This window comes from Oncorhynchus nerka, linkage group LG25 (genome assembly GCF_034236695.1).
Source record: "Oncorhynchus nerka isolate Pitt River linkage group LG25, Oner_Uvic_2.0, whole genome shotgun sequence".
In the NCBI taxonomy this organism is placed as follows: Eukaryota; Metazoa; Chordata; class Actinopteri; order Salmoniformes; family Salmonidae; genus Oncorhynchus; species Oncorhynchus nerka.
Genome location: NC_088420.1, coordinates 25,247,587 through 25,535,944, shown reverse-complemented (window position 1 = coordinate 25,535,944; position 288,358 = coordinate 25,247,587). Strand labels below are relative to the sequence as shown.

The window sequence follows — 288,358 nt, the reverse complement described above, 5'->3', positions numbered from 1 at the left end:
TTTGCGGTGTAACGACAATGTTGTTGATCCATCCTCATTTTTGTCCTATCAAAGCCATTAAACTCTGTAACAGTTTTAAAGTCACTATTGGCCTCATGGTGAAATCCCTGAGCGGTTTCCTTCCTCTCCGGCAACTGAGTTAGGAAGGACACCTGTGTCTTTGTCGTGACTGGGTGCATTGATACACCATCTAAAGTGTAATTAATAACTTCACCATGCTCAAAGAGATATTTAATGTCCGTTTTTTTCCCATCTAGAAATAGCTTCCCTTCTTTTTGAGGCATTGGAAAACCTCGATGGTCATTGTAGTTGAGTCTGTGTTTTAAATTCAATGCTCGACTGAGGGACCTTGCATATACTGTAAGTATATGTATATATATGTGTGGGGTACAGAGTAGTAGTCATTACAAAATAATGTTAATCACTATTATTGCACATAGAGTGAGTCCATTCAAGTTATTATGTGAGTTGTTAAGCACATGTTTACTCCTGAACTTATTTAGGCTTGCCATAACAAAGGGGTTGAATACTTATTGACTCAAAGACATTTCAGCTTTAAATTTGTACTTAATTAGTCAATGTTTTCGAAAAACATAATTACACTTTGAAATCATAGTGTTGGGTGTAGGCCAGCGACAAAATAAATAATATTTAATTAATTTTAAATTCAGGCTGTAACACAACTAAAATTTGGAAAAGTCAAGGGGTGTGAATACTTTCTGAAGGCACTGTACCTATATTAAACAATTAATACAAATTTTAAATATTATTTTATATTTTATTTAATTGTAGTCTATTTAATAATTTGTCTTTACGCACACAAATGGATATCACTTTCAAAATGTGTTTGGATGTATAAAATGTGTTTGAAGGAAATATTTCCCACGTCATGAAAAATGAAAGCAGTCAATCAGAATATTCAGCCTCTGAACCACTACGGTCTGAATGAAAGAATATTAACAGTGGCCTTATTCAAATCATTAGCTGATGTATCTCATGAGGGACAAAGACAGATGACTATGGAGGCCACAATGGTAAAAACATTATAAGAGAGAAATTGTTTATTGTTTTGGTGAGGGGTCAAATTTGACACGTCACTCTCTGAGCAGCAGTAGTTGTATTTTTCCCAGCAGAGGACTGCTGGTGGCTACTCTGTCTGTCCAGGAGCTCTGGGAGGCCATGCTGATGGTCTGAGAGGGTCTGTGGAGGTGTCACTTCACACCTCAGACTCCTGCATAAAACCAAGGCTCTCTGAATGACCAGCCCACAGGCCAAGCTCTTCAGTTCAGTCCTACTGTTCAACATACAGGACACAGCATGGATATATCTGCTCCTCTACTCAGCAACTATGGTGTTGGTGTGCAGTACCACTGGAGTTATCCCAGTTCAGACTCTGAGTTCTATAACCTCTCTTCTCCAGAGACCTGTATCATCTCACCGACCTCCTGCATGGACTTCTCCCTCTCATGGCTACCTCGGGGGACCGCCACAGGACCTCACAGGCCAACATACTCTGGGGGAGCCAAGGCATCCGCTTCCCCGTCCTCCAGCGATGAAGGAAGACTCTCTGGAGGGAGGATTAGAAAGAACTGCTCCAAGAACCCCAGCAAGCAGAGACAGAGTGCCAGCGAGAAAGAGAAGCTGAGGATGAGAGACCTGACCAAAGCCCTCCACCACCTCAGGACCTACCTGCCCCCCTCTGTGGCTCCTCCTGGACAGACTCTGACCAAGATCGAGACGCTGCGCCTCACCATCAGCTACATCTCCCACCTGTCTGCCCAGCTGGGACTCAGCGAGGAGGCTCTGTGCCAGAGGAAGGAGCTGAACCTCAACACATCAGGACACCACATATCACCTCAACAAGAGGTGTGCCAGTTCAACCCCTCCTCATCGGGGAACTGTTGGGGAGAGGAGGCAGAGATAGGGAGATGTGCAGGGCAGCAGCAGACCCTCCACCACACAGCCACGTCCACGTACCCACTCCACAATACGACTGGGATGGAGAGACACCCGATCAGCAGTGAGATGTGTGCTTACGACGACGTTATCAACTCAAGTATGGATTCTCTGTTGGAATCGCCGGTGTATGCAGAGACTGCACAGTCAAGTCAGGTATGTACACTGATTAGACATCCACTACACATTTCAATAAAGCACAGATTCAATGTACTTGTAAGTTACAACTAGGTGTTTAAATAATTGTCCATTTATATGGTGAGTGATACAGTGGATTGTGTCTCTGTACTACCAGTGATTATTCACTGCAGTGTTCCAGTTTGATGAAGTCCCATATTCAATGGAATTAGACATCCTATTTGAACCAGTCAACTAATTACACATTTCTTTCTTTAGGTATTCAGCAAAGATGACCATTATCAAAACTTTGCTCAAGACTTCTGGATGTAACAGATGTCCTCATCAAGAGAATCTACTGTCCAGTCAATTAACTTTTACTTCGATTTACAGAGTCATTATATGTTAATATAACTCATTTATTTTACTTTCAAATTCTATATTTCATACAACGATCATTGTAAATACAAAACGTATTCTAATATTTATAATAAAATATGAACTAACTACTTAACAGTGTCTTTGGTTGTTCCTGACCTGTATTTAAAGTACAGTAGTATTGTTTGATAGTAAAGTACCAAGTAATAGTGTTGAAATATTAATGATGTATACTGTACTATTCTGTCTAGACAATTTTACGTCAATCATGTAAGTCAGTTCACACCGCCCATATGCTTTTTATGATTATGAAACACAGTCATTCTTGAGCATGGCAATATTATAAGTCCATTCTAAGAATAAATGCAAACACAGTCAGGCTGCCAGACAACATTTACACAGCAAGATCAATTCAATAAAAGAGAAACCTCTGTTGGTCAATATTAAAACGAGTATTATATGAAATACAGGAAGTCTACAGTCAGACGTATCAGTAAACACATAGAGAAAAGATTCACACACAACTTAGCATGACTATGAAACACAGGTCATGAACCAGAGCACAAACATGTCTGTTGTACACAACCACAAAATCTTCTTAACTTTACAGCACAGTTACATTTTCACAGAGAAGCTATACACCAGACTCCACACTCCTCTCTGACATGAACAGTCTAATGACCCCTCTTATCCTAGTCCTGATAAAGAGTTTAGCACCTCCATGCTAACATGAGAATGACACAACCCTGATGAGAGCCCTGGTGAGGGACAGAAAAAACAAGCTTTTATTTCACACGGAACATAAATAACACTCATGGAGAGTAATGAGGTCAAGGTGAAACCTTAACTTTGACTGAAACCATAGCTGCCAGAAACCTGTTAAAATAACTGATTGTAATATTGGAGAACTAAAGAGAAAGTTAGATATAGTCCTCTATCGTGATCAGTATGTCTGTTGTCTGTTCATACTGACAGAATGAAATATCCACAGAATGTAATATCTTATGTTGTTCTTGTCTGTTCTGTACTTTATTATGTATTTGGATTTGTTATGTGGATCCCAGGAAGATTAGTAGGTAATGGGGATCATAATGCACTAAACTAAACACACACACTGCAGTATCAGCCTATGTATCAACTATCTATCAGCTATGTATCAACTATCTATCAGCTATGTATCAACTATCTATCAGCTATGTATCAACTATCTATCAGCTATGTATCAACTATCTATCAGCTATGTATCAACTATCTATCAGCTATGTATACACTATCTATCAGCTATGTATAAACTATCTATCAGCTATGTATCAACTATCTATCAGCTATGTATCAACTATCTATCAGCTATGTATCAACTATCTATCAGCTATGTATCAACTATCTATCAGCTATGTATCAACTATCTATCAGCTATGTATACACTATCTATCAGCTATGTATACACTATATATCAGCTATGTATACACTATCTATCAGCTATGTATACACTATCTATCAGCTATGTATACACTATATATCAGCTATGTATACACTATCTATCAGCTATGTATACACTATCTATCAGCTATGTATACACTATCTATCAGCTATGTATACACTATCTATCAGCTATGTATACAATATATATCAGCTATGCATCAACTATCTATCAGCTATGTATACACTATCTATCAGCTATGTATACACTATCTATCAGCTATGTATACACTATATATCAGCTATGTATACACTATCTATCAGCTATGTATACACTATCTATCAGCTATGTATACACTATATATCAGCTATGCATCAACTATCTATCAGCTATGTATACACTATCTATCAGCTATGTATACACTATCTATCAGCTATGTATACACTATCTATCAGCTATGTATACACTATCTATCAGCTATGTATACACTATATATCAGCTATGTATACACTATCTATCAGCTATGTATACACTATCTATCAGCTATGTATACACTATCTATCAGCTATGTATACACTATCTATCAGCTATGTATACACTATCTATCAGCTATGTATACACTATCTATCAGCTATGTATACACTATATATCAGCTATGCATCAACTATCTATCAGCTATGTATCAACTATCTGTCAGCTATGCATCAACTATCTATCAACTATGTATCAACTATGTATCAACTATGTATCAACTATCTATCAGCTATGTATCAACTATCTATCAGCTATGTATCAACTATCTATCAACTATCTATCAGCTATGTATCTACTATGTATCAATTATCTATCAGCTATGTATCAACTATGTATAAACCATGTATCAACTATGAATCAACTATGTATCAACTATGTATCTACTATGTATCAACTATCTATCAGCTCTTTATCAACTATCTATCAGCTATGTATCAACTATCTATCAGCTATGTATCAACTATCTATCAGCTATGTATCAACTATCTATCAGCTCTTTATCAACTATGTATCAACTATGTATCAACTATCTATCAGCTATGTATCTACTATGTATCAACTATGTATCAACTATCTATCAGCTATGTATCTACTATGTATCTACTATGTATCAACTATCTATCAGCTCTTTATCAACTATGTATCAACTATGTATCAACTATCTATCAGCTCTTTATCAACTATGTATCAACTATGTATCAACTATGAATCAACTATGTATCAACTATGTATCTACTATGTATCAACCATGGATCAAATATCTATCAGCTATGTATCAGCTATGTATCAACTATATATTAACTATGTATCTACTATGTATCAACTATATATTAACTATGTATCTACTATGTATCAACTGTGTATCAACTATCTATCAGCTATGTATCAACTATGTATCTACTATGTATCAACTATCTATCAGCTATGTATCAACTATGTATCTACTATGTATCTACTATGTATCAACTATGTATCTACTATGTATCAACTATCTATCAGCTATGTATCTACTATGTATCAACTATCTATCAGCTATGTATCAACTATGTATCAACTATCTATCAGGTATGTATCTACTATGTATCAACTATCTATCAGCTATGTATCAACTGTGTATCAACTATCTATCAGCTATGTATCAACTGTGTATCGACTATCTATCAGCTATGTATCTACTATGTATCAACTGTGTATCAACTGTGTATCAACTATATATCAGCTATGTATCAACTATGTATCAACTATCTATCAGCTATGTATCTACTATGTATCAACTGTGTATCAACTGTGTATCAACTATATTTCAGCTATGTATCAACTATGTATCAACTGTGTATCAACTATCTATCAGCTATGTATCTACTATGTATCAACTATGTATCAACTGTGTATCAACTATCTATCAGCTATGTATCTACTATGTATCAACTATCTATCAGCTATGTATCAACTATCTATCAGCTATGTATCAACTATCTATCAGCTATGTATCAACTATCTATCAGCTATGCATCAACTATCTATCAGCTATGTATAAACTATCTATCAGCTATGTATACAATATATATCAGCTATGCATCAACTATCTATCAGCTATGTATACACTATCTATCAGCTATGTATACACTATCTATCAGCTATGTATACACTATCTATCAGCTATGTATACACTATCTATCAGCTATGTATACACTATATATCAGCTATGCATCAACTATATATCAGCTATGCATCAACTATCTATCAGCTATGTATAAACTATCTATCAGCTATGTATACACTATATATCAGCTATGTATACACTATCTATCAGCTATGTATACACTATCTATCAGCTATGTATACACTATATATCAGCTATGCATCAACTATCTATCAGCTATGTATACACTATCTATCAGCTATGTATACACTATCTATCAGCTATGTATACACTATATATCAGCTATGCATCAACTATCTATCAGCTATGTATCAACTATCTGTCAGCTATGCATCAACTATCTATCAACTATGTATCAACTATGTATCAACTATGTATCAACTATCTATCAGCTATGTATCAACTATCTATCAGCTATGTATCAACTATCTATCAACTATCTATCAGCTATGTATCTACTATGTATCAATTATCTATCAGCTATGTATCAACTATGTATAAACCATGTATCAACTATGAATCAACTATGTATCAACTATGTATCTACTATGTATCAACCATGGATCAAATATCTATCAGCTATGTATCAACTATCTATCAGCTATGTATCAACTATCTATCAACTATCTATCAGCTATGTATCAACTATCTATCAGCTCTTTATCAACTATGTATCAACTGTGTATCAACTATGTATCAACTATGTATCAGATATGTATCAACTATGTATCAATTATCTATCAGCTATGTATCAACTATGTATCTACTATGTATCAACCATGGATCAAATATCTATCAGCTATGTATCAGCTATGTATCAACTATATATTAACTATGTATCTACTATGTATCAACTGTGTATCAACTATCTATCAGCTATGTATCTACTATCTATCAACTATGTATCAACTATCTATCAGCTATGTATCAACTATCTATCAACTATGTATCAACTATCTATCAGCTATGTATCTACTATGTATCAACTGTGTATCAACTATCTATCAGCTATGTATCAACTATCTATCAACTATGTATCAACTATCTATCAGCTATGTATCTACTATGTATCAACTATGAATCAACTATGTATCAACTATGTATCTACTATGTATCAACTATCTATCAGCTCTTTATCAACTATGTATCAACTATGTATCAACTATCTATCAACTATGTATCTACTATGTATCAACTATGTATCTACTATGTATAAACCATGTATCAACTGTGTATCAACTATGTATCAACTATGTATCAGATATGTATCAATTATCTATCAGCTATGTATCAGCTATGTATCAACTATCTATCAGCTCTTTATCAACTATGTATCTACTATGTATCTACTATGTATCAACCATGGATCAAATATCTATCAGCTATGTATCAGCTATGTATCAACTATATATTAACTATGTATCTACTATGTATCAACTGTGTATCAACTATCTATCAGCTATGTATCAACTATGTATCTACTATGTATCTACTATGTATCAACTATGTATCTACTATGTATCAACTATCTATCAGCTATGTATCTACTATGTATCAACTATCTATCAGCTATGTATCAACTGTGTATCAACTATCTATCAGCTATGTATCAACTATGTATCTACTATGTATCTACTATGTATCAACTATGTATCTACTATGTATCAACTATCTATCAGCTATGTATCTACTATGTATCAACTATCTATCAGCTATGTATCAACTGTGTATCAACTATCTATCAGCTATGTATCAACTATGTATCTACTATGTATCTACTATGTATCAACTATGTATCTACTATGTATCAACTATCTATCAGCTATGTATCTACTATGTATCAACTATCTATCAGCTATGTATACACTATATATCAGCTATGCATCAACTATCTATCAGCTATGTATCAACTATCTGTCAGCTATGCATCAACTATCTATCAACTATGTATCAACTATGTATCAACTATGTATCAACTATCTATCAGCTATGTATCAACTATCTATCAGCTATGTATCAACTATCTATCAACTATCTATCAGCTATGTATCTACTATGTATCAATTATCTATCAGCTATGTATCAACTATGTATAAACCATGTATCAACTATGAATCAACTATGTATCAACTATGTATCTACTATGTATCAACCATGGATCAAATATCTATCAGCTATGTATCAACTATCTATCAGCTATGTATCAACTATCTATCAACTATCTATCAGCTATGTATCAACTATCTATCAGCTCTTTATCAACTATGTATCAACTGTGTATCAACTATGTATCAACTATGTATCAGATATGTATCAACTATGTATCAATTATCTATCAGCTATGTATCAACTATGTATCTACTATGTATCAACCATGGATCAAATATCTATCAGCTATGTATCAGCTATGTATCAACTATATATTAACTATGTATCTACTATGTATCAACTGTGTATCAACTATCTATCAGCTATGTATCTACTATCTATCAACTATGTATCAACTATCTATCAGCTATGTATCAACTATCTATCAACTATGTATCAACTATCTATCAGCTATGTATCTACTATGTATCAACTGTGTATCAACTATCTATCAGCTATGTATCAACTATCTATCAACTATGTATCAACTATCTATCAGCTATGTATCTACTATGTATCAACTATGAATCAACTATGTATCAACTATGTATCTACTATGTATCAACTATCTATCAGCTCTTTATCAACTATGTATCAACTATGTATCAACTATCTATCAACTATGTATCTACTATGTATCAACTATGTATCTACTATGTATAAACCATGTATCAACTGTGTATCAACTATGTATCAACTATGTATCAGATATGTATCAATTATCTATCAGCTATGTATCAGCTATGTATCAACTATCTATCAGCTCTTTATCAACTATGTATCTACTATGTATCTACTATGTATCAACCATGGATCAAATATCTATCAGCTATGTATCAGCTATGTATCAACTATATATTAACTATGTATCTACTATGTATCAACTGTGTATCAACTATCTATCAGCTATGTATCAACTATGTATCTACTATGTATCTACTATGTATCAACTATGTATCTACTATGTATCAACTATCTATCAGCTATGTATCTACTATGTATCAACTATCTATCAGCTATGTATCAACTGTGTATCAACTATCTATCAGCTATGTATCAACTATGTATCTACTATGTATCTACTATGTATCAACTATGTATCTACTATGTATCAACTATCTATCAGCTATGTATCTACTATGTATCAACTATCTATCAGCTATGTATCAACTGTGTATCAACTATCTATCAGCTATGTATCAACTATGTATCTACTATGTATCTACTATGTATCAACTATGTATCTACTATGTATCAACTATCTATCAGCTATGTATCTACTATGTATCAACTATCTATCAGCTATGTATCAACTATGTATCAACTATCTATCAGCTATGTATCTACTATGTATCAACTATTTATCAGCTATGTATCTACTATGTATCAACTGTGTATCAACTGTGTATCAACTATATATCAGCTATGTATCAACTATGCATCAACTATCTATCAGCTATGTATCTACTATGTATCAACTGTGTATCAACTGTGTATCAACTATATTTCAGCTATGTATCAACTATGTATCAACTGTGTATCAACTATCTATCAGCTATGTATCTACTATGTATCAACTATGTATCTACTATCTATCAACTATGTATCTACTATGTATCAACTATCTATCAGCTATGTATCTACTATGTATCAACTGTGTATCAACTGTGTATCAACTATCTATCAGCTATGTATCAACTATGTGTCAACTATCTATCAGCTATGTATCAACTGTGTATCAACTATGTGTCAACTATCTATCAGCTATGTATCAATTATGTATCAACTATGTATCAACTATCTATCAGCTATGTATCAACTATCTATCAACTATCTATCAGCTATGTATCTACTATGTATCAACTATCTATCAGCTATGTATCTACTATGTGTCAACTATGTATCAACTATCTATCAGCTATGTATCAATTGTCTATCAACTATGTATCAACTATCTATCAGCTATGTATCAACTATCTATCAACTATCTATCAGCTATGTATCTACTATGTATCAACTATCTATCAGCTATGTATCTACGATGTATCAACTGTGTATCAACTATGTATCAACTATCTATCAGCTATGTATCTACTATGTATCAACTATTTTATCAGCTATGTATCAACTATGTATCAACTATGTGTCAACTATCTATCAGCTATGTATCAACTGTGTATCAACTATCTATCAGCTATGTATCTACTATGTATCAACTGTGTATCAACTGTGTATCAACTATCTATCAGCTATGTATCAACTATGTGTCAACTATCTATCAGCTATGTATCAACTGTGTATCAACTATGTGTCAACTATCTATCAGCTATGTATCAACTGTGTATCAAATCAAATCAAATCAAATTTATTTATATAGCCCTTCGTACATCAGCTGATATTTTAAAGTGCTGTACAGAAACCCAGCCTAAAACCCCAAACAGCAAGCAATGCAGGTGTAGAAGCACGGTGGCTAGGAAAAACTCCCTAGAAAGGCCAAAACCTAGGAAGAAACCTAGAGAGGAACCAGGCTATGTGGGGTGGCCAGTCCTCTTCTGGCTGTGCCGGGTGGAGATTATAACAGAACATGGCCAAGATGTTCAAATGTTCATAAATGACCAGCATGGTCGAATAATAATAAGGCAGAACAGTTGAAACTGGAGCAGCAGCACAGTCAGGTGGAAGTTGAAACTGGAACAGCAGCATGGCAAGGTGGACTGGGGACAGCAAGGAGTCATCATGTCAGGTAGTCCTGGGGCATGGTCCTAGGGCTCAGGTCAGTTGAAACTGGAACAGCAGCATGGCCAGGTGGACTGGGGACAGCAAGGAGTCATCATGTCAGGTGGTCCTGGGGCATGGTCCTAGGGCTCAGGTCCTCCGAGAGAGAGAAGGAAAGAGAGAAGGAGAGAATTAGAGAACGCACACTTAGATTCACACAGGACACCGAATAGGACAGGAGAAGTACTCCAGATATAACAAACTGACCCCAGCCCCTCGACACATAAACTACTGCAGCATAAATACTGGAGGCTGAGACAGGAGGGGTCAGGAGACACTGTGGCCCCATCCGAGGACACCCCCGGACAGGGCCAAACAGGAAGGATATAACCCCACCCACTTTGCCAAAGCACAGCCCCCACACCACTAGAGGGCTATCTTCAACCACCAACTTACCATCCTGAGACAAGGCTGAGTATAGCCCACAAAGATCTCCGCCACGGCACAACCCAAGGGGGGTGCCAACCCAGACAGGATGGCCACAACAGTGAATCAACCCACTCAGGTGACGCACCCCCTCCAGGGACGGCATGAGAGAGCCCCAGTAAGCCAGTGACTCAGCCCCTGTAATAGGGTTAGAGGCAGAGAATCCCAGTGGAAAGAGGGGAACCGGCCAGGCAGAGACAGCAAGGGCGGTCCGTTGCTCCAGAGCCTTTCCGTTCACCTTCCCACTCCTGGGCCAGACTACACTCAATCATATGACCCACTGAAGAGATGAGTCTTCAGTAAAGACTTAAAGGTTGAGACCGAGTTTGCGTCTCTGACATGGGTAGGCAGACCGTTCCATAAAAATGGAGCTCTATAGGAGAAAGCCCTGCCTCCAGCTGTTTGCTTAGAAATTCTAGGGACAATTAGGAGGCCTGCGTCTTGTGACCGTAGCGTACGTGTAGGTATGTACGGCAGGACCAAATCAGAGAGATAGGTAGGAGCAAGCCCATGTAATGCTTTGTAGGTTAGCAGTAAAACCTTGAAATCAGCCCTTGCTTTGAAAGGAAGCCAGTGTAGAGAGGCTAGCACTGGAGTAATATGATCAAATTGTTTGGTTCTAGTCAGGATTCTAGCAGCCGTATTTAGCACTAACTGAAGTTTATTTAGTGCTTTATCCGGGTAGCCGGAAAATAGAGCATTGCAGTAGTCTAACCTAGAAGTGACAAAAGCATGGATTAATTTTTCTGCATCATTTTTGGACAGAAAGTTTCTGATTTTTGCAATGTTACGTAGATGGAAAAAAAGCTGTCCTCGAAATGGTCTTGATATGTTCTTCAAAAGAGAGATCAGGGTCCAGAGTAACGCCGAGGTCCTTCACAGTTTTATTTGAGACGACTGTACAACCATTAAGATTAATTGTCAGATTCAACAGAAGATCTCTTTGTTTCTTGGGACCTAGAACAAGCATCTCTGTTTTGTCCGAGTTTAATAGTAGAAAGTTTGCAGCCATCCACTTCCTTATGTCTGAAACACATGCTTCTAGCGAGGGCAATTTTGGGGCTTCACCATGTTTCATTGAAATGTACAGCTGTGTGTCATCCGCATAGCAGTGAAAGTTTACATTATGTTTTCGAATAACATCCCCAAGAGGTAAAATATATAGTGAAAACAATAGTGGTCCTAAAACGGAACTTTGAGGAACACCGAAATTTACAGTTGATTTGTCAGAGGACAAACCATTCACAGAGACAAACTGATATCTTTCCGACAGATAAGATCTAAACCAGGCCAGAACATGTCCGTGTAGACCAATTTGGGTTTCCAATCTCTCCAAAAGAATGTGGTGATCGATGGTATCAAAAGCAGCACTAAGGTCTAGGAGCACGAGGACAGATGCAGAGCCTCGGTCCGATGCCATTAAAATGTCATTTACCACCTTCACAAATGCCGTCTCAGTGCTATGATGGGGTCTAAAACCAGACTGAAGCATTTCGTATACATTGTTTGTCTTCAGGAAGGCAGTGAGTTGCTGCGCAACAGCCCTCTCTAAAAATTTTGAGAGGAATGGAAGATTCGATATAGGCCGATAGTTTTTTATATTTTCTGGGTCAAGGTTTGGCTTTTTCAAGAGAGGCTTTATTACTGCCACTTTTAGTGAGTTTGGTACACATCCAGTGGATAGAGAGCCGTTTATTATGTTCAACATAGGAGGGCCAAGCACAGGAAGCAGCTCTTTCAGTAGTTTAGTTGGAATAGGGTCCAGTATGCAGCTTGAAGGTTTAGAGGCCATGATTATTTTCATCATTGTGTCAAGAGATATAGTACTAAAACACTTGAGCGTCTCTCTTGATCCTAGGTCCTGGCAGAGTTGTGCAGACTCAGGACAACTGAGGTTTGGAGGAATACGCAGGTTTAAAGAGGAGTCCGTAATTTGCTTTCTAATAATCATAATCTTTTCCTCAAAGAAGTTCATGAATTTATCACTGCTAAAGTGAAAGTCATCCTCTCTTGGGGAATGCTGCTTTTTAGTTAGCTTTGCGACAGTATCAAAAAGGAATTTTGGATTGTTCTTATTTTCCTCAATTAAGTTAGAAAAATAGGATGATCGAGCAGCAGTAAGGGCTCTTCGGTACTGCACGGTACCGTCCTTCCAAGCTAGTCGGAAGACTTCCAGTTTGGTGTGGCGCCATTTCCGTTCCAATTTTCTGGAAGCTTGCTTCAGAGCTCGGGTATTTTCTGTGTACCAGGAGCTAGTTTCTTATGAGATTTTTTTTTAGTTTTTAGGGGTGCAACTGCATCTAGGGTATTGCGCAAGGTTAAATTGAGATCCTCAGTTAGGTGGTTAACTGATTTTTGTCCTCTGGCGTCCTTGGGTAGGCAGAGGGAGTCTGGAAGGGCATCAAGGAATCTTTGTGTTGTCTGTGAATTTATAGCACGACTTTTGATGTTCCTTGGTTGGGGTCTGAGCAGATTATTTGTTGCAATTGCAAACGTAATAAAATGGTGGTCCGATAGTCCAGGATTATGAGGAAAAACATTAAGATCCACAACATTTATTCCATGGGACAAAACTAGGTCCAGCGTATGACTGTGACAGTGAGTGGGTCCAGAGACATGTTGGACAAAACCCACTGAGTCGATGATGTCTCCGAAAGCCTTTTGGAGTGGGTCTGTGGACTTTTCCATGTGAATATTAAAGTCACCAAAGATTAGAATATTATCTGCTATGACTACAAGGTCCGATAGGAATTCAGGGAACTCAGTGAGAAACGCAGGAGGCCTGTAAACAGTAGCTATAAAAAGTGATTGAGTAGGCTGCATAGATTTCATGACTAGAAGCTCAAAAGACGAAAACGTCATTTTTTTTTTGTAAATTGAAGTTTGCTATCGTAAATGTTAACAACACCTCCGCCTTTGCGGGATGCACGGGGGATATGGTCACTAGTGTAGCCAGGAGGTGAGGCCTCATTTAAAACAGTAAATTCATCAGGCTTAAGCCATGTTTCAGTCAGGCCAATCACATCAAGATTATGATCAACTATCTATCAGCTATGTATCTACTATGTATCAACTGTGTATCAACTGTGTATCAACTATATATCAGCTATGTATCAACTGTGTATCAACTATATATCAGCTATGTATCAGCTATGTATCAACTATGTATCAACTATCAGCTATGTATCTACTATGTATCAACTATGTATCTACTATCTATCAACTCTCTATCAGCTATGTATCTACTATGTATCAACTATCTATCAGCTAAGTATCAACTATGTATCAACTATCTATCAGCTATGTATCAACTATGTATCAACTATGTATCAACTATGTATAAACTATCTATCAGCTATGTATCAACTATCTATCAGCTATGAATAAGAATTTGTTCTTAACTGACTTGCCTAGTTTAATAAAGGTTAAATAAAAATAAAAAGCAATGTATCAACTATCTATCAACTATCTATCAGCTATGTATCTACTATGTATGAACTATCTATCAGCTATGTATCTACTATGTATCAACTGTGTATCAACTATGTATCTACTATGTATCAACTATGTATCAGCTATGTACCAACTATGTATCAACTGTGTATCAACTATGTATCTACTATGTATCAACTATCTATCAACTATCTATCAGCTATGTATCAACTATGTATCAACTATCTATCTGCTATGTATCAACTATGTATCAACTATCTATCAACTATATATCAACTACGTATCAACTATCTATCAGCTATGTATCAACTATCTATCAACTATGTATCAACTATCTATCAACTATGTATCAACTATCTATCAGCTATGAATAAGAATTTGTTCTTAACTGACTTGCCTAGTTTAATAAAGGTTAAATAAAAAATAAAAAGCAATGTATCAACTATCTATCAACTGTGTATCAACTGTGTATCAACTGTGTATCAAGCCCCAGAGAGATAAACAGATCCAGGTCATTACTGATCCTCTGTGTTGGCACCTCTCAGTCTGGAGAGAAGGTATGATCCCTGGTTTAAACCAACCTTAACTACCCCCTAATGTGAGAGAGTTATGATATGCGTGTCACTGGGGAGGTGAGGTGTTGCATATCTGGGGAAATAAAAATAAGCACCTGTTTCATCAGCTTGCCAAGGGCATTTGATGTGTTAATGGAAAGCTCAATACACCAATACACACAGGCAAAAGCAAAGATTTAGACTTAAGTTGTAAATAAACAATCCAGCATGCAGCCTAGAAATGAAACTAGTTCATTTTAATTTGCTAATCAACCTTTGATCCTAAAGACTGCAATATTTCCTTATCCTTATCCCTTGTTCTGGTTTAAGGGACATTAATCACACATGTTCAAAATCTCATTTAGAGTTGAGAAGAGTAGAATATACAAAGCAAGAATTATGACACAGTTAGAAATAGTAACCAAGAAAATACTACATGATAAAAAGTCATGACAAAGGATTATGGCTCATATTTTGTGTTCATTAACATCAATGAACTACCCAGTAGCTAAACACAGATAAGAATAATTTTTGAATACATTCAGAGGGGTCAGATTCAGAGGTCAGGCCGATTTTAGGAGAAGACATTGAAATGTTACCTTCTGACCTGTCCATCCCTGCATATGTCAGTTCTGTCAGTGCCACAGCGATGTCTCCTCACACACCACGTCTCTTTAAGAAAACCCAGAGAAAAATCAGTTAGTAGACACTCAACTAATTAATTCTACCCATACTCCTTACTTTCAACAAATGTGACTCTACATTAAGAACACCTGCTCTTTCCATAACATAGAATGACCAGGTGAATCCAGGTGAAAGCTATGATCCCCTTATTGATGTCACCTGTTAAATGCACTTTAATCAATGTAGATTAAGGGGAGGAGACAGGATAAAGAATCATTTTTAAGCCTTGAGGCAATTGAGACATGGAATGTGTATGTGTGCCCTTCAGAGGGTGAATGGGCAAGACAAAAGATGTAAGTGCCTTTGAACGGGGTATGGTAGTAGGTGCCAGGAGCACCGGTGTGTGTCAAGAACTGCAACACTGCTGGGTTTTTCCATACTCAACAGTTTTCTGTGCGTGTCAAGTATGGTCGACCACCCAAATAGCATCCATTCAATTTGACATAACTTGGGAAGCATTGGAGTCAACATGGTCCTGGCGCATCAAAACAAAAAGTGTCAAGGGAAGCCAGTTTGAAATTGGCTTCACACCAAAAAAATCACATCAGAAGCCAAATGTCATTGACAGATAAAATCGAGAATAGTTTAATCTCATTGTGTTGTTGTCCTCTGGTGGCTAGCTAGCAAAAAAATCATCCCTTTCCTAAATTAGCCATGGATGGAGATAGGGATTTGGACTTGTGGTTTTACTTAATTCTCCGTACTGGCCAATGATTATAATGGTGATTCTGATCCAATCATAACTTCATACATTATGCCCCTGGACTGAGAGGATGGAAGTTCAACATGTAGCTAGATGTAGTATATATATATATCATTGAGTTAATAAAGCCAGCTCAAAAATGCAGGTCTTTCAGCTTAGCTCAGTGCTTTCTGTTGTGGTAGGGCAAGTCAGCAGAAAATACGAAGCGTTGTGCCATGATTGGCTCAGTGTTCTGTCACTCATGGGGACACTACGTCACCACCAAGTCTAAGGGGAAAGCTAGACAATTCTAGCCCCTTGTGTGCTGCCATGGAGTTACATTAGAAGTGCCGATCCAAGAAGGCTCAAGGTCATTGGCCACAGATAAAATGACGTCAAATCACGTTTTATGTACAGTAGCTTTGATTGGACTGATCATGTCAACATCCTACTTTCAAAATCTTAAATAGCAGTCATCATCATGAATCACGTTGACAATCTACTGGCAAATCCTTTTTAATCCTTGTAATATGAAGAGAAATGAAGAGAAATTTTAGAATAAACACATCAAATTCAACAATGAGTGGTTTGGAAGAAATCAGGGACAATGGCTACCTTCATAAGCAATCACTAGCCTGCAATTCAGTTTAGTGGCTGTGTGGTCCCAAATCTCGGATTAAGGGTCTATTTTCCAAGTTCAAAATGATAAACATTCAACATTGGCCATGCTGTCAATGAAGTATGATTTGTGCCGCGCTCAAAGCAATTGTTAACCCAGAACTGCAAAAACTTGACTGCATTTAGGTTCAAGACAACTGGGAAGTCGGAAATAAATGAGCTCCGACTGGGAAAATACATTTTGAACGGTCATCCAACTCGGATATGTAAATCCGGCTTCTTTCTCGAGCTACAACCTGAAGATCAATGACTTCATAATGATTCAATCTTGTTTTTTTTTTTTCAAGTTCCCAGTTGTTTTGAAAGCACCATAAATCCAGAGAATGCCAGACTTTGATGACAAAATTTTCCCACGAATGACCACCGCGCCACCTTCCTGTTCAAGTGAGTACAACACAACAAGGTGAGTCCAAAATTATATTGTATGCTGCTGCATAAATTATGTAATATGCCAGGGAGATATGTATACTGTAGCTAAGAAAGTAATACTATGTGTATGTTGTGTAGTAAGATGTTAGTAGCCCATGTGCCTCACCCTAATAATTTGGTCTATTTAGCCCTCTTAATTTTGCCTACTGCTCTGACTTGGTGGTGCACATGTAGCTTATAACCTGTTTTAGAGAAATGTAATATTGTAAGAGCTTTCATTGTCTGCTTTTTTGCCCCCTTTATTTTTCCTACGGTTCTGACTTGGTGTACAGGGAGAACACTGTAAGAATGGCCCATGTTCTGAATTCTTTAACTGTATATTTCAAAAGTGCTAAACAAATAGTTATATTGACTACGTCCGTCCAAGCTCGCTCATTAATGTCTTAATCGAAATTACGGATTGCCTCTTATCCGCTTGTCGTCCCCTTATGCCATAGTTTGTATACTATCTCAAGTGTCATTAGAAACCACATTTGCTTAAACAAGTCAGCCATATCAGCTATGTTTTTTAAAAAGGCAGTAAATTAGGCTAAATGAACTGTTTCACTGCCAGACAAGGCTCCGCTGATAGCCAGTTGTAGCAGTGGTAAGATATTGGGACTGCTGTTGGGACAGCTTTATTTAGGCCATTTGTGGGCACCGTTGGTCGCTGTTATAGTGCAATTAATGTATTGTGTAGTGTTGTGTTGTGTAGTGCCTTTGCTGGCATGCATCCCACATCTTTTTTCCCCCACCAAGATTTACATGCTACAAACGCCACTAACTGTATTACAGAGTCATAGACCGTTTAGCAACATGAAAGACTCACACTACTAATTTCTCTACAAGTAGTGTGAGTCAACATGTTTTTTTCTATTTGCATGCACACACACACACACACACACACACACAGACACACACACACACACAGAGAGAAATCAGTACCATGGACAGACACATCATATTTAGCTTACTGATTGGACTAAATCGTTTTTGGAATCTTTTAGTTGTCACTGTATTAGACAAAGCATAGGTGATTAGATCATGTTGAAATGTTGAAGTTGAAACATTGATGGAATAGTGGATGCAGCGCCTGTTTCCTTTGCGACTTGCAGTAACTCTAAACCAGTAGTTGTTTAGTCTACTTTCTTGACCATGCTGTAGGTCATGTAACTGTTTGACACATGCAATAGGATTTGTGGACTTCCCCGGACAGATGTTGCTCTACGGTTTGGTGATGAAACAAATGTGTGGTTGAGTTTATTCTGCCACTGTGTCTTCTTATTGTCTTGGCGTTAGCCCTATCACAGTGGCAAGGCATACAGTATGAAGTAACAGGTTATAGAGCAAACAACGCATATTTTTTTTCCTGTCTTGCTTTCCCCAGTGATTTTACCCACACACCGCTATTTGGTGCAACTCAATACGAGGAAGGTGTTCCTAATGTTTGATATACTCAGTGTATTTTTAGTCACTGTAGAAATGAATTAGAACCATTGGTTGTGTTGCTGTGAGACACTTTTTAAAAGTGTGTGTGTGTGTTCTGGCCATGTTCTGAGTCTCATCATCACAGCTCTACACCTATGAGGGAAGGGGTTAAATGTGACACTCTCTTCTGTGGGAACATTCTCTTATGACCAGTTCCACAACCACTGCAATCCACATGGCCAGGGCTGAGAAAGGTTGAGGTGTCACATAACACCTCAGGGCCAGAAGAACAGCTAAAACCACAAAAACACAACATTACTTCTGTTCACAGTGTTTATTAATATGAAAAAGGTGTTAGAGATGGTTTACAATAGAATTACTCTTTCCAAATCTAAAGATATTATTAGAGCCTAGTTTCAGTTTTGTATACGAAACAATTACTACAGAGTAGTTTTCATCCACGTGTGATATCACATTGATATATCCCAGACAATTGAACCTCTTTTTGCATCCGGTGACTAATTCACTCGCATAGAAGGGCACCGCCTTGGTCTTGTCAGAATAACAACATCTCACCATAATTTGTGATATGACATTAAATGTAGGCCTAGTATGCATGAAGGGAGATTTCTTTCTCTCAATATTAATAGTAAATAATAGACAAAACAGCTCTACCTCTATTTCTCAAGACAGTGTAGGAGCTTGTCTAAACAGAGGCGAGGTGTGACCTCTTCACACATTACAGCTGGCACACTTCTTTTACTACTGAGGGCTACTGAGAACCCTAGGACTATTGGTCATGGAGAATGATGAGATTCTGCTAAAGACAGGCATTGTATTGAGTCATGTAGAAATAGAATTTAATAGACTTTGGGTGTTTATAATTATTTGCATAGTCTGCATTCCAAAAAACAAATATGAATATTTTATTTGCAAAATATTACCCATATTCAAAAATAAATCAACACAATCCTATCCATTACTGCCAAACTTAGTGAATTGTTCAATACAACAATCGCTCCCACTATGAATTATTGAACTTGATGCAGACTTAATTCTAATCTGCCGGCTACCTCACACCTGGTTCTAGAAAGATGTGTTTCCCAGGGACCCCCTGCCTCTAGTGTGATCTCTCCTCGGGCACTTTGAAGTCCAGGCATCCTGAAGGGACCATTGAAGGTGACACATCACACCTCTGTCTGCAGGATAAATTGGGGAGCAGCTCTAAGGTGCCCCAGTACTCCTCACAACTTCTTCAAGGACTGACTGAACTGAAGATCCCTGCTGCTCAGAAACACTGCAGTCATGGACACCGCTGCCTTCTCCAAACTCTTGCTTCTTCAGGCTGGAGATCATCTGCTGGACAGTGATGCCTTGCTGGAGCCTGGTTGTCCCACCTTAGACCCTGGTTACTACAGTGCCTGTAGTAGCCTATCGCCTGCCTCCTCCATTGACTCCTGCTGCTTCTCTCCCCCTTGTTTCCAGTGGGGAGCTGTTCAGGAGAAGGAGGCTGCAAACCCTTCAAGCTGCATCAGCCAAGCTGCTAAAAGACAGGGGAAAGAAGAACTCCCAGCTCAGGAGAAGAGACGGTCTAGGTCAAAGTTCCCTGGGAAGAAGCGGGAGAGCGCCAGCGAGAGGGAGAAGCTGAGGATGAGAGACCTGACCAAAGCACTCCACCGCCTCAGGACCTATCTGCCCACCTCTGTGGCTCCGCCTGAACAGACTCTGACCAAGATCGAGACCCTGCGCCTCACCATCAGCTACATCTCCCACCTGTCTGCCCAGCTGGGACTCAGCGAGGATACCCCATGTCTGAAAAGAAAAATGGATTTCACACCATGCCAGTACTCACAAGATATGCCACAATGCCCACAGGGCAGGTCCATGTCTGGACAGTGGGGTCAAGAGATACTGCAGGGCAACATCCAGAGCATTAATCAATACTGTCTGCCACTGGCCACATCATATACCAACAACACAGAGCCACACATGGAAACAGACTACCTAATGCCAGATGTTTCCTATCAGGACATGTCCTTATATCACAACCAAGTTTTCCAGTGACAAGCTAGTTCATTTAGCCTATTCCCAATGCTGATTTAAGTGGTTGTTGGGTGAATGCACCAGAAGAAGATCAAATCAGAGACATTGGACAAAAGATCCCCTAAATATCTAAACTGTGAAACAATTCTGATTGTTTCAAAGAGAGATGATTTGTATGTAGCTATTTATCAGATTATATTTTTCCTAAATTGTATTTATTTCTTGGATTAGGTTTTTAATAAAACTAATGTTGAGAGTAATATTGCTTTGTGTATTTTATTTCTTTAATTAATCAATTACTATCATGTTTTTGGCAATTTGTGAAATATATCCTTTGATTTTGTAGACTATGGCTTACAATAGGCTACCTTAATGAGATAAGTAGCCTACAACTGACTGTTTTACATTTATCATAACTAAGGATTAGCCTGGCTGACGTGGCTCACGTGACTCATATTGCAGGGAGAGCTGTGACAGGAGGACTTCAAGCTAGGTGTTAGCCAGACTAGCTAACGATATATTCATAACCCAGAAAGCGTTCTTTTTCTACCACTTGTAAACTACTGAAACTTTATGAAACCTATGAGGATAAACATTTGACAATGTTGTAACTATGTCACACATTAGACCACCAATCTCACATAATCCTATACATTAATTGCACACACATTACACAGTAGGATAATATACACTTGCCTATGTATTTATTTGACTCTATACTCCAGCATTTTGTACTTGAGATCAAATGTTAAATATGAGGCGACCGTACAGAATGTCACATTTGATTTGAGGGTACTTTCATACATATCTGTTTTACAGATTAGAAATGAATGTACTTTATGTACAGTATCTAGTCCCAAAATGTTAAGGTGTCATAAGTATTTGGACAAATTAACTTATAGTGTATAACATTTCGTCAAAAGTTTAGTATTTGGTCCCATATACTTAGCACCCAATGACTACATCAAGCCTGTAAATATTTTGGGATAATGTAACGCACAAAATAAATCAATGGTAAATAATGTATTGTGTCATTTTGGAGTCACTTTTATTGTAAATAAGAATAGAATATCTTTCTGAACACTTCTATATCAATGTGGATTCTACCATGATAACTGAGAATCGTGAATGAATGGTAAATAATGATGAGTGAGAAAGTTTCAGATTGCCAAAGATCATGCCTCCAAAACACTCTCTAACCTCTCACCATTACCAATAACAGGGGAGGTAGCATTTTTTGTGGAGTATGATATTTATGCCTAACTTTCTAACTTTTTTCATTATTCACAATTCATTCATGATTATCCGATTCATGTAGAAGTCTTTCATTTACAATAAAAGTGACAATCTACCATTCATTTCTATTGGGCAAAAGAAAAACCCAAAATACAACCAAAACAAACTGTAAATGCATGCTAGGAACACGGGACCAAATACTAAACTTTTGACTAAATGTAATAGACTATAAGGAAAGTTGTCCAAATGTTTATGACACCTTCAAATGGGGGGACTAGATACATAAAGTGCTTTACATTTCTAAACGTTAAACAGATGTGAAAATGCCCTCAAATAAAAGGTGACATTCTGTAATGTGTATTTTTATAGTCACTGAACTCCGCCATGGTTCATTGAACAAAGCCTATGGGAAAATTAATGGAGTTTTGTAGGGTTTTTGGATAAACGCCAAAAATACAGTCTGGGGTAAAGACAGGCTTAGGAGATCTTATATGTTTTGTTCTATGAGATAATATTAATTAGTTAACATTACTTTTTGTGAATTGTGAAGAATTTATGTAATAAAAAATAAAAAAAGCAAATCAAGGCTTCATAATTCATAAAGGTCATGTTAACTGACTGATATTATCTCATAGAACAAAACATAAAAGATCTCCTAAACCTGTGTTAACCTCAGGCCTTATTTTTAAAGTTGATCCCCAAACCATATTCTTTCCCCGTTCATTTTCCCCATAGGAATGGCTGAACGAACCAGAGGTAATGCAGTTCCGTTTTTAAGGACTATAAACGGGCGAGCTCTATTGTAACTGTCTTTACCATTTTCCTGCTGTCATTGACTGCTGTCAGTGTTGATATCCGCCATCACCGGGATAAAGATTAGTGCCCGTGTTCACCGCGCGCCCGACCAATCACAAAAAACAAAAACATTCTCAAGAGTTGTTTCAGATTTGACAAATTATTGCAGTAGGCCTAGCGTCAAAACTTGTGACCTAACGTCAAAATGTGTTATTATTTATTTAGACCGCATAAAATTATTTTCACTGCAGAACAGAGAAGAGATGACCACCAACTGCGCTGAGGCCTACTGACTGTGAGTAGACATTAAATATAGTAGCATAGGCCTAGCCTATGGTTCCACAAAAATACGAAAATACAACCATTATGATGCAGATAAACTTCAGTGAACTACTGACAAAGACATTTACAAAAATGTATAATGGAGCAGATCAGCATATTATTATTACAGCAGGTTGCTGTATGCAGGTCACTGTAATAATAATACTGTAGTGTGTTTCGACTGAACAGGTAGGCTATTCCTCAGGCAGCGTTGAGGGTCGGAAGCAGATGTGCCGCTAGAAATACAAGTGGAGGTGTAGCCTCTAAACTCAACTCCACAATTTACGATGTTGAGTTGAGCGGTGACTGATGTGGGAGGACTGGAGCTCCGACATCACATAAAATTAACAATCTGGTGTGTAATTGCGGTAAATTTTTGTAGTGTTGAAATCAGTAGTTAAAAAAAAAAAGACTTCAGAGCTCCAGTCCGTCCACACTAGTTGCCGCACAACTCCACCGTAAATTGTTGATTTGAGTTTAATCGGCAAGTGGAGTTGCAGAGTGTATCACACGCCATCAACAACTGTAATCTAAATATATTAAAAAGTTCAAATTGATATCTTATTTTTTCCCTCCCCTCAAAACGTTTTAGTGTGCTTGCATACAACATGGTAGGTCAAATAATGAGCCTAAAAACGTCCCTGCTAAACTACAGCCATCGGGTGTGCGGCATTGATATCAGCCATTTAGTGAATGCTGCCTTTGAAATCAATGAAAAGTGCTATACTGCTCTCGTTGCGTCACATCAGATGACAGCGTCCAAGCTCAATAATCGCTGAGGTTCAATTCTCGATGGCTGACCCGTCATTCTATGTTGTAAATGGAAATAATGATTCATTTTGCGTGATTTTGGTTGGTTTCTGTGTAGCAGGTAGAGCTTCACATTGATGGCGACATGTGTAGTGTAGCTGAAGTGTAACTTTGTCTACTCTGTGAAAGATCAAACACATATCCCATCATCATTACATAGGAGTGTTAATTGAACCATCATTGGGCTTGTAAGGGTTTCAGAGGATTATCTTGGTGGTATTTAACACTCAGGGGCAGGACATGGAGCTAATTGACACTAAAAGCTTCCCTTCATAATGGCCTAAGCAAACAAATGAAACCTATTAGCCCAGCAAGAGGCCTCCTCTGTTACTCATTCAGTCCAGACAGCACCAAGTTCACTCAAATCAACAGCTTTTCTCTATGTGAAACATACTTTTTTCCAGATTTCACAAGATTGATCTACATGAGTCCAAGATCAAGATGGCAGAGTCATGAGGTATGTATATCTGTGCACAGCCCTTATATAAATTGCCTGTAGGGCGAACCTGAGAGGGGGTGGATGGGTAGTTTATGGTCAGTTTAGGTAGGGGTTGAGCTTCTATTAATCTCCCTGCATGTGCTGTGGGTGAGTCAAGGTGACAGCTAGTCCCCTGCTGTCCGTGTATCCTGATTCTCAGACAGTCAGTGGAGGAATGTCACACTCTTCATTTGTCCATGTCCCATCCACTTCCTCTCACCAACAACAAATGGACAGGTTAATGGAAAAGTTTAATGTTTTTCAACAAAATAGCATATAATATAAATTATCTCTTGAAAACTCTAAAAATAATTCAGTCATAGATACTCATAAATAAAGGTTAAATTAAAAAAGTATTAAAATAGATACTCCTAAGATTATTGTGCTATTGGAAATTGCAATATGGTCCACAGAGAAAAGTATGACATATTGACTAAATGTGATCACCAGGAAGTAGCCAACATCTCTGATTTAACATAAATATCTGATATGAAGGTAAGACCCAGATGCAGACAACGTCGAATTAATGAACAATGGTTTAATAATCCAACAGGGGCAATAGGCAGGTCAAGGCAGGCAGGGGTCAGTAAACCAGAGGTGGGGCAATTACACATTACTTATGCCAATACACACAAACCTGTACTGTATATTTGGTTTACTGATAAGTCCCTTTTTGGTGTCCAATTCACTGTGTGAACATGTACTCCCCACTCTCTGTCACAAAGTCCCAAGCCAATGATTGACTTTCAACATTACTGGAGATGTAAATGATGACAGACATTGCATGCGAATTTTGTCATAATCTAAAGTCTATACCAGGTACCTGTAGTCCATAGAGTATTGATATAAATAGACAGATTGTTTTGATTGACTGTATTTGTCAATATGAAGACAATGGAAAATCAAACCAGTAGTTCAACATGATCTTTCTAATAGTACCCTAACAAAATAATCAGATGGAACCTACCTATTTTGAAGTTCATAGTCCTTAGTACATGCCAGAGATGGCATCGGTTTGTATGATTCACTAGCGGTAGTAGCATTCTTGAACACGTTCCAACCGAAAGCCCACTCTGCATTCCCACCTGCTGCCAGGTCACTGCAGTACTCTGTCATCCTCCAATTAGGATGTATCCTGATATCAAATTTTTTAAGTTGTTATTACAGGGTAGAATTCTTTGTTGTTGAAAATAGAGCAAAAAAATCCTGATATAGTATAGGCAAAATGATGTATACCAGGTACACCTTAAAGTTTATAAATTAATAAATGATCTATATATACCAACAAGTTGATGTCAGGGTCAGCCATCCACTGACTGTACCAGCCTTTAGTCAGATAATCCAAGATGGCGTAGCAGTCAGAAGTCTTTTGTCCTCGTCTTGACGTATATATCTTTTTATATATTTTTTCTTCGCATATATATATATATTTTAATCTTCTTAACCTGAACTTCAACATACTCGCATGTGACATGCACTGTACCAGGAAGCTACATGCCACCGGCATCTACTGCCTAGAGAGGGAGACCAGACACATAGGGGAACTACTAGAGATATTTTGTATGTTCCCTGAATTGTGATTATAATACTGGTCTCCACATTCTCATTGATATGACTATAAATGGAAGATATTAATGTGGGCTCGGTCAGTATCATTTGCTGCTGTGAAGACAAACCTAAAATCTGATGGAATTTGTAGTCCTGCTATAATACTGCCAAAATCATTCATTTCAACAGTACAAACCAACTAGCTGAAAATAGGAATAGACAATGCACACTATCGATTGTTTCTAAGGAACTTAGTCATTGTAGATGATACCAAAGGGTTGTCTCCACCGTGTTATCGTAGGCAAAGTGATTGAGGTAGCTCTCGAGAAAAATATGTTTGTTGCACTTAAAGTGGAAAAGGTCAAGGGGTCTGAATACTTTCCAAATGCACTGTATATAGTTATAGTTGATACACATTTTTAATTATTTGAAGTTAGGATAGACTGAACATGTGAAAATTGGTTTGGTGTCTAGCTTGAACGGTTCAATAATTACTGTTGTTGGGTTATATTGTGCAGAATTATATAGTTATTAGTTCGTAAAAGTTTTTAATATTTTGAAGTTAGGACAGCTGTACCGTAAAATCTGTAGTAAATATCATAAGTTCATAATTTGTTAAATTTTTGTCTAACCTGAGGGGTAGTGATCAAATAGGTAGTTTTTTGCCAAAAGGTTACAGAAAACGTTGTCGATGCGGTAGCTAACTATTATTACACCCGTACCGAATATTTGTTATTATTTCAGATATAAATAGCGAAAAGTAGACCAATGTCATACCCTCTAACTTTGTCTAAGTCGTTAGAAAAGAGGTCGAAGTAGATCTGTGTAAAAAGTTATTTTGCATTAACAGTGAATTGCAGTCGGAAGTGATGACGTCTCAATGGGGAGCTTTAGAATGTTGAGGAAAATGCCATGAAAGTGAATGAAGATTGTTGTTGTCCTTATTTTTGACAATGTATAACTTAAAGTATAAAATATATCAAAAGGTTGTATAAAATCAAATAGAGTAAGACTATTCTGCACATTTAAACGTTTGAACAGCGTTTAGCTTAAGCGGTGTAGGAGGAGTAGCGTGCTAAAGAAGAAGGTCGAAGATTGAAGCTTGGGCTTTTGCTGCGCAAGTCCCAAAATAATTAGAAGAAGAATGTCGAAGATTTTGAATTGGATGTTTGCGTTGCAAGTCCCATTAATTACAGTGGAGTGTAATTACAGTGTAACAAGAATTGTAATATCTAATGTAATTTTTACACTGTACTTGGGTTAGGTCATAGGTAGATGTTACTGCTGTAAGTACTGCGTTATAAGGAGTAATTACGATACTTGTTACATTACAGTGCCCTTATTACTGTGTAACTGTTACCGTAAAAAGTCTAGTTGACAACATATTTAATCAAATATGTTTGTCCAGTGACTATTTCAGAGTGCTAGTCCACCGATTATTATATAATTATTTCCAGCCATGTAAACGTCCATAAGAAGCAAAATTACACCATTAGAAAATGCATTGTAAAACAGTTGTATTTATTATTTCCACATTATTCCACATTATTTCCACAATCCACAGTCATAAACCAGTGTTTAATAGCAATGCAGCATTTTAGAAAGTTATTCTTTGATAGAAAAATAATGTTTTAATGCATACAAAGTTATTTCTCCAAAAAATAGAAGTATAGGCCGACATAGTATTCTGATTAAGGGACAGGATAACGTTAGAATAAAAAGTGTCATTGACTGTTAGAGAGACAAAAAAATAACAGGAAACATGGCTTTAGGATTGGTCTTAGATAATAAATAAATGGACAGGTGTTTTGTGTCTCCATGTGACCATTATGGTGCATCAGTCTCTGCTTTAAACCATGCCTGCACAGTTCTTGTTCTCTGCCACCCATTTGATGTTAGCTGTTGTCCGCTCAATGGCCTGTGAAATTGCAAAGATACCCGAGTCGAAGCCAACCTCAGTTGTCTGCCTGTAACTGCATGAGCTGTGACAGCGAAGATAAACATTAACTTATATTGTACAATATAGAAATCTCTATATTTAGGGTCCACATCGTACCCCAATACAAACATGTTGAGCAATATGTGCTGACAAATCCCCTAATCTGTAATACCATCTGTTAGAACTCAAATTCAGTTGAAAACCTCTTGGTCACACCATCGATGAGATTGGAGATGGAGAAGGAGAAAGAACCACCACCGTACCTATGACAGACGAGGTCAAGTAAGAAAACAACATCTAATGTAGAGTTAGATCAAATATCAGTGTACCAAATGTGACAAATAATCACTTCGAAATTAAACAATCCATACAATATGTGTTAAAAGCTCAAACTCACTGAGTAAAGATGTAACCCCATCTGTCTCTCATAAAGTCCCAGGCCAGAGACTGGCCAACAACAGATGCAGATGTTGGTTGCATCCAGGCTGTAGTCCAGGTACCTCAATGGTGAAAGGAGGTACAAAGACAGTATGAGGCATTGAAGAACTTCATATTCATGTCAGACACACAAGTCTCTTTAAAGCACTCCTTGAAAATGTCTCCTTTTTATGCCAGGCAGAGAATCAATGCTTTGCTGTTTATTGAATACTCTGATGCCTAGGGGAGGGATAATCACAGATCACATTTGACCAATATGCCATGGATACATAGCACTCTTAACTCATTTGTTGAGTAGCAGGGCTGCTTTGTACAGGTCAGGGCAGATCAAAGCTTGTCTGCCTGAGTAGCGATACTGGCAGCCTCAAACTGCTCCCAACCAAATTCCCACTCTGCAGCCCCCCCACCCCGCACTGATAGCAATGCAGTACACTGTCATCCTCAAGTTGGGGTGTATTCTAATAGGAAATAAAATATTTCAACATTTAAGCATGGAATATCCTATCTATCATCACACCTTTTAATCTTAAACTAGTGGTGCAAAAACATATTGATATTCACGGTTAATGGTATCAAGAAATGTATCTGAATTGTGTTTAAATCCCGCTGAACTCACGGATTGTTGACAGGGTCAGCCATTAGTCAGATTCTGACACTTCGTCATTCCAGTGCTACAGGCCATCCTAATGGCATTCACTTGGTTGTACCTGAGGGTAGGAAGATACAGTACAACTAAGTAAGGGGATTGTTTTGGTTTTCAAGGAGTTAAAAAAGCCAGAGTGCTGTGCAAAAGGTGGCCATAGCAGGGTAAAATTATTATAATTAAATTTGATTGATTAACTCACTGGTCCATATGTCCAGTGTGTACTGTTTTCCAGTTGTCAGTGATACCCTAGATAGTATGTAAAGTGGTTCTACTTGTTTTTGAGGTAAGCCTAAAAGACAGAAAACACAACTAGTGTTCATGCCAATATGTTTTGTTTGTTCTACTATTTTTAAACATGTTTGTATTGCTTGCTTATTGCCTTTCAAGAAAATAAACCAACCTGCATATCCCCATAGGCTTCACTCCTATCAAACATGAGGTAGAAAAATTCCAAGTTGTTGAGAGCTGACTCCCACGGCATATATTCCCTTTCTGTTCGTTGTTCCCAACACTATTGTTAGGTCGATATATTTTGCCCTTTACAGATAAAAAAAAAAAAATGAGACTCCTTATCGGCCTACTATAAATAAAATGACTAAATCATGACTACAGTGAACTATGTACTCTCCTTGCAAGGTTAAAAGGATCATCCACCAATTGAGCTCCATTGATAACTGGAATAGACGAGACAAAAACCACTAACATTAGCATGAATTACTTAATAATTTGGGATGGAATAGATAGTGTGTTCATCAATGGCTTGGAATGGTGCTCAGTACGTTGATGAGACTTTCCCAGTTGGCTTCATCATAGCTAACCCTGTAGTATCCAGAGACATTTAGGTTGACTAGTACTCATTCTTTCCCAGTGACTTTCATTTCAGGCTTATTTGCTTAATATTTAGGGACAAACACAACATGTCAGCTTCTGAATCATATAACATGTGCCACCAGGCAGTCATGCACAAATAATGCTCTTTGATGAGAGTATCTTGTTAGTATGGTAATCCTTAGATTGTGCTCATCTCCATTCATTAACTGTTCATTGATTTAAATATACCACAATACATTTGACAGATCTTCACATCAGTGATCCTAATACATGTACAATACATGACAAAAGTATGTGGACACCTGCTCGTCGAACATCACATTGCTGTGGGGACTTGCTTCCATTCAGCTACAAGAGCATTAGTGAAGTCGGGCAATTAGGCCTGGCTTGCAGTCGGCGTTCCAATTCATCCCAAAGGTGTTCGATGGGGTTGAGGTCAGGGCTCTGTGCAGGCCAGTCAAGTTCCCCCACACCGATCTCAACAAATCATTACTGTATAGTCCTTGCTTTGAGCACAGGGGTATTGTCATGCTGAAACAGGAAAGGGCCTTCCCCAAACCATTGTCATAAAAAGTTGGAAGCACAGAATCATCTGGAATGTCATTGTATGCTATAGCATTAAGATTTCCCTTCACTGGAACTAAGGGGCTTAGTTCGAACCATGAAAAACAGCCCCAGACCACATTCCTCCAAACTTTACGGTTGGCACAATGCATTGAGGCAGCGTTCTCCTGGCATCAGCCAAACCCAGATTCGTCCATCGGACTGCCAGATGGTGAAGCTTGATATACTGTATCACTCCAGAGAACACATTTCCACTGCTCCAGAGTCCAATGGTGGTGAGCAATGTTTGTCTATGGTGATTGTATGGCTGTGTGCTTGATTCTCTACATCTGTCATCAATGGGTGTGGCTGAAATAGCCTAATCAACTCATTTCAAGGGCTGTCCATATACACTATAAAATCGAAGTCGGAAGTTTACATACACGTTAGCCAAATACATTTAAACTCGGTTTTTCACAATTCCTGACATTTAATCCTAGTAAAAATTCCCTGTTTTAGGTCAGTTAAGATTTTTTATTTATTTTTTTATTTTACCTTTATTTAACCAGGCAAGTCAGTTAAGAACAAATTCTTATTTTCAATGACGGCCTGGGAACAGTGGGTTAACTGCCTGTTCAGGGGCAGAACAACAGATTTGTACCTTGTCAGCTCGGGGGTTTGAACTTGCATTTCATTTTCTATAGGATTGAGGTCAGGGCTTTGTGATTGCCACTTCAGTACCTTGACTTTGTTGTCCTTAAGCCATTTTGCCAGAACTTTGGAGGTTTGCTTGGGGTCATTGTCCATTTGGAAGACTCATTTGCGACCAAGCTTTAACTTCATGACTGATTTCTTGAGATGTTGCTTCAATATATCCACATCATTTTCCTACTTCATGGCGCCATCTATTATGTGAAGTGCACCAGTCCCTCCTACAGCAAAGCGACATGACTCAAATTATGTCAATTAGCCTATCAGAAGCTTCTAACGCCATGACATCATTTTCTGGAATTTTCCAAGCTGTTTAAAGGCACAGTCAACTTTGTGTATGTAAACTTCTGACCCACTAGAATTGTGATACAGTGAATTATAAGTGAAATTACTCGTCTAATGCAAAAAGTAGATGTCCTAACCCACTTGCCAAAACTATAGTTTGTTAACAAGAAATTTGTGGAGTGGTTGAAAAAAGAGTTTTAATGACTCCAACCTAAATATATGTAAACCTCTAACTTCAACTGTACGCTCTAGGGGTTAGAGCGTTGGACCAGTAACCAAAAGGTTAGTAGATCGAATCCTCGAGCTGACAAGGTACACATCTGTCGTTCTGCCCCTGAACAAGGCAGTTAACCCACTGTTCCTAGGCCATCATTGTAAATAAGAATTTATTCTTAACTGACTTGCCTAGTTAAATAAAGGTTAAATAAAATATATATATAAAATATATATAGGAAAGGTAATCAGGGACGTGATGGAGTCCAGGTGAGTCTGACAACGCAAAGGCTTTTCTGTGGGCTGCATTTGAGTTGTGGCAACAACTCTGAGACAAACAGTACAATGGTTATCAATTGTTAAGAAAACAATCTGTCAAATGTATGTGTAATCAAATATCAAATATTACATCTACAGTATCATGTCAATCTATTCTATTCTAGGTATAAATACCCAGGGGATAAGTGGGGAAGTGTTACAGGAATTAAATTCCTCTGTTTTAATACCCAATTAAAATTAAACACTCTGTCAATTCATAAGAATTTGTAAGACTCTTATTTGTATAAAATGGACAGAGATCAGTCTTTAAAATCAACCAACAGCGTTTATTCTCGAGAGTACTGCCCATGATACATTTTACCACTGATTACCTGTCACGAACCTCGCTGAAGAGGGTGCCTCTTCCTGTTCGGGCGGGGCTCGGCGGTCGTCGTCACCGGCCTATTAGCTGCCATCGATTCCTTTTCCGTTTGTGTTGGTTATTGGTTAATTGGGTACACCTGTTTTGTATTAGGGTTTGTTTGTAGGGTATTTAAGGGCACTAGGCCCGCTGGGTATTTGTGCGGGCTTGTTTATTGTTACTCTGTGTTTGATGGTGTGATTTGTTTTCGTATCTTTATTCTCTGGTCTATTTTGTCCTGTTGTTTTGGACTGGCAACTTATATACGCCCTGTGTGTTGGCGTGATCATTTTGGTTGCACCGGTGAAATAAATTTGATAAACGACAGAACCCTGCTCTCTGCGCCTGATTCCACCCACCACTCATAGTTATTCGTAACATTACCTATAAACTGAAAATGACGTCAGCGTTTTCTAACTGTTCCGTCTCCTCTTGACACTGGTACAAAGGCTGTATAGTTCTCAAGCCTTCCCACATCGTCTAGAGCCAAGGCCAGCCTGTGTAGATAAGCATTCTAGCCAGTCTGGCGATATAGTTCATTCATTTCTACCAAGGAACAGACAGTCATTGTTCTAATTCTTGATTATATTTCCACACATTATATTCAGTACTAGGATTAAAAAGAAAATTCATACATATACAGTAACATAATAGTGTTCTGATTAGTCAGTCCTGATTGAAATGTATACATAATTAGTCATTATTGATTAAAAAAGAAATCCCTTAACAGGAAGATGGGCGACAACTGGAGGGGGGTGGAGACAAGCACAAGGACAAGTAAAACAGATCAGGGTGTGACAATCACATCTTTATGATGCACTTTATGGTGCCTGATCTCACAATAGTTAGAGAAAATAAAGCCAGGTTATACAGTTAAGAGTTCAAAACACCTGACCTTAGGTGTGACTCTTATCTCAACATTTATTTGATAAATGGAATTTCAAAATGCTAAGAGAGCAAATAAAAAGCTTTGTCAATTTTTCAGAAAACAAAGAGAGGTAAAGTGTGTTACTTTGGAAGATGCTTCTAAAGGATGGATTTTTATTTATTTATTCTGATACATTCTCAATTTCTTCCTTTATTCTTTTATGGATTATGTGTGTATTGTTTTGTATTGCCAGGTATTACTGCACTGTTGGAGCTAGAAACACAATCATTTTGCTGCACCTGCGATACCATCTGCAAATATGTGTATGTGACCAATAAACATTGATTTGATAAGATTTATGAGAGTTATTTCTAGTGTGCACATTTAATATACCTGCTCTCAACTTTTGATGTGTCCATATCTTCAAAGATACAGTAGATACCCATATAAGATATGAAAGATGTGAAGACACGTACAGTATTATTTCCACATGATATTAGACATTGATCTTACAAAATAAACATAACCTTGGTGACTCTCTAATATACTGTATTTTCTTTTGGAAATGGGATTTGACCTGATAATAAGTATGGGCTTTCAGATCATGGAAAGTTTCTCAAGTTATGTAAATTCCTATAATTCTGTGTAACCTATTCTCGTGGCTGTGGTCCTAAGCCATTGCAACATATCTTAGGCCAAAATAGGTCAAAACTGGATAAAATGTGGAAGCTCTATTGCCCCCCTCCATCCCCACCCTGAAATTCAAATTCTTAGTCTAATTTATTGTGTTTAATGTACATTTTAAATAACATGTTTCCTAAGTCGTAGACGACTATGCATGTTAATACACTGTATCACAGCGCCCATAAAGGACAATATCCATCCGGACCTTTGCCACCTAGGGAATTTGTGTCACTGGAGTTTCTCAAATAGTAGTTGAGTACCCCTGGTTTAGATCATTACACATGTTCTTTAGATTGTCTGCCACGTACACTCCCGCTCCGGCGCTCTAGGTCACCAGGCTGCTCATTATCACTCACACCTGTCACCATCGTTACGTGCACCAGCGCCTCATGAGACTCACCTGGACTTCATTACCTTCCTGATTACCTTCCCTATATCTGTCACTCTCTTTGGTTCCTTCCCCAGGCGTTATTGTTTCTGTTCCAGTGTTCATGTCTGTACGCTACTCGTGTTTCTTGTTTTGTTCTATGTTCATTTAGTTATTAATTACACTCCCAGAACTTGCTTCCTGACTACCAGTGTACACGTTACATTGTCTGAAGCCTGCATTTCCCAATCATAATTTAGGTCAGGGAAACAAATCATAGTGTATAGCAGATTTTGAGAAAGGCTTCGATAAAGTATGGGTAGAATTTATTTATAAGTGGCTGGATTATTTCAATTTTGGAGAATCTCTTATAAAATGGATTAAAGTCATGTATAACACTCCTTTATGTAACATTTTAAGTAATGGTTATTTCTCTGAGAATGTTGAATTGTCAAGACATGTAAACCAAGGTCATTATGGCCATTGAATTGTTAGCTATAAAAATGTGATCCAATTATAAAATTAAGGGGTTAGAAATGAATGGGCTAGAAACAAAGGTAGCAATGTATGCTGATGATTAAAGTTTCTCTTGAGTCCACAATTTTCAACTCTGAGTGGTCTTATTGAGGACCTGAATAATTTCTCCAGTTTATCAGCATTTAAACCCAACTATGATAAGTGTACTATATTACAAATTGTGTCTCCAAAGACACAACATTTTAAATTGCTATGTGGTCTCCCGATTTAAATAGGTGACTGATGCAGTTGATGTGCTTGGTGTACACATCCAGTAAAAGTTTAATGATCTTGCAACTATCAATTTGAATAAAAAACGTACCAAAATAAATAGGCACTTGAAACCATGGAAAAGGAAACACCTGTCCATCTATGGGAAAATTACTCTGATTATTTCGATATTGCAATTTACATATCTATTCATGGCTCTACCGACTCCAGGATAACCTTGTGAGCAAAAAATATTTCATTTTATTTGGAATGGAAAACCAGATAAAGTTAAATGGGAACATTTATGTAATGAATATGAGTTTGGAGGGCTAAAACTATTAACTATCAAAGCATTAAACCTCTCAAAGCTTCTATTATACCAAAACTTTATCTAAATCCAAACTGGTCTTCCAGTAGGCTACTAAAAGAGGCACATACGATGTTTAAACGTGTGATCTTTGCTGTTATACAGGTTAAAACTATACATTTATGGTGGATTAACAATGAAACCCTGTTTAATGTATCCTTATTTTTAAATGAAGCTATACAGATTTGGTTACAATTCCAATTGTATCCTCCAGAAGAGGCAGAATATAAACTGAGTGTACAAAACAATAGGAACACCTTCCTAATATTGAGTTGCACCCCCTTTTGTTCTCAGAGCAGCCTCAATTCATCAGGGCATGGATGACTCCAATGCTTCCCACAGTTGTCAAGTTGGCTGAATGTCCTTTGGCTGGTTGACCATTCTGGATACACATTGGAAAAGGTTGAGTGTGAAAAACCCAGCAGCATTGTAGTTCTTGTCCCACTCAAACATTTGCGCCTGGCACTTACTAACATACCCTGTTTAAAGGCAGGTACATCTTTTGTCTTTCACATTCACCCTCTGAATGGCACACATAAACTATCCATGTCTCAAGGCTTAAAAATCCTTCTTTAACCTGTCTCCTCCCCATCATCTACACACCAACCAACACATGCTCAGGCTATCCTATCCTATCAATCACTCAACCAGTCAAACTTTCCATACTTAACTATAACCAGTCACTACCATTAATACTACAGAATCTATCACTACAACTTATTTCACAAACATAAATACTTTAAGACAAGCAAGCAAGCACACACATTTTCTTTAGGAAATGTACTTTTCTAGTTATTGTTATTTGCTTTTTTCCACACACTCTAGCACTTAAACTGCTTAAGCTGTCAACACCAATTCAACTTTGGAATGTGCAGACTAACCGTCTTCAGGTTGCTTGAGAAAATCGAATCTACTTTAAGAGAAGCTAGAAAGCACACAAATGTTATTTAGGAAATGTACTTTTCTAGTTTTAAATATAGTTTAAAAAGTGTAAATGCTATCAAAAATATTTCCTCAACCAATCTAAGTTGAGGTCGTTGGTTTCTTGTTAATATCGCAAAGTGTTTAGGCTCTAGTGCGAGCAGAAGAAATCCAATAATAATAGTATGTAAGAGTGCTAGAGTGGTCTTGCTTTTAGCAAGTACATTAATAATTATATTGATAGAATATCCAGTATCTTAATATGTAGCAACTTTAAAATACAGTATTTCACTATCAATTCATTATGGAGGAGTATTTATAGTCAGTGGTAAATAAATGGCATACTACAAAAAAAATCTGAATTTGCTTCTGATAAATGTTTTGCATGGTTGGCGTATCGGTGTGGCACCTCAGACACAGACAGATGTATTCACCTAATAATACCTTATGATCTCAAATATATTCTATACTTCGGGTCCAAGCCATTAAAGAAAGCAATCGGAGGAGAAAGGCCTTGGTCAGGGAGGTCACCAAGAACCTGATGGCCACTCTGACAGAAATCCGGAATTCCTTTGTGGTGCTGGGAGAACCTTCCAGGAGGACCAACCTCTCTCGAGCACTCCACCAATCAGACCTTTGTGGTAGAATGACAGACAGAAGCCACTCCTCAGTAAAACGCACATGACGGCCAGCTCGGAGTTTGCCCAAAGGCAGACTCTCAGACAATGAGAAACAAGAGTTGCTGGTCTAATGAAACCTAATGAAACCAAGATTGTACTATTTGGCCTGAATGCCAAGCGTCATGTCTGGAGGAAACCTGGCACCATCCCTACGGTGAAGCATGTTGGTGGCAGCATCATGCTGTGGGGATATTTTTCAGTGGCAGGGACTGGGAGACTAGTCAGGATCGAGGGAAAGATGAACGGAGCAAAGTACAGAGAGATCCTTGATGAAAACCTGCTCCAGAGTGCTTCGGACCTCAGACTGGGGCCAAGGTTCACCTTTCCAACAGGATAACGACCCTAAGCACACAGCCAAGACAACGCAGGAGTGGGTTCGGGACAAGTCTCTCTGAATGTCCTTGAGTGGCGCAGCCACAGCCCGGACTTGAACCCGATCAAACATCTCTGGAGATCTGGTGGAAGAAGGTGAAGAGGACCAAGGTGCAGCGTGGTACGTGTTCAAGGTGCAGCGTGGTACGTGTTCATGGTAGATTTAATAAAGAAACTGAACACTAGAACAAAAAAACAACAAAGCGGAACAAACAAAACAGTTCTGTCTGGTGCAGACACACAAAGACAGTAAACAATCACCCACAACTAAAATGGTGAAAACAGGCTACCTAAGTATGATTCTCAATCAGAGACAACGAACGACACCTGCCTCTGATTGAGAACCATACCAGGCCAAACACATAAATACTACATAGAAAAAAGAACATAGACTACCCAACCCAGCTCACGCCCTGACCAAACTAACACAAAGACATAATAAAGGAACTAAGGTCAGAATGTGACAGAGAAGAGATAAGGCGGAGCTTTACCTAGAAGAGACTTGTAGATGACCTGGAGCCAGTGGGTTTGGTGACAAGTATGCATGAAAATCATTTTTGAACCAGGCAGTTGCGACACGAACGTCAGAAATAGCGATATAAAGTATGCCTTACCTTTGAAGATCTTCTTCTGTTGGCACTCCAAAAGGTCCCAGTTACATTACAAATGGTCCTTTTGTTCGATAAAGTCCTTCTTTATATCCATAAAAACTCAGTTTAGCTATAGCGCTTCAGTCAATAATCCACTGGTTTCCCTCCATAAAAATACATACAAAGTGAATCCCAAACGTTACTAATAAACGTTTCCAAACAAGTCAACTAACAAAAAAAGTGCCAGCCATTGAAATCAGTGGTAGGATGACATTTTATTTTTTGGGATGGATTGTCCTCTGGGTTTTGCCTGCCATTTCAGTTCTGTTGTACTCACAGACATTATTTTAACAGTTTTAGAAACTTTAGTGTTTTCTATCCAAATCTACCAATTATATGCATATCCTAGCTTCTGGGCCTGAGTAACAGTCAGTTTACTTTGGGCACGCTTTTCATCCGGACATGAAAATAGTCCCCCTTAGACCAAAGGGGTTAACCTCTATAACCTCACCGTGTCCAAAGAAGGTCTAGAGGTATACAGAATGGTGTCGTCTGCGTAGAGGTGGATCAGAGAATCACCAACAGCAAGAGCTACATCATTGATCTATACAGAGAAGAGAGTCGGCCCGAGAATTTAACCCTGTGGCACCCCCATAGAGACTGCCAGAGGTCCGGACAACAGGCCCTCCGATGTCTGAGAAGTAGTTGGTGAACCAGGCGAGGCAGTCATTTGAGAAACCAAGGCTGTTGAGTCTGCCGATAATAATGTGGTGATTGACAGAGTCGAAAGCCTTAGCTAGGCCGATGAATACGGCTGTATCTCTTATCGATAGCGGTTATGATATATTTTAGGACCTTGAGCGTGGCTGAGGTGCACCCATCACCAGCTCTGAAACCAGATTGCATAGTGGAGAAGGTACGGTGGGATTCGAAATGGTCGGTAATCTGTTTGTTAACTTGGCTTTCGAAGACCTTAGAAAGGCAGGGATCTAGAGTGTCTCCCCCTTTGAAAATGGGGATGACCGCGGCAGCTTTCCAATCTTTGGGAATCTCAGACGATACGAAAGAGAGGTTGAACAGGCTAGTAATAGGGGTTGCAACAATTTCAGCAGATAATTTTAGAAAGAGAGGGTCCAGATTTTGCAGCTCTTTCAGGATTTGGGTGAAGGAGAAATTGGGGAGGCTTGGGCAAGTTGCTGTGGGGGTTGCAGGGCTGTTGACCGGGGTAGGGATAGCCAGGTGGAAAGGATGGCCAGCCGTAGAAAAATGCTTATTAAATTCTCAATATTAGTGGATTTATCATTGGTGACAGTGTTTCCTAGCCTCAGTGCATTGGGCAGCTGGGAGGAGTTGCTCTTATTCTCCATGGACTTCACAGTGTCCCAGAACTTTTTTGAGTTTGTGCTACAGGATGCACATTTCTATTTGAAAAAGCTAGCCTTTGCTTTCCTAACTGCCTGTGTATACTGGTTCCTAACTTCCCTGAAAATTTGCATATCAGGGGGGCTATTCGATGCTAATGCAGAATGCCACAGGGTGTTTTTGTGCTGGTCAAGGGCAGTCAGGTCTGGAGAGAACCAATGGCTATATCTTTTCCTGGTTCTAAATTTTTTGAATGGGGCATGCTTATTTAAGATGGTGAGAATGGCACTTTTAAAGAATAGCCAGGCATCCTCTACTGACGGGATGAGGTCAATATCCTTCCAGGATACACGTGCCAGGTCGATTAGAAAGGCCTGCTTGCTGAAGTGTTTTAGGGAGCGTTTGACAGTGATGAGGGGTGGTCGTTTGACCGCAGACCCATTACGGGCACAGTGATCGCTGAATTCCTGGTTGAAAACAGCAGAGGTGTATTTGGAGGGCTAGTTGGTTAGGATGATATCTTTGAGGGTGCCCGTGTTTACGGATTTGAGGTTGTACCTGGTGGGTGCATTGCTAATTTATGTGAGATTGAGGGCATCGAGCTTAGACTGTAGGATGGCCAGAGTGTTAAGCATGTCCCAGTCTAGGTCACCTAGCAGCATGATCTCTGAAGATAGATGGGGGCAATCAATTCACATATGGTGTCCAGGGCACATCTGGGGGCAGAAGGTGATCTATAGCAAGCGGCAACAATGAGAGACTGGAAAGGTGGATTTTTTAAAGTAGAAGCTCGAGTTGTTTGGGTACTGTTCTGCCAGCTATCTCTGCAGTAGATTGCAACACTGCCCCCTTTGGCAGGTCTATCTTGTTGGAAAATGTTTTAGTTAGGGATGGAAATTTCAGGGTTTTTGGTGGTCTTCCTAAACCAGGATTCAGACATGGCTAGGACATGTGGGTTGGCAGAGTGTGCTAAAGCAGTGAATAAAACAAACTTAGGGAGGAGGCTTCTAATGTTAACATGAATGAAACCAAGGCTTTTACGGTTACAGAAGTCAACAAATGAGAGCACCTGGGGAATAGGAGTGGAGCTAGGCACTGCAGGGTGATAGCAAGATTCACTGTGTTGATGATGTCACTCAATGTTCAGAGCTGAAAGTGAAAGTGACATTTACATGCATGAATCCATTGGGGCTGTACACTCAAGAGGGAAGAAATGGTTTGTGACACTACGATTACACAACAAGCAACAACAATGTCAACTGGATTCTGGTGCTACATGCAACGTAATGAGCTACAAAGACAAAATCAATCTGGCACCTGACACACATCTATTGCCCAGCGATACTAGACTAAAGCTCTACTCAGGAGAGCTAATGAGCTCTATGGGCACCTTTGACAAGCTGGAGTTTGAGATTGTAAAAGCCAGTCAACATCCTCTCCTCTCAGGCTCTACATGCGAACGCCTGGGACTGATGCAGTTCACTGTACCAAATGACCTGCACATTGTGGATCATGTCCAGCATGGACCCCTGTCCAAAGAACAACTACTTAGCAGATATGACGATGTATTCAACATGCCCGTTGAATCTGTGCCTGGGGAGGTACACTTTGAAGTGGATGAGAGCATCACTCCAGTCCAGTGTGCTCCTCGCAATGTGCCCATTGCAATGAAAGTGGCTGTGAAGGCCCAGCTGGACAAGTATGAGGCCGATGGCCACATGACATCTGTGACTGAACCAACTGACTGGATCAGCAATATGGTTATAGTGAAAAAATGCATCGACCCAAAGCATCTGAACCAAGCACTGAAACGATCCCACTACATCATGCCGACACTAGAGGATGTCCTCTATAAGCTTCCCAAGGCCAGGATTTTCACCTTGGTGGATGCCCGAGATGCATTCCTTCAATGCAAGCTGGATGAAGAAAGCAGCCTCATGACTACCTTCTGGACCCCCTGAGGTCGGAAACGCTGGCTCAAGCTCCCGTTTGGTGTCTCAGTGGCGCCTGAGATATACCAACGTAAGCAGCACGAGTTACTGGCTGGGCTCAAGGGCATTGAACCCATCGCCGATGATGTCCTGATCGTAGGCTGTGGTGACACAGACGAAGAAGCAGTACGCGACCACGATTTGAAGCTCCTGGCACTGATGGAGCGCTGCCGATCAGTTAAGCTTCGCCTTGGCCTGAAGAAGCTGCAGTTCAAGGTGAAAGACGTCCACTTCCATGGCCACATTCTCTCGGCAAAAGGCCTGAAGCCGGACCCAGACAAGGTCAGAGCGATCCTCGACATGCCAAACCCGTCTGATGCAAAAGGAGTACAGCGTCTCATCGGCTTTGCAATCTTGCAAAGTTATTGCCACACCTATCAGCAGTCTGTGAGCCTCTGCGCCGGTTGCTGGACAAAGACACACCATGGCACTGGCTACCCAAGCACGAGGCCGCAGTGCAGGAGATGAAATCTCTGGCTTCATCCATGCCAGTGTTGCGCTACTACGACGTCATGAAGCCTGTCCCAATCCAGAGCGACTCCAGCCAAAGGGGACTTGGATGCTGCCTTATGCAGGAAGGCCAGCCCGTTGCATTTGCCTCGAGAACGCTCATCCCCACCGAACAAAACTATGCACAAATTGAGAAAGAGTGCCTCAGCATCGTCTTCTCCTGCCAACGATTCCATCACTACTTATATGGGCGAGACCTGGTCATCGCTGAAACTGACCACAAACCACTCATTGCCATATTCAGTAAACCTCTCCTCAACGCGCCCAAGAGGCTTCAAAGCATGCTCCTGACTCTGCAAAACTACAGCCTGAAGGTAATTTACAAGCCAGGACCAGAGATGTACATCAGCGACACACTGAGCAGGGCAACAACACAATGTACAGGCAGAGGCACTGTCTATCAGCGGCAGGCCATCTGTTCGCTACAGCAGGAACAACAAGATGTTCAACAGATCAATCAGGCAGACTACTTAAACGTCACAGATCACCGCCTAGCCCAGATAAGGCAACACAAAGGACGAACGCCTACAGTCACTGAAGCCCATGGCTCTCACAGGTTGGCCATACCTGAAAGAGGAGACACCTTTCACAGTGAGAGAATACTGGACCTTTCGAGATGAGATCAGCATGCAAAATGGCGTCTTGTTCAGAGGTCAGAAGGTCATTATTCCCAAATCACTACGTCCAGAGATGCTTACCCGCATACACTCCAGTCACGTTGGAGGTGATGCATGCTACCACCAGGCTCGTGAAACATTATACTGGCCAAACATGCAAGCAGAAATTAAAGATTTTGTCAGCAACTGCACCACATGCAACGAGTACGCTCATGAACAGCAAAAGGAAACCATGATGTCACACGAACTGTCCACAAGGGCCTGGCAAATCGTCAGCATGGACTTATTCAGCCACAGACAAAAGGACTATCTTCTCATCGTTGATCACTACTCTGACTTTTGGGAAATTGAACTGCTCCCTGACTTGTCTGCAGAGACGGTCATAAAGCGCTGCAAGGCGCAGTTTGCAAGGCAAGGTCAGCCTGACAAGGTAATCACGGACAATGGCCCACAATTCACTGCACAGTTCAAGCGTTTCGCCTCAGAATGGGAGTTTGACCACGTGACCTCCTCTCCAAGACACCCAAAAGCAAATGGCAAGGCAGAATCAGCTGTCAAGATTGCAAAAAACCTGTTAAGCAGGGCCTTGCGCGACAGCAACGACCCATGGAAAGCGATCTTACAGTGGAGGAACACACCCACCGAAAACATGGACAGCAGCCCAGCACAACGCCTTCTGTCCAGACGTCTGAAGACTACCATTCCCGTGGCTAACAAGCTACTTGAGCCCTGCGTCATGGTTGGCGTCACGTAAAACTGCGTCACAGAAAGCAGCTCGCTAAATGCTTCTACGACCGGACTGCTCGAGACCTACCAGAGCTGGAGGTGGGTGAAACGATAAGGATGAAACCGCTGCCGGGAGACCACACAGGACTTTGGAGGCTGGGCACATGCCTGCAGAGAGTTGCACCACGTTCTTACCTGGTGGATGTTGGTGGCTCCCTCTATCGTCGCAATCGGGTGGATCTGCGCGTAGCAGAGCAGACAAACCAGAACACGCCATACACTCACCTAGATGAGCTGGATCACAGTCCAGGCCTAAGGGTAAGGGGTGCAGAATTGAGACATGGGCCAACTAAAGGTGAGGCTTCTACCCCACCAAGCTCTCCAGCTCGTGCCCCTAATCCTACCCCTGTCAGAGCCAATACTTACTCACGGGTGGGTCGGCTGTGCAAGCCACCGGACAGGCTTACTCTGTAAGCAAGGGACTGTTAACTTGCCCTCGGTTAATTAAAATCTATATTTTTTCTTAAATAATTAAATTGAAATTAAAAAAGGAAGGTGACAACTGAAGTAAAAAAGAAGTGTGTAGCTTCCGGGTTGGAGCGAGCGGTCGCATCTGCACTCGCATCTGCACTCGGTCCGCAGGTAGTATTACATTTCATTACATTTCATTATAGTACAACGGTTTGATTTGTCTAATCTTAGCAATTCCTTCTTAGCTAGCTACACAGCCGTCTTTGTATCATAGATAATTGCGTAATTATCGTATTTCGTCGTCCTAACGCAGTCTACACTGCCCTGCAGCTAGCCAGCTAGCTAACGTCCACCGTTAGCTAGTCCACCGTCTACCGATTAGCAGCACAACTATTACACTCAACTGAACGACTTGATTAGTGTAGTGTTAGCTAGCTACATAGTTGTCTTTGCTGTCTTCGTACCCAAGATAATTGTGTAGTTTAGAGTGTGTAGTTTTATGTCGTCCTTAACATAGGAGACTCTGCTAGCTAGCCAACAGCTAGCCAACGCCTACCGAACAGAACTTCTGCACTCAACAATCCGTCGCATTTAAATCGCTCCACAGGTAGTATCACATTTTTCATTTCATTTCATTACAGTACAACGGCTTGATTTGTTTGATCGTAGCTAGCTACATAGCTAGCTACATAGCCGTCTTTGTATCAAAGATAATTGTGTAGTCTAGAGCGATTTCCTAGGTTAACTAGCCAGCTATTGTCGTTCTTTCAACGCAACGTAACGTAATCATCACTGCTAGCTAGCCAGCTAGCCCCGAATAGCAGCACAGTAGAAACTATTACACTCAACGGAACGACTTGATTAGTGTAGTGTCAACAACGCAGCCAATGCCAACTAGCCTACTTAGTCAACAACGCAGCCTCTGCCAGCTAGCCTACTTCAGCAGTACTGTATCATTTTAATAATTTTAGTCAATAAGATTCTTGCTACGTAAGCTTAACTCTCTGAACACTCGTGACGGTAGTCCACTTGTCATTCCAATCTCCTTTGCATTAGCGTAGCCTCTTGTGTAGCCTGTCAACTATGTGTCTGTCTATCCCTGTTCTCTCCTCTCTGCACAGACCATACAAACGCTCCACACCGCGTGGCCGCGAATCTGGTGGTCCCAGCGCGCAACCCACGTGGAGTTCCAGGTCTCCGGTAGCCTCTGGAACTGCCGATCTGCGGCCAACAAGGCAGAGTTCATCTCCGCCTATGTCTCCCTCCAGTCCCTCGACTTCTTGGCACTGACGGAAACATGGATCACCACAGACAACACTGCTACTCCTACTGCTCTCTCTTCGTCTGCCCACGTGTTCTCGCACACCCCGAGAGCTTCTGGTCAGCGGGGTGGTGGCACCGGGATCCTCATCTCTCCCAAGTGGTCATTCTCTCTTTCTCCCCTTACCCATCTGTCTATCGCCTCCTTTGAATTCCATGCTGTCACAGTTACCAGCCCTTTCAAGCTTAACATCCTTATCATTTATCGCCTCCAGGTTCCCTCGGAGAGTTCATCAATGAGCTTGATGCCTTGATAAGCTCCTTTCCTGAGGACGGCTCACCTCTCACAGTTCTGGGCGACTTTAACCTCCCACGCCTACCTTTGACTCATTCCTCTCTGCCTCCTTCTTTCCACTCCTCTCCTCTTTTGACCTCACCCTCTCACCTTCCCCCTACTCACAAGGCAGGAAATACGCTCGACCTCATCTTTACTAGATGCTGTTCTTCCACTAACCTCGTTGCAACTCCTCCAAGTCTCCGACCACTACCTTGTATCCTTTTCCCTCTCGCTCTCATCCAACACTTCCCACACTGCCCCTACTCGGATGGTATCGCGCCGTCCCAACCTTCGCTCTCTCTCCCCGCTACTCTCTCCTCTTCCATCCTATCATCTCTTCCCTCTGCTCAAACCTTCTCCAACCTATCTCCTGATTCTGCCTCCTCAACCCTCCTCTCCTCCCTTTCTGCATCCTTTGACTCTCTATGTCCCCTATCCTCCAGGCCGGCTCGGTCCTCCCCCTCCCGCCTCCGTGGCTCGACGACTCATTGCGAGCTCACAGAACAGGGCTCCGGGCAGCCGAGCGGAAATGGAGGAAAACTCGCCTCCCTGCGGACCTGACATCCTTTCACTCCCTCCTCTCTACATTTTCCTCTTCTCTCTCTGCTGCTAAAGCCACTTTCTACCACACTAAATTCCAAGCATCTGCCTCTAACCCTAGGAAGCTCTTTGCAACCTTCTCCTCCCTCCTGAATCCTCCTCCCCCTCCCCCTCCTCCCCTCTCTGCAGATGACTTCGTCAACCATTTTGAAAAAGAAGGTCGACGGCCTAAGTCAAACGACACCGCTGGTTCTGCTCACACTGCCCTACCCTGTGCTCTGACCTCTTTCTCCCCTCTCTCTCCAGATGAAATCTCGCGTCTTGTGACGGCCGGCCGCCCTACAACCTGCCCGCTTGACCCTATCCCCTCCTCTCTTCTCCAGACCATTTCCGGAGACCTCCTCCCTTACCTCACCTCGCTCATCAACTCATCCCTGACCGCTGGCTACGTCCTTCCGTCTTCAAGAGAGCGAGAGTTGCACCCCTTCTGAAAAACCTACACTCGATCCCTCCGATGTCAACAACTACAGACCAGTATCCCTTCTTTCTTTTCTCTCCAAAACTCTTGAACGTGCCGTCCTTGGCCAGCTCTCCCGCTATCTCTCTCAGAATGACCTTCTTGATCCAAATCAGTCAGGTTTCAAGACTAGTCATTCAACTGAGACTGCTCTTCTCTGTATCACGGAGGCGCTCCGCACTGCTAAAGCTAACTCTCTCTCCTCTGCTCTCATCCTTCTAGACCTATCGGCTGCCTTCGATACTGTGAACCATCAGATCCTCCTCTCCACCCTCTGCGAGTTGGGCATCTCCGGCGCGGCCCACGCTTGGATTGCGTCCTACCTGACAGGTCGCTCCTACCAGGTGGCGTGGCGAGAATCCGTCTCCACACCACGTGCTCTCACCACTGGTGTCCCCAGGGCTCTGTTCTAGGCCCTCTCCTATTCTCGCTATACACCAAGTCACTTGGCTCTGTCATAACCTCACATGGTCTCTCCTATCATTGCTATGCAGACGACACACAATTAATCTTCTCCTTTCCCCTTCTGATGACCAGGTGGCGAATCGCATCTCTGCATGTCTGGCAGACATATCCGTGTGGATGACGGATCACCACCTCAAGCTGAACCTCGCAAGACGGAGCTGCTCTTCCTCCCGGGAAGGACTGCCCGCTCCATGATCTCGCCATCACGGTTGACAACTCCATTGTGTCCTCCTCCCAGAGCGCTAAGAACCTTGGCGTGATCCTGGACAACACCCTGTCGTTCTCAACTAACATCAAGGCGGTGGCCCGTTCCTGTAGGTTCATGCTCTACAACATCCGCAGAGTACGACCCTGCCTCACACAGGAAGCGGCGCAGGTCCTAATCCAGGCACTTGTCATCTCCCCCGTCTGGATTACTGCAACTCGCTGTTGGCTGGGCTCCTGCCTGTGCCATTAAACCCCTACAACTCATCCAGAACGCCGCAGCCCGTCTGGTGTTCAACCTTCCCAAGTTCTCTCACGTCACCCGCTCCTCCGCTCCCTCCACCTGCTTCCAGTTGAAGCTCGCATCCGCTAAAGACCATGGTGCTTGCCTACGGAGCTGTGAGGGGAACGGCACCTCAGTACCTCCAGGCTCTGATCAGGCCCTACACCCAAACAAGGGCACTGCGTTCATCCACCTCTGGCCTGCTCGCCTCCCTACCACTGAGGAAGTACAGTTCCCGCTCAGCCCAGTCAAAACTGTTCGCTGCTCTGGCCCCCCAATGGTGGAACAAACTCCCTCACGACGCCAGGACAGCGGAGTCAATCACCACCTTCCGGAGACACCTGAAACCCCACCTCTTTAAGGAATACCTAGGATAGGATAAAGTAATCCCTCTCACCCCCCCCCCTGAAAAGATTTAGATGCACTACTGTTCCACTGGAGGTCATAAGGTGAATGCACCAATTTGTAAGTCGCTCTGGATAAGAGCGTCTGCTAAATGACTTAAATGTAAATGTATGTAAGAAAATGTAATGCTTTTTCTATTGTTATGACCTGACTGTTAAAAATGTAATGTTATGCCTTTATGTTTGCACTTTCTATTGAAAAGGATGATGTTACGGAGTCTAGTTGATAGGTAATCGACTAGCCGGACTGTTCCCCGGACTCCAGTTGTAGGGATTTGTACAATGCACAAACAAGGCTATTGAACCTGACATTGGTGTCTGTCTTTATTCCTTTATCTAACATATCATACTGAAACAAGAGGCTCTACAGTGAAATAAGACAATAATCACTAACCAGGAAAGTAATGGACAAGGAAAATTGATATTAGGGAGATGCATGCGTAGCTGAGTGATCATAGGGGTCCAGTGAGTGGTTGGGCTGGCTTGAGACACGGCGATTCAGACAGCTAGCAGGCCGGGATAGCAAGCTAGCAGTAGGGCCTTAGAGGGACATCGCTACGGATGGGCCTTTTGGAGAGAAAAAAAACTCAGATTACGTCGGTAGTCCAGTCGTGATGGATAAGCAGGGTTTCGTTGACTAAAAGGGGCCCAGGCCAATTGGCAAAATAGGTATAGTGGCCCGAAAAATTGGCCGATGGGCCTATTAGCTAAGAGTCTGATATGCTCTAGACAGTTAGCAGGCCACGGCTAGCAGGCTAGCAGATTGGCATTCAGGGGACGTCGCGACGTAAGAGACAGTTGAGTACCCCCTTGAGCAGATTACGTCGGTAGTCCAGTCGTGAAGGATCGGCGGGGTTCCGTTCCCCGTACCGGCAGTAGAAGGGGTCTGGGTATTGTAGCCCAGGAGTGGCTGGCTGATGGGCCTCTTCAGCTAGCTGGGAGATGGGCCTAGCAAAAGCTAGCTCCAAGCTAATTGGTGCTTGCTTCGGGACAGAGACGTTAGCCAGGAGTTGTCACTCGGATTGCAGATAGCTAGCTGTGATGATCCAGGTAAAAAGGTTCAGAGTTTGTGGTAGGAATCTGGGGATATGGAGAGAAAATAGGTCCGGTATGCTCTGGTTTGAATCGCGTTGTACAAACTGGCGAGAGCTTTCCGAGCTTACTGCTTGCTGATGACTGCTAGCAGTGGTTAGCTGACTACTAACTAGTAGCTAGTGAGCTGGCTAGCTTCTGTTGGGGGATTCCGGTTCCGAGGTAGATAAAAATACTTTAGAAAAAAACAGATCCACACCACATTGGGTGAGGCGGGTTGAAGGAGTGTATTTTGAAGTTGAGGTTTAGAAAAAGATCAAAAAGATATGCAAAGAAAAATATGTAAAAATGTATATACATGGGACACGACAAGACGAAGGACAATGACGTCTGACTGCTACGCCATCTTGGATGCGTTGGTCACATACACATGTTTAGCAGATGTTGACGTGAGTGTAGCGAAATGCTTGCGCTTCTAGTTCCGACAGTGCAGTAATATATAACAAGTAATCTAACAATTTCACAACAGCTACCTTATACACACGTGTAAGGGATGAATAAGAATATGTACATATAAATATACGGATGAGAGACGGCCGTGCGGCATAGGCAAGATGCAGAAGATGGTATAGTGTAAAGTATATACATATGAGATGAGTAATGTAGGTTATGTAAACATTATATAAAATGGCATTGTTTAAAGTGACTAGTGATACATTTATTACATCGAATGATTAATTATTACAGTGGCTAGAGATTTGAGTATGTATGTTGGCAGCAGCCACTCAGTGTTAGTGATGGCTGTTTAACAGTAGCATGGCCTTGAGATAGAAGCTGTTTTTCAGTCTCTCGGTCCCAGCTTTGAAGCACCTATACTGGCCTCGCCTTCTGGATGATAGTGGGGTGAGGCAGTGGCTCGGGTGGTTGTTGTCCTTGATGATCTTTATGGCCTTCCTGTGACATCGGGTGATGTAGGTGTCCTGGAGGGCATGTAGTTTGCCCTCGGTGATGCGTTGTGCAGACAGCACTACCCTCTGGAGAGCCTTACGGTTGTGGGCTAAGCAGTTGCCGTACCAGGCGGTGATACAGCCCGACAGGATGCTCTCGATTGTGCATCTGTAAAAGTTTAGTGAGTGTTTTCGGTGTCAAGCCAAATTTCTTGAGGTTGAAGAGGCGCTATTGCACCTTCTTCACCACGCTGTCTGTGTGGGTTGACCATTTCAGTTTGTCAGTGACGTGTACGCAGAGGAACTTAAAACTTTCCACCTTCTCCACTACTGTCCTGTTGATGTGGATAGGGGATTGTTCCCTCTGCTGTTTCCTGAAGTCCACAATCATCTCCTTTGTTTTGTTGATGTTGAGGGTGAGGTTATTTTCCTGACACCACACTCCAAGGGCCCTCACCTCCTCCCTGTAGGCCTTCTTTGTTGGTAATCAACCCTACCACTGTAGTGTCGTCTGCAAACTTGATGATTGAGTTGGAGGCGTGCATGGCCACACAGTCATGGGGGAACAGGGAGTACAGGCGGGGGCTGAGCACCCAAGTGGAGGTGTTGTTTCCTACCTTCACAACTTGGGGGCGGCCCGTCAGAGTCCAGGACCCAGTTGCACAGTGCAGGGTCGAGACCCAGGGTCTCGAGCTTAATGACGAGTTTGGAGGGTACTCCTTTGTTATCTACTAATTGGCTTTACCCAAGTGTTAATAATATTCCATAATAGCCCTCATTATCTCTGGTTACTTCAAATTGTTGTGATCAACTCCTGATAAATGCAATGGCTTGGGAATGTTATCCAAACATTGATATCCAAAATAGTTACAAAGAATGTACATGAATTGACAGGCAGTGCCGGCCCCAAGCGTTAGCGGCCCCCGGCCGCTAGGGAGCCTCCAACCATTTGTATTATATTTTTTTATTCAATTATTTTGGGGGGAACTCAGTCAAGATCTCAACTTACTATTGAGAGTAATTATTTTTTTTGTGTGTATTTTTCACCCCTTTTTTCTCCCCAATTTCATGGTATCCAATTGGTAGTAGTTATAGTCTTGTCTCATCGCTGCAACTCCCGTACGGACTCGGGAGAGGCGAAGGTTGAGAGCCATGCGTCCTCTGAAACACAACCCGACCAAGCCACACTTGACACAATGCCCATCCAACCCAGAAGGCATTTTAACGTCATATTTTTAGCCGGTGGTAACTTCGCTTTCCAGCTGGTTCTGTTCCACAAGTTACCACCGGCTAAATCTTTGATATTAAAATGCCTATTTACTCTGTTCCAGCTGACTGCGCAATTCACTAACCAATCAGCATTCAGGATTAGACCCACCCATTGTATAAAGTACAATACACCAGGTGGAATTTAGAAATGTGGTTGTGCATCAGCAATTCTTCTCTTGTTATGTCTGTCAGTCACTCAACGAGCCATTTCAGCAACAACAACACAAATAGATTTGTAGTGTCACAAACGTGTGTATAGGTGGCAGGGAAGTCAGGCGCAGGATAATAAACTTGGTAAATGGAGTTAATAAAACAAAACATAACTCCAAAACCATAAATGAAACAAATTGGGTACGAGGACCCATCGCGCACCAAATACAAACACGAAACTGAAACAAGAAACAATCTCTGACAAAGACATGATGGGAAACAGAGGGTTAAATACACAACAGGTAATGAATGGGATTGAAACCAGGTGTGTAGGAAGAGAAGACAAAACCAATGAAAAATGGATCGATGGCTAGAAGACCGGTGACGTCGACCGCCGATCACCACCCGAACAAGGAGAGGCATCGACTTCGGCAGAAGTCGTGACAGTACCCCTCCCCTGACGCACGGCTCCAGCAGCACATCGACACCGGCCTCGGGGACGACCCTGAGGGCGAGGCGCAGGGCGATCCGGATGGAAACGGTGGAATTCTCGCAGCATGGAAGGATCTAATACGTCCTCCACCGGAACCCAGCATCTCTCCTCCGGACCATACCCCTCCCAGGGGCAGGTTTCGGGTCGAGAGCCAGACCCTGTCCCCTGGTGCAAACACCTGGGCCTCACTGCAGTGAAGGTCTGCGCCAACTTTCTGGCGCAGTATGGCGCGCTGAAGGTGGACGTGGGCGGCCTCCCAGGTTTCCTCTGCCATGGATGCCATGGAGCCAGAACCGGCTGATACCCTAATACACATAGAAAAGGAAAAAGGTTAGTGGAGGAGTGGCGTAGTGAGTTCTGGGCCATCTCTGCCAAGGGCACGAATTTCGCCCACTCCTCCGGCCGGTCCTGGCAATAAGACCACAGAAACCTACCCACATCCTGGTTAACTCTGCCCACCTGCCCATTACTCTTGGGGTGAAAACCTGAGGTAAGGCTGACCGAGACCCCCAGACGTTCCATGAATGCCTTCCAGACCCTTGATGTGAACTGGGGACCGCGATCAGACACTATATCCTCAGGCACCCCATAGTGCCGGAAGACATGTGTAAACAGCCTCCGCAGTTTGTAAGGCCGTAGGCAGACCGGGCAAAGGGAGGAGATGACAGGACTTAGAAAAATGATCCACAACGACCAGGATCGTGGTGTTACTCTGTGAAGGTGGAAGATCAGTTAAGAAATCCACCGACAGGTGTGACCACGGCCGTTGTGGAACGGGTAAGGGTTGTAACTTACCTCTGGGCGGGTGTCTAGGAGCCTTGCTCTGGGTGCACACTGAGCAGGAGAAAACATAAATCCTCATGTCCTTAGCTAAAGTAGGCCACCAGTACCTCCCATCAAGACAGCGCACCGTCCGACCTATCCCAGGATGACCAGAGGAGGGTGACGTGTGGGCCCAATAGATCAGTCGGTCGCGGACAACAGACGGAACGTACAGATGCCCAGCTGGACACTGAGGGGGAGAGGGCTCTGCACGTGACGCCCGCTCAATGTCCGTGTCCAGCTCCCACACTACCGGCGCCACCAAACAAGAGGCTGGGAGTATGGGAGTGGGATCCATGGACTGCTCCGTGTCATACAGCCGGGACAGTGGGTCTGCCTTAACGTTTTGGGAGCCTGGTCTGTAAGAGAGGGTAAACACAAAACGGGTGAAAAACATGGCCCACCTTGCCTGGCGAGGATTCAGTCTCCTCGCCTCCCGGATGTACTCCAGATTGCGATGGTCAGTCCAGATGAGAAAATGTATTTAGCCCCCTCAAGCCAATGTCTCCACGCCTTCAAGGCCTTGACGACAGCCAACAGCTCCCGGTCCCCCACATAGTTTCGCTCCGCTGGGCTGAGCTTCTTCTAAAATAAGGCACAGGGGCAGAGCTTCAGTGGCGCACCCGAGCACTGAGAGAGCACGGCTTCTATCCCAGCTTCGGATGCGTCCACCTCCACTATGAATGGCAAAGAGGGATCCGGATGAGCCAACACAGGAACCGAGGTAAACAGAGCCTTCAGGTGCCTAAAAGCCCTGTTCGCCTCAGCTGACCACTGCAAGTGCACCCGGCCCCCCTTTAGCAGTGAGATAATGGGAGCAGCAACCTGACCAAAACCCCGATAAATCTCCGGAAGTAGTTGGCAAACCCTAAGATTTGCTGCACCTCCTTTACCGTGGTGGGAGTCTGCCAATTATGCACGGCTGCAATGCGATCACTCTCCATCTCCACCTCTGATGTGGAAATCCAAGACGGACTGTTGGAAGAACAAGCATTTCTCAGCCTTGATGTGCAGGTCATGCTCCAACAGGCGACCAAGCACTTTGCGCACCAGGGACACATGCTCGGCACGTGTAGCGGAGTATATCAGAATGTCGTCGATATACACCACTACACCCTGCCCGTGCAGGTCTCTGAAAATCTTGTCCACAAATGATTGGAAGACTGATGGAGCATTCATCAACCCATATGGTATGACTAGGTACTCATAATGCCCTGAGATGGTACTAAATGCTGTCTTCCACTTGTCTCCCTTCTTAATATGCACCAGATTGTACGCACTCCTGAGATCCAGTTTAGTGAAGAAGCACGCCCCGTGCATTGACTCAATCATCGTAGCGATAAGAGCACCACAGAATATGCAGGAGAATGAATAAGAAAAAGACTCATATTTTTTGTGTGACGCCCCTGTGTTACCATACTCAAAGGAGCGGTGGCCTCCCCGATAAACCCTGACCCTAATGGTTGACTATCTAAAGCATGAACGGGGAAAGGCATATTTACAAGAACAATGGGAATCCCTAAACTATGAGCTAATCCTTTATTAATGAAATTCCCAGCCGCACCTGAATCTACTAGCGCCTTATGCTGAGAACACGGGGCAAATTCAGGAAAGGTAACAGAGACAAACATATGAGCAACAGAGGGCTCTGGATGAGAATGGTGCCTACTCACCTGGGGTGCCGCCAGAGTGCCCTGCCTGTCACCTCGATACCCAGAGGAACCAACCCGGCACCGACCAGCAGTGTGACCTCTATGACCACATATGGTGCACGAGCGGGAACCCCCTCCGTTCTCCCTGTGCACTGCACCTCCCAGCTCCATAGGTATCGGAGAGGGTGTGCGGGAGGATGGAACAACCAGACCCTGATCTGAACGTCCGCGAGTAGCCAGCAGGTTGTCCAGCCGGATGTACAGGTCCACGAGCTGGTCGAAGGTGAGGGTGGTGTCTCTGCAAGCCAGCTCCCGACGCACGTCCTCACGTAGACTACAGTAGTAATGGTCGATTAAGGCCCGGTTGCTCCATCCAGCTCCGGCAGCCAGGGTCTTAAACTCCAGTGCAAACTCCTGGGCGCTCCTCTTCTCCTGCCTCAGATGGTAGAGGCGCTCACCCTCTGCTCTGCCCTCAGGTGGGTGGTCGAATACTGTCCGGAAACAGCGGGTGAATTCCTCAAAATCGTCCAACGCTGCATCTCCCCCTCCACACACATCTCCCCCTCCACACACTCCAGGGCTTTCCCGGTGAGGCATGAGACGGGGACGAAACTCCTCACGGTCCAATGGAGCTGGGTGGACCGTGGCCAGGTACAGGCTTAGTTGAAGAAGGAAACCCTGGCACCCGGCAGCATCTCCGTCGTATCCCTGTGGCATGGATAGCTGGATCCTGTTAGGTTCAGGTGGGAAAGGGGCGTTCAGGGGAGACCCCGGTTGTGCTGGTGGAGGCGCTGGGAAAACTCCCTGTGTCTCCCAGCGGTTCATATTCTGGACAACACGATCCATGGCGACGCTCAGTTTGGAAATCATTGCTGTATGTTCCATGACGCGCTCCTCCACCTCCATGGTCGGGGTACCTTCTCCTGCTGACTTCATTGGTGGTCAGAGATTCTGTCACAAACGTGTGTATAGGTGGCAGGGAAGTCAGGCGCAGGAGAATAAACTTGGTAAATTGAGTTTTTAATAAAACAAAACATAACTCATAAAACCATAAATTAAACAAATTGGGTACGAGGACCCGTTGCGCACCAATTACAAACAACACAAAACTGAAACAAGAATCTCTGACAAAGACATGAATGGAAACAGAGGGTTAAATACACAACAGGTAATGAATGGGATTGAAACCAGGTGTGTAGGAAGACAAGACAAAACCAATGGAAAATTAAAAATGGATCAATGATGGCTAGAAGACCGGTGACGTTGACCGCCGAGCACCACCCGAACAAGGAGAGGCATTGACTTCGGCAGAAGTCGTGACATGTAGTTAGTCTTACCAGCTATCTAAACTTCGCTGAATACTGACCAGGCACATACCCAAGGACCCTGACCTCCAGCGGGTGCCCATTAATTTTGTTTGTCATTCTCACTCAGACATCATATTAACATGGGATAGGTCATATCAAAATGTGTAGAATTGCAGTAAATTAGCTATAAAACTGCAAAACTTTCTCTCCACCCCATAGCAAAACAGGTAGAATTGCAGGAAATTAGCTGTGAAACAGCACATTCTTTCTTTCTGGTCCATGGTAAAATTTGCAGAATTGCATGAAATTTGTTATAAAATTGCAAAATGTTCTCTCCGCCCCATGGAAACATTTGTAGAATTGCAGAACACTTGCTTTAAAATGGCAATATTTTCTCTAGGACATGTAGATAACCTTCAATTGTAGATGGCCTATCTACATGAACTCACTTTATCCATGTAATGATCTTGCCCGTAGATATTTTAAAAGCCTAATAACCTATAAAGATAGGTAGGGATGTAAAGATAACACTCGGGTGTGCATTGCTAAAAGTTCATTTAATGTGTTTGAGTCAATCAATTGTGTTGTGAAAAGGAAGGGTTGATGTACAGAATATAGAATATATTTGGTAAAAGACCAAATCCATACTATGGCAAGAACAGCTCAAATAAGCAAAGAGAAATGACAGTCCATCATTACTTTAATACATGAAGGTCAATCAATCCAGAACATTTCAAGAACTTTGAACGTTTCTTAGTGCAGTCGCAAAAACCATCAAGCACTATGATGAAACTCTCTCATAAGGACCACAACAGGAAAGGAATACCTAGAGTTACCTCTGCTGCAGAGGAAAAGTTCATTAGATTTAACTGCACCTCAGATTGCAGCCCAAATAAATGTTTCACAGAGTTCAAGTAACAGACACATCTTAACATCAACTGTTCAGAGGAGACTGCATGAATCAGGCCTTCATGGTCAAATTGCTGCAAAGAAACCACTACTAAAGGACACCAATAATAAGAAGAGACATGCTTGGGCCAAGAAACACGTACATTGGACATTAGATAGGTGGAAATCTGTCCTTTGGTCTGATGAGTCCAAATTTGAGATTTTTGGTTCCCACAGCTCTGTCTTTGCTGGTGACACTGTCAGTGATTTATTTAGAATTCAAGGCATACAACCAGCATGGCTTCCACAGCATTCGGCAGCGATACACCATCCCATCTGATTTGCGTGTAGTGGGACTATCATTTGTTTTTCAACAGGACAATGACCCAAAGCATACCTCCAGGCTGTGTAAGGGCTATTTGACCAATAAGGAGAGTGATAGAGTGCTGCATCAGATACACCTGGCCTCCACAATCACCCGACCTCAACCCAATTGAGTTGGACCGTGAAGTAAAAGCAGCCAACAAGTGCTCAGCATATGTGGGAACTCCTTCAAGACTGTTGGAAAAGCATTCCTCATGAAGTTGGTTGAGAGAATGCTAAGAGTTTGCAAAGCATACCAGATCCTCAAAAGGTTCTACAGCTGCATCATCGAGAGCTTCCTGACTGGTTGCGTACACATGGAGTAAACAATAAACAAGTCAATAACACAGTAGAAAAAAAAAAGAGTCTATATTGTTTCTGAAACGTTGGTTACACTTTATTATGTATGTTCATACACTCACATATGTATTTATTTGGAGAGTGAAGCTAAAACTTTTAATTTGATTCTTACTCCAGCATTTTGGATTTGAGAGAAAATGGTTCAATATGAGGCAACAGTACAAAACGTTACCTGTTATTTGAGGGCCAATAGAAATGAATGGTAAATATTGTATTGTGTTATTTGGAGTCACTTTTATTGGAAATAAGAATATATGTTTCTGAACACTTGGATGCTACCATAATTACAGAAAGTCTGAACTCTAGAAAGAGGCCAGAGTTCCCCACTTGGAAATCTGAGTTGGATGACGATTCAGTCTCATGGTCCCAGCTTTGAAACACCTGTACTGACCTCGCCTTCTGGATGATAACGGGTGAACAGGCCATTGCTCAGGTGGTTTATGTCCTTGATGATCTTTATGGCCTTCCTGTGACTTCATGTGCTATATTTGTCCTGGAGGGCAGGTAGTTTGCCCCCAGTGATGTGTTGGGCAGACCACACCACCATCTGGAGAGCACTAAATTTGCGGGTGGTGCAGTTGCTGTACCAGCCCGACAGGATGCTCTCATTTGGAAATCTGTAAAAGTTTGTGAGGGTTTTAGGGGCCAAGACGACATTTTTCAGCCTCCTGAGGTTGAAGAGGTGCTGATACACATTTTTCGCCACACTGTCTGTGGGGGTGGACTATTTCAGATGTGTATGCTGAAATAGTGATGTGTACGCAGAGGTACTTAGAATGTTCCACCTTCTCCACTGCGGTCCTGTTGATGTGGATAGGGGTATGCTCCCTCTCCTGTTGTCTGAAGTCCACAATCAGCTCCTTTGTTTTTTTGACATTGAGTAAGAGGTTATTTTCCTTGCACCACTCTCACAGGGACCTCACATCCTTCCTGTAGGTTGTCTGGTCATTTATTTTTTACCTTTATTTAACTAGGCAAGTCAGTTAAGAACAAATTCTTATTTTCAATGATGGCTTATGGACAGTGGGTTAACTGCCTTGTTCAGGTGCAGAAAGACAGATTTTTACCTTGTCAGATCAGGGATCCGATCTTGCAACCTTTCAGTTATTAGTCCAACGCTCTAACCAGCTACCTGCTGCCCCATTTGTTAGTAATCAAGCCTACTACTGTTGTGTCATCTGCAAACTTGATGACTGAGTTGGAGGTGTGCGTGGCATTTGGGCAAAGGGAAAGTACAAAGGCTGAGTGCAATAATTATTCTATAAGAGTTGAATAGGAGCCATATGTCTAGGGTTGGAGCTGATAGATCGTAATTACTATTCTATAACACTGTCTTAGGTCTTTACTGTTTTCTATCATTATGTACTCTTAGTATGAATATACAATTTTTATATATTCTCCGAGATTGAAAGTAGTGTTAGGTTTAAGCTCTTTGTGTATGAGAATTGCAATTATCTAGTGGATAATGTGGGAATGTGTACTCCCAATAACTCAAGGCCTCTGATAAGACCCATGAAAGGCACAGAGGAGTACAAAGGTTATGAACTCAGGTTGGGACACGATAAAATCAATAGGAAGAACAGACTAGCAACAGAGACAGATTGTCCATCCTAGACATAGAAGGGGGGAGTGCCTAGTCGGAAGGTATAAATATATGTGCTTGTGTGACTGTATACATGCTATGCAGCAGGAACACCCAGTATGGTGAATACATTTAGCTTGAATTTGTCTTGGTCTGTCTGGATGATTGCACCAGAAATTATAACCTAAAACCAATAACAGGCGAGGTTAGCATTTTTTCCCATTTTTAAAAATGTAGCCTTTATTTAACAGCCTGGGATCGAATAGGGTCTGTAGTGACTTTGATTAAATGTAATACACTATAAGTGCATTTGTCCAAATACTTAACACCTTCAAATGGGGGACTAGATACAAAAAGTTATTTAATTTTTAAATGGTAAAACAGATTTGTATGAAAATGTCCTCAATAAAACATGACATTCTATACTGTCACCTCATATAAAATATGTTGAACAAAAATATAAATGCAACAAGTGTTGATCCCATGTTTCATGAGCTGAAATAAAAGATCCCAGAAATGTTCCATACGCACAAAACACTTAGTTCTCTCAAATTTAGAGCATATATTTCTTTACATCCCTGTTAGTGAGCATTTCTCCTTTGTCAAGATAATCCATCCACCTGACAGGTGTGGCATATCAAGAAGCTGATTAAACAGCATGATCACTACACAGGTGCACCTTTTGCTGAGGACAATAAAAGGCCACTCTAAAATGTGCAATTTTGGCACACAACTGGCATGCTGACTTCAGGAATGTCCACCACAGCTGTTGCCAGAGAATTAATTAATTAATTTCCCTACCATAATTTTAGAGAATTTGGCAGTACGTCCAACCGGCCTCAATCGCAAACCACGTGTAACCAAGCCAGCCCAGGATCTCCACATCCGGCTTCTTCACCTGCGGGATCGTCTGAGACCAGCCAGCCAGACAGATGATGAAACTGTGGGTTTGCGCAACCAAAGGATTTCTGCACAAGCTGTCAGAATTAATCTCAGGGAAGCTCATCTGCATGCTAATCGTCCTCACCAGGGTCTAGACCTGATTGCAGTTCGGTGTTGTAACTGACTTCAGTGGGCAAATGCTCACCTTCGATGGCCCCTGGCACACTAGGGAAGTGTCCTCTTCACAGATTAAGCCCGGTTTCAACTGTACTGGGCAGATGGCATCATGTGGGCGAGCGGATTGCTAATGTCAACATTCTGAACAGAGTGCCCTATAGTGGAGGTGGGGTTATGATATGGGCAGGCATGAGCTACGGACAATGAACACGAATGCATTTTATCAAAGGCAACTTGAATGCACAGAGATATCATGATGAGATGCTGAGGCCCATTGTTGTGCCATTCATCTGCAGCCATGACCTCACGTTTAAGCCTGAGAATGTAGGGCCCCATGTCGCAAGTATCTGTACACAATTCCTGGAACCCTCCACTAACCCGGGCGACACTGGGCCAATTGTGCGCCGCCCTATGGGACACCCGATCACGGCCGGGCCTGTAGTGATGCCTTTAGCACTGCAAAGTGCCTTAGACCGCTGCAAGCGTTTCATTCTAATAGTAATATACAGTGGGGAGAACAAGTATTTGATACACTGCCGATTTTGCAGGTTTTCCTACTTACAAAGCATGTAGAGGTCTGTAATTTTTATCATAGGTACACTTCGACTGTGAGAGACGGAATCTAAAACAAAAATCCAGAAAATCACATTGTATGATTTTTAAGTAATTAATTTGCATTTTATTGCATGACATAAGTATTTGATAAATCAGAAAAGCAGAACTTAATATTTGGTACAGAAACCTTTGTTTGCAATTACAGAGATCATATGTTTCCTGTAGTTCTTGACCAGGTTTGCACACACTGCAGCAGGGATTTTGGCCCACTCCTCCATACAGACCTTCTCCAGATCCTTCAGGTTTTGGGGCTGTCGCTGGGCAATACGGATTTTCAGCTCTCTCCAAAGATTTTCTATTGGGTTCAGGTCTGGAGTCTGGCTAGGCCACTCCAGGACCTTGAGATGCTTCTTACGGAGCCACTCCTTAGTTGCCCTGGCTGTGTGTTTCGGGTCGTTGTCGTGCTGGAAGACCCAGCCACAACCCATCTTCAATGCTCTTACTGAGGGAAGGAGGTTGTTGGCCAAGATCTCGCGATACATGGCCCCATCCATCCTCCCCTCAAAACGGTCCAGTCGTCCTGTCCCCTTTGCAGAAAATCATCCCCAAAGAATGATGTTTCCACCTCCATGCTTCACGGTTGGGATGGTGTTCTTGGGGTTGTACTCATCCTTCTTCTTCCTCCAAACACGGCGAGTGGAGTTTTGACCAAAAAGCTCTATTTTTGTCTCATCAGAACACATGACCTCCTCCCATTCCTCCTCTGGATCATCCAGATGATCATTGGAAAACTTCAGACGGGCCTGGACATGCGATGGCTTGAGCAGGGGGACCTTGCGTGCGCTGCAGGATTTTAATCCATGACGGCGAAGTGTGTTACTAATGGTTTTCTTTGAGACTGTGGTCCCAGCTCTCTTCAGGTCATTGACCAGGTCCTGCCGTGTAGTTCTGGGCTGATCCCTCACCTTCCTCATGATCATTGATACCCCACGAGGTGAGATCTTGCATGGAGCCCAAGACTGAGGGTGATTGACTGTCATCTTGAACTTCTTCCATTTTCTAATAATTGCGCCAAAAGTTGTTGCCTTCTAACCAAGCTGCTTGCCTATTGTCCTGTAGCCCATCCCAGCCTTGTGCAGGTCTACAATTTTATCCCTGATGTCCTTACACTGCTCTCTGGTCTTGGCCATTGTGGAGAGGTTGGAGTCTGTTTGATTGAGTGTGTGTACAGGTGTCATTAATACAGGTAACGAGTTCAAACAGGTGCAGTTAATACAGGTAATGAGTGGAGAACAGGAGGGCTTCTTAAAGAAAAACTAATAGGTCTGTGAGAGCCGGAATTCTTACTGGTTGGTATGTGATCAAATACTTATGTCATGCAATAAAATGCAAATTAATAACTTAAAAATCATACAATGTGATTTTCTGGATTTTTGTTTTAGATTCCGTCTCTCACAGTCGAAGTGTACCTATGATGAAAATTACAGACCTCTACATGCTTTGTAAGTAGGAAAACCTGCAAAATCGGCAGTGTATCAAATACTTCTTCTCCCCACTGTATCATATGCTCAGTGGTGATATTTGCATGTAAATATTAGTGGGGCAAACATAAAAATAAAGAAAAACCCTTCAATGAGCAGGTGTGGCCAAACTTTTGACAGGTACTGTTTTTCTTTATTTTTACTATTTTATATATTGTAGAATTTAAAAAAGTGTTAAACAAAACAAAATCGTATTTTCAGTTCGCTGCAGCTAGCGACTGGAACGAGCTGCAACAAACACTAAAATTGGACAGTTTTATCTCAATCTCTTCATTCAAAGACTCAATCATGGACACTCTTACTGACAGTTGTGGCTGCTTTGCGTTCTGCTACCATGTTGTCCTGCTGCCATGTTGTGTTGCTACCATGTTGTTGTCATGTTGTGTTGCTACCATGCTGCGTTGTCATGTGTTGCTGCCTTGCTATGTTGTTGTCTTAGGTCTCTCTTTATGTAGTGTTGTGTTGTCTCTCTTGTCGTGATGTGTGTTTTGTTCCACATATTTTTATAAAATCCCTACCCCCATCCCTGCAGGAGGCCTTTTGCCTTTTGGTATAAATATTATATATAATTTAAATAATATCATTATAAATAAGAATTTGTTCTTGACTGACTTGCCTAGTTAAATAAAGGTTAAACAAACAAAATTGTTACGATAAACTATGAGTGGTGGGTAGAATCAGGCGCAGAGAGCAGGGTTCCTTTGTTTATCACAAATTTATTCACCGGTGCAACCAAAAATGAATGACGCCAACACACAAGGCGTAAATAGTTGCCAGTCCAAAAACAACAGGACAAAAATAGACCGGATAAATAAAGAACACGAAAAGCAATAACCCATCAAACACAGAGTAACAATAAACAAGCCCGCACAAAAACCCAGCATGCCTAGTGCCCTTAAATACCCTACAAACAAACCCTAATACAAAACAGGTGAACCCAATTAACCAATAACAAACACAAACGGAAAAAGAATCGATGGCAGCTAATAGGCCGGTGACGACGACCGCCGAGCCCCGTCCGAACAGGAAGAGGCACCCTCTTCAGCGAGGTTCGTGACAAAAATAAATAAATATATTATATTTGAGATTCTTCAAAGTAGCCACGCTTTGCCTTGATGACAGCTTTGCATACTCTTGGCATTCTCTCAACCAGCTTCATGAGGTCGTCACCTAGAATGCATTTATATTAACAAATGTGTCTTGTTAAAAGTTAATTTGTGGAATTTCTTTCCTTCTTAATGTGTTTGAACCAATCAGTTGTGTTGTGACAAGGTAGGGTTGGTATACAGAAGAAAGCCCTATTTGGTAAAAGACCAAGTCCATACTATGGCAAGAACAGCTCAAATAAGCAAAGAAAAACTACAGTCCATCATTACTTTAAGACATGAAGGTCAGTCAATACTGAACATTTCAAGAACTTTGAAAGTTTCTTCAAGTGCAGTTGCAAAAACCATCAAGCCCTATAATAAAACTGGCTCTCACGAGGACCGCCACAGGAAAGGAAGACACAGAATTCATTACAGTTACCAGCCTCAGAAATTACAGCCCAAATAAATTCTTCACAGAGTTCAAGTAACAGACACATCTCAACATCAACCGTTCAGGGGAGACTGCATGAATCAAGCCTTCATGGTTTAATTGCTGAAAAGAAACCACTACTAAAGGACACCAATATTAAGAAGGGACTTGCTTGGGCAGAGAAACATAAGTAATGGAAAATCTGGTGAAAATCTGTCCTTTGGTCTGATGAGTTCAAATTTGAGATTTTACGTTCCAACTGCCGTGTCTTTGGGAGACGCAGAGTAGGTGAACGGATGATCTCCGCATGTGTGGTTCCCTCCGTGAAGCGTGGAGGAAGAGGTGTGATGTTGTGGGATGCTTTGCTGGTGACACTGCCAGTGAATGATTTAGAATTCAAAGCCAGCATGGCTACCACAGTATTCCGCAGTGATACACTGATAAGTTGTTTTATAAGTTGTTTTAAAGAAAAAACAACAACTTTTATTTAAGTCAGTTAAGAACAAATTCTTATTTACAATGACAGCCTACCCCGGCCAACTCCAGACAATGCTGGCCCAATTGTGCCCTGCTCTGTGGGACTCCCGATCACGGCCGGGTCTGTAGCGATGCAGTGCCTTAGACCGCCATCCCATCTGGTTTGCACTTAGTTGGACTATCATTTGTTTTTCAACAGGACAATTACCCAACACACCTCAAGGGTGTGTAAGGGCTATTTGAACAAGAAAGAGAGTTATGGAGTTCTGCATTAGATGACCTGGCCTCCACAATCACCCTACCTCAACCCAATTGAGATGGTTTGGGATGAGTTGGGCCGCAGAGTGAAGGAAAAGCAGCTAACAAGTTCTCAGCATATGTGGGAACTCCTTCAAGACTGTTGGAAAAGGTGAAGTTGGTTGAGAGAAAGCCAAGCGTGTGCAAAGCTGTCATCAAGGCATAGGGTGGCTACTTAGAGGAATCTAAAATCTAAATTCTATTTTGATTTGATTAACACTTTTTTGGTTACTACATGATTCCATATGTGTTATTTCATTGTTTTGATGTCTTCACTATTATTCTACAATGTATAAAATAGTACAAATTTAGAAAAACCCTTGAATGAGTAGGTGTGTTCAAACTTTTGACTGGTACTGTATATTATAATCAAAACTCTGCTGTGAGAGTAAAAGTCTCCCACTCAATGGTGTTCTGTTTCAAATATGTATGAATGCCACCACTGGGAAGACAGACAAACAAACTAAAGCCAAAGACAAATATGCTGTTAAAATGAACAAGAATGCAGTAAGTTCAAAGACAGATCACTGTAACTTATACCATACACGCTTACAGCAATTTAATTTGAATAATTTTGAAGTACTAACTAACAATGGAATGTTACTCAATAAATTGGAAGATTGTGGGACTTTAAACGGGTGTCCCAACTCTGTGGACACAAAGGATCCCATGGGGTGGTTCTTATATTTGTCCTGTTTTCAACTGCATGTGTATATCATCAAACTATTCCTATCATGTAATACTGTATGTAAAAGTAACATTGTATGTAAAGTGTATGAATAATGCATATGTAACAAAATATCTGTAAAATTTAAAAAAAAAGTTACTTTCGTCCTCCGAAGAGGGAGGTGGATGGACAACAAGATAAATAAAAATAAAGAGGATGTAAGTGGGTGGTGAGTTTCACACTGTAAAGAACTTTAGGTGTCTAGAAAAGTGCCATGTAAGTTCAATGTATTATTATTAAATGTTTTGCTATCATCTATAGCTTGAAACCATGTCTTTGTACAGAGACGGAAACTGGTACAAAATATATATATTTAACCTTTATTTTAGTCAGTTAAGAACAAATTGTTATTTGCAATGACAGTCTACCCCGGACAAATCCGGACGAAGCTGGGCCAATTGTGTGCCGACCTATGGGACTCCCTATTATGGCCGGATGTAATACAGCCTGGAATCAAACCAGGCACTGTAGTGACGCGGCTTGCACTGAGATGCAGTGCCTTAGACCGCAGCATCACTCGGGAGCAAATAAATAAATAGACTATACTAAGTGCCTAGGTGCCAAATAAATTCACAAAGCTGAAGTTTTCATCTTAAATCAACCAAAAAAATCTACTAATATCAAATATTTTAATTTCTGTGAAACTGTGTACGCTTTACTTGTGGATTTTGAAAATAAAATCTACACTTAATCAGTGTCAATTTGTTTGTCTCACATGCCATTTAAAAAACTTTGTAGATATTGGAGTAAACCTTCAGTATTTTGGGTTAAGACAAGTAACTATCAGCCATGAGTAAAGGGCAACATCATGATAAGCTTGCAAGCTGAGTTTGAATAAGACATCTGATAAACACTTTGCATTTATAATGGTTGTTTTTCTTTATCTAATAAATAATCAAATCATTGACGAATCAATAGATCAAATAAATACGTCTCTCGCATGTCCCTGCAAGCCGGCCGGCATACGCGTCATCACATCTCGTCATCTGATTGGTTGTTTACTACGAACCGTAAACCGGCATACGGGTCATCACACTCCCTCATATGATTGGTCGAGTAGGCGGACCTTCTGACTTTGTGATTGTGGTAACTAGTGATGACGACCTTTAATTAGTTGTTTGCTTAGCCAGCTAGCTACTTCAGTTAGCTACACCTGTGTTGGAAAGTGGGATGTTTTGCTGATGTTGGTTGACATGAGATGACACGTCTTTGGTTTGTCTATAGACTGTCAACTGCTATGGTGTTTTCTAGCTACAAGAACAGAGACATAAAGTTGACTGAAGGTGTGTATTGTTAGCCTCCTGCCTGGGTGAGTTTCATTTGGTGTTCAACTAACGTTAGCTAGCTAGTTACCACCAAATAATATTGAAGTGGGTATTGACTGTTGAGTGTCATTTGCTACCAGAGATATGGGGTTATTTCTCTACAGTCTCTGTTTGTTACTACTAACAACTTACTTGGACCTGTGGCGGATGTGGTAGGAACTAGCGAAGTGAAAAACTATCCTGTACTAACTGTCCAATTGGCTAATAAAGTAACTAGCTAGCGAACGTAAACAAACGTTAGTGTGATGAACCTGCATTGCAACGCAGTGTTGGCTATTAGTTAGCGGCTAGCCAAATTACTGGGCAAGGGAGAGGTTCGTTCTAGTTCAGCTCCCTGTGTTAAAAAAATAAAGATATCTATCTCGTTGAGTAAACTCCGCTAGGGAGAGGTCTGAAGATAGATGCTTGAATGTTTAGGAAAAAGTAATGCAGGTTTAGCTGCGACGGTATATGGTTAAAACCTTAGAGCCAAATGAATGCACAATGGGTTAAACATGTGTAATAAATAACTAGCCAGAAGGATCTGGTGTTTTTCATACACATACTCTGTATCCATTGTTGAGCCCATCACATGATCGCCACTTTGGCATACATGTATAGTAGTGAACTGTGACCATTTGCTCAGCTCAATGCTGATTATATTTAGGGTAGAGCCAACAGGAGTTCTGAAAAAGTGTTCTTGAGTTTGCCTTTTGTAAACTTGAGCATTGTCTACAAACAGTAAGTGTCCAGAAAGAATGAACAGGACTCTGGAATTCAAAAACGGCTTTGAGGCCTACTCAGTTGAATGTCTGACCTGTATACGTGTGATATTTATTGTATCACAATTATAGTGCCTCAACATAACCTCTACCTGAAGGCCAGAATAGTTAACAATGGTTGGTATTGCCCTGTACAATATCAACTTTTGTGCCTTTCTGCAAGCTTAACTTGCTCTCTGGTCTCCAGGCTAGCTAGATCTTAGAACTGTAACCTCATGTATCATTTGTGTAATAGTCCATACAATTATAATATCTTGGACATACTATGGAAACCAATTGCGTGAGATTTTAGTTTCTCATTACCCGAGATTAATAAATTACGAAAGTCCCACCTTGCAGTTTCCGTGCAATCCCGCTAGATGGTGCTCATGAGTCAAACTTGGATTCTAAACTGCTCAGGTCCCGTTACTCAGGGCAGACGCCAACAACAAAACATCGACTGTTTTATTTCGGATGTAAAAATGGACAAATTATTTTTATACAAATGTGTCTTGAATAAACTGGAATTTACATGGTTATAATATATTCCAACTGCTGCTCTATTGAAAAAATATAATGAAATGCAAGTTTAAAAATAAATAAAGTCAAGTAGGCCTATATGAATTTGTATGGGCTGATGACAACTGCACACACCTTATTTAAGACCGTTTTCCATGCCTGTGTCCTGTAGATGTTAGAGCTGTGATGGTGGTGTGTCCCCTGCCTTCATTGTGACTCCTGTCCACCACCTCTGTCTCCCTGCCCAGTGTGTGCCACCATTTCACCATGACCCTGCATCTTCTCCTGGTCCTGGGGCTCTTTTTGCTGCCTTGTCTGTCATCCCATGTTATCAGCGAGTCCTGTGTTATAGCCAGCCTGAAAATGACAAATCAAACCCAATGCTTGGAAGTATGTAAGTTTGAGTCAGCCTATAAATCAGGTGTTACTGCCATATTGCAGTGGGTTGTCCCACTGAAAACGCACCTAAAACTCAAACAATTGATTTGACTGTAAACATATAAAATGGCTTGTTGTTCAGTGTAGCCTACATACACCCTGTTCACAGAAGTTAATTAAGTAATTTTTGTTACGTTGTCGTACTACATGTGGAAATGGTATTTGCTCATAAGGTGTCTAAAAACTCATTTAGAAGATGAGCTATGCTGTATGCTACCTAGAGTTGCATCCAAATATATTGGCACCCATGCAGTTTTCATAAATGATTCCCCATTTATTTTAAAATAGACAAACATTTTTTTTTTTAAATATACATTGCTCACCATACCTTGTTATTGGAATTTCAGCATTGCGCAACCAATTTTATATTTGTAAACGTAAGTTTACAATTGTAATTTAGAAAACAACGACAAATGGCATGGAAAATATTATTGGCACCCCGGAGCTAGTACTTGGTTGCATAGCCTTTGGCTAAGAACTGCCAACAAAGTATTTTTGTAGCCATCAATGGTTATGTTTACATGCACACTAATAATTTGATCTTCAACTGATTGTCATTTTTGCAAGGTTACGAAGATGGGGGGGAAAAAAGCATTTTTTGAAATATTCTTGATTTTGTTCGTCAAGAGAGAGATCAGGGTCCAGTGTAACGCAGAGGTCCTTCAGTTTTATTTTAGACAACTGTACAAGCATCAAGATTCATTTTCAGATCTGACAGCAGATCATTGTTTCTTCATTACCTGAAACCTAGAACTAGCATCTCTGTTTTGTCCAAGTTTAAAAGTAAAACATTTGCTGCCGTCCACTTCCTTATGTCTGAAACACAGGCTTCCAGGGTAGGCAATTTTGGGGCTTCACCATGTTTAATCGAAATGTACAGCTTTGTGTCGTCCACATAGCAGTGAAAGTTGATATTGTGTTTCTGAATGACATCACCAAGAGGTAGAATATATAGTGAAAACTAGTCCTAAAATGGAACCTTGAGGAACAGTGAAACTTGTCAGAGGACAAACCATCCGCAGAGACAAACTGATATCTTTTCGATAGATAAGATCCTAACCAGGCAAGAACTTGTCAGTGTAGACCAATTAGGGTTTCTAATCTCTCCAAAAGAATGTGCTGATCGATGGTGTCAAAAGCAGCACTAAGGTCTAGAAGCACGAGGACCGATGCAGAGCCTTGGTCTGACACCATTAAAAGGTCATTTACCAGCTTCATGAGTGCAGTCTCAGCGCTATGATAAAAAAACTGACTGAATCATTTCGTATACATTATTTGTCTTCGGTGAGCTGCTGCGCAACAGCATACTCAGGACAACTGGGCTTTGGAGAAATACGCAGATTCAAAGGAGTCCGTAATTTGCTTTCTAATAATCATGATCTTTTCATCGAAGTTCATGAATTTATCATTGCTATGAAAGCTAACCTCTCGTTGAATTATGCTTTTTTTTAGTTATTTTTGATACTGTCGCAAAGCTAAATGTTGAATTCTTCCTATTCTCCTCTAAGTTGGAAAAATAGGATGATCTAGCAGCAGTGAGTGCTCTTCGATATTGCACAGTACTGTCTTTCCAAGCTAGTCAGAAGACTTCCAGTTTGGTGGAGCACTGTTTCCGTTCCAATTTTCTGGAAGCTTGCTTCAGGGCTCGGGTATTTTCTGTATGCCAGGGAGCTAGGTTCTTGTGACAAATGTGTTTTTGTTTGTTTGCATCTAGGGTATTGTGCAAGGTTAAATTAAGATCCTCAGTTAGGTGGTTAACTGATTTTTGTACTCCGATGTCCCTGGGTAGGTGGAGGGTGTCTGGAAGTGCGTCTAGGAATCTTTGGGTTGTCCAATTAATTTATAGCACAGCTTTTGATGATCCTTGGTTGGGGTTAGAGCAGATTATTTGTTGCGATTGCAAATGTAATAAAATGGTGGTCCGATAATCTAGGATTATGAGGAAAAACATTTAGATCCACAATATGTATTCCACGGGATAAAACTAGATCCAGGGTATGACTGTGGCAATAAGTAGGTCTGGAGACATGTTGGACAAAACCCACTGAGTCGATGATGGCTCCGGGGGGGTGGATTTATGCTACTATCTGTACTTACTGGTGGCACAGATGCTGTTTCATCCTTTCCTACACTTAAATTGCCCTTGCCTAATGATTGCATCTGAAGCTGTGCTTGCAACACGGCTATCCTCACTATAAGGCAATAGTTCTCCTGTATATTATGAGTACAGCGACTGCAATTAGATGGCATAGTGTTAATGTTAATACTTAGCTTTTTCGGCTGGTGGTGGTTAGTGTCGGAGGAAAAATAAAATAAGACGTTGATAAATGTATTAGAAGTAAAAAAAATAAAACGTTTGGAAGATTGCATTTTGGTACATCCAGGTTGTATCACAACCAGCCGTGATTGAGAGTCCCATAGGGTGGCACACAATTGGCCCAGCATCTTCCGGGTTTGTCCGGTGTAGGCCGTCATTGTAAATAAGAATTTGTTCTTAACTGACTTGCCTAGTTAAATAATGATTAAACACCGGAAGTACATGAAGTTCCAGTGGAACGGTGCGTTTGCCTTGCAGCATTGCGTTTCAGTGTGTTCTGTGTGGTGCGTACGTTAGCTTTATCGAACGTATGCATCAAATTCAATGCATGGACAACTTGACAGAAATAGTAGCAGAAGGTAAATGTTCAACTTTTTTGTTGCACACGTATCCAGATGATGCTACAGTCCACTTTGCGCGATGACACTGCAGGTGTGATCGAGGCCTTATGTGCGAGTCAAGTCGGCTACGTATGCCTCTACCTAATGTCAATATGCCTTGTCCATTGCTGTTTTGATTAGTGATTATTGCCTTATTTCACTGTAGAGCCTCTAACCCTGCTCAATACGCCTTAGCTAAACCTTTAGTTCCACCTCCCACACATGCAGTGAACTCACTTGGTTTAAAGGATGTTTCTAGAGACAATATCTCTCTCATCGTCACTCAATGCATAGGTTTACCTCTACTGTATTCACATCCTACCATACCTTTGTCTGTAAATTATACCGTGAATCGATTCTACCGTGCCCAGAAACCTGCTCCTTTTACTCTCTGAAGAAGAGAAGCCTCCCCCCTAAGTTTGTTTTATTCACTGCTTTAGCACACTCTGCCGACCCGGATGTCCTAGCCGTGTCTGAATCCTGGCTTAGGAAGACCACCAAAACCCCTGAAATCTCCATCCATAACTATAACATTTTCCGACAATATAGAACTGCCAAAGGGGCCGGAGTTGCAAGCTACTACAGAGATGGCCTGCAGAGTTCTCTCTTACTATCCAGGTCTGTGCCCAAACAATTTGAGCTTCTACTTTTGAAAATCCACCTTTCCAGAAACAAGTCTCTCATTGTTGCTGCTTGCTGTAGACCATCTTTTGCCCCCAGCTGTGCCATGGACACCATATGTGAATTGATTGCCCCCCATCTAGCTTCAGAGCTCGTGCTGTTAGGTGACCTAAACTGGGACATGCTTAACACTCTGGCCATCCTACAATCTAAGATTGATGCCCTCAATCTCACACATTATCAATGCACCCACCATGTACAACCCCAAATCCGTAAACACGGGCACTCTCAAAGATCTCATCCTAACCAACCTGTCCTCTAAATAAATCTCTGCTGTCTTCAACCAGGATCACAGCGATCACTGCCTGCATCCGTAAAAGGTCTGTGGTCAAAAGACCACCCCTCATCACTGTCATACGCCCCCTAAAACACTTCAGCGAGCAGGCCTTTCTAATCGACCTGGCGCGGGTATCCTGGAAGGATATTGACCTCATTCCATCAGAAAAGGATGCCTGGTTATTCTTTAAAAGTGCATTCTTCACCATCTTAAATAAGCAGGTCCCATTCAAAAAATTGGAACCAGGAACAGATATAACCCTTGCTTCACCCCAGACTTGACTGCCCTTGACCAGTGCAAAAACTTCCTGTGGCGTACTGCGTTAGCATCGACTAGCCCCCGCGATATGCAACTTTTCAGGGAGGTTAGGAACAAATATACACAGGCAGTTAGGAAAGCGAAGGCTTGCTTTTTCAAGCAGAAATTTGCCTCCTGTAGCACAAACTCCCAAAAGTTCCAGAACACTAATGTCCGTGGAGAATAACAGCACCTCCTCCCAGCACTGAGGCTAGGAAACACTGTCACCACTGATAAATCCACGATAATTGAATGTCAATAAGCACTTTTCTACGGCTGGCCATGCTTTCCACCTGGCTACCCCTAACCCAGGCAACAGCCCTGCACCCCCCCCACAGCAACTTGCCCTAGCCTCCCCCATTTCTACATCACCCAAATCCAGACAGCTGATGTTCTGAAAGAGCTGCAAAATCTGGACCCCTACCAATCAGCCGGGCTAGACAACCTGGACCCTCTTTCTAAAATTATCTGTTCAACCTCTCTTTTGTATCGTCTGAGATCCCCAAAGATTGGAAAGCTGCGGCGGTCATTCCCATCTTCAAAGAGGGAGACACTCTAGACCCAAACTGCTACAGACCTATATCTATGCTACCCTGCCTTTTCTAAGGTATTCGAAAGCCAAGTGAACAAACAGATCAGCGAACATTTCGAATCCCACCGTACCTTCTCCGCTATGCAATCTTGTTTCCGAGTGATCATGGGTGCACCTCAGCCACGCTCAAGGTCCTAAACGATATCATAACCGCCATCAATAAAAGACAATACTGTGCAGCTGTATTCATTGATCTGGCCAAGGCTTTTGACTCTGTCAATCACCACATTCTTATCGGCAGACTCATCAGCCTTGGTTTCTCAAATGACTGCCTCACCTACCTCTGGCAGCCTATGGGGGTGCCACAGGGTTCAATTCTCGGGTTGACACTTCTCTGTACACATCAATGATGTCGCTCTTGCTGTTGGTGATTCTCTAAACCACCATTCTGTATAGTTCTGGCCTTTCTTTGGACACTGTGTTAACTAACCTCCAGACTAGCTTCAATGCCATACAACTTCTTCCATGGCCTCCAGCTGCTCTTAAATTCTAGCAAAATGAAATGCATGCTCTTCAACCGATCGCTGCCCACACCTGCTCGCCCGTCCAGCATCACTACTCTGGACGCCTCTGAATATGTGAAAATACATAGGTGTCTGGTTAGACTAAACTCTCCTTCCAGACTCACATTAAGCATATCCAATCCCAAATTAAATCTAGAATTGGCTTCCTATTTCACAATAAAGCAACCTTCACTCATGCTGCCAAACATACCCTCGTAAAACTGACTATCCTACCGATCCTTGACTTCGGCGATGTAATTTACAAAATAGCCTCCAACACTCTACTCAGCAAATTGGATGCAGTCTATCACAGTGCCATCCGTTTTGTCATCAAAGCCTCGTACTACCCACCACTGCGACCTGTATGCTCTTGCTGGCTGGCCCTCGCTTCATATTTGTCGCCAAACCCATTGTCTCCAGGTCATCTACAAGTCTTTGCTAGGTAAAGCCCCGCCTTATCTCGGCTCACTGGTCACCATAGCAGCACCCACCCGTAGCACGCGCTCCAGCAGGTATATTTTACTGGTCACCCCCTAGCCAATTCCTACTTTGGCCGCCTTTCCTTCAGGTTCTCTGCTGCCAATGACTGGAACGAACTGCAAAAATCACTGAAGCTGGAGAGTCCCATCTCTCTTACTAGCTTTAAGCACCAGCTGTCAGAGCAGCTCACAGATCACTGCTCCTGTACATAGCCCATCTGTAAATAGTCTATCCAACGACCTCATCCCCATACTGGTATTTATTTATTTATTTTTCTCCTTTGCACCCCAGTATCTCTACTTGCACACTCATCTTCTGCACATCTGTCACTCCAGTGTTTCATTGCTATATTGTAATTATTTTGCCACTGTGGCCTATTTATTGCCTTACCTCCCTTATCCTACCTCATTTACACACACTGTATATAGACTTTTTTCTACTGTGTTATTGACTATGTTTGTTTATTCCATGTGTAACTCTGTATGTGTCGCTTTGCTTTATCTTGGCCAGGTCGCATTGCGCAAAATGTGTACTTCCGGCGCCGACAGAATTGGCCGCCTCGCTTCAAATTCCTAGGAAACTATGCAGTTTTTTTTTTTTTTTTACGTGTTATTTCTTAATTAGTACCCCAGGTCATCTTAGGTTTCATTACATACAGTTGAGAAGAACTACTGAATATAAGATCAGCGTCAACTCACCATCAGTATGACCAAGAATATGACTTTCACGAAGCGGACCCTGTGTTCTGCCTTTCAACCAGGACAACGGAATGGATCCCATTCGGCGACCCAAAAAAAACACTCCGTAATGAGGGAAACGAGGCGGTCTTCTGGTCAGACTCCGGAGACGGGCACATCGTGCACCACTCCCCAGCATTCTTCTCGCCAATGTCCAGTCTCTTGACAACAAGGTTGATGAAATCCGAGCAAGGGTAGCATTCCAGAGGGACATCAGAGACTGTAACGTTCTTTGCTTCACGGAAACATGGCTCACTGGAGAGACTCTATCGGAGGTGGTGCAGCCAGCGGGTTTCTCCACGCATCGCGCCGACAGAAACAAACAACTTTCTGGTAAGAAGAGGGGCGGGGGGGGGCGTATGCCTTATGGCTAACGAGGCGTGGTGTGATGACAGAAACATACAGGAACTCAAATCCTTCTGTTCACCTGATTTAGAATTCCTCACAATCAAATGTAGACCGCATTATCTACCAAGAGAATTATCTTCGATTATAATCACAGCCGTATATATTCCCCCCCCAAGCAGACACATCGATGGCTCTGAACGAACTTTATTTGACTCTTTGCAAACTGGAATCCATTTATCCGGAGGCTGCATTCATTGTAGCTGGGGATTTTAACAAGGCTAATCTGAAAACAAGACTCCCTAAATTGTATCAGCATATCGACTGCGCAACCAGGGCGGGAAAAACCTTGGATCATTGTTACTCTAACTTCCGCGACGCATATAAGGCCCTGCCCCGCCCTCCTTTCGGAAAAGCTGACCACGACTCCATTTTGTTGATCCCTGCCTACAAACAGAAGCTAAAACAAGAAGCTCCCACGCTGAGGTCTGTCCAACGCTGGTCCGACCAAGCTGATTCCACACTCCAAGACTGCTTCCATCACGTGGACTGGGATATGTTTCGTATTGCGTCAGACAGCAACATTGACGAATACGCTGATTCAGTATGCGAGTTCATTAGAACGTGCGTTGAAGATGTCGTTCCCATAGCAACGATTAAAACATTCCCTAACCAGAAACCGTGGATTGATGGCAGCATTCGCGTGAAACTGAAAGCGCGAACCACTGCTTTTAATCAGGGCAAGGTGACTGGTAACATGACTGAATACAAACAGTGCAGTTATTCCCTCCGCAAGGCTATCAAACAAGCTAAGCGTCAGTATAGAGACAAAGTAGAATCTCAATTCAACGGCTCAGACACGAGGTATGTGGCAGGGTCTACAGTCAATTACGGACTACAGGAAGAAAACCAGCCCAGTCACGGACCAGGATGTCTTGCTCCCAGGCAGACTAAATAACTTTTTTGCCCGCTTTGAGGACAATACAGTGCCACTGACACGGCCTGCAACGAAAACATGCGGCCTCTCCTTCACTGCAGCCGAGGTGAGTAAAACATTTAAACGTGTTAACCCTCGCAGGGCTGCAGGCCCAGACGGCATCCCCAGCCGCGCCCTCAGAGCATGCGCAGACCAGCTGGCTGGTGTGTTTACGGACATATTCAATCAATCCCTATACCAGTCTGCTGTTCCCACATGCTTCAAGAGGGCCACCATTGTTCCTGTTCCCAAGAAAGCTAAGATAACTGAGCTAAACGACTACCGCCCCGTAGCACTCACTTCCGTCATCATGAAGTGCTTTGAGAGACTAGTCAAGGACCATATCACCTCCACCCTACCTGACACCCTAGACCCACTCCAATTTGCTTACCGCCCAAATAGGTCCACAGACGATGCAATCTCAACCACATTGCACACTGCCCTAACCCATCTGGACAAGAGGAATACCTATGTGAGAATGCTGTTCATCGACTACAGCTCGGCATTTAACACCATAGTACCCTCCAAGCTCGTCATCAAGCTCGAGACCCTGGGTCTCGACCCCGCCCTGTGCAACTGGGTACTGGACTTCCTGACGGGCCGCCCCCAGGTGGTGAGGGTAGGCAACAACATCTCCACCCCGCTGATCCTCAACACTGGGGCCCCACAAGGGTGCGTTCTGAGCCCTCTCCTGTACTCCCTGTTCACCCACGACTGCTTGGCCACGCACGCCTCCAACTCAATCATCAAGTTTGCGGACGACACAACAGTGGTAGGCTTGATTACCAACAACGACGAGACGGCCTACAGGGAGGAGGTGAGGGCCCTCGGAGTGTGGTGTCAGGAAAATAACCTCACACTCAACGTCAACAAAACTAAGGAGATGATTGTGGACTTCAGGAAACAGCAGAGGGAACACCCCCTATCCACATCGATGGAACAGTAGTGGAGAGGGTAGTAAGTTTTAAGTTCCTCGGCATACACATCACAGACAAACTGAATTGGTCCACTCACACAGACAGCATCGTGAAGAAGGCGCAGCAGCGCCTCTTCAACCTCAGGAGGCTGAAGAAATTTGGCTTGTCACCAAAAGCACTCACAAACTTCTACAGATGCACAATCGAGAGCATCCTGGCGGGCTGTATCACCGCCTGGTACGGCAACTGCTCCGCCCACAACCGTAAGGCTCTCCAGAGGGTAGTGAGGTCTGCACAACGCATCACCGGGGGCAAACTACCTGCCCTCCAGGACACCTACACCACCCGATGTTACAGGAAGGCCATAAAGATCATCAAGGACAACAACCACCCGAGCCACTGCCTGTTCACCCCGCTATCATCCAGAAGGCGAGGTCAGTACAGGTGCATCAAAGCTGGGACCGAGAGACTGAAAAACAGCTTCTATCTCAAGGCCATCAGACTGTTAAACAGCAACCACTAACACTGAGTGGCTGCTGCCAACACACTGACTCAACTCCAGCCACTTTAATAATGGGAATTGATGGGAAATGATGTAAAATATATCACTAGCCACTTTAAACAATTCTACCTAATATAATGTTTACATACCCTACATTATTCATCTCATATGAATATACTGTACTCTATCATCTACTGCATCCTTATGTAATACATGTATCACTAGCCACTTTAACTATGCCACTTTGTTTACATACTCATCTCATATCTATATACTGTACTCGATACCATCTACTGTATCTTGCCTATGCTGCTCTGTACCATCACTCATTCATATATCTTTATGTACATATTCTTATCCCCTTACACTGTGCATAAGACAGTAGTTTTGGAATTGTTAGTTAGATTACTTGTTGTTTATTACTGCATTGTCGGAACTAGAAGCACAAGCATTTCGCTACACTCGCATTAACATCTGCTAACCATGTGTATGTGACAAATAAATTTGATTTGATTTGAAAATGGTATGCAGCATCATTTGGATATGTGTACAACTAAAGTTAAACATTCACCTTATACTACCAATTCTGTCAAGCCGTGTGCGTATACAGTTTGATGCATACTTTCGATAAATCCGACTTATGTACAACACAGAACGTACTGCAAATGCCTCTGCAACACATGCAGCGGCCCATTGGAAATGAATGTACTTCTGATGTACCAAAATGACACTGTCTGTGTGATCAAGGCATAAATTCAGGAACAACTGAAAAGTATGCGTCTTACAAAGTTAGAATGAGAACTATTTCTATGTCTGATCTCAGAATCAAATAGTCTTCGCAAAAATAACATGGTCACTGTGGTAGAGCGTTTATTGTGATGGGCGATTTTTCTGCATTTATCAAAAGTCCCGTCAAGTAGCCTGATTTCAAATGTGTCCGTGTAAACAGGATTATTAGGGATTATAATACATTTGTGCCAGTAATTTTGTCCATGCCATTTGCCTTTATTCTCTCAATTTAAACTTAAGGTTACTAAAATAACGTTTGTTCTGCAATGTTGGAAATCCATTTTTTTTTAAACTTAGTCTAGAAGAAATAGGGAATTGTTTAATAAAAGTGCAGGGTGCCAATGTATTTGGCAGCAACTGTACCTCCCTACCTCTAAAAGTCTACCTCTTGGATGATGTAGGAACACAACTGATATAGGAATAGTCTGTGGATTATCGTCTTTGTTAAAAGCAAAGCCATGTGGGTTTTTTTTTTTTCAAATCACATCTCTGCTAAAGGACATATAATTTCAAAGAAGCCATGTGTTTCAGATTTAAGATGAAAGGGATGCTTAGGCCTTGCTGTGTTTATGAGCCTGGCCCTGCTTTGGTGAGTCTTTGTCATGACGTTCTTTAATTAAGTCTTACAATCCTTTTGCCGCACACGCTGCACCACCTGAGTGGTCGGATGCATACAGCAAGTACATGCATGTACCCCAGGCAGTATTTATCGGGAGGAGTTAGTTGTAAATGGCCCAGCCCTCTTCCAGTTCCACCACATGATCCACTCTAAATAAGCGACAGCTTTTCTGAGAGGCATACGATGCAATGTGGTTTGAGAGTAGTAAGGCATGAAAACAAGGTTGGTATTACCATCTGGAAGCATGTAATGTGTGGTATGACAAAGCGCTATAAATACATAATCATTCAGCATTCCAGCTTAGAGACCTGTATGTTTGGTACACGTCAAGCCCCTAGCATAGGGTGACCCCTAGTAATTTAAGAGGGAGGGGAGAGGGGCCCTCTGCAACTTTGATTTTCAAACCCACTGACCCTGCTTTCCCCAACTCTCAACCCTCCACTCTTTTCCCGTCCCATTTGGAACAGCTGCAGAATCATTTAAAAAGCAAAGTGTCTGGCCTTCCAATTAGTTTACCGTCACTGACCAGGAATGGCTCTCTAGGCCATTTCACCTGAAGTTTTTAACCACAAAGGACTTTTGATGCCTCAGTGCCTAGCAGCAGCTCCAAAATAAGGCCGGGGAGGAGTGTGACATGAGGTCTCACAACTAGCTCTGCTATCTCTCACACTGACTCCCTAACGGGCTAGCTCCTCTCCTTCGGTCCAAGCCCAAGGCTGCCTCTGGTCTGAAGATTTCCCCCACCTGTTGTCCTCATCAGTAGGTCTGCTCTGCAGTGGGAGAAGAGACACCAGGCGGGCACTGCTGGATGCTGAGGTGTTCTGGAGCTACCTCTTCAGTCACACACAAAGTTTGGCACAAAAAAATAGAGTAAAAACAAACATGAAATGTGAAAATGTAAGAAATTCCCAGGGCTGATTGTGGTAACTTTTTAAAATTTATAAGGATGGTAAATGTTTGGACAAGTTGTTGACCAGCTATATTTTTGTATTTAAAAAAATAAATATAATTTAACCTTTTATTTAACTAGGCAAGTCCGTTAAGAACAAATTCTTATTTACAATGACTGCCTACACCGGCCAAACCCGGACGACGCTAGGCCAATTGTGCCGCCGTTTGGGACTCCCAATCACAGCCGGTTGTGATACAGCCTGGAAAAGAGCCAGGGTGTCTGTAGTGACACCTCAAGCACTGATATGCAGTGCCGTAGACCGCTGTGCCACTCTGGAGCCCAAAGGTGATGAGGTAACATATTGATGTTGCCTGCATAACAAATGCTTTTGGTTCATGCTGTTGTTCAGTCTGAATTGATTTGATTCATGGCAGGAAAATTTACTGAATTAATTTGAGATGTACAGATTGTCATGGTGCCAGGAATCTTGCTCACAATGAAGCATAAAGGGGTACAATTTCTTTTGAGCAATTACTTATTTGGCGATGGTTTAATATAAGATTTTGACTGCATGCAAGAGTTTCTTTTAATTTGTTGTGTTCATTCCACAGGCTTACTGTATATGACCTGTGATCATTCTGTCTTTTGGAAAGAGAACTACACATGCTTTTTCTTGAAGTGTCCCAATGGCACTAACTGCAATGATATCTCCGTCGATGACCTGATAAGGATACAAGGTATACAAATGCTGCGATATTTAAACACATGCACATGTGTACACATTGTTAGTAATGTTCAGAATATAACTTATTACCGTCAATATAAATATTATTACACTGAACAAAAATATAAATGCAACATGTAAAGTGCTGGATTCATGAGCTGAAATAAAAGATCCCAGAAATGTTCCATATGCACATTTCATCCCTGTTAGTGAGCATTTCTCCTTTACCAAGATAATCCATCAACCTGACAGGTATAGCATATCAAGAAGCTGATTAAACGCCATGATCATTACACAGGTGCACCTTGTGCTGGGGACAATAAAAGGCCACTCTAAAATGTGCAGTTTTATCACACAACACACTGCCACAGATGTCTCAGGTTTTGAGGGAGTGTGCAATTGGCATGCTGACTGCAGGAATGTCCACCAGAGCTGTTGCCAGAGAACTGAATGTTAATTTCTCTACCATAAATCGTTTGAGATTTTGGCAGTATGTCCAACTGGCCTCACAACCACAGACCAAGTGTAACCATGCCAGCCCAGGACCTCCACATCTGGATTCTTCACCTGCGGGATCGTCTGAGACCATCCACCCAGACAACTGATGAAACTGGGTTTGTACAACCAAAATTTCTGCACGAACTGTCAAAAACCGTATCGGGTAAGCTCATCTGCGTGCTCGTCGTCCTCACCAGGGTCTTGACCTGATTGCAGTTCGGAATCGTAACCGACTTCAGTGGGCAAATGCTCCGCTTCGATGGCCACTGGCATGCTGGAGAAGTGTGCTCTTTACGGATTTCCGGTTTCAACTGTACTAGGCAAGCATTTATCTGATTTTATTTCTTTTTCTGCATTTTAGTGAAGGCAATTTGTTTGCACAGAGATACCGTGAATGAGCTACTGAGACCTATTGTCGTGCCATTCATCCGCCGCCATAACCTCATTTTTCAGCATGATAGTGCACGGCCCCATGTTGCAATGATCTGTACACAATTCCTGGAAGCTGAAAATGTCCCAGTTCTTCCATGGCCTTCATACTCACCAGACATGTCACCCATTGAGCATGTTTGGGATGTTCTAGATCGACGTGTAAGACAGTGTTCGAGTTCACGCCAATATCCAGCAACTTAACACAGCCATTGAGGAGGAGTGGGATAACATTCCACAGGCCACAATCAACAGCCTGATCAACTCTATGCCCATGAGGCAAATGATGGTCACACCAGATGCTGACTGTTTTTTATTTATTTATTTTTTAAGGTCTCTGTGATCAACAGATGCGTATCTCTATTCCCAGTTATGTGAAATCCATAGATTATGGCCTATATGAATTTATTTCAATTGACTGATTTCCTTTTATGAACTAACACTGTAAAATCTTAGAAATTGTTGCGTGTTATTTTTGTTCAGTGTAATTGATAAATCTAACGTTCTTTTGGTTTGTAAATTAACAATCTATTTTGTGATTTGTAATGCTTATCATGTTATGCATTTACATTTGTCAGACTTTAAAATCAGTTTTTTTCCCCCCAGATAAAAACATCAGTGATCTTAAGTGTGACGCTGGACCTACCACTGAGTCTTCAAGTTCCAGTTCCATAACTTCATCAGAAATCTATCAAAACCCCACTGCTCCTGAATTGACAGCCAGCAATAATGCCAATCAAATTACAGACACCTCTGCCCTCAATGAGACTGACTCTACCTTGCATTTTCGTAAGGATAATGGGCAGGCCCCCATCTCCACTGCATTTACTACCATTACTGCAACACCCATGCCAGCCGCTGAGAATGACACCTTCATTCCAAGTAAGACTGTTAGCAATGCCTCCAGAGGAACTACAGTACCTGACATAGCCCATAAGTCAACAGTCCAAACCTCTGAGACAACCACTTCAGTAAAGCAGGAACCCAGAACTACAACGACTCCCTCAGCCCTGACCCCTCCACCAGCCAATCCACAGATGACGACAACATCATTATCAACAACAAATACCACTACTATCACCACTGTAGTACCAGTAGCAATGCTGTTAACTACCACCACAACACACCCAACAACAAAACCACCACCAACTACCACCACAACAGCAATACCACCACCAACAACAACTACCACCACAACAATACCACTAACAACTATTCCAAACATAACCACCCCTACCACCATAGACTCATCTACAGTTGTGGAGAGGAATCCATCACCAACCATTCCGGCGGTCCCCAGCTCTCAAGCTACCTCCAGAAATGCCATAGTCCCTTCGACCTTCACTGTTGAGGTCAGCACAAAAAGGCTTGATGGAGGTACCAACAGAGCCATTATAGACGTTGTTGCCGGGGGGCCTCTGACACGCCAGTTGGTGGACACAAGTATCCTATTGGCTGTCCTGTTGTTTGGCCTCGTCTTCTTCCTGGTTATGGTTGTCCTCTTCCTCACACAGGCCTATGAGAGCTACAGGACGAAAGACTATACCCAGGTGGACTATCTCATCAATGGAATGTATTCTGATTCAGGGGTTTGAAAGTGACAGTCGAGTGTTTGTTTTTCTAATTTCTTTATTGGAACAGGATTAATAACTTGTGAGTTAACAGAGTGCCAATTTTGCACCAGCCTTTGCTGTAGTATTGTATAATTTTTCTGTCTTAATGGTACTCATGCCAATTTCATAGATTTTCTTTCTTCAGCTACTGTATGTATAAATTGCTCCAGGCCTGTTGTGGTTTTATTCAGGCCTTAACCTCTTACGAAGGGCCAACAAATGCACCTCTTGGTCATCAGGCCAAGGGCCAAATTATCGCAACAGTGGTTTGTTTGTCCTATATTTCTATGTCTTACATTTCTACCCAAATGCTTCCAGCCCCAACCCTTAGGACGAAAGACATATATGGTTAAGTACGTTTTTTTCCTAAGGAATGTCATTTGGATTGTTGTGGGAAAGAGGGTGAAAAGGTTTATATGTCCGGTGTTTATTATTTTGTATCCATTGCGTTGTGTATGTATGTCATTTTTCATGCCTTTTTATTCTTTGTTCATGACTAGCATATTTCCTTTGTTTACCATTCCTCTCCTTGGATTAAGATTGAATGCCAAATTGATCACTGAAGCACATTAACGTTGAAGCCAAGGGAATTGTCTAGCCATTTATAAAGGAGGAGGAACAGTTTGAATGATGACCAAAAGAGACTATCCAAGGCAGAGGAACTTCTGTCAAGGGTGGAAATGGGTATGAAGGCCTGTTATGTGCCAATTTTAAGTCTTACTAATGCACTGTTAAATTATGGTATTTGCAGTAAAGGGGAAAAAAAGTAAGAATAAAATACATTTTCCTTTCATATTTCACAAAAGAAAGTTTGATAAAATGGCAGTAGGGGTAAATCAGCACTTTAGCAATATGCATTAGTAGGCTGCTAGTCTTTCAACTGTTGTAAGACTTAAGATTTCTGCAGGCCTGTGAACAGTATATGCTGTGTTTCCCAGGCAGGGAGAAATATTGATGTTTATTACAAGGGCATATCAATCAGTCTGGGTGTACTCAAGGTGGTGCACATAAATATCCCACATCTGTAGCCCAGTAATTACTTCCTGGGAATGTGATGCACATGTAATGTCTGTTGAGAAGGTTTGAAGGTGTGGACTAGGAATTAATTGACAGAAGAAAATAATGAGAGCAGGGAGGTGGTCCGACACCTTAACAATGCACTCACCAGTGATGCATTTATTTTGGGGGGGAAAACAACATGGATTCCAATTGTAACATTTAGGAGAAAACAACTTTTGGTACCTCGAGGCAGTTTTTAAATGGTGTTTCTCTGCTGTGTTTCTGCTTAGCTCTCTTCATTCCAGTGCTTTCTAAAATGTCCTTGTTCAGACATCTATTACCTTGGACTTTATCCCTGTTTCACACACAGTTCTCTTGGGAACTTCCTGGTCCACACATGCTCTAGTTTCCCATTTCCTGGAATAGTTAGCAATAAAATAACCTTTTTGACCCTTGCCAAATAATATTGCATTTAGTAAGAAGATAACTAACAATTGGTTGCTACAGTATTTGTCATTGATAATTTATCACCCCTCTGCAATTCCCCAATATATTGCTGCCAAGACCTGATTTTTTTTTTTTTACTTCAATATTCTATATTTGCTCTGGTTGTGTGTTTGCTCCCATTATTGAGCTCGAACTGTCAGATCAGAGACAGCAGGAAATCACAGCCTCCAGGACATGCGATTTCAATATCTGCAATATGAATATCTGGTGAGAAGCAGAGAGTGAGGGGGTTAGTGATAAGCTCACTGACATGCCTGTATAAGCCTTTTGTTTTGAGAGGGCCTGTTCCACATGGACTTTGTTACACTGTAGTGTGGATATTACTGGGAGAAACAATATTTATAAGCAACAAAGACCAATGATTTTAATTTTTTGTGGATAAGGCCCAGTGGATCAAAGGGAATGCCGACGGCTATATGGTGCAGGTGATTATAAAGACAGGTTTCATTATGGCATATTTATCTGGGCTGGGAATGGTTGCCTGCCTCACTCATACACAGAGGGACATCTGCTTCTACTTTTCCCCCTTTCGAGTTCATGCCAGTTGGAGAACCTTAGCATTCAACCCGAGGAGTGCTTTTTCTGCCAGGACTATGGCTTAATCCTCAGTGTTTTACAATGCCTGGTGTCTTATGAAGGGAAAATTGTATATCATAAAAGTAACTTCTGTTATTGTATATTATAGAGAACATGAGTAGAGACCAAGTGTGCCATTGTTTAAAATGTTTTTTATTTTTCTTAATTTTTTTTTTTACATCCTGCGGCTTCAGACACATTATCAAATCAGTAAATAGTCCGGATGGCCATTTGATTAATTGTTCAGCAATCTTATGGCTTGGGGTTAGTAGCTGTTAAGGAGCCTTTTGGTCCTAAACTTGGTGCTCCGGTACCGCTTGTTGTGCAGTAGCAGAGAGAGAAGTGCATGACTTGGGTGACTGGAGTCTTTGACAATTTTTGGCACTGCCTAGTATATAGGTCCTGGATGTCAGGAAGCTTGGCCCCAGGGATGTACTGGGCCGTCCGCATGACCCTCTGTAGCGCCTTACGGTCAGATGCCGAGCAGTTACCATACCAGGCGGTGATGCAACCAGGACCCATGCCAAATCTTTTCAGTCTCCTGGCGGGGAAAGGTGTGGTCGTGCCCTCTTCACAACTGTCTTGGTGTGTTTGGACCATGATAATTTGTTGGTGATGTGACACCAAAGCATTGAACTCTCGACCCGCTCCACTTCAGCCCCGTTGATGTTAATGGGGGCCTGTTCGGCCCTCCTTTTCCTATAGTCCACGATCAGCTCCTTTGTCTTGCTCACATTGAGGGCCAAATCTCACATTGAGGGCTCCTTTGTCTTGCTCACATTGAGGGCCAGATCTCTGACCTCCCTATAGTCGGTCTCATTGTTGTCGGTGATCTGGCCTACCATTGTTGTGTCGTCAGCAAACTTAATGATGGTGTTGGAATTGTGCTTGGCCACATAGTCGTGGGATGAACATGGAGTACAGGAGGAGACAGGCACCCATGAGGGGCCCCAGTGTTGAAGATCAGCATGGCAGATGTGTTGTTGCCTACCCTTACCACTTGGGGGCGGCCCATCAGGAAATCCAGGATCCAGTAGCAGAGGGAAGTGTGATTGAGATTGCGTGATCTGTTTGGGCAGTATGCGAATTGGAGTGGGTCTAGGGTTTCCGGCATGATGGTGTTGTGAGCCATGGCCATCCTTTCAAAGCCACCTCATGGCTACTGACTGCTACGGGGCAGTAATCATTTAGGCAGGTTACCTTCGATTTCTTGGGCACAGAGACGATGGTGGTCTGTTTTGACACATGTAGGTATTATAGACTCGGGGAGAGATTGAAAATGTCAGTGAAGACATGGGCTAAGTGTAGTGTCAGCTAGGCAAATCAAAGTGCAACACATTTGGAGACTGATACTGTTAGGTAATATATTTATAAATGTTATTTCACCTTTATTTAACCAGGTAGGCCAGTTGAGAACAAGCTCTCATTTACAACTGCGACCTGGCCAAGATAAAGCAAAGCAGTGCAACACAGAGTTACACATGGAATAAACAAATACAAAGTGAGGGGGGAAAAGTATTTGATCCCCTGCTGATTTTGTATGTTTGCCCACTGCCAAAAAAATAATCCATCTATCATTTTAATGGTAGGTTTTTTTGAACATTTTTGACGTGTTTTTCTGGATTTTTGTTTTGTTTTTCTGTCTCTCACTGTTCAAAGAAACCTACCATTAAAATTATAGACGGATCATTTCTTAGTCAGTGGGCAAACATACAAAATCAGTTGGGGATGAAATACTTTCCCCCCTCACTGTACAGTCAATAACACAATAGAAAAAGTATATATACAGTGTGTGCAAAAGAGGTAAGATAAGGGACGTAAAGGCAATAAATAGGCCACAGTGGTGAAATAATTACAATATAGCCTACATGGCCATTTGTTGTAAAGGAAGTGTACACCCCTATAGCCTACCCTTATTGAGAAGTGGATGTTAGTCTTCCGATCAATCATCCTACACTGGACCAAAAAGGACTCAATTTGTCACTTTGTTTTCACATCCACTGTAGTGGATCAAAAGTCAAAATGATTCTCACTTTAAGTTTTGTGTTTTTAAGCTAAGAAGAAATCATTTCAATATTTACTACTTTGGTATACTGTCAAATATTGATTTATATAATCTAGTTTGTGACAGAACACTACATGGCCAAATGTATGTGGACACTTGCTCATCTAACATCTCATTCCAAAATCATGGGCATTATTATGGTGTTGGTCCCCCCCTTTTGCTGCTCTAACAGCCTCCACTCTTCTGGGAAGGCTTTCCACTAGATGTTGGAACATTGCTGTGGGGACTTTCTTCCATTCAGCCACAAGAGCATTGGTGAGGTCGGGCACTGATGTTGGGCGATTAGGCCTGGCACGCAGTCGGCATTCTAATTCATCCCAAAGGTGTTTGTTGGAGTTGAGGTCAGGGCTCTGTGCAGTCAAGTTCTTCCACATTGATCTCTACAAACCATGTCTTTATGGACCTCACTTTGAGTACAGGGGAATTGTCATGCTGAAGCACAGAATCCTATAGAATGTCATTGTATGCTGTCGTGTTTATTTCCCTTCACTGGAACTAAGGGGCCTAGCCCGAACCATGAAAAACAGACCAACCCCAGACCATTATTCCTCCAAACTTGACAGTTGACACTGCATTCGGGCCGGTAGCGTTCTCCTGGCATCCACCAAACCCAGATTTGTCCGTCAGACTGCCAGATGGTGAAGCATGATTCATCACTTCAGAGAACTTGTTTCGGCTGCTCGTCCATGGAAACCCATTTCATGACGCTCCTGACGAACAGTTATTGTGCTGACCAGTTATTGTGCTGAAGTTGCTTCCACAGGCAGTTTGGAACTCGGGAAGTGAGTGTTGCAACTAGATGATTTTTAAGTGCTATGCGCTTCAGCGCTCAGTGGTTTGTGTGGCCTACCACTTTGTGGCTGAGCCGTTGTTGCTCCTAGAGGTTTCCACTTCACAATAACAGCATTTACACTTGGCCGGGGCAGCTATTGCAGGGCATACATTTTAAGAACTGATTTGTTCTAAAGGTGGCATTCTATGAAGGTGCTATGTTAAGTCACTGAGCTCTTCAGGAAGGCCATTCTACTGCCAATGTTTGTCTATGGCGATTGCATGGCTGTGTGCTCGGTTTCATATACCTGTCAGAAACTGGTGTGGCTGAAATAGTCAAATCCACTAATTTGAAAGGGGTGGCACATACTTTATATATATATATATATATTGTACCTGTGAGATTTTTTTATTTAACTAGGCAAGTCAGTTATGGACAAATTCTTATTTACAATAATGGCCTACCCTGGTCCAACCCTAACCCGGACGACGCCTGGCCAATTGTGCGCCGCCCTATGGGACTCCCAATCACGGCCGGTTGTGATACAGCCTGGAATCGAGCCAGGGTCTGTAGTGACGCTTCTAACACTGAAATGCAGTGCCTTAGACCGCTACGCCACTCGGGCCCCTTATAGCCTTAAGTTATCTATTTTTTTCTTTGAAAATATTTAGATGTAGCAATGATCTTGTCATTGAATGCTTTGGAATTCAATGATTGTAAATTAATTTGTGACATTAGATATGTGCTTTTTTTTAAAGGTGCAACTATAATTTAAAAACTATCAAGTGAAACACCATGGGCATAAAATAACCGTATGTCTAGTGACGTCGTCCTTTTTCCGCTGTCATTCTCGTTTGTGCCTCCACGATGAGGGCAGGCAGGCAGGCGGGAGTAGCGTTCCAACAAAAGTATCGACCAAGACAGTCGCTCGGATTATAACTTTATTTTGCACAAATAACCAGAAGAATGGAGTCGGAGTTATGGAATTAAAGCTACAAGCAATTGCAATGGACGTTTTTCTCGTGGAATTACTGTTTTATAGTAGCTTGCTCTCTGTAGTTAATGGTAAGTAGCGACTTTTATTGTTCGGACTTTGCTCCGAGTTTACAAAGTTTTAATATGTTTTTTAGAAAACACTGGGAAGCAATGTGGCTTTAGTTACGTGAATGTGTCTCGCTAGAGGTCGGTAGTTATAATAGCCATAATTAAGTTATCCATTTGTGTTTTAAAGTTAAATGGGCATGTATTTTCGTATATTTTCTTTAAATATACGTTTGAGCCTTTTCTTTACAAGTTGAATACTCACTCCGTGGCAAGGCTATCGCAGGAGTTCACTCAAGTCTAAACTTTCTCGCGTTTTCAATTGATCAGAAGAGTGACATTTTTCAAAATAGGAATTTTGACTATTTATCCCAACTTTACTTAATTCTTGCGGGGTACAGCAAAAGTTCATTTTAGAGCCTATACTCGGAGGCCTCAATGCACTGCGATTGATCGCCGGTGTCGGGTGTCATAAGGACACGGTTTCTGCTTGAAAGTGTGCAAGGTTTGTGGAAAGGAACGACGTTATTTCTCTGATTTCTTTCCACACACTTTGTTTTGGAGTAGCAAAATATAGGCCTACAGAATGTCCCAATGAGATAGGTGAGACAGTTAGTCTTGATGGGCACAAATATTTCTGAATACAAATATACATTTTAGTTATTTTGTAAGATGTAAACCACTAGCAAAATGCATAACAAACCTTTCACCAATTACATTCCATATCTAATACAAGTCTACAAGTGGGACTAGGTCTATAGAGTTCCTGGTTATTTTGGTGCATCTTTTGTCTACTACACTGTTATAGGTCCCATACAAATATTTGTATGCACTATTAGACAGCTGTTTCCAATAGGTTGACTATGGATGAGTTTGCACTATAGACGAATGGACTGTATGGATACAATTAGTTAATCTTTGATCAAATACCTAGGCTGGCTATGTCTAGGAATCAATCAATCAAGTCTTTCTGTATGCAGTGTACTTGCATGATTAGGCCTGCACATCAAGTGCAGTAGACAACAATTTCCAAAAGTTGGAGAAGTTGAAATAGAATCTTTTTCGGTTTAATGGCCGTTCTTCTTTCAAGTTGAAAATGGCAGATTAGGACATGTCTTTAAAGCCCACAATGAATTTGTTGATCCATTTTCCTGGCATTGATTTGGGTGAATTTTCATATCGAGTGTGTTATCATGAAATACTCTCTTTCGCCAACTGTTAATTTAGTTACACCCATGGGTCCCTGCTACGGTATAAGCAGTGTGTATCAACCTGAGAGAAAATCTCAGTGTGTGACTTTGACAGAATTTAGGGAGGGGGTGAGCGGATGTAATACACACTCACAGGCTAAAACACAAAACAAGTGTCATTAAACACCAGTCAAGCCAAACACGCAGTGCTGTGTGTAGAGAGAAGCCCTATATTGTCCTGTGACTTGTATCAATCACTGTTTATTAAAAAATAAGCCAATATATTTTATAAAAGTTTTATTAAACACTCACATTACACATCCCAGGTAAGATTCAGCCCTTAGATCACTTCAGTGTTTAACATTTAAAAAATAAGTTTGACCATGTTATGTAATTGTGTTGCTTTCTTGCAACTGCATGTTATCATTAATCAATCCTTTCATACCTACGCTATTTATACAATAGATCTGAGTTGTGGCTACTTTTAAAATAAAACATGGCAGTGTATGGAAAAATTAGCTTGTCTTGAGGTGTGGATGTTATTCAATTCCATGGGTGAAGAATGTATAGCTATGGATTAAATGTTTTTCCATTTTTTAAAACTTTTGAAATACAAGTAGGTTATTGGTTTCATTTCATCTGGGGATTTAGAGAGGACGTTTTGTGGAAAGTCTACTCAGTAGCAGGCTGTCTTGATTTCCCCTTGTTCTCCCACACTCCTTTCCCCAACACCTAGGCCTACTCTTCCTCTGTCCTCAACTCCACACACCCAGACACTGCACAGCGCTGATAAGGCTTTAGAGTTGGTCTTCCTTCCAGCCAGAACAAAACGATACAAGAAAAGAAGAGTTAGGGAATCACTTCTCAAGCTTGGCACAGTGCTAGAGCAATGGAGGCTTTCTACCTTTTCCTTTCAGGACCCTGTGAAGATGCTGGAGGAAACGGGTACAAAAGTATCTATATCCACAGTAAAACGAGTCCAATATTGACATAACCTGAAAGGCCGCTCAGCAAGGAAGAAGCCACTGCTCCAAAACCGCCATAAAAAAGCCAGACTACAGTTTGCAACTGCACATGGGGACAAAGATCGTAATTTTTGAGAAATGTCCTCTGGTCTGATGAAACAAATATAGAACTAATTGGTCATAAGGACTAGAGGTCGACCGATTATGATTTTTCAACGCCGATACTGATTATTGGAGGACCAAAAAAAGCTGATACCAATTAATCGGACAATTTTATTTATTTATTTATTTGTAATAATGATAATTACAACAATACTGAATGAACACTTATTTTAACTCAATATAATACATCAATAAAATCAATTTAGCCTCAAATAAATAATGAAACATGTTCAATTTGGTTTAAATAATGCAAAAACAAAGTGTTGGAGAAGAAAGTGCAATATGTGCCATGTAAGAAAGCTAACGTTTAAGTTCCTTGCTCAGAACATGAGAACATATGAAAGTTGGTGGTTCTTTTTAACATGAGTCTTCAATATTCCCAGGTAAGAAGTTTTTAGGTTGTAGTTATTATAGGAATTATAGGACTATTTCTCTCTATACCATTTGTATTTCATATACCTTTGACTATTGGATATTCTTATAGGCAGTTTAGTATTGCCAGTGTAACAGTATAGCTTCCGTACCTCTCCTCGCTCCTACCTGGGCTCGAACCAGGAACACAACGACAACAGCCACCCTCGAATCAGCGTTACCCATGCAGAGCAAGGGGAACAACCACTCCAAGTCGCGCACCCCGCTAACTAGCTAGCCATTTCACATCACATCGTTACACCAGCCTAATCTCGGGAGTTGATAGGCTTGAAGTCATAAACAGCCTAGCTGCTGGCAAAACGCACGAAAGTGCTGTTTGAATGAATGCGTATGAGCCTGCTGGTGCCTACCATCGCTCAGTCAGACTGCTCTATCAAATCATAGACTTAATTATAACATAATAACACACAGAAATGCGAGCCTTAGGTCAATAATATGGTCGAATCCGGAAACTATCATCTCGAAAACAAGACGTTTATTCTTTCAGTGAAATACGGAACCGTTACGTATTTTATCTAACTGGTGGCATCCATCAGTCTAAATATTCATGTTACATTGCACAACCTTTAATGTTATGTCATAATTACGTAAAATTCTGGCAAATTAGGAGGCCCAAACTGTTGCATATACACTGACTCTGGGTGCAATGAACGCAAGAGAAGTGACACAATTTCACCTGGTTAATATTGCCTGCTAACCTGGATTTATTTTAGCTAAATATGCAGGTTTAAAAATATATACTTCTGTGTATTGATTTTAAGAAAGGCATTGATGTTTATGGTTAGGTACACATTGGAGCAACTATACGCACCGCATCGATTATATGCAACGTAGGACACGCTAGATAAACTAGTAATATCATTAAACATGTGTAGTTAACTAGTGATTATGATTGATTGTTTTTTATAAGATAAGTTTAATACTAGCTAGCAACTTACCGTGGCTTACTGCATTCGTGTAACAGGCAGGCTCCTTGTGGAGTGCAATGTAATCAGGTGGTTAGAGCGTTGGACTAGTTAACTGTAAGGTTGCAAGATTGAATCCCCGAGCTGACAAGGTAAAAATCTGTCGTTCTGCCTCCTGAACAAGGAAGTTAACCCACCGTTCCTAGGCCGTCATTGAAAATAAGAATGTGTTCTTAACTAACTTGCCTAGTTAAATAAAAAATAAAAAATAATAATCTGCCAAATCGGTATCCAAAAATACAGATTTCCGATTGTTATGGAAACTTGAAATCGGCCATTCAGATTAATCGGTCGACCTCTAATAAGGACCATCGTTATGTTTGGAGGAAATATGGGGAGGCTTGCAAGCCCGAAGAACACCATCCCAACTGTGAAGCATGGGGGTGGCAGCATCATGTTGTGGGGTTGCTTTGCTGCAGGAGAGACTGGTGCACTTCACAAAATAGATAGCATCATGAGGGAGGGAAATTGTCGATATATTGAAGCAACATCTCAAGATATCAGTCAGGAAGTTAAAGCTCGGTCGCAAATGGGTCTTCCAAATGGACAATGACCCCAAGCATACTTCCAAAGTTCTGGCAAAATGGCTTAAGGACAACAAAGTCAAGGTATTGGAGTGGCCATCACAAAGCCCTGACCTCAATCCCATAGAAAATTGGTGGGCAGAACTGAAAAAGTGTGTGCGCGCAAGGAGGCCTACAAACCTGACTCAGTTACACCAGCTCTGTCAGGAGGAATGGGCCAGAATTCACCCAACTTATTGTGGGAAGCTTGTGGAAGGCTACCTGACACGTTTCACCCAAGTTAAACTATTTAATGGCAATGCTACCAAATACTATTGAGTGTATGTAAACTTCTTACCCACTGGGAATGTGATCAAAGAAATAAAAGATGAAATAAATAATTCTCTCTACTATTATTCTGACTAACTGACCTAAGACATGGCATTTTTACTCAGATTAAATGTCAGGAATTGTGAAAAACTGAGTTTAAATGTATTTGGCTAAGGTGTATGTAAACTTACGACTTCAACTGTATCTGTTTCGGCTTCTTGCAGTCAATAGTCCGTCTACAAATTATTTGTAGTTATGTTCCGGCCCCCCGACCATCCGCTCAAGAAAAATAAGTCCCCCGGGTGAATCTATTTAATGATCCCTGTTCTAGTGTATATAGAGTTGATAGAGAGTTAACCCTCACCGGTTAGACCTAGATGTTAGTGCTGAGTTAAGCTACAGCCTTATTAGCTACAACACCAAATGAAAATGTGGCCCATAGGCTGTTTGTTTCCATGTATATATTAGCCGGATAATCCTGCTGGTGGAGCCACTTGAACATGATGATGGTAAAATAAGGAACTACATTCTTCTAAGTGAATGATCGTGCCCAGAGACCAGTCATGGATGTTTAGGAAAGAGCTGGCATTGTTTCTTGTAGTGAGACTGGCTTCTCCTTGGCCCTGCCTCTTGGGTTGTGGCAGAGACCGAGTGCGACTGCTTTGCAGAATGTGGAGTGGACAGGCCTGGCTGCTGCCTCTGCTCTGTTCTCATAAAAAGATCAGCTGTTGTGGAGAGATTGATCTTTGTAATCCCCACTGTTATGTATGCACTGGGGGCTGAGGTGTCAAGAATCCTCACTGATGGCTTTCGTTGCTCTCTCCCTGGGCCTCCACATTCTGCTGTCTTGTTAGGAATGCCTTTGGATTACCAGTGCTGCATATTTTTTTTTAACACGCCAATACACACAACCACTTAGGACTTCTTCTACACTACATCCTTAAGATCTCATAAGAAGTATGTAGGCTACTTGTTGTATGCCAAGTGTTGAGTATGCCTATTTTCTAGAGGCAGCGTTTCTGTGATTGTAGCTTTTCTAGAGCATAGGTCTAGTTCTCCTGTACCTTTTTTAGGGATTGACTTGTGGCTTTACATCTAACATCAAATTGTATTGGTCACATACACATGGTTAGCAGATGATATTGCGAGTGTAGCGAAATGGTTGTGCTTCTCGTTCAGACAGTGCAGCAATATCTAACATGTAATCTAACAATTCCACAACAACTACCTAATACACACAAATCTAAGTAAAGGAATGGATGTTTAAACATGTAAATATATGGATGAGCAATGACAGAGCGGCATAGGCAAGATGCAATTGATGGTATGAAAATACAGTATATACATGAGATGAGTAATGCAAGATATATGTAAACATTATTAAAGTGGCCAATGATTTCAAATCTGTATTTAGGCAACAACCTCTCTGTGTTAGTGATGTCTGTTTAACAGTCTGATGGCCTTGTTATAGAAGCTGTTTTTCAGTCTCTGTCACAGCTTTGATGCACCTGTACTGACCTCACCTTCTAGTGAACAGGCAGTGGCTCGGGTGGTTGTTTTCCTTGATCTTGTTGGCCTTCCTGTGACATCAGGTGCAGTAGGTGACCTGGAGGGCAGGTAGTTTGCCCCCGGTGATGCGTTGTGGAGAGCCTTGCGGTTGTGAGCAGTGCAGTTGCAGGGCCAGGCAGTGATACAGCTCGACAGGATGCTCTCAATTGTGCATCTGTAAAAGTTTGAGGATTTTTAAGACAAATTTCTTCAGCTTCCTAAGGTTGAAGAGGCGCTGTTGTGCCTTCACTACATTGTCTGTGTGGGTGGACCATTTCAGTTTGTCCGTGATGTGTATGCCGAGGAACTTAAAACTTTCCACCTTCTCCACTGCTGTCCTGTCGCATGTTGATTTTGTCCACCCACACCAGACGCGATCAGGACACGCAGGTTGAAATATCAAAACGAACTCTGAAACAACTATATTAATTTGGGGACAGGTCGAAAAGCATTAAACATGTGAATTTAGCTAGCTAGCTAGATTAACATTGGGTTGCTATTTTACCTGAAATGGACATGGTCCTCTACTCCGACAATTAATCCACAGATAAAAGGGTAAAAGTTTGTTTCTAGTAATCTCTCCTCCTCCAGGCTTCTTGTTCCTTGGACTTTATATGGCGGTTGGCAACCAACTTGAAGGTGCACTACCAACTGGACTTGAGTGTGAACCTCAGTTCATCTTTCAATTACCCATGTGGGTATATGCTCCTAAAAAGCAATGTGGAGACGGGAGAAGAGGGACTTGCAGCGATTGTATAACATGTATGTGTACATTTATTTAGTAACACTTGTGCACGTGACACGAGCGGTGTGGTCAGCATGTCAAGCTTCTTCTCCCTTGTTCTTCACAAGTACCTGTATGATAGCAGTCTTCTCAGTGTCTCTCTCACTGTCTAGCAGGTGCACCACACTACAAAAACATATGGTATGTGTTTGTGGAATCCAGATTTTATGCCGCAATAAAATCATGGTCTAAACAAGGTTATGTTGGACATTGAAGCCTATGTATGGGGAGGGTAGAAACTAAAGTTTGACGTTTAAAATGTGTAGCTCATCTGTTAATTTGCCTCCCAACTCTTTTGTAGTCAAGAATGAGGAGTCGTGTTCTGAGGATGTGTAGTAGATAGACGGGCAGTACATTGTGATTAGTCTGGGTTTTTACCCTGTTCAGGGGAGGAAGTCCTCATAAGCAGCATCAAGCAGCAGACTGTCTGACTGGCTCCACCATGTTCAAATCTGATGTCCATGCCAGCTTCACAAATCCAACATGGCCTATGATTAGAAGTTCACAGGTATGGACCTAAGGGGATTGAAGCAAGTGGTTATACCCCAGAGAATGTTAGAGCATTTTTTTGGGCACCTTTTTATGTAAAACACAAACATTGCTGACTAGGCTAATTGTTTGCTTATGGGCAATTCCACTGTAACATAATTATGCTTTTACTCAGATTTTTGTATACCAATCAAAAAACATTGATTTCAAAGTTTAACAAACCATACAACTTCATGCACAAGAGCTATCAATTTACAAAGACAATTTCACAAAACATTTACTGGAAGAACTGCAGGTGCAAGGTTTGATAACAAAATCATGGTCAAATCTCCCTCAGTTTTTGTTTTATGTGACCACGTCCATAAACTCTTCAAAATGTCTCTGCTCCGAATTAAGATTCAGTGATGTCTGCAGAAAGAATGGGCTGTCAGCTATGACATGACACCTTGAGTTTTAAAACATCTATGTTGGTTATTAAACTACAATAGGTGAAGTGTATTTACATCCAGTAACGGAAGTACAGTAATGGAATTACATCATGGGTCCCTGATCTGTGCTGTACATAAATGCCTAATTTATGAATATCATTCTCGTCATGGTGATGTATCCTGAATAGGTACACAAAGGTTGAAATGTGCAATATCCTTCTTTTTCATATTTGGTTATTATTCTACACACTGGCTATTATTGTAATCCCCCCCCCCCCCCCCAAACAAGATATGTACAGTACATTATACTGTACTCTGACCACCAGATGACAAAATAACTTATGAGTTGAACATAACTGTATGGCAGTGGAAGGGAGGACATTATGAGGTGACTCAACTGGTTTGTGACTACGATGATTTCCCATTGTAGCCAATTCAATTGCATTAATTCCATTACTGATTTTGTAACAGCATTGAGTTTTAATCACTTAATAATTCATAAACAAACTTGACCTCATTAACACTAACTAATTGGTAGGTCTACCCTTTACTTGTTACTTCTGTGAACTTTCATAATCCTCCCTTTTCATTAGTAAGCGAAATGAGACAATATCTTAAAGATATGTGGGTTTTTGGTAACACAATTACAATGTATGGCAATGTTCCTGAAACTTACAGAAGGCAATTTCCAAAACAAAAAATGTGTTGATATTAGTTGGCAGGGGTCTTTTCTTCAACATGGGGTCTTTTCTTCAACATTGTGTTTTGATATACACTGCTCAAAAAAATAAAGGGAACACTAAAATAACACATCCTAGATCTGAATGAATGAAATATTCTTATTAAATACTTTTTTCTTTACATAGTTGAATGTGCTGACAACAAAATCACACAAAAATGATCAATGGAAATCAAATGTTTCAACCCATGGAGGTTTGGATTTGGAGTCACACTCAAAATTAAAGTGGAAAACCACACTACAGGCTGATCCAACTTTGATGTAATGTCCTTAAAACAAGTCAAAATGAGGCTCAGGTTGTGGCCTCCACGTGCCTGTATGACCTCCCTACAACGCTTGGGCATGCTCCTGATGAGGTGGCGGATGGTCTCCTGAGGGATCTCCTCCCAGACCTGGACTAAAGCATCCGCCAACTCCTGGACAGTCTGTGGGGCAACGTGGCGTTGGTGGATGGAGCGAGATATGATGTCCTAGATGTGCTCAATTGGATTCAGGTCTGGGGAACGGGCAGGCCAGTCCATAGCATCAATGCCTTCCTCTTGCAGGAACTGCTGACACACTCCAGCCACATGAGGTCTAGCATTGTCTTGCATTAGGAGGAACCCATGGCCAACCGCACCAGCATATGGTCTCACAAGGGGTCTGATGATCTCATCTCGGTACCTAATGGCAGTCAGGCTACCTCTGGCGAGCACATGGAGGGCTGTGCGGCCCCCCAAAGAAATGCCACCCCACACCATGACTGACCCACCGCCAAACCGGTCATGCTGGAGGACGTTGCAGGCAGCAGAACGTTCTCCACGGCGTCTTAAGACTCTGTCATGTCTGTCACATGTGCTCAGTGTGAACCTGCTTTCATCTGTGAAGAGCACAGGGCGCCAGTGGCCAATTTTCCAATCTTGGTGTTCTCTGGCAAATGCCAAACGTCCTGCACGGTGTTGGGCTGTAAGCACAACCCCTACCTGTGGACGTCGGGCCCTCATACTACCCTCATGGAGTCTGTTTCTGACCGTTTGAGCAGACACATGCACATTTGTGGCCTGCTGGAGGTCATTTTGCAGGGCTCTGGCAGAGCTCCTCCTGCTCCTCCTTGCACAAAGGCGGAGGTAGCGGTCCTGCTGCTGGGTTGTTTCCCCTCTACGGCCTCCTCCACGTCTCCTGATGTACTGGCCTGTCTCCTGGTAGCGCCTCCATACTCTGGACACCACGCTGACAGACACAGCAAACCTTCTTGCCACAGTTCGCATTGATGTTCCATCCTGGATGAGCTGCACTACCTGAGCCACTTGTGTGGGTTGTAGACTCCGTCTCATGCTACCACTAGAGTGAAAGCACCGCCAGCATTCAAAAGTGACCAAAACATCAGCCAGGAAGCATAGGAACTGAGAAGTGGTCTGTGGTCACCACCTGTAGAACCACTCCTTTATTGGGGGTGTCTTGCTAATTGCCTATAATTTCCACCTGTTGTCTATTCCATTTGCACAACAGCATGTGAAATTTATTGTCAATCAGTGTTGCTTCCTAAATGGACAGTTTGGTTTCACAGAAATGTGATTGACTTGGAGTTACATTGTGTTGTTTAAGTGTTCCCTTTATTGTTTTGAGCAGTGTATTTCTTCTGCATTTTAACACTTATTTTCTGGTGGATGTTTTACCAGAAATCAAAGACTTTGCATTTTCCTAATTATTTGGATGGAAAATGGTATAAAAAAAGTGAGCCTTTAAAATAAAATTGACTCTTAGTTTTCATTTGACACCTACATTGACATTTGTCAATGTTTCCGCTTTGAAAATGTGGCGCCGGACAACATGACCAGAAAGATTAAAAATGTTAACGGCCATTTGAGAAATTTACCGAACCCATATGCATTGCTCAGAATGACAGAAATCCCATTTAGATTATGGCAATGCATTTTAACAGAACGTGCAACTCCTGTTCCGTATGTGACCGAGATGAAAATCTCTTATACATGCGGGCTTCAATTACCAGTTAAAAAAAAGAAATACAATTGTAGCTATTTTTAATCATGCACCAAAATGTTTTTTAACACGCGATTCCATTTAGAATTGTTGCGCAATGAATGTTCTTATAAAAGCACGTTTTACTACAGGAGGAGAAATCCCACTCAAAATACGCTCTCTGTATGCTGTCTGCGTGTGATAGTTGTGTTGGATAAATAAGATACATGACGACTAACAAAAATACACACAAATAACCTATCAACTGATAAGCATGACTGTCAAACGTATTTCCATTGATGAATAAAAGGCATTATCTTGCAAAGGGATTTTTTTTCTGCTGGTCATTTTGTCCGTAAACAATTTGTTAGTTCAGTAATAGGAAAAAAAAGGAAAAAGCTGCCAGTTGCCAGCCAACGGAAACCCTGGCTACGATGAACTTCACATGTTGGTGCTCATGGGTCCTTTTAGATGGAAATACTTTTTTTAAACTCTATTAGGCCAAGTACAGATTTTTATGCTCTTTAACAAAAGTCTATTCAAGTGGCAGAGAGTTGACACCATAAGTTTTCTATTACTATGCCACTCAGTCTTATTCATATATATTAAACTGATGCATTGGAGTAACTGTCCCAGTGAGGCGCTGTGCTGTGGTGGAAACCAATGATGGCTCTTGTCTGGTGTTTTGGTGCTTAGTTACCTGGCATGCTGGTAAACCACAGCGTGGCACACCTAACCCACAGCCCTCTCTCCTCTTTTCTCTGCAGGCATTGTGTCAGCACTGTCTGCATGTGATGACATCAGTCTGTGTTTATGCATCCAATGCCTCCATCCCACTCAAAAGTCACTGAGGCACCACTTACTTACTGGGTGGCACATTATGCAATCCAGCCTTTGGCTATTGGCTTTCACTCTCATTGCGGAATATCTAACTCGATTCTAAATGTAACTAACATGAAGGTGGCTGTACTAAATGAGAATAGGGTGTATGGCTGTGTACCTTTTCTTTAATGTAATGTATTTCTTCTAATTTTCCTCAGGATCCCCCTTGCTGCTGTTTGCCAACCGGCGGGATGTGAGGCTGGTGGATGTGGAGATGGGAAGGCCAGAGTCAGCAGTGGTGGTCAGTGATCTGGAGGATGCTGCTGCTGTGGATTTCCTCTACTCTGAAGGACTCATCTTCTGGACCGATGTCAGCGAGGAGGCCATCAAGCAAACCTACTACAATCAGTCCACCAACTGTAAGCTTCACACTGATACATCCAAGTTAGGGACTGTTCTTATGTTGTTGTCTTACATTTGTAAGTGTGTTAAATATTTAGTTGTTTTTAAGTTTGGGGCAAATATAATCGAAAAACAATTTATTCTGCAAAACGGAAAACTTGAAGAAAGGTCCAACACCTATGGATACATCTAGAAAATAACAGCAGAATGTCACTATTAATGGAGGGATATTGATATTGAAGTTTAGACCTAAGTGTTCCTACTGAAATGTTGGGCTTTTGTTTTCAGCTCTGAAAGAGGTCTTGGGGACAAGGCAAACGGTTGTTGTGTCGGGTCTCGACTCCCCTGACGGACTAGCTTGTGATTGGCTGGGCCGTAAACTATACTGGACCGACTCGGAGACCAATCGCATTGAGGTAGCCAACCTGGATGGCACCTCTCGCAAGGTGCTATTCTGGTTGGACCTGGACCAGCCCAGGGCCATCGCCCTGAACCCAGCCCACCGGTGAGTCTCTGGCCTGACCCCTGACTGGGATGTTGGTGATGTATCCACAGCAGCAGCCCCTTCCATCCATGTGTATTTATGGTTCATATATGCATCTGTTGGTTGAGTGAGATGGTGGAAAACCTGCTTTTCAGCTGGGTCTGTTTCCTGTTGTTGTGTTGCGTAGATCCTCTGGAGTTGACTGCTCTTCTCTCATAGGGCACTGTTTCTAATTATATGTTGGGGACTAAGGATATGTATCCATTGTTAGCATTATTGAGTCAGTATAATTTCACTCTAGTCAGTGGAAAGTACTGCAGTAATACCTTTTTTATTTCATGGATTTGGTGCTATTTTTGAACATGTATGGTTTTGTGGAAAAAAACTTCAAACCTCAAGAACCTGAGTTTTTCAATTTTATTAACATGGGGTTATAAAACGAAACAAAGGTTAAAAGGGTGAAGAGTGTAAAACGATGATCCATTCTTCCACAAATCCACATTTAGATTTTAATGGCGGTGCAGAAGAGGTAGATATGGCACTTGGTCAAAAACAATACTTAGATTCTTTCCAGACAAGGCATTTTTTCGGTTGCATGTAACTTCTTTAGACCTTTTATGGAAGTATTTACCGGCCGTAATGGCAGTAATGACGATAGTTGCTCTGCGAAACTCCATTATTTGGTAGGCACCGATCAAACTTTGACATTATTAACCTTGAAAGCTGGTGAAAGGCCAGTTGAATGGCTGCTTCCTGGACTTGAAGGAGAATCGCCATATTCAACGTCTCCTGTATGACCAGATTCTGGTTCAGTGTAGACCTAGATCAGCATGTGTATGCAACGGTATATTTTAAATCGGAAGAATATGCGAAGCATTAATATTTTAGAAGCATCAGATGATAGAATTAACTTTAATGTTCCAAGGGAAAACTTGTCTTAGGCACACAGCTACACACAAGCTACATAAAGCAAGATAACATTTAATGTAACCTCTAATTAGGGTCCACTGGGAAACACTGACCAACACTTTGGTTGCAGCCCTGTCACAATAACTCCTCCCTGGCTTTTTAATTCATTGTCATGTCAAACAGCATTGAATTCAAAGTGCCCACGATATCCCAAGTTTTGGTTGAAGTTTGTTTTATACAAGGAGAAATCCCCAATTAAAACACTTAGAATGTACTGTATGTGTTGCCACCCTAGGGTCATGCACTACTCATAAAGCATATTTAGAACTTTTATTATTAAAAAAACTAAAATACCTTCAAATATGTCATACTGTCAAAAATGTGAAAAATATTGTGATGATATTTTGGCCATATCGCCCAGTCCTACCAACACCTTCTCTAGCCATTTTGTGAACCACAGACCAGGACAATTGGGAAACCAGGAGGCAGCTCATACGTTGTTCACAAATTCTGTATGTTTGTGTCTGGTTAGGTTATTTTAGAATCGCTTTTCAGTTCTTAGACCATTTTGATTCTGTCAATTTAACCGAACCTAGGGCCCACACCTAGATCTGTTATATTTGCTGGTGGCCTTCCCCGCCCATCCACCTCCATAGCTGTCTATGAATAGAAATTTAGCATGCCTGCTTTCAATGTAGTGCACATTGAAGCGACTGCAGCTATTCTGGGCACAACATGCAGACAGCTTGGAGATCTGGCAAATTTTAAGATATATATCTGGCTTTGTCAGAGGACCTGTAGACATGTGAATTTGTGTGTGTTTGTGCATGCGTATGTTCGCCAGCATCTGTGGTTTTAACATGAGGATAAGTAGAAAAAAGGTTTCAACTTTCAAGCCCGTTGTAGAGCACCACTGATAAGACTCACTCTGTGTTTTGCTGGGTGTTTTGTCTAGTTTGTTTCCAGCTGCATTTGGCTCCAACCACAAGACTTGCCCAGTAAAAATAAAACCCTACCATTTGTCGGACTTTTCTTTCATAGGTATCAGATGTGGTTATGTGGGTGGGTTTGTTTGGCCTGATCAGATTGGTTGTGATTTTGACACAATTCTTTTCCAGCTATATGTACTGGACAGACTGGGGGGAGGAGCCTCGCATCGAGAGGGCAGGGATGGACGGAAGCAACAGGAAGATCATCGTGGAGGTGGACATCTATTGGCCCAATGGCCTCACCATTGACCTGGACGAACAGAAACTGTACTGGGCAGACGCCAAGCTGAGCTTCATACACAGAGCCAACCTGGACGGCTCCTCACGGTTAGTTGGTCTTCTCTCTCGAGCACACATTTTCTCCCTCTCTCCCTGTTCTTCTCATTATTGTTTTTTACACCCTTAGTGGAAAAACAGCCAGGGATACCAGACTGAACTATGGCACTGGGCTGAACTTAATTTCAGAGGATGGTATGGATGAAACCTCCAATCCAAACACATTTGAATCTGGAGGCCCCAATCTAAACATTGGCTCTGCACGTAGGCCCAGTTGTGATCCCTCCCTCTGTGTGGTTCTCTAAACTGGAAATTACATCTCCGCCATACTGTTGTAACCCTATCTGACTTGGCATTATGGTTGTGATTGGGGCCCTCGGGGCAAAGATTGACTTTTCTTTGTGTAATTGAGCTTTAATGGCAATATTAATAAAGAGGTATGGCATGTTTACATTTTCTTGTTTAGACAATAGACCACTTTCAACAGGATGTAGAATGAGGGAGGTTGTTTTCTCAAGACCAATGCAGTTGTATTGCCCTTAGAGTTTGTGTATAAGTTGCTCAGGAAACGATTTCCCAATTTGAGATTGAGGATACGAATAAGATGCACCATGGTAGAATTTTCCAATTGGCAAGAGACAGTTGAATTGCATAATTGACCTCCAGTAATGGTACTCCATTGTTGAAGTTGGTCGGAATTATCATAAGCACTTTTACGGAGAAATGTAAACTTCATCCCAGAAGTAGTTTCTGTTAGCATTTACCTATTCTCTGTGTTAAAGCGAGAGGTTTTGCTTTTCATGTGCACATTCTTGAGACGTCTGATTAATGGAGCAGTTTACAGTATGTTTTAAATGGCTTCAAACACACACATGTCCAACTTCCAAGTACGTCAAATGCGAAATAGCTGTGAAATCGGGATGTAATACATTTCTTCTCTTCCCAACCAAGTTCTTCAAACACTATTAACGTTTTGGGGAGAACATGCTGTCACCCTCTATCCCTCTGGAAATGGATCCCTTACCAACCAACAGTTGAAGTCGGAAGTTTACATACACCTTAGCCAAATACATTTAAACTCAGTTTTTCACAATTCCTGACATTTAATCCTAGTATAAATTCCCTGTTTTAGGACAGTTAGGATCAATCACCACTTAATTTTAAGAATGTGAAATGTCAGAATAATAGTAGAGAGATTGATTTATTTCAGCTTTTATTTCTTTCATCACATTCCCAGTGGGTAAGACGTTTACATGCACTCAATTAGTATTTGGTAGCATTGCCTTTAAATTGTTTAACTTGGGTCAAACATTTTAGCTAGACCCTCCACAAGATTCTGGTGTAACATAGTCAGGTTTGTAGGCCTCCTTGCTTGCACACACTTTTTCAGTTCTGCCCACCAATTTTTTATGGGATTGAGGTCAGGGCTTTGTGATGGCCACTCCAATACCTTGACTTTGTCCTTAAGCCATTTTGCCACAACTTTGGAAGTATGCTTGGGGTCATTGTCCATTTGAAAGACCCATTTGCGACCAAGCTTTAACTTCCTGACTGATGTCTTGAGATGTTGCTTCAATATATCCACATCATTTTCCTACCTCATGATGCCATCTATTTTGTGAAGTACACCAGTCCCTCCTACAGCAAAGCACCCCCACAACATGATGCTGCCACCCCCGTGCTTCACGGTTGGGATGGTGTTCTTCGATTTGCAAGACTCCCCCTTTTTCCTCCAAACATAACGATGGTCATTATGGCTTTTTTTATGGCTTGATAAGCAGTCTTTCAGGTTATGTCGATATAGGACTCATTTTACTGTGGCTATAGATACCTTTGTACCAATTTCCTCCAGCATCTTCACAAGGTCCTTTGCTGTTGTTCTGGGATTTATTTGCACTTTTCGCACCAAAGTACATTCATCTGTAGGAGACAGAACTCGTCTCCTTCCTGAGCGGTATGACGGCCGCATGGTTCCATGGTGTTTATACTTGCATACTATTGTTTGTACAGATGAACGTGGTACCTTCAGGCGTTTGGAAATTGCTCCCAAGGATGAACCAGACTTGTGGAGGTCCTAGCTTCTAAAGCCCTGACATAATATCTGGAATTTTCCAAGCTGTTTAAAGGCACAGTCAACTTAGTGTATGTAAACGTCTGACCCACTGGAATTCTGATACAGGGAATTATAAGTGAAATAATCTGTCTGTAAACAATTGTTGGAAAAATTAATTGTGTCATGCACAAAGTAGATGTCCTAATCGACTTGCCAAAACTATAGTTTATTAACAAGAAATTTGTGGAGTGGTTGAAAAACGAGTTTTAATGACAACCTACGTGTATGTAAACTTACGACTTCAACTGTATGTAGTCACCGGCCTGACTGTGTTGTCTGCTGGAGCAGAAGGGAGCAGAGTGCTGTACTAATGGATGGGGTTGCACTATGCTGTTCTGCTCTGACTGACTTCCTTTCTGAATCAGGACAGCTGTACCATTAGTGCAATCGTTCCCCTTCTAAAGAGTGTACCAGATGCTCCATTAAAGTCTGACAACCTGATTTGTTTTATTTCCTCCTGGAAAAGGCTTGAAGCGGCTCCTGAAAGCTACGTGTTATAACAGATCTGCTTTAGGGTCTCACAGAGATCCCAACCAAGGGGCTCTCGGTTGTTTTTGGGTGGTTAGTTTTGAACTGTCATGCATTAAAGATAAAAACAGTATTTTGATCTGTAAATATATGTTGAATTCACAGGGAGACTGTGGTGGAGGGCACCCTCACCCACCCGTTTGCCCTCACCCTGTCAGACGAGACTCTCTACTGGACAGACTGGCAGACCCGCTCCATCCACGCCTGCAACAAACACACTGGAGACAAGAGGAGGGAGATACTCAGTGGAATCTACTCCCCCATGGACATCCAAGTGCTGGGTTCTGATAGACAGCCAGATAGTAAGTACTGCTGGGTCCTGATAGACAGTCCAGACAGTAACTGTTGCTGGGTCCAGATAGACAGTAACTGTTGCTGGGTCCAGATAGACAGTAACTGTTGCTGGGTCCAGATAGACAGTCCAGACAGTAACTACTGCTGGGTTCAGATAGACAGTCGAGACAGTAACTGTTGCTGGGTTCAGATAGACAGTCCAGACAGTAACTACTGCTGGGTTCAGATAGACAGTCGAGACAGTAACTGTTGCTGGGTTCAGATAGACAGTCCAGACAGTAACTGCTGCTGGGTCCAGATAGACAGTAACTGTTGCTGGGTCCAGATAGACAGTAACTGCTGCTGGGTCCAGATAGACAGTAACTGCTGCTGGGTCCAGATAGACAGTAACTGCTGCTGGGTCCAGATAGACAGTAACTGCTGCTGGGTCCAGATAGACAGTAACTGCTGCTGGATCCAGATAGACAGTAACTGCTGCTGGATCCAGATAGACCGTAACTGCTGCTGGATCCAGATAGACAGTAACTGCTGCCGGGTCCAGATAGACAGTAACTGCTGCCGGGTCCAGATAGACAGTCCAGACAGTAACTGCTGCTGGGTCCAGATAGACAGTCCAGACAGTAACTGCTGCTGGGTCCAGATAGACAGTAACTGTTGCTGGGTACAGATAGACAGTAACTGCTGCTGGGTCCAGATAGACAGTCCAGACAGTAACTACTGCTGGGTTCAGATAGACAACCAGATAGTAAGTACTGCTGGGTCCAGATAGACAGTCCAGACAGTAACTGCTGCTGGGTCCAGATAGACTGTCCAGACAGTAACTGCTGCTGGGTCCAGATAGACTGTCCAGACAGTAACTGCTGCTGGGTCCAGATAGACTGTCCAGACAGTAACTGCTGCTGGGTCCAGATAGACAGTCCAGACCTTAACTACTGCTGGGTTCAGATAGACAACCAGATAGTAAGTAATGCTGGGTCCAGACAGACAGTCGAGACAGTAACTGTTGCTGGGTACAGATAGACAGTCCAGACAGTAACTGTTGCTGGGTCCAGATAAACAGTAACTGCTGCTGGGTCCAGATAGACAGTCCAGACAGTAACTGTTGCCGGGTCCAGATAGACAGTAACTGTTGCTGGGTCCAGATAGACAGTCCAGACAGTAACTACTGCTGGGTTCAGATAGACAGTCGAGACTGTAACTGTTGCTGGGTTCAGATAGACAGTCGAGACAGTAACTGTTGCTGGGTCCAGATAGACAGTCCAGACAGTAACTGCTGCTGGGTCCAGATAGACAGTAACTGCTGCTGGGTCCAGATAGACAGTAACTGCTGCTGGGTCCAGATAGACAGTAACTGCTGCTGGGTCCAGATAGACAGTAACTGGTGCCGGGTCCAGATAGACAGTAACAGCTGCCGGGTCCAGATAGACAGTAACTGCTGCCGGGTCCAGATAGACAGTAACTGCTGCTGGATCCAGATAGACAGTAACTGTTGCTGGGTCCAGATAGACAGGAACTGCTGCTGGGTCCAGATAGACAGGAACTGCTGCTGGGTCCAGATAGACAGGAACTGCTGCTGGGTCCAGATAGACAGGAACTGCTGCTGGGTCCAGATAGACAGTAACTGTTGCTGGGTACAGATAGACAGTAACTGCTGCTGGGTCCAGATAGACAGTCCAGACAGTAACTACTGCTGGGTTCAGATAGACAACCAGATAGTAAGTACTGCTGGGTCCAGATAGACAGTCCAGACAGTAACTACTGCTGGGTCCAGATAGAGTGTAACTGTTGCTGGGTACAGATAGACAGGAACTGCTGCTGGGTCCAGATAGACAGGAACTGCTGCTGGGTCCAGATAGACAGGAACTGCTGCCGGGTCCAGATAGACAGGAACTGCTGCCGGGTCCAGATAGACAGTAACAGCTGCCGGGTCCAGATAGACAGTAACTGCTGCCGGGTCCAGATAGACAGTAACTGCTGCTGGATCCAGATAGACAGTAACTGTTGCTGGGTCCAGATAGACAGGAACTGCTGCTGGGTCCAGATAGACAGGAACTGCTGCTGGGTCCAGATAGACAGGAACTGCTGCTGGGTCCAGATAGACAGGAACTGCTGCTGGGTCCAGATAGACAGTAACTGTTGCTGGGTCCAGATAGACAGTAACTGCTGCTGGGTCCAGATACACAGTCCAGACAGTAACTACTGCTGGGTCCAGATAGACAGTCCAGACAGTAACTGTTGCTGGGTTCAGATAGACAGTCCAGACAGTAACTGCTGCTGGGTCCAGATAGACAGTCCAGACAGTAACTGCTGCTGGGTCCAGATAGAGTGTAACTGTTGCTGGGTACAGATAGACAGTAACTGCTGCTGGGTCCAGATAGACAGTCCAGACAGTAACTACTGCTGGGTCATGATAGAGTGTAACTGTTGCTGGGTACAGATAGACAGGAACTGCTGCTGGGTCCAGATAGACAGGAACTGCTGCTGGGTCCAGATAGACAGGAACTGCTGCTGGGTCCAGATAGACAGTAACTGTTGCTGGGTCCAGATAGACAGTAACTGCTGCTGGGTCCAGATACACAGTCCAGACAGTAACTGCTGCTGGGTCCAGATAGACAGTCCAGACAGTAACTGCTGCTGGGTCCAGATAGAGTGTAACTGTTGCTAGGTACAGATAGACAGTAACTGCTGCTGGGTCCAGATAGACAGTCCAGACAGTAACTACTGCTGGGTTCAGATAGACAACCAGACAGTAACTGCTGCTGGGTCCAGATGGACAGTCCAGACAGTAACTGCTGCTGGGTCCAGATAGACATCCAGACAGTAACTGTTGCTGGGTACAGATAGACAGTAACTGTTGCTGGGTCCAGATAGACAGTAACTGTTGCTGGGTACAGATAGACAGTAACTGTTGCTGGGTCCAGATAGACAGTAACTGTTGCTGGGTACAGATAGACAGTAACTGCTACTGGGTCCAAATAGACAGTCCAGCCAGTAACTACTGCTGGGTTCAGATAGACAGTCCAGACAGTAACTGCTGCTGGGTCCAGATAGACAGTCCAGACAGTAACTGCTGCTGGGTTCAGATAGACAACCAGATAGTAAGTACTGCTGGGTCCAGATAGACAGTCCAGACAGTAACTGCTGCTGGGTCCAGATGGACAGTCCAGACAGTAACTGCTGCTGGGTCCAGATAGACATCCAGACAGTAACTGTTGCTGGGTACAGATAGACAGTAACTGTTGCTGGGTCCAGATAGACAGTAACTGTTGCTGGGTACAGATAGACAGTAACTGTTGCTGGGTCCAGATAGACAGTAACTGCTGCTGGGTCCAGATAGACAGGAACTGCTGCTGGGTCCAGATAGACAGGAACTGCTGCTGGGTCCAGATAGACAGGAACTGCTGCTGGGTCCAGATAGACAGTAACTGTTGCTGGGTCCAGATAGACAGTAACTGCTGCTGGGTCCAGATACACAGTCCAGACAGTAACTACTGCTGGGTCCAGATAGACAGTCCAGACAGTAACTGTTGCTGGGTTCAGATAGACAGTCCAGACAGTAACTGCTGCTGGGTCCAGATAGACAGTCCAGACAGTAACTGCTGCTGGGTCCAGATAGAGTGTAACTGTTGCTGGGTACAGATAGACAGTAACTGCTGCTGGGTCCAGATAGACAGTCCAGACAGTAACTACTGCTGGGTCATGATAGAGTGTAACTGTTGCTGGGTACAGATAGACAGGAACTGCTGCTGGGTCCAGATAGACAGGAACTGCTGCTGGGTCCAGATAGACAGGAACTGCTGCTGGGTCCAGATAGACAGTAACTGTTGCTGGGTCCAGATAGACAGTAACTGCTGCTGGGTCCAGATACACAGTCCAGACAGTAACTGCTGCTGGGTCCAGATAGACAGTCCAGACAGTAACTGCTGCTGGGTCCAGATAGAGTGTAACTGTTGCTAGGTACAGATAGACAGTAACTGCTGCTGGGTCCAGATAGACAGTCCAGACAGTAACTACTGCTGGGTTCAGATAGACAACCAGACAGTAACTGCTGCTGGGTCCAGATGGACAGTCCAGACAGTAACTGCTGCTGGGTCCAGATAGACATCCAGACAGTAACTGTTGCTGGGTACAGATAGACAGTAACTGTTGCTGGGTCCAGATAGACAGTAACTGTTGCTGGGTACAGATAGACAGTAACTGTTGCTGGGTCCAGATAGACAGTAACTGTTGCTGGGTACAGATAGACAGTAACTGCTACTGGGTCCAAATAGACAGTCCAGACAGTAACTACTGCTGGGTTCAGATAGACAGTCCAGACAGTAACTGCTGCTGGGTCCAGATAGACAGTCCAGACAGTAACTGCTGCTGGGTTCAGATAGACAACCAGATAGTAAGTACTGCTGGGTCCAGATAGACAGTCCAGACAGTAACTGCTGCTGGGTCCAGATGGACAGTCCAGACAGTAACTGCTGCTGGGTCCAGATAGACATCCAGACAGTAACTGTTGCTGGGTACAGATAGACAGTAACTGTTGCTGGGTCCAGATAGACAGTAACTGTTGCTGGGTACAGATAGACAGTAACTGTTGCTGGGTCCAGATAGACAGTAACTGTTGCTGGGTACAGATAGACAGTAACTGCTACTGGGTCCAAATAGACAGTCCAGACAGTAACTACTGCTGGGTTCAGATAGACAGTCCAGACAGTAACTGCTGCTGGGTCCAGATAGACAGTCCAGACAGTAACTGCTGCTGGGTTCAGATAGACAGCCAGATAGTAAGTACTGCTGGGTCCAGACAGACAGTCGAGACAGTAACTGTTGCTGGGTACAGATAGACAGTCCAGACAGTAACTGTTGCTGGGTCCAGATAGACAGTAACTGTTACTGGGTCCAGATAGACAGTAACTGCTGCTGGGTCCAGATAGACAGTAACTGCTGCTGGGTCCAGATAGACAGGAACTGCTGCTGGGTCCAGATAGACAGGAACTGCTGCTGGGTCCAGATAGACAGTCCAGACAGTAACTGCTGCTGGGTCCAGATAGACAGTCCAGACAGTAACTGTTGCCGGGTCCAGATAGACAGTAACTGTTGCTGGGTCCAGATAGACAGTCCAGACAGTAACTACTGCTGGGTTCAGATAGACAGTCGAGACAGTAACTGTTGCTGGGTTCAGATAGACAGTCGAGACGGTAACTGCTGCTGGGTCCAGATAGACAGTAACTGTTGCTGGGTCCAGATAGACAGTAACTGCTGCTGGGTCCAGATAGACAGTAACTGCTGCTGGGTCCAGATAGACAGTAACTGCTGCTGGGTCCAGATAGACAGTAACTGCTGCCGGGTCCAGATAGACAGTAACTGCTGCTGGGTCCAGATAGACAGCCTGACAGTAACTAGTGCTAGGTCCAGATAGACAGCCAGACAGACAGTAACTATTGCTGGGTCCAGATAGACAGTCCAGACAGTAACTACTGCTGTGTTCAGATAGACAGTCGAGACAGTAACTGTTGCTGGGTTCAGATAGACAGTCGAGACGGTAACTGCTGCTGGGTCCAGATAGACAGTAACTGTTGCTGGGTCCAGATAGACAGTAACTGCTGCTGGGTCCAGATAGACAGTAACTGCTGCTGGGTCCAGATAGACAGTAACTGCTGCTGGGTCCAGATAGACAGTAACTGCTGCTGGGTCCAGATAGACAGTAACTGCTGCCGGGTCCAGATAGACAGTAACTGCTGCTGGGTCCAGATAGACAGCCTGACAGTAACTAGTGCTAGGTCCAGATAGACAGCCAGACAGACAGTAACTATTGTTGGGTTCAGATAGATAGACAGCCAGGTAGTAACTAGTGTTGGGTTCAGATAGATAGATAGACAGCCAGACAGTAACTAGTGTTGGGTTCAGATAGATAGACAGCCAGACAGTAACTAGTGTTGGGTTCAGATAGATAGATAGACAGCCAGACAGGAACTATTGTTGGGTTCAGATAGATAGATAGACAGCCAGACAGTAACTAGTGTTGGGTTCAGATAGATAGACAGCCAGGTAGTAACTAGTGTTGGGTTCAGATAGATAGACAGCCTGACAGTAACTAGTGCTGGGTCCAGATAGAACTACAGCCTGACAGTAACTGCTGCTGGGTCCAGATAGACAGCCAGATAGTAAGTACTGCTGGGCCCAGATAGACAGTCCAGACAGTAACTACTGATGGGTACAGCTAGAGAGTCAGACAGTATCTACTGCTAGGTCCAGATAGAATGACAGCCAGACAGTAACTATTGTTGGGTTCAGATAGATAGACAGCCAGGTAGTAACTAGTGTTGGGTTCAGATAGATAGACAGCCAGACAGTAACTAGTGTTGGGTTCAGATAGATAGATAGACAGCCAGACAGTAACTAGTGTTGGGTTCAGATAGATAGATAGAGAGCCAGACAGTAACTAGTGTTGGGTTCAGATAGATAGACAGCCATGTAGTAACTAGTGTTGGGTTGAGATAGATAGATAGACAGCCAGACAGTAACTAGTGTTGGGTTCAGATAGATAGACAGCCAGACAGTAACTAGTGTTGGGTTCAGATAGATAGATAGACAGCCAGACAGTAACTAGTGCTGGGTCCAGATAGAACTACAGCCTGACAGTAACTGGTGCTGGGTCCAGATAGAACGACAGCCTGACAGTAACTAGTGCTGGGTCCAGATAGAACGACAGCCTGACAGTAACTAGTGCTGGGTCCAGATAGAACTACAGCCTGACAGTAACTAGTGCTGGGTCCAGATAGAACGACAGCCTGACAGTAACTAGTGCTGGATCCAGATAGAACTACAGCCTGACAGTAACTAGTGCTGGGTCCAGACAGATCGACAGCCTGACAGTAACTAGTGCTGGGTCCAGACAGATCGACAGCCAGACAGTAACTAATGCTGGGTTCAGACAGATAGACAGCCAGACAGTAACTAATGCTGGGTTCAGACAGATAGACAGCCACACAGTAATTCATGCTGGGTCCAGATAGATCGACAGACAGCCACACAGTAACTAATGCTGGGTCCAGACAGACAGTAACTAATGCTGGGTCCAGACAGACTGTAACTCATTTTGGGTTCAGACAGATTGCCAGCAAGACAATAACTAATGCTGGGTCCAGACAGACAGCCAGACAGTAACTAATGCTGGGTCCAGACATACAGCCAGACAGTAACTAATGCAGGGTTCAGGCAGACAGTTAGACAGTAACTAATGCTGGGTCCATACAGACTGTAACTCATTTTGGGTCCAGATAGCCAGCAAGACAGTAACTAGTGCTGGGTCCAGATAGACAGCCAGCCAGACAGTAACTAGTGCTGGGTCCAGATATACAGCCAGACAGACAGCAACTAGTGCTGGGTCCAGATAGACAGCCAGCCAGACAGTAACTAGTGCTGGGTCCAGATAGACAGCCAGCCGGACAGTAACTAGTGCTGGGTCCAGATAGACAGCCAGCCAGACAGTAACTAGTGCTGGGTCCAGATAGACAGCCAGCCAGACAGTAACTAGTGCCGGGTCCAGATAGACAGCCAGCCGGACAGTAACTAGTGCCGGGTCCAGATAGACAGCCAGCCGGACAGTAACTAGTGCTGGGTCCAGATAGACAGCCAGCCGGACAGTAACTAGTGCTGGGTCCAGATAGACAGCCAGCCGGACAGTAACTAGTGCTGGGTCCAGATAGACAGCCATCCAGACAGTAACTAGTGCTGGGTCCAGATAGACAGCCTGACAGACAGTAACTATTGCTGGGTCCAGATAGACAGCCAGCCAGACAGTAACTAGTGCTGGGTCCAGATAGACAGCCAGCCAGACAATAACTAGTGCTGGGTCCAGATAGACAGCCAGCCAGACAGTAACTAGTGCTGGGTCCAGATAGACAGCCAGCCAGACAATAACTAATGATGTGTCCTATTAGACAGCCAGCCGGACAGTAACTAGTGCTGGGTCCAGATAGACAGCCAGCCAGACAGTAACTAATGATGTGTCCTATTAGACAGCCAGCCAGACAATAACTAATGATGTGTCCTATTAGACAGCCAGCCAGACAATAACTAATGATGTGTCCTATTAGACAGCCTACATAAATGTGTGTGTTCATGTATGATCATCTTGTTTGGATAAAGCAGATCATGTTTAATAAGCCCATGTGGGCTGGGGTTTGTAAAGATGCATGACACAACAATAAAATCAATCAGACAACCAGACTGTATGTAGTGCCTTTTCAGTTCAATCTGTGCAATATGTTAATGTTAAGTACACATGAATGTCCCCCCAGTACTCTTAGTTTTCTTATGCACAACATAACAGATTGCCTTTGTTTTGCAAGGATATTTTTTAGACTGACCTGATGGACAGTTAGTGTCCATACACAGTAAAATGGGGTCATGGTATACAATTAATCTGTCAAGAAATGAACGTTTTCAAATGTCTGACATTCCTGGCTGGACAAATAAACGTCTGTGCTGTGCAGAAACAGCGATGTTCCAGCACGCTATGATTCCCATCTCCGTGGCATGTGTGTATGCGTGCGTGGGTGTGTGTTGAGACTGGAAGTGACAAACTGATTACTTTGGCAGTGTGTAAACATTGGTGCGCCAGTTATTGTGTGTGTTTGTTTGGGGAATGAATGATAAAGAACTCCACCATTATGGTGGTTTGCTTCTCTCCAGGAGTGTGGGGAGGGCAGGGGATGTAGAGAAAGAAGGGTTAGATTTTTTGAGTAAATGACATGGAAATTGAGGAGGTAGCCTAGTGGTTAGAGTGTTGGTAAAAAGCTGACAAGGTAAAAATCTGTAATTCTGCCCCTGAACAAGGCAGTTAACCTGCTATTCCCTAGTAGGTAGTCATTGTGATTAAGAATTTGTTCTTAACTGACTTGCCTAGTTAAATAAAATAAAAAATCTAAACATTGGCCAATAAATCATCACCTTACCTGTATATCAAGCCTCCATAAATCAAATCCAAAAATGTATTGGCTTTTTTTAGACTGTGTGTGTGAGAGGAGTTTGAGTAGTTTGAATGTAGCCTTGTTGTAATCAGCCTGTAGTGCTGTGTGAAGGGGAGGGGGTTGGTGTTTGCTGCTCTGCTGTGCCAGCCACTGGGTTCTGTAGCTCTGTAGTGCCATGCTGAGAGTAGACAAGGAAAATCTCACCACATGATATCAAACTTTATGGCACAGCTATTGTCCAAGCAGTGATTTTATTGTGGAGGGAAATATCAATGTTGGTCTTGTTTGAAAATGTTTTTCTTTGGTTTCGTTTTTAGTCTTCCCAAATTCTTCATCAATTGTTATGTTGTGAAAATGGTTCTCTGAATATACACCAATGCATATGACTAGATCAGACCCTCCAGGATTATGCGATTCTGTGATATAATTGTTTTTGTTGAATCATCAATTTCCTGCATATTATGCGTGGGCTTGCAAATTTGACCAATCACTGCAATGTTTCTGCATAAAACATTCAAATCATCACAATATTATCGCCTAAAACTGACCCATCACCGCAGTACAAAAAGAGGGCTTGCAATTTTAACCAATCGCATATGTTTCAGTCAAGCTACACATCAACTTTCCCTAGTCAGTGGATTTTCGTGAGAATTTGGACAAAATCATTTGAAAACGTCAAAATTGATGCAGCAAAGTCCTTAACTTTTCCCGCAAATATCACAAAAAATCCAAACAAAATTCTGGAGGGACTGATGGGTGTTTGCAGTGTGGATTTCGGTCTTAATCAGTGAAACTGAAAGGACCCCACCTGTGTTATCTCTTCTGACATTGCTCATTGCGCCCACAGTCCATACCCCATGCAGCGACAGCAATGGAGGCTGCTCCCACCTGTGCCTGCTGTCGCCCATGCAACCCTTTTACAGCTGTGCATGCCCCACTGGAGTCAAGCTCAAGGAGGATGGGAAGACCTGTCGCCCAGGTAAGAGACTAGCTGTCTGTGACCATCTAGACCATCATCTGGTGTGGGTTACTAGCTACTCAGTCTTTTATAGGGGGCACTATGCGTCCCAAATGGCACCCTATTCCCTATACAGTGCACTACTTTCGAACAGAGTTCTATGGGCCCTGAATGGTCAAAAGTAGTGCATTATATAGGAAATAAGGTGCCATTTGAGACTCGGCCCATACAGTACCCCCTCAGTGATAACTCCCTTTGCTTATGCTACTGTACATGTATTGTGGTTTCACAGACATTCCCATCTGGTGTATGGGACATTATTGACATTCCTGAGGTGATTTTAGTTTTGGACTGTCTTGCATTAGGCCTATTGAACTGCAGAGCTGCTCTTAATAATTTCATGTTATCGTGTCAAATGTCATTTTGTCCCATTTTTCTTTAACTAGATTAGGAAATAAGACAAAGCTCTACTTTTAATTTCATAACTATGTAATTAAGCATAACATTTTGTGGAGAAAAAAAATGTATACAGTCGTTCAATTGAGACATTTGTCTTGGGTGCATTGGCATCCTGTTCCTCGTCAAAACATTAGCATGCCTAACCAGAGAGCCATGACAGAGACCTAATCTCTGACAGATGGCAAGCTTCTGAATGCACAATTTACCCTGCCGTTTGCTCTTCATTTCTATTTCTCTCACATACAGACAGCTACATTTAGGCTAGAAGCATAGCACTCCACCCTTCCTCTCTGCACATTCCCTACTTTCCAGAGTTTACCAAAGACCACATATGAGACAGGAAGGTTGGACCTCCTCTTTTTTTGCATTGTTATGTTTCTGCTGCTGTCATTCTCCTTGCTCTGCTACTCCAATCTCATTGCCTTGCTTCTGGGCAGAGAGACATTACGTAGGTAGCCAGGCCTAATCAGGTCACTGCTCCGTTTGTGTGTGTAGTGGTTACGGCCCGGGCTCATGAAACCTGTTTATTTGACTTGCCCCAGGGTGTGTTTAACATTCCCTCTGCTATGGTCTCGCTCTCTCTCTGGAGGGTCTGATCTCTTAACCCCTCCTGCCCATGACTTAAGGCATCCACATGTTTCCCATCTGAAACAGTTTGTTCATACACTATATATACAAAAGTATGTGGACACCCCTTCAAAATTTGTGGATTCTGCTATATCAGCCAACCCGTTGCTGACGGTGTATAAAATCGTGCACAGCCATGCAATCTCCATAGACAAACACTGGCAGTAGAATGGCCTCACTGAAGAGCTCAGTGCCTTTCAACTTGGCACCGTTATAGGATGCCAGCTTTTCAACAAGTCAGTTGGTCAAATTTCTGCCCTGCTAGATCTGCCCCGGTAAACTGTAAGTGCTGTTATTGTGAAGTGGAAACGTCTAGGAGCAGGAATGGCTCAGCCGCGAAGTTGTAGGCCACAAAAGCTCACAGAATGGGACCGCCGAGTGCTGAAGCGCGTAGTGTCTGTCCTCGGTTGCCACACTCACTACCAAGTTACGAACTGCCTCTGGAAGCAACGTCAGCACAATAGCTGTTCGTCCGGAGCTTCATGAAATGGGTTTCCATGGCCGAGCAGCTGCACACAAGCCTAAGATCACTATGTGCAATACCAAGCGTCAGTTGGAGTGGTGTAAAGCCATTGGACCCTGGATCAGTGGAAATGCATTCTCTGGAATGATGAATCACGCTTCACCATCTGGCAGTCTGATGGACAAGTCTGGGTTTGGCGGATGCCAGGAGAACGCTAATCTGCCCGAATGCATAGTGCCAACTGTAAAGTTTGGTGGAGGAGGAATAATGGTCTTGGGTTTTTCTTTCATAGTTCGGGCTAGACCCCTTAGTTCCAGTGAAGGGAAATCTTAAAGGCAACAGCATACAATTACTTTCTAGACAATTCTGTGCTTCCAACAGGAAGGCCCTTTCCTGTTTCAGCATGATAATGCCCTCGTGAACAAAGCGAGGTCCATACAGAAATGATTAGTCGAGATCAGTGTGGAAGAACTTGATTGGCCTGCACAGAGCCCTGACCTCAACCCCATCAAACACCTTTAGGATGAAATGGAACGCCGACAACGAACCAGGCCCAACATCAGTGCCGACCTCACTAATGCTTTAGTGGCTCAATGAAAGTAAGTCCACGCAACAATGTTCCAACATATAGTGGAAAGCCTTCCCAGAAGAGTGGAGCAAAACGGGACACCAACTCCATATTAATGCCCATGATTTTAGAATGAGATGTTCGACAAGCAGGTGTCCGCTTACTTTTGGTCTTGTAGTGTTTATTATGACTCCATTTTGTGAGGTTTTTGGCCTAAAAATTGAGGCAAGCCCAAGCAGCAGTAAAATAACAATAGCGAGACAATATACAGGGGGGTACCGGTACAGAGTCAATGTGCGGGGGCACCGGTTAGTTGAGGTAATATGTACAGTTGAAGTCGGAAGTTTACATACACCTTTGCCAAATACATTTAAACTCAGTATTTCACAATTACTGGCATTTAATCCTAGTAAAAATGCAATGTCTTAAGTCAGTTAGGATCACCACTTTATTTTAAGAATGTGAAATGTCAGAATAATAGTAGAGAGAATTATTTATTTCAGCTTTTATTTCTTTGATCACATTCCCAGTGGGTAAGAAGTTTACATACACTCAATTAGTATTTGGTAGCATTGCCTTTTAAATTGTTCAACTTGAGTCAAACGTTTCGGGTAGTCTTTCACAAGCTTCCCACAATAAGTTGGGTGAATTTTGGCCCATTCCCCCTGACAGAGCTGGTGTAACTGAGTCAGGTTTTTAGGCCTCCTTGCTCGCACATGCTTTTTCACTTCTGCCCACAAATCTTCTATAGCATTGAGATCAGGGCTTTGTGATGGCCACTCCAATACCTTGACTTTGTTGTCCTTAAGCCATTTTCACAGAACTTTGGAAGTATGCTTGGGGTCATTGTCCATTTGGAAGACTCATTTGCGACCAAGCTTTAACTTCCTGACTTATGTCTTGAGATTAGAGGTTGACCGATTAATCGGAATGGCCGATTAATTGGGGCCGATTTCAAGTTTTCATAACAATCGGAAATCAGTATTTTTGGACACCGATTGGACGATTATTATTATTTATTTTTTTACACCTTTATTTAATCTTTATTTAACTAGGCAAGTCAGTTAACACATTCTTATTTTCAATGACGGCCTAGGAACGGTGGGTTAACTGCCTCGGTGGGTTCAGGGGCAGAACGACAGACCTTGTCAGCTCGGGGGATTCAATCTTGCAACCTTACAGTTAACTAGTCCAACGCTCTAACCACCTGATTACATTGCACTCCACGCGGAGACTGCCTGTTACGCGAATGCAGTAAGCCAAGGTAAGTTGCTAGCTAACATTAAACTTATCTTATAAAAAACAATCAATCATAACCACTAGTTAACTACACATGGTTGATGATATTACTAGTTTTTCTAGCGTGTCCTGCGTTGCATATAATCGATGCGGTGCGTATCGCACCGATACCAATTTGTACCAAACCATAAACCTCAATGCCTTTCATAAAATCAATAGACAGAAGTATATATTTTTAAACCTGCATATTTAGCTAAAATATATCCAGGTTAGCAGGCAATATTAATCAGGTGAAATTGTGTCACTTCTCTTGCGTTCATTGCACGCAGAGTCAGTGTATATGCAACAGTTTGGGCCGCCTAATTTGCCAGAATATTACGTAATTATGACATAACATTGAAGGTTGTGCAATGTAATAGGAATATTTAGACTTATGGATGCCACCCGTTATATAAAATACGTAACGGTTCCGTATTTCACTGAAAAAATAAACGTATTGTTTTCGAGATGATAGTTTCCGGATTCGGTCATATTAATGACCTAAGGTTCGTATTTCTGTGTGTTATCATATTATAATTAAGTCTATGATTTGATAGAGCAGTCTGACTGAGCGATGGTAGGCAGCAGCAGGCTTGTAAGCATTCATTCAAACAGCACGTTTGTGCGTTTGCCAGCAGCTGTTTATGACTTCAAGCCTATTAACTCTGGAGATTAGGCTGGTGTAACCAATGTTAAATGGCTAGCTAGTTAGCGGGGTGCGCGCTAATAGCGTTTCAAACATCACTCGCTCTGAGACTTGGAGTGGTTGGTTCCCTTGCTCTGCATGGGTAACGCTGCTTCGAGGGTGGCTGTTGTCGTTGTGTTCCTGGTTCGAGCCCAGGTAGGAGCGAGGAGAGGGACGGAAGCTATACTGTTACACTAGCAATACTAAACTGCCTATAAGAACATCCAATAGTCAAAGGTTAATGAAATACAAATGGTATAGAGAGAAATAGTCCTATAATTCCTACAACCTAAAACTTGTTACCTGGGAACATTGAAGACTCATGTTAAAAGGAACCGCCAGCTTTCATATGTTCTCATGTTCTGAGCAAGGAACTTAAACGTTAGCTTTCTTACATGGCACATATTGCACTTTTACTTTCTTTTCCAACACTTTGTTTTTGCATTATTTAAACCAAATTGAACATGTTTCATTATTTACTTGAGGCTAAATTGATTTTACTGATGTATTATATTAAGTTAAAATAAGTGTTCATTCAGTATTGTTGTAATCGTCATTATTACAAATAAATAAATAAAATCTTCAGATTAATCGGTATCGGCTTTTTTTGGTCCTCCTATAATCGGTATCGGCATTGAAAAATCATAGTCGGTCGACCTCTACTTGATGTTGCTTCGATATTTCCTGCTTCATGATGCCATCTATTTTGTGAAGTGCAACAGTCCCTCCTGCAGCAAAGCACCCCCACAACATGATTCTGCCACCCCCGTGCTTCACGTTTGGGATGGTGTTCTTCGGCTTGCAAGCCTCCCCCTTTTCCCTCCAAACATAAAGATGTTCATTATGGCCAAACAGTTCTTTTTTTGTTTCATCAGACCAGAGGACATTTCTCCAAAAAGTACAATCTTTGTCCCCATGCGCAGTTGCAAACCGTAGTCTGGCTTTTTTATGGCGGTTTTGGAGCAGTGGCTTCTTCCTTGCTGAGCAGCCTTTCAGTTTATGTCGATCTGGGCCTCGTTTTACTGTGGATATAGATACTTTTGTACCTGTTTCCTCCAGCATCTTCACAAGGTCCTTTGCTGTTGTTCTGGGATTGATTTGCACTTTTCGCACCAAAGTACGTTCATCTCTAGGAGACCGCATACGTCTTCCTCCTGAGTGGTATGACAGCTGCGTGGTCCCATGGTGTTTATACTTGCGTACTATTGTATGTACAGATGAATGTGGTACCTTCAGGCGTTTGCAAATTGCTCCCAAGGATGAACCAGACTTGTGGAGGTCTACAATTTTTTTTCTGAGGTCTTGGCTGATTTCTTTTGATTTTTCCATGATGTCAAGCAAAGAGGGACTGTGTTTGAAGGTAGGCCTTGAAATACATCCACAGGTACACCTCCAATTGACTCAAATTATGTCAATTAGCCTATCAGAAGCTTCTAAAGCTATGACATCATTTTCTGGAATTTTCCTAGCTGTTTAAAGGCACAATCAACTTAGTATATGTGAACTTCTGACCCACTAGAATTGTGATACAGTAAATAAGTGAAATAATCTGTCTGTAAACAATTGTTGGAAAAAGTACTTATGTCAAGCACAAAGTTGATGTCCTAACTGACTTGCCAAAACTATAGTTTGTTAACAAGAAATGTGTGGAGTGGTTGAAAAATGAGTTTTAATGACTCCAACCTAAGTGTATGTAAACTTCCGACTTCAACTGTACGTACGGTCACTGTGGGGACAACTTCATCGATGCCCTTATTGATGAAGCCAATGACTGATGTGGTGTACTCCTCAATGCCATCGGAGGAATCCCGGATCATATTCCAGTCTGTTAGCAAAACAGTCCTGTAGCGTAGCATCTGCTTCATCAGACCACTTTTTATTGATCTAGTCACTGGTGCTTCCTGCTTTAATTTTTTTATTGTCAGCAGCAATCAGGAAGATAGAATTATGGTCAAATTTGCCAAATGGGAGGGAGAGCTTTGTGTGCATCACTGTGTGGAGTAAAGGTGGTCCGGCGTTTTCTTCCCCTCTGGTTGCACATTTAACATGCTGATAGAAATTTGGTAAAACGGATTTAAGTTTCCCTGATTTAATGTCCACGGCTACTAGGATCGCCGCCTCTGGGTGAGCATTTTCTTGCTTGCTTATGGTGAAATACAGCTCATTCAATGCTGTCTTTGTGCCAGCCTCAGTCTGTGGTCGTGAGATGACTTGTTTTAATATACATTTTTCACTTGAGAAATACTGTACCAAACATCTTAGTTAGATGTAAAATTGCACGACTAAGATGTCCTCGGCAAAAGAGAAGTTCTGACAATTTTGAGGAGGTGTATACTGGCTATGGTGTCTCAAGAAGGACAAACGCTACTTTTTCCACTTATTTCTCGTTTTTCAAGCAATGCGTGTATGCGAGCACACTAGTTCGGATCGAACCGAACCAGCTAAACCGAAGCACGCAGATGCCTTAAGGAGAGGCCCCACCCACAACCCTCCTCGTGTGTGTATAAAGGTGATAGAAAAAAAAACTGAGTTGTTGTGGTTTTCTTGGTCAACCCTTGTTTGTGGAGTGACAGCCCTGATTGGAGGCTGTTTTACCCGCGTTTACTTGTCAGGTGTGCGTAAGTGGCTGCAAGGAAGTCAGGCGCAGGAGAGCAGGTATTTGGTAGCACACGGAGCCTTTTTATTCAGGCGAACCAAAATCACATGGCAAAACGAGATAAAAACAAATGGAAAATGAAAAATGGATCAGCGATGGCTAGAAGGCCGGCAACATCGAACACCGCCGGAACAAGGAGAGGCATCGACTTTCGGCCGAAGTCGTGACAATACTGCCCTGTTTCTTTAGCTTATCTTTAACTCTGCATTTTTTTAAAGGACCCGTAAGTAAGCATTTCACTGTTTGTCTACAGCTGTTGTTTACGGCGCATGTGACAATGTCATTTTATTTGTTGGGACGTACCAGTTAAACGTCAAGCCAAGGTAGTCCTAATTCTGAAACCCAGGTTCAGGCTGTCATAGTCCTGGTTCCCATCCCTCTCTGCAGGGGACAGAAAACACTATTGTCTATGTGCACCAGTCCTGTTAACGACAGCCCATTCATTAGCCAAAAAGGACTCTCCTCTCCCAGGCCAGGGATGCAGCGCAGCCTCTCTATTTGAATTTATAACTCTTCCAAATTGAGGCGGTGTATTCCCAGGCCAGGAAACAATGAGTCTTATTCTTTTAGCCTTCATTCCAGAGGCACAAGTAAAACATAGAGAGGGCCTGTGTGTGTGTGTTAGGGTAGCGGAGGGTTAATTATCCCAGCCTGATAGAACATATATGTATTCAGTGACTACAGTATTAAACAGACCCCCAGCAGTGTTGACAGCTAAACAGAATGTAAGACAATACAACATTGTATCAGCTCTTATTAGGAGGAAAGCAGTGTGTGTGGGGGTGAGGGGGCTGTGTAAAGTTTTTTTTTAAAGCACGCATACACGCTCCTCCTTTGTTTAACTTGGGTGGCTAAATGGAGGGCATTTGTTGTGGATTTAGGGGACATCTTGTCACTTTGTCAAATGTGAAGCAGACCGAGGAGCGAATTTAAATCAAATACGTAGCGTTGTTCTCTTCTTGATGGAAAACGAAGGGCTATTTTTTCACTGTCATTACTGATTGGTGTCACCCCTGATGGATGACCCTTCTGATTGGGTTTCAGTAGTCTGCAGCTGGTTTTAAGGGTACTGGAGCGTAAATGGCTAAAACAGGAGCTTAGGCAAGAAAAAATTGGACCTAATTGCCTCTGCAGAGTGTGGCCCCAGTGACCAAATGCAGCTGCTATTTCAGCCATTCTACGATTCCCCTTTTTATTTTAATTTTTTTATTTCACCTTTATTTAACCAGGTAGGCTAGTTGAGAACAAGTTCTCATTTACAACTGCGACCTGGCCAAGATAAAGCATAGCAGTGTGAACAGACAACACAGAGTTACACATGGAATAAACAATTAACAAGTCAATAACACAGTAGAAAAAAAATGGGCAGTCTATATACAATGTGTGCAAAAGGCATGAGGAGGTAGGCGAATAATACAATTTTGCAGATTAACACTGGGGTGATAAATGATCAGATGGTCATGTACAGGTAGAGATATTGGTGTGCAAAAGAGCAGAAAAGTAAATAAATAAATAAAAAAACAGTATAAAAACAGTATGGGAATGAGGTAGGTGAAAAAGGGTGGGCTATTTACCAATAGACTATGTACAGCTGCAGCGATCGGTTAGCTGCTCGGATAGCTGATGTTTGAAGTTGGTGAGGGAGATAAAGTCTCCAACTTCAGCGATTTTTGCAGTTCGTTCCAGTCACAGGCAGCAGAGTACTGGAACGAAAGGCGGCCAAATGAGGTGTTGGCTTTAGGGATGATCAGTGAGATACACCTGCTGGAGCGTGTGCTACGGATGGGTGTTGCCATCGTGACCAGTGAACTGAGATAAGGCGGAGCTTTACCTAGCATGGACTTGTAGATGACCTGGAGCCAGTGGGTCTGGCGACGAATATGTAGCGAGGGCCAGCCGACTAGAGCATACAAGTCGCAGTGGTGGGTGGTATAAGGTGCTTTGGTGACAAAACAGATGGCACTATGATAGACTGCATCCAGTTTGCTGAGTAGAGTGTTGGAAGCCATTTTGTAGATGACATCGCCGAAATCGAGGATCGGTAGGATAGTCAGTTTTACTAGGGTAAGCTTGGCGGCGTGAGTGAAGGAGGCTTTGTTGCGGAATAGAAAGCCGACTCTTGATTTGATTTTCGATTGGAGATGTTTGATGTGAGTCTGGAAGGAGAGTTTGCAGTCTAGCCAGACACCTAGGTACTTATAGATGTCCACATATTCAAGGTCGGAACCATCCAGGGTGGTGATGCTAGTCGGGCATGCGGGTGCAGGCAGCGATCGGTTGAAAAGCATGCATTTGGTTTTACTCGCGTTTAAGAGCAGTTGGAGGCCACGGAAGGAGTGCTGTATGGCATTGAAGCTCGTTTGGAGGTTAGATAGCACAGTGTCCAATGACGGGCCGAAAGTATATAGAATGGTGTCGTCTGCGTAGAGGTGGATCAGGGAATCGCCCGCAGCAAGAGCAACATCATTGATATATACAGAGAAAAGAGTCGGCCCGAGAATTGAACCCTGTGGCACCCCCATAGAGACTGCCAGAGGACCGGACAGCATGCCCTCCGATTTGACACACTGAACTCTGTCTGCAAAGTAATTGGTGAACCAGGCAAGGCAGTCATCCGAGAAACCGAGGCTATTGAGTCTGCCGATAAGAATATGGTGATTGACAGAGTCGAAAGCCTTGGCGAGGTCGATGAAGACTGCTGCACAGTACTGTCTTTTATCGATGGCGGTTATGATATCGTTTAGTACCTTGAGCGTGGCTGAGGTGCACCCGTGACCGGCTCGGAAACCAGATTGCACAGCGGAGAAGGTACGGTGGGATTCGAGATGGTCAGTGACCTGTTTGTTGACTTGGCTTACGAAGACCTTAGATAGGCAGGGCAGGATGGATATAGGTCTATAGCAGTTTGGGTCCAGGGTGTCTCCCCCTTTGAAGAGGGGATGACTGCGGCAGCTTTCAATCCTTGGGGATCTCAGACGATATGAAAGAGAGGTTGAACAGGCTGGTAATAGGGGTTGCGACAATGGCGGCAGATAGTTTCAGAAATAGAGGGTCCAGATTGTCAAGCCCAGCTGATTTGTACGGGTCTAGGTTTTGCAGCTCTTTCAGAACATCTGCTATCTGGATTTGGGTAAAGGAGAACCTGGAGAGGCTTGGGCGAGGAGCTGCGGGGGGGGGCGGAGCTGTTGGCCGAGGTTGGAGTAGCCAGGCGGAAGGCATGGCCAGCCGTTGAGAAGTGCTTATTGAAGCTTTCGATAATCGTGGATTTATCGGTGGAGACCGTGTTACCTAGCCTCAGTGCAGTGGGCAGCTGGGAGGAGGTGCTCTTGTTCTCCATGGACTTCACAGTGTCCCAGAACTTTTTGGAGTTGGAGCTACAGGATGCAAACTTCTGCCTGAAGAAGCTGGCCTTAGCTTTCCTGACTGACTGCGTGTATTGGTTCCCTAAGGAAAACATCTTTATACACTTTTAGATAAAGGCTAAACTTAAAGACATTTGAAATGGATATTTAGATCTGGTCTTTTGGCTTTGTTTCAAAATCTTGTCTAAAGCCTCTTCTCACGTTTTTTTAATGAAAAAGTGAAAACATTTTTTATTTTCATAAGCTAAACAAATAAAATCAAGATTTTAAAGTTACACTATAAATTGCCCCCTGATATGTTCATTACTAAAACATATTAATTTATGCTTGTCAGGTAAGACTATGTAGAACCTCTGATAAATTCCCAATAAGCTGTTATTTCACATGCTAGTTGAATGTTATGCTCTCTCCCCACTCATTCCCAATTATATACACTTCTCTACCCTAGGTGCGGAGCAGGTTCTACTGCTGGCCAGGCGGACTGACCTGAGGAGGATTTCTCTGGACCTCCCAGATTTCACTGACATCGTTCTGCAAGTGGACGACATCCGCCATGCCATCGCCATCGACTATGACCCTGTGGATGGATATGTGTACTGGACAGACGACGAGGTTAAAGCCATCCGCCGCTCCCGCATTGACGGCACCGATGCCCAGACCCTGGTCACCACGGAGATCAACCACCCAGATGGCATTGCGGTGGATTGGGTGGCCCGGAACCTTTACTGGACGGATACGGGTACTGACCGTATTGAGGTTACAAGGCTGAACGGAACCTCGCGCCGCATTCTGATCTCAGAGAACCTGGATGAACCAAGGGCCATTGTGCTGGACCCTGTCAATGGGTACGTGTGTCCATTGTAGATTTGTGGCTTAATCAATTTAACTAATTTCAGCAAAACATTTGAATGAATGTATTTGAACTCAGTAACTTTTTTACAGCATTCCTTTTGATTTCAACAAAACCTTCCATACATATGTGCCCATTGAAGAAGTGATCAGAAAAGTGACTTTAGACCTGAATGCCAAAACATTCAGGAGATAAAGGTGCTCAAAGTTGACCCACCATACCATGAGACAACCATGTCTGCTGTACTGGAAAAGATTAACGGTTGAGTTTGATATCATGTAAAAGCTTACAAACGGTGTCAAACTAATTTATTATTTAATAAAAATGTAATTGAGTAATCAAACCCTTTACTCTGTACTTTGTTGAATCACCTTTGGCAGGGGTTACAGCCTCGAGTCTTCTTGGGTATGACGCTACAAGCTTGGCACACCTGTATTTGGGGAGTTTCTTCCATTCTTCTCTGCAGATCCTGGATGGGGAGTGTTGCTACACAGCTATTTTCAAGTCTCTCCAGAGATGTTCGATCGGGTTCAACTCCGGGCTCTGGCCGTCCCATTCAAGGACATTCAGAGTCTTGTCCCAAAGCCACTGCTGTGTTGTCTTGGCTGTGTGCTTATGGTTGTTATCCTGTTGGAAGGTGAACCTTCTAACCAGTCTGAGGTCCTAAGTGCTCTGGAGCAGGTTTTCATCAATGATCTCTCTGTACTTAGCACTGTTCATCTTTGCCTCGATCCTGACTAATCTCTCATTCCCTGCCGCTGAAAAACATCCCCACAGCTTGATGCTGCAAACACCATGCTTCAACATAGGGATGGTGCCAGGTTTCCTCCAGGCGTGACGCTTGGCATTCAGACCAAAGAGTTCAATATTGGTTTAATCAGACCAGAGAATCTAATTTCTCATGGTCTAAGATTATTTTTGGCAAACTCCAAGCGGGGGTGTCGTGCCTTTTACTGAGGAATGGCTTCTGTCTGGCCACTCTACCATAAAGGCCTGATTTGGTGGAGTGCTGCAAAGATGGTTGTCCTTCTGGAAGGTTCTCCCATCTCCACAGAAGAACTCTGGAGCTCTGTTTGAGTGACCATCGGGTTCTTGGTCATCTCCCTGACCAAGGACCTTCTCCCCAAACTGCTCAGTTTGGATGGGAGGCCAGCTCTAGGAAGAGACTTGATGGTTCCAAACTTCTTCCATTCTTCCAGAATGTTTTTGGTACCCTTCCCCAGATCTGTGCCTCGACACAATCCTGTCTCGGAGCTCTACGGACAATTCCTTCGACCTCATGGCTTGATTTTTGCTCTGATATGCACTGTCAACTGTGGGACCTTATATAGACAGGTGTGTGCCTTTCCAAATCATGTCCAATCAAATGAATTTACCACAGGTGGACTCCAGTCAAGTTGTAGAAACATCTCAAGGATGATCAATGGAAACTGGATGCACCTGAGCTCAATTTCGAGTCTCATATCAAAGGTTCTGAATACTTATGTAAATATGGTATTTAGTTTTTTTCAAAAATGTCTAAAAACCTGTCTTCACTTTGTTATTATGGGGTATTGTGTGTAGGTTGCTGAGAAAAAAAAATAGTTAATCCATTTTAGATCCATTTATATTCAAATGGATTTTCCGTATGTACTAACCCAAACCTGTTTTTTTTTTTTTTCTCCATTCTCACTTAAAGCATTTTTGTTTGGTTTTAATTCTGTGCTGGACTCTTTCCACAGTTACATGTACTGGACAGACTGGGGGGAGAAGCCTAAAATAGAGCGTGCTAACCTGGATGGAATGGACCGTCTCGTGCTGCTCAATACCTCGCTGGGTTGGCCCAACGGTTTAGCCATCGACTATGAAGCAGGAAAACTATACTGGGGCGATGCCAAAACGGACAAAATTGAAGTAAGTAAAAAAAAAAGTGTTTCTTATGCATCAAATAGTTGTGTATGGTGCAACTATACTATTACCATCATGGTTTGATGCTGTTGATTGTGGAAGCAGTTGAGTTTAGATCTCCCTAGGACTTGTTGTTCTCTCATTCATTCTCCTCATTTGAGGTTGTCTGGTGTGTTTGTGTTGTCTGTGGAGGTTGAGAAGTGCTTCAGGAGCACATTCTTAGATGAGGTGAGGCAGCCGTGGCCTGATATTTATCTGACCATTGATCCCATGTGAGCGACAGAGGAATGTCAGAGAGAGAGCTCTTATGTAATACCGGGAGAGGCAACACTAGATTTCCTGTCAGACATGCACTGCAGTTTTATCGTTTTTTTGTATTCTTACGGCTAGGACTTTATACTGTACATCTTTCCTGACTGCCTCTGTTTAAAGCCTACTTTTTTGAAACACTGATATTGCCCAATATTGTTATTTTTGGGGAGCCATGTGAAGGACAGAATTATTTGAAGAGGATAGAAATTGATCTAGGCCCCTCCTATGTGAGAGCGCGGTGGGTGATCATATCTTTAGAGGAATAGCTGTGTGTGTCTTCAAGGTTTCTGACTGTATTGTATGATTTATCGTCTACCTGCATGCACAGGTCCCTGGGTGTTGAATACCATGGTGGCCATTTTTCTCCAGTCACACGCTCCATATAATATGTAAATACAGGAAGAGCCGGAGCCTCCTCCCAGATGAGGTTTAACACAGGACTTGATGGAAATACGTTTGTTTTCCTTTTCCTTCTCTGTGTGTATGTGTGTGTGTGTGTGTGTGTGTGTGTCTCCTGTTGGTTGAATATTCCCCTCATCATAACTATGCTTTTACCAGTGGCTATTGAACTCCCTTTAGTTTCTGCTTGTTTAGGAGCAGTATGTTTGACTGACCCCATCAGTCTTTGGAAGTTAACCCAGGGAATAGTTTTCCTAGCTCGCCTCAGTCGCCTAGCACCCTGCAGGGGCATTGTTCACAGTATCTGAAAGCATGAACTGCCCCTAGCTCCAGAGTTGGAAGGGCAGCAGGGGAAAGGGGTGGCTAGGGAGAAGACATTCCATTTACAGATTCACTCAAACTCTTGGTTGAACTGTACATCATTTTGACCTACCTAGCTAAAATGCTCTGAAGCTGTTGATTTTCATTAAGGGGGTCAGACGTGCAGGCTGAGATGAATGAGCAGGGATTAGGGAGCTCCCGCTGAGATATTGAGCTCACTGAGAGGCCATAGATGGCACATGTCCACATGTCACGATACCAGAATATTGACTTCGGTACCAGGTTTAGTATAATGATACTCGATGCCATCGCAATAGCAAAACAATACCACGTCGGTAATCAGTTTATAATAGCAATCAGGCACCTCAAGGGTTTGTGGTATATGGCCTATATACCACGGCTAAGGGCTGTATCCAGGCACTCCTCATATATAAAAAATATAATTTCTGGATTACATGTATGTTTTTTTTTAAAGTATTATTGCAAGGTATTACTGCACGGTTGCAGCTACAAACACAAGCATTTTGCTGCACCTGTGATAACATCTGCAAATCTGTAATGGCCGTTGTTGGTGGAAGAAGGTGAGGACCAAGGTGCAGCGTGGTATGTGTCCATATTTATTAAAATGAACACGGAAATAACAAAAAATACCAAAGAGAAACGACTGAAAACAGTACTGGCTGGTGCAGACACACAACAGAAAACAATCACCCACGAAACACAATAGAACAGGCTCCCTAAATATGGTTCTCAATCAGGGACAACGATTGACAGCTGCCTCTGATTGAGAACCATACCAGGCCAAACACAGAAATAGTAAATCATAGAAAAACTAACATAGACAACCCACCCAACTCACGCCCTGACCATACTAAAACAAAGACATAACAAAAGAACTAAGGTCAGAACGTGACAAAACCTGTTTACGTGACCAATAAACTTGGACTTGATTTATGATGGTAAAATGCATCCCACCAATGCACGATAGGAAAAAAAGAAAACCGTTGTGCCGGTATTGGGGTCACATCTTTTGAATGTATTGGCTAGAATCAAGCAGTTTTTTTCTGGGGAAAAGAGGGCGTCGTGGCTATGGAACCTGGCTATGAAATGAAGTGGGGAAAGTGGGAGGGTACAAATTCAAGTACAGACTACTTTTCTATACTCAAGGGGGGAGAAAAACATAGCTGGGCTGTTTTTAATTTTGTTAAGCAGCTTGTTTCTTAACCAGGCAAGGGTAGCAAAACTATAAGGCTGGTTGGTGGTGACTGGTTAGCTATGGGGAAGCAAGAGTCGCCTGCGCGATTTGTATAATGTATGCTGCGCATATCAATTGAAGTCATCGCTGAAAAGCTCGAAGTAATAACCTGTTTAATTTAAGTGCCACATTTCTATAAGCATCACACACTAGTGTTGCCAGAAGTCTTACATTCCTTAACTTTCTGTCTGGTGAAGAGTTGTTTATTTTGTCTGTAGTCTGGACCCTGCAGCCCAGAGCCCCCCTGCTTGACTCTCTCCGTCTGTGTAGAGCAGATGGGGGAGAAACAGGAACCGAGCAGGACTAGTGGTGGAGCGCTTCAGAGAGGAGGGGGTTGGGCAGCACTGCCTCTCCTCTCACAACACAGCACACCTAACCAATGTGCTGACTGACAAGGGGAGCCCCTCGCCCATGTGCTCTACCGTGACCCCTGCACTGGACCTGACAATGGCAGCATAGAATGCTGGCGGGGCTGGCCCTTAGTCTTCCTCCGCAGCCCCCACCCCTGAACCAGATGCACACTTTGGTGGCAGCCCTGCTTCCAGAGGCTCCCAGCAGCTGACAAGTGTGTCTTGTTCTGCTCTTTTCACAAGGGTTTTTCAGCTTCACCTAATGGAGGCCCGGGCCATTCTCCCACAGACCCACTTAGCTGCTGAAAGGGACAGTAGTGCTTGAAGTGCTAATGGGGGGAATCCACGTGCAGCTCAGACATCAGCAATTTCTCATTAAAGTTTTTTTTACAAAATGCAACACTTGTTTTTAATTCCCCTTTGTGTTTTTGTAATGGCTGTCCAAGACAATTTTTTCCTTAAAGAAGTGTTAATTTAGTTGTTACTGTATTCCTTTTAACCTTTTTCTTTTTAGATGAAAACAACATTAGGCATTGAATGAAAAGTTTTTAAAAGTGCCTTCTGGCATTTGGAATGTGGCAGTTCACTGGCTGAATGGTTATAAATAGAGGTCTAGAGGCTTTTTAGCCCTCCTCCCAGCCTCTCTTTCCATCCCCCTTTTTCTATTTTTCTGTGCTGTTGAAGGAGCCTGTCTGAGAATATATTTCTTTCTTTCTTTCTGTTTCAAAGTGAATTGCTTTTGTGTCCAAATACATTTCCATTATAAATGTTTCATGTGTGAGGGGTTAGATCTTCAATAAATGTTTTTCATCTTCACACATCGCATAGCTTTCATGCACTGGCATGTGTGGCTCTGACCCAATTTACATCATCCGATGTGGCTGAGAGTGTCTCTCAGGGGATGTTTCGTATTAAATACCACTTTTACTCTAGTTTTTAAAGATAATTATGGCTTACAATTCACCATTTCCATCTCCAGAGGTAGCAACCTTTCAGAGTATGCTGGAAGAGGCACGTTTCAGTCGGTATTTTCCATTGCTTGCTTGTTGAGTAAATAGTCTAGAGTAAGTCAGACACTTTCAATTAAGTACATTTTGTAAATATCATTTGTTTTTCTTTGTCCATCTTAATACATTTTCTGAAGTGAAGTTACAATACTATTAAAGGACCCATCTTCTGCAACGTAATTTAATGATCAAGGATGAATAGAGTTTAGCATGTACTGGAGTTTTACCGGCGAAACTAGAGGCTAGGGCTGTGGCTGTCACAATTCCGTCAGCCTGTGATTGTCAAGCAAATAACTGTCAGTCAAGCGGGAATTGACCGTTAATTCACAAACACATTTAGCATCTCCTGGCTATAATGATATAATAATGATGAATCCAAGGACCGGTGATTAGTATTCTGGCAACGTCGTACGCCAGAGGGGAGGATCAGGAGAAGACGTGACAGTACCCCTGATGCGCCGCTCCAGCCGCAGGACGACGCTGACCAGAGGGACAACCCCGAGGACGAGGAGAGCCGGCTTATTCTATCCACTGGAATCCCAGGACCAGTGATTAGTATTCTGGCAACGTCGTACGCCAGAGGGGAGGATCAGGAGAAGACGTGACAGTACCCCTGATGCGCCGCTCCAGCCGCAGGACGACGCCGACCAGAGGGACAACCCCGAGGACGAGGAGAGCCGGCTTATTCTATCCACTGGAATCCCAGGACCAGTGATTAGTATTCTGGCAACGTCGTACGCCAGAGGGGAGGAGCAGGAGAAGACGTGACAGTACCCCTGATGCGCCGCTCCAGCCGCAGGACGACGCCGACCAGAGGGACAACCCCGAGGACGAGGAGAGACGGCTTATTCTATCCACTGGAATCCCAGGACCAGTGATTAGTATTCTGGCAATGTTGCACGCCGGAGGTGAGGAGCAGGAGAAGATGTGACAGATATGAAGAAAATGTATATTTCAAAAGAACAGAATAGCATACTCTGAGTTGTCCTTGTGTTAGGTCCTGATCTGGTTATGCCATATGGCTGTGGGCTACACTAGTTCATTTAGCAGACAATAATTGCTTAGAATTACATAGCATCATTTTATAGTATGAAGAATACAATTGAACAAAGCTGAATAAAATAGAAAGGATATTTTCTCCGAACATTAAAAGCACGAGCCTATATCAATCTATTATCCCCCATAGTAGAAAAGATTACCTATTCTGTGTGAGAAGTAAATATTCCAAAGATAAGTCTGGGACAGTTGTGGGATGTGGTAGTTCCCAAATTAATACAACCACTAGCGTCAACAAACCTTTTTTACGCAATGTGGCTGACGCAACAGATCAGAACGCTTATCTTAAAATGTTGATAAACTATTAGGCTATTTCTTAATATTATAAGCGCAGCAATGCGCAAACGGCAGTAGGCTATCAAGGCACAAGGTGAGACCCAAATGCAGACACAGGAGGCAGATGGTTGGAGTCTTACAATGTTTATGAATCCAAAGAGATGGGCAAGAGAATGGTCGTGGACAGGCAAAAGGTCAAAACCAGATCAGAGTCCAGGAGGTACAGAGTGGCAGACAGGCTCGTGGTCAAGGCAGGCAGAATGGTCAGGCAGGTGGGTACAAAGTCCAGAAACAGGCAAGGGTCAAAACCGGGAGGACTAGAAAAAGGAGAATGCAAAAAGCAGGAGACCGGGAAAACCGCTGGTTGACTTGGAAACATACAAGACGAACTGGCACAGAGAGACAGGAAACACGGATAAATACACTGGGGAAAATAAGTGACACCTGGAGGGGGTGGAGACAATCACAAGGACAGGTGAAACAGATCAGGGCGTGGCAGTAGGCTACAAGCTTGAATGTTCCGTTAATGGGAAAACACTTATCAAAAGTGGCCGCAAATGCGATTGTGCATGCTTTTATAAAAGGTGCATTTATATGGTGAACATTTTCTTCCCCAAACTTGAAACTCACATGCTTCTTATTTATGCCAGTTAGGCTCTACACCCCTTGTAAAGTGGATTAATATGCTTAATTTTAAGATGGTATTTGGCCACTATTTAGTTGTGATACAAACCTTATCAAAAGATAAGGGCTAGGCTACATGAGGTGTGCGACAATGATTTGAAAAAGTCGTAAAAAATAAAGCGGCAATGTTTCTTGCCTTATGCTGGGCATCATTCACAAGTGATGGTATATAATTCAAAAAGTGATAGGCTAATATTGTCACCCATGAGACTATTCTTTATTTAATCTTGTCTTTACATATACTAAATACTGTGTGAAATTGGTTTTGATTTAGAATGGACCATTATCATGCACCTGTCTCGAAACATGTCAGCCAGGTAGGTTATACTCCTGTGGTAAAGATCAGAAATATGCCTAATATTAGGAAAGTTGAGAAATAAATATAGTAGGCCTAGCCTATAGAAAGCTGATGGGATCCTCCTCTTTTTAATAGAGGCCATCACTCTGTTTCATCGCACAATTGCAAAGCCTATAGAAATGTTGCTGCTCTCATGAAGTGTTTGATTAGATGTTCTATTACATTTACATTGATGTCAGAGTGATTAGAGGGACAATATAGTGCTGTGTACCAGGCAGTTGGCAAGTTTGGTAGGATACTAACAACCATCAGCATTATCACAACTTCGAGAAGCCTAATTACCATAACTAAACAGTCACGTGGAATTTGACTGCCTTCATGACTAGTGACTGCTAGTGTGGCGGTAATACGATTACAGCCTTACTAGAGGCTAGCTAACCTATTCCCTGCACTAGTAAAGCTAGCTAGCCAGGTAGCTACCGGTAACTATTAGCAACTGTAGATAATTGTTTCCAATGTTGTTTCAATCATAGGAATATCTGTCACTATGCTAGCTAGCTACCATTCTACTGTTTTTCATTATCTGAAGAGTAATGGTTAGGTAGCTACTAACTACTGTACTCAATGTAGTTAGCTTACTAAACAACAACTGGAATGACCTAGCTGTAATGTTTACAAGTATCCCCACTAGCTGGTTATTAGATGAGCAATATAACAGTTGGCCCTAAATCTTTTTGTAGTGAGCTAAGGAAAGCAACTCTTGCCTGTATGTATCAGTAATGGACAGTAGCTAGAATGTGTAACGCTAACAATACTATTAGAAATAGGCCACTACCAACACAGTATGCCAACTTCTTGCACATTGTTGTGTTGAGCCGGTGCCCTTAGAATCAGGTTGTCACTTGGTCAAATATGAATTCATATTCTTTACAAATACATTGCATATCAATAAACATCATACAATGTATGCATACCATGTAATCCTACTGTATGTTCCTTTTGTATTAGCAAACTTCATCCAGATATTACACTGTTGATGTGTATGTAGTAGTGCTGCAGCTCTCTGCCCCCCTGATTGCTGAATCATTAACCCATATTTTTAACCTGACGATTATATCTGGTACTATCCTCAAGGTTTGGAAGGCAGCCCATGTACTCCCCTTCAAAAAAGTGGTGACCCTTGTGAACTAAATAATTATCACCCTATTTCTAAACGTTCTTGCCTAGCTAAAATATTAGAATCCTTTATTAATTCTCAGCTAAGATCTTTCTTATCTTTGAAATGTATTCTAAATGTACATCAGTTGGGTTTTAGACCAGGTCATAGCACTCTGCTGCATCCCTAGTTATAAATGATGTGGTTACCTGCATGGATAAAAGGCAACATTGTGCCGCCCTCTTCATTGACCTGTCAAAGGCTTCCGATAATGTTGATCACTCACTGCTAATTCAGAGGCTTTCCTCAATTCGCTTAGACCAGGCTGCATGTAACTGGTTTAAAAATGACTTGACAGATAGAACTCAATGTGTATCTACTTATGGTGTTAAATTAGGTTTCCTGGATATTACGAAAGGTGTTCCGCAGGGGTCAATTTTGGGTCCACACATTTTGGGTCAACAGAACTTTTCTTTGCTGACGGGCTACCAAGTAGGCCTATTCCTTTTCCCGAGATACAATGGAGTTTGAAATGGTGATTGGCCTAGAGTCCACTGCCTCCTTTTCTTTTAAACGTGCTGCTGAAAGCCTGGTTTTGAATACGGTCCAAGAACATCCCCTTTCATCTTGGGACTCGCACGTCTGAAAGAAGGCTAAATTATTGGCACTCTGATTAGCAGGTTTTTCCTTAAACAGTAAGGGAATTGTGGTCTTTTATTTGTCTCTCTTTGTGTTTTTGCCTCTTTTTGAGGAATCTGACTCCCTCTGCAGCCTCGCCACCCCCACCTCCCGGTGAAAGCCTCTGATGTTGCCGCACACCCCCTCTTTCACCCCATCACTGGTGAGATCCTGAGGATAACTCATTTGACTGATGCGCTAGTCCTCTATACAGAAACTCCTGCTTTGTTGTACAATTATGCAGATTCTCCTTCGGTGGAGCATTTAGTCACCCTTCATTGCCGTGTGTTCCATATGGTACATTAGAGGGAAATAACGGGGCGGTGATGGAATTTCCTCCTGTAAAATATGAGAGGAATGAAAAATATATCCAGGAACTGGGTGTTAGTTCTCAGAAGTGGTCTGAACCTCAAAGACCTCCTGTGATCTCAACAGCTAGGCCTATACCCATCTCTACGTGCTGGTGAGAAAAGAGTAGAGGCAACTTTGAACCCATGTGTGAAAATAACACTTTTCCTTCTATGGCACTCTGCTGAGCCATGAATCTCATTAAAATAACTAAGATTAAGGCCTCCCGAGTGGCACAGTGGTCTAAGGCACTGCATCGCAGTGCTAGCTGTGCCCCTAGAGATCCTGGTTAGTCCCCCCAAAAAAATAACTACGATTACATGGACAAAAATAGATTCTAAATTGCCTGTTTTTATGACAAATAAATCATTATGTGAAGTGGTCTATTTCTATTTTTTTTAAAGTGGAGAAAGTGCACAAACAACAATGAGTAATTGAGTGCATTTGATTACTTGAGTTGTTTTCTGTGCTTCAGTCAAAGTAGTGGCATCCAGGCCTTTTTCACCACCACAATGAAAAGCCTTGCTCTGAAAGGAAGTCTTTATTTGGGCCTGAGAGCTGAGTCTGACCAGCTGAAGGCCCTGGTGCTGATGGATGCTGGCTGAAACCCCTCTCGTCTGAAAGGATCAATAATGTTTTCTTTAAAGTTCCTCCGAAGCGTCGCTCAGGTGGCCTCGCCACATTGTTGTGTCTTGAGCCGTGAAACTTAATTTGTGGAGGATTTTCCAACAAGGGGCCTCTCTCTTAAACATTGGCCATGCTAATGACAGCTTTAGTCTCAGTGTAAGTGGCCCGTCCAAGCCTCTTCACATTCAGGACTGTGGGTAGGACAGCAGCTGAGTAAGCCATAGAGCACTCAACACGTACATAGCCCTCTGATCGGTCAGTCTCAACTGCTCATCAACAGGTAGACTCACTCTGCTTATGCCTGTCCGACCACTCCCACAGTCAGTAAACTCAAACCACCAACTTTTAGGAAAAAAGTTAAAAAACTCCTTAATAAATTCCCATTCCCCTATGGATTCCTTTGCCCATCATAGTCAATTCTGCGTTTTCGTTCAGTAAGACTTTTGAGGGATTAAGTCTGGCCCAGCATCAGCTGGGATGTTCCCCTCTTCCTACAGGCTATCCAAAGTCTTACTATGGAAATCTGTGTCTTTTATTAAGAGGGAAGGGGGGTGATGGCATGTGTACCTCATGTTCAGAGATGTCCAATAAGACCTCTTTGTACCAGCTTGTTGTGCTGGCCTTGTTGGCTTGTTTTGTTTGCACTGCTACGTTTTATAGCTCACTTGTCACTGCATCTGGACCGAATAGTTTGGCTTCCGTTGCCCTTTGCTTTAAATTACACAAAAATAAATGACTGGCCTTTCTCCCTGAAAGGGTCTGCTCCCATTTAACAGTGCCTTGATAAATTATACTTTTTTTTTGTGGAGACTTCAGTCAAAACCCAGATTTCTTTAAAGCGCCCCTTGTCCGAGAAGCCAAGAAGTTAATTGCCTGGTAACAGATTGTTGCTGTTTTTTGCCTTATACAGTGAGGTCTTAAAACATTAATGTGCCAAGCTCTGAGGAAGGATGCAATGTTTGAGGAGAATAAAAGACACCTGACTTTTGTAATATTTTCCACCCCTATCGGCCCATCTGCTCACTCACTTCGCCATACATCATGTACAAGGCTGTTTTAGAAAACACATCTCTAGGTATCTGAAAGACTCATTAGTGGCAAGTGCAGCTCTTTGAGTGCATTCATCAAGGTTAGTTAGTGTTTTAAAGATGGCTGCCCAGACTGATGGTTAAGAGCTGGCTTAAACCTATTAAACTCCAATGTGTCTGACATAATTAGGCTAGATGAATGGAGGTTTTCCAATACATTTTTTACAGGAAGAGAACTATTAGCTATTACCTGTTTCAGGTGTCTTGCCACAATTTTCCAAGATACCTCGCTGGTAAACGCTCATCATCATCGTCTTGATGGCTCATAGCTGTGCACCTTTTGTAAATAACAAATAAAAACTAAAGATGGTTTGGAGAGTAGGCTCTTGAATCAACAAGAACGTCTGTTTTCTTTTTGACGTTACATCCCTGCTATATGGGAGGACGTGATTGGCTTCTTCAAAGGTTAATACCTGTACAGAGTGCTGTCTGGCTCTTCTCCCTAGCTCCAGCTATGAGCCTGCCTGTTCTCATAGTGTTCAGCCAGAAAGGCAGTCCCAGCTCCGTGCTGCACAACAATCTGTCTCATTTCCGTAGGGATGTGCATTATTCCACATCTGTCAGCAGGCGTGGGGGTGGGGGGGTTCCTCTGCTCCTGTTCTGGCTATGTTTGTGGCTTAACATGATTGTGCCGTGGCTACCCCTCGTTCCATAGCAGTGTTGTGATGAGGAGTTGCCGGCAGTTGTCGACTTGTCTGTTCACAATGCAGCCCATATGTATCCTAAATACCACATTGTGTTGGAATTTACAGGCAAATAGGCCTGAGTGGCATTTAAAGAAGTTGCTGAGACATCCAGCCTGTTTAGACCGTTCTTTGAAAACCCAGTTGAGAAGAAAGGAATGAACTCTGATAGTTCCTAGCTACATTAACATTAAGTCTACATTTTCCTTGAATATGGTGCTTGGAGGGTTGATTTCCCCATCACTTTTGCCTAAGTTATGTGTGTGTGCAGGTGGGCTCAACGATTGACTGACATTGTAAATATAGGCTAAATAATGTTTTGTATACTGGTTCTGTACACTGTTGACAGTACTCTTTGCTGTAATGATTCTGAATGAACAGCCTAAATGAGCCCCAAAGCTCTTCTTACCCAAGTTATGTATTTACTCATGCCTCCTGGATCAGCAGGATTGTCTGAGTGTGAAAGCTGCAACACCATGTAAGTGTAATCATGTTTTGGCTATGCTGGACATACTGTTGGCAGGCCTGGTAGGCGAATACATGGCTGTTTATAGACTGGTGCATGAGATTGACTGTGAGTGAATCTCTCCAGACACTATATCCATATCTCCCGGCAAGGTGTCTGGATCAGGAGAAGATGGAGTTCCATGCATCAATAATTATTTTGTTCAGCTACAGGTAGACCAGTGTTTCCCAAACTCGGTCCTCGGGAACCCCAAGGGGTGCACATTTAGTTTTTTTGCCCTAGCATTACACAGCTGATTTAGATAATTAAAGCTTAATTAGATTACTATTTGAATCAGCTGTGTAGTGCTATGGCAAAAATCAAAACATGCACCCCCTGGGGTCTTGAGTTTGGGAAATACTAAGCTAGACCCACTCTGCTTCTGGTTCTGTGTGTCTGTCTGGGTGTGTGTGTGTGTGTGCGTGCGTGTGCGTGCGTGCGTGTTGGAGTTTGTCCATATGGTACAGTGGGATTTGGGAAGGTTTTTGTATGGAAATATTCATGCCATACATTATAAATCCCAGTATATCAACTTGATCCTGTGGGGCTAAAATGTCTCCTTCAGCCAGGAAATAACTCAATCATCTACCATTTGAAGGTATGCCTTTATAACCAAATGATTGTATTTTATATATAGTTTTCTAGCAATAAGCTAATCCTGTTACTGTACTATGTGAGGAAAAGCTGTTTTCCCAGGCTCTGAGGGGTGAGTTCGGCATCATATTAGGCTCATGTTGAGTTCCAGAGGAGGGCTACGATTATGATAATATAAATATGTATTGCAGTAGGATGTTGATATTTTGTAAACAGGATACAGGAGCTCATGAGATCCACCAATTATTTTTAAAGATTGGTCTGTGAAGACTAACATCAACATGTAGGAGCAAGCCAGTAAAACATATTCTAGAAGAATTTGATCATACAGCCAATAGTCTAGTCTTTAAACCACATTTTTGTTAAAGGATTTAAACAGTAGAAACATTTTATATTGGGTGACATAGTTTGAATGTTATTTGAGAATATAGCGTTTTTTCTCCTTTCCTGCTTATTTCCTGTGGAGGTGGTCGACCCTCAGAAGGGAGGGAGAGAAAGAAAAGAGAGAGGGAGGCTTGAAAAGGGACTGAAGGGGGTTGGGGGGGAAGTGCATGGAACATTAAGATGGATTGGGAGGATAATGGAGGATTGGAGGGGAAAAGAAAAGCAGTATGGACATTCTGTTTGACTTAAGGCAGCGCTCTTCTCGGCAGATAAAAATATAATATAATTTGTTGCCGAGTCGGGCCCTCGGAAGAACTGGCCAAACCCTATAACATTTCAAAGCCAATTGTGAATTGGAAGGTTGTTTGGTGGGAAGCGGCCTTAGAGGGGGTGTAAAATGATCAAATCTGCCAGGTAAAAGGGGTTGGGGGATGCTCATGTGGAGATTTAATTTGTGCTCTTCTCCTAAACTAGTTGAGGTAATGCAGTCCACCAGGTTATGTGCATCTTCATGGTGATCCCCAAACTGAGCCAACAGGCCATATGCTGGGTTTGTGTTCCTACCTGCCCAATGATATGAAGGGCAGGTAGGAACACAAACCCAGGAAAATAACCAGATCCCACAACTACAAATATCTAACTTTTTAAGGAAATTGACTTTATAGCCTACATGCTTTTTAATTCAGATGAAATAGGATAAACTAGTGCTTGATATTTTAAAAGGTCTTTGGAATTATGATCTGTAATTTTGAGACGGTGGTAAAAAAATACATGTTATTTATGTCATAAATGCTGTGTGTGTCTGTCGTCTGTGTAGAGCATTGGTCAGGCCTCAGTCATTTTCCTCAGAGAGGCTTTAAAGTGGAACTGACGGCTTTTTAGCAAAAAGGAAATCTTGATAAAATGTTTTTTATATTTTCTGACAAGCGAGCACAGAGTCATTTTCATACTTTCATAGAATGTTTGGGAATGGCGTAGAGTAAGGCATTTGTAAAAAAAAAAAAAAAAATTAAATACAGCCATGCGTTTGGACAATTAATAGCCACTGCAGTAACCTAATAAACACGTGCCAGTTTTGTTCAGGCCCAGACTACACAGACCGGTGCGCCATAACCAATCAGAACTTGTGTAGGCATATATGTAGTTAAGCCATTTGCCACATGTGCCTGCCATCATACACTTTGAACTGGACTGTGTGTTTACAAACTGTATCATTAGCTCAACTTTAGATCATTAGAAAGTGTTTGTCAAAAACCACAAAATACCCCTGAATGGTTTTCTGCTAAAAATGCAAATAAATACTACGTACATCCTCTTATATTTGGGAACTTAACAGTCCTATTGATCAAACAACCCTGAACAGGTAGGCTGGCTCTCTCTGTTCCTGGTGAGCTACCATCCTGTAGGTTTTCACTCCAACCCGAATCTAGCACACCTGATTCTAATTATTAGCTAGTTGATAAGCTGAACCAGGTTAGTTACAACTGGGGTGGGAGCTAAAACCTACAGGAGTGTAGCTGTCAAGGAAAATGTTGGGATACACCTGCTATAAGGGCTCCAACACACTGGTAGGATGGTCAAACATTTGCCTGCCGACAGTATTTGGCACCTCTGAACAGAATGTCGTCAGACAAACTCTTTTGTGTTCACACACACCAAAGACTTTGGAAGTCGTCAGCCTCGCCGCCTAAAATACTTCAAACCAGACGGTGGCAGAGTAGCATTGTTTGGCAATGCATATCCGTGCATACTGCTTATGATCTAGATTCCAAGCTTTCTATGTAATGTTTCAATGATATTTTGAAGAAAGCATTTGTTGATACTAGCCAGATGGCCACGGCTAGATAACTACCTACAGTTGAAGTCGGAAGTTTACATACACTTAGGTTGGAGTCATTAAAACTCATTTTTCAACCACTCCACACATTTCTTGTTAACAAATTATAGTTTTGGCAAGTCGGTTAGGACATCTACTTTGTGCATGGCACAAGTAAATTTTCCAACAATTATTTACAGACAGATTATTTCACTTATAAATTCACTGTATCACAATTCCAGTGGGTCAGAAGTTTACATACACTAAGTTGACTGTGCCTTTAAACAGCTAGGAAAATTCCAGCAAATTATGTCATGGCTTTAGAAGCTTCTGATATTCTAATTGACATCATTTGAGTCTTTTGGGGTTGTAGCTGTGGATGTATTTCAAGTCCTACCTTCAAACAAACTCAGTGCCTTAACATCATGGGAAAATCGAAAGAAATTCCCCAAACACTCAGAAAAGGACCTTGTGAAGATGCTGGAGAAAACGGGTACAAAAGTATCTATATCCACAGTAAAACGAGTCCTATATCGACATAACCTGAAAGGCTGCTCAGCAAGGAAGAAGCCACTGCTCCAAAACCGCCATAAAAAAGCCAGACTACAGTTTGCAACTGCACATGGGGACAAAGATTTTACTTTTTGGAGAAATGTCCTCTGGTCTGATGAAACACAAATAGAACTGTTAGGCCATAATGACCATCGTTATGTTTGGAGGAAAAAGAGGAAGGCTTGCAAGCCCGAAGAACCAACAACCATGAAGCACAGGGGTGGAAACATCATGTTGTGGGGGTTCTTTGCTGCAGGAGGGACTGGTGCACTTGACAAAATAGATGGCATCATGAGGTAGGAAAATGATGTGCTCTGTCTGGAGGAATGGGCCGAAATTCACCCAACTTATTGTGGGAAGCTTGTGGAAGGCTACCCAAAACATTTGACCCAAGTTAAACAATTTAAAGGCAATGCTACCAAATACACATTGAGTGTATTTGACCCACTGGGAATGTGATGAAAGAAATAAAAGCTGAAATAATGAATTCTCTCAACTATTTTGACATTTCACGTTCTTAAAATAAAATGGTGATCCTAACTGACCTAAGACAGGGAATTTTTACTAGGACTAAATGTCAGGAATTTAGTTTTTAAATGTATTTGGCTGAGGTGTATAAACTTCCGACTTCAACTGTAACAATTTAATTCACTCATCCCATAATTCACTCATCCCATACTGCCAGTGTCAGCCCATAGCCAAATGTTTAGCTAGGTAGCCAGCAAGCTCGGCAGCTAACACAGGCAGCTCTTTCATGGAAACTAGCTGATCCATTGTGATTCAATACTAGCTACAATGGTTAGCTAGATTGGAGAACGTATTTTTAGTGTTGTGTGCATTGCGTCTTTGCACTTAGCTAGCTACCATCCCATAGCCAACATTGCATATGAAGTGTGATTGGCTCATCCGTGGATGTAAGGTAAAAATGCATCTTTTTTTCCTTTTGTTGGCTCCCCCACTTGGGGGTTCATGCTTTCTGATTGGCTCAAAGTTAAGTTGTTGTCCACTTACAAGCGTTGCGATTCTACAAGTAGAATCAGTAGATTTGTCGGCACGGAGCAGGAATCGAATCGAGCAGGAACGGCCCCCCACTGTGAAAAGTATCTATCCGCAGTCAATCAGTAGTGAGATTCTCATTGTGTTTCATGCTTAAGATCAACAACTAATTTTAGCCAAAGCAAGTTGAGCTAAAATCTAAATAGGGAACTAAACCCTCTCAAACCTTTTCAGCTTGTAGTTGGTTGTCAAAATTGCGCTGATAAACGCTGGGGAATAGTAGCCTGCTCACCCTTCTGCAGCTTGCCTGCTAACGCATGCTTCTATCCCAACCCACGTTTTGACAACAATGGGAACTTGCCTGCCTGCCCATTTGTTCGATGCCAAATATATTTGATTGACAACTAAGAGATGGTAACTGTGGATAAGTCGTTCAAGTTCAACATAGCTGTATTTGGGGAAAGCAAAACAAAATATTTTAAAAAATCACCTTAATAATTATAAAGTATTGCTGCATCTGTCATCACCTTTGCAGACTAATGTAAGATAGCCAACTATTCCTAATATGATGTAGATTGGATAGTCGTAAGTTAGGCTAATAATATATGTATTTTTATTTAACTAGGCAAGTCAGTTAAGAACAAATTCTTATATACAATGATGGCCTACCCGACCAAACCCTAATCCGGATGACGCTGGGCAAATTGTGCGCCGCCCTATGGGACTCCCAATCACGTCCGGTTGTGATACAGCCTGGAATCGAACCTGGGTCTGTAGTGATGCCTCTAGCACTGAGATGCAGTGCCTTAGACCGCTGCGCCACTCCGGAGCCCAATATAACTGACTCACTGTTCGAAAAAAATACTTCTGCTTTTCTTCGCCTTTCTTTTCACACATCCAGAGCTCTGCCCCAGCTAGAGTGAAATTTTTTAGGTAGATCCAAGAAAAATCTGTAACTATTTTTTATAAACGTATTTCATTCAATTCTACGACTCTTTACCTTCGACTGGAGACACTAGTAGAATCTTTAATACCCCAAAAATTACAGGGTAGGCTACTCTGCTGACACTGACAAACTGAGGTAAATGAAAGCGACCTCATCTTGGAGGAGGAAATTAATTGTTATAAGAAAATGTCAAGGAGCACGGAGACACCCAATGATAAAGACAGTGAATATGAGCACTCACCGGGATATGGCCGATGCTCTTCGCTATAGTGCCAATAAGATGAGCTACTGTTCACTCAATAAACTATTGCGAGTTGAGAATTTTCATAGCGTAGCAAAAGACAGGTTTTTTTCCTTCTTTCTCCTCTTGTGTTTTTCCAGCGATTTGTATTTTGAAATATTGCGGTAGGCCTTGGTCCATTATAGATGCTTTTCACTTACAACCAGCTATTTCATATGCTGCTCGCACTGTCCAACTAGAAAGCTTCCAGACTGTTGGTTATGCCATGACCTTGTGGTTTTAAAACAATCCAACTAGAAAGCTTCCAGACTGTTGGTTATGCCATGACCTTGTGGTTTTAAAACAATCCAAATAGAAAGCTTCCAGACTGTTGGTTATGCCATGACCTTGTGGTTTTAAAACAATCCAACTAGAAAGCTTCCAGACTGTTGGTTATGCCATGACCTTGTGGTTTTAAAACAATCCAAATAGAAAGCTTCCAGACTGTTGGTTATGCCATGACCTTGTGGTTTTAAAACAATCCAAATAGAAAGCTTCCAGACTGTTGGTTATGCCATGACCTTGTGGTTTTAAAACAATCCAAATAGAAAGCTTCCAGACTGTTGGTTATGCCATGACCTTGTGGTTTTAAAACAATCCAACTAGAAAGCTTCCAGACTGTTGGTTATGCCATGACCTTGTGGTTTTAAAACAATCCAAATAGCAAGCTTCCAGACTGTTGGTTATGCCATGACCTTGTGGTTTTAAAACAATCCAAATAGAAAGCTTCCAGACTGTTGGTTATGCCATGACCTTGTGGTTTTAAAACAATCCAAATAGAAAGCTTCCAGACTGTTGGTTATGCCATGACCTTGTGGTTTTAAAACAATCCAAATAGAAAGCTTCCAGACTGTTGGTTATGCCATGACCTTGTGGTTTTAAAACAATCCAAATAGAAAGCTTCCAGACTGTTGGTTATGCCATGACCTTGTGGTTTTAAAACAATCCAAATAGAAAGCTTCCAGACTGTTGGTTATGCCATGACCTTGTGGTTTTAAAACAATCCAAATAGAAAGCTTCCAGACTGTTGGTTATGCCATGACCTTGTGGTTTTAAAACAATCCAAATAGAAAGCTTCCAGACTGTTGGTTATGCCATGACCTTGTGGTTTTAAAACAATCCAAATAGAAAGCTTCCAGACTGTTGGTTATGCCATGACCTTGTGGTTTTAAAACAATCCAAATAGAAAGCTTCCAGACTGTTGGTTATGCCATGACCTTGTGGTTTTAAAACAATCCAAATAGAAAGCTTCCAGACTGTTGGTTATGCCATGACCTTGTGGTTTTAAAACAATCCAAAGCAACAAAGAAAAATAATAAGCTAATGATCCTCTGTGGCTAAATCATTTTCTCTGGTGTAGGGTTTTGAAGGATTGTATTTATTATTGTGTAGACCGGAGAAATTATATAACTTTGCCAAGTTCAATTTACTTTAGGGGAAGTGATTCACATTTTTTGCTAGCTTACCAAATGACACCTGCATCTCTAGCTGTATCCACCAAAAAATGAAGTGGGGGGAAAGTCTGCCACTCAACCACTCGTCCATCCAATGACATGACATCCTTCCAGCAGGTAGCTAGGCTCTGTGGTTTTAGCTTGCCAAACAAATAGCTACATATTCTCTCCACACCATGGAAAAATGTGTGGAATTGCAGGAAATTAACTTTAAAATGTTTTGCTCGCAAAGGGGGAGTGGTATGGATGTGGGTACGCAAACCCACAAGCCACTGCAGCCCCTCATGATGAGTTCAGTTTTTTGTGTGGCTCCCATCCCAATGAAAGTTGCCCATCCCAGCTCTACATCATGACATTTTTTGTCAAATATAACCTCTTTTGCAAAACCTCTTATGAAGTTGGTTTTGAAGCATAAACTGTAAATTTTATATTTTTGACTGATATTATCATTGTCTGTTTATTTCATATTTACAAAGTAGTTAAAACACTGCCAGTTCCACTATAAGCTGCTAGCTAGTAGAAACGAAGACTGGGCTTTGAGGGCCATGCAGCCTTCTTCCGTCACACTGCCCCGGCCTGCAGATTGAATTTGTAAGGCATCTCAATGACACTGAGGCGCAAAGAGGACATTTACAATTGGCTGGCATTGAAGCCTGCCGACGGTTGACTTTTCCCTGAATTACTGATGAGACTTTTGTGTTTTCTGTTTTGTTTATCTTTTCCTCAGGTCAAGAAAAGGGTTCTCACACTATAAAAAAACTCTCCCAGTGAAAAAGAGCAGGGAGAAAAAATGGTGCACCCATCTTTCAGGGGCGAGGGCCATGTCTAATTGTCTCAGTAAAAAATGAATAGAACGTCTGTAAGGGAAGGGGATAGACTCCTGCTGATAGAATGGCCATCAAAGTGCTGTTTTTTTGTTTTCCTGGTGGGTCCTAAATTTTGAGTCCATTTTGTGTTTTGTTTCTGAGATTTTCCTTTTTGGTAGAAGGGGAGGTAAATTTTTATTATTTTTTCCCCCTGTGGCATTATATGTTTTAATGACCTCAGAGGCCTGCTTAGGTTTGTTCTGGACTAATTAGCCTAGGCAGCTGGCGTGTTCTTAACAGCACAGAGGGTCCAGTGTGTGCTGGCAGCCATGCGTTTACCCGTGCCTGCAGTCTAGGGCCTCCCCTCCCCCACTTCCCTCCATCCTCCCCTCCACTCCCAGGCTAGGGCCTCCCCTCCCCCACTCCCCTCCATCCTCCCCTCCACTCCCAGGCTAGCCCCAGAAAGAGTTAACCTGGAGAAAGTGTGGCTGCACCGTGGCTGCAGTCTAGGGCCTCCCCTCCCCCACTTCCCTCCATCCTCCCCTCCACTCCCAGGCTAGGGCCTCCCCTCCCCCACTTCCCTCCATCCTCCCCTCCACTCCCTGGCTAGCCCCAGAAAGAGTTAACCTGGAGAAAGTGTGGCTGCACCGTGGCTGGAGTCCAGAAAATCCAAAAATCAACCAGCTGCACACTTAGTCCTTTGATGTGCTGCGCTGCAAGGCGAGCAGTGTATGTGGAATTGTCAGGATGTGGAGGAACATGACTCCATAGAAAGAGCAGTAATCTTACCTGGATTAGACTACGAAATAAATGGAGAGGGAAGGAATGCCAGTGTTGGAGATTTTCTCCATTGCTGGTAAAAATAGCTGGGGTTTTTGGTGGTTACTCGGGTGAGCAGTCAAACAATGTCCTATAGTCCACTGAAAGCATAAATGCAAGGGGAAACAGATGTTTGAAAGGTATGCCATCCAATAAAAAGGTCTAATTACACCAGTGGAAAGAATTCATGCCTTACTCCTACGTAACCATGAGACAAGAAAGGATGGGCTGGAGTTGATCTATGTTCAACCACGCTCCCAAGATTGTGTTATAATAATATTAAAGTGAAAGTCTGCTTCCAAAGCACAACTGGTCATCCATATTTTAATTGGGTCACAGATAACACTCTAATTAGGCCTATCTGCAAAATAACATATTTGCATTCCAAAGTCAGGAAAAAGTGTTTAAAACGGTCAATTTCCCTAAAACAGGGAATCATAAACATTCATGGCATACCACACAGGTTGTGTGAAGCTTCCAGGGAAGTCCAGTTTAGTTATTATATCTCTGCTAGCTGGGGCTGCTATAGAAACTATGGCTGCTGTTTTGTTGAGCATTATGACCTACCCTCTCCCCCCCAGTGTGTTACTGCAAACCTTTCTGAATATCTTACCAGTTCCCCTTTAAGACTTTCCACTGAGTTGTGCTTAGCCTTCTTAGTCAGTGCTATATGCTTTCTCCTAATGTCTTTATCTAGTGTCTTTATCCTAACAGACACACAGGTATAATGTTCCATAAAGAATGCTCGGCGTGAACCCAGTCCACCCCTCTAGTCTCTCTCTCTTAGCCATGTGGTCAGAGCAGTTTAGTGAGCTGGATTATCCTCCATCTCACCTTCTCCTCAAAAGCGACACCATTTCTCTGTGGTGTCAAATTCTGCCTGTCCCCCTCATATTGTGCTGTCTGCAGTGTTTGTGAAGAGATAAAGTATTTCACCCAACAATGTGCCAATTATTTATTTATTTTCATATTGTGAGAGCGGGAGGAAGTCAGTGAGTCGCTCCATCAGCTGTAGGAAGCGAGGGACTGAATTACAGAAATGAATCAAGTGGACACCCCTCCAGGGCAGGCAGCCCTTGGAAGCAGCCTCAGCCCCATCTCCGTCTGCACACTCCAAGCTCCCTGGCCACACAGGAAGAGCTCAAGATGGGAACCACACCGTACAGAAAGTCTTTGTTTTAAGAACTTCTCGGCAAAACAACATGCCACACTAATATGGCCGTCACTGGCAGAGCCATCTGTGAATGCATAGGTAGTATTTAGACATCAGCCGATATCTGTCGAAAGGGCCTAAGTTTGTATTCACTAGAGCGATCCAAAGTCCATCTGTAAGACCACTAGATCTTATAAATTCAAGTTGCCATTGTTAAATACCTGCTGTGAACAGGATATGCAAGTGTACTGGTGCCTTTGTGCTCAGTTCCTATAGGGTTTTGTAAAGTGCTTGTGGACGGCATCGTTTTCATCCAGAGAAGTCAACTTTTCATTAGCATTTTTGTGTCCGAGCCACTTCGGCTTGTCTCGCACCAAAATAAAGACCTAGGGTTGGTTGGTTGTATGGAGTGATTAACACCCATGTGAACCCACTGATACCTCCATGTAAACTGAAATGGGACAAGCACACAGTGCTGATCTGTGTAGTGCTCAGTTTATCCTAGAGTGGAATATGCTCATCATGTCACGTAGGAGTAGCCATAATAAGATGCCACACTCCAGAATTTTCAGTCAGACTGAAATATTTCCTGGAACTTACACCAGTTTTCTAAAATAAAAAACACAGGTCTATTTTCAGTGGCACAGTTTTGTGTAATAGTAATGCCGGGTCGGCTAGGATTCGTGTCGAGTGTAATTGCAGCCTTTTCAGAAATAAGCAGTTAAGTTCCCAGTAAGGAACACTCAGTTTCAGCTCTCTCTTTCTGCTCCTCATAAGACAGAGGCATGCTTTGGCACCACTCCCTATATCCGTTTACTTCATTTTCTAATGCAACCCTTGTGACTGGAATCCTATACTGTCACATTTATTCATTTAAATATGATATACTCTGCATGAATAAGGATTATTTGTGTGGTCTCCCACTTAGCAGAAGTTGTTTTTCCCCAGATAGAGATATTGACGGTCATGCTCCACAGTTAATGGTGATCTTTGAATATAAATAGCTTGTCAGTTTGCAGTTAGTTACATATGGAGTTTTATTGATTTTAAATGTCTCCATGATTTGGCTTTGAAACAATCTTGAAATTAGTGCTCTCAACAACTCTATGAAATACTATTCTCATTGTCAGTGCATTCTATCCAGTGTCAGTAACCTGCTCTGACCTGTTTGTGTGTTTTTTGTACCTTACCTCAGGTTATCAAGAATTAGATGTCATAACTCATATTGACGCTTACAGCATCTATGGCAGGGATCATCAACTAGATTCAGGCGCAATACTTTTTTTCTTTTTTCTTGAGCGGATGGTCGGGGGGGGGGGGACATGACATAATTCCAAATAATTTGTAGACTGCAAATTGACCGCAAGAAGCACAGACAGATATATTTGACTAAAACACAATAATTTCAAACCTTGCTAACTTCTGTTTACAATATTATGCTTGGAAATACTGTGGAACATTTCTGAAATTAAATCACTTGATTTGCTATTGTTTTTACAAAAAATATTTGTTTGGTCAGTAAACTTTGGCAGCCAAATAAAATCCCCACCAGTTTCTTTCCGCCAATTGGGGAATCCTGATCTATGGGTGTGGGTAGATGCTTGTGTGTTACAGAACAAGAGCCTGAGGACAAACTTTTGCTTGGACAATTGCGTATGCCTAATCAGACAAATGCCTATCAGTTGCCGTTTCCTACCACTGTGACCTTGAGCAAAGCACCCAACTGCTCCACGGGTGCTGAAATGACAAACTTTTTTGCTCATACTTGGCAAAAGATACTGCTTGGGTTCCCCATCAATATTAAAACCCCCTCCTCTCCGTAAACCCAGGTGATTGATGTGGACGGCTCCAATAGGATGACCCTACTGGAGGACAAGCTACCCCACATCTTTGGCTTCACGCTGCTGGGCGACTACATCTACTGGACGGACTGGCAGAGGAGGAGCATCGAGAGGGTCCACAAGACCAACGCCATCCGAGAGATCATCATTGACCAGCTGCCTGATCTCATGGGACTCAAAGCCACCAGAGTCACTGAGGTCTCCGGTAAGAGAAAGAGGAAATTATGGGGTTTTATTGTTATTTGGATGTACACAGCTATAGTAGTGTAAGAAGTGTGTTTCATTTAAACTCAGCAAAAAAGGAAACATCCTCTCACTGTCAACTGTGTGTATTTTCAGCAAACTTAACGTGTAAATATTTATGAACATAAGATTCAACAACTGAGACATAAAGTTCCATAGATATGTGACGAACAGAAATGGAATAATGTGTCCCTGAACAAAGAGGGGGTCAAAAGTAACAGTCAGTATTTTGTGTGGCCACCAGCTGCATTAAGTACTGCAATCGATCTCCTCATGGACTGCACCAGGTTTGCCAGTTCTTGCTGTGAGATGTTACCCCACTCTTCCACGAAGGCACCTGCAAGTTCCCAGACATTTCTGGGGGGAATGGGCCTAGCACTCACCCTCCAATACACAGTTTCCCAGACGTGCTCAATGGGATTGAGATCTGGGCTCTTCGTTGGCCATGGCAGAACACTGACATTCCTGTCTTGCAGGAAATCACGCACAGAACGAGCAGTATGGCTGGTGGCATTGTCATGCTGGAGGGTCATGTCAGGATGAGACTGCAGGAAGGGTACCACATGAGGGAGGAGGATGTCTTCTCAGTAACGCACAGCATTGAGATTGCCTGCAATGACAACAAGCTCAGTCCGATGATGCTGGGACACACTGCCCCAGACCATGACGGACCCTCCACCACCGAGTACAGGCCATCGATGTAACACTCATTCCTTCGACTATAAACGTGAATCTGACCATCACCCCTGGTGCGACAAAACCGCGACTCGTCAGTGAAGAGCACTTTTTGCCAGTCCTGTCTGGTCCAACGTCAGTAGGTTTGTGCCCATAGGCGACGTTGTTGCCGGTGATGTCTGGTGAGGACCTGCCTTACAACAGGCCTACAAGCCCTCAGTCCAGCCACTCTCAGCCTATTACGGACAGTCTGAGCACTGATTGAGTGCGTTCCTGGTGTAACTCCGGCAGTTGTTGCCATCCTGTACCTGTCCCGCAGGTGTGATGTTTGGATGTACCGATCCTGTGCAGGTGTTGTTACACATGGTCTGCCACTGCGTGGATGATCAGCTGTCAGTCCTGTCTTCCTGTAGCGCTGTCTTCGGCGTCTCACGGTACGGACATTGCAATTTATTGCCCTGGCCACATCTGCAGTCCTCATGCCTCAATGCAGCATGCCTAAGGCACATTCACACAGATGAGCAGGGACCCTGGGCATCTTTCTTTTGGTTGTTTTTCAGAGTCAGTAGAAGGGCCTCTTTAGTGTCCTAAGTTTTCATAACTGACCTTAATTGCCTACCATCTGTAAGCTGTTAGTGCCTTAACGACCGTTCCACAGGTGCATCTTCATTAATTATTTATGGTTCATTGAACACGCATGGAACAGTGTTTAAACCCTTTACAATTAAGATTTTGATATTTACGAATTATCTTTAAAAGACATGGTCCTAAAAAAAGACGTTTCTTTTTTTGCCGAGTTTAGGTAGTGACATATTGTGGCGCACTATTGGCGAAGCATCGTTAGGATTTGGCCGGGGTAGGCAGTCATTGTAAATAAGAATTTATTCTTAACTGACTTGCCTAGTTAAAATAAAGGTTAAATATTTATTTTTTATTTTAAAGTTCTACAGTATTAAGTATGCAATAATTCTGAGTACCACTAGGGTAAATGTTTTCTTATGTATGATGTATTATCACAACTGACAGCTGTAAACAGTCCTTAAAGAGGACAGTACCAGACCTCCCGGTCTGCTGCAGCTAAACTGACCATGTCTCTCTCTGTCCCTCTCCCTCATAAAGGCACAAACGGCTGTGTGGAGGATAATGGCGGCTGCAGCCACCTGTGTTTCCACCGGCCCCAGGGCCTGCGCTGTGACTGTCCCATGGGCCTGGAGCTCCTCAGTGACATGAGGACATGCGTGGTGCCCGAGGCTTTCCTGCTCTTCACCAACCGGGCTGACATCCGCTCCATCTCCCTCGGGACCAACTCTAACGACGTTGCCATCCCCCTCACCGGGGTCAAGGAGGCCTCCGCCCTCGACTTTGACGTCTCCGAGAACAGGATCTACTGGACTGACGTCAGCACTAAGGTGAGAATGACTCCTTTTCTCTGTCATTCTATTCTAGTCATTCGTTTTAGGGTTTCCATTCTAATTTTGGGGGTTTGTTTTCTGTCATCTGGGTTAATTTAGCTATCGGGATGTTTTATTTATATTTAAGCTCCAGTCTTTTTTGGTTCATATTGAGCTCAGTGCCTGACTGTTGTACAAGTGTCTGACTCTACTCCACTGTCCTCCCTCCCTCAGACCATCAGCAGGGCCTTCATGAACGGCAGCTCTGTGGAGCATGTGATCGAGTTTGGGCTGGACTACCCAGAAGGCATGGCAGTAGACTGGATGGGCAGGAACGTGTACTGGGCCGACACAGGGACCAACCGCATAGAGGTGGCCCGGCTGGATGGACAATACCGGCAGGTCCTGGTGTGTAAGGACCTGGACAACCCTCGCTCACTGGCCCTTAACCCTGCCAATGGGTAAGATTGACTGGGATCCAGCTCATCTGCATGACACAACTCACAGACCTGTCTGACTGGCATGAGCCTGGTCCCAGATCGGTTTGAGCTGTCTTGCCAGCTTTGAACGTGTGAGAATGTCCATAGGAGTTGGAATGGCAAGGCGGTACAAACGGATCTGAAACCAGGCTAGGCTGACGTCATCTGTTCACCAGTACCCATAGAGATTACTGTCTGGCTGGATGAATTCCCTTCGCATGATTCGTTCCCTCTGACTTTCTTAGGCAGGGAGTGTAGTGAGGTTGCATCAGTGGCACAGCACTGCGGCTTTCAAGTTTTAGTCACGTGCACATGTACAGTGAAATGTCTTTCTTGCAAGCTCTTTCCCAACAATGCAGTAATCAATATCAGTAGTACTATAAAATATAGCCGAACAAAAACACACGAGAAATAGAAATAAGAAGAACACAAGTAAGCTATATACAGGGTCAGTTCATGGTCCGTGCCAATACCATAGTTACAATGAGCAGGAATACAGTGTGGTAGAGGTAGATATGTATTGGGGTAAGGTGACTAGGCATCAGGATATGAAGATAAGATAAACAGAGTAGTAGCAGCAGTGTGTATGCGTGATGCGTGTGTGTAGAGTCATTATGAATGTGTGCATGTTGTGTGTGAATACATTTAAGTGTGTGAGTGTATAGCCACAGAGTCAGTGCAAAAATAAAATAGAAGGGTCAATGCAGATAGTCTGTGTAGCCATTTTGTTAGCTATTTAGCAGTCTTATGACTTAGGAATAGAAGCTGTTTAGGAGCCTGTTGGTGTCAGACTTGTTGCTCTGGTACCACTTGCCGTGCGTAAGCAGAGAGAACAGTCTTTGGCTTGGGTGGCTGGTGTCTTTAGCAATTTTCACCACCTGATTTGGAGGTCCTGGATGGCAGGGAGCTGGGCCGCAGTGACGTACTGGGCTGTCCGTACCACCCTCTGTAGCGCCATATGATCAAGGGCAGTGCAGTTGCCAAACCAAGCAGTGATGCAGCCAGTCAAGATGCTCTCAACATTTTGAGGATCTGAGGGTCCAATCCAAATCTTTTCAACCTCTTTAGGGGGATGAGGTACTGTTGCGCCTTCATGACTGTGTGCGGACCATTTTAAGTACTTTAGTGATTTGGACACTGAGGAACTTGAAGCTCTCAACCAGCTCTCGATCAGCTCCCCCCCGTTTCCTGCAGTCCACGATCAGCTCTTTGGTCTCTACTGATGTTGTTGTCCTGGCACCACATTGCCAAGTCACTAACCTCCTTTCTGTAGGCGTCTCATCGCCGCCGGTGAAAAGGCCTACCACTGTCGTGTCGTCAGCTAACTTGATGATCGTGTTGGAGTAGTGCGTGACCATGCAGTCGTGGGTGAACAGTAGGGGACTAAGCACACACCCCTGTGGAGCCCCCATGTTGAGAGTCAGCATGGCGAATGTGATGTTGCCTACCCTACCCTTACAGACGGAGACTTCTCCTCCATGTGAGGAGTTGTTAGTCGATACATGTGTGCCAACATGTCACAGCTTTTACATGTCACTCTGCAGGATGAAGTCATGTCCTGGAGCTGTCAAGAGTCATGCTTGTGGCTTCTGATGCATTTTTACCACCTAGCCTTAACCCTCAGCATGGTTTCCTTTCTCAGATACTGAACTGGGTTGAGTTCTACAGGTATTGTCCCCATTGCTGGGGCCGTTGCCATTTACCAATTTACCAGTCCATATTGAATTAGTTTGGGAATGCAGACATAGTCTTGGCTGGCATCAAGTGTTTGGGGATATATGGGCTAGAGGTCGACCGATTTATGATTAATACCGATTATTGGAGGACCAAAAAAAGCCGAAAAATCGTCCGATTAATTGGTATCGGCTTTTCTTGGTCATTATATATATATATATATATATATATATGACAATTACAGCATTTCTGAATGAACACTTATTTTAACGTAATATAATACATCAAAATTAATTTAGTCTCAAAAAAAAATAATGAAACCTGTTCAATTGGGTTTAAATAATGCAAAAACACAGTGTTGGAGAAGAAAGTAAAAGTGCAATATTTGCCATGTAAAAAAGCTCATGTTTAAGTTCCTTGCTCAGAACATATGAAAGCTGGTGGTTCCTTTTAATATGAGTCTTCAATATTCCCAGGTAACAAGTTCTAGGTTGTTCCATATTTTATCTAACGGGTGGCATCCCTAAGTCTAAATATTGCTGTTACATTGCACAACCTTCAATGTTATGTCATAATTATGTACAATTCTGGCAAATTAATTACCATCTTTGTTAAAAAGAAATGGTCTTCACACAGTTCGCCATGAGCCAGGCGGCCCAAACTGCTGCATATACCCTGACTCTGCTTGCACAGAACGCAAGAGAAATGACACAATTTCCCTAGTTAGAAGAAATTCATGTTAGCGGGCAATATTAACTAACTATGCAGGTTTAAAAAATATATACTTGTGTATTGATTTTAAGAATTGCATTGATGTTTATGGTTAGGTACACATTGGTGCAACGACAGTGCTTTTTTTCGCGAATGCGCTTGTTAAATCATCACACGTTTGGAGAAGTAGGCTGTGATTCGATGATAAATTAACAGGCACCGCATTGGTTATTTGCAACACCGGACAAGCTAGTTAAACTAGTAATATCATCAACCATGTGTAGTTAACCTCTAGCGTCGAGCAATCCCGTATCCGGGAGCGTAATCATAGCCTCAAGCTCATTACCATAACGCAACGTTAACTATTCATGAAAATCGCAAATGAAATTAAATAAATATATTGGCTCACAAGCTTAGCCTTTTGTTAACAACACTGTCATCTCAGATTTTCAAAATATGCTTTTCAACCATAGCTACACAAGCATTTGTGTAAGAGTATTGATAGCTAGCATAGCATTAAGCCTAGCATTCAGCAGGCAACATTTTCACAAAAAACAAGAAAAGCATTCAAATAAAATCATTTACCTTTGAAGAACTTCGGATGTTTTCAATGAGGAGACTCTTAGTTAGATAGCAAATGTTCAGTTTTTCCAAAAAGATTATTTGTGTAGGAGAAATCGCTCTGTTTTGTTCACCACGTTTGGCTAAGAAAAAAACCAGAAAATTCAGTCATTACAACGTGAACTTTTTTCCAAATTAACTCCATAATATCGACAGAAACATGGCAAACGTTGTTTAGAATCAATCCTCAAGGTGTTTTTCACATACAGTGCCTTGCGAAAGTATTCGGCCCCCTTGAACTTTGCGACCTTTTGCCACATTTCAGGCTTCAAACATAAAGATATAAAACTGTATTTTTTTGTGAAGAATCAACAATTGGGACACAATCATGAAGTGGAACGACATTTATTGGATATTTCAAACTTTTTTAACAAATCAAAAACTGAAAAATTGGGCGTGCTGCGATTACAGCTGTAAGTCGCTTGGGGTATGTCTCTATCAGTTTTGCACATCGAGAGACTGAAATTTTTTCCCATTCCTCCTTGCAAAACAGCTTGAGCTCAGTGAGGTTGGATGGAGAGCATTTGTGAACAGCAGTTTTCAGTTCTTTCCACAGATTCTCGATTGGATTCAGGTCTGGACTTTGACTTGGCCATTCTAACACCTGGATATGTTTATTTTTGAACCATTCCATTGTAGATTTTGCTTTATGTTTTGGATCATTGTCTTGTTGGAAGACAAATCTCCATCCCAGTCTCAGGTCTTTTGCAGACTCCATCAGGTTTTCTTCCAGAATGGTCCTGTATTTGGCTCCATCCATCTTCCCATCAATTTTAACCATCTTCCCTGTCCCTGCTGAAGAAAGGCAGGCCCAAACCATGATGCTGCCACCACCATGTTTGACAGTGGGGATGGTGTGTTCAGGGTGATGAGCTGTGTTGCTTTTACGCCAAACATAACGTTTTGCATTGTTGCCAAAAAGTTCAATTTTGGTTTCATCTGACCAGAGCACCTTCTTCCACATGTTTGGTGTCTCCCAGGTGGCTTGTGGCAAACTTTAAACAACACTTTTTATGGATATCTTTAAGAAATGGCTTTCTTCTTGCCACTCTTCCATAAAGGCCAGATTTGTGCAATATACGACTGATTGTTGTCCTATGGACAGAGTCTCCCACCTCAGCTGTAGATCTCTGCAGTTCATCCAGAGTGATCATGGGCCTCTTGGATGCATCTCTGATCTGTCTTCTCCTTGTATGAGCTGAAAGTTTAGAGGGACGGCCAGGTCTTGGTAGATTTGCAGTGGTCTGATACTCCTTCCATTTCAATATTATCGCTTGCACAGTGCTCCTTGGGATGTTTAAAGCTTGGGAAATCTTTTTGTATCCAAATCCGGCTTTAAACTTCTTCACAACAGTATCTCGGACCTGCCTGGTGTGTTCCTTGTTCTTCATGATGCTCTCTGTGCTTTTAACGGACCTCTGAGACTATCACAGTGCAGGTGCATTTATACAGAGACTTGATTACACACAGGTGGATTGTATTTATCATCATTAGTCATTTAGGTCAACATTGGATCATTCAGAGATCCTCACTGAACTTCTGGAGAGAGTTTGCTGCACTGAAAGTAAAGGGGCTGAATAATTTTGCATGCCCAATTTTTCAGTTTTTGATTTGTTAAAAAAGTTTGAAATATCCAATAAATGTCGTTCCACTTCATGATTGTGTCCCACTTGTTGTTGATTCTTCACAAAAAATACAGTTTTATATCTTTATGTTTGAAGCCTGAAATGTGGCAAAAGGTCGCAAAGTTCAAGGGGGCCGAATACTTTCGCAAGGCACTGTATCTATTCGATGATAAATCATTCGTGGCAGTTGGGTTTCTCCTCTGAAGCAAATGGAAAAATGCACGCAGCTGGAGATTACGCAATAATTTCGACGGAGGACACCAAGCGGGCACCTGGTAAATGTAGTCTCTTATGGTCAATCTTCCAATGATATGCCTACAAATACGTCACAATGCTGCAGACACCTTGGGGAAACGACAGAAAGTGTAGACTCATTCCTGGCGCATTCACAGCCATATAAGGAGACATTGGAACACAGCGCTTTCAAAATCTGGGCCATTTCCTGTTTGAAATTTCATCTTGGTTTCGCCTGTAGCATCAGTTCTGTGGCACTCACAGATAATATCTTTGCAGTTTTGGAAACGTCAGTGTTTTCTTTCCAAAGCTGTCAATTATATACATAGTCGAGCATCTTTTCGTGACAAAATATCTTGTTTAAAACAGGAACGTTTTTTTATCCAAAAATTAAAAGAACACCCCCTATATCGAAGTTAACTAGTGATTATGTTAAGATTATTTTTTAATAAGATAAGTTTAATGCTAGCTAGCAATTTACCTTGGCTCCTTGCTGCACTCGCGTAACAGGTAGTCAGCCTGCCACGCAGATTCCTTTTGGGGTGCAATGTAATCAGCCATAATCAGTGTCCAAAAATTACAGATTATTATGAATACTTGAAATTGGCAATAATTAATTGGCCATTACGATTAATCAGTCGACCTCTAATATGGGCTCGTTCTACTATGTATAAAGCAGCTCTGTGTCTCCTCAGCTACATGTATTGGACAGAGTGGGGAGGCAAGCCCAGGATCGCCAGGGCCCACATGGACGGCAGCAACATAATTACCCTAGTGGACAAAGTGGGCAGAGCCAACGGCCTCACCATCGACTACATCGACCAGAGACTCTACTGGACCGACCTGGACACCTGTATGATAGAGTCAACCAACATGCAAGGTAAACGCATACAGTAGTCAAGCTCTTCTCCAACCCCTCTGTTGTTTATGATTGATGATACATGATGAGCATAAAACTCTGTAATATTGCTGTGGTTGACAGCAATATTCATTCATGTCCATTCTCCTTTTCCACCCAATATTACTGTACAAATATATCATATTGCTGTGGTTAACATCAATATCCTCAGATCTTCAATAATCCATATATTGATAATCATGTTTCATCCAGGTCTGCAGAGGGAGATAGTGGCTGACGACCTCCCTCATCCGTTCGGTCTGACCCAGTACCGGGACTACATCTACTGGACAGACTGGAACCTGCGCAGCATCGAACGGGCCGACAAGCGCTCTGGGCTGAACCGCACCATGGTCCAGGGACGCCTGGAGTACGTCATGGACATCCTGGTCTTCCACTCCTCTCGCCAGGACGGTGCCAATGACTGCTCCCAGAACAACGGCAACTGTGCCCACCTGTGCCTGGCGTCACCCTCCGGCTCCCAGTGCCGCTGTGCCTCCCACTACATCCTGGACTCAAACAGCAGGAACTGCAGCTGTGAGTAGAGAAATGACCAGGGCCGGCATTAACAGGGGGTTGTTGGGTTTATGTTTTTAATTTGGTTCAGTGTTGTATTTAGTGTGTTGGTACAGTCAGTTTATTCTGTTTTGAGACATATGCACTAATCTCCTGTGGACATTTTACTGTAAGTTGGAAATTGAATCTCTCTGTTAAGAGTAGGCGAGTCAGTGTATTTTACAACGTCTTTGCTCTAGAAGGATGTATTGTCTTAATCAAATCCAGGTGTGTCTACAGCCCTTGGCCATGCAAAACCTCATAACACGTGTCTGTCTGAATCATACCATGAGCTGACCTCAGACTTTCACTGAGGCCTGATGTGGACAAGTGTTAGAAAGGAGGTTGCTGTGCACATATCACAGACTGAGCATTCCTCTGGTCTTGGCATGGGATGAAGGCCCTGTGTTCCTACATGTATTTTTCTTTCTTACTGCTGCATACTTCCCTGGCCTCTGGGGACCACTGATTACTGCATTCTATTAAGCTGATTACAACATCCTGAGTCATGGAAAGGTTGGTAGGAGAGAGGGAGGAAGAGATGTAGAGGGAGGGGACAGAGAGAGTGAGCGAGATGGAGAGATTCAAATGTTTGGATTGGGCCTGTTAACCTCTGACCCCTCCCTCCCTCCAGCCCCCTCGAGCTTCCTCCTGTTCAGCCAGAAGGCCTCAATCAGCCGCATGGTTCTGGGTGAGCAGAGCCCCGACATCATCCTTCCCATCCACGTCCTCCGCAACGTCCGGGCCATCAGCTACGACCCCCTAGACCACCTGATCTACTGGGTGGACGGGCGGCAGAACATCAGGAGGGCCCGCGACGATGGCACACAGGTGAGTCATGCTGATAAAGAGGACCATATATTTACATACACACTTAAGATGCATATAGTATATTGTGTATATTAATTCTAGTTTACATGCATATAAAGTTGAGGGAGTTATAGAACTTAATTTAATTGACGTCAGTGCAGCCATCATGCACAAATACATTTGTTTGAACACTCGCATATCTTTTGTCGACAGTGTGAAACCTTTCACAATTATAGGCCCTTTCTCTAATTTAATATCTATCTCCTTCATCCTTTTCCAGTCGTCAGTGGTGGTGTCCACCACTTCCACCCACCAGCAGCAGCCTGACAAACAGCCCCACGACCTGAGCCTGGACGCCTACAGCCGTACTGTCTACTGGACTTGTGAGGCCACCAATACCATCAACCTCCAGCGCCTGGACGGAGATGCCGTGGGCGTGGTGCTGCGAGATGAACATGACAAACCCAGAGCCATTGTAGTCAACGCCGAAAAAGGGTGAGGAGGGAAGGGAGAGTGTTGTATCAAAGAGGAGACTGGAAAACAAAGTGCTGCCTGGTTCATACTGTTACAGCTCGAGGCAACTGTTTTTTGTGCAAATAGAGGCAGACTGACTCAATAACTGGATTTAGGGATAGCAACATTTCTATTTCAAATCTCCCAGGCTCGGTTTTCAAATCTACCCCGATTGTGGTGGACTTGGGAATGAAAAACCGAGGGACCTCACTCACTTGAAAGCTTTTGAAAATAAACAGGACTTCCAAAATAGTTCAGTGTCCCCTTATGAAATATTTTCAAGTGAGCGATGCCACTTGTATGTGTGTAAATATAGCAGTTGGCTGGCGGGCAGATCAGGGACTGGGTGTGGCACTCCTCCAAGCAGCAGAGTAATTAATGGGTGATCAGGTGTTTAGTGATGTGGTGTTGACAATTTGACATAGGAGACTCTGTGGAACAGTGTTTATTTTCCTTCGATAGGGCAGGGAAGGAACCACAGCCCCAAGTAACTACGAGACTGAGAATGTCAGGTCATGTGTGCAGCAGATGGTTGTGTTTACTGTTCTGCCTGCACTACTTTCTCCTCTCCAGTGGTGCAGTAGTATGGTCAGGGCCGTAGGTCAGGCCCTGGCAGGCTGCACTGTAATTGTGATGCTCATTGTCGATGCGGCCGTCGTCCATGTTCCGTTCTATTTGGGGCTCTCCTATGTGGTTTGGCTTGGATGTGGCGGAGGTGACTTCTCTCATAGGAGTGACCCGGAGTAAACTAATCAGCATGAGACGTTTAATCCCAAAAATCTCGAACTGAATATTGTTGGCAATCAGCTTGACAATTTTGATAATTTGACATGGTCTTGTAGTTGTTTTTATCCAATTTGAAAGTTGCATTCAGTTGCTTGTCTCTCCATGGGCATGGAAAGCACTAAATAGACATTGAAGATATTTGGTCAAGCTCAGTACACAGTCTCAAAAGGTTACAGGCAGGTTGAAGAGCTGTGGGGTTCATTTGTTTTCTCCCACTTTCCCTTGAAGTGACGGCTTCTACATTTACTCAAAGCATTATGTTATTACATTAATACTTCCGGGTTGGAGCGAGCGGTCGCATCTGCACTCGGTCCGCAGGTAGTATTACATTTCATTACATTTCATTATAGTACAACGGTTTGATTTGTCTAATCTTAGCAATTTCTTCTTAGCTAGCTACATAGCCGTCTTTGTATCATAGATAATTGCGTAATTATCGTATTTCGTCGTCCTAACGCAGTCTACACTGCCCTGCAGCTAGCCAGCTAGCTAACGTCCACCGTTAGCTAGTCCACCGTCTACCGATTAGCAGCACAACTATTACACTCAACTGAACGACTTGATTAGTGTAGTGTTAGCTAGCTACATAGTTGTCTTTGCTGTCTTCGTACCCAAGATAATTGTGTAGTTTAGAGTGTGTAGTTTTATGTCGTCCTTAACATAGGAGACTCTGCTAGCTAGCCAACAGCTAGCCAACGTCTACCGAACAGAACTTCTGCACTCAACAATCCGGTCGCATTTCGCTTCGCTCCACAGGTAGTATCACATTTTTCATTTCATTTCATTACAGTACAACGGCTTGATTTGTTTGATCGTAGCTAGCTACATAGCTAGCTACATAGCCGTCTTTGTATCAAAGATAATTGTGTAGTCTAGAGCGATTTCCTAGGTTAGCTAGCCAGCTATTGTCGTTCTTTTAACGCAACGTAACGTAATCAACACTGCTAGCTAGCCAGCTGGCCCGAATAGCAGCACAGTAGAAACTATTACACTCAACGGAACGACTTGATTAGTGTAGTGTCAACAACGCAGCCAATGCCAGCTAGCCTACATAGTCAACAACGCAGCCTCTGCCAGCTAGCCTACTTCAGCAGTACTGTATCATTTTAATCATTTTAGTCAATAAGATTCTTGCTACGTAAGCTTAACTTTCTGAACACTCGTGACGTGTAGTCCACTTGTCATTCCAATCTCCTTTGCATTAGCGTAGCCTCTTGTGTAGCCTGTCAACTATGTGTCTGTCTATCCCTGTTCTCTCCTCTCTGCACAGACCATACAAACGCTCCACACCGCGTGGCCGCGGCCACCTAATCTGGTGGTCCCAGCGCGCCGACCCACGTGGAGTTCCAGGTCTCCGGTAGCCTCTGGAACTGCCGATCTGCGGCCAACAAGGCAGAGTTCATCTCCGCCTATGTCTCCCTCCAGTCCCTCGACTTCTTGGCACTGACGGAAACATGGATCACCACAGACAACACTGCTACTCCTACTGCTCTCTCTTCGTCTGCCCACGTGTTCTCGCACACCCCGAGAGCTTCTGGTCAGCGGGGTGGTGGCACCGGGATCCTCATCTCTCCCAAGTGGTCATTCTCTCTTTCTCCCCTTACCCATCTGTCTATCGCCTCCTTTGAATTCCATGCTGTCACAGTTACCAGCCCTTTCAAGCTTAACATCCTTATCATTTATCGCCCTCCAGGTTCCCTCGGAGAGTTCATCAATGAGCTTGATGCCTTGATAAGCTCCTTTCCTGAGGACGGCTCACCTCTCACAGTTCTGGGCGACTTTAACCTCCCCACGCCTACCTTTGACTCATTCCTCTCTGCCTCCTTCTTTCCACTCCTCTCCTCTTTTGACCTCACCCTCTCACCTTCCCCCCTACTCACAAGGCAGGAAATACGCTCGACCTCATCTTTACTAGATGCTGTTCTTCCACTAACCTCGTTGCAACTCCCCTCCAAGTCTCCGACCACTACCTTGTATCCTTTTCCCTCTCGCTCTCATCCAACACTTCCCACACTGCCCCTACTCGGATGGTATCGCGCCGTCCCAACCTTCGCTCTCTCTCCCCCGCTACTCTCTCCTCTTCCATCCTATCATCTCTTCCCTCTGCTCAAACCTTCTCCAACCTATCTCCTGATTCTGCCTCCTCAACCCTCCTCTCCTCCCTTTCTGCATCCTTTGACTCTCTATGTCCCCTATCCTCCAGGCCGGCTCGGTCCTCCCCTCCCGCTCCGTGGCTCGACGACTCATTGCGAGCTCACAGAACAGGGCTCCGGGCAGCCGAGCGGAAATGGAGGAAAACTCGCCTCCCTGCGGACCTGACATCCTTTCACTCCCTCCTCTCTACATTTTCCTCTTCTCTCTCTGCTGCTAAAGCCACTTTCTACCACTCTAAATTCCAAGCATCTGCCTCTAACCCTAGGAAGCTCTTTGCAACCTTCTCCTCCCTCCTGAATCCTCCTCCCCCTCCCCCCTCCTCCCTCTCTGCAGATGACTTCGTCAACCATTTTGAAAAGAAGGTCGACGACATCCGATCCTCGTTTGCTAAGTCAAACGACACCGCTGGTTCTGCTCACACTGCCCTACCCTGTGCTCTGACCTCTTTCTCCCCTCTCTCTCCAGATGAAATCTCGCGTCTTGTGACGGCCGGCCGCCCAACAACCTGCCCGCTTGACCCTATCCCCTCCTCTCTTCTCCAGACCATTTCCGGAGACCTTCTCCCTTACCTCACCTCGCTCATCAACTCATCCCTGACCGCTGGCTACGTCCCTTCCGTCTTCAAGAGAGCGAGAGTTGCACCCCTTCTGAAAAAACCTACACTCGATCCCTCCGATGTCAACAACTACAGACCAGTATCCCTTCTTTCTTTTCTCTCCAAAACTCTTGAACGTGCCGTCCTTGGCCAGCTCTCCCGCTATCTCTCTCAGAATGACCTTCTTGATCCAAATCAGTCAGGTTTCAAGACTAGTCATTCAACAGAGACTGCTCTTCTCTGTATCACGGATGCGCTCCGCACTGCTAAAGCTAACTCTCTCTCCTCTGCTCTCATCCTTCTAGACCTATCGGCTGCCTTCGATACTGTGAACCATCAGATCCTCCTCTCCACCCTCTCCGAGTTGGGCATCTCCGGCGCGGCCCACGCTTGGATTGCGTCCTACCTGACAGGTCGCTCCTACCAGGTGGCGTGGCGAGAATCCGTCTCCACACCACGTGCTCTCACCACTGGTGTCCCCCAGGGCTCTGTTCTAGGCCCTCTCCTATTCTCGCTATACACCAAGTCACTTGGCTCTGTCATAACCTCACATGGTCTCTCCTATCATTGCTATGCAGACGACACACAATTAATCTTCTCCTTTCCCCCTTCTGATGACCAGGTGGCGAATCGCATCTCTGCATGTCTGGCAGACATATCCGTGTGGATGACGGATCACCACCTCAAGCTGAACCTCGGCAAGACGGAGCTGCTCTTCCTCCCGGGGAAGGACTGCCCGTTCCATGATCTCGCCATCACGGTTGACAACTCCATTGTGTCCTCCTCCCAGAGCGCTAAGAACCTTGGCGTGATCCTGGACAACACCCTGTCGTTCTCAACTAACATCAAGGCGGTGGCCCGTTCCTGTAGGTTCATGCTCTACAACATCCGCAGAGTACGACCCTGCCTCACACAGGAAGCGGCGCAGGTCCTAATCCAGGCACTTGTCATCTCCCGTCTGGATTACTGCAACTCGCTGTTGGCTGGGCTCCCTGCCTGTGCCATTAAACCCCTACAACTCATCCAGAACGCCGCAGCCCGTCTGGTGTTCAACCTTCCCAAGTTCTCTCACGTCACCCCGCTCCTCCGCTCCCTCCACTGGCTTCCAGTTGAAGCTCGCATCCGCTACAAGACCATGGTGCTTGCCTACGGAGCTGTGAGGGGAACGGCACCTCAGTACCTCCAGGCTCTGATCAGGCCCTACACCCAAACAAGGGCACTGCGTTCATCCACCTCTGGCCTGCTCGCCTCCCTACCACTGAGGAAGTACAGTTCCCGCTCAGCCCAGTCAAAACTGTTCGCTGCTCTGGCCCCCCAATGGTGGAACAAACTCCCTCACGACGCCAGGACAGCGGAGTCAATCACCACCTTCCGGAGACACCTGAAACCCCACCTCTTTAAGGAATAACTAGGATAGGATAAAGTAATCCCTCTCACCCCCCCTCCCCCTGAAAAGATTTAGATGCACTACTGTTCCACTGGAGGTCATAAGGTGAATGCACCAATTTGTAAGTCGCTCTGGATAAGAGCGTCTGCTAAATGACTTAAATGTAAATGTAACTGATTACACTCAGACTGATATTTTTTTTAAATGGTTCCCTTTTGACTTGAAGAAGCAGAACCAAATTACAAACAGACGAGCGTTTGCGCAATAGCATTTCTTCCTTCAAGTCTTCTGTTTAAACAGGTGTTAAGGGAGGTTCTTATCAGAGCTGATAGAAGCTGGTGTGAGACGTAACAAACCGGGAAGGCCCACAGCCCGATAATAGCCTCTACTCCTCCAGGCTCTGAGAGGGGGCCAACTTAACAGCCCTGCGCTCTTGTCTACACCCAGCACAGTACAATACATGCTGCCCTGCCCACTCATCAAAACGCATATCTCAACTGTTATTTATCTCCCATCTATCAGTAAATCTCTGACTGATTTCCATGTTGTAGTGTGATTAATATATATATATATATCAATGTTGACTAATGTCTAAAATCCTGTACACAGTTGGTGGTTTAAGGTTGGGCAGCAACTGTTCAAATGTCTGTCAGTATGCTTTTCGTTGTTTTTTTTCTTACTGCCTCCATCTCTCCTGTAGGTATATGTATTTCACGACCATGCAGGATCGCTCTGCTAAGATCGAGGGAGCGTCTCTGGATGGGACAGAGCGGGAGTCTCTGTTCACCACGGGTCTGATCCGGCCTGTAGCCCTGGCCCTGGACAACAAGCTGGGGAAACTCTTCTGGGTGGACGCTGACTTGAAACGCATTGAGAGCAGTGACCTCACTGGTGAGTCCCAATGCTAAAGAAGTGTGGACAGCCATTCTAGATCCAGAACGTCAGCACTCAAACACTGCTGATCATCTGAAAAGCTGTTGTTGCTATGGTTTATCAGTTTTGACAGCATTTATTTACATCTTTCATTCTCAGTAGTACACAGCAGTACCATGGAAAATGACACAATGTTCCTCGAGTCCAAACAGTGTGGTCTAAAATAGTCTGCCCATCTTCCTAATACGTTTGAAAGCCTACATCTTCACACTAGAAAAGCCTGGCCTCTTTGGACCCCCCTTCAGGCCAATGAGGAGTCATTTGGACTCAACATACTAATAAATACAATTTAATGTATGCTATCGGGAAAATAATACTTTGGTTGTGTTCATGAAGAACACAATAGCATTTGTATTAGTTTGTTACTGTAGGCTGTGGAGTAGATGGAATTGTGATATTTTGAAAAAGGGCGCATCTCATCAGTCTTAAGAGTTATTTGGCAAGGGTAAGTGTTTTTGCTGTTGTTTTTTAAACATCAGAATCTGCTTTTTCTGATACTATATAGAAATCAAGTCTTGCCTTCCTGTGACACTACAATGATATGAAAAGGTCACTTTTTCATGCAAAACAACTGTTTTTAACAATTCAGTTTGATACCGGTGCTAGGCGCACCAGTTTGAGTGTTGAACTGCAACGCGGCTGGGTTTTTCATGCTCAACATTTTCCTGTGTGTATCTAGAATTGTCCACCACCCAAAGGACATCCAACCAACTTGACACAACAGTGGGGATGCATGGGGGTGCAACTCAATATTAGGAAGGCGTTCCTAATGTTTTGTACACTGTATGTGTGTTAAATAGACTTATTTTAGGAGAAGTCCAGAACAGAGGGGGGCATGACTTTAAAATGGCAGGGAAATTTCCATTTCAATTCACATTGGGTCAAAATTATCCCCTTGGCCTTTCTAGTGTTAAATAAATCCCCCTGCCTCTGAAGTCTGGACTGGATATGAACAATACAGCATCCAGACTGATTTCTCCAGGCCATTTATGCACCATCAGGCTGTAAAGTTATACAAGAGAGTGTCTTTATTTTTGGCAGACCATGTTTGGCAACAGTTATTGAATATTAGTCAACCTGGTTTTAGTGATGGTGTCTATATTTATACCTATATACCTATATGTTCTATGATAAAGTTTAGAACTTAAGAAGGAAGACCTAAGGGTCTGAAAATAAATGCATTTGGGAGGATACACCGTCTTTGATGTGAGATATAGGATATCTATTGTTTGGTGTATACTACCCTTGTTCTGAGGTCATTCCTCTTCCTTCTCCCAGGAGCCAATCGGATCGTCCTCCAGGACTCTAACATCCTGCAGCCCATGGGTCTGACAGTGCTGGGGGAGCACCTGTACTGGATCGACAGACAGCAGCAGATGATCGAGAGGGTGGACAAGCTGATTGGGGAGAAGAGGACCCGTATCCAAGGCCGCATTGCCTACCTCACCAGCATTCACGCTGTGGAAGACATGGACCCTACAGAGTTTGGTAAGGCACCTGGAGGAGCCTGTGTTTAGCCACTTCCTATTGCCTCAGCAGATACCAATTATTTTGGAAAACAATGTGTGATGCAGTGCTTTATTACAACAGAGTTCCGTTACTCTCCAGGGGCAAAAACTCAATGTCCACGTCTTCTCCTTCCTCTTCTCCACAGCTTCTCATCCCTGTTCCCATGACAACGGAGGCTGCTCACACATCTGCATTGCCAAAGGAGACCGGACACCACGCTGCTCCTGTCCCATGCACCTGGTCCTGCTGCCCAACCTGCTCATCTGTGGAGGTACAGCTGCAACACATTCAATAATGATGTGCGATACACAATAAGTCAAGTTTTACACCAGGCATTGGCTCTGAATCTAAACTCCTCCCACTTCAGACCCACCCACCTGTTCCACAGAGCAGTTCACCTGTGCCACGGGCGACATTGACTGCATCCCCATGGCATGGCGCTGTGACGGCGTTGCTGAGTGTGATGACAACAGTGACGAGGAGCACTGCCCCGTATGCTCGCCAATCCAATTCCAGTGTGACAAGGGCCAGTGTGTGGATGCTCAGCTACGCTGCAACGGAGAGCCAGACTGCGCAGACAACTCCGATGAACAGGACTGTGACAGTACGTTCACTCAACTGACTTTATGCACAATATTGACACATACTGCTGTACCATCTTGGTAGTATGTAAGACGTTTTAGTCCAATGTAAATATAGTCTTTCGGTTTTTGTATACATTTCACTCTTTTTTACATTTTCGAATTAAATATACCTTCCTGCAACCCGCCTCACCCAATGTGGTACGGATGTGCTATTTTTTAGACCTTATAACTGGAACCTCCATCAGCAGCTAGCCAGCTAATTAGCTACTAGCTATTTAGTCATTGTTAGCCACTGCTTGCGGTCTTTACCTTTAGCTCGGACTCCAGACGCTTTAGCCCAGATAATACTTGCCAGTCTGCTGATATTTCGCTGTACATTCTTTTTTTCCCACTACATCACTGGATTCCTGCCGCAAGCTCTGGACCCTTACACCGGATCTTCGCAGCTAGCTAGTTGCTACTGAGTGGCTATTGTAGCGAACGCCCTTGTCCAGAAGCATGCACCAGTTAGCCTCGAGCTAGGCCCATCTCCCGGCTAGCAAACGAAGTACATCAACTACAAAACCTCTCTTGCCAATTGGCCTGTACCCTTTGTCGACACTGAGCCCCACCAATCCATCACCACTGGTCTGCTGACATAATTCAGCCGATGTGCTCTCAATCGTGGATGTTGGTGATGATCCATCTGCTAGCCCGGGCACGCTATGCTTCCTGAAAGCCGTGTCTCCCGCTCGCCTAGCATAGTAATCGACTACCGAACGGCTCCCTGTTTCATCTATTGCTGCTCATTGGACCCTATGATCACTCGGCTACACAGCTGATGCCTGCTGGACTGTTCATTAACACAGTACTTCATGTTGTTTATCTGTCGGCCCCAGCCTCGAACTCAGGCCCTGTGTGTAGCTAACTGATCCTCTCTGCCCATTCATTGCCATTTACCCGTTGTTGTTGTCGTCCTAGCTGTTTACCCGTTGTTGCCTTAGCTCCCCCAATCAACACCTGTGATTGCTTTATGCCTTTCTCGAATGTCAATATGCCTTGTATACTGTTTAGGGCAGCTCTCGTTTTATTTTACTACAGAGCCCCTAGTCCTGCTCAACATGCCTCAGATAGCCCGCTTGTCCCACATGCGCAGACCACACCTAGCTTAACTGGCGCCTCCAGAGACAAAACCTCTCATCGTCACTCAATGCCTAGGTTTACCCCCACTGTACTCTGCACCCTACCATACCCATCTGTACACTATGCCCTAAATCTATCCTACTACACCCAGAAATCTGCTCCTTTTATTCTCTGTTCCCAAAGCACAAGACGACCCGTTCTTATAGCCTTTAGCCGTGCCCTCATCCTAATTCTCCTCTGTTCCTCTGGTGATGTAGAGGTTAACCCAGGCCCTGTGTGTCCCCAGGCACTCTCATTTGTTGACTTCTGCAACCGTAAAAGCCTTGGTTTCATGCATGTTAAATCAGAAGCCTCCTCCCCAAGTTTGCTTTATTCACTGCTTTAGCACACTCTGCCAACCCTGATGTCCTAGCCGTGTCTGAATTAGGAAGGCCAGCAACAATTCTGAAATTTCCATCCCCAATTACAACAAGACAGAACTGCTAAAGGGGGCGGAATTGCAATCTACTGTAGAGAGCCTGCAGAGTTTTGTCATACTATCCAGGTCTTAGTTAGAGCTTCTACTTTTAAAGATCCATCTCTCCAGAAATAAGTCCCTCACTGTTGCTGCTTGTTATATACCCCCCCCCCTCAGCTCCCAGCTGTGCCCTGGACACCATATGTGAATTGATTGCCCCCATCGATCATCAGAGTTCGTACTGCTAGGTGACCTAAATTGGAATATGCTTAACACCCCAGCCGTCCTACAATCTAAACTAGATGCCCTCAATCTCACACAAATGATCAAGGAACCTACCAGGTCCAACCCCAAATCTGGAAACATGGGCACCCTCATAGATATCATCCTGACCAACTTGCCCTCCAAATACACCTCTGCTGTTTTCAACCAGGATCTCAGCAATCACTGCCTCATTGCCTGCGTCCGTTATGGGTCCGCGGTCAAACGACGACCCCTCATCACTGTAAAATACTTCTGCGAGAAGGTCTTTCTCATCGACCTGGCCCGGGTATCCTGGAAGGATGTTGACCTCATCCCGTCAGTAGATGATGCCTGGTTGTTCTTTAAAAGTGCTTTCCTCACCATAAATAAGCATGCCCCTTTCAAAAAATGTAGAACTAAGAACAGATATAGTTATTGGTTCACTCCAGGTTTGACTGCCCTTGACCAGCACAAAAACACCCTGTGGAGTACTGAACTAGCTTCAAATAGTCCCCGCGATATGCAACTTCTCAGGGAAGTCAGGAACCAATACAGAGTCAGTTAGGAAAACAAAGGCTAGCTTTTTCAGATATTTGCATCCTGCAGCACTAATTCAAAAAAGTTTTGGGACACAAGTCCATGGAGAAGAGTACCTCCTCCCAGCTGCCAACTACACTGAGACTAGGAAACACTTGTCAGCACTGATGAATCCGTGGTAATCAAGAATTTCAATAGGCATTTCTCTATGGCTCGCCATGCTTTCCACCTGGCTGCCCCAACCCTGGCCAACAGCTTTGCATCCCCCCGGGTTTGGAAATAAATTAACCCAACAGCAACTGGCCCAAGCCCCCACCCACTTCACCCAAATGTTTTGAAAGAGCTGCAAAATCTGGATCCCTACAAATCAGTTGGGCTAGACAATCTGGACCCTCTCTTCCTAAAATGATCTGCTGCCATTGTTGCAGCCCCTATTACTAGTCTATTCAACCTATCTTTCATATCGTCTGAGATTCGACCGATATCCATCTTACCCTGCCTTTCTAAAGCCAAGTGAACAAACAGATTACCAACCATTTCGAATCCCACCATACCTTCTCCGCTAAGCAATCTGGTTTCAGAGCTGGTCACGGGTGCACCTAAGCCACGCTCAAGGTCCTAAACAATATCAGAACCGTCATCGATAAAAGACAGTACTGTGCAGCCATCTTCATTGACCTGGCCAAGGCTTTCGACTCGGTCAATCACTGTATTCTTATCGGCAGACTCAACAGCCTTCGTTTCTCTAATGACTGCCTCGCCTGGTTCACTAACTACTTATCAGATAGTTCAGTGTGTCAAATCGGAGGGCCTGTTGTCCGGACTTCTGGCAGTCTATCGGTTGGCACAGGGTTCAATTCTTGAGCCAACTTTTTTCTTTGTATATATATATATATATATATATAGGAGGTACTCTTCTCCATGGACTTGTGTCCCAAAACTTTTTTGAATTAGTGCTGCAGGATGCAAATATCTGAAAAAGCTAGCCTTTGTTTTCCTAACTGACTCTGTATTGGTTCCTGACTTCCCTGAGAAGTTGCATATCGCGGGGACTATTTGAAGCTAGTTCAGTATATATATATATATATATATATATATATATATATATATATCTCAATAGTTGCGCTTGCTGCGGGTGATTCTTTTATCCACCTCTACGCAGACAACACCATTCTGTATACATCTAGCCCTTCTTTGGACACTTAAACTTCCAAACGAGCTTCAATGCCATACAACACCTCTAACTGCTCTTAAAACCTCTCTGGGATATGCGGGACGCTAGCGTCCCACCTGGCCAAAAGGCAGGGAGAATGCAGAGCACCAAATTCAAATAAATTACTATAAAAATCAAACTTTCATTAAATCACACATGCAAATTGCAGAATTAAAGCTACACTTGTTGTGAATCCAGCCAACATGTCAGATTTCAAAAGGCTTTTCGGCGAAAGCAAACGATGCTATTATCTGAGGATAGCACCATAGTAAACAAATAGAAAGCATATTTCAACCCTGCAGGCAGAAATAAAAATAATTCATGCCTTACCTTTGACAAGCTTCTTTTGTTGGCACTCCAATATGTCCCATAAACATCAAATAGTCCCTTTGTTTGATTAATTCTGTCGATATATATCCTAAATGTCCATTTATTTGGCGCGTTTGATCCATAAAAACACCGGTTCCAACTTGCTCAATGTGACTACAAAATATCTCAAAAGTTACCTGTACTACTTTTGTAATACAACTTTAGGTATTTTTTAATGTAAATAATCGATCAAATTGAAGACGGGATGATTTGTGTTCAATACAGGAAGAAAACAAACTGAAGCATGCTTTCTGGTCACGCACCTCAAACTAACAGTACACTTCATGTGACCCTCGTTCAAGATGGCCGTACTTCTTCCTTACACAAAGGAATAACCTCAACCAATTTCTAAAGACTGACATCCAGTGGAAGCGATAGGAACTGCAAGAAGGTCCCTTAGAAATTTGGATTCCCAATGAAAACCCATTGAAAAGAGTGACCCCCCAAAAATAAATCTGAATGGTTTGTCCTCTGGGTTTTGCCTGCTAAATAGGTTGTTATACTCACAGGCATGATTCAAACAGTTTTAGAAACTTCAGTGTTTCTATCCAAATCTACTAATAATATAGATATCTTATTTTCTGGGGATGAGTAGCAGGCAGTTGAATCTGGACATGCATTTCATCTGGACGTGAAAATACTGCCCTGTCACCAAGAAGTTAAATGCTAGTAAAAGGAAATGCATGCTCTTCAACCGATCGATGCCCGCACCCGCCCGACTAGCATCACTACTCTGGACGGTTCTGACTTAGAATATGTGGACAACTATAAATACCTAGGTGTCTGGCTAGACTGTAAACTCTTCTCCAATCCAAAATTAAATCTAGAATTGCCTTCCTATTTCACAACAAAGCCTCCTTCACTCATGCTGCCAAACATACCCTCGTAAAACTGACTATCCTACCGATCCTTGACTTCGGCGATGTAATTTATAAAATAGCCTCCAACACTCTACTCAGAAAATTTAATGCCGTCTATCACAGTACCATCCGTTTTGTCACCAAAGCCCCATATACTACCCACCACTCCAGGTCACCTACAAGTCTTTGCTAGGTGAAGCTTTGCCTTCTCTCAGCTCACTGGTCACCATAGCAACACCCACCCATAGCACGCGCTCCATCAGGTACATTTCACTGGTCAACCCCAAAGCCAACACTTCATTTGGCCGCCTTTCCTTCCAGTTCTCTGCTGCCAATGACTGGAACAAATTGCAAAAAAGAAAAAATTTGCTGAAGTTGGAGGTGTGTGTGTGTGTGTGTGTGTGTACATATACATACACACACACACACACACATATATATATATATAGATATACAGTGGGGCAAAAAAGTATTTAGTCAGCCAGCAATTGTGCAAGTTCTCCAACTTAAAGATGAGAGAGGCCTGTAATTTTCATCATAGGTACACTTCAACTATGACAGACAAAATTAGAAAAAAAAATCCAGAAATTCACATTGTAGGATTTTTAATGAATTTAAATTATGGTGAAAAACAAGTATTTGGTCACCTACAAACAAGCAAGATTTCTGGCTCTCACAGACCTGTAACTTCTTCTTTAAGAGGCTCCTCTGTCCTCCACTTGTTATCAGTATAAAAGACACCTGTCCACAACCTCAAACAGTCACACTCCAAACTCCACTATGGCCAAGACCAAAGAGCTGTCAAAGGACACCAGAAACAAAATTGTAGACCTGCACCAGGCTGGGAAGACTGAATCTGCAATAGGTAAGCAGCTTGGTTTGAAGAAATAAACTGTGGGAGCAATTATTAGGAAATGAAAGACATACAAGACCACTGATAATCTCCCTCGATCTGGGGCTCCACGCAAGATCTCACCCCGTGGGGTCAAAATGATCACAAGAACGGTGAGCAAAAATCCCAGAACCACACAGGGGGACCTAGTGAATGACTTGCAGAGAGCTGGGACCAAAGTAACAAAGCCTACTATCAGTAACACACTACGCCGCCAGGGACTTAAATCCTGCAGTGCCAGACGTGTCCCCCTGCTTAAGCCAGTACATGTCCAGGCCCATCTGAAGTTTGCTAGAGAGCATTTGGATGATCCAGAAGAAGATTGGGAGAATGTCATATGGTCAAATGAAACCAAAATATAACTTTTTGGTAAAAACTCAATTCGTCGTGTTTGGAGGACAAAGAATGCTGAGTTGCATCCAAAGAACACCATACCTACTGTGAAGCATGGGGGTGGAAACATCATGCTTTGGGGCTGTTTTTCTGCAAAGGGACCAGGACCACTGATCCGTGTAAAGGAAAGAATGAATGTGGCCATGTATCGTAAGATTTTGAGTGAAAACCTCCTTCAATCTGCAAGGGCATTGAAGATGAAACTTGGCTGGGTCTTTCAACATGACAATGATCCCAAACACACCGCCCGGGCAACGAAGGAGTGGTCCTGGAGTGGCCTAGCCAGTCTCCAGATCTCAACTCCATAGAAAATCTTTGGAGGGAGTTGAAAGTCTGTGTTGCCCAGCAACAGCCCCAAAACATCACTGCTCTAGAGGAGATCTGCATGAAGGAATGGGCCAAAATACCAGCAACCGTGTGTGAAAACCTCGAAGACTTACAGAAAACATTTGACCTCTGTCATTGCCAACAAAGTCTATATAAACAAAGTATTGAGAAACTTTTGTTATTGACCAAATACTTATTTTCCACTATAATTTGCAAATAAATTCATTAAAAATCCTACAATGTGATTTTCTGGATTTTTTTCTTCCATTTTGTCTGTCATAGTTCAAGTGTACCTATGATGAAAATTATAGGCCTCTCTCATCTTTTTAAGTGGGAGAAATGGCACAATTGGTGGCTGACTAAATACTTTTTTGCCCGACTGTATATATAGAGAGAGAGATATCTCCCTCACTAACTTTAAGCGTTAGCTGTCAGAGCAGCTTACCGATCGCTGCAGCTGTACACAGCCCATCTGTAAATAGCCCATCCAACTACCTACCTCATCCAATATTAGTATTTCTGCTCTTTTGCACACCAGTATTTATACTTGCACATCCTCATCTGCACATCTATCACTCGTGTTAATTGCTAAATTGTAATTACTTCGCCACAGGCCTATTTAATTGCCTTACCTCCTTCATTTGCACACACTGTATACAGATTTTTATATTGTTATTGACTTTACGTTTTGTCGCACTGCTTTGCTTTATCTTGGCCAGGTCGCCGTTGTAAATGAGAACTTGTTCTCAACTGGCCTACCTGGTTAAATAATGGTGAAATAAAATAAATAAAAACACTTCCAGTTCAGTAAAACACACACCAATGTCATAGGGATTAAAGGGCGACTGCACTTCCTGATTTGACCTCGTTTTGAAGATTGCTCATTAAGAAATGCTAGCGGCCATGACTAAAGCCAAATGATAGTTATCTTGGATGTGGGCGTGTTATGTTCCCATATCGTACCCTTGCAGGTACTGTTGTTTGTCCCTCCTGATTCACCGTAGCAACAGCCACTTCCTCAAAATAAATTGAATTAATCTAAGAGAAATCTGTAATTAATTTAGATATTTTAGCTTAGTCGCGCAATTTTACATCTAGCTAAGGTCTTTGGTCCAGTGTTTCTCAAGTTAAAAAATGTGCATGGAAAACTAGTCAGTGGGTTTTGGAATATTGACAAGTTGCAGTTGGGATACATGCGCTTTGATCGTCTCAATTCTCATTTTGCCCCAAAAGTTGGCAGGCGTTAGTGATTGACACTGTCAAATACATCAGCATGTGGCCACTCCATAAAGGGCTTAGGGCCAAGAGTTATTTCAACATAACATTGGCAACGTGTTGTCTTATGTAAACAAGTCAGAGGCGCTGTGTAATGGGCAGGTCTGTCTCACTGTCTGGAAGTTCTGGCTGCTATGGTTGGAGTGCACACAGCTGCTTCTCTCGTGTTAGTGGGCACGATCGTAATCATACCCAACCCTCCAGTAAGTTGTGACGAACTCACAAAACTCAGTTTTGGACAAGATGGACTGACAAATGATGCTATTTACACTTTGTGGTTAATTTTTACACTAGAATAAATGTGTTCTATGCTTCATAGATGCCACATAGAATCAACTTCTCTGAATTTAAATGGCCTAAAGGGCAGTTGACCTTTAATACTGGGAGATTGTACTATAACCACCACCAGCAACCTTGTTTGTATTGATTTGATGATAAGCCATGCCAAGTCTTGTAACGTGGACTTTGCTCTGCTCTCCTCCCCTCAGCCATATGCCTGCCCAACCAGTTCCGCTGCAACAACAAGCAGTGCATCCTGAAGAAACAGCAGTGTGACTCCTACAATGACTGTGCTGACAACTCTGACGAGCTCTTCTGTGGTGTGTTTAACTTCACTCAGTCACATGAGAAAATCAAGGGAGTTCAGAATTTACACTATTGTCATATTTTTCAGTAAGGAGAAACCAGTCAATCCATCTACAATGTCACATTGATTTAACCGACTACTCATACTTGGCAGCAGTCCGTTAAACCTGTTGTAATGTCTTTGCCCGTCTTGTAGAATTCCTCACCCCCCCGTCAAGCGACGTTCAATCACCATCTCACACCAGCACCATCGGCCCAGTCATTGGCATCATCCTGTCAGTGTTTGTGATGGGAGGGATGTACTTTGTGTGCCAGCGGGTGGTGTGCCGCCGTTACAAAGGTCCCAACGGAGCCTTCCCCCACGATTACATCAGTGGCACCTCACACGTACCCCTCAACTTCATCGCACCCAGCAGCTCACAGCACGGAACCTTCACAGGTAAAGGTTGGCTATTACACAAAACTGAAAACTAAAGATCAAATGGATGAGTGTATAGATATGGCCTGTACTGTGAAAGGATAGTATTTACATGCTGAAGCAGGTAGTTGTTGTCACTGTATTTGACTGTTTTGTTGTTTCTTAGGTATCTCGTGTGGGAAGTCTATGATGAGTTCTGTCAGTCTGATGGGGAGCAGCTGTAGTGGGGCGCCACTCTATGACAGGAACCATGTAACAGGGGCCTCCTCCAGCAGCTCCTCCAGCACTAAGGGAACCTTTTATCCACAGGTATGTACCCAACTTCTCTGCCCTCTCTTAGGAACCCAACACCCATCCTCTCCGCGGTATCTCTCATACATTATTTCTAAAAACTGGGGGGAATGTACATTTTCTCCTGTTTGAACTTTACTGGACACTGGATGATCTCAAAACTTAAGTTTGTAATTGAATGGGTAAGGGTTTGTATTTGCAGATGCTCAACCCGCCTCCCTCTCCAGCCACGGATCGCTCCCTGTATAATGCAGAGATCTTCTACTCCTCTAACAGTCCCTCCACCACCAGGTCTTACAGGTAAGAGATGAGGCACACTTGATCAGTTTCTCTCTTTGTATTATGCAACAGTCAGCTTGATGCAAATTGGCACCTCTTTGTTGTTGTGAAATAAAAAAGTATTTTCTCTCCATGCTTGCTCCTGAAAGGCCTTATCTAATGTGCGGTGTGGCACCCCCCACCACCCCATGCAGCACTGACGTCTGTGACAGCGACTACACCACAAGTCGTTGGAAGAGCAACAAGTACTACATGGACCTAAACTCAGACTCTGACCCTTACCCTCCTCCCCCCACTCCCCGGAGCCAGTACCTATCAGCAGAGGAGAGCTGCCCCCCTTCTCCATCCACAGAGCGCAGTTACTTTCACCTCTGTCCCCCACCCCCGTCACCATGCACTGACTCTTCATGACACCCGGGGAAATAGCCATGTCTGTAAATAATTTTAAATATAAACAAATGAGAATTATATTTTATTCATTTCCACTGATTGCCATGGGTTAAGGTGGGGATGGAATAGGGCCAGATCAAGTGTGACGTTGTTGTACAGTGAATTGTATCACTTGTCTATATTTTTCATGTTTCCCACCCTCGTTTCTGATGGAGTATACTCCTAATTAGAAGACTTTCAATTTGACTATTCTATTGGCCTTTGATAATTCTTTGTTTTTTTTCAGCAACGTACTTTAGAACTTCCTTCAAACGTACCAATTTACAGTGAAATTTGAACAAGGTGGTCACCAATATTGGTTTGAGAAAATACTCCATTCAAAATGTTACACTGGTGATGTGGCCATTACCATTAACAAAACAAATTGTAAATATTTGTAATTAAGTAAATAAGAAATGTTTCACAACAGCCATGAAATGCTCTTATTAATTGAAATGATCCCGAGCATGTCTTTGTTTTGGAGTTTACCAAAAATGTGTTTGCTGCTACTGTACATATATACTTTACTCTGAATTATGAGAACACCCAACAAAACAATAGATCATTAAGCTGTTTCAGTTAGTAACGTTATTTTTTTGTGTAGAACAGTATGTATACATGTTAATTGTTTTGAAGGAGTCCTTATGGAATAACTCATAAGAGCAGCTTCATCGTTGATGCAGTTATCAACCAGAAATGACAAGGTTTTGCACAACCTTAACTCTATCATGAATCTCTTATACAATGTCCATGTGACATACTAGACTGACTATTTACATTTATTGAAACAATAATACTGTTGATATTTCAGCTTTTATCAATGAGACAAATGTCTGTAGTTTAGTAAAAGCTATTCCATCTTTTGTAAACAATGTTTGAAAACTGTAGATGATTCAATTGTAGTGAAACCCTCACTATCTTCACATACCTTTCAACTTATAGATTGAATTTCAGAGTGGTGAATATCATGCACCTGTAAAATCATGGCTCCATTATATTGTCTCACTTTGAAGATTGGCAACATTGTCAAACTGAGCACTTCCTTAAATGAACTATCCAACCAGTTAAGAAATGTGAACAGTGAATGTAAAATTACATAAAGAGGGAAATGTATTTTGAATTCATACCTCGTGCTTGTTTTCTGAGCTTTTTCTCTGCCATTTGTATATAGGCAATTAACCATGGTGCTGACAAGTGAAATTAAATCATATGATCGAAAGTGTCAGGCTTCCATCTGTATGTTGGACACCTCTGGCTTCTAGCGGAGAGGTTGTACAGGTTCCTCAGACCTCCACAACACAACCTGCTGCCCAGCCCATTTCAAGCCATGTCCTTACTGGACAGGGACAACTCCAGCTGTACTTCATTGTGCCAGTATGTAGATGCTCCCCAAACAAACCTGTGTTGTGTTATTTACACTTGTGACAATTTTTGTATCAAAAGCATTTTTATATAATAAAGGTTCTATTTTAAGGAATACTTGTGTGGCTACTTTGAAGAATCAACAATATTTTGATTTAACACTTTTTTGGTTACTAAATGATTCCATGTGTTATTTCCTAGTTTTGATGTCTTACCTATTATTGTAAAATGTAGAAAATTAAAAAAAAAAAAAAAAAACCTTGAATGAGTAGGTGTCCAAACTTTTGACTGGTACTGTATATACAGTAATATTAATTTGTTGCATGGAAAAGGTTTTTGGTGATCCAAATAGGGCTCACATTTTCTATTGCAGTACTATTAACTGCACTGGTTTTGCGAGTGAATCATAGCTAAATGCTGCCACCACGTGTAGAAAAGTTGGAACGTCATCCTTATCTATTTTTCAGGTCTCTTTTTTATTTATTTTTTATTTTTTTACAAATGGACATCCATGTCAAAAAATCATATCAATCTACCCCAGTAAAGTCTAGTTATGGCCAGAATATTTTGAGTGGACTGAAGGCGTGTTGTATGGGCTGACCCAAAGACATCCCTAGAGCAATTGCTGCTGCTTACAAACTTCTCCAGCATAGCACATCAGTCTGCAGTTCAAATAATAGTGCTGAGCCAGTGTGGTATGTCAACCTCAAACAATAACAACCTGTATAAAAGCTGCTGTCAATGTGACCCCTATTAAGAAGGATTACAGACTGGACATGGAAAACTCCTTGAAACTTTGCAACTCTCATGCCTTGGGTATGTAAAACCAAAGGAAACTACGTATGAGGAAACATAGCTATTCAATGTCTTTGACGTTCCTATTTTGGTGTACAGTACATTACAGAAATAGTTGTGCATGCGTGAAAGATTCCTGAGAAACTTTTGAGCAGGTTGATTGAGAACAAACAACGATATAAGAGTATTGCATTTGGAGGCTGGCATTAGAGATTACTAAACTGCTCTCCATTCACTGTTAGAGGACCGCTATACTCTTCAGGTGAAGTTACTCAAGTGCAGGCCTGTAATGACAGGCCTTAACTGGAAAACTCCTCACATCACGTTTTTTGTTTTGCTCATTTCGTTTGGATGTCTTCCATCTCCGACAAAGTTCTACTTTCACTTGCTACAATCCCTAATGTTAACAATGATTTTTTATTTATTAAATAACTCAATGTTATCAGGGGAGTAAAAGCAAAAGACAGGGGAGACCCATCTTGGCAATCGAGGGCCAGTGTCTACAGGATTTTGATAAAAAAATGATCACACGTAGACTGTAGTCTGCAAAACATCTTTGGCACTCTGTGCATTTGTAACATGACGATACTGTAGGCTTGCAATACATCAATGTTCAGTTTAAGATCATTTCCATCTTTAGACCCCATGGTTATAGGTTGTAATGTCACAATAAGAGAAAAACTATTCAGAATACTCATGACACCAACACTTTACAGTGATAATAACCACAGGGACAACACAACAGTTAAAAATGCTGCACAATAATATGGTTTAACACTGACAGATTATTTTTGCTTCATTCCAAGAGATATCTGGGTTTCTCAACTCCACGATATGTACATCTCCGCTGTGGTGGCTGGTGGCACTTTAAAATGGGGAGGATGAGCTCATAGTAATGGCTAGAACAGAATAAATGGAATTGTCTCAAACACCTGGTTTCCATGTGTTTGATATCATTCCATTTACTCCATTCCATTCATTATTATGAGCCATCCTCCCCTCACCAGCCTCGGATTGAGTTGGGTTGCGACGACTGTGGGAAAAGTGTAGCTCCGACTACATCGAGTCGCTGTCATTCGATACGAGGAAACAGTTGGTGGTTGTATTTGACTAGTTTTATTAAAAAGTAGGGATTTCAGCAAACATAGAAAGGCATGCAGCTACAGAAGAAAAACTTACATACACCCTAAGAGTTTAAGAATTCAAAATTGCACAAGTACCGACTGATAGTGACTCGATGTAGTCTGAGGTTCAGTCCGCCCAGTCGTCTCCGCTCAACTCCAATGACGTGAGGTACATCTTGGAGTTGAGAAAAACTTGGCTAGCCAAGACATTAACTTTGATCAGTTGCACTGGCTCTAAATCCTCTAGATGCAAAGATAAGCAACTCTCCTGGCACCAGGTTTAACCCATCAATCTCATCACACTGAGCAATTATACAATGTAGTTTAATGTAGGATACTTTTGGAAATACACCTCAGATTATCAGGTTTAATTTCTTAGCCTGACAACTCACACTATATTCTTCCGCTGCTCTGTCATTCACTACATACTTCAAATACTGAAGTCGTTTGTGTATCAGTGTATCAAAGCCAATGACATTTTCAAACCGCCTCTTTGCTAGATGTCAAATGATTATGATTTTTCAACGCCGATACCGATTATTGGAGGGCCAAAAATGCCGATACCAATTATTGGAGGACCAAAAAAAAAGAATCTGCCGATTTTATATATATATATATATATAAATAATAATGACAATTACAACAATACTGAATGAATACTTATTTTAACTTAATATAATGCATATATTTAGTCTCAAATAAATAATGAAACTGGTTCAAATTTGGTTTAAATAATGCAAAAACACAGTGTTGGGGAAGAAAGTAAAAGTGCAATATGTACCATGTAAAAAAAGCTAACGTTTAAGTTCCTTGCTCAGAACATATGAAAGCTGGTGGTTCCTTTTAACATGAGTCTTCAATATTTCCAGTTAAGAAGTTGTAGGTTGTAGTTATTATATGACTATTTCTCTCTATACCATTTGTATTTCATATACCTTTGACTATCGGATGCTCTTATAGGCACTATAGTATTGCCAGCCTAATCTCAGGAGTTGATAGGCTTGGAGTCATAAACAGCACTGTGCTGCTTCAAGCATTGCGAATAGATGCTGGGAAACGCAGGAAAGTGCTGTTTGAATGAATGCTTACGAGCCTGCTGCTGCCTGACTGCCAGACTGCTCTATCAAATATCAAATCATAGACTTAATTATAATAAACACACAGAAATACAAGCCGTAGGTCATTAATATGGTCAAATCTGGAAACTATCAAAACAAAACGTTTATTCTTTCAGTGAAATACAGAACCGTTCCGTATTTTATCGAACGGGTGGCATCCATAAGTCTAAATATTGCTGTTACATTGCACAACCTTCAATGTGATGTCATAATTATGTAAAATTTTGGCAAATTAATTAGTCTGTTAGAAAGAAATGGTCTTCACACAGTTCGCAACGAGCCAAACTGCTGCATATACCCCGCCTCTGCTTGCACTGAACCCAAGAGAAGTGACACAATTTCCAGAGTTAATATTGCCCGCTAACATGAATTTCTTTTAACTAAATATGCAGGTTTAAAAAAATATACTTATGTATTGATTTTAAGAAAGGAATTGATGTTTATGGTTAGGTACATTGGTGCAACGACAGTGCTTTTTTGCAAATGCGCTTGTTAAATCATCACCCGTTTGGCGAAGTAGGCTGTGATTCGATGATAACAGTTAACACTTAATTTAACTCCTCCCAAGTGTTAACTCCTCCCACATTGATTATTTGCAACGCAGGACAAGCTAGTAATATCATCAACCATGTTTAGTTAACTAGTGATTATGTTAATATGTATTGTTTTTTTAATACGATACTGTAATGACCTGACTAGATCATAAATGAACAATTGTCCAGACAGAGGCTTGAGTTTGCGAATTGACGGTTTATTGAACCAACTTTACACAGGCTACTGTTTGGGCCGTAGCACACGCCAAATAGATGACAGATAACCCACAAGCCAATCGTGACCTTCTCTTGTGAAGCCCAGACGTAAGAGAGAGAGAACAAAGGCTGAACCTGGTCTTAACTTCCAATGCCCAACCCCCCTCCACGCCACTCCGCCAACCACCAGGATGCCAGGCATCAGAACATTCCAGGCATTCCCGTGATTGGCAGATAGCAGGTTGATTGACATGTCGGACCCCGCGAACACCGGGTACTGGTCAGTACAACACAACCACCTCCTAGCCTAGCACATAACACACAGCTGTCTGTGCGGGTCGCTACACAGCCCCCCCACCACAAAGTCCCTCGTCCCCGAGGGAACAAACAAAGTCTCTGAAGCGACCCGGAGGTCTCCTTTGCCTGCGTGGCCGTGATGGTCGCAGAGTGCCCCTCTGGGAACCAGGGGATGAAGGCAGGGATATGGGGGACAAGGAAGCGGGAACGGGTAATACAGTCCGTGGTTCTGGGGAACCACGCGGTGACACAGGGGGGGAGACAGGGGGAGTGGGCTGTCTGGAGCCTTGTCTGCGGCACCTGAGGGTGGGTGCCTGGAGAATGTCATTGCCAGAGAGGGGAATTGTGGGGGTTCCTGGGGTTTGGGGAGAAGAGGCCCCTCTGTATGGGGCTAACCTGTCCCGGTGCAGTGCCACCTTTCTCCCCCTGGGAGGAAGCTGCACCCGGTACACAACCTCCCCTACCCTCTCCAGGACACTGCAGGGTCCCACCCAGTGACTGTCCAACTTGGGGCATCTGCCTTTTTTTCCTTAGGGGCTGTAGACCCAGACCAGCTCCCCAGCCACAAAGTGCCTTCCCCGGGTGTGCACGTCATAGTTCCTTTTCTGCCTCACACCTGCATTCACCAGCTGCTCTCTGGCGAAGGTGTGGGCTGTCTCCAGGCGGTCCTGGAGTCTCCGGGCATACTCCGGCCCCGGAGGAACATGAGGGCTATCCAGGGGCCGACCAAACGCCATCTCCGCAGGGGTGCGGATCTCTCTCCCCAGCATGAGGAGGGCAGGCGTGCAGGAGGAGGAGTCTTGGACAGCGGAGCGGCATGCCATGAGGACCATAGGCAGGTGCTTGTCCCAGTCACGCTGGTGTTTGGAAGAGACGATGGCCAGCTGCTGTCCAAGCGTTTTGTTGAAGCGCTCCACAAGGCCATCACTTTGAGGATGGAGAGGAGTAGTGCGGGTCTTGTGCATACCCAGCCTCTCACACATGGTGGCGAACACACGGGACTCAAAGTTTCTGCCTTGGTCGCTGTGGATGGACTCTGCAGCTCCAAACCTGCTGAACATCCCCGCTGTCAGGGCGTCGACGATGGTCTCTGCCTCCTGGTCAGGCAGAGCATAGGCCTCGGGCCATTTTGTGAAATAGTCCATGGCCGTGAGCACCCAGCGGTTTCCACTGTCTGTGGTGGGGAACGGCCCAACTACATCCACTCCCACCCTCTCCATGGGAGCCCCCACTGGGAACTGTTGGAGCTGAGCATGAGAGCGGCCTGGGGGCCCTTTCTCGCTGTGCAGTTGTCACAGCGGCGACAAAAGTCCTCCACATCCCTCTTGTGCTGCCCCCAGTAGAAGCCCTGACGGAGACGGCGCAGTGTTTTTGTGACCCCAAAGTGTCCAGTCCCCACCCCCATGAGTACTCTGGAGCACAGCCTCCCGCAATGCTTTTGGGACCACCACCTGCCACCTCTCCTCTCCCGTAGCTGACTCCTTCCATGCCCGCTGTAGCACGCCATCAGCCAGCCGCAGTCTCTCAAACTTCGACAACAACCCTTTGATCGCGAGTGAGAGCGCTGTCACCTCTTCCCATGGTGGCCTCACCTGCGCCTCTACCCACTGTAGCACTGGCTGTAGGTCTGTGTCCCGTCCCTGCTGCTGCCGCCATTCAGCCACGTCGACAGTCTGCAGCTCACAGCAGACAGGCCCGCTCGCCCGACACACTGTGGCACAGACACCCTCCTCTGCCCGCAGCTCTCTCTCCCGTCCCTCTCTCCGTTCACAGTGGCGGCAGCCGTCTGCAGTACAGGGCCGACGGGACATGGCGTCGGCGTTGGAGTGGCGTGCCCCTGCTCTGTGCACCACCGTGAAGTCATACGGCTGAAGCTCCTCCAACCAGCGTGCCACCTGCCCCTCTGGCTCTCTGAAAGACATGAGCCACTGGAGAGCAGAGTGGTCAGTCCTTACAGTAAAGGGCAGACCACCCAGGTAGTACTTGAAGTGTTTGACGGAAGCCACAACAGCCAAGAGCTCCCGCCGGGTGACACAGTAGCGGCGCTCATGTTTGTCAAATGTTTTGCTGAAGTACGCCACCACTCTCTCCCCCTCTGGCCCCACCTGGGCCAGCACCCCACCCATGCCCACATTGCTCGCGTCTGTGTCCAGGATAAAGGGCAAGGTGAGGTCAGGGGGCGAGCACGGGGCCTCGATCAGTGCACGTTTGAGGGTGTTGAACGCCTCCTCACACTCCACTGTCCAAGTGAAAGCCTTGTCCTTCGGCAGCAGGCGGTTCAGTGGAGCAGCAATGCTTGAGAAGCCCCGTACAAACCTCCTGTAGTACGAGGCCAGGCCCAGGAAGCTCTTCAGCTGACGCTGGTCGGTGGGGGGGTGGGCCAGTCTCTGACAGCCCCTACCTTGTCCTCCATGGTGCTGATCCCCTCCTTCCCCACTCGGTGGCCCAAGAAGGACACCTCTCTCCTCATGAAGTGGCACTTCTCGGGGTGGAGCTTCAGACCTGCGGCAGCCACCCTCTCCAGCACACGCCGTAGCGCCCCCAGGGCTGACTGGAAGGAGCTGCCATGGGCCAGGATGTCATCGAGGTATACCAGACACTGCTGTCGGGGGATGCCATCCAGCACCCTGTCCATCAAACGCTCAAAAGTAGCTGGAGCGTTGCACAGGCCAAAGCACAGGACCTTGAACTGCCAGTGTCCTCTGTTAGTGGAGAACGCAGTTTTGGCTCTGGCCTCTGGGGAGAGGGCACCTGCCAGTAGCCGCTGCGGAGGTCTAGTGAGGAGAACCAGGAGGACCCCTAACCAGGTCCAGCGACTCATCGATACGTGGTATGGGGTATGAGTCCTTCCTGGTTACCTCATTCAGCCGCCTGTAGTCCGCACAGAACCTAAGCTTGCCCCCCTTCTTCGGAACCATGACGACTGGCGCCGCCCAGGGGCTGTCTGAGGGCTCAATGAAGTCTGCCCGCTGCATCTCCAACACAGCCTTGTCTGCCGCCTCCTGGCGTGCCAGCGGGATACGGCGGGGACGCATCTTGATGGGTCGAGCATCACCTGTGTCGATCTCATGCTGCACCAGATGGGTCTGACCCACCTCTTCCTCACTCAACGCAAAGCTGTCTCTGAATTCAAACAGCAACTGCCACAAACGTCCCTGCTGCTCGGGGTCAAGACCAACACAGTTCCTCCCCCATATCTCCCTCACTGCAGACAGTGTCCTCTCCTCTCCCATCTGGAGTAGCTGGGCTGGGGGGGTGCGGCCCGGGCTCACAGAGGGCTGTGTCATGGAGGTAGCTGGGGGAATGTAACACACCGCCGTAGGTGACAGGGGGACTGGGGAAAAGTCACACACAGCTGTGGGGGAGGGGGCGCAGCCATGAGTCTCTGCTGCTTTAACTGTTGGAGTAAAGGGTTTGTTGGGTTGAGTGAATGTGACATTAGGGGGGGCCATGGTGACTTCCGTCCCTCCCTGGAAGCTCAGTGTGCCCCTATTTAGGTCTAACTGGCAGCCTGTGCTCCTAAGAAAGTCCAACCCCAGGATACAAGGGTCCTGCACAGCCGCCACCCACACAGGATGACGCACAGTCCTGCCCCCTACTGTCAGAGTCATTATTCCCTTCCCTTTCATGGGTGCCAGCTCACCTGTGACTGTGCGGAGCTGCAGTTGTAGGCTCACACTGAGTCCAACCTGGCACAATATCTGGCCCCACCAGGGTTACTGTGGACCCAGTGTCCACCAGGGCGGAGCAGGGCACCCCCTCCACAGTGACAGGGACATGACAAAAATCCCCAACACAGGTCCGGCCCACCACAACAACAGGCTCCATCCGCTTGCCCTCGTCTGCTTCTGGGGGAAGTGGAGCCTTGCTTCCCCGTCTGTGCCGGTGGGCTCCTCCTGAAGATGATGGTGGTTGGGATAGAAAGCCAGGGGTCCGCACTACCCGGTCTATGCGGACCCCGAGCCGTTTCCCTGAGCTCTGGGGGACATGGGGCAATCTCGGCGCAGATGGCCTGGCTGGCCACAACCCCAGCAGACCCTGGGACCAGGGCTTGTGTTTCGTGCCGCCTGTAGCGACACAGCCCGAATGAGTTCTGTCATTTCGGCCACCCAAGCAGGCTTTTCCGGCTCCGGGCTGATCTGCCCCCCCAGCTCGCACAGAGGGTGTGTCTCCCTGCACCCCCACCAAAGCCCCAGCCCACACCAGCTCCCTCTCCAAAGCCATCTCCAAGGCTGTCTGCAATGACTCAGGATGAGCCAGCTGGGTCTGTATGCGCAGCTCCGTAGGGGAGAGCGCCTGTATGAACTGGTCCCGTGCTAGCTCGCTCTGCACGGGGGGGGGCATGTGAGCATATGCCCGCCGAGAGAGGCTCTCAATGTCATTAGCTAGCACCCGTAGAGGCTCTCCAGGCTGCCTGCGTCTATTCCTCAGTTCGGAGCGCAGTAGCCCGGGCTGTACACACTGTCCATAGCGCCTCCTCAGTGCTCCCACTAGAGCACCATAATCATGCCTGTCCTCGGGGCTAATCAATATCAAACAGGCCAGAGCTTCATCCGTGAGGCATAAAGCCAACTGCAGTGCCCTTTCTTCATCCGACCACCCCTAAAATGAGCTAACAGTTCAAACTGAGCATGAAAAGCTTCCCAATCCGCCTTACCGAATACTTCGGGTCTTAACAGATACGGACGCAGCCGGGAACTGGGCGCCGCCATGTTTGTTTACATCCTGAGCCCCAGATTCCTCGTCACCCCGCGTCGACGTCGCCACTTCGGTCCGCCCACCAGAATCCGTGCGAAATACACTCGACGAAGCACTCATGCCCGCTTCAGCGGCCATCACTCTAACGTCCTCCCTCAAGCGGCCTCTGCGCTCCGACGCCCTGGCGATCTCCTCAGACAGAACCCCCGACGTCCATTCACACGCACCTCCTTGGCCATAATCGTCCCCTACCTCCACCTTCACTTTCGGATTCCCTCGAAGCATTTTCAATCCCCGTTCTCACCTACGGTAGCTAGCCACATAAGTCAGCTAGCTAACTTGTATCAACGTTTTTACTTCTGACACCAATGTAATGACCTGACTAGATCATAAATGAACAATTGTCCAGACAGAGGCTTGAGTTTGCGAATTGACGGTTTATTGAACCAACTTTACACAGGCTACTGTTTGGGCCGTAGCACACGCCAAATAGATGACAGATAACCCACAAGCCAATCGTGACCTTCTCTTGTGAAGCCCAGACGTAAGAGAGAGAGAACAAAGGCTGAACCTGGTCTTAACTTCCAATGCCCAACCCCCCTCCACGTCACTCCGCCAACCACCAGGATGCCAGGCATCAGAACATTCCAGGCATTCCCGTGATTGGCAGATAGCAGGTTGATTGACATGTCGGACCCGCGAACACCGGGTACTGGTCAGTACAACACAACCACCTCCTAGCCTAGCACATAACACACAGCTGTCTGTGCGGGTCGCTACACAGCCCCCCACCACAAAGTCCCTCGTCCCGAGGAACAAACAAAGTCTCTGAAGCGACCCGGAGGTCTCCTTTGCCTGCGTGGCCGTGATGGTCGCAGAGTGCCCCTCTGGGAACCAGGGGATGAAGGCAGGGATATGGGGGACAAGGAAGCGGGAACGGGTAATACAGTCCGTGGTTCTGGGGAACCACGCGGTGACACAGGGGGAGACAGGGGAGTGGGCTGTCTGGAGCCTTGTCTGCGGCACCTGAGGGTGGGTGCCTGGAGAATGTCATTGCCAGAGAGGGGAATTGTGGGGGTTCCTGGGGTTTGGGGAGAAGAGGCCCCTCTGTATGGGGCTAACCTGTCCCGGTGCAGTGCCACCTTTCTCCCCCTGGGAGGAAGCTGCACCCGTACACAACCTCCCCTACCCTCTCCAGGACACTGCAGGGTCCCACCCAGTGACTGTCCAACTTGGGGCATCTGCCTTTTTTTTTCCTTAGGGGCTGTAGACCCAGACCAGCTCCCCAGCCACAAAGTGCCTTCCCCGGGTGTGCACGTCATAGTTCCTTTTCTGCCTCACACCTGCATTCACCAGCTGCTCTCTGGCGAAGGTGTGGGCTGTCTCAGGCGGTCCTGGAGTCTCCGGGCATACTCCGGCCCCGGAGGAACATGAGGGCTATCCAGGGGCCGACCAAACGCCATCTCCGCAGGGGTGCGGATCTCTCCCCCAGCATGAGGAGGGCAGGCGTGCAGGAGGAGGAGTCTTGGACAGCGGAGCGGCATGCCATGAGGACCATAGGCAGGTGCTTGTCCCAGTCACGCTGGTGTTTGGAAGAGACGATGGCCAGCTGCTGTCCAAGCGTTTTGTTGAAGCGCTCCACAAGGCCATCACTTTGAGGATGGAGAGGAGTAGTGCGGGTCTTGTGCATACCCAGCCTCTCACACATGGTGGCGAACACACGGGACTCAAAGTTTCTGCCTTGGTCGCTGTGGATGGACTCTGCAGCTCCAAACCTGCTGAACATCCCCGCTGTCAGGGCGTCGACGATGGTCTCTGCCTCCTGGTCAGGCAGAGCATAGGCCTCGGGCCATTTTGTGAAATAGTCCATGGCCGTGAGCACCCAGCGGTTTCCACTGTCTGTGGTGGGGAACGGCCCAACTACATCCACTCCCACCCTCTCCATGGGAGCCCCCACTGGGAACTGTTGGAGCTGAGCATGAGAGCGGCCTGGGGGGCCCTTTCTCGCTGTGCAGTTGTCACAGCGGCGACAAAAGTCCTCCACTTCCCTCTTGTGCTGCCCCCAGTAGAAGCCCTGACGGAGACGGCGCAGTGTTTTTGTGACCCCAAAGTGTCCAGTCCCCACCCCCCATGAGTACTCTGGAGCACAGCCTCCCGCAATGCTTTTGGGACCACCACCTGCCACCTCTCCTCTCCCGTAGCTGACTCCTTCCATGCCCGCTGTAGCACGCCATCAGCCAGCCGCAGTCTCTCAAACTTCGACAACAACCCTTTGATCGCGAGTGAGAGCGCTGTCACCTCTTCCCATGGTGGCCTCACCTGCGCCTCTACCCACTGTAGCACTGGCTGTAGGTCTGTGTCCCGTCCCTGCTGCTGCCGCCATTCAGCCACGTCGACAGTCTGCAGCTCACAGCAGACAGGCCCGCTCGCCCGACACACTGTGGCACAGACACCCTCCTCTGCCCGCAGCTCTCTCTCCCGTCCCTCTCTCCGTTCACAGTGGCGGCAGCCGTCTGCAGTACAGGGCCGACGGGACATGGCGTCGGCGTTGGAGTGGCGTGCCCCTGCCCTGTGCACCACCGTGAAGTCATACGGCTGAAGCTCCTCCAACCAGCGTGCCACCTGCCCCTCTGGCTCTCTGAAAGACATGAGCCACTGGAGAGCAGAGTGGTCAGTCCTTACAGTAAAGGGCAGACCACCCAGGTAGTACTTGAAGTGTTTGACGGAAGCCACAACAGCCAAGAGCTCCCGCCGGGTGACACAGTAGCGGCGCTCATGTTTGTCAAATGTTTTGCTGAAGTACGCCACCACTCTCTCCCCCTCTGGCCCCACCTGGGCCAGCACCCCACCCATGCCCACATTGCTCGCGTCTGTGTCCAGGATAAAGGGCAAGGTGAGGTCAGGGGGCGAGCACGGGGCCTCGATCAGTGCACGTTTGAGGGTGTTGAACGCCTCCTCACACTCCACTGTCCAAGTGAAAGCCTTGTCCTTCGGCAGCAGGCGGTTCAGTGGAGCAGCAATGCTTGAGAAGCCCCGTACAAACCTCCTGTAGTACGAGGCCAGGCCCAGGAAGCTCTTCAGCTGACGCTGGTCGGTGGGGGTGGGCCAGTCTCTGACAGCCCCTACCTTGTCCTCCATGGTGCTGATCCCCTCCTTCCCCACTCGGTGGCCCAAGAAGGACACCTCTCTCCTCATGAAGTGGCACTTCTCGGGGTGGAGCTTCAGACCTGCGGCAGCCACCCTCTCCAGCACACGCCGTAGCGCCCCAGGGCTGACTGGAAGGAGCTGCCATGGGCCAGGATGTCATCGAGGTATACCAGACACTGCTGTCGGGGGATGCCATCCAGCACCCTGTCCATCAAACGCTCAAAAGTAGCTGGAGCGTTGCACAGGCCAAAGCACAGGACCTTGAACTGCCAGTGTCCTCTGTTAGTGGAGAACTCAGTTTTGGCTCTGGCCTCTGGGGAGAGGGGCACCTGCCAGTAGCCGCTGCGGAGGTCTAGTGAGGAGAACCAGGAGGACCCCCTAACCAGGTCCAGCGACTCATCGATACGTGGTATGGGGTATGAGTCCTTCCTGGTTACTTCATTCAGCCGCCTGTAGTCCGCACAGAACCTAAGCTTGCCCCCCTTCTTCGGAACCATGACGACTGGCGCCGCCCAGGGGCTGTCTGAGGGCTCAATGAAGTCTGCCCGCTGCATCTCCAACACAGCCTTGTCTGCCGCCTCCTGGCGTGCCAGCGGGATACGGCGGGGACGCATCTTGATGGGTCGAGCATCACCTGTGTCGATCTCATGCTGCACCAGATGGGTCTGACCCACCTCTTCCTCACTCAACGCAAAGCTGTCTCTGAATTCAAACAGCAACTGCCACAAACGTCCCTGCTGCTCGGGGTCAAGACCAACACAGTTCCTCCCCCATATCTCCCTCACTGCAGACAGTGTCCTCTCCTCTCCCATCTGGAGTAGCTGGGCTGGGGGGGTGCGGCCCGGGCTCACAGAGGGCTGTGTCATGGAGGTAGCTGGGGGAATGTAACACACCGCCGTAGGTGACAGGGGGACTGGGGAAAAGTCACACACAGCTGTGGGGGAGGGGGCGCAGCCATGAGTCTCTGCTGCTTTAACTGTTGGAGTAAAGGGTTTGTTGGGTTGAGTGAATGTGACATTAGGGGGGGCCATGGTGACTTCCGTCCCTCCCTGGAAGCTCAGTGTGCCCCTATTTAGGTCTAACTGGCAGCCTGTGCTCCTAAGAAAGTCCAACCCCAGGATACAAGGGTCCTGCACAGCCGCCACCCACACAGGATGACGCACAGTCCTGCCCCCTACTGTCAGAGTCATTATTCCCTTCCCTTTCATGGGTGCCAGCTCACCTGTGACTGGGCGGAGCTGCAGTTGTAGGCTCACACTGAGTCCAACCTGGCACAATATCTGGCCTCACCAGGGTTACTGTGGACCCAGTGTCCACCAGGGCGGAGCAGGGCACCCCCTCCACAGTGACAGGGACATGACAAAAATCCCCAACACAGGTCCGGCCCACCACAACAACAGGCTCCATCCGCTTGCCCTCGTCTGCTTCTGGGGAAGTGGAGCCTTGCTTCCCGTCTGTGCCGGTGGGCTCCTCCTGAAGATGATGGTGGTTGGGATAGAAAGCCAGGGGTCCGCACTACCCGGTCTATGCGGACCCCGAGCCGTTTCCCTGAGCTCTGGGGGACATGGGGCAATCTCGGCGCAGATGGCCTGGCTGGCCACAACCCCAGCAGACCCTGGGACCAGGGCTTGTGTTTCGTGCCGCCTGTAGCGACACAGCCCGAATGAGTTCTGTCATTTCGGCCACCCAAGCAGGCTTTTCCGGCTCCGGGCTGATCTGCCCCCCAGCTCGCACAGAGGGTGTGTCTCCCTGCACCCCCACCAAAGCCCCAGCCCACACCAGCTCCCTCTCCAAAGCCATCTCCAAGGCTGTCTGCAATGACTCAGGATGAGCCAGCTGGGTCTGTATGCGCAGCTCCGTAGGGGAGAGCGCCTGTATGAACTGGTCCCGTGCTAGCTCGCTCTGCACGGAGGGGGGCATGTGAGCATATGCCCGCCGAGAGAGGCTCTCAATGTCATTAGCTAGCACCCGTAGAGGCTCTCCAGGCTGCCTGCGTCTATTCCTCAGTTCGGAGCGCAGTAGCCCGGGCTGTACACACTGTCCATAGCGCCTCCTCAGTGCTCCCACTAGAGCACCATAATCATGCCTGTCCTCGGGGCTAATCAATATCAAACAGGCCAGAGCTTCATCCGTGAGGCATAAAGCCAACTGCAGTGCCCTTTCTTCATCCGACCACCCCTAAAATGAGCTAACAGTTCAAACTGAGCATGAAAAGCTTCCCAATCCGCCTTACCGGAATACTTCGGGGTCTTAACAGATACGGACGCAGCCGGGAACTGGGCGCCGCCATGTTTGTTTACATCCTGAGCCCCAGATTCCTCGTCACCCCGCGTCGACGTCGCCACTTCGGTCCGCCCACCAGAATCCGCGCGAAATACACTCGACGAAGCATTCATGCCCGCTTCAGCGGCCATCACTCTAACGTCCTCCCTCAAGCGGCCTCTGCGCTCCGACGCCCTGGCGATCTCCTCAGACAGAACCCCCGACGTCCATTCACACGCACCTCCTTGGCCATAATCATCCCCTACCTCCACCTTCACTTTCGGATTCCCTCGAAGCATTTTCAATCCCCGTTCTCACCTACGGTAGCTAGCCACATAAGTCAGCTAGCTAACTTGTATCAACGTTTTTACTTCTGACACCAATGTAATGACCTGACTAGATCATAAATGAACAATTGTCCAGACAGAGGCTTGAGTTTGCGAATTGACGGTTTATTGAACCAACTTTACACAGGCTACTGTTTGGGCCGTAGCACACGCCAAATAGATGACAGATAACCCACAAGCCAATCGTGACCTTCTCTTGTGAAGCCCAGACGTAAGAGAGAGAGAACAAAGGCTGAACCTGGTCTTAACTTCCAATGCCCAACCCCCCTCCACGCCACTCCGCCAACCACCAGGATGCCAGGCATCAGAACATTCCAGGCATTCCCGTGATTGGCAGATAGCAGGTTGATTGACATGTCGGACCCCGCGAACACCGGGTACTGGTCAGTACAACACAACCACCTCCTAGCCTAGCACATAACACACAGCTGTCTGTGCGGGTCGCTACAATACGTTTAATGCTAGCTAGCAACTTACTTTGGCTCCTTGTTGCACTCGTATAACAGGTGGTCAGCCTGCCACGCAGTCTCCTCGTGGAGTGCAATGTAATTGGCATCCAAAACTGCCGATTAATAGGGCGACCTCTACTCTTTACCTACGTGTTCTGGCTTTGGCCCAACCCATCGGTTTCTGGACCAATCAGACCCCCTGAGTGTGTTCAGATTCGGTGACAGGATGGGGAGTTACTCAGATCCAGACTCACTGCCAGAGAAGAAACTAGTGTCTGTGCATGTAGTAGCATTTGGCCGCATTCACCAATTCATAACGCCGAGTGGAAATCTTATGCTAGAGTGAATCACAGACCATAACCACAGGAGGCACTTATTTGCAAGACATCCTGCAACTTATAAAATTATGTGTGTGTCCCACTCAAAGCAAGGCCTACTGTGTGTTCGAAGAATGTTCCAACATAAAGGCATGCTAAACTATAGTTTAGTTTAATTTAACGTTGTAGATCAGTTACCAAAACAAATCAATCTACTATCTTTACCTCTGCAATGTGTTGAGAAAAAGTCCCGCTATTCCCTGCAGCTGCGTCCAATTTTGGCAAGAGTGAAACCTCCTTGTTAGCTAGTTTGTTAGTTAACATTTCAAACAGGTTTCCTGGGTCCAATAAGCAACTAAGGCATTAGAACTTGAACGGTAAGGAGTCGTATACCAGTTAACGTTAATACTATAGCGAATTGGTTAGGTTACTAACGTTAGCTCAATTGCAAAAATCGCTGAAGTTGGAGACTCCCTCACCAACTTCAAACATCAGCTATCTGAGCAGTTAACCGATCGCTGCAGCTGTACATAGTCTATTGGTAAATAGCCCACCCATTTTCACCTACCTCATCCCCATACTGTTTTATTTATTTACTTTTCTGCTCTTTTGCACACCAATATCTCTACATGACCATCTGATCATTTATCACTCCAGTGTTAATCTGCAAAATTGTAATTATTCGCCTACCTCATGCCTTTTGCACACATTGTATATAGACTCCCCCTTTTTTTTATTTTTTTTTCTCTACTGTGTTATTGACTTGTTAATTGTTTACTCCATGTGTAACTCTGTGTCTGTTCACACTGCTATGCTTTATCTTGGCCAGGTCGCAGTTGCAAATGAGAACTTGTTCTCAACTAGCCTACCTGGTTAAATAAAGGTGAAATAAAAAAATATTAAAAATATTAAAAATCTGATGTTGTGCTGTCTGACTTTATTAGCCAGCTAATTTTCACACAATAAACTCAAATATTTGATCAGTTAAGTTGGCTAATGTTGCTCCACATTTCTCTGGCTAGCTAACGGATAATTCGATCCAGCTAGCAAGATACTTAATAACAATGCTAACAATACTTGTTCCACCACACGTTCTCCCTCACCTAAAACGTTATATTTGCCAGTTGTTTTTACACTTCATCACCTTCTGACCAACCTCTTCGTTATCGTTCAGGGGGCTGTAGCTGGCAAACTGACGGCTTTCCGCTGTCTTTCCAGGGTGCACGCTGATACTGTAACTAGCAAATTGCCTGTCTCTTATCTCTTCGTGCTGCATTCTGTTATGTGAACGATTGGCTTGGGAACAGCCAGTATTGTTCCAAACGCGCATCACTCGTTCGCTTACAGCCAGTAGTGATTCAAAGCCTCTTCCCCCAAAACGTTTCTCATCGGATCTACATAGGTCACCGAATTGTTTTATTAAAAGCGGCACATTTCGCCGAAAGGTGACTAGTTTGCATCCCTGCAGTCCAGCTCCAAAACGTAAGAAATCACTTTTCACTCAGTGTTAACTCCTCCCACATAATCGAATCCCTTCCTTGTTTTTTTCACGCGTTCCACCCTCCTCTATCTGCGGAAAATGGGAGTTTCTCGACGCCGCAATGTTTTTTACCGCAAAGGAGTGGACAGTATGCAGTGTACAGTACCAAATCACAAGACTGAACTCGCTAGAAGTAGGTCTAATTGGCGTAATTCATAGCCAATAGAGCGCCACCAGTATGTTTGATTGACAGGTAGATACTTCAGTTGTGGTGGGGGAAGGGGTCGTTGAAGTTGATGGAACCGCCATCTTGAAAAGTGCCCTCTGATGGTCTACCTTTTCGCGCCTGTCAGAATCACTTGTAAACATAATTTTTTTTTCTTAGGATTTGAATGTTCCTCGCTTTTAACACTTTAGGCTAATGGATCAATAAGCTACATGCCGGGGACTCGCCATATACCGCTGTTTATCGGTACGTACTTGCTTGCTATTCCATGCAGTTCTGAGGAGACACGAACAGCACTGGACCAGCTAACTCGCTAACCGGAGCAACACTAACTTTAGCATTTTTCCGTTAGCTCCCGGTAAGGTTGCTACACCGATATATTTCACTTGTTGTAGCTTGTAGTCAATATTTAAGGTAAGTTAGTGTTATTATGTGGGACTGAAAGTCGACTGGGGTCGATTGAAATACACAATATTGTTAGCCAACGTTAGCCGTATTTTAGTGTTCGACACCGTTTGGTTTGGCCTGTGCTCTGGTTAGGGTACTTCAAGAAAATGCTAACGTTAGTTAACCAGTTAGCTAGCTGGTTTGCATGTTCTCCAACAGTGTTTTATACCTCTTTCCTCTTTACAGATGTTGGTATGTTTTAGCTAACTAAAGTAGATACCATAGTTGAAGTGTCAAGTCTTCCAAAAGAACAACCTTGTTGACACCTATGTTACCTAGCTAGCTAACCAATATCCGGCTAGGTGGGTAACATTAATGTTTGTTGGCTAGTTAGCGTTTGCTTTTCGGGTAAATATGCTTTGAAGTAGTTAGCTAGGTAACTAGTTAGTAGTTTGGAGATACCGGGAAAACACTTTGTATTTTGCTTGTTTTGTTCTCAAAGTCCAGTTAGCCAACTTGGCTAGCTAGCTATCAATTAGCGGTCTATTGATGTTTTGTATGTAGTTAGCTAAGTCGTCTTTGAATTGTTTTAAGATTCTCCAAGTCACGCGAAGTATTGCATTTAGCTAGTTCAGTTTCTGATCCCAATAGTTAACGTTACATAACCAGCTAGCTAGTTCCAGCTTGTCCTGTTATATCTCTATATTAGTTAAGTTCCCTAGCTTGATAGCAGACTCGTAAAAGTAGTGTACAGTACGAACACTGAACAGCAATTAGCCCCACTTGTTAGGGAAAACAGCAATGTAACGTATATGTAGCCCTTTGCTCTGGGCAATGTATTACACTTGGCAAACAAAAGTAAGCCTATAGCAAAACACATTACCTAGGTTAGATGACACGTTCTAGTTTAGTTTATATGGAACAGTAGCTACAGGTTGTACACCTGATAATGTGTCCATCATTGGGCGTTACAGGAATGCCCCATACAATCCGCCACCATAGATTTCTTTAACTAACCTGTCCTCCGAAGGAGGGGCAGGTAGCTGATGTTAACTGATGTTATTCAGATAATGGGAAGAGGTTTTTAATTAGACAATGTATTAACTTTTTGAATGCTAGCTAGGGATACTATAGTTATCACATTTCACATTGGCCTCGTTAACCACAAAAAGGTAAGACGTGGTTTTATCTCTGGTGCCGCTCTGCACACACAAGCTTGTTAGATAGCTAGCTCTGGTACAACAGTAAGACAACTGAAGTTCAAAGACATTCAAAGAAACGTATAAACCGGTACTTGTTTTTGGTTCGAACTGGTTCAGAACTTTTATTTTGCTGGTTGGAACAGTGGAACGAAGAACATGTAAAATGGTTCTATTCAGAACAAACTATTGCAAATATTATGCCCCCCCAGGGATGGAACTGAAATTCTTGGAAAGGTCATTTTTCACATGCAATTGTAGACAGACATTTCAAAGATACTTCCTTTTAGTTCTCGATTCATTGAAAAAAAGGATTTCCAAGGACAGGTTAGTTGAAAAATCTATGATGGATGTTTGTATGGGGCATTCCTGTAACGCCCAGTAATGGACACCAACCATCTTTGTACACCAATCTGTAGCCAATTAAACAAAATATGTTTCCTTTGGTAACCCCTGAGGTTCAGTTTTACACTTGTCACTGGAATAGGCATACATAGATGTTTGACTGAGTATACATTGTTTTGTACAGTTATGATTTATTTGACATATTGCATGTTTTTGTTTTCACCCACTGGGGATTGGCTATCCAGTATTCTTTGAGTGTCCTGTCTTTTTCAACTGGGACTGATGGGGTTATGCCTTAAATATGCACCATGCAGAAATCGCTCTGCCATTTCCTGGTTGCTAAAATTCTAATAGTTTGCCTAGTTTAATTAAGTTTGTAGAGAATCATTGTACCATCTAAACCCCTGTGAAATATAGTTTTCATATTCAGCTGTTTGAAGTTGGTGTACAAAACCCAAAAGTAAAATATGCAAAAATGAAACTTCAGCATAGAAATAGTACACATATCTTTCATTCCCGTTGAAAGCAACTCTAAGAGGTGGTAGATCTGTTAGAACTCACATTTCGATGTGAATTTGGTGTGGTCCCCCACATTGTAGCACATTGTAGCTTTAAATTATTGGAATTAAGTGCTCTCATACGCCTTCTCAGTAGCTGCTGTTTTCCAAGGAGAGCAAACACTTTTGCCATACCAGAGGGCTACTACAAAGCAGGATCAATAAATTAGCCAGCTAACTTTGATAAATAATCTGGTTCATCAATAGTGCTACACAGGATTTTTTTGGGGGGTTGCATTGTAACAATATATCTGGCTATAATAGTAGAATTATAGTGTTTCACAGTATTACTTACCTGCCAGTGTTGTGATATTTCACCTATTGATTTCTCCTGCCGGCATGGCATCTGTCAAAATACTAAAGCTGGTTTGACTAGCTGTTTTATCTAGTGGGAATCGCTGGCATTTCCTGGTTGCTAAAATTCTATGCTGTTCGCTCAATTTCAGTTTGAGAAAAGAAGCACTGACTAGTGTAGGGAATCATTGTACCATCTAAATCGCTGTGAAATATATTTTCATTTACCAAAAATAGCTGGTTTTACAGCTGTTTGAAGCTGGTGGACCAAAACCGAAAGTAAAAGGCTCAAGTGTGAGTTCAGCCTTTTACTTTTGGTCTATCAACTAGATAGTACAATGAATATCACAGCCAACCACAACACTGGCAGGTAAGTAATACTGTGCAACACTATTTTTGTTCAGTATAAGTTGAACTTTAAGGTGCTATACAGGAATTTAAAGGTTTACATTGTAATTTTAGAAAATGTCCAGAATATATATCTGGCGCTAATAGTGGAAAGAAACTCAACATGCAATAATTTTACAGAGTTACAGTTCATATAAGGAAATCAATCAATTTAAATAAATTCATTTTGCCCTAAACAATGGATTTCCCATGATCAGGAATACAGATCTGCATATGTTGGTCACATACCCGGGAAAAAAATGGGCCTCAGGATCTCGTCACTTTATTGTTGTGTATTGAAATTGCCATCGATAAAATGCAATTGTGTTCGTTTTCCGTAGCTTATGCCTGCCAGTACCGTAACACCACCGCCACCATGGGGCACTCCGCTCGCCCACACAACGCCATACATGGGTCTGCGTGCGGTTGGAAGGCCGGTTGGATGTATTGCCGAATTCTCCAAAATGACGTTGGAGGAGGCTTATGGTAGAGAAAGTTACATTAAGTTCTCTGGCAACAGTTCCTGCAGTCAACGTGCCAACTCCATGCTCCCTCAAAACATGAGACATCTGTGGCATTGTGTTGTGACAAAACTGTACATTTTAGTGTCCTTTTATTGTCCCCAGCACAATGTGCACATGCCTAATGATCATGCTGTTTAGTCAGCTTCTTGCTATGCCACACCTGTCAGGTGGATGGATTATCTTGGCAAATGCTCACTAACAGGGATGTAAAATGTAAGAATTTTGTGTGTATGGAACGTTTCTGGAATCTGTTATTTCAGCTCATGGAACATGGAACCAACACTTCACATGTTTTATATTTTTGTTCAATGTAGATGTCTGTTTTTGGTTGAGGCAAATTGCACCATGCCTATTTTAAGTTTATCTTTCTAAAATTTAGAAAGTTATTTCAGAATATTTAGGAAACTTAGCCAGCTAACTCATTTATCCTTCTTTGTAATATACCCCTCTGGCCATGGTTAGAATTAAGGATGCACAATATCGGTGAACAATTTTTTTGGAATCTGCCGACATTAGCTAAAAATGCCAACGTTGATATTGGGCCGGTGTCTAGTTTAACACCGATGTCAAAGCTGGCGTGCATACCTATAGTGGGGAGAACAAGTATTTGATACACTGCCAATTTTGCAGGTTTTACTACTTACAAAGCATGTAGGGGTCTAATTTTTTATCATAGGTACACTTCAACTGTGAGAGACGGAATCTAAAACAAAAATCCAGAAAATCGCATTGTATGATTTTTAAGTTATTAATTTGCATTTTATTGCATGACATAAGTATTTGATCACCTACCAACCAGTAAGAATTCGGGCTCTCGCAGACCTGTTAGTTTTTCTTTAAGAAGCCCTTCTGTTCTCCACTCATTACCTGTATAAAAGACACCTGTCCACACACTCAATCAAACACTCCAATCTCTCCACAATGGCCAAGACCAGAGAGCTGTGTAAGGACATCAGGGTTAAAATTGTAGACCTGCACAAGGCTGGGATGGGCTACAGGACAATAGGCAAGCAGCTTGGTGAGAAGGCAACAACTGTTGGCGCAATTATTAGAAAATGGAAGAAGTTCAAGATGACAGTCAATCTCTCTCGGTCTGGGGCTCCATGCAAGATCTCACCTCATGGGGCATCAATGATCACGAGGAAGGTGAGGGATCAGCCCAGAACTACACGGCAGGACCGGGTCAATGACCTGAAGAGGGCTGGGACCACAGTCTCAAAGAAAACCATTAGTAACACTACGCCATCATGGATTAAAATCCTGCAGCGCACGCAAGGTCCCCCTGCTCAAGCCAGCGCATGTCCAGGCCCATCTGAAGTTTGCCAATGACCATCTGGATGATCCAGAGGAGGAATGGGAGAAGGTAATGTGGTCTGATGAGACAAAAATAGAGCTTTTTGGTCTAAACTCCACTCGCTGTGTTTGGAGGAAGAAGAAGGATTAGTACAACCACAAGAACACCATCCCAACCGTGAAGCATGGAGGTGGAAACATTCTTTGGGGATGATTTTCTACAAAGGGGACAGGACGACTCTACCGTATTGAGGGGAGGATGGATGGGCCTTGAAATACATCCACAGGTACACCTCCAATTGACTCAAATGATGTCAATTAGCCTTTCAGAAACTTCTAAAGCCATGACACTATTTTCTGGAATTTTCCAAGCTGTTTAAAGGCACAGTCAACTTAGTGTATATAAACTTCTGACCCACTGGAATTGTGATAGTGAAATAATCTCTCTGTAAACAATTGTTGGAATAATGACTTGTCATGCACAAAGTAGATGTCCTACCCGACTTGCCAAAACTATAGTTTGTTAACAAGAAAGACTCAAACGGCATCCATTAGAAATCCTGGTTCAAAATTAAACGACTGAACAATGAAACAGCACAGCAAGTAAGTGAAAGAAATCGGTTTTGATTGTTTTACTGGTTATGGGGACATATGTAAATGCCAACAAAGTGCTAACTTTTTGGTGTGTGTGTGTGTAACCTTTTATTTAACTAGGCAAGTCGGTTAAGAACAAACTCTTATTTACAATGACAGCCAAACCCGGACGACGCTGAGCCAATTGTGCGCCACCCTATGGAACTCACAATCCCGGTCGGATGTGATATAGCCTGGATTCGAACCAGGGACTGTAGTGACGCCTCTTGCACAAAGATGCAGAGCCTTAGACTGCTGTGTCCGTGTGTGTTCATTATTTAACTCATGCTTAAAAGACTGCAAAAAATTTAAATATCGGTATCAGTATCGTTTTTTCCCATGGAAAATATTGGATATTGGTATCGGCCCAAAATGTCATCATTGCATCAGTATTTAGAATAGATGGAAACTATTGGCTGACAGTGCCTATTGCTGTTTGTGGCACGGGATTTTGTTCAGTCTTCGGTTGTGTTCCTGGTTGATCATAAAATCATTGTTTTACACTCATTATTTGGTTGCCTTTGGTAGACAGAATTAATGCCAGACAACCAATGTTATCTCTGTCATTCATTTTGACCTCTGTGTACTGGTGTTTTGAAAATCACATTGTTTTGTATTTCATAGAGCAATGATTTGAGTTGCACACTCATCAAAGCATGCATGTGCCTGGACAGGGGCCAATGTCAATTCTCCCCCAGCCCCCGCTTAGTCTATGAATAAACTTTTTTCTCTCAGCCATTGATGAATCTGAGGTGCTGGTTTAGCATAAGCCAAGATGGTTGCTATGTAACCTTTAACCCTATTTCTCACAGGCTTCCCCACAAGAAAATACTTTGGGGTTTTTTGTACTGAGGGCCAGGTGTACACAGTGGAAAATCTGTTTATTTTGAGTCATATGCCTATTGTGTGCATTGAACATATTTCACTGCATGGTTCCTACTGCGAGTTCTTGACACAGTGTTATGGTGCCTCTTAAAGGGGAAATAAGCAGTTGCTATATCAGTTTTTTTACTTCTAAATTTGTTTTTTGTACCCATTTATTCTTGAAGAATGTAACTTAAATGCTTCATGGGATTAATGCAACTGTTGTACCCCATCAGAACCATATATATATATATATATATATATATATAAGCTATTTTTAACTCATGTTTGTAATCAAAGTAAACAAACACTATATAGCCTCAACATGGTTAAAACTATGATTTTTGGTATCATCATGGTCAGTCCATGCATCCAAAGCTCTCTGAATTTGACTGTTACATTTTTCATGCCCCATCCCTCTGTCCTTTACCGAAACAGTGGAGGAGAGTTTGCGTTATTGTTTCCGCTCAAACTACCGCTTGGTGTAGTATTCAGTAGTCCGCTGTTAACAGTCAAAGGTTTTTGCATGTCAAGATAAGATATTGGACTGATGATGCTAAATGCATCATCATGATGATGATGTGACACTTTGCTTCTTAAAAATCCTATAATTTGACTGCTGATAATCGCATGCAAAACATTTTGGGACTATCAACTAATTGGGGGGTGGGGGTACCAATAGGTGTTTTTGAGTGGTATTTTCCTTTAAAATGTGACAGTGATTTGACCAAGTTCTGTGCAAGCAATGACTTTGCCAGTATGTTTGCATGAGGAGAGATTTGCTGAGTAGAGCTTCTCTTAATACTTTTAAGTTTAAACAAAAAGTGCATACACTTTCTGTTTTGGGCGAAGTTGTTGGGATCATGACAAGGAAGTGCAGCCTTTTCCTACAATGATGGAAAAACCATGGTTTACCGGCCCAAATACTTTCCTAGGGCTTTGTTTGTCTTATGACCTAGGCTAAATATTTGTTTTCAAGGGGTTTATTATATTACTTATTTTAGAAATGAATGTAAGCCAAAATTAACATATCTTAAATTGCTACTTGTTTCAGTAGCACTTAATATTTAACATAATAATTCTCACATAGTAAATACCAAAAGTTGTTTCCAGTGCAGGGAATGCTCTGATGGCTAAATTCGGTTCTTTCTTTCAGGTGTGCGTTGATCTGTTGAGGCCGAGGTGGTCGTTCTGCTGCATGTGTCCTGTGTCCAAAGGTCTCTCGTCACTGCTGTCTGTGAAGCCTGTAATGGGCCAGAACTCCCAAAGAGCACAAGCATTATTTTATTTTTAACCTCTGGACGGACTACCCCAGTCAGGTACGTTTGTGAAGCTATCAGTTTGACCACCTACTTTCCATTTGACTACCTCCTCTCAACCTGCGCCGTGTACTTTTAGTCACTGAGTATTTTCCTTATGACCATTTTCCTTCCTTGCAGAAGCATCATGTTTTGGAAGTTTGATCTACACACAACGTCTCACATTGACACCCTCCTGGAGAAGGAGGATGTGACTCTGACTGAGGTGATGGACGAGGAGGATGTTCTGCAGGAGTGCAAGGCCCAGAACCACAAGCTGGTGGACTTCCTGGTGCGGCCTCAGTGCATGGTGGACCTGGTCACCTACATCACACAGGAGCCAAGTGATGATGTAGAGGAGAAGATCAAGTACAAGTGAGTGAGATTCACACACACGGTTTTGAGAATTATTCTGAATTTCTTTCAGCTTCCCTTGCATTCATGTGTTTACGTCATAAGGGAATACCCTTACAACCCCAAGGGGGCAAGCATGACTTGCTAGGCTGTCAATTATACAGGAACTTTGTGTTTTGTGTGGTTGGCCAGCTGTACTGGGTAAATCACCAAATGATGTATTTGCGCTATTTGCAGGTACCCCAACATATCGTGTGAACTCCTTACCTCGGACGTTGGACAGATCAATGACAGACTGGGAGAAGATGAAAGTTTGCTGATGAAACTTTATGGATTTTTGCAAAGGGACTCTCCACTCAACCCTTTACTGGCCAGCTTCTTCAGCAAGGTCCTTAGCATCCTCATCGGCAGGAAACCAGAACAGGTGAGATCAGTATACACCGCTAGTCCTAATCAGTGTGATTTTGAAGAGTTTGACATGCTGCAGTGTCTTGTTAAGGCTTGAGAAGAAGAGTGTCTTCTATCTCTTGTAGATTGTGGAGTTTCTGCGGAAGAGGGAAGACTTTGTGGACTTAATGATTAAACACATAGGGACCTCCGCCATCATGGACTTGCTGCTCAGAATGCTGACCTGCATTGAACCACAGCAGCTCAGACAAGATGTCTTAAATGTGAGTGTTGGAGTTTTCTTAGTTTTGACGTTTCTGTCCATTTTCTTAATGATCAATCATCATCAACCTGTAACTTATTCATCCACAGTGGCTGAATGAGGAGAAGGTGATCCAGAGGCTTGTTGATATGGTCCAACCTTCTCAGGATGAGGATGTAAGTTGCATTTCATTAACCATTTGTGTGGAGTACTGTTTCTTCAGACAGTGTTTTTACAAGTCTCTCTCTCTCTCTCCTCACGCAGAGGCACTCCAATGCATCCCAGTCTCTGTGTGAAATAATCCGCCTCAGCAGAGATCAGATGTTTCAAGTGCAGGGCTGCTCTGAGCCTGATCCCTTACTGGCCACACTGGAAAAGTAAATCAACAACCTCTGCTTGATTCTTTCAGCGAAGAAAACTTGTTGCTATCATGATATCCAAAGTATGACTTTATTGTCCTGGCAAAAGCATGATATTTTATCCCCCTCCCATTTCTCAGACAAGAGACTGTGGAGCAGTTGCTATCCAACATCTTTGACAAAGAGAAAAATGACTCTGCCATAGTCAGTGTAATTCAGATTCTCCTGACACTCTTTGAGACACGAAGACCAGCGTAAGTTCACAATGTCCTGTTTTGGGTTTAATGATGATTTGGTTGTGTGGTATAGTGTTTTAAGATACTATTAGTGTTGAGCTGTTAGACTTGTCTGATATGCTGCTCTTTTGTTCAAGTTCTGGTTATTTCTGCATGTTCATGAATGTTGCATTTTACCTAATGATACCCATAGCGGGTGGTAACTGTAACAAAAGGCTTTCAAGTTTAAGAGATTACATGTTACCTCAAACACATTCCGGGTGATAACTGTAAAGTCTATAAGACCCCTGGAGACCCAGTTACTATAGAAACAAGGTGGCTTTATTCACGTCGGGAATCTAACGAGAAGTGTCTGCCGGTTTGACAACGCACCTCCTTATTGCATTTCCGTTTTTGTGTGTTACACTTGCATTCAGTAGTGTCTATGAATCACATTATTATTATTTTGATGGCATAAATGTATGAAATTGTGTTTTTTTTTATGCACATAGTTCTGTCCTTGTGATGCACTTGTCTATTTATGTGTTTTATGTGGACCCCAGGAAGAGTAGCTGTGGCTTTGGGGATCCTAATAAAATACTAAATACTTTTTGTCATGTACAGGTTCGAAGGCCATTTGGAGATCTGTCCCCCTGGTATGAGCCACCCATCCTTCTCAGTCAATCAGAGCATTCTGGAGGCTGTCAGGCCCAGGCTCAAAGACTTTCATCAACTGCTGCTGGAACCCCCAAAGGTAATACTTTACATACCTATAGTGTTACGCACACACACACAGTAAAAAGTGCACACATTTCTTAGATTAGTAAACTCATTAGAGTAGGTTGTCCTCCTTGCTATCCACTTGAGTGAAATATAACTACCACAATATTTTCAATAAACTTATACTACATTTCTGTCTTAGATTTGTTTTTGTGATCCTGCTATCTCAAGCTTTTTAACTTTTAGTCATGTTTATCTTCAGTGGGTGGTCCTTCCAATTTATTCTACATGTGCACTCCAATGGTGGTTTTATTTGCATTACCAAGTTAAATGAATATAGACTGAACGAGACCCTGATTGTTCCTTTCATCCCCACATTTGCAGAAGAATATCATGAAAACCACATGGGGTATGCTGGACCCCCCAGTGGGCAACACCAGGTTGAGTGTGGTCCGTCTTGTGGCCAGCCTCCTGCAGACCAACACTCATATTATCAACATGGAGCTGATCAACCTCAACACTCTTGGAGTCATACTTGTCAGTTGCCTGTCTTTTTGTGTTTTTTACTTGTTTTGGCGTACTAGTTTTTCCTACCAAAACCAGCACCATGATCTAGACTTAATGCTGTGCACAGGGTTTTCACTTTCTTTTGACATTGGTTCCCTTACTACCCCCATCTCATAACCAAGGTCAACAGGAATGATGAGCATTTCAACAACTAGATTTGGGATGTGTAATTAATGGCTGTCTTTCTCTCTCCATTTATTCTCAGGACATGTACTTCAACTATATATGGAATAACTTCCTGCATATACAAGTTGAAATCTGCACTGCGATGATCCTAGCAATGCCCCCAGCCCAAAGTGAAAACCCCGAAATCAACAGAGATCAGGACCAAGAGCCTGTCAGAGAAAGCCACCTCATCAAACACGTGAGGCTTTATCACCCTTTACATCGATGGCATTCATGTCAGACAAGTCAATTAACTGCTTTTTGCTCTGCGTTTTAGCTGTTTCAGAAGTGCCAGTTTATCCAGAGAATTCTTGATGCATGGAGCTCCAATGAGAAGGAGCAGTAAGTACTGTTGTCTTTTTTTCTCATTCCACTATGAATTTAGACCATAATGCTGTTGTTACTAGACCACTGGACTTTGCATATTTTTCTAACTCTCTTGTGAGCTGTTTGGTTTTTACCCTTAACAAGGCTCAATGTAGTGTAAGAAATGTCACCATAATGTTCATATAGGCTTCAATACACGTGTTTTTCCTGTTTCAGGGCTGAGGGTGGACGTAGACGGGGCTACATGGGGCACTTGACCAGAATAGCCAACTCAATAGTGCACAACAGCGACAAGGGCCCCAATGGTGCAAAGATACAGCAGCTCATCTCAGGTGAGTGTGCTTTGAGGTGTCATGTCCCATCAGAAATTAAGTTGGAGCTCCTAAAATGAATTACTGTATTGAGGTGGAATAGACTAATCTTGTGTTATTTATATGTGTGACTCATAAAATGGCGCTGGAGAAGGTTGACGTTTTTACGTGCCCCCAATCGATCGTTTTTTGTTCGTTTATTTGCAACTTATTTTTCCGCGGATTTTGTACGTAATGTTTCCGCTACCGTCTCTTATGACCGAAAATAACTTCTGGACATCAGGACTGCGATTACTCTCCACGGACTGACAGAATCCTTTTTTTCCTTTAACGAGTCTGACAAGCCCGACGCGAACAATATACCGCTTTCTCGGAAGCAGGCCCAGATCCCTGTGATTTACGTGAAGAGGAGGCGGGAGGAAAAGTGGCCGGAGTACGGGCTGCCTTCTGAGAATTCGTAGGCGATCGAATAAACCCCCACTGCCTTCGGTTATGCTAGCAAACGTGCAATCTTTGGACAATAAAATAAATTACCTACGCAAAAGATTAATCTACCAACAGGACATTCAAAACTGTAATATATTATGCTTCACGGAGACGTGGCTGAACGACGACACTATCAACATGCAGCTGGCTGGTTATACGCTGCACTGACAGGATAGAACCATGGTGTCTGGTAAGACAAGGGGTGGCGGGCTATGTATTTTTGTAAATAACAGCTGGTGCACGATATCTGAGGAAGTCTCGAGTTATTGCATGCCTGAGGTAGAGTTTCTCATGATAAGCTTTAGACCAAACTATCTACCTAGAGTTTTCATCTGTATTTTTAGTAGCTGTTTACATACTGCCACAGTCAGAGACTGGCACTAAGACGGCATTGAATGAGCTGTATTCCACCATTAGCAAACAAGAAAACGCTCACCCAGAGGCGGCGGTCCTAGAAGCCGTGGACTTTAATGCAGGGAAACTTAAATCCGTTTTACCAAATTTCTATCAGCATGTTAAATGTGCAACCAGAGGAAAAACAAACTCTGGACCACCTTTACTCTACACACAGAGACGCAGACAAAGCTCTCCCTCCATTTGGCAAATCTGACCATAATTCTATCCTCCTGATTCCTGCTTACAAGCAAAAATATTAAAGCAGGAAGTACCAGTGACTAGATCAATAAAAAAGTGGTCAGATGAAGCGGATGCTAAGCTACAGGACTGTTTTGCTAGCACAGACTGGAATATGTTCCGGGATTCCTCTGTTGGCATTGAGGCGTACACCATCAGTCACTTGCTTCATCAATAAGTGCAACGATGACGCTGTCCCCACATTGACCGTACGTACATACCCAACCAGAAGCTGTGGAATACAGGCAACATCCGCACTGAGCTAAAGGCTAGAGCTGCTGCTTTCAAGGAGCGGGACTCTAACCCAGAAGCTTCTAAGAAATCCTTCTATGCCCTCCGATAAACCATCAAACAGGCAAAGCATCAATACAGGACAAAGATCGAGTTGTACTACACCGGCTCTGACGCTCATCAGATGTGGCAGGTATTGCAAACAAATACAGACTACAAAGGAAAGCACAGCTGAGAGCTGCCCAATGACACAAGCCCTCCAGATGAGCTAAACTACTTCTATGCTCGCTTCGAGGCAAGTAACACTAAAACATGCATGAAAGCATCAGCTGTTCCGGAAGACAGTGATCACGCTCTCCGCAGCCGATGTGATGACCTTTAAACAGTTCAACAGGGCCAGACAGATTACCAGGACGTGTTCTGCGAGCATGCGCTGACCAACTGGCAAGTGTCTTTAATGACATTTTCAACCTCTCCCTCTCCGAGTCTGTAATACCAACATGTTTTAAGCAGACCGCCATAGTGCCTGTGCCAAGAACACTAAGGTAACCTGCCTAAATGACTACCCACCCGTAGCACTCACGTCTGTAGCCATGAAGTGCTTTGAAAGGCTGGTCATGGCTCACGTCAACACCATTATCCCAGAAATCCTAGACACACTCCAATTTGCATACCACCCCAACAGATCCACAGATGATGCAGTCGCTATTGCACTCCACACTGCACTTTCACACCTGGACAAAAGGAACACTTATGTGAGAATGCTATTCATTGACTACAGCTCAGTCTTTAACACCACAGTGCCCTCAAAGCTCATCAATAAGCTAAGGACCCTGGGACTAAACACCTCCCTCTGCAACTAGGTCCTGGGCTTCCTGACGGGGCCGCCCCCAGGTGGTAAGGGTAGGTAACAACACATCCTCAACATGGGCCCCTTGGGTGCGTGCTCAGTTCCCTCCTGTTCACTCATGACTGCACAACTCCAACACCATCATTAAGTATGCAGATGACACAACAGTGGTAGGCCTGAAAAATGTCAAGACAGCCTATAGGGAGGAGGTCCTAACCTGGCTGTGTGGTGCCAGGACAACAACCTCTCCCTCAATGTGATTAAGATAAAGGAGATTATTGTGGACTACAGGAAAAAGAGGACCAAGTACGCCCCCATTCTCATCGACTCTGCTGCAGTGGAAGCAGGTTGAGAGCTTCAAGTTCATTGGTGTCCACTTCACCAACAAACTAACATTGCCCAAGCACACCAAGACAGCCGTGAAGAGGGCATGACAAAACGTTTTCCCCCTCAGGAAACTTAAAAGATTTGTCATGGGTCCTCAGATCCTCAAAAGGTTCCACAGCTGCGCCATCGAGAGCACCCGCTCTCCCCCTCTTTTACACGGCTGCTACTCTGTTATCATCTATGCATAGTCACTTTAATAACTCTACCTACGTGTACATATTACCTTAACTAACCGGTGCCCCCACACATTGACTCTCTACCGGTACCCCCCCCTGTGTTGTCTTGCTATTGTTGTTTTACTGCTGCTCTTTAATTACATGTTACTTTTTTATTTCTTATGTTGTTTTTTAACTGCATTGTTAGGGGCTCGTAAGTAAGCATTTCACTCTAAGGTCTACTGTTGTATTTGGTGCCTGTGACTAATAACATTTGTTTTTATTTGTGTTTCAGAGCTCACAGAGGATGACAAAGAGAGATGGGAAACCTTCACTTCTGGTCAGCTAGCTGACACAAACAAGAGAAACACTGTAGACCTAGTAAGTCTGATCCAGACACCTGTTACTCGATGCCAAAATGTTTGCAAAGTACACAGAGTATTTACACTGGAAGTTGAGGTGCCAGTAGTGCCAAAGCTGTTTGAAGAAGGTCTAATGGTTGTCCTCTTAGTAATAAGGTTGTTTGCATTGTGCCCTAGGTGAACACACACCATATTCACTCATCCAGTGATGATGAGGTAGACTTCAAGGACAGCGGATTCCACCAGGATTCCTCTCTACAACAGGTAAGTCTGTAACTGGATAATACTGTAGACGCACTGCTAAATCTGCATATTTATAGTGTTTGTAATTGTTGATAACATTATTATACTGGACTTATGTCTCGTAGTAGTACTGATATATGATTTAAAAACTAACATTAAACATGTAAGTATGCATGTGCTCTTAATCTAAACTATTAACCAATAGCTACAGTACTAGCCAATTGTTTTGAATTGTAGAACTTGAAGACTTTTGTAAGTGCCAAGACTATATCATTATCGTTGGTCCTGGGTTTGCCAGGCCTTTTCTGATTATCAGATGCAACAAATGACGTCCAATTTTATTGAGCAGTTTGGCTTCAATGACGAAGAGTTTGCCGATCAGGATGATGTCGTGGAGTGAGTACTGATCCTGCATGATGTTTTGTTCATAACCTACTATTACATTGGTTGTGGTTTTTTAACGAGGGTTTGGGGAGTCTAGAACTCTAATATATTATCTGTTTAACGTAACAAAGGACTGCAAACCAGTTTCTTTCTCTGCACAAGGTTTAGGTCACATGTTTGTAATTTAACATCTATATATGAAAATAATATGCCACTGTTTGGATAGTGATATCTCTAGTGTGGAGAAATAAAGCTGTATCTAAATTGGATGCCAGTTTGAATTCGGCAACACACAAGTCAAATTTCTTTATGATTCCATTTAACTAGCTGTTATTATACAGGCCTACCATTAAATTGGATACATGACTGTAAAGTTCAAAATGCTTGTCACTGTCAATCGACTGGTGGTTTGCTTGGACCAGAGTCTAGACAGTAACTTTGTAATTGCAAAATTCAGTTTAGTTTGGAGTAAGTAGCACACTTCTGCCCTCCTCTATGCCACTTCTGTCTGGATCTTGTTGTTATGTGGGAATCTGCTGGTGTTTGGGTTCCTGTGGAGAATGGCTGATGGGGTTTCTGCAAAAGCTGTTTTTAATGTGAGTTAGTGTGCCATCATTGTCCTTCTACCTGTTACTGGGCCTCTGTCGGGAGGAGTCCTGAAGCCATTTTGTGAAGTCATTGTCTCACTAATATAACTAAACTAAACTCTTTTCTTTAACATTTCAGTATTCCCTTTGATAGAATATCAGACATCAATTTTTCCTTGAATACAAATGAAAGTGTAAGTATTTTAATGTAATGTATTATACAATTATATAGAAATAGTTGTCCTTTCCAACTGTGCTCTAGGCTAGATGTAGTAAAAATAAAACTGCTACACGAACTCCCAAAACATTGAAGTTCACCATTTTTATAATGCTGTACATAGTATTAGCCAATGCTGATGTTTGAAATTCCGTTACGTATGAATATGAAAAAGGTGCACATACTTATTTTCTTTGTTTTTTTCTCCATGTACAGTAAATGAAGTGGAAGCAACAGAGCATGTCTTTTTGTGCATCTTGTGCTTTACTCTGGTACTGGTGTTGTCTTCCAGGCAAATATAGCTCTGTTTGAGGCCTGCTGTAAGGAGAAGATCCAGCAGTTTGAAGATGCAGGCTCTGATGAGGAGGACATCTGGGATGAGAAAGATATCACTTTCGCACCTGAAGCTCAGAGATGTCCTCGGTACGGCAGCGCCTTTTCGCCATAAGTAAATTAAATATCTGAAATGACTAACGGCTTACCTTCTGAGGCCTATTCAAGGCACCTGCTGATTATTTTAAAGACTTCTGTCCATTTTGTGACTTGAACCATTAGGAGCTCTGGCAGTACAGATAGTGAGGAGAGCACAGACTCTGAGGAGGAGGATGTGAAACGTGATCCCTTTGAGCCTAACAACGCCAGCTCTGATGACAGAATGGAGGTGGACACGGGTGAGGGTGAGTGATTGTCCCGGAGTGACACGGTTGGGTTGGTGGTTAGGTAGGTCTGTCTGGTGTGATCTCCTCAAGAAAATGCTGCATGATTTGTCTTGGCTGGATTTTTTGTGACGGTTGCCCTGTCGTTTCAGGGCCTGTGTGGACAGCTAACTTTGACGACATACCCATGGACACTGGGAGTTCTACGTCGATCAGAGCACCTGCCCCAGCCACCACTACTGCCACAGCATCCCCTTCCTCCCCTGCAGTCCTACCAGAATCTGCTGGCTGGAGCTCCCCCAATGCTTCCCCTGACACAGCCACGGGCTGGGCAGACTTCTCTAGCAACTTCTCACCAGTCAAGTAAGGGTTCATTCCACCAGCCTCAGTCCCAAGACTTTATGTGGCACGATTGCCACACACACTTCCATATTGTTATCCTCCCATGTACATGCTATATAGAAATATGTGGACAACACTTCAAATTAGTGGATTTGGCTATTTCAGCCACACCCGCTGCTGACGGGTATAGAAAACCGAGCACACAGTCATGCAATCTCCATATACAAACATTGGCAGTAGAATGGCCTTACTGAAGAGCTCAGTGACTTTCAACATGACACTGTCATAGGATGCTACCTTTTCAACGAGTCAGTTTATCAAATGTCTGCCTTGCTTGAGCTACCCCGGTCCACTGTAAGTGCTGTTATTGTGAAGTGGAAACGTCTAGGAGCAACAAAGGCTCAGCTGCGAAGTGGTAGGCCACACAAGTTCACAAAACGAGACCACTGAGTGCTGAAGCGCTTAAAAATAGTCCGTCCCCGGTTGCAACACTCACTAACGAGTTCCAATCTTAACGCTACAGCATACAATGACATTCTAGAAGATTCTGTGCTTCCAACTTTGTGGCAATAGTTTAGTGAAGGCCTTTTCCTGCTTCAACATGACAATGCCCCACTGCACAAAGCGAGGTCCATACAGAAATGGTTTGTCATGATCGTGTGGAAGAATTTGACTGTCCTGCACAGAGCCCTGAATTCAACCCCATCAAACACCTTTGGGATGAATTGGAACTCCGACTGCGAGCCAGGCCTAATAGCGTGAAATCAGTGCCTGGCCTTGCTAATGCTCTTGTGGCTGAATGGAAGCAAGTCCCTGCAACAATGTTCCAACATCTAGTGGAAAGCCTTCCAGAAGAGTGGAGTCTGTTATAGCAGCAAAGGGAGGACCAACTCTATATTAATGAGCATAATTTTTGGAAAGAGATGTTCGACAAGCAGGTGTCCACATACTTTTGGAAGGTGGTGACTGGTGTTCAGTTTATTCCCTTGCCTTTCCATGCATTTTATATTTGAATTTGGCTATTTTAGGAGGCGCAAATTAAAGACCTTTTTTACTTTTGCTCTTCCAGCCCCAAAGATCCTTTGAGGAACAATTCCCCAGTAGCGATGGAGACCTGCATAGGGACAGGAGACCCCTTGGGTGTCAACGCACCAATGCAGCCTGAAGGTGAGCTTTGCCATACAGGAATAAGCATTTTACTTCTTACTCATTGATCACTGTAATGATGCTATCCCTGTGTGATGTCCCAGTTTCTGACCAATGGCCAGGTGACGAGGCAGCCCAGCCAGCCAGCTCCCCTGGAAGGAAAGCCGGAGGCTCGGACGCGGAGGAGACTATCACCACTGAGACGGTCACCAATGGATCCATGAAGGAGACAGTTAGCCTTACTGTAGATGCCAAAACTGAAACGGCTGTTTTCAAGAGGTAAGGCTTCTGATAACACACCATACCCCTTTCCCCCTGTCACCAATCCTTCCCTTACAACACAGCCATTCACCTCACAGTGCATGTGGAATTGACCTCTGTGCCTTGCCAAGTTTTCTCCCTACACTGGGTGATTTCCAGCCAGGCAAAACAGGGACACTCCAGTTGACTTGTATAAATATTTATGTACCATTTACGTATCACCAAATCTTCCCAACCTACATTGCTGTCCTTTTGTTGTTTGAGAAACTGTCCTTCACTTTAACTGCAACACTTACAACATGAGCTTCCTCTTTCTCTCTGCGTGTGGCTTCAGAGTGTTGAAATCTTATCGGTATGTACAGCCAATCGGGGGGGGAAAGTCTGCTGTGTCTTGTTTTCATGTCAGCCACTGAGTTTTAGTTTTATTTTAAAATTATTAATTATTTTACCATCTCCATGTGCATGTCTATCTCCGATGTAATGATTTGGTCGTTGCTCGTCGTCAATGATGTCATGAAATGGCCATCGGCCCTCAGGATTAGCCATTCCCAGGCTTTCTGAATTGGCCATTTTCTCTTTGTGGTGTGGATTGGCGAACAAGGTCTTCATTATGTATCCACCCCTCCCTGTGCTGGTATCTCATTGGCTTCAGTTCGCAGCACATGGCATTGAGGTGGCTGGAATAAACTGGAGAGATGAGTCTTAGACTAGCAGTAGGCCTGTTATCATGCAAAACTCGGCTCTACTTGAAATTTGCTTCATTTTTTAAAATTGCATGTAAAAATCAAAGACCTTCAAAATGCTATCTAGGTAGTTGTTTTTAGTGAATACACTTAACTTTGCCAGGTTATTGTGAATTGGTTCTAAATTGACTTGCCTGGTTAAATTAAATAGCCTACCTTACAACTTCCTCTTCAATGATTATGTAACATTGGCTGTAGAACCCAAATACATAATGTCCTGGTGCGTATTAGTTTTGCATAGTAATCGCGGTGGTTTAATGACAAAAAGCAAGACTGATGGCTGACATAAGTTTGATCCATTCAGTGAGTTTCTAAAACGGTCATAATCACCCCATGCTCTGCTCCTCAAAGCAAGCTCACCCATAAAGAGGTAAACTCCTGTAAGTGGATGGTCAGAGAATTTGCTGCTGCTTTCCATTTAGTGTACATTATGATCCTTGCATCCATTTTTAACCGGCAACCACATTTCAACACTTTTTTTCTTTACCCCATCGCTTTGTGGTCTTTCTGTCCCATTCTGCATGCTTCCGTCATTTCTGGCCATTGTCTTAACGAGGGGGTCTGTATATTTAGAAATGGCAAGAGCTCTGTAAATGTGTTCCTTTCTTCTGCAGTGAGGATGAGAAGTCTACCTCAGAGGACACATCTGCGAAGTACACTGTGGGGGAGAGTAGAACACCTGAGAAGGGTGTGTCTGCATCAGTCCAGCCTGCCAGCAACTGTTTGAAACCAAGGTCTGGCTCCATGACCATACAGTGAACTCATACCTTCACTGGAACGGTCTAGCACTAGTGAGCTGTTTTCAGACATGCTGTTGTACCTGTTCTAATTGTCCACCAGCAGCTCATGAGTTCCTCTAATTTCCTCCCTTTCAGCAGTGCAAAACATTCAGATACAGAAAAATCTAAAGTCTCCAGTGATGCTGTTAATGGTCCTCTAGAAGAAGGAACAGGAATGGACAAAGCCAAGTAAGTGGCAGCTAGAATCAAAGGTTGTGTTGTGGATTTCCACAGTCTGGCATGTCTTATAACTAGTGTAGTCATCCAGAATGTTACATTGTAGCCTCTCTTTCTGCACCCCTACAGAACACAGCAGAGTGTGACCTCACCAGAGGCAGCTGTGAACGGCCCGGTGTGATATGTGGTTCCTGCCAGCCTGTTCCTGCAACTCACAGCTCTCTGCCTGGATCACCAGTAGAGGGCAGTGCAAGCCCAGTCAGAGCTGCTGCTGCACTAACTTCAACAGATCAGGACCAGCAATATTCATAATAGGCTATTACAGACAGTTGTACAGAAAGTTGGAACTGAATGAAGAGCGAAATGTAATGGATACAGTTTTTTTTTTTTTTTTTTGCATTCGTTTATATACTATTGTTCTTATGAGGTTCTGTCCATCTTGCCACTCAGTTAAATAGTAATGTTGATATAGTTAAAATGATTGTATGAATAAAATATTTTATAAAAAAATGTATACAGTAACAGAAGATTAATAACTGAAATATACCAATTGGAACACTTCGTGTGACCAAAAGCTGTTTTTGATAGGGTTTCCTCCTGCACAAAATCAAAAAATTAAATTTCCTACTAAATACAATAGCTGCCATGAAATGTTAATTGGAAACCAATGTTGGTCCATTTGTCAGTACGCTTGTTAGTAGGGATTCAGAATGATTTTTAAATATTCAAAGTTTATTTTGCCACAGGTATTATTTTGTAAATGTTTCTTGTATCCTTTCAACATGAGCAAGATTTGAAAACCTTTGGTATAGTTTTTAACTTAATTTATTATTAAGGTAGATGATACTAAGAGCCATACACATGGGGTGTATGCATTCCGCAGATTCTGTTGCAAAACTTCTTTTTTTTTTTTTTAATTAAGCATTTCTTAACGGAATGGGGAGGGACCTACCTGAATTTGTCCAATAGAAACTCATTTTAATCTGTTTTGGTTCTTAACTAAACAGATTGCGTAATGAATACACCCATGTTCTCTCCCCCTTGACAACATTAAACTGTACAAACCCCAAGATGAATAACTGTAGAAGATGGTTTCCAGTTGCATGTAGCTAGTGAGTGTTAACACTGTCTGAAGGCTCGTGGTAAATGGGTCCCATTTTAAAACTTTTCCCGTATCACTCAAGTCAACCTTTCTACCTGCAAAATGATGGGGATGTAATGCATATTCTTGGTATTGCTTCAATCATGCATCAACCATTGATTCTTTTTTTTAATAAAAAGGTATCTGTGCCAGCAATGGGAAAGGGGTAAACTATTTATATAAGCACTTTTCTACCCTATTTTCCCAGATATTACATTTCACCTTGTATTGTGTCAATCTCAAGATAATTACTCCTAACATGACATTGACTCAGGGCACTGTTTGATTAATCTCCTGTCAGGAGACTCCTGATGTCTTACTGTAATTACTAATTGTGACTTGTCTCAACTTGCTTTCAAGGTTATTCAATGGTAAATTCTCCAAGAGTATTGCTCAACTTCTACTTCATCTCACGCCTCCTTGTGAAATAGGTCAGAGTTGAATATGAATGTTAATATAAGATTTAGTTCATTACATTCACTTAAACTGTTCTCAGCAACCCTGATCTATCACGCAGCAGGTAGCCTATTGGTTCAAGCACTGGGCCAGTTACCAAAAAGTCGCTGGTTCAAATACCCGAGCAGACAAGGTGGAAAAATGTCTGCACTTAACCTCAATTCGCTTCAGGGGTGCACTACTACTATGGCTACTACTAAAACACATTTCACTACATTTATCAGCTGTATGTGACAAAAACAAACTTGTCTAAATGCTTCAGGGAGAGGGGAGGAGAGTCTCAGTTAATATACAATATGTGTAAAGCTAGTTGTTAGTCTGTACTTAAAACATCAATTATATAAAGCCCACATGAAACACTAGTCAAGGGCTAGGTAAGAATGTGTGAAATTCTAGGTTCAGAAGAAAAACACCCACCACTCCTCTGAGCTGCACGTCTCAGATTGGGAGCACTGTCCAATCCCAGAAATTCTGAGACGATAACTTCACTTTAAAGACACAATTAAGAGTGGTTGTTTGCTGTACCCTGTACCTATACCAAATTGAGTAAAAAATAAAATGTTAACACTTAATAATCTAACTGAATGAAGAGGTCAAAACAATAGAAAGACCTATACATAACAATTATCAATTGAGTTAAATTGCAACTTTTCTGAGGATGTTGACCATTTAGTTGTCATGCGATTATGTTGCACTGACAAAGTTTTCAGCAGGTGGCACTATTTCCCAGTGACGGCCTGGTTTTCCAAAAGCATTTTAAGGTTAAATTAATCGTTAACAACTTCGTAGGAGCATCATTAAAAGCCATCGCTACTAAAGTTGCACTTGAAAACGGACGTTATTTACCTACTGCCTCAGACCACTCACAGAACAGTGAAGTACGTTGTTAGATGCGTTTTTTCCCTACCGAATCACTGAAGATCGCTAAACTGCCGATATAGACCGCTGTTAACTTCACAGCAAAATTGACTACGAATACAAAGTTGCCAGTGTCTGAAATTGTTATAAACGTGAAGGATAAAAAAATATCTTAAAATGAAAACCAAGATGACTACCAGATGCTTATGCATCAGATTGAGCAACAACAAAAAGTATACATTACTATACAATTTTTAAAAGACTGAGTCCCACCCCCACACTCGCTACATACAGGTATGCAAACTAGTCACCTTTTTTAATCCAAAATTCGGTGAAGTCGGAAGTTTACATACACTTAGGTTGGAGTCATTTAAACTCGTTTTTTAAACACTCCACACATTTCTTGTTAACAAACTATACTTTTGGCAAGTCGATTAGGACATCTACTTTGTGCATGATCTACTTAGTGCATTTTTCCAACAATTGTTTACAGATTATTTCACTATAATTCACTGCATCACAATTCCAGTGGGTCAGAAATGTACATACACTAAATTGACTGTGCCTTTAAACAGCTTGGAAAATTCCAAAAATCATGTTATGGCTTTAGAAGCTTCTGATAGTCTAATTGACATTTGAGTCAATTGGAGGTGTACCTGTGAATGTATTTCAAGGCCTACCTTCACTCAGTGCCTCTTTGCTTGACATTATGGGGAAATCAAAAGAAATTAGCCAAGACCTCAGAAAAATAATTGTTGACCTCCACAAGTCTGGTTCATCCTTGGGAGTGCCTGAAGGTACCATGTTCATCTGTACATACACTAGTACGCAAGTATAAACACCATGGGACCACGCAGCTGTCATACCGCTCAGGAAGGAGACTCATTCTGTCTCCTAGAGATGAATGTACTTTGGTGCGAAAAGTGCAAATCAATCCCAGAACAACAGCAAAGGACCTTGTGAAAATGCTGGAGGAAACGGGTACAAAAGTATCTATATCCATAGTAAAACGAGTCCTATATCGACATAACCTGAAAGGCCGCTCAGCAAGGAAAAGGCCACTGCTCCAAAACCGCCATAAAAAAAGCCAGACTATGGTTTGCAACTGCACATGGAGACAAAGATCATACTTTTTGGAGAAATGTCCTCTGGTCTGATGAAACACAAATACAACTGTTAGGCCATAATGACCATCGTTATGTTTGGGGGGGAAAAGGGGGAGGCTTGCAAGCAAAAAAACACCATCCCAACTGTGAAGCACGGGGGTGGCAGCATCATGTTGTGGGGGTGCTTTGCTGCAGGAGGGGCTGGTGCACTTCACAAAATAGATGGCATCATGAGGGAGGGAAATTATGTGGATATATTGAAGCAACATCTCAAGACATCAGTCAGGAAGTTAAAGCTTGGGTCTTCCAAATGGACAGTGACCCCAAGCATACTTCCAAAGTTGTGGCAAAATGGCTTAAGGACAACAAGTCTAGGTATTGGAGTGGCCATCACAAAGCTCTGACCCCCTCCCATAGAAAAATTGAGGGCAGAACTGAAAAGGCGAGGAGGCCTACAAACCTGACAAAGTTACACCAGCTCTGTCTGGAGGAATGGGCCAAAATTCACCCAACTTATTGTGTGAAGCTTGTGGAAGGCTACCCAAAACGTTTGACCCAAGTTAAACAATTTAAAGGCAATGCTACCAAATACTAATTGAGTGTATGTAAACTTCTGACCCACTGGGAATGTGATGAAAGAAATCAAATCTAAAATAAATAATTCTCTCTACTATTATTCTGACATTTCTCGTTCTTAAAATAAAGTGGTGCTCCTAACTGACCTAAAACAGGGAATTTCGGATCACTGGCTGTAAGCGAACGAGTGATGGAGCCAATCATTCACATAACAACAGAATGCTGCATGTTACTGAAGAGATATGAGACAGCCAATGTGCTAGTTACAGTATCAGCGTGCGCTCTGGAAAGACAGAGGAGAGTGGAAAGCTATCAGTTTGCCAGTTAAAGTCCCCTGAATGATATCGAAGAGGTTGGTGAGAAACCTGACCACAGAGACAGGGATGAGAAGGTGATGATCAAATATTTGAGTTTATTGTGTGAAAATTAGCTGGCTAATAAAGTCAGACAGAACAACATCAGATGAGCTAACGTTAGTAACCTAACCAATTCGCTAAAGTATTAACGTTATGTCATAAGGTGAATGCACCAATAAGGTGAATGCACCAATTTGTAAGTCGCTCTGGATAAGAGCATCTGCTAAATGACTTAAATGTAAATGTAAATGTTAACTGGTATACGACTCCTTGCCGTTCCTCAAGGTATAATGGGTTAGTTGCTTACTGGATCCTGGCAATCTGTGTGAAATGTTAACTAGTTAACTAGCTAACAAACGAACTACTCTCTGTGTGCACTAATGTTTTCCCTCTACAGTATGTGGTTAATTCCGAATGAGAGAATTAGGTGAAAATTAGGCGTTGCTTGTTAAACACGTGGATTCAGGGATCAAGTGTAGCTGGAGCTGGGCCTGGCTTAAACTGGATGCCACTATGGTGAAAAGAACACCACACACTATCCCTCTTTCTGACTTTTTCAATACAGTGAAATAGATCAATTATGCCAACAAAGGGTATCATTCTCTGCTGGCACATTGTAGAACAGATGACCACAGGCAGAAAGTGTCAAATGTAATAATGTGCAGTGTAGCCCAAAAATATTGCTTTTGTTGTGTGTGAGTGAGGGGGGATTATTACATTTTGTACTCAGTGAATGTTATTTTTGCACACCTAGCCTTGTACACTTGATCAATATCTACTATAGTGACCACTATAATAGAGCAAAAATAGAATGTTTGTTTCATTCTATTTCTACTATTTCTACTATTTCTATTTCTATCTACTAATATGTTTTTTCCCCCAAGTGCAATATTTAGATGTGTGTGGTCACACGCGTTCTGTTATAAAGGCTGTCATGGCTAACTGCAATATTAGTGTATTGTTTTTTCTCAAGACTTGAGTGTCATTTGCAGTAAAGTCTAGGCAACACATAACATTGGATTGCTTTCCTTACATTTTCTAGCTGTGAGTTAGGTTCACATGAACCACTTTTTATTTTACACACAGACTGATCATGTAGATCATATTATTTGTTGTATAATTAAAACCTCCCCCTAGCAGGGACTTGTTGCATGTTTCAGTGCAAAAAAAAGTGTCACCTTTTTGGGCCCTCGCCAGTTTGCATCCCTGTATACAACGTAACATTTTTGGGTGAAAAACCATCAGTAGAGTGGGAAAAAAAACATTTCACTTGTTTCGGTACATGCAAATTTAAAAAAAAAAAAAAAAAAAACGTAAAAGGTATTTTATGTGCACTACATCATCACCAACAGCCTTTTATCCGCAACAAGTAAATTTGATGGAAGAAACATCTCTGGAGGGAAATGAGCGTATGCATATTTTAGAATATTCGCATGAAAATCTTTCGCCAATTGGATGGAAACCTAGCTATAGGCCTATATATTTCAATTATATTATATAAATATTTTCACATAAAAGTGTTTCCACCAACATTTCTCGCATAATTCATTTTACTGAAACAAAACAATCCCACCTTGTCTAGTGTATTTTCTTTTGTCAACATTTAGAAAGTTTACTGAAAAATGTTCTGTTTCCATTAGGCCTGTCATTACATTTTACGCTGAAAAACATCCACACAGCATGGTGCTGCCATCCTCATGCTTCGCCGTAGGCATGATGCCAGGTTTCCTTCAGACGTGACGCTTGGCATTCAGGCCAAAGAGTTCAATCTTAGTTTCATTAGACTAGAGAATCTTGTTTCTCGTGGTCTGAGAGTCTTAAGGTGCCTTTTGGCAAACTCCAAGCGGGCTGTTGTGCCTTTTACTGAAGAGTGGCTTCTGTCTGGCCACTCTGACATAAAGGCCTGATTGGCGGAGTGCTGCAGAGATGGTTGTCCTTCTTGAAAGTTCTCTGGAGCTCTGTCAGAGTGACCATTGGGTTCTTGGTCATCTCCCTGACCAAGGCCCTTCTCCCCCAATTGCGATTGCTCAGTTTGGCCGGGCGACCAGCTCTAGGAAGAGTCTTGATGGTTCAAAACTTCTTCCATTTAAGAATGATGGAGGCCACTGTGTTCTTGGAGACCTTCAATGCTGCAGAACTTTTTTGGTACCCTTCCCCAGATCTGTACCTCGACTCAATCCTGTTTATTATGGAGCTCTACAGACAATTCCTTCGACCTCATGGCTTGGTTTATGCTCTGACATGTACTGTCAACTGTAGAACCTTATATAGACCGGTTTGTGCCTTTCCAAATCATGTCCAATCAATTGAATTTACCACAGATGGACTCCAATCAAGTTGTAGAAACATCTCAAGGATGATCAATTTTGAGTCTCATAGCAAAGGGTCTGAATACTTTTAGTTTTAATACATTTGCAACATTTTCTAAACTTTTTCTCAATATGGGGTATTGTGTGTAGGTTAATGAGGGAACGTAACAAAATTTGGGAAAAGTCAAGGGGTGTGAAAACTTTCCAAATCCACTGTATCTAAGAAGATCAGGTGGCGAATCGCATCTCTGCATGTCTGGCAGACATATCAGTGTGGATGACGGATCACCACCTCAAGCTGAACCTCGGCAAGACGGAGCTGCTCTTCCTCCCGGGGAAGGACTGCCCGTTCCATGATCTCGCCATCACGGTTGACAACTCCATTGTGTCCTCCTCCCAGAGCGCTAAGAACCTTGGCGTGATCCTGGACAACACCCTGTCGTTCTCAACTAACATCAAGGCGGTGGCCCGTTCCTGTAGGTTCATGCTCTACAACATCCGCAGAGTACGACCCTGCCTCACACAGGAAGCGGCGCAGGTCCTAATCCAGGCACTCGTCATCTCCCGTCTGGATTACTGCAACTCGCTGTTGGCTGGGCTCCCTGCCTGTGCCATTAAACCCCTACAACTCATCCAGAACGCCGCAGCCCGTCTGGTGTTCAACCTTCCCAAGTTCTCTCACGTCACCCCGCTCCTCCGCTCTCTCCACTGGCTTCCAGTTGAAGCTCGCATCCGCTACAAGACCATGGTGCTTGCCTACGGAGCTGTGAGGGGAACGGCACCTCAGTACCTCCAGGCTCTGATCAGGCCCTACACCCAAACAAGGGCACTGCGTTCATCCACCTCTGGCCTGCTCGCCTCCCTACCACTGAGGAAGTACAGTTCCCACTCAGCCCAGTCAAAACTGTTCGCTGCTCTGGCCCCCCAATGGTGGAACAAACTCCCTCACGACGCCAGGACAGCGGAGTCAATCACCACCTTCCGGAGACACCTGAAACCCCACCTCTTTAAGGAATACCTAGGATAGGATAAAGTAATCCCTCTCACCCCTCCCCCCTTAAAAGATTTAGATGCACTACTGTTCCACTGGATGTCATAAGGTGAATGCACCAATTTGTAAGTCGCTCTGGATAAGAGCGTCTGCTAAATGACTTAAATGTAAATGTAAATGTAAGATAAAACCCAGTAGCTACTATCTGACAATGGATATCAAGTTACTTGGTCATTCTGTGAAAACTGCATCAGACACAGGTCTGTTCTAGGAGCAAAAGCCTTCATAGGATTGACCACTTTGTCCATACTACTCTCATTACAGCTGTTCTAATCTGAGTTTTGAGATTAAAATGGAATATGTTCATCCAACACATGCATTCAGATTTTCAGCACATTTCATATGAACAAAGTTGAATACATGAACAGTAGTGAGACCTGAGTGACTGTCTTGCAGGTGACTGTCATCTCCATAGGCTGCTGATTCAGACAATAAAGTTATCCCAGGATGGCCCCATAGCTCCTGTAGTCTGTCACTAGTGTCAATCTTATCTTCTCCCTGGGCCTCTTGCCTCCAATGTTTGGGCTTCCTCTAGTCATTTGGAATACAGTATAGTATGGGAATTCACATTCATACACAGGGTAATGACCACAGAGCGTCAATCAAGCGACGTTGGGCTTGTTTGATGATTCGGGTAGCTGACAATTCGAGACAACCAGCATGTGGTATTAAATTGGCTCATAAATAATACAAATAACATAGTTGGAAATAGAGACACTTCAAGGTGCAGCTTCCATTTGAATAAACGGAAACCCTTCCATGTAAACTACAATGTAGAAATGTAAGCAGGTGATGTGTACATGTTATTACACCTCTTGAAGAGTAAGCATCAACCAGCGTCATCAATGTGACCCAGGGAATAAGGATGGGAGCTCTGAGAGGATACTGCTGTCTGTAAGTGTGACAGCTGGCCTACATCATATGCTTTTATGCCCATCGTGCTGCTCCATGACTCACCAAGAGTCATAGTGCTCATTACACACTCTGTCTTCATACAATGTGACAATGACCTGTCTTGGCACTGTAAATCATTCTAGGATAAGGAGATAAAACCATAGCAAAAGACAACTTGGTGAACAGTAACAAATGGTTGTTTGTGAAGGTTGTTTGTGCTTAAAAAATGTGACAACCTTTCTGTTTCAAAAAAGAATGTCGAACTTGCTAATGCAGTACTACAATACAGGCTGCCCCTTCTTTTACGACATAGAGATTGTTATTGCATTCAACATTTCTATTTCAGATTTATTTTTGTGGGTTTTTTTTCTACTATCCTTGATAAAGCTTCAACACCAAATTGTCCCCGAGGGTTCTTCAGCTTGCTGTATCAGCCGAATGAGAAATTCAATATAAAGAACATTTAGGAAACATGTTCATTAATGTTTCTGACATTGCATAATAATCCTGTTCTGAAACTAATGCCTTATACTGCCTTAAAAACATGTGACAATTGTACTTTATAATGTCATTTTCTGATTACAACATGTAAGTCCAGTTTTGTATTCAGAGGTAAAGAAACACAATTTGGTATAGAAAATGGACATACAAAGCTGATATTGAAGTGTAAGATCACAAGGTAAGTAAAGGTGTCTCTACAAAGAGGGCTATTATGCCCGCCTTTCTAAATTACCCATAATTGCAGTGTCACACTGTAATGTGTTGAAATAGCTTACATTGTGTTACTTTTTAGGGTGACCAAAATGACAAGTGATTAACTGTAATTTACACATATTAACGGCATTGACTGTATACTTGATATTGTGTTCTACAGAGTTATAACGTGATGGAGATGGGTAATTAGTTCACAGAGTATATTGGGAAACTACTGGTGAGTAGTAGTCAACTTATGATCAGTCAGTCATTATTTAGTTGCAATGAAAATAATGAAGTGTCATGCCACTGACATTCATTCCCAACTATCACGTTCAGCAGTGACGATTCAAGTTTTTTGTGTTTGATCATATACCAAACCAGCTTGATACAAAAATGGGCATGTATGTTTATAACATTAACCAATTATTACCACAACATAAACTCAGTAAGATGTTATTCATTTTACACCTTACCTTTTGTAGTACACGTTAGTACATACCTTACATACTGCCCTGTAGCCTAGTGGTTAGAGTGTTGGGACAGTAACCCAGAGGTTGCTAGATCAAATCATCTGAGCTGACAAGGTAAAAATCTGTCATTCTATCCCTGAACAAGGCAGTTAACCCACTGTCCCTAGGCTGTCATTGTAAATAAGAATTTGTTCTTAACTGACTTTCCTAGTTACATCAAAAAATAATTAACCAGACAATCAAGTTGTATTTTATTTCACCTTTATTTAACCAGGTAGGCAAGTTGAGAACACCTTTATTTAATCAGGTAGGCAAGTTGAGAACACCTTTATTTAACCAGGTAGGCAAGTTGAGAACACCTTTATTTAACCAGGTAGGCAAGTTGAGAACACCTTTATTTAACCAGGTAGGCAAGTTGAGAACACCTTTATTTAACCAGGTAGGCAAGTTGAGAACAAGTTCTCATTTACAATTGCGACCTTGAAGGGCTTCATTTTCTTGTGTGATGGTGTCTCCAAAGTCAAAGAAAATAAGCATGGCCACTCAGAAATAACACACATGTTTTGTTGTTGTTGCAAACTTGAAAGTAACATGTTCATAATATAATACAGAAAATAAAACGCTTGTCAATCTAAGGCAAGGGTCTAGGAGATGTGTGCTCTATCTTGATGAACTCAATCTGGGTGCTATCTTTGTTCAATCAATGCAAACTCTGCAGAAGTTTCACTGCTCTTGGTGCTAGGATTATTGGTCATTTACAGTGCCTGCAAAAAGTATTCATACCCCTTGACTTATTCCACATTTTATTGTGTTACAGCCTGAATTCAAAATGGATTCAATATATTTTTTCTCACCCATATAATACCCCATAATGACAAAGTGAAACATTTTTTTGCACATTTATTGAAAATTAAATACAGAAATATCTAATTTACATAGGTATTCACACCCCTCAGTCAAAACTTTGCAGAAGCACCTTTTGCAACTGTAGTAACTTGACAAGGAATGCCCGCACATAATTCAATATTACTTCCCTTTACTTTCAACCTAATAATTAAAAGGTGTACAGCCATGTAGAAACGGTACAAACACAGCAAAGCGATACAGCCCACTCAACCTGTGGTAGTATATGTGTAAGTCGCTCTGGATAAGAGCGTCTGCTAAATGACTTAAATGTAAATGTAAAATGTAGAGTCGCATTGAACAGGTACAACTCTGGGTGATGATATCATCAAAGGGTAAAAGGTCAAGGCCAATAATAACCACAAACACATGAATAGTAATCATACTATACTGCAGGTAAGTACAATAACATATTCAATGTAATTATTTATATAGTGTCCACACTATAACAGCAATGATTACAGCTTTGAGTATTTCTGGGTAAGTCTCGAAGAACTTCCACACCTGGACTATGCAACATTTACACATTATTATTTTCAAACATTTTTAAACTGTTAAATTGGTTGTTGATCATTGCTAGACAGCCATTTTCAGGTATTGCCATAGATTTTCAAGTAGATTAAAGTCAACACAACAACATTCACTGGTTTCTTGGTAAGCAACTCCAGTGTAGGTTTGGCCTTTAGGTTATGTAGGTTTAGTTTTGGTGTTTTAGGTTATTGTCCTGCTGAAAGGTGAATTCATCTCCCAGTGTCTAGTGGAAAGCAGACTGAAACGGGTTAACCTTTAGGATTTTGCCTGTGCTTAGCTCCATTCTGTTTCTTTTTTAATCCTGAAAAACTCCCAAGTCCTTAATGATTACAAGCATACCGATAACATGATGCAGCCACCACTATGCTTGAAAATATGGAGAGTGGTACTCAGTAAAGTGTTGTGTTGGATTTGACCCAAACCTAACACTTTGTATTCAGGACAAAAAGTTAATTGCTTTGCCATTTTTTTTGCAGTATTACTTTAGTGCCTTGTTGCAAACAGGATGCATGTTTTGGAATATTTGTATTCTGTACAGGCTTCCTTCTTCACACTTTGTCAATTAGGTTAGTATTGTGGAGTAACTACAATGTTGTTGATCCATCCTCAGATTTCTCCTATCACAGCCATTACACTTTTAAAGTAACCATTGGACTCATGGGGAAATCCCTGAGCTGTTTCCTTCCTCTCTGGCAACTGAGTTAGGAATGACACCTGTATTTTTGTAGTGACTGGGTGTATTGATACACCATCCAAAGTGTAATTAATAACTTCACCATGCTCAAAGGGATATTCAATGTCTGCTTTAAAAATAAAAATAAATCTACCAATAGGTGCCCTTTTTTGCGAAGCATTGGAAAACCTCCCTGTTATTTGTGGTTGAATCTGTGTTTGAAATTCACTGCTCAACTGAGTAACCTTACAGATAATTGTATGTGTGGGGTACAGCAATGAGATAGTTATTCAAAAATCATGTTCAACACTACAATTTCACACATGAAAAGTTATTATGTGACTTGTTAAGCAAATGTTTAGTCTTGAACTTATTTAGGCATGCCATGACAAAGGGGTTGAATACTTGTTGACTCAAAACAGTTCAGCTTTTCATTTTTAATACATTTGCAAAAAAGTAGAAATCCATTATTCCACTTTGACATTAAGGGGAATGGTGTGTAGTCCAGTGCCAAAAAATCTCAATTTAACCCAATTTAAATTCAGGCTGTAACACAACAAAATGTGGATAAAGTCAAGGGGTGTGAATACTTTCTGAAGGCACTGTACTTCATCTTTATTTCAATCATCTGCCAAAGGGAAACATTAAACATTCATTAATTTTTATAATAAAAATCACTCTCTGAATAGTCAGAAGTATATATGTGAAAATTAGTTGTAGGTATTGCAAATAGCAGGTGAGGAGCAAACTGAAAGCACTTTCTCCAGTATTGATGCCTCTAAGTTGTCTAAGAGCACCCCGGAGATGAGTGTATGGATGACGTCTCTCTCGCATGGCTCGTATGGCTTGTCTGGTCTTCACTGAGATGGCGATCTTCGGATTGGTCTCTGCAGCTAGCATGAGAAGGGATACCACAGCGTCTTGATCTTACTCACTTTCCTGGCAGTGGTAAACTTTGCACAGTTGTGGGTAAGCTTCCCCTCACATAACAACAAGAACTTTCCACTGGGTACAGACGTCAGTCTATTTTTGATTAACGTTTGGTTGAGGTGACAACTAATGTGAATTCAATGTGAAATCAACAGAATGTCACCATGACATTGGATTTCTGTTAAAAGTTGGGAGAAAAAAATACAAAATTCCCTTATGTTGATATTCCCATGTTGATTTAGCATCATCGCATAAACATTTTTGTTGTTGAAATGATGTGGAAACAATGTTGATTCAACCACTTTTCCCCCAGTGGGTTGTGATGCAATAAGGGCTACATATTTCTATTTCACAAATGTAAAATCAAGCTGTTTTACATACACTTGTAGTGTGTAATCCTGCTTTGTGTCTGTGATGACTCCCTAAGGTCACCACAGACCTGCTTTTTCTAAATGCTAATGAGATGTGTTATATAGTTTCCAGAAAGACGCATCAATTTCCTCCGGCAGGAGAGTATGCAGGGAATCTGAGAAAAGGCCTCCTTAAAGGCATTATTACCACACAGTATCCTACTGAGCCCCTGTACTCTCCCAGAACACATTTAGGTCCCCTACTTTGAGGAGTCACTTATATCCCTTCTCTGGCTTTTATGGGGTACAATGGAATGGTAGTTACATCCCATTCCTTTTTTCCCCCCAATCATTAGTATTTGCTGATGTGTCCCGTTTCCTTTGATGGTTCTATCTAAGAAGATAGTTGCTCTAAAGTCTAAAGGTACACAGCCTTGATCTCCCAGACTGCTCCTTCTTTCTCCCTCTCAATTAAGCCTGGTCAGGACTTGAAATAGTGAGGTGTGTAGAACCACTACATGCATAAGTTAAAATGACGGTACATCTTTAAAACATGATTGGCTAGCAGTGCATTTTCATCAATTGACCCAGGTACACAATTAGAATATCACACATTACACCTTCCACTCCAGAGCATCGACATCAGTCCATTGAAGGTTTCTGTCAATGTTTCATTGAATTATTTTTTCATCTATATCCATTTAGGGGAGATTCAATGTAGGATACTTGACATGTAAATAGGACTGAAGGATTGTTGCTGTCAAAACAGGCACAGTAAACTTATCACATTATGGTGAGTTAAAGCCAACTATACTATACTGGCGAACCCAGAGTGACCCTAGTTAAAGTGATTGCCTTGATTTAAAGTGATTGCCTTGATTTAGCATGACTGATAAATACCAATCTCCCAGACAACCTGCTTGCGGTTTCTCTCCAGTATACTTCTCAATTCAGGCGGTGGCAGGTAGCCTAGTAGTTAGAGCATTGGGCCGGTAACCAAAAGATTGCAAGATCAAATCCCTGAGCTGACCAGGTAAAAATCTGTTGTTCTGCCCTTGAACAAGACAGTTAACCCACTCTTCCTAGGCCTTCATTGTAAATAAGATTTTTTCTTAACTGACTTGCCTAGTTAAATAAAACATTTCTGCAACACAATATAGGGTTATAGAGTAGTTATTATTTGGCTAGATTCATCTCTGTGTTGCAGAAACAGCAAGAAAATATTACATTAGGGTTGTACCTGAGACTTATTCAATCAAATGTATTTATAAAGCCCTTCTTACATCAGTTGTACAGAAACCCAGCCTAAAACACCAAACAGCAAGCAATGCAGGTGTCGAAGCACGGTGGCTAGGAAAAACTCCCTAGAAAGGACAGAACCTAGAGAGGAACCAGGCAATGAGGGGTGGCCAGTCCTCTTCTGGCTGTGCCGGGTGGTGATTTTAACAGAACATGGCCAAGATGTTCAAATGTTCATAGATGACCAGCAGGGTCAAATAATAATAATCACAGTGGTTGTCGAGGGTGCAACAGGTCAGCACCTCAGGAGTAAATGTCAGTTGGCTTTTCATAGCCGATCATTCAGAGTATAGGTTAGGTTTGATGTGATTCAAGTGTCCTTGGCAGTGGAGAACGTGTGTGTGTGTTCTGAAGGTAAATATGAGGTCATACTTATTGAGTATGAGAGGTCTAAACATGATATCATGTTGTGAAAGATCAACAGCTCTTGTTGTGTACTGTATTGTAAATGTAATTTAAAAACACCTTAGATATGCTTTTGCCATCAGAGATAGGGTCAATACTCTTGCTTATGCTCTCCTCTCCGATGACGATGCCTTTGCCGATGTCATACCCAAAGCTGAGCTTCTTATGGATCTGACGGTTTATGATTTCTATGAGCATGGGAATGATGATCTGAAAGACATACTGTATATTCAACAATTATTATGATTCATAACATTGATAAAAGGTAACCCTACAAAACGTTACTGTAAAGCTATTTCAAATCTATATAAAATATGTCCCATCAAACCATAACATACCACACGAAGAGCCCCGGTAATCATGTAAATATTGACAATATATTCTGTGATTCTAAAAAATATTGGTCCAGGTCCAGAAATATGTCAACACAAGCCAAGATGATGAAGAGGTCAAACTGTTTCCAGTGATTGAAGATAAAGGCCTTCCTCGTGGCAAAGCCTGCCCAGCTAACCATTCTAGGGAGAGAGAACTTTTTTTTAAATGTTTCCCTAATGTTTGAGTATCCAGTTTTCAGTTACTTAGAGGAACATTTTCGGAGAACCTTTTTAGCATGTTTTGGCGTAGAACATTCCCTTAATTTCAAACAGAAATTATCCCACCAAACATTCACAGAACATGGTTGCCATGATCTCAGAACATAAGATATTAATGTTCTAGACACGTTTCATGAAATGTTGGAAGAACATTTCTGTGTATCAGTTGTCAGGACGTCGCCTGATGGTCCCAAAGAAACGTTCTCCCCAAAAAATATGTTTCATTACACATTACGCCTTATTACGGTTGCCAAACTAATCAAGGACCTGATTGGTGAACCACTGATCCATTCATAGCTCTTTGTCTGTTGGCAAGGGATGCTCACACACTGTGCTTTTAACATACAGTGTTTTCGAACTACATATCATTGATTTGATTTAGGCCTAGTTATTCCAGCAATTTAAGGGCTTTTAGTATAATTGTCTAATGCTGATAGGGAATGTTAACCTGTTTTATTAATACTCCTGAATCCCTATGATCAATAAAGAAAAATATTGAGCGTACTTTGAAGTAAATCTCAGCCATGTTAAGTGCATACACCTGATGGTTTAGAGCCTTACACCTAATCGTGTTGTTTCCGATCTACGCAAGTGCATAGGGAGGAGGGGGTTAGGGTTTCTTCTAAACAGAACAGGACCTAACGATACTGATCCTATACTTGCATGTCCTAAATATATCCCATATTGGGACAGTGTTTAGCGCATTTGTCATTGGTGTTGGTGGCCTAGGGTTGAGACCTGCTGGGGTAGTCACCCTACTCTCACAAAATATGTTCATGTAATTATTTTAGCAAAAGTTTAAACACACCTATCTGATCTAATTAAAATTAGTTTCTCATTGAAATATGGGAATCTGCAAGATTTCTCCTTGAACATGAATTATTCTACTACCTCATAAATTATCAGTATTTATTAGTTCTATATAGCTGAGCATCTCAAAGAGAACTCTATCATCTTTTTGAAATATACACCACATATGTGACCGACCTCGATTCAATCTTATGTAGCAAAATTTGAAATCGTGTTTTTTTTACATTGGATAAAAGTAGAGACTCAGAGCTAGAAAATGGTATATCATACACTGCAGTTGAGGAACAATAGGAAAGTGATTCTGCTTTGAAAGTTGATAAACTTGTAATCCCACTTTTGATAAAATGGCCCTTGAATGTTTTCGTACACCTACTGGAGAGCACTTCTTTGTCTACACCCATTCAGCATCGTTCACACCCTCTTAAGCCTTAGCCCCACCTATCTCTTTAAGGATTCACGAGGCCATGTGGTAAACACAAGCTATATGAAATAAAATCTATGTTTATTTGTCACATGCACAAGATACAGAAGGTGTAAACGGTACAAACATTGTCATAGCTGTAGTTTGAATCTGCAGGTAGCTAACGCTAACAAAGTAGGTGAAATGTTAGCTAGCTAACATTAGGCTATATCTAGCAATGCAAATGGATTTCTGATTTGATTTAATATTACTACACAGATCACACACATAACGTTAGCTAGCGAGCCATCAAGATAACGTTTGCTAGCTAACTAAATAACAGTATGCTTTAAGTTGCAATAAAAACAACTTTCTGACAAAATTAGAAACTTATATCTGAAAATGTAGCTAGACTCTTACCCGTATACATGGATGAACGTTTCATGGCAGACTGTAACTATTTAATTAACTACATTTTGTTTGTAGCTACATCTTGTTTGACCAGCGTTGTGTCAAGTCACTCCAGTTCACACTGACCGCGGTGTGTGCAGAAAGTAGCCCATCACTTTTTCCAACTGATCTGTCAATAGCGCCTACTAAATTCAGGGCTTCAATGTTGTTGAGAAAAGTAGAAGATCTTTTGTAGTTCTCGATGGCTAATGTTATATCTTTCAAAAACGGCAAGGTAGAAAGGACTGTCAACACATACTGAACAGCTCATGTTATAGACAGAAGCATGCTACATGGGAGACCAATCCAAAACTCATCTCTCTGCATATACAGCCCGTCCATTATCTCAGCCAATCATGGCTAGCGGGAAGGCTCCTGTCCTTTTCCGTGGCTAAACCAACTAGGCTCATAATTTAATAATTTTACTCTTATTGATGGCTGGAATACAAGTTTGTTATTAAGGCACATGAATGTTCACATGTTCCGGAAGGCATTTCTGCCGAACAATGCATTTAGATTAAAAAAAAAATGTTTACTTTCAAATGCCGCTCCTGTGAAGTAGTGATGTGCGTCATTTGCCTCCTGAAACAAGTCACATGTACCATTTAGAACAAACATGTCATTAAGAAAATAATTTAAATTAGAACAGATAGCTGTGTTGTAACTGTAACTAAGTAATTCCATTAACATACAGTACCAGTCAAAAGTTTGGACAGACCTACTCATTCAAGGGTTTTTCTTTATTTTTACTATTAGAATAATAGTGAAGACATCAACACTATGACATTACATATGTAGTAACCAAAAAAGTGTTAAACAAATCAAAATATATTTTATATTTGAGATTCTTCAAAGTAGCCACCCTTTGCCTTGATGACAGTTTTGCACACTCTTGGCATTCTCTCAACCAGCTTCATGAGGTAGTCACCTGAAATGTATTTAAAATAACAGGGATGGTATACAGAAGATAGCCCTATTTGGTGAAAGACCATGTCCATATTATGGCAATAACAGCTCAAATAACAAAAGACAAAAGACAGTCCATCATTACTTTAAGACATGAAGGTTAGTCAATGCGGAAAATGTCAAGAACTTTGAAAGTTTCTTCAAGTGCAGTCGCAAAAACCATCCAGTGCTATGATGAAACTGGCTCTCATGAGGACCGCCACAGGAAAGGAAGACCCAGAGTTACCTCTGCTGCAGAGGATAAGTTCATTAGAGTTAACTGCACTTCAGATTGCAGCCCAAATAAATGTTTCACAGAGTTCAAGTAACAGACACATCTCAACATCAACTCTTTAGAGGAGACTGCGTGAATCAGGTCTTCATGGTCGAATTGCTGCAAAGAAACCACTACTAAAGGACACCAATAAGGAGAGGAGACTTGCTTCTGCCAAGAAACACGAGCAATGTACATTAGACTGGTGGAAATCTGTCTTGCTCTGATGAGTCCAAATGTAAGAGTTTTGGTTCCAACCGCTGTGTCATTGTGAGACGCAGAGTAGGTGAAGGGATGATCTCCGCATGTGTGGTTCCCACCATGAAGCATGGAGGAGGAGGTGTGATGGTGTGGGGGTGCTTTGCTGGTGATACTGTCAGTTATGTATTTAGAATTCAAGGCACACTTAACCAGCATGGCTACCACAGCATTCTGCTGCGATACGCCATCCCATCTGGTTTGCGTTTAGTGGGACTATCATTTGTTTTTCAACAGGACAATGACCCAGAACAAACCTCCAGGCTGTGTAAGGGCTATTTGGCGGGTAAGAATGTCGAATTCCCCTGCCATATTTGCAGGTGGTCACACTCAGGGCTCTACACAGTGCAAGCATTTAATAAAATAGTCAAGTATGGGCACATGTGCGAGTTGTGATTTATAGCTAAATAAATTCTGCAGTAGCTGTTTTCAAAGTATTTCTTCCATTTTGTTTCATATCTGGTAATACAACAAGAATATGAATCCTAACGTTACAGCAGCCTTTTCAGGACACCTATGTCCAAACAATAAAAATAATAATCAGTTTGCTTTCAGTGTACACTTAAAAATGTTTTCTGTGTAAACTTAAACGACTAAAACCAGATAGAAAGTATATAGAAAAGATAATGGACCTATATATATATTTTATAATAAGATAATCTTTGAGAACTAACAATGACTAACAATGACCAAATTATGCATTCAGGAGTATTTTGTTATGAAATTGTTTTGATTTTGTTGTGATCTTTGAATCACTTAGATAGCATTATAACCAATGGCAAAATGTGTAGAATTACAGTAAATTAGCTTTAAAACGTCACTTTCAGCTCCCAGTATTTCATGATATCCTGAACACTCATGAACATAGATAAAGGCAGAAACATATGCATATACACTATATACAGTTCCTTTGAGAAGTATTCAGACCCCTTGACTTTTTAAACATTGTTATGTTACAGCCTTATTCTAAAATGAATTAAATAAATACAAATCGTCAGCAATCTACACGCAATACCCCATAATGACAAAGCAAAACCAGGTTTTTGGAGAAAAAAAATCAAATCGATTAAAAAAAACTGAAATACCTTAAGTAATCAGACCCTTTGCTATGAGACTTTAAATTTAGGTCAGAAGCATCCTGTTTCCATTGATCATCTTTGAGATGTTTCTACAACTTGATTGGAGTCCACCTGTGGTAAATTCAACTGTTGAACATGATTTGGAAGGCACACACCTGTCTATATAAGGTCCCACAGTTGACAGTGCATGTCAGAGCAAAAACCAAGCCATGAGGTCGAAGGAAATGTCCGTAGAGTTCAAAGACTGGATTGTGTTGAGGCACAGATCGGGGGGAAGGGTACCAAAACATTTCTGCATCATTGAAGGTCCCCAAGAACACAGTGGCCTCCATCATTTTTGTGGCCTCCATCATTCTTCTCATTCATCATTCTCCATCATCACTTGTTAAATCCACTTCAATCAGTGTAGATGAAGGGATAGAGACAGGTTAAAGAAGGATGTTTAAGCCTTGAAACAATTGAGACATGGATTGTGTATGTCTGCCATTCAGAGGGTGGTAGTAGGACTGTAACATTTCTGGGCTTTTCAAGCTCAACAGTTTCATGTGTGTATCAAGAATGGTCCACCTTCCAAATGACATCCAGCTAACATGGCACAACTGTGGAAAGCATGGGCCAGTATGACTTTAGAATGCTTTTGACACCTTGTAGAGTCCATGCCCCAACAAATTGAAGCTGTTCTAGGGGCTTTTATCCAAAGCAACTTAGTCATGCGTGCATAGACTTTACATACAGGTGGTCCCGGGAATCAAACCCACTACCCTACCCTATGCTCTACCAACTGAGCTACAAAGGACCACTTTCTCCTCAATAGCTGTTGCTAAGTGATAATTGACGCATCCGCGTTTTGCTGTTTATTTCTTACAGTTTTCAAAACCTATGAAGATGTCCAGTGAAAGCAGGTATGCAGTTTGTTGACACCACAACACAATACAGACATGAATACATATTATCCCAAATGCTAACAAATGGTCTTAAATTAGCTGCTCTGTTTTGCTTGTTGACAGCGGGTCATTTCATAGGGATTTCAATAGGCGCTCTCCTATTGTTACATCACCAACATTTCAAGAAGAAAGGTGCTAACATGGAAGCGGTTCTTAAACCTGGCTGAATTCTCTCTCTATATGACTTTGAACATAGCCATAGGCCTCTAGGACTATGACATGAAAAATAATAGACTCATAATAATAGACTCAAGACCCTGAGATGTCAAATATTTAAAGGGTGGTTAAGTACATAATAAGGTGCAATTACTGAGCTTAGATTCTTCCAAGTGGTGCCGCCTTTTCCAAAGTGTGCCCCACACTAGCACAATGACAATCAAAAAACAGAAGATGTTTGTCAATCATAGTCCCCATTCTAATTCTAACCATTTTTTCAAATAATTATAAGCAGTATAGCTAGATCATTCAAAGAAAACATATTATGCATTACACCGGTGTTACTCAAGGGTTTGAAGTTGAACATGTAATCATCTAATCAGTTGCTGTCTTAGGTCAGCATTTGCGATTATAAACACATCATAAACTCATAATGAACCAAGTGGTCCTAGGGCTGGGTGATATGGCAAAAAATAATGTTATTTAGGGTGGCAGCACATGAATTCTAAGTGATTTCAAAGGGTCTTTCTCCATTCTGTTTGTTTCATTTGACATTTCCACACTGGCACGTAGTGCTGCACAATATAGGCAAAATAATTGAGGCCTTATTTTTAACCAAATATTGCAATTGTGATTTGACTTGTGATCTTGGAAATAGAATGTTTATCCTAATTATGTAGTTAGAATGTAATAGTGGGCACTTCGAATACAGTGTTGTTCCTATAGTGCAGCGAGAGCAATACAACATTTCCTTGTGGTTTGTCATGTTCTCAGCTGTATTAATCAGGGTCCTGGCTGCCTCTCTGTTCAGAAATCCAGCACTGTGATGCTTCCAGTAGCTTGTCTGGTAGAAAACCAACACCAGTTCCCAGTTTAAACACCATTTATACTGGACTCTTAATGGTTCATCTGTCAACTTCATGCTAAACCTATTACATTCACCAAAGTCAATAGTTCCTTCCCTGTGGGCTAAGAGTTCATCATAATCTAATGCGTCATCCTTAGCCCTAACCACATTGTAGGAGTGTATCGACAAGGCTACAACTAAGTGAAGGAAAACAGAGGTACAGCCTGTGATTAAAGAAACAAAAACAACTTCTAACATAATATCCTATCGAACACATTGATTTCACATATTTGAAAAAAAATGAAAACGTTCATCCTGATAGTCTTTTTAAGTGAGGAATGCTTTCCTTCCACATTGAACGGGCTGAACAAGAAATCAGGCTCACCACTTTCCGTGAGGTCAGGGTTAATATGATGGCATCATGAATATAGTTTTGAGTGTGATCCAGTGAAGTGACCCAGACCTGTGCCTTCAGGATGCGCATGCGAGCCTCCTCTATCAAGTCCTCCTGCTCCTGTGTTGATGGTGGACACAGAATGTTCCTGTCAAAGTGTGGGAACTTGGTCATCCTGCCTGTGGGGGAAAACTCTTCAATGCTAACCTGGAAGGAAGAGCACGGGGGAAGATATATATTTTTACTCATATGTGAAATACATGCCCATACGGTTGGGCAGACACGTCACATAGGTCTGGGAACACAGGACACAATGTGAGAGAGACAAAACCTCTTTCAGTGCTACCAAGTGCAGTTTAGTTGGCTTTGCATACATTCTGAACAACCTGTCCAATAAGACAACTACTCAACACAGTACTCCTCACCTAGAAGTCTAAGGAACAAGGGAATTGATGTTGCATTAATAAGACGTGTTAGGGCCTCCATTCCAGAAGACGGGACCAAAATCTGCAACAGAGATGATAACTTCAACTGTCAAGATTATGATTATATTAACAGAGGTCATAACATAAGGACACTGCTGTCATCATGGTACCCCGCTAAAGGGGTAGGAAAGTAAAAATAGAAAGTAGTAAATACACAACAAAAAAATCCCTACATTCTCTCTCACTTGCACTTCATTCAAATCATCTGATTGAAAATCTATGAGCTTAAGAAGTAGAAGCTCTATTCAATCTGTATCGCGGAAGTTCGGCGTTACAGCATGACTGACATTTAAAGGAAATGTTCATATGTTAGTGGAGACTGCATTCACGGTAAATGCTGCATATGTCAGCTCAATCTGGAATTACTTTGACATTTCTAGCACATAATCTGTAATACTTCAGCGATAGGTATTGATTAGAGCCCATACACAAAAGGCCCATTTGGTCCCTCCCTAGACACACACTGCTGCCCACCTCCAGCTGAAGCCACAGCCAGTGCATACCAATAAGGGTGACAGTGCAACTACAGTCACATGTCTGTAATAGAGAAAGAAGAGTCTCAAATAGATACCTCCTCTGGTTCCTTTCCAATAATCACAAGAACAAACTGATACATAACATAATTATGCGGTAGAAAAACTGGTTATATGCCTGATGTAAACTCAATAAAAAAGTGCTGAGATGTACATAGCAAAGTAGAGCACTATAATGTTGAAGAAATCATTGAGGCCCAAATGTTACCAAATAATACCAATGATGAAGACAATTAAGGTGTTGGCCAAATAGGTCAGCATTTCCCAGGACCTATGGAAAGCTGGGCCATGCCTAGCCATTCAGCTAAATGACATGAAATCTGTACTTAAAGTGTGATGCATTTAGCCTCTTGGACCTAGACTTGGCGCCACGGTACCGCTTACCGTGCACAGTCTATGACTAGGGTGGCTAGACAATTTCTAGGGCCTTCCTCTGACACCGCATGGTATAGAGGTCCTGGATGGAAGGAAGCTTGGCCCCGGTGATGTACTGGGCCGAGCGCACTACCCTCTGTAGTGCCTTGCGGTCGGAGACCGAGCAGTTGCCATACCAGGCAGTGATGCAACCCGTCAGGATGCTCTCGATGGTGCAGCTGTAAAACCTTTTGAGGATCTGAGGATCCATGCCAAATCTTTTCAGTCTCCTGAGGGGGAATAGTTTTTTTTCGTGCCCTCTTTACGACTGTCTTGGTGTACTTGGACTAGAGGTCGACCGATTATGATTTTTCAACACCGATACCGATTATTGGAGGACCAAAAAAAGCCGATAGTAATTAATCGGACGATTTTTATATATATATTTGTAATAATGACAATTACAATAATACTGAATGAACACTTTATTTCAACTTAATATAATACATAAATAACCATCTATAGTCTCAAATAAATAATGAAACATTTTCAGATTTGGTTTAAATAATGCAAAAACACAGTGTTGGAGAAGAAAGTAAAAGTGCAATATGTGCCATGTAAAAAAGCTAACGTTTAAGTTCCTTGCTCAGAACATGAGAACATATGAAAGCTGGTGGTTCCTTTTTGACATGAGTCTTCAATATTCCCAGTTAAGAAGTTGGAGGTTGTAGTTATTATAGGAATTATAGGAGTATTTCTCTCTATACCATTGTATTTCATATACCTTTGAATATTGGATGCTCTTATAGGCACTATAGTATTGCCAGCCTAATCTCGGGAGTTGATAGGCTTGGAGTCATAAACAGCACTGTGCTTCAAGCATTGCGAAGAGCTGCTGGCAAACGCAGGAAAGTGCTGTTGGTATGAATGCTTATGAGCCTGCTGCTGCCTACCACCGCTCAGTCAGACTGCTCTATCAAATATAAAATCAGACTTAATTATAATATACACACAGAAATACGAGCCTTAGGTCATTAATATGGTCAAATCCGGAAACTCATTTAGAAAACAAAAAGTTTATTCTTTCAGTAAAATACAGAACCATTCTGTATTTTATCTAACGGGCGGCATCCATAAGTCTAAATATTGCTGTTACGTTGCACAACCTTCAATGTTATGTCATAATTATGTAAAATTATGTCAAATTAATAACGGTCTTTGTTAGGAAGAAATGGTCTTCACACAGTTCGCAATGAGTCAGATGGCCCAAACTGCTGCATATACCCTGACTCTGCTTGCACAGAACACAAGAGAAGTGACACAATTTCCCTAGATATTATTGCCTGCTAACATTAATATGCAGGTTTAAAAATATATACTTGTGTATTGATTTTAAGAAGGCATTGATGTTTATGGTTAGGTACATTGTGCAACGACAGTGCTTTTTTGCGAATGCGCTTGTTATATCATCAGCAGTTTGGCGAAGTAGGCTGTGATTCGATGATAAACTAACAGGCACCACATTGATTATTTGCAATGCAGGACAAGCTAGTTAAACTAGTAATATCATCAACCATGTGTAGTTAACTAGTGATTATGTTAAAGATTGATTGTTTTTTATAAGTGTTCAGTAATTTTGTAATCAATGTTCATAAATTCAAATTATCTTTATCTGTCTGATACCCAGAGGTTGTAAAGTTCTGGTCTTAAATAAAACAGACAGAATTCCCAGCTCACAATTGATCAGATCCAGGTTTATTTGCGTATGCTCTCTCGTGCATACACAAATCCTTTTATACCATTCTAACCTACGCACATACATACACACGAACATAGGGATTTTCTCATGAGTCTCACCACAGTTTATAACCACTCGGCTGACAGTTCCAGTCTCCCCCAGATACTAGAGCTCTGGAGGGGCTCTCCCTGTCCTATCTTATCTCCCCAGATTTACAGCCAGGTAGGCTGTTTCATCGTTGTCGGTGATCAGGCCTACCACTGTTGTGTCATCAGCAAACTTAATGATGGTGTTGGAGTCGTGCCTGGCCGTGCAGTCATGAGTGAACAGGGAGTACAGGAGGGGACTGAGCACGCACCCCTGAGGGGCCCCCGTGTTGAGGATCAGCGTGGCAGATGTGTTGTTACCTACCCTTACCCCCTGGGGCGGCCCGTCAGGAAGTCCCGGATCCAGTTGCAGAAAGAGGTGTTTAGTCCCAGGGTCCTTAGCTATGAGGGCACTATGGTGTTGAACGATGAGCTGTAGTCAATGAATAGCATTCTCACATAGGTATTCCTTTTGTGAAAGGTGTGAAAGGGCAGTGTGGAGTGCAAAAGAGATTGCAACATCTGTGGATTTGTTGGTGTGGTATGCAAATTGGAGTGGGTCTAGGGTTTCTGGGATTATGGTGATGTGAGCCATGACCAGCCTTTCAAAGCATTTCATGGCTACAGAGGTGAGTGGTACGGATCGGTAGTCATTTAGGCAGGTTACCTTAATGTTCTTGGGCACAGAGACTATGGTGGTCTGCTTGAAACATGTTGGTATTACAGACTCAGACAGGGAGAGGTTGAAAATGTCAGTGAAGACACTTGCCAGTTGGTCAGCGCAGTCCTGGTAATCCGTCTGACCCTGCGGCCTTGTGAATGTTGACCTGTTTAAAGGTCTTACTCACATCGGCTGCGGAGAGCGTGATCACACAGTCGTTCGGAACAGCTGATGCTCTCATGTATGCTTCACTGTTACTTGCCTCGAAGCGAGCATAGAAGTTATTTAGCTCGTCTGGTAGGCTCATCTCACTGGGCAGCTCTCGGCTGTGCTTCCCATTGTAGTCTGTAATAGTTTGCAAGCCCTGGTACATCCGACGAGTGTCGAAGTCGGTGTAGTAGGATTCGATCTTAGTCCTGTATTGACGCTTTGCCCGTTTGATGGTTCGTCGGAGGGCATAGTGGGATTTCTTATAAGCTTCTGGGTTAGAGTCCAGCTCTTTGAAAGCAGCAGCTCTACCCTTTAGCTGAGTGCGAATGTAGCCTGTAATCCATGGCTTCTGGTTGGGGTATGTACAGTCACTGTAGGGATGACATCCTCTATGCCCTTATTGATAAAGCCAGTGACTGATGTGGTGTACTCCTCAATGCAATCGGAAGAATCCCAGAACATTTTCCAGTCTGTGCTAGCAAAACAGTCCTGCAGTTTAGCATCTGCTTCCTCTGACCAGTTTTTTTATAGACCCAGTCACGGGTGCTTCCTGCTCTAATTTTTGCTTGTAAGCAGGAATCAGGAGGATAGAATTATGGTCATATTTGCTAAATGGGGGGCATGGGAGAGCTTTGTATGCATCTCTGTGTGTGGAGTATAGGTGGTCTAATATTTTTTCCCCTCTGGTTGCACATTTAACATGCTGATAGAAATTTGGTAAAACTGATTTAAGTTTCCCTGCATTAAAGTCCCCGGCCACTAGGAGCGCCGCTGGATGAGTGTTTTCCTGTTTGCTTATGGCGGTATACAGCTCATTGAGTGCGGTTTTAATGCCAGCATCGGTCTGTGGTGGTATTTAGACAGCTACGAAAAATACAGATGAAAACACTCTAGGTAGATAGTGTGGTCTACAGCTTATCATGAGATACTCTACCTCAGGCGAGCAAAACCTTGAGACTTCCTTAGATATCGTCATTGCCAGGTTGATGGTTATTTCGATCAGTCCATAGTTGAAGATGCCAAAACATGATTTTAGACATGATGAACCCTAAAAGAGGACTACCGAAGATTTTCAATATCAGCTTGATGGTGAAAGTTGTTGATGTGGGACAAAAACATTCACATATGATTACAGAATTTGCCTCCTTTGTACCAAGCATGGACACAACTGTAATTTGACAGATACTATTCTATATAGAATATAAAAACAATCAAGTTCAGCGGCAAGGTCTTTGAAAGTATCAAATGTAATGGAGGTGCCATCACTGAACAATGACTCTCCCTCTAGAAGAGTGGTTTGACGGTTCCTTAAGGAAACAAAGGGGGATGGAGCATTGCAAATTAAGACCATGTTTAGCCATTGTTCTCTCTCTTATGTCTGGTCTTCACAAGAGAATATCACAGTTGCTTATATGGGTATCTTTCATTTATTTGTCGTGGGCTGCGGCCAAACAGTAGCCTGTGTGGAGTTTAATTTAATTTCGTTTTTAAAATTTGACCCCTTTTTCTCCCCAATTTCATGGTATCCAATTGTTTTAGTAGCTACTATCTTGTCTCATCGCTACAACTCCTGTATGGGCTCGGAAGAGACGAAGGTTGAAAGTCATGCGTCCTCCAATACACAACCCAACCAAGCCGCACTGCTTCTTAACACAGCGTGCATCCAACCCGGAAGCCAGCCGCACCAATGTGCGGAGGAAACACAGTGCACCTGGCAACCTTGGTTAGCGTGCACTGCGCCAGGCCCACCACAGGAGTCGCTGGTGCGCGATGAGACAAGGGCATCTCCACCGGCCAAGCCCTCCCTAACCCGGAAGACGCTAGGCCAATTGTGTGTCGCCCCACGGACCTCCAGGTCACGGCCGGTTACAACAGAGCCTGGGCGCAAACCCAGGATCTCTGGTGGCACAGCTGGCCCTGTTGCGCCCTTAACCACTGCGTCATCCGGGAGGCCCGCCTGTGTGGAGTTTGAGGTTACGAATTCATGGTTTATTAACCCATCAATTGTCTGGACAATTGTTCCTTTATGATCAGGCCAGGTCATTACAATTTTTAAAAAGAGCTAACGTTAGAAAGCTAGCTCTTCACCTCCAAAGAGACATACTCCAAACACAGTGAGTATGATCCCTGGTTGATTCTGTTGACTGAAAAGGTCCCAGTGCATGTGGATGTTGTCACTGTCTCAGCCATATTTCTGATTCCTGAATGGGATTCGTTGTGTAGATAGGCTGGTTGGGAGAGATAGGGAAAGGGTTATTGACAATGGCCGGGCATTTTCAGCCTGGCAAACTTAAATCTAAAGAAATTAGGCTTCCTATGGATATCTGGTGGTTAGACCGCAACTAACCACCGCAGCTAACAACAGCAGACTAGCAGTTACCTAGGAAAATATTATTATTATTATTATAACTACAAGCTATAGCTAGCTTTCTGTGTTTTTAGATAGCTACAACTCCTAACCTTAACCTACTTATCCTAACCTGCTACGAAAAAGTAACTTCCAGTCGTAGCTATATCAAAGTGGCATGATTTTAGGGAATCTTGCGCTCAATCAACTTTTGTGGGCAAGGTAAGCTAGCTAACGTTAGCTAGTTAGCTAAAAACACTACTAAAATCTACGTTATTCAATTCAGACACATTTTCTCAAGTTTATCCACATTCTGAGAGAAGAGTACAAACGAAAAATAGATAGCGGCTTGTTCAAGGCTCCTGCATCTTCCATCTCGTCATTGGTTTAATTATTGCACGGGCGAGAGGTCCTGCCTTCCATCTCGTGCCATCTCCTCATTAGTTATACCCACATGGGTGACTGAAAGACGAAGGTCAGTGGCGGTAATGCACCTAATTTATGAAAGTTGCCAATTGCAATATAAAGTCAAGAGAAGAAAAGGCCTGGAAGAAAGAGAGATGACTATAAACGATTCAGTTAACCGTTTTATGTGTGGATTAATTGACTGAGTAGAGGACCTTGTGCATTTCAGGTAAAATAACAACTCAATTTTTATATCCCAGGACAAATTAGCTAGCAACAGCAAGCTAGCCAAATGGGACAAATTAGCTAGCAAGTGCAAGCTAACTAGCTAAATTGCCATAAATGCTTTTCGACCTGTCCCCAAATTAATATAATTGTTTCAGAGTTTGTTTTGATATTTTGACCTGCTTGTTGTGATCTCTTTTGGTGTGAGGGGACAAAATAAATGTATGCACGATGGCGCACGCGCGCAGCCGGTTTGGGTTCCGTGATAGACAGCAAAAGAACAAGAACGACGTTTGAGCGTCACGCTCGCGTGACGTCATCATATGATGATTGACAACCCTTGCACATTGGATGAACAGCTAGTGCGCTGTGCGACTCTTCTCACAGCCTCTGTCTCCGAGAAGCGAGACAAGCGCGCTGTCTGTCTACATCGGAAAACATCATTTTAGTCACTGCTATAATCTATAATAAGCAGTCTTTCACGTTCAGAATTTGTTTAATTAATTCAGCGCTTGCCAACATTGGAAAAATGTCTGATCATTGCAGACGCAGAGGACTTGGGGTCTCAAAAAAAATAATAAGGGTTTGTGTAAATATCTGCAGATAATGTGTTTTCGGCCTACTTGACTTTATAAATCAATTACTTTTCTTAACTTCATCTATGATATTTAATCTTGCAGGAGGTGAGGAGAAAACTGTCAGGCTTCGATTGTCAACTTGCATTGGTTGAAACAATGTTGCCAACGGGATTGTTTGCCAAAAGAATGCATTGTGAACGACGAAGAAAGGCCTCTTCTGAGCAACAGAGCCCATTACCTGCATCGGAAGTTGCACCTGTCGCTATAGCACAGCCATGCAGAGTCCAGCTAAACAGTGACGGCAGATGTGGATGTGTTGCTATTACGAAGGATGGAATTATAGCCCTGTTCCTTCCAGACAAGAGCCCCACCTGTGCAAGAGCCCAACCTGGCATCCAAGAGCTAAGCCGACCATGTTGTGATAGGCCTATACAATTAAATACAAGACAAGGACAAGAAATAGAATGCAGGTAGGACTTAACTGGAATAGTTAGTGGTTGTAATGCATCTACTCTTTATTCACAATCAAGGTGTCCAAATAGAGCTGTCCTGTATGGTTGGTATACGATGCTTTTAGACTGTATAAAGGTGTTGAGTCAGGAGTGTTCATTAAAAAATGTATTATCTCTTCAGCAACCTCTCCCTGAAGAAAACTTCAACAAATGGATTGTGTGGTGGTGTGATCAACATTCATGTCATCAATATGAAAGAAGGCAGCCATATATCTTCAGGATTGAGTTCTTCGGATGGAGTTCCTTTCCCATGTCATAATGGATCAGAACATTGCTCAATGTGTGATGTATGTTACAATGGAGGATTTTCCACACAGACCAATGACAAATGGACACAAGAACTTTTAGATCCGCCAGTAGCCCTTGCTGGATCAGACCAGACAGCTAAAGAAGGACAAACCATTTTACAAAGAGTCCAAAGGTTCCTGCCTTTGTTACACGCTGTTGGAATCCCATTTTGCTCTTTCTTGGTTGCTGCTGACCTGTACTTTCATTGGAATGGAAGTTCATGGTGCCCTGGGAGTGGCTTTTCTAGTGTACTCTTTGGTCCAGCCTGTAACTACCATCCTCCTCCAGTATGAATGGAAACTGTCAATGATAGGATGACATTTTCATATAATTCAGGCTCTTGTTATATCTGATCTGTTAATTCAATAAAGAACTTAATTTAAAGCTCTGAGTGAGTAGTTTTTCTCCTTTTTGTAACCTATCACCATATCTAAAAATGCTTTTTAAGGTAACTGTTTGTTGATAAAGGCTACAGACAAGTTCCAATGCATTGTTACGAAATAGATATCACCTTTCCATTATGGAATTCCTGCTTTTCTGACTATTAAAATTGACCTGTCCACAAACCCATGGAAATGTATCCCCTTGTCTTCCTAATTGGTCTTTTATCTCTAGGCTATGTTTGTATGTAATGGTTTTGTATTTTTACATCTGAACCATCTTACCAGTCATAGAGGCTCTAACATTAATATTTTAGATTTACTGATCTTATAGCAGTGTTCGTTTTGACATGCATAATAAAATGTTTTCTACAAATGACATCACGTGAGATTCTATTAGTGATAAAATGTATCTGACTTTAAGAACTATTGTCCAACTCAATGTCTCATAAGGTTGCAAAAAGAACATGATGATGTTATTGTAATTTCATCGTGACATGACCACTACAGGAGGGGGAAGGTAGTTGTGACGTCTGAATTTCAGGAACAGGATTTTTTTTTTAGTGGGGTGTGTATTATAAAAGGTCATCAAAATCATTCTCTTCTAAACCAGACGCACGACAGGGACATTGAAGATCTCTTTGCTGTAATATTGCATTGTATTTTTGCTTATTCTATAAGCATACCTATTTTGAAGAAAGCCTTAAACTTTTAAATTATCTTTTATCTCTTGTACTGTTGAACAAAACTTTAAAGGTAAGCCGCTTTAAGACTTCTTTGGAAATGTTTGTTTTGCGACTTTTAACTTCTAAAATTGAGAGTTTTTCTACAACTAACACCTTTTTAATATCTTCATTTAGATGAAGAAGTCTTTTGGAGTAGTGTGCATATCACTAATTTTATTTGCAGCTCTGTCAGAAACAATTGGATTAGTGATTGCGGTAGGTCAACATTTTATTGTATTTGGCAAAATGTTGTTTTAAATGCTCTTATTTTCTCATTGTTTTAACTACAAGTAGGCTATTGCAGGCAACATTACAATTATATGAACGTTGTTGTCTATTATCTAGACATAACACCATAACAAGCATTGAGATAATTAAGTTCTTGCACTATAGTCAGGTCAAGCAATTCGCATTCAGAAAATAAGATAAATTGTTGAGAAAACTGATGATTGTACAGTGTGTATAATGAATCTGATTTGAGTGTGTGTGTGTGTGTGTGTGTGTGTGTGTGTGTGGTGTGTGTGTTTGTCTCATAACAGGGTAAAGAGAAGCGAGGGTGGACACTAAACAGTGCTGGCTACCTTTTAGGTCCCCGTAAGTGACTGTTATGTATTAAATACATGTACTCTTTCACACAACTGTCAAAATGTCACTATCAAGTACTTTTAACTAAACTATAATTTACACACCTGCCCTGTCTCCATTATCATGCTCTTCTCATATTTGTTTATACTTTTATTATACTTTTTCACATTTTACCTGGCTGTGTAATGTGGCATGATGTATTCCAACAAACTTGTTCTGTGTCGTTATTGGACGACACAGAACATTTTAATTTGTTATATCCTTTTAAATGACTATATTTTGAAAAGCCTATTTGCACAGGAACACATTTATTCCCAAGGTTCATGGATTATTGTCAACACAGAATGAGGATGTATCCCATATCACAGGTCCTTGTTGTAAATTTAGGTAAAATGCCATCATCCCTGTGTTTCAGGTCGTATTGATCACCTAATACAGATAAAGGATAATCCCAGCGTAAGGGGGAGAGAAGAACTGCTAAGTCAATGTAAGATAGCTCCTGCAGGACATTGAAGTCAGCAGAGGAATTGCTCTGTGACGCCTTGCTCCTCTGTTTATTATTTGCAGACTTAACTCTTAATGCAACAACCAAGTTTTTATCACAGCCATGGCCACTTTATGTTTATTTGTTTGTTTTTCCACTTGTTTATGAATTATTAAACCATGATACAGGATCTTTTAATCTAAGAGGCACTGTCAGAACAAAGTTGATCATTTCATTTTTGCATGTAATTATACTTGATCCGTGATGACTGTGGGAAACGCATCAAGGGCTAAGGGTTAACGTCAAAATTCAAGGATTACACTTCAGATAATTAGTGCTCTTACATTATTATTCAGTGCACTGTTACTAGCCCTGTTGACTCAAACCTTTATTAAAGTTGTTGATGGGGTGAGGTATATTGTAATTTCAACCATTGTCTTTCCTTCTCCTTGCCCCTCTCATGATATATATATATATGCAAAGAAGAAGGGTAAAATAGTAATTTCAGATGGATATATATATATATAAAATGTATAAAAACATTTCAGGTTCTGTTTCCGTCAATGATTATGTGCCTTTCTTTCACGCATTTCATTGGTGAATATATGTTTTCCAGCAATTCAATGACTCAAGCCCTGCAGGTTGCTTTTCAGACTCTTGACAGATAAAAGGAAAAACACACCATCATAAAGGATGCCTTATGCCGTCATGTGAGCTTTAGGCAGGGTTGCGGTGTTTGTGTGTAATGAAGGGGATTTCATCTAGGGAATGGGTCAAAATCAGCTGCGCAAACTATGTTTTTGTTTTGTCGTTCAGACGGCATTGACGGTCACCGCACTCTCAGTGACAAGCATGGCCTTGCTGGAAAGAGAGGCATGCCCCTGGACGATGACTTCAAAACAGGTGAGAAGCTAAAGCCTTGTCAAATCGTATAGCCTACATTTCATTGGCCTATGAGAGGGTAAATCAAATATATTTAGAGTAGATGACATACTGTACAGTAAGTCTGCTTTACTCCGTGTAGTCTACACCTCATGATGGTCTCTTATTTTGCAGGTGCCTTGAGAATAGCAGATGAGGATGTAATACACACTGTCATTGACTTCTTATCATACCTGAAACTTAAAGGTAAGTTCATGGTGTCTGTTATTAATGTTTAATTACAACAATTAATTACAGCAAAAACACTGACAGCATTCTCTTGATTGTTATTTTTTTAATGAATAAAAATCAGGTGTTTTGACATGTTCCAAAAATAGTAAAATAATCATGTTTTTCATATGGTCTGGTTATATTTGTATTTCAAATGTATTTACAGATTACATTTCTAGTCAAGATTATTGGCTATATGTTGCTACAATATTTGGAACAGAACAAATACTAGCATAGTCCTAATCAGTTATAACCATCTAACTGTGCTCACTCAAATGTTTTGTCATCTACCTTACAGAAATCGGAGCTCTGGATACCATGCCTTCCTCTCTCACATCAGAAGAGATGGATCAGCCCTAGATCAACTGATCTCTTCTCTACGCCTCACCTGCCTACAAACAACAGTATCTGTACATTTCCCATTATACTGGTGTCATCATAACAACAATATACTATACAGATTAATCACGTTCTTATTATAATTTGAAAGAAATGGATTGAATAAAACCTTTGAATGGCAAAACAATGTTATTTCTATATATGTATTATACAGTATATATTTTGTATTCAAACAGTGAGATTACCTTTAGAAAGTGTAACAACAACCCAAACCACTCAGATGAAACACAGTCTCCAATTTAAAATGTCAAATCTCCAAGTTCTCTCTCGCACCAACTAGATACAAAGGAATCAGAGATTGCTGAGCAACATAATAGCATGATGTTGCAGTTGTTTGTTCTATTCTGTGATCTCTGCTGTGTTTTGTCCCAGTGAACTGTTGGCAGCACCAGCAGAAAAACTGCACATAACCCATTCCACAAGTTACTGTTTCCAAGTTGAGCTTCACCATTGTAGATTGTTTCCAGAGTAGTCCAAGAATCCCCCATGATTATTTTCTGTCAGATCAGTGATAACAGACAGCAAAGATGATATGCTCTCCTCCGGACTCAAATCCGCCTGATCCATAAGAGACAGGAAATGCACCATATCAACTGTCAACTCATTGAAATACACAGCCATGTATTTTTATGTATTCTAAAGGACCCAACCATAAAATGCCTCAACCAAGAGTATGGGACACTCACATGTGGGCCACCCATGTCAGTGCGCACCCAGCCAGGGTGAAGAGCCATGCACAGAATCCCTTCAGATTCCAGGTCAGTGGCCAGACACCTTGTCGTCATGTTCAAGGCAGCCTGCATATATATATAAACAAAATGAGATGGACAGGACATGTAATGAATATGTACACATAAGAACAGTCAGATTAACTATCGCCACACCCAAACATTCTATGCTTAATATTGCAACCAGAGATGGTCTGTAATGTTTATATGGGTTTTGTCGAAACGGCTCATTATGGTTGCTGTTCACCTTTGAGGTTCTGTAGGCATAGCTTTTGAAGGCTGCTCCGGCTCCCCAGTTGACCTTAATGGAGCCGAGTATGGAAGAGATGTTAATCACAGCTGCTCTATGGATCCCCATTCCAGTGCCCCGTGCAGCAGCTGCCTGTAGCAATGGCAGAAATGCCTACAAGAAACAACATGATGTGATCTAGAGATAGTTGCGAAAATACAGGTTTCTTATGAAGTAGGACACTTTTCATAAATGTGTGTGATTTGGACATGAATAAAAATATCCTCTGTGCTACAAGAAAATTAAGATATTTCTCATACATGCTCTTCTAGAGGTGAAACACATTGATTTACCTTGGTGACAAAAAGAGGGGCAACAGTATTACTCTCGAAAGTCTTCATCATGGCGTCAGGTGTCACTGTCTTCAGATCAGTGGATAGATTGATGGCTGCGTTGTTTATGAGGCAATTCAGCCCATCACTTCCAAGTATAGATGACACCGCTTGCAATGCTGAGTCTATACTTGACTGGCTGACAACATCTGATACGAAAGAGATCATAGACCCATTACCATTCAAAAAGGAACTTCACAGGAAACAAACAGAATTTAGTTTTCGTTTTTCTCCTTGTTTTTTACAGTATTGGTTTAATTTACTTTTACATTATTGGTTTACTTCAGTTTGGGATTTCAGCATGTTCTGTTGAGTCCTACAAACATATAATTGAGCGTGTAATATACGTTTTAGTTACTCCAATGAGTTTGAAGGGAGAAAATCCCTGAGTGGAACACACAGGGAATATACCAATACAGTGTTTGTTGTGCATAATGCATAATGGGGCATGTGTCCAAACTATGCATGGCACATGATGCACATGGGATCATATACCGATTACCCAACAAAATGTGGCAAATCAGCATCACACTGCACCCTAGCTCCTGTGTCCAAGTTTTACAAATGATGTAGGCTATGCAACTCACCAAGCTGTACAATATAAACACCTTTGCAGGACTTGGCAATATTGTGAAGATCCTGAAATGAAGATCAACTTGTATTATGTATCCCTAAGTTTACAGCAAAGGCGTATCCTCAAACGTGTATTTCCATTACGTGGAAATTCACCAAACAAGTTGAACATGATGTTCTCCTACCTGTGCTGCGGCTGGATTGCGAACAGTCGCTATTATTGTTTTGGGTCTCTCGGTGCTTCTTGCCAGGTCTTTCACCATTTGTAGGCCGAGGCCTCTGCTCGCTCCAGTGATTAGTACAGATTGACATTTTGTGAATTTTAGAGTCATAGTTAGTAGATGTCTGTTACCTTTGTTTAATGAAGAAGTATGATCGGTCTCAGTGTCCAGACATAATTTTTGTAGCGATACAATCTGAAGGCGTGGTTTAAATTTCATAGCAACTCGAATGGACCAATGAGGGTAGGTACGCTTGATTTCGTGTCTGAACTGTTTCCGCTCCATTCTCCTTATTTTCCTACTAGTCAAAAGTGCAACCCCAAAACACCACTCGGCGCATTTGGCGACCAAAATCAAACGTATACATTTTAAAAGAATCCCCCTTCGGCGCCCTTTCGTGCCGCCCCCGCCATGTCGCCGGTACCTAAATCCGCGACTGATTTTGTATTAGTCTATAAATAAACCTCTTTGAAAAATTCGTCATCTCTCCCATGTCTTATTTGACTAGTATTTTTTAAAGTGTAAGGATAATAATTCAGCCATATTCAGCCATAGTTATTCCCTCTATGTTTAATATAACGCACATACATGAATGATTAATTTCGGTTGCCTATGAAGTTTGTGAAGTTTGTTCTATAGAAAGTATTTTACTCTGATTTGTGTCACAGAAAATATTTCACTCTAGCCACAAAATTAAGGAAATTAGAAGGGAGGGGGGAGGGATTCTGGCAGGGGGCGATTTTCGTAACAACACCGGCAAAATAAAGTGGGGACAGGGGTACACCATACATGTAAGACATAAGCCTATCACATTAATCAAACTAAATGTCAAGAAAACTGTAGGCTATTACACCACTTTTTTTTTAAAATTATTTTTATTTTTATTTTTATCATTACAGCATGTCAGAGGTATGAAAATGAGCGAATGGACTCGAAAGTAGGTGGTAGTATACGCCCCAAAATGCAATATGGTTCGACAAAAACACGGAAATGTTGCCATGGGAAGTCAACATTGATTCAGGAGATCACACAGACAGTGTGCCAGGAGTGATTCCCCATGGTTCAGTTGGAATGGTTATGGTACAGCAGAGCAGCTGCATCCAGCAGGATGGACCATCACTGTAACAACTTCAGATTCTACCCTCCACCACATGATGCTGAGCCCTCACTCCCTCCATGCCCACATCCAGTTTAGCAAATAACAGCCATCTCAATTCAATTGGTTGCCAGAGGTCATCCGAGGATCCAGTCTACTGCAATATGATGTCAGTAAGTGCTAATTGAAACCAACAAGATGCTTTAAAAATATTTTACCTCATTTCCGTTACAATCCTCAATATATGGGCCAGTTAGTTTTTTCAATGGCTGGCGCTCTGAGTGGGTAGAGATGTAATACAATGGTATAGAAGGTGTAAACCCCATCCACGGGACATAGTGATGCAAAATGAACTTGCCCAACACACTCCAACACACTCCAGTTGTTTTCTGATACTTTACTGGATATCACTTCCAATTATTTTAGTGGTACATTATATTGCTGTCACACCCTGACCATAGTTTGCTTTGTATGTTTCTATGTTTTGGTTGGTCAGGGTGTGAGCTGAGTGGGCATTCTATGTTACATGTCTAGTTTGTCTAGTTCTATGTTTGGCCTGATATGGTTCTCAATCAGAGGCAGGTGTTCGTCATTGTCTCTGATTGGGAACCATATTTAGGTAGCCTGTTTGGTGTTGGGTTTTGTGGGTGATTGTCCTTGTTACTGTCTCTGTGTTTGTTGCACCAGTATTAGGCTGTTTCGGTTTTCGTGGTACGTTTATTGTTTTTGTATTTGTATTCGATTCGTGTTTACTTTGTTTCATTAAACATGGATCGCAATAGCCACGCCACATTTTGGTCTGACTCTACTTCACCTAAAGAGAACTGTTACAATTGCTCTAATTAAAGTTGCTGTTAAATTACGTATACATATTCTTTTGTTTTATCCAGGGTGAATTCTATGATGCTGTAGCGAGTATTTGCCCGGACAGCCTGGATGACCATGAACCAGAGACTATGGCATAGCTAATGCCTCAGAATCAACAGAGCATCAGACTGTCTGTAAGAGCATTTCAAAATTACTGTTGGATGTTTACATAACTTAGCAGATACACAACTTACAGGAGCAATAAGTGCCTTGCTCCAGGGTACATCGACATATTTTTCACCAAGTCAGCTCCGGGACTCGAACCAGCGATAGTCCAGTCACAGTCCCAATGCTCTTAACCACTAGGCTACCTAGCAGTGTACATGTAGTCTACATACTGTGCATGTTTGCAATAACACAGATAAATGCTTGTATAATACTGTTTAATGCAGGACCCTATACAACCTCTATCAGAGAACATACGTTTGGATTCACATGATCAATGACAACATTTCAACAGTGGGGAAAACAAAAATGTCAGCATGACAATTCAAATATGCAGTCTTACAGAAGGAGAATAATATGATCTTCTCTGGCCTTGGACATCTGATTTAGTGGTTATGATTAAGTAGGGCTCTCTGAGTCTAAAGATGGCACTGGAGCAGTATTATAAACATGTGTTCAATGACCTTACAAGAGTCAAATGGTATGTAAGTTTGTAATCATAAGTAGTTCCTTTCACAACAACCATGACTCAAGACCATGACTGTGGACTCTCAGTGATATGCATCTTTAGCTGTTAATCTACATTCATGATTCAAAGAAAAATTACAAGCTTGTGATTCTTATCATTAGTCAAATATGTGTTGTGTAGTATTGCCAGTAATGTCAATTCTTCATGTACCACAGCCTCTCAGTCCTACCAGCCCTCTAAGAGCCTGCCGCCCAACCACAGCCTCCTTTCCCCCAACCAGCTGGTCTCCCCTGCTCCTCCTGGCTCTGGATACAGCTACAACCACATGGCTGGATCCTACTCCTCACAGATCAGCAGCATGTCAGTCTCAGCCTCAAGTCTCATGACCTGTATAAGATCAACTGTGGCTCTAACAATCTAGAAAATGTAGTCCAGTATGTTTTCTATAACTGCTGATAAATAACACAAATCAACCATCAAACTTGAAAAGCTTCATAACAATTGACCATGGAGTTGAAATGTGATATGGATAACGGATGTCCTGCCAGTACCACCAGACCCCCTGACCCCTGTACCCTCACTCTCCGGCTCTGGTCCCTGATGGTCAGTCCTCCGCTTCCAGTGTCGTACGGTAGGATCATACCACAACCATAGCCATAGTCTGACTCTAATGCCACGTTATGTTGTCATTCTATAAAGTTATGTTAATTTATGTTATGACACTGCACATATTGTCAAGATATCATAATCATCTGATCATTGTAGTTACTGTGCATCTTCATTTTTTCACTCTAATCTATAGTCTCAGTGGATCTCTATGGGACTCCAAATCCAAGAAGTCACTCCTGGTCACTGCAACTGCACTAAATCCTATAAGTATCTGTCATTTCTATTTTGGATAAGTAAGATATACAGTCGTTTCTTTCATACTCTTGTTATCTGTTATGTAGAGTTTTGCGTTTTAAGTAATCTCACATCAAGTGAGAAGGTTTGTTCCATGTCCAGGCAATGACTCAGCAATCATTGGGTTTTTTGTCATAATTCCTTTCACTCCTTGTGTCATTTTCCATTGTATGCCATCATGACTGCTTCATTGTGGCCTCATTGCTCCCGGGATGGGGGCTGGGATTTAAAAAATTAAAAAAAAATAGGACAAAACACACATCACAACAAGCGAGACACCACAACACTATTTAAAGCACAACATGGTAGCAGCACAAAACATGGTACAAATATTATTGGGTACAGACAGCAACACAAAGAGCAAGAAGGTAGAGACAGCAATACATCACGTGAAGCAGCCACAACTGTCAGTAAGAGTGTCCATGATTGAGTCTTTGAATGAAGAGATGGAGATAAAACGGTCTGCTTTGAGTGTTTTTTGCAGCTTGTTCTAGTCGCTAGCTGCAGCGAACTGAAAGAGGAGCGACCCAGGGATGTGTGTGCTTTGGGGACCTTTAACAGAATGTGACTGGCAGAACGGGTGATGTATGTGGAGGATGAGGGCTGCAGTAGGTATCTCAGATAGGGGGGGAGTGAGGCCTAAGAGGGTTTTAAAATAAGCATCAACCAATGGGTCTTGCGACAGGTATACAGAGATGACCAGTTTACAGAGGAGTATAGAGTGCAGTGATGTGTCCTATAAGGAGCATTGGTGGCAAATCTCATTGCCAAATGATAAAGAACTTCTAGCCACCCGAGAGCACCCTTACCTGCCAATCTATAAATGATGTCTCCGTAATCTAGCATGGGTAGGATGGTCATCTGAATCAGGGTTAGTTTGGCTGGTGGGGTGAAAGAGGAGCGATTACGATAGAGGAAACCAAGTCTAGATTTAACCTTAGCCTGCAGCTTGGATATGTGCTGAGAGAAGGACAGAATACCGTCTAGCCATACTCGCAAGTACTTGTATGAAGTGACTACCTCAAGCTCTAAACCCTCAGAAGTAGCAATCACACCGTTGGGGAGAGGGTGGATCCTTTGATTGGGTGGACATGTCAGTTCATGCAGCAAGAGCTCTGGGGATTACGTAGATTTTTGATTACATTTAGTTAAATTGTAAAAATGGTATATATATATATATTTTTGGTTGGGGGTGTGTTACAGGCCGCCCAATCAGAAGGCATTGTAAGAAGGTCTCGAAATTGTGTTGTCAAACTGGAATAATTAGCTGGTGAAGGAAATACTTTTGTTAGGGGATTTCAATACTGATGTCTGCAAAAACGATAGTCCAACCCACAATGTATTTATGCACTTCTGTAGATCATTTGCTCTGACACAAATTATAAAAGATCCCACCAGGGTATGTGAAACAGTGCAAAGTACGATTGACTTAATATTGGTGTCTGATAAATCCAAAATATCGCAGAGTGGGGTAATAGTACATGGAATCAGTCATTATGTTATTACATTTTGCACAAGGAGGGTTTTTAAACATATATTTAAGTATCACAAAACTGTTAGAATCAGAGGACTCAAAAAATACTGTGTTGACATGTTTGGGGAGCAAGTGGGTAAAATTGACTGGTCACCTGTGCTGGAAAGCGTAGGGGTAGACAGTGCTTGGGAAGCCTTTCATTGTAGATTCCTTGATGTGGTGAATGTGATGGCTCCCATTAGACGGGTCAGAGTAAAGCCGAGATCTAGCCCTTGGTTTAATCATGAAATTCTAGAATCTATGCAACCAAGGAATAAAGTCATTAAGACATTTAAAAGCTCTCAAGAGCAGGCTGATTTTCTCCCATATACAGTTGAAGTCGGAAGTTTACATACACTTAGGTTGGAGTCATTAAAACTCATTTTTAAACCACTCCACAAATTCCTTGTTAACAAACTATAGTTTTGGCAAGTCGGTCAGGACATCTACTTTGTGCATGAGACAAGTAATTTTTCAAACATTTGTGTACAGACAGATTATTTCACTTATTTCACTGTATCACAATTCCAGTGGGTCAAAAGTTTAGATACACTAAGTTGACTGTGCCTTAAAACAGTTTGGAATTCCAGAAAATGATGTCATGGATTTAGAAGCTTCTGATAGGCTAATTGACACCATTTAAGTCAATTGGAGGTGTACCTGTGGATGTATTTCAAGACCTACCTTCAAACTCAGTGCTTCTTTGCTTGACATCATCGGAAAATTAAAAGAAATCAGCCAAGACCTCAGAAAAAAGACTGGTTCATCCTTGGGAGCAATTTCCAAATGCCTGAAGATACCACGTTCATCTGTACAAACAATAATACGCAAGTATAAACACCATGGGACCATGCAGCCGTCATACCGCTCAGAAAGGATATGCATTCTGTCTCCTAGAGATGAACGTATTTTGGTGCGAAAAGTGCAAATCAATCCCAGAACAACAGCAAAGGACCTTGTGAAGATGCTGGAGGAAACAGGTACAAAAGTATCTATATCCACAGTAAAACAAGTCTTATATCGACATAACCTGAAAGGCCGCTAAGCAAGGAAGAAGCCACTGCTCCAAAACCGCTATAAAAAAGCCAGACTACGGTTTGCAACTACACATGGGGACAAAGATTGTACTTTTTGGAGTAATGTCGACTGGTCTGATGAAACAAAAATAGAACTGTTTGGCCATAATGACCATCATTATATTTGGAGGAAAAGGGGGAGGCGTGCAAGCTGAAGAACACCATCCCAACCGTGAAGCACAGGGTGGCAGCATCATGTTGTGGGGGTGGTTTGCTGCAGGAGGGACTGGTGCACTTCACAAAATAGATGGCATCATGAGGTAGGAAAAATTGGATATATTGAAGCAACATCTTAAGACATCAGTCAGGAAGTTAACGCTTGGTCGCAAATGGGTCTTCCAAATGGACAGTGACCCCAAGCATACATTCAACTTTGTGGCAAAATGGCTTAAGGACAACGAAGTCAAGGTATTGGAGTGGCCATCACAAAGCCCTGACCTCAATCCTATAGAAACATTTTGGGCAGAACTGAAAAAGCGTGTGTGAGCATGGGGGCCTACAAACTGACAAGGTTACACCAGCTCTGTCAGGAGGAATGGGCCAAAATTCACTCAACCTATTGTGGGAAGCTTGTGGAAGGCTACCCTAAATGTTTGACCCAAGTTAAACAGTTTAAAGGCAATGCTATCAAATACTAATTGAGTGTATGTAAACTTCTGGCCCACTGGGAATGTGATGAAAGAAATAAAAGCTGAAATAAATCATTCTCTCTACTATTATTCTGACATTTCACATTCTTAAAATAAAGTGGTGATCCTAATTTTTACTCGGATTAAATGTCAGGAATTGTGAAAAACTGAGATGAAATGTATTTGGCTATGATGTATGTGAACTTCTGACTTCAACTGTAAACGTCACAGAAACGAAGCACAGGGCAGGATGGATGTAGCTAAGAGGTGTTATTTTGCTGATAAAATCATTGAGATCAAAAATTATCCTAAAAAGCCTTGGAAATCATTTAAGGAACTAGGCTGTAGTAGTACAACCAAAAACAAACTAAACGGTATTGGACTGCACGTTAGAGAGGAGATGGTATATGAAAAAGCAGAGACTGCCAATGAATTCAACTCTGTTTTTCTGTTGCCAGCAAGCTGGTTAACACGCTGCCCAGTAGTTCTGGTTTGTATGGAAACTACCATTTCAAGAAGTATTATGCCGAGTTAGGGGTTCATCTAAACGCTTTTTCTTTTGCAAAGGTAGCAACAGCTAAAATAGCCAGTATGCTAGCAGAGCTTAAATGTTTCAAAGCCTCAGGCCTGGATAATATTCCTGTAAGATTTCTTATAAATTCAAATTGCCCCTTGTTTTACTCATATCGTTAATATCTCTCTTGAACAAGGCATCTTTCCCAGGGACATGAAACACACTAAAGTTACACCTCTGTATAAGAAGGTGATGAAGTCTGACCCTGAGAATTATTGGCCTGTATTTATCCTCAGTATAACATCAACGATTCTGGAGAGAGTTGTACATGAGCAAATGTATAGATATGTCAACAAAGTCTAATGTATGATTTTCAGTCTGGTTTCAAAAAAACATACTCCACTGATTCATGCCTACTTTACTTGACTGACTCCATCAGGAAAGAGATTGATGAAGGAAATCTCTGTGGAATAGTACTGCTTGACCTATAGAAGGACTTTGATACAGTTAACCACTGTCTCCTAATCTCCATTCTGGAGGCACTGGGGTTAAGCAGTATCCCTCTAGGCTGGGTCAAGTCCTATTTATGAGGTAGGGAGCAACTATTGAACTTGAGACCCTTTTTGATATTCCTGACAGTAAAAGGGGACAAGAACATTGGCCAAATCACAGATGGTTTATCTTGGCCGAAGACAATCAACTCTTTTTGTTGCAGCCAGGGTAAGTAGTATAGGATATGAAAATGTTGAGCATTTTCTAAAAATGTGATTCCAGTGTCATGAGGGATTTTTTTCTCCGTACATTTCAAAATATAAATAATTACAGTGCCTTCAGAAAGTATTCATACCCCTTGACTTCTTCCACAGTTTGTTGTGTTACAGCCTGAATTGAAATTGGATTACATTTTTTTTTACATTCTCACTATCTACACACAATAGCCCATAATGTCAAAGTGAAAACAGGTTTGTAGAAATGTTAACACATTTATTGAAAATGAAATACAAAAATAAGTAAATTTACCTAAGTAAACCCTGGGCTGGCAGGGTAGCTTAGTGGTTAGAGCGTTGGACTAGTACCCGGAAGGTCGCAAGTTCAAATCCCCAAGCTGACAAGGTACAAATCTGTTGTTCTGCCCCTGAACAGGCAGTTACCCCACTGTTCCTAGGCTGTCATTGAAAACAATTTGTTCTTAACTGACTTTCATACTGTAGCTACATATGGGATACCTGTAGTGACTGGGTGTATTGATACACCATCCAAAGTGTAATTGAATAACTTCACCATGCTCAAAGGGACATTCAATGTCTGCTTTTTTTGTCTACCAATCGGTCACCTTTTTTTGTGAGACAAGCTTTTCATAAAAAAACAAACATAATTACACATTGACATTACAGTATGTAGGCCAGTGACACAATATCTCAATTTAATCAATTTTAAATTCAGGCTGTAACACAACAAAATGTGGAAAAGTCAAGGGGTGTGAATACTTTCCGAAGGCACTGTATATTGTATTTCATGACTTTCAGATGGCACAAGAGATGTTCCTGACTAATCTTGACAGGTTTTACAAGTCAGGCTGGAATGGCTGGTATACACTTGTTAAAGGTATGTCTAAACTAAGGTGAGATTGACCACTCATTGGCATATCCGATTTGAACCATAGGGTTCCATAGGTTGAGGTCACTTAATTTCAGAATACCAAAAAGAATTTGACCAACTGATCCACTACTTAGAATATTGAAGATTGATATTTTGAGGTTGAATTTTACCTCAAAGAATTGTCTGATAAAGATGATTAATTTGTTTCACAACTGATATTGTTGATATGTTCATTATATAATAAAATAGTAGGCATATGTGCAGTGTAAATATGTATTTTTCTTTAAAAATGTATTGTTGGAGAAATTCTACAGGAAATGGCTCTGAGTATTGTGATCAATGATTAAAATCGCTAAGATAATGATCTTAACATGTCTTCTGATGTTGCTCTGAGGAGTGCTCACAACCGACAGTCACTTAGTATGCATTACATTTACATTTAAGTCATTTAGCAGACGCTCTTATCCAGAGCGACTTACAAATTGGTGCGTTCACCTTAAGACATCCAGTGGAACAGCCACTTTACAATAGTGCATCTAAATCTTTTAAGGGGGGGTGAGAAGGATTACTTTATCCTATCCTAGGTATTCCTAAAAGAGGTGGGGTTTCAGGTGTCTCCGGAAGGTGGTGATTGACTCCGCTGTCCTGGCGTCGTGAGGGAGTTTGTTCCACCATTGGGGGGCCAGAGCAGCGAACAGTTTTGACTGGGCTGCGCGGGAACTGTACTTCCTCAGTGGTAGGGAGGCGAGCAGGCCAGAGGTGGATGAACGCAGTGCCCTTGTTTGGGTGTAGGGCCTGATCAGAGCCTGGAGGTACTGAGGTGCCGTTCCCCTCACAGCTCCGTAGGCAAGCACCATGGTCTTGTAGCGGATGCGAGCTTCAACTGGAAGCCAGTGGAGAGAGCGGAGGAGCGGGGTGACGTGAGAGAACTTGGGAAGGTTGAACACCAGACGGGCTGCGGCGTTCTGGATGAGTTGTAGGGGTTTAATGGCACAGGCAGGAGCCCAGCCAACAGCGAGTTGCAGTAATCCAGACGGGAGATGACAAGTGCCTGGATTAGGACCTGCGCCGCTTCCTGTGTGAGGCAGGGTCGTACTCTGCGGATGTTGTAGAGCATGAACCTACAGGAACGGGCCACCGCCTTGATGTTAGTTGAGAACGACAGGGTGTTGTCCAGGATCACGCCAAGGTTCTTAGCGCTCTGGGAGGAGGACACAATGGAGTTGTCAACCGTGATGGCGAGATCATGGAACGGGCAGTCCTTCCCGGGAGGAAGAGCAGCTCCGTCTTGCCGAGGTTCAGCTTGAGGTGGTGATCCGTCATCCACACTGATATGTCTGCCAGACATGCAGAGATGCGATTCGCCACCTGGTCATCAGAAGGGGAAAGGAGAAGATTAATTGTGTGTCGTCTGCATAGCAATGATAGGAGAGACCATGTGAGGTTATGACAGAGCCAAGTGACTTGGTGTATAGCGAGAATAGGAGAGGGCCTAGAACAGAGCCCTGGGGATGCCAGTGGTGAGCGCATGGTGAGGAGACAGATTCTCGCCACGCCACCTGGTAGGAGCGACCTGTCAGGTAGGACGCAATCAAGCGTGGGCCGCGCTGGAGATGCCCAACTCGGAGAGGGTGGAGAGGAGGATCTGATGGTTCACAGTATCGAAGGCAGCCGATAGGTCTAGAAGGATGAGAGCAGAGGAGAGAGAGTTAGCTTTAGCAGTGCGGAGCGCCTCCGTGATACAGAGAAGAGCAGTCTCAGTTGAATGACTAGTCTTGAAACCTGACTGATTTGGATCAAGAAGGTCATTCTGAGAGAGATAGCGGGAGAGCTGGCCAAGGACGGCACGTTCAAGAGTTTTGGAGAGAAAAGAAAGAAGGGATACTGGTCTGTAGTTGTTGACATCGGAGGGATCGAGTGTAGGTTTTTTCAGAAGGGGTGCAACTCTCGCTCTCTTGAAGACGGAAGGGACGTAGCCAGCGGTCAGGGATGAGTTGATGAGCGAGGTGAGGTAAGGGAGAAGGTCTCCGGAAATGGTCTGGAGAAGAGAGGAGGGGATAGGGTCAAGCGGGCAGGTTGTTGGGCGGCCGGCCGTCACAAGACGCGAGATTTCATCTGGAGAGAGAGGGGAGAAAGAGGTCAGAGCACAGGGTAGGGCAGTGTGAGCAGAACCAGCGGTGTCGTTTGACTTAGCAAACGAGGATCGGATGTCGTCGACCTTCTTTTCAAAATGGTTGACGAAGTCATCTGCAGAGAGGGAGGAGGGGGGAGAGGGGGAGGAGGATTCAGGAGGGAGGAGAAGGTGGCAAAGAGCTTCCTAGGGTTAGAGAGTGGTAGAAAGTGGCTTTAGCAGCAGAGACAGAAGAGGAAAATGTAGAGAGGAGGGAGTGAAAGGATGCCAGGTCCGCAGGGAGGCGAGTTTTCCTCCATTTCCGCTCGGCTGCACGGAGCCCTGTTCTTCTGTATGTCTAGCACATTATAAAGTGTGATAGAATATAGGCAGTCATGGTGATTCTACGAGTTATATTTTTTTGTGTTGTGGATGAGCTTGGAGGGTACTATGGTGTTGAAGGCTGAGCTATAGTCAATGAACATACTTCTCGTGTCTGAGCAGTTGAATTGTGACTCCATTTGTTTTTTGTACTGATATTTTGCCTGTTTGATTGCCTTATGGAGGGAATACACTGTTTGTATTCAACCATATTCCCAGTCCCCTTGCCATGGTGAAATGCAGTGGTTCGTGCATTCAGTTTTGTGCGAATGATGCTATCTATTCACAGTCTTTGGTTTTGGTAGGTTTTAATAGTCACAGTGGGAACAACATCCCCTATACACTTCCTAATTAACTAGTCACTGTGTCTGTATATGTCAATATTATTCTCAGAGGCAACCCGGAATATATCCCAGTCTGCGTGATCAAAACAATCTTGAAGCATGGATTCCGAGTCGTCAGAATAGCGCTGAATAGACCTTAGCACGGGTACTTCCTGTTTGAGTTTCTGCCTATAGGTGGGAGTAGCAGAATGGAGATGTGATCTTATTTGCCAAAGGGAGGGCGGGGGAGGGCCTTTTAGCCATCCTGTAAGGTGGAGTAACAATGGTTGAGAGTTTTTGATGCGCGGGTACTACAGTTGTTGATAGAACTTTGGTAGCGTTTTCTTCAAATTTGCTTGGTTAAAAATCCCAGCTACAATAAATGCAGCCTCAGGATATGTGGTTTCCAGTTTGCACAAAGTCCAGTGTAGTTCCTTGAGGGCCATTGTGTTATCGGCTTGAAGGGTAATATACACTGCTGTGACTATAACCGAAGAGAAATCTCTTTGGAGGTAATAAGGTCTGCATCTGCAACAACTTCCGGGTTGGAGCGAGCGGTCGCATCTGCACTCGGTCCGCAGGTAGTATTACATTTCATTACATTTCATTATAGTACAACGGTTTGATTTGTCTAATCTTAGCAATTTCTTCTTAGCTAGCTACATAGCCGTCTTTGTATCATAGATAATTGCGTAATTATCGTATTTCGTCGTCCTAACGCAGTCTACACTGCCCTGCAGCTAGCCAGCTAGCTAACGTCCACCGTTAGCTAGTCCACCGTCTACCGATTAGCAGCACAACTATTACACTCAACTGAACGACTTGATTAGTGTAGTGTTAGCTAGCTACATAGTTGTCTTTGCTGTCTTCGTATCCAAGATAATTGTGTAGTTTAGAGTGTGTAGTTTTATGTCGTCCTTAACGTAGGAGACTCTGCTAGCTAGCCAACAGCTAGCCAACGTCTACCGAACAGAACTTCTGCACTCAACAATCCGGTCGCATTTCGCTTCGCTCCACAGGTAGTATCACATTTTTCATTTCATTTCATTACAGTACAACGGCTTGATTTGTTTGATCGTAGCTAGCTACATAGCTAGCTACATAGCCGTCTTTGTATCAAAGATAATTGTGTAGTTTAGAGCGATTTCCTAGGTTAGCTAGCCAGCTATTGTCGTTCTTTTAACGCAACGTAACGTAATCAACACTGCTAGCTAGCCAGCTAGCCCCGAATAGCAGCACAGTAGAAACTATTACACTCAACGGAACGACTTGATTAGTGTAGTGTCAACAACGCAGCCAATGCCAGCTAGCCTACATAGTCAACAACGCAGCCTCTGCCAGCTAGCCTACTTCAGCAGTACTGTATCATTTTAATCATTTTAGTCAATAAGATTCTTGCTACGTAAGCTTAACTTTCTGAACACTCGAGACGTGTAGTCCACTTGTCATTCAATCTCCTTTGCATTAGCGTAGCCTCTTGTGTAGCCTGTCAACTATGTGTCTGTCTATCCCTGTTCTCTCCTCTCTGCACAGACCATACAAACGCTCCACACCGCGTGGCCGCGGCCACCCTAATCTGGTGGTCCCAGCGCGCACGACCCACGTGGAGTTCCAGGTCTCCGGTAGCCTCTGGAACTGCCGATCTGCGGCCAACAAGGCAGAGTTCATCTCAGCCTATGCCTCCCTCCAGTCCCTCGACTTCTTGGCACTGACGGAAACATGGATCACCACAGACAACACTGCTACTCCTACTGCTCTCTCTTCGTCTGCCCACGTGTTCTCGCACACCCCGAAAGCTTCTGGTCAGCGGGGTGGTGGCACCGGGATCCTCATCTCTCCCAAGTGGTCATTCTCTCTTTCTCCCCTTACCCATCTGTCTATCGCCTCCTTTGAATTCCATGCTGTCACAGTTACCAGCCCTTTCAAGCTTAACATCCTTATCATTTATCGCCCTCCAGGTTCCCTCGGAGAGTTCATCAATGAGCTTGATGCCTTGATAAGCTCCTTTCCTGAGGACGGAATCACCTCTCACAGTTCTGGGCGACTTTAACCTCCCCACGTCTACCTTTGACTCATTCCTCTCTGCCTCCTTCTTTCCACTCCTCTCCTCTTTTGACCTCACCCTCTCACCTTCCCCCCCTACTCACAAGGCAGGAAATACGCTCGACCTCATCTTTACTAGATGCTGTTCTTCCACTAACCTCGCTGCAACTCCCCTCCAAGTCTCCGACCACTACCTTGTATCCTTTTCCCTCTCGCTCTCATCCAACACTTCCCACACTGCCCCTACTCGGATGGTATCGCGCCGTCCCAACCTTCGCTCTCTCTCCCCCGCTACTCTCTCCTCTTCCATCCTATCATCTCTTCCCTCTGCTCAAACCTTCTCCAACCTATCTCCTGATTCTGCCTCCTCAACCCTCCTCTCCTCCCTTTCTGCATCCTTTGACTCTCTATGACCCCTATCCTCCAGGCCGGCTCGGTCCTCCCCTCCCGCTCCGTGGCTCGACGACTCATTGCGAGCTCAACGAACAAGGCTCCGGGCGGCCGAGCGGAAATGGAGGAAAACTCGCCTCCCTGCGGACCTGACATCCTTTCACTCCCTCCTCTCTACATTTTCCTCTTCTCTCTCTGCTGCTAAAGCCACTTTCTACCACTCTAAATTCCAAGCATCTGCCTCTAACCCTAGGAAGCTCTTTGCAACCTTCTCCTCCCTCCTGAATCCTCCTCCCCCTCCCCCCCCTCCTCCCTCTCTGCAGATGACTTCGTCAACCATTTTGAAAAGAAGGTCGACGACATCCGATCCTCGTTTGCTAAGTCAAACGACACCGCTGGTTCTGCTCACACTGCCCTACCCTGTGCTCTGACCTCTTTCTCCCCTCTCTCTCCAGATGAAATCTCGCGTCTTGTGACGGCCGGCCGCCCAACAACCTGCCCGCTTGACCCTATCCCCTCCTCTCTTCTCCAGACCATTTCCGGAGACCTTCTCCCTTACCTCACCTCGCTCATCAACTCATCCCTGACCGCTGGCTACGTCCCTTCCGTCTTCAAGAGAGCGAGAGTTGCACCCCTTCTGAAAAAACCTACACTCGATCCCTCCGATGTCAACAACTACAGACCAGTATCCCTTCTTTCTTTTCTCTCCAAAACTCTTGAACGTGCCGTCCTTGGCCAGCTCTCCCGCTATCTCTCTCAGAATGACCTTCTTGATCCAAATCAGTCAGGTTTCAAGACTAGTCATTCAACTGAGACTGCTCTTCTCTGTATCACGGAGGCGCTCCGCACTGCTAAAGCTAACTCTCTCTCCTCTGCTCTCATCCTTCTAGACCTATCGGCTGCCTTCGATACTGTGAACCATCAGATCCTCCTCTCCACCCTCTCCGAGTTGGGCATCTCCGGCGCGGCCCACGCTGGATTGCGTCCTACCTGACAGGTCGCTCCTACCAGGTGGCATGGCGAGAATCCGTCTCCACACCACGTGCTCTCACCACTGGTGTCCCCCAGGGCTCTGTTCTAGGCCCTCTCCTATTCTCGCTATACACCAAGTCACTTGGCTCTGTCATAACCTCACATGGTCTCTCCTATCATTGCTATGCAGACGACACACAATTAATCTTCTCCTTTCCCCCTTCTGATGACCAGGTGGCGAATCGCATCTCTGCATGTCTGGCAGACATATCAGTGTGGATGACGGATCACCACCTCAAGCTGAACCTCGGCAAGACGGAGCTGCTCTTCCTCCCGGGGAAGGACTGCCCGTTCCATGATCTCGCCATCACGGTTGACAACTCCATTGTGTCCTCCTCCCAGAGCGCTAAGAACCTTGGCGTGATCCTGGACAACACCCTGTCGTTCTCAACTAACATCAAGGCGGTGGCCCGTTCCTGTAGGTTCATGCTCTACAACATCCGCAGAGTACGACCCTGCCTCACACAGGAAGCGGCGCACGTCCTAATCCAGGCACTTGTCATCTCCCGTCTGGATTACTGCAACTCGCTGTTGGCTGGGCTCCCTGCCTGTGCCATTAAACCCCTACAACTCATCCAGAACGCCGCAGCCCGTCTGGTGTTCAACCTTCCCAAGTTCTCTCACGTCACCCCGCTCCTCCGCTCCCTCCACTGGCTTCCAGTTGAAGCTCGCATCCGCTACAAGACCATGGTGCTTGCCTACGGAGCTGTGAGGGGAACGGCACCTCAGTACCTCCAGGCTCTGATCAGGCCCTACACCCAAACAAGGGCACTGCGTTCATCCACCTCTGGCCTGCTCGCCTCCCTACCACTGAGGAAGTACAGTTCCCACTCAGCCCAGTCAAAACTGTTCGCTGCTCTGGCCCCCCAATGGTGGAACAAACTCCCTCACGACGCCAGGACAGCGGAGTCAATCACCACCTTCCGGAGACACCTGAAACCCCACCTCTTTAAGGAATACCTAGGAGAGGATAAAGTAATCCCTATCACCCCCCTTAAAAGATTTAGATGCACTACTGTTCCACTGGATGTCATAAGGTGAAAGCACCAATTTGTAAGTCGCTCTGGATAAGAGCGTCTGCTAAATGACTTAAATGTAAATGTAAATGTAAATTTGATTGTGAGCTATTCTAGGTTGGGTGAACAAAATAACTTGAGTTCCTGTACGTTATCACAATCACACCATGAGAATTTAATCATGAAACATACACCACCGCCTTTCTTCTTCCCAGAGAGTTCTTTATTCCTGTCTGCGCGATGTACTGAGAACCCAGATGGCTGTATGGAAGGGGACAGTATATCTGGAGAGCCATGATTCCGTGAAATAGAGTATGTTACAGGCCCTGATGTCTCTCTGGAAGGAGATCCTCACCCTGAGCTCGTCTACATTATTGTCAAACTAGAAGTCCACTCCAAATACGTCTTTTCCGCAGGCGGCATCTTGAAGCAGCCTCTGGGACAAGTAAAATGCCCTGGGGGGTACGAACAAGGGATCCAATTCGGGAAAGTTGTATTTCTGGTCGTAATGCTGGTGAGTTACCGCCACTCTGATATCCAAAAGTTATTTCCGGCTGTATGTAATAACACAAAAAACACTGTGGGCTAATAATATAAGAAATAACATACAAAAAACAAAATACTGCAAAGTTGCTTAGGAGCTAGAAGTGGAGCTGCCATGTCTGTTTTTGACCTACACCTATATCTAACCCTTTACCCTTTGTTGTATGGACTTGTTAACAACTACATGCTGTTGTGTCAAAAGAAATTACTGCACAAAAAAAGAAAGACGCCAGTGACACTGTACCACCAACAGAAGGCAGTGTTTAGCCAAATATTTCATGAACCAGAGGCCAATGTGATTTGATCAGATTAGAAGTTCTTATACAGGCCTCATTTTATGATAATGCTGTGGTTTTGCTTTAGCGTTATATTAACCTATTAGCTTACCTGTAGGCTATCTTGGGCTACAGCTATCATCCATGTAGATAGCAAGAAATACTCACAGGAGGCGTACGAACCCCACACAACGACATACTGTAGTAAATGGCACGAATCTCAGGTTCAATGCCCACTGTCGGTTGTACAGTATAGAGCTCTACCTACAGCACTGCAGGATATTATTGACCGCTATGCAGAGCCATATGGGAACCATTTTCACATCATACAACCAGAGATTTAACTCTACAACGGACCAGATACGGATGTGTGACCTATAACTGTAACAACAACTTTGACTGTTACTGCATGTAGCCCTACAGTACTGCATTTTGTTATTTAACCACTGCACTAAATTATGAATGCAGGGGAAGATCTTTGCATTGTTTACAGTACAAATACTTAGTGGAAACATTTGCAATGTATTTGTTTACACTATGAAAACCCATCCAAGCATTGATCATGGGTGTGAAGAACAGACCCACAGTAAAACCGATTGCTGCGCATTAAAAGTGATGGGGTAATGGAATGCAAAGTGAACAACAAGCCAGGCCGCTCCTTTAACTATTATGTTTTTCATGGCTGACATCAATCATTAGTTGCTTTTATGGGGATCATTCATCAGTGCTGGTCTGTTTTTTAGGGATGTCTGGTTTCTCTGAGAAAAGAGCAGAGGAGCCCAGCACATCTCATCTGCCATCTCTCTCTCTAGCCAGAAGACTCCATGTGGACTTCAGCACAGCTTGGCTTCCCTGGTAAACTGCTTTTGGGGAGTTTTTGTTGTGATACAACCCGCACTCTTCCAAATCATGAGATTAACTTTTTGTGGAACCAAGTTCGTTTTTTTCATTTCCCTCTCCACTCTGCTGAGACAGAATCAAAGTAGTTATTCAGGGATTACGGTATCTGGTTTCATTTCATGTACAAAGCTATCCCTGGTGCAATGAGCCTTGCAAAAGTTCCTCACCCATAAACAGCTCGCCTCGCTAAAGTACCATTATCAAGTCCTTTTCAGTGACATCATTTTTGGGAATTTCGCTTTTTAGTCAGGTTTTCAAAGAGAATTGGAAAACGGACCTCACTTTCTGATTTGACAGAGCATTTTGGTGACTCATTGGTAGGTTGACAGCCCCAGATGCAGAGTCCACACTGTGTGCCTGCCTGGTGTAGTGAGAAACTACAGCCAAAGTATTTGCTGTGTTTATGCGTCCAAGTGAAATTGAACAAGTCATGCTGTGGAAATGCAATCTGCACCAATAAGTGAATCCATATGGACCCACAAGCCAGCTAGCAAAGCCACCTAACCAGCTCTGACTCTCTGCCATTCACGTCTAACCAATGGCCTCCTCTGTTGAAGCACGCACCAGCATTGATGTGTTCCTTTACCCTTTCCAACCATTCACACTATAGCAAAATGAAGAGCGATTTCTACTCACAACATTTACTGTAATATGGAAGCATTTAAACACACACCAATCAATTGAAAAGCATTACAATATTTAATTACTGCTTATTATACAGTGTTAGTATAGTAGCAAAACCTACGATGTTGATACAAATAAAATGAATGACCATAGCACCAGAATCATTCATTTTCATACTGTAGGTACATATGATTCTTAAAAACATCTTTGGATAATACATAGCAAACAAGCACCTTGTTCAATTCAATGCCCATGTCGCGAGACACAGTTTACACTTCAAGTATGAATATAAAAAAATACACACATATCATAAGTTACAAATCTTAACTGTTATTTAAAAGAAATAAACAGGATTAACCTTTCTACAAAATGTATGGCACATAGTGCATCAAGTATTCTTTACATTTCTGATACAGACCTCATCATAGTACAATTGCCTATCAAACAAGAATGATAGACAAAGGTTTTCTAGCTGCATTATCTGACAAAAGTTATATCCTGCATCTATGAAACTTTGGTTAAAGCTTAACATCGGAGTACCAGCATGGCAGGGTTGCCAAAACCCAGTTATAGTGGTCACAGTGACATCATTTCACCTAAATGATGATAGGGTTCCTTCAGGCAGGTTTCCTTATGTAGTTCAGCATATATCTGGCAACCCTCCAGCTTGGTCGTCAGCTACATTAATAAGAGGACCATGATATTTTATGCAAAGCATCTTGGGCATTATGCTGTAATAAGTAGTACATTTACAGGCATGAAGGCCGAACGTATTCATTCAAAGGGTGTCGAGGTTGTGCTACAGCTAATGTCACTTCCAATGCCACTATTATGTTCCTTCTCAAGATTAGAGGTCATTTCAGTAGTTATAAAAGCACCATTCAAAGATCCTCTTTCAAGTTGGTGGTTACTTACAACACACACTACAATCTGTAATACCTTTTCAGCATCAAACAGTAAACCAAACAACGGCTTCTCGGCTATTAGTATTCTAATGTATCATTACATATCATTACAGAATAAATATGGTCAAACGTAAATATTTTGCAATATAATGAAATTCTTCTCATGAGAATCGATTCTTGTGAGAGGTAGGGTCACATGCACCTATAGGACCTAGAAGAGACATGATCTGGAAAACAATATCACAAATGTACTGAGACAAACTAGCTACTGACTGGAGATGAGAGCTTGACCTTGACTTAACACCTCTTACATGATGTAGACAACAGTTGCCACCATATTAATGAATTAAATATACATATAAAAAAACTGTTTTCCAGGTCACAACGCCAATTATTTAGTGTCAATTTGGTTGTCTCTCTATGACCTGCTAGATAAATCTTTTCTAATTACATGTCAGTCAGACAGTAGTCAGTAAGTCATTGGGCTCTGAAGAGTTTTCAGTAGTATTACACAACAGAACAGTGAGGATTAATCTGTGATGCAGGAATCCTCACCTACGACCTTTGACGTTTGAGATAAGGCAAGTCTGGGTGACCATTAGTAGAAGAATACACAACAACAGTTGTACACAAAGCCTAGCTAACTGATTGGCGAATGATTCTTTCCCGAAAAACCCATGTCTGGCGCAACTTTCGTTTTAGAAGTGGTGGGGACATCATTTTAACATTTTATTCTGTCGGATAAACACTCCAAACAGCCTACCCAACCACTCGGAGGCGTCTGCATGGTCCTAAAACACACGGTTGCCTCGTTTTGTATCACATTCCAATGATAAAACTGGACAAAATGCAATTTCAGAATGTGGGAGGGACATGTCCCCCCATCCCCAGTGAAAGTTGCGCCCCTGTCTGGACGTATCTTCTGATCTGGAGAATTCTCCTTCCTTGATCTTTGTAACATTTTTAAGCTATATAATGTATACCATTTGGGGTTATTACTAATCTAATCACAACAAAAACATAATTTATCAGAACATTTTTGCAGGAATTCATAATTACCCTTGTTCCATAACACTATAAGTTAATACAATTTAAATATTTATTGAGATGTTCCATTTACCCAACAAAAAGTTGTCTTGCTGACTGTATAAAAACATAAATAGTTGTACCAGTTCTATAATGACTAATTCATGTTTCCTTTCAGAGTTCCATAAGAACATTTTACCCTTATGAGATGAGTAAGCTCTTACTAGAAACCATGAGAGGATTCTTCCCTTAGCTCTGTACTGTGCATCCGTGTTGCTACTTCCTGCCCCAAAATATGATTGTGCCCCTTTATGCGAGACTCTACAATGCTGGAATATGTGAGATTGTCTGACAGTCTGCTTTTGATATTCCAATGCACAGAGGTATTTGGTTACCATTACAATTACAAACACTAGTGAGGTCAGACGTAACAGACAGAGCTCATCTTCAGAGTCATTGGTTCTGCTGAAGGAACCTTTATAGCTATATAGATCTATCTTGAAGATTATTATTCATTTTGCGAATGGAATGGAATTGAAGGAGAGAGAGACTGTTTGCACATGCTTGGATTTAAATCAATGATATTCGAGTGATAGGCTGTTTTAAAACTCTGCAGCTGCAATAATAAGAACAAACCTTTACAATGACAAAATATGATGACCCCCGAAAGCACAATGGTGATATGTAAATTAGATGCGTATTCGGTCCTTATATTACTGTAGAATAGGCTGTGCTGCAGAATATGTAGGCCTACCTATCACAAGAAAAAAAGTTATGATGAGATGATAGGTCTACACGCATTGTGAACTGCACTCCATACTGAGATGGTCTGTTTGTCCCTACCATGAGCATTGATGATTGATCATGCAGAGAGCAGAGAGAAGGCCGTAGAGAAACCAGATTTAGACATTGCATATAATTAACAGTTCCATTGATATAAATAATTGATTATAATTTACCGGTTTCTCGCAGTTATTTTTCCCGGGAAAAGGGAGTGGTTTTGGGCAGTAAATCTTGGTAACTAGGTTCCTGTCATTAAACCCTAGTGATGAAGGGAGGAAAGTGATGGCAACCTTCACAAATTAAGTGCATTGGATCCCCAGACGCTCTGGTTTCACTTCCTGGTCTGATGTTGGGAGAACGTTGAGAGACCACTGGGAGACCCTTGGGAGATGGTTGGGTTGGGGTTTGGTCCCTGACCATCACTGGACATAAACCAGCAGGCCGTTGTGAGGCTGGGGAATGCACTTCCCACAGAACCCACCACAGCGACCATAGATTCTTGCCCCATCCTATAGACAGAGGGAGAAATAAGAATGAAATGGAGTGGGACAGGACAAATAACTTTCCATAAAGAAATAGGATTTTATCAATGCTACTAGAAATTCCTAGACTAGAAACATAACAGGTGACAGTTCAGATTACAGGAGGGTTTAGAGTAGTTATTCAGAACACCAGAATCCTAGAGTCCTCCTTACCTCTGATCTGTGGACTTTGACAGAGACATAGTTGCCCTGTGAGGTCCACTTGGTTGCCTCAGCCACCTTCAGACCAGTCCCTATGAGGTTGATGCTAAACTGGCCCTGTGGAAGAACACCACAGTGATTACAATAGACCTCAAACCAACTTCTCTTGAACAAACTGAAATTTTTTAAAGTGGACCTGATCAGGATTCAAATACATTCAATTAGTCCGTATCTCATTTCCATTCCAGGGGCTGACAATGAAAGCAGCATCACGGTTCAGTGGACAGACACACTGAGCTACACTGGATGGTTAAGTGTGATTATGTGGTTACTCCACTGGTGGAAACTGGGAACACGTACGATTTTACTCCAGTTAACAGACTGGACATGTCAGGTCAATAAAACCCATTCAGTAAAGGTTGGCTCAAGGCCCCCATCAAAACATACAGGCATACAGATTAAAGTCAATAAATTACAGACTCAAAAATGGTCTCCGTTTCCTACCTGAGGACACTTGGCAGCACTGTAGCAGTCTCCTGCTGTGGCGAAGGGGACGGGACGACCAAACAGGGTCTGAGAAAACTTCAGGTCTGTGGCTGATACATAACACCGAGACACAGAGCATATGGTTAAATCAATACACGATCAATAGGCAGACACAGAGCATATGGTTAAATCAATACACGATCAATAGGCAGACAAAGAGCATATGAAGGTTACAATCAATACACAGAGTCATGAGTTCCAGTAAGACACAAGGCGCTCTAAGCAACTGCCCTGGCCTAAAGCACATCAGAGGTTAAACCACATGACATTTAAGATGAGCTTAGTTACTCTGGTATTTCTACTGCATTGTCCCACATGATGACCATGACCAGTGCTCCTCTATCTTCCTCGGTCTCTTTGTCTCTATCTGAAATGGCGGTAAAGTTCATGAGAAACGCATTGCACAGCTAGAGCAGCTCATAATCCTCTCTTCATCTTGAAACCATTATTAAAGTCAAGCCGCCCCAAATCTAAATGAGTTCCAGGCAGTGGGAGGGGAGGGCCTTGTGTGCTGGGAACATGTGCTGTCAGGACCAGAGTAGACAGGGGATGGGGTGGGAAGATGACTACATGTGTTCTGGGCTCCCTCCTCCTAGCTGCACACAGATATAAATACCACCAATCCGGACCATGCCACATGTGCACTAATCTAAAACATGTTCAGGGACAACTGGAGAGGTGTGGCTGGATGTCGTAATGGGCAGAGAAATATCGCTGGAGATGTTGCATGTGTGTGTGTGTGTGCGAGAGAGTATGAGCGAGGGAGTATGCATGTGTGGATCAGAGAACACAAGATATTGTGTGTGTTTACAAGCATTTGTGTGTATATGAGTATGCCTGTGTGTTACCATGTGTCTGTGTAAGTGTGTGTCTTAAGGTGCCCATGCGTTGTCAACTCTATGCCAGTGATCTGAACAAGGCCTGTTGAAAGGCATTATCATGATTTCTGTGCTGAGTCTGAGGGTGTGACGAAAGGCAGTGAAAATTGTATTCGGTGAGCGAATCCGTTTTTTTGGGAGGTGGGCGAGAGGATGTGCAGGGGTAAAACAACATGGATGTGTGGTCTTATTGTAGTGAAGTGGTCAGTCAATCACATGGTCATTACTCACTCATTATCCTCAGGGAGATGATGTCCAGACGGACCTTGTGGAAGAGAGTGTATCCCGCTGCAGAGTAATCGTTCCTGCAGTCACAGTCCTGCCTTCTGCTGTCGTTGTAGGGGCAATCAAAAGGATTCAGCAACCTAGACATCAAAAATTAGGTTTCAGATAATATACATGTCACGCCTACTCCCGTTCCCTCTCTCCAGCACTAGACGTCGCCGGTCTACTAACCACCGGTCCTGGCAACGCACATTACGCACACCTGGCAACCATCATTACGCACACCTACTCCCCATGGTTATGCATACCTGGACTTCATTACCTTGATTACTTCCCCTTTATTTAGCCGTCAGTAGCCTCAGTCTTCAGGAAGTATTGGTTTAGTTCACGTTCAGTACGCTTCTTCTGTTTTGTTTATCTGCTTATTCTCATTATTAAACTCACCTTCTGCATTTGCTTCATGACTCCTAGCATATGCGTTACAGAATACTGCCTCTGAAAAAAATGGAAGCAGCAGAAGATAACCCCATCTTCATGACGGTTGAGGAACAGGGTCATCTACTCCACCAACACCACAACCAACTGGCTCTACTGGGTACAACCATGAAAGAGATCCTCCCCGTTCTTCAACGCATCCACACCACCAGCGAGGTTCTCCATACCTTTGATGGAGGGCCTCCTACCACGGGTCGTCACAGTGAGCCAGTCCCCCAGCCTTCCTCCCTGCCCGACGGTCCCTTCCGGAGAACTATGACGGTACTCCATCGAGATGCCGTGGCTTTCTTCTCCAGTGCTCCCTCTATTTTGCCTATCAGACAGGAGCCCCCACCATCGATAGGACCAAGGTTGCCACAGTCATTTCCCTGCTGACCGGACAGGCGTTGCAGTGGGCTACGGCCATCTGGGAGAGAGGGGGAGCTGGATTCCTATGAGAGGTTCATGGCTCTGTTCAGGGCGGATTTCGACCATCCTCCAAAGAGCAGAGAGGGATGTGAGTGACTTTTCCAACTCCAGCAGGGTGCCCAGACTGCTGCGGAGTACGCCCTCACCTTCGGACTGTGGCAGCCTCCAGCGGATGGGATGAGCCGGTGGTCCGCACTCTATTCCACAGTGGTCTGTGCGAGGAGGTCCAGACGGAGTTGGCATTTCGGGATGACAACATATCCTTGGATGCTCTCATCGCGATGGCCATCCGTCTGGATAACCTTCTTCGGGAGCGGTGGTGTCCACCTCGCCTCCCTCCTTTGGCTGTGCTGAGGCACAGCCTGAACCCATGGAGGTAGGGGCCTCACACCTCTCTGCAGCAGAGAGGCGTTGCTGTAGACTGGGCCTCTGTCCCTATTGAAGCCAGGAGGGGCACCAGCTTTAGCAGTGTCTGGTGCGTCCCAACGCGGGGTCCACTAGAGCAGATGGGGTGGCCCTGTGACCTTCCATCTCCCAGGATAGGCATAAGTATTCCATTATCATCTTTTTCTGCCAAACCCTTTCTGGTTCCCATTTCACTGGCTGGCTGACCCTCAAGGTGCCGCTGGGAATTTCATCGACCAGGCCCTTGCCTCCTCCCTGAACTTAACTTCATACCCGCTCTCCTCTCCTTTTCCTGTCCAAGCCCTGGATACGCGACCATTGGTATCCGGCCCAATTACGCACATCCCAGCACCCCCCACCCTGACCGTGGGACCCATGCACCAGGAAAGCCTTCTCTTCCTCACCACCACCGCACCTGTACACAAAGTTATACTTGGCCTCCTGTTGCTCCAACAACATAACCCCACCATTTCCTGTTTGAGGATGAGAATCACTGCCTGGGGACCAGGATGCCAGAGGACCTGCTTTCCTGCACCCTGTGGTTCCACTTTGGTGGAGGGTCCTGTGAGTGACTTCCAGCCTATCAATCTGTCCTCCCGAATCGTTGGCCCGTTGTATTGGGACGTAGATGTGGACATCCGCCAGGCTCTGGAGAGGGAACCCGCTCCTGCTACCTGCCCTCCAGAACGCATCTACGTCTCCACAAGGGTGAGAGATCGGATGTTACCTGGGCACAAACATCCCTCGCCGCTGGACACCCAGGTATCACACACACCATCCAATCCCTCTCTTTGATAAATACTGGTGCAGGACGCCGCCCACAATGTCAACTCATGCACCGTATGTATCCAATCCAAATCTCTCCGGCACGCTCCAGCAGGTAAACTACTTCCCCTTCCCATGCCTCAGCGGCCTTGGTCAAATCTGTCCATAGACTTTGTAAGTGATATCTTTCTTTCTGATGGGTGTTACCACTATTATGGCCTTTGTTGACAGATTCTCTACATCCTACCGTTTTATCCCTCTCTGGTCTACCTACTGCTCTCCAGGTCGCTGAGGCACTATTCCAGCAGGTCTTCCGGGACTATGGCCTTCCAGAGGACAAAGTTTCCGAACGTGGTCCTCAATTCATGTCGCGGGTCTGGAAAGCCTTCATGGATAAGCTGGGTGCCACGGTCAGCCTCACATTCAGGTTCTAGACTCAGTCCAATGGGCAGATGGGGAGTTTCGGCCAGGACCGGCAGGGGTAGTGGGCCCGGTTCCTTCCCTGGGTAGAATACACCCAGAACTCACTTCGTCACTCACACACACACTCCTCCCCCGTGTTCCATCCTGGTGATCGTGTCTGGCTCTCCACCAGGAACCTCTCGTTCCCCCTCTGGTTATGCTCACGTTCAGTACGCTTATTCTGTTTTGTTTATCTGCTTATTATCATTATAAAACTCACCTTCTGCACCTGCTTCCTGACTCCTAGCATATACGTTACAATACATTGCTTACATGTAATGACTTTTTGAATTAATGTTCATTTAGAATCATATACAGTATTATAGTGTATTCTGTCCATAAACAGAAAATGAATTAAGCACAGACACAGGGTAATCCGGTTTCAATGAGCACACCTGTATCCATAGACCTCTGAGTAGTTGTCTGTCTGACCACTCCGCAGCGTAACATATTCCTTAGGGAAATCAGTCTGCATCTCAGCACAGTAGATCTAGGAAGAAACACATTGAGACAACAATTGCTGAATCCTGGCCTGGAAATGATTAATGATGAAGTGATAGTCAGTGATTCTGACAGAGAGCACACACCTGTAGAATCCTGGACTTGACTTTCAGGTAGTACTCTCCATCCATCCTCACCCCCTGTATCATCTGGACCTCTCTGCAGGAGGTCAACAACTGACCTATAATCAGAAATAAGACGGAGCACCTTTAGGGCTGGATTCAATCCGTATCACCAAAGCATCGTAGAAGTTCAGCACTATAGCTCGTTTGAAATCTAAAGGCAATGTTCCTGTATTCGCGGGGACTGCATTCACGGTAAGCACTGCTTATGTCGTCGGCTCAATCGGAAATTACCTTCACATTTGAATTAGTATCTTCTGCGATACTTCTGCAAAAAGGATTGAATCCAGTCCTTAGTGTTACAGTTTTATAGGATGGTACTGGTCTGTATGTGGGTTAGTTTCAACATAACAAGATACTATACATCGCAAATGTACATGATCTACCATATATTTTTTCAGTAAAAATGTACAGATATTTTAAGGTTATTTTAAAGGGGCAGTGCACTCAAAAACATAATTTATATATATATATATATATTGTCACATTCGTTATAAAGATGAGACCAAGGCGCAGCGTGAGTAGAGTTCCACATGTTTTTAATAAAACCGAAACTCAGCCAAACAAAACAAACAAGCACAAACGAAATGTGAAGCTATACGAATAGTGCAGACAGGCAACTAAACATTGAACAAGAGCCCACAAACACCAAAGGGAAATGGCTACTTAAATATGATCCCCAATCAGAGACAACGATAAACAGCTGCCTCTGATTGGGAACCATATCAGGCCACCATAGACATACAAATCACCTAGACCTACAAAAACCCTAGACATACAAAAACCCTAGACAATGCAAGACTGGCGTACCCACCCTAGTCACACCCTGACCTAACCAAAATATATCGAAAACAGAGATATCTCAGGTCAGGGTGTGACAGTACCCCCCCCCAAATGTGCGGACTCCCAGCCGCAAACCTGAACCTATAGGGGAGGGTCCGGGTGGGCATCTACCCTCGGTGGCAGCTCCGGTTCTGGACGCAGCCCCCCCTCTTTACTCTGATCCCTCAGAGCCCAATTTTTCAGTTTTTGATTTGTTAAAAAAGTTTGAAATATCCAATAAATGTCGTTCCACTTCATGATTGTGTCCCACTTGTTGTTGATTCTTCACAAAAAAATGCATGTTTTATGTTTTATATCTTTATGTTTGAAGCCTGAAATGTGGCAAAAGGTCGCAAAGTTCAAGGGGGCCGAATACTTTCGCAAGGCACTGTATATACACTGCTCAAAAAAATAAAGGGAACACTTAAACAACACAATGTAACTCCAAGTCAATCACACTTCTGTGAAATCAAACTGTCCACTTAGGAAGCAACACTGATTGACAATAAATTTCACATGCTGTTGTGCAAATGGAATAGACAACAGGTGGAAATTATAGGCAATTAGCAAGACACCCCCAATAAAGGAGTGGTTCTGCAGGTGGTGACCACAGACCACTTCTCAGTTCCTATGCTTCCTGGCTGATGTTTTGGTCACTTTTGAATGCTGGCGGTGCTTTCACTCTAGTGGTAGCATGAGACGGAGTCTACAACCCACACAAGTGGCTCAGGTAGTGCAGCTCATCCAGGATGGAACATCAATGCGAGCTGTGGCAAGAAGGTTTGCTGTGTCTGTCAGCGTAGTGTCCAGAGCATGGAGGCGCTACCAGGAGACAGGCCAGTACATCAGGAGACGTGGAGGAGGCCGTAGGTGGGCAACAACCCAGCAGCAGGACCGCTACCTCCGCCTTTGTGCAAGGAGGAGCAGGAGGAGCACTGCCAGAGCCCTGCAAAATGACCTCCAGCAGGCCACAAATGTGCATGTGTCTGCTCAAACGGCCAGAAACAGACTCCATGAGGGTGGTATGAGGGCCCGACGTCCACAGGTGTGTGTTGTGCTTACAGCCCAACACCGTGCAGGACGTTTGGCATTTTCCAGAGAACACCAAGATTGGCAAATTCGCCACTGGCGCCCTGTGCTCTTCACAGATGAAAGCAGGTTCACACTGAGCACGTGACAGACGTGACAGAGTCTGGAAACACCGTGGAGAACGTTCTGCTGCCTGCAACATCCTCCAGCATGACCGGTTTGGCGGTGGGTCAGTCATGATGTGGGGTGGCATTTCTTTGGGGGGCCGCACAGCCCTCCATGTGCTCGCCAGAGGTGGCCTGACTGCCATTAGGTACCGAGATGAGATCCTCAGACCCCTTGTGAGACCATATGCTGGTGCGGTTGGCCCTGGGTTCCTCCTAATGCAAGACAATGCTAGACCTCATGTGGCTGGAAGAGGAAGGCATTGATGCTATGGACTGGCCCGCCTGATCCCCAGACCTGAATCCAATTGAGCACATCTGGGACATCATGTCTCGCTCCAGCCACCAACGCCACGTTGCACCACAGACTGTCCAGGAGTTGGCGGATGCTTTAGTCCAGGTCTGGGAGGAGATCCCTCAGGAGATCATCCGCCACCTCATCAGGAGCATGCCCGGGCGTTGTAGGGAGGTCATACAGGCACGTGGAGGCCACACACACTACTGAGCCTCATTTTGACTTGTTTTAAGGACATTACATCAAAGTTGGATCAGCCTGTAGTGTGGTTTTCCAGTTTAATTTTGAGTGTCACTCCAAATCCAGACCTCCATGGGATGATACATTTGATTTCCATTGATAATTTGTGTGTGATTTTGCTGTCAGCACATTCAACTATGTAAAGAAAAAAGTATTTAATAAGAATATTTCATTCATTCAGATCTAGGATGTGTTATTTTAGTGTTCCCTTTATTTTTTTGAGCAGTGTATACAGTTGAAGTCAGAAGTTTACATACACTTAGGTTGGAATCATTAAAACTCGGTTTTCAATCACTTCACAAATCTCTTGTTAACAAACTATAGTTTTGGCAAGTCGGTTAGGACATCTACTTTGTGCATGACACAAGTCATTTTTACAACAATTGTTTACAGACAAATTATTTCACTTATAATTCACTGTATCACAATTCCAGTGTCAGACGTTTCCATACACTAAGTTCACTGTGTCTTTAAACAGCTAGGAAAATTCAATGGCTTTAGAAGCTTCTGATAGGTTAAGTGACATCATTTGAGGCAATTGGAGGTGTACCTGTGGATGTATTTCAACTGCCTACCTTCAAACTCAGTGCCTCTTGACATCATGGGAAAATCAAAAGAAATCAGCCAAAACCTCAGAAAAACAATTGTAGACCCCCACAAGTCTGGTTCATCCTTGGGAGCGCCTGAAGGTACCATGTTCATCTGTACATACAATAGTACGCAAGTATAAACACCATGGGACCACGCAGCCGTCATACCGCTGAGGAAGGAGACGCGTTCTGTCTCCTAGAGATGAATGTACTTTGGTGCGAAAAGTGCAAATCAATCCCAGAAAAACCGACCTTGTGAAGATGCTGGAGGAAACAGGTACAAAAGTATCTATATCCACAGTAAAAATGAGTCCTATATCAACATAACCTGAAAGGCCGCACAGCAAGGAAGAAGCCACTGCTCCAAAATCGCCATAAAAAAGGCCAGACTACGGTTTGCAACTGCATATGGGGACAAAGATTGTACTTCTTGGAGAAAAGTCCTCTGGTCTGATGAAACACAAATAGAACTGTTTGGCTATAATGACCATCATTATGTTTGGAGGAAAAAGGGGGAGGCTTGCAAGGCAAAGAACACCATCCCAACCGTGAAGCATGGGGGTGGCAGCATCATGTTGTGGGGGTGTTTTGCTGCAGGAGGGACTAGTGCACTTCACAAAATAGATGGCATCATGAGGTAGGAAAGTTATGTGGATGTATTGAAGCAACATCTCAAGACATCAGTCAGAAAGTTTAAGCTTGTTCGCAAATGGGTCTTCCAAATGGACAATGACCCCAAGCATACTTCCAAAGTTGTGGAAAAATGGACAACAAAGTCAAGGTATTGGAGTGGCCATCACAAAGCTCTGACCTCAATCCTATAGAAAATGTGTGGGCAGAACTGAAAAAGCGTGTGCGAGCAAGGAGGCCTACAAACCTGACTCAGCTACACCAGCTCTGGCAGGAGGAATGGGCCAAAATTCACCTAACTTATTGTGGGAAGCTTGTGGAAGGCTACACAAAATGTTTGACCCAAGTTAAACAATTGAAAGGCAATGCTACCAAATACGAATTGAATGTATGTAAACGTCTTACCCATTGGCAATGTGATGAAAAAAATAAAAGCTGAAATAATTCTTTCTCTCTACTATTATTCTGACATTTCACATTCTTAAAATAAAGTGGTGCTCCTAACTGACCTAAGACAGGGAATTTTTACTCTGATTAAATGTCAGGAATTGTGAAAAATGTAGCATAAATGTATTTGGCTAAGGTATATGCCGCAGGGGCGGCAGGTTGTTTAGTGGTAAGAGCATTGGACTAGTAATTGAAAGGTTGCAAGACCAAATCCCTGACCTAACAAGGTAAAAATCTGTCGTTCTGCCCCTGAACAAGGTAGTTAACCCACTGTTCCTAAGCCATCATTGAAAATAAGAATTTGTTCTTAACTGACTTGCCTAGTTAAATAAAGGTAAACATTGTTTTTAAAATCTAAACATCCAACTTCAACTGTATATACACACACACACACACACATATATATATATACATGATGAGGTTCAAATAACACTGAAATTGGGAAAATTATGATAATGCACTTTTAGTATAAAAGCTGTTTGAAAAGACCACCTGAAATTTCAGCATGTTTGGCTGGGTTGTGGAGACATCACTAGGCGGTATATTGACCAATAACATATTATAAGTCAATAGACCAATATATCAAAGAGAGTGTGTCCTCCTCTCTGCCAATAACAGCTAGTTTTCAGGTTGCACATCCCTCCCAATAGGCTCCTCCAATTACTGTGGGGGAGCTTTGCTGGTGACACTATCTGTGATTTATTTAGAATTAACCAACAGGGCTACCACAGAATTCTGCAGCGATACACCATCCCATCTGGTTTGCACCTTTGTTTTCAACAGGACAATGACCCAACACACCTCCAGGCTGTGTAAGGGCTGTTTGACCAAGAAGGAGAGTGATGGAGTGCTGCATCAGATGACCTGGCCTCCACAATCACCCAACCTCAACCCAATTGAGATGGTTTGGGATGAGTTGGACCGCAGAGTGAAGGAAAAGCAGCCAACAAGTGTTCAGCATATGTGGGAACTCCTTCAAGACTGTTGGAAAAGCATTCCAGGTGAAGCTGGTTGAGAGAATGACAAGAGTGTACAAAGCTGTCATCAAGGTAAAGGGTGGCTACTTTGAAAAATCTGAAATATATAATATATTTGATTTGTTTAACATTGTTTTGCTTACTACATGATTCCATATGTGTTATTTCATAGTTTTGATGTCATCAGTATTATTCTACAATGCAGAAAATAGTACAAAATAATAAAAAACCCTGTAATAAGCTCTTCTGTTCAAACTTTTGACTGGTACTGTAGATTTGACCTATAACTGAAGAAGAGTCTAAAGTAGACTTCACATAGTTCTTGTAAATAGGTCAAACAATGAAAGTGTTCAACAACAAAATGCTACAAGCGTTCCAATAAATAAACAGCAGGAAAAACTCATGAAGATGCTTGTTATCTGGCCATGGTGTGAGTATGAGCTCAACACTGGGGGGCCTTGCTGAAAACAAGAACATTAACTTTATTTATATTCTCTATTATTGTTCCTGTGTGGTTGGAGTCCAGTTCTCTCTTCTGATTAGCTGATTAGCATTCATATTTGACTGGTGAACTGGCTGTCCCCCGAGCATTTTAATTTCGCCCGATGCATGACTTGGCAAGAGACAAGCGGCACAATGCTCCAGCACAATCCCCTGGCCGTGTGTAAACATCTGCAATGTGGGGCATGAACCTGCAAACCTTGGCTAGTTACCAACTCAGCTATCACACAGGGTCAAAAGTGAAGACCTCCACAGCCCCATCCTCAGTCCCAGCCTTAGCATCAGCCCCAGCCTTAGTCTCAGGCAAAGTCTCAGCTCCAGTCAGCCCCAGTCTCAACATCAGCATTACCCCAGCTCTAGCCTCAGCCGCTCCAGTTCTAGCTTCAGCCCCAGCTCTAGCCTCAGCCCCAGCTCTAGCCCCAGCTCTAGCCTCAGCCCCAGCTCTAGCCTCAGCCCCAGCTCTAGCCTTAGCCTCAGCCCTAGCTCTAGCCTCAGCCCCAGCTCTAGCCTCAGCCCCAGCTCTAGCCTCAGCCCCAGCTCTAGCCTCAGCCTCAGCCCTTGCTCTAGCCTCAGCCCTTGCTCTAGCCTCAGCCCTTGCTCTAGCCTCAGCCCTTGCTCTAGCCTCAGCCCTTGCTCTAGCCTCAGCCCCAGCTCTAGCCTCAGCCCCAGCTCTAGCCTCAGCCCCAGCTCTAGCCTCAGCCCCAGCTCTAGCCTCAGCACACTGTCTGACTGCCTCTCTGTCACCAGTGTGAGTGGAGAACTCTGACTCAATATTTATTGTTTCAGAGACCAATTGCTCAGAGAAAGGTTTAAAGACAAGGTTAAAGTTATGCCCAATTTGTTAAAATAAAGAAATAAGTTGACACTATCAGATATGGCAGTTGGCTGATATACAGCACAGTTGATTTCATTCCATTACTATACACTTCTGTTTTCCATTAACTTCTCAGCGTACGGTCTAGTTTCCTGAATTTCCGCCTGTCTGACATGCCCAAAGTAAACTGCCTGTTATTCAGGCCCAGAAGCTAGGATATACATATAATTGGTAGAATTGGATAGAACACTCAGGTGTTTCTAAAACTTTTAAAATATTGTCTGTGAGTATAACAGAACTGATATAGCAAGCAAAAACCAGAGGGCAATCTAATTTCCGCCTCCCAGATTGCAGTTCCTATGGCTTCCACTAAATCAAATCAAATAACATTTATTTGACACATACACATGGTTAGCAGATGTTAATGCGAGTGTAGCGAAATGCTTGTGCTTCTAGTTCCGACAATGCAGTAATAACCAACGAGTAATCTAACTTAACAATTCCAAAACTACTACCTTATACACACATGTGTAAAGAGATAAAGAATATATACATAAAGATATATGAATGAGTGCTGGTACAGAACGGCATAGGCAAGATGCAGTAGATAGTATCGAGTACAGTATATACATATGAGATGAGTAATGTAGGGTATGTAAACATTATATTAAGTAGCATTGTTTAAAGTAGTGATATATTTTACATCAATTTCCATCAATTCCCATTATGAAAGTGGCTGGAGTTGAGTCAGTGTGTTGGCAGCAGCCACTCAATGTTTGTGGT

General features: G+C 43.1%; 6 protein-coding genes and 1 long non-coding RNA gene across 27 annotated transcripts in view; 4 read left to right on the top strand and 3 right to left on the bottom strand.

The window, feature by feature from the left end:
- Positions 1-28,035: 28,035 nt before the first annotated feature.
- Positions 28,036-30,095, bottom strand: LOC115108887 (uncharacterized). Of its 3 annotated transcripts, none has more exons than XR_003860421.2 (4): positions 29,959-30,095; positions 29,758-29,847; positions 28,872-29,619; positions 28,036-28,737 (listed from the first exon to the last, which is right to left on the bottom strand). It is a non-coding gene; the product is annotated as an uncharacterized LOC115108887 (long non-coding RNA). The 3 variants fall into 3 exon arrangements; XR_003860422.2 differs by lacking the exon at positions 29,758-29,847 and having other exon boundaries at positions 28,872-28,974; positions 29,529-29,619; XR_003860420.2 differs by lacking the exon at positions 29,758-29,847.
- Positions 30,096-66,211: 36,116 nt separating this feature from the next.
- LOC115109275 (uncharacterized protein C11orf24-like) lies at positions 66,212-83,989 on the top strand. Of its 9 annotated transcripts, none has more exons than XR_010461097.1 (5): positions 66,212-66,404; positions 67,878-68,099; positions 80,059-80,184; positions 80,653-80,785; positions 80,867-80,989. XR_010461097.1 is itself a non-coding variant. In XM_065009692.1 (5 exons), the coding sequence occupies exons 4-5, from the start codon at positions 80,776-80,778 to the stop codon at positions 82,691-82,693; spliced, it is 999 nt and encodes a 332-aa protein (XP_064865764.1). In that variant the 5' UTR covers positions 66,212-66,404; positions 67,878-68,099; positions 80,059-80,184; positions 80,653-80,775; the 3' UTR covers positions 82,694-83,989. The 9 variants fall into 9 exon arrangements, 8 of the variants coding, with proteins under 8 accessions (XP_064865764.1, XP_064865763.1, XP_029489870.1 ...); XM_065009692.1 differs by lacking the exon at positions 80,867-80,989 and adding an exon at positions 81,705-83,989; XM_065009691.1 differs by lacking the exons at positions 80,653-80,785; positions 80,867-80,989 and adding exons at positions 78,468-78,525; positions 81,705-83,989.
- A 4,351-nt stretch (positions 83,990-88,340) lies between these two features.
- On the top strand, positions 88,341-180,969 carry LOC115109274 (low-density lipoprotein receptor-related protein 5-like). Of its 3 annotated transcripts, none has more exons than XM_065009689.1 (24): positions 88,341-88,695; positions 100,206-100,406; positions 100,678-100,894; positions 102,901-103,098; positions 105,794-105,990; positions 115,796-115,927; positions 126,453-126,849; positions 128,576-128,747; positions 151,414-151,630; positions 153,463-153,752; positions 153,969-154,195; positions 159,774-159,958; positions 160,190-160,513; positions 161,166-161,362; positions 161,622-161,836; positions 167,477-167,667; positions 168,988-169,197; positions 169,364-169,489; positions 169,586-169,822; positions 177,979-178,089; positions 178,272-178,514; positions 178,660-178,802; positions 178,972-179,084; positions 179,213-180,969. In XM_065009689.1, the coding sequence occupies exons 1-24, from the start codon at positions 88,611-88,613 to the stop codon at positions 179,472-179,474; spliced, it is 4,890 nt and encodes a 1,629-aa protein (XP_064865761.1). In that variant the 5' UTR covers positions 88,341-88,610; the 3' UTR covers positions 179,475-180,969. The 3 variants fall into 3 exon arrangements, with proteins under 3 accessions (XP_064865761.1, XP_029489865.1, XP_064865762.1); XM_029634005.2 differs by having other exon boundaries at positions 88,343-88,695; positions 178,987-179,084; XM_065009690.1 differs by lacking the exons at positions 88,341-88,695; positions 100,206-100,406; positions 100,678-100,894; positions 102,901-103,098; positions 105,794-105,990 and adding an exon at positions 112,128-112,137.
- Positions 180,970-197,921: 16,952 nt separating this feature from the next.
- On the top strand, positions 197,922-219,247 carry LOC115109273 (serine/threonine-protein phosphatase 6 regulatory subunit 3-like). Of its 7 annotated transcripts, none has more exons than XM_029634004.2 (25): positions 197,922-198,109; positions 205,503-205,665; positions 205,786-206,019; positions 206,236-206,422; positions 206,532-206,669; positions 206,758-206,823; positions 206,912-207,024; positions 207,147-207,260; positions 207,846-207,975; positions 208,326-208,478; positions 208,714-208,872; positions 208,951-209,015; positions 209,217-209,332; positions 212,349-212,434; positions 212,593-212,679; positions 213,008-213,054; positions 213,769-213,823; positions 214,139-214,269; positions 214,402-214,517; positions 214,655-214,865; positions 215,914-216,011; positions 216,095-216,269; positions 217,609-217,728; positions 217,873-217,962; positions 218,080-219,247. In XM_029634004.2, the coding sequence occupies exons 3-25, from the start codon at positions 205,793-205,795 to the stop codon at positions 218,129-218,131; spliced, it is 2,736 nt and encodes a 911-aa protein (XP_029489864.1). In that variant the 5' UTR covers positions 197,922-198,109; positions 205,503-205,665; positions 205,786-205,792; the 3' UTR covers positions 218,132-219,247. The 7 variants fall into 7 exon arrangements, with proteins under 7 accessions (XP_029489864.1, XP_064865760.1, XP_029489860.1 ...); XM_065009688.1 differs by having other exon boundaries at positions 212,957-213,054; XM_029634000.2 differs by having other exon boundaries at positions 212,957-213,054; positions 214,402-214,523.
- Positions 219,248-249,526: 30,279 nt separating this feature from the next.
- LOC115108886 (galanin peptides-like) lies at positions 249,527-252,367 on the top strand. 2 transcript variants are annotated; one of them, XM_029633446.2, is made up of 7 exons: positions 249,527-249,662; positions 249,767-249,847; positions 250,171-250,225; positions 250,632-250,703; positions 251,517-251,603; positions 251,757-251,828; positions 252,151-252,367. In XM_029633446.2, exons 2-7 carry the CDS (start codon positions 249,767-249,769, stop codon positions 252,210-252,212), a joined length of 429 nt encoding a protein of 142 aa, XP_029489306.1. In that variant the 5' UTR covers positions 249,527-249,662; the 3' UTR covers positions 252,213-252,367. The 2 variants fall into 2 exon arrangements, with proteins under 2 accessions (XP_029489306.1, XP_029489308.1); XM_029633448.2 differs by lacking the exon at positions 250,632-250,703.
- On the bottom strand, positions 251,908-254,747 carry LOC115108885 (C-signal-like). 2 transcript variants are annotated; one of them, XM_029633444.2, is made up of 6 exons: positions 254,359-254,744; positions 254,188-254,239; positions 253,562-253,749; positions 253,227-253,382; positions 252,938-253,048; positions 251,908-252,809 (listed from the first exon to the last, which is right to left on the bottom strand). In XM_029633444.2, exons 1-6 carry the CDS (start codon positions 254,677-254,679, stop codon positions 252,696-252,698), a joined length of 942 nt encoding a protein of 313 aa, XP_029489304.1. In that variant the 5' UTR covers positions 254,680-254,744; the 3' UTR covers positions 251,908-252,695. The 2 variants fall into 2 exon arrangements, with proteins under 2 accessions (XP_029489304.1, XP_029489305.1); XM_029633445.2 differs by having other exon boundaries at positions 252,462-252,809; positions 253,227-253,280; positions 254,359-254,747.
- Positions 254,748-272,924: 18,177 nt separating this feature from the next.
- Positions 272,925-288,358, bottom strand: part of LOC115109271 (A disintegrin and metalloproteinase with thrombospondin motifs 20-like) — a 159,495-nt gene continuing 144,061 nt past the window's right edge. Inside the window, exons 33-38 of the mRNA XM_029633998.2 lie at positions 281,031-281,125; positions 280,839-280,933; positions 277,915-278,048; positions 276,764-276,855; positions 276,272-276,376; positions 272,925-276,085 (exon numbers count right to left, since the gene is read on the bottom strand). Of these exons, the coding sequence (XP_029489858.2) occupies positions 275,996-276,085; positions 276,272-276,376; positions 276,764-276,855; positions 277,915-278,048; positions 280,839-280,933; positions 281,031-281,125 (611 nt within the window). The 3' untranslated portion in view covers positions 272,925-275,995. The remainder of the gene's footprint in view (positions 276,086-276,271; positions 276,377-276,763; positions 276,856-277,914; positions 278,049-280,838; positions 280,934-281,030; positions 281,126-288,358) is intronic.

Coding starts and splice junctions, on each gene's coding strand:
- LOC115109274 (XM_065009689.1), top strand. CDS start 88,611: ATGGAATTAAAGCTACAAGCAATTGCAATGGACGTTTTTCTCGTGGAA. Junction 88,696..100,205: donor CTTGCTCTCTGTAGTTAATG/GTAAGTAGCGAC, acceptor AATTTTCCTCAG/GATCCCCCTTGCTGCTGTTT. Junction 178,803..178,971: donor AGGGAACCTTTTATCCACAG/GTATGTACCCAA, acceptor TGAATGGGTAAG/GGTTTGTATTTGCAGATGCT.
- LOC115108886 (XM_029633446.2), top strand. CDS start 249,767: ATGAAGAAGTCTTTTGGAGTAGTGTGCATATCACTAATTTTATTTGCA. Junction 251,604..251,756: donor GGACGATGACTTCAAAACAG/GTGAGAAGCTAA, acceptor CTTATTTTGCAG/GTGCCTTGAGAATAGCAGAT. Junction 251,829..252,150: donor ATCATACCTGAAACTTAAAG/GTAAGTTCATGG, acceptor TCTACCTTACAG/AAATCGGAGCTCTGGATACC.
- LOC115109275 (XM_029634010.2), top strand. CDS start 67,973: ATGACCCTGCATCTTCTCCTGGTCCTGGGGCTCTTTTTGCTGCCTTGT. Junction 68,100..80,058: donor AACCCAATGCTTGGAAGTAT/GTAAGTTTGAGT, acceptor TTCATTCCACAG/GCTTACTGTATATGACCTGT. Junction 80,185..81,704: donor TGACCTGATAAGGATACAAG/GTATACAAATGC, acceptor TTTTCCCCCCAG/ATAAAAACATCAGTGATCTT.
- LOC115108885 (XM_029633444.2), bottom strand. CDS start 254,679: ATGGAGCGGAAACAGTTCAGACACGAAATCAAGCGTACCTACCCTCAT. Junction 253,750..254,187: donor TGTTTATATTGTACAGCTTG/GTGAGTTGCATA, acceptor CTTTCGTATCAG/ATGTTGTCAGCCAGTCAAGT. Junction 253,383..253,561: donor CCCCTCTTTTTGTCACCAAG/GTAAATCAATGT, acceptor TGTTTCTTGTAG/GCATTTCTGCCATTGCTACA.
- LOC115109273 (XM_029633999.2), top strand. CDS start 205,793: ATGTTTTGGAAGTTTGATCTACACACAACGTCTCACATTGACACCCTC. Junction 209,333..212,348: donor GATACAGCAGCTCATCTCAG/GTGAGTGTGCTT, acceptor TTTGTGTTTCAG/AGCTCACAGAGGATGACAAA. Junction 213,055..213,768: donor GATCAGGATGATGTCGTGGA/GTGAGTACTGAT, acceptor TTAACATTTCAG/TATTCCCTTTGATAGAATAT.